The sequence below is a fragment of the Thamnophis elegans genome, chromosome 2, assembly GCF_009769535.1.
Source record: "Thamnophis elegans isolate rThaEle1 chromosome 2, rThaEle1.pri, whole genome shotgun sequence".
NCBI lineage: Eukaryota > Metazoa > Chordata > Lepidosauria > Squamata > Colubridae > Thamnophis > Thamnophis elegans.
In genome coordinates, this window is record NC_045542.1 from 39,943,197 (window position 1) to 40,182,767 (window position 239,571).

General features: G+C 40.3%; 2 protein-coding genes across 3 annotated transcripts; both read left to right on the forward strand.

Annotated features, from left to right (window-relative positions):
• Positions 1-44,650: 44,650 nt before the first annotated feature.
• LOC116502524 (ATP-binding cassette sub-family A member 8-B-like) lies at positions 44,651-131,162 on the forward strand. The gene is given in 39 exon segments (XM_032208405.1): positions 44,651-44,832; positions 45,969-46,170; positions 54,634-54,792; positions 55,570-55,670; positions 63,817-64,043; positions 64,961-65,099; positions 66,306-66,491; positions 67,549-67,681; positions 70,325-70,481; positions 70,853-70,911; positions 74,127-74,237; positions 75,045-75,220; positions 82,302-82,421; positions 84,851-84,989; positions 86,142-86,232; positions 87,186-87,325; positions 88,344-88,460; positions 90,056-90,245; positions 91,032-91,147; positions 91,150-91,194; positions 92,401-92,528; positions 101,747-101,884; positions 102,137-102,253; positions 102,710-102,886; positions 104,205-104,318; positions 105,111-105,224; positions 107,511-107,591; positions 108,600-108,691; positions 112,932-113,055; positions 115,031-115,160; positions 115,341-115,432; positions 115,920-116,086; positions 116,396-116,471; positions 119,382-119,476; positions 120,719-120,838; positions 125,896-126,036; positions 127,346-127,425; positions 129,089-129,144; positions 130,999-131,162. Coding segments are annotated over 39 exon segments (4,854 nt in total). The 5' UTR covers positions 44,651-44,727; the 3' UTR covers positions 131,098-131,162.
• Positions 131,163-150,082: 18,920 nt separating this feature from the next.
• Positions 150,083-222,381, forward strand: LOC116504140 (ATP-binding cassette sub-family A member 10-like). 2 transcript variants are annotated; one of them, XM_032210990.1, is made up of 39 exons: positions 150,083-150,145; positions 150,748-150,863; positions 151,941-152,142; positions 153,614-153,808; positions 156,077-156,177; positions 157,522-157,748; positions 162,150-162,288; positions 166,548-166,733; positions 167,056-167,188; positions 169,341-169,512; positions 170,296-170,354; positions 171,196-171,306; positions 172,791-172,966; positions 173,967-174,086; positions 176,331-176,469; positions 177,251-177,341; positions 179,139-179,278; positions 179,967-180,086; positions 180,359-180,542; positions 186,324-186,487; positions 187,678-187,805; positions 189,117-189,254; positions 190,997-191,110; positions 192,434-192,610; positions 194,521-194,634; positions 196,003-196,125; positions 197,670-197,741; positions 203,067-203,158; positions 205,406-205,529; positions 206,476-206,608; positions 208,031-208,122; positions 209,013-209,179; positions 209,431-209,506; positions 212,417-212,511; positions 217,279-217,398; positions 218,419-218,559; positions 219,908-219,987; positions 220,378-220,433; positions 220,831-222,381. In XM_032210990.1, the coding sequence occupies exons 2-39, from the start codon at positions 150,759-150,761 to the stop codon at positions 220,906-220,908; spliced, it is 4,884 nt and encodes a 1,627-aa protein (XP_032066881.1). In that variant the 5' UTR covers positions 150,083-150,145; positions 150,748-150,758; the 3' UTR covers positions 220,909-222,381. The 2 variants fall into 2 exon arrangements, with proteins under 2 accessions (XP_032066881.1, XP_032066882.1); XM_032210991.1 differs by lacking the exons at positions 150,083-150,145; positions 151,941-152,142; positions 153,614-153,808 and having other exon boundaries at positions 150,754-150,863.
• Positions 222,382-239,571: the final 17,190 nt, after the last annotated feature.

Consider the following 239,571-nt stretch of genomic DNA (forward strand, 5'->3'; position numbering starts at 1 on the left):
GCTGACTATAAACAATGACACGACAAAATAGCAAAAATGATGTATTGGAAGATCTGCAAGAAATACCATTTGCCTGCAGATAAGAACAGGTGAGATCATAAAATAGAGAAAGTCATAGAAAAGGAAGAAACCAAATTGCTCTGGAACTTTAAAAGTTAAATAGACAAGCATCTGCCATATAACACCCCCGACTTAACAATTGTCGATAAGAATAATTTCACAAAGGATATATTGGACACGTTATGTATATCAAAGAGACAGCATATTGCTGGATTTTAGGCTGACAAGAAAAGTTGATGTGAAGAATATGCCTTTTTATGGTTCACTTTAAATAACTTCATAAAGCGTTGATTGCATTTAGTTTTAAGAGGGCATCAAAACACTTATAAGCTGAAATAGGTTTATTGTGCTTTATTTTGGTTAAAACACTCTAATTTGGATCTTACTTTTTGATTAAATTGGATCTGCACTATGCCTTACATACTTGACATTTACTCCTTGACTGCATGTACTGTGGCAAGAACATATTTCATATTTCTTTCAAAAGAGCCCCCTGGTGTTCAGGAAAATAATGATAATATAATATTGACTATTTATACTTATAACCAGGAGAGGGAGCTCCAATATAAGGAATTACTCTCAAATGTTAAATGACAAAATAAACAAAGAAAAACCAAATTTAAAAAAGAATATTGGAATATATTAAAGATGACAATGAACAATGGCAACAGCCCATGGGGAGAAGCTACAGGAGACCTATAGTCCATTAGGCAACCAGGCACAATGCAAAGAAAGGCTTTACATACATCAGCACCTTGAATTGCTCCCAAAAGATCACACTGCATTGTATGTAGCAGAGAGGTCATATAGGCTTACCAGGGCATTATAATTGTAAGGCAACTGTTAACCAATGTGACTCACAAAATGGTGGTGTTACAGCAGGGGTGTTAAATTCAAGGCCCACAGGCCAGATCAGGCTCACAATGTGTCAGATCTGGCAGGTGGAGCTGTGCTGGTCTACCCAATGAAAAGATCAGGCCAGAGTAACGTTAGCCCGATCTACCCAGTGTGAAGAGGAAAGGACGTTGGTACTTACCTGATACACCTCTTCTCATAGTGGGGGGAGGAGTATCCAGACTGGGTTGACCTTGTGCTCTCATTGATTGGTTTGAGTCAGATAAGCTCTTTGGGACACACCCCTGGCCACCAGGTATTCCCCCGTTATCGGCAAAGAACTCTATCCGATTCGTTGCACCATTCACTCCAGACTCTTATTCCAGTTATTAGCTTTCATTGGTTTAAACATCAATATTTGTATTTGTATTTATTATACTTGTATGCCGCCCTATTCCCGGGGGGACTCAGGGCGGTGAACAAACACATGGGGAAGGGGGCAATACAATATATATATATATATATATATATATATATATATATATATATATATATATATATATATATATATATATATATATATATATATCTATCTTTAAACAATGAACATAACGCTTAGTCACAAAACACTGTCAGGAAGGGGCTGGATACTCCTCCCCCCACTATGAAAAGAGGCTTATCAGATAAGTACCAACGCCCTTTCTCCATAGTGAGGGGGGAAGAGTATCCAGACTGGGATGTACCAAAGCCTACACATCCCTAGGGAGGGAGATCCCTGAGGTATCATGCCACCAACTCATGCCTGGTGAGGCGTGACCTCCGCCCTGCAGCCGAACGAGGCTTCTGCCAAGGCAAAGGAGTCCAATTTATAGTTCCTAACAAAGGGTGAGAGGAAAGCCCACATGGCTGCCCTGCAGATTTCGGCCAATGAGGCCTGCGTGGCCCATGCCGTGGAGGTGGCTGCGCTATGTGTGGAATGAGCTGTGATATGACGTGGTGTTGGCAACCCCTGTGATTGGTAAGCAGTGGCAATGCAGGTTCACAACCACCTTCCTATGGTGGTAGAAGTTACCTTTTTTCCCAGAGACCCTGGTTGGAAGGAGACAAACAGGGTTTCGGTTTTCCTGCTTGGTCTGGTTCTCCTGAGGTAGATCATCATATTGCATATTGCATATTACGTCCAGAGTGTGACACTTCTTCTCTAACGGGTGAGAAGGATCTGGACAGAAGTTGGGTAAGATCAGTTCCTGTGCTCGATGGAAGCAGGAGCACAACTTGGGGATGAAAGATGGGTCCAACCATAGCACCACTCTGTCTTGGTGGAACACGCAGAGATCCTCCCTGGCAGACAGTGCTTGCAGCTCGGATATCTGCCTGGCGGAGGTGATGGCCACCAGGAAAGCCACCTTAAGAGTCTGGAACTTAAGAGAAACCATTCGTAAAGGCTCAAACGGAGCACCTGTTAGAGCGTTTAATACCCTATGTAAGTCCCAGGAAGGGTATCTATGTACTGTGGGCGGCTTGAGATTGGAAGCCCCCTTGAGGAATTGCCTGACCATGGGGTGGTGAGTCAAACTCTGGTTCCTGCCACACAGAAGAACTGATGGGATGGCTGAAACCTGTCTCCTAATTGTGTTGGGAACTAACCCTCTGTCCAGGCCCGCCTGGAGGAAGTCCAGAACCTGTGGCACCGTGGCCTGGATAGGATCGCGCCCCTGAGAGTTACACCATGTGGCAAAGGCCCACCACGTAGAGCCGTAGATGTGCTCCGTTGAGGGTCTGCGGGCGGCCTGGATAGTCTGTATCACCTTGGGGGAGAAGAGGTCTTTCCTCAGGATGCTCCACTCAAGCACCAAGCGGTCAACTGGAGCCATTGAGGGTCTGGGTGCTCCAACGACCCCTGGCTGAGGGATATCCTCTCCTGGGGGATTCTCCAGGGCCTCTCCACTGAAAGCGACTGGAGATCCACAAACCACGACCTCCGGGGCCAGTGAGGGGCCAACAGAACCACTTCCGCCCCCTCCCGAAGGATTTTCCATATGATCCTGGGGATCAGGGGTAAGGGCGGAAAGGCATACGGAAGACCCCTGGGCCAGGGGCTTCACAGAGCTTCCATCCCTTCTGCCCCCTGTGTCTGGTACCTGGAGAAGAACCTCAGGAACTGGGCGTTGAGGGGGGCATCCGAAGCGCTCTGCGACCTCCTCAAAGATCACCGGCTGCAGCCTCCACTCCGAGTTGTCCACCTCACCCCGGTGAGCCAATCGGCTCTGGTGTTGTCCACTCCCGCTATGTGCTCTGCCCTCAACAACCGGTGGTTCTTTTCGGCCCATTGTCCCAGATATTTGGCCTCCTTCATGAGGGTCCTCGATCTGGTCCCCCCTGTCTGTTTATGTGGGCCTTGGTGGTGATATTGTCTGTGAGGACTAATATGTGATGGGCCCTGACTGAGCGCTGGAAGTGTAACAGAGCCAGGCGGACCGCCTTGAGCTCCAACCAGTTTATGTTGTGAGACTCTTTCACCTGAGTCCATTATCCTTGCGCCATCTGAGCCTGCAGATGGGCGCCCCACCCGCTCAGACTGGTGTCTGTTGTTACCGTCATGTGGTCTGGTGTCCAGAAGGCTTCGCCCTTCGTAATCGCCGGGGACATCCACCACATCAGGGAGTGGAAGACCTCTGCAGGAAGAAGTACTTTGGTCTGCGAGCAACTCGTGCGCCTTCGCTGGAAAGGCAAGAGGAACCATTGGAGGTCTCTGGTGTGGCGACGAGCCCACAGGACGATGCCAATGATGGAGACCATGGTGCCCAGCAGTTTTGACAGAGTGACTAAAGACACCCTATGCTTTCTGGCTACCACAGATGCTAGCTGCCTAAGAGCTACCGTAGCTGTCTTTCAGATGATAGATAGACCATGCCCGCCTGAGTATCTATTCGGGCTCCTAGGTGGATCAGACTAGTAGAGGGGTAGAGGCGGCTCTTGGCTAGATTCACCGTAAACCCGTGTTCCCTCAGGACAATCATGGTGATGTCTAGATCCCGTAGGGCCCCCTTAAAGGAAGATGACTGCAATAACAGGTCATCTAGGTAACATTGGATATGCACCGGAACCTGCCTCAGATGCGCTGCCAGAGCAGCCATTACTTTAGTGAATACCCTCAGGGCTGAAGACAGGCAAGCCCCAGTACTGAAAGTGGTGCCCCAGGTAACAAAACCTGAGATACCTCATTGTTCCTGGGCAATGGGAATGTGTAGGTAGGCCTCTGTGAGGTCTATGGAAGCGAGAAAGTCTCCCTCCCTGATCCCCTCCAAGATAGAATGCAGAGAGTGCATCTTGAACCTCCTATATCGAATAGAACGGTTCAGGCATTTCAAATCAAGGATCACTCTCCAGCCCCCCGAAGCCTTTGGAATGACAAAAAGAATTGAGTAGTGCCCCTGGCCTTGTTGCTCTGGGGGCACTGGATGGATCGCCATGATTTCCAACGGGTGTTGGATGGCCTCCTGCATCAACAAGCTCTGGGTCAGGTTCTTTGAAACTGGGCATATCTGGAAGAAACTCGGGGGACTGGAAAGGAACTCGAGTGAAAGACCATGCCTGATGGTCTTCTGTACCCACTTGTCAGATGAGGTGATGCCCCAGCAGTTGGCGAAGTGCACCAAGCACTCCCCCAATGGGAGGAGCACTGGGCCTAGTTTTAATTTTTGAGGAATGAGCACCCCACTCCGCCTCCTCCGCCTCCTCCGTTGAAAGGGCCACTTCTGCTGCCTGCCTCTCTGCTGTCTGTTTGGGTAAATCTGTCTAGCAAAGAATCCTCCCTAGTACTGTCTGTTCCCAGAGTACCCTGCCTCTGACCCTCTGAAGGAATCCTGACCCTGAAAGAAGGACCCAGAGTCTTGACCCCGGGAATAGGAGCATCTGGGGTACGGAACCGTCCTGAAGCTGCCCTTCTTCGGGGTGGTGGGCAGGACCTTTCTCTTGTCCTTGTTCTCAATCAGGAAGGGCTCCAGCGCTGAACCAAAGAACGGGGCCGATGCCAGGCACCACTTGTGGCGAATGTCCGCCTGCCATTGCCGTAGTCATGCAGTCTGCGTGATGCCACCGATGAAGCGATCACCCTGGAGGCAAACCTGGCTGCAGCTAAGGTGGCATCCGATGAAAACTGGGTGGCTGCCACCAGTTTGTTGATGTCCTGATGAGATCGGACATCTACTATGGGGGTGCATTGCTGTAGCTCCTGCAGCCACAACAAGGATGATCTGTTGATGAAGGAGGCTGTGGTGGCTGCTTTCACTGCCCAAGTAGCCGCTTGATGCACCCTCTGCAAGGTGAGATCTGCCTTCTTGTCCTCCAACTTCAGAGCCTCCTCTGGCTCCCTGGGCATGTTGGTAGATGTATGAAGAGCCACGACCGGAGCATCGATGGAGGGGTGTGCCAGCACCTTAGCCAATTCCTGGTCCACATTAAAGAACACCCTGTCCATGGAAGAAGGTGAAGGACCGGTGGTAGGAGATGCCCATTGGCGCCTGACCAGGTCGAGGAAGGCCTTGGGCGTGGGCACCATGTCAGCCTCAATGGCCTTCTCCACTGAGAAGGCCTGGTGTTGAGGTGGCACCTCTGTTGCTCTGTTGCCTAGCTTGACTGTTGTCTTGGCCTTGAAGAGCAGAGACTTGAACAGTGAGAGCTGGAACAACCCGGTGAATGTTGGTTTAGAGGGGGGGACATGCCTTCGTCCTCAGCTTGTCCTCCCTGATCTTGCCCTCCTCGCTCTCCAGGTCACTGTCCTCCTGGGATGAGGCTGAAGAGCTGGGGAGCTCTTCCTTGTGGGCTTCCAGGTATTCTGGAATCCTGGGGGGAAGGGGGAGCCCCCTGTGGCTGTGGCTATTGGAATACCCCTGCCATGCATTGCTGGAAGGCCTGCATCATCAGCTCTTGAAAATTGGGTGCCCCTGTGGGGGGTATCTGGCTGGAGCCCTTGCCCCAAGGCAAGGGGGAACACCCAAGAGTGGTAGTCCAGTGGGCAGGGCTACCCCCACTGTGGAGTGGGAGGGATTATCACCCCTGAGCAGAGCTCCAAAGACTTGAGGTGTCTATGGGGACCCTAGGTTGCATGGCTGGGTTCTCCTCTATGGCTCCACTGGGTAAGAGAGTGCCTGGAGTCTTCCCCTCTGTGCCCGGGCCTGGGGTAGTCTTATGGCTGCTAGCCTTCTTGCAGAGCCTCTCCAAGGTCTTGTGCCTTTTCTCTCATACTTGGAAGGGGAAGGCTTATGACCCTCCACTTCCTCTGGATCTGCCCTGGGGGAGAGGTGCTTCCTTTTGGATTTAGGCTTTCCTTCCCCCCCTCCCCCGGACTGTCTCTGGGAAGGCCACTGACCTGGATAGATGCTCCTCTGCCCCTCCGGTGGGCTGCTGACCGGACTTGCAGCTGCCTGGGTCCTTTCTTCCTGGCAGCTGTTGGGTGCCGCCATCTTGTATCACGTGGATCCTCCCGGCTTCAAAATGGCACCACACAGCTGGAAACAAAGGGCGTGACTTTTAAAAGTGTTTACCAAGTGGTGTGTGCTCCAAGGAGCTGCTGCACGCCCTTGCCACTGGATTCTTAACTTCCTGCCTTCTTCCAATGCCGCTGTGGCCAGGGATTCCCTTCTGGCTTCTCTGCAGTCTTCTGGCCTTGTGGAGGCAGCATGGGCGCTCCACAGTGCTTGGAGAAGCCGTGGTTTTGTTTTTTTTATTTATTTATTTTTTATTTATTTATTTATTTATTTATTTATTTATTTATTTATTTATTTATTTATTTATTTATTTATTAATGCAATTTATAGGCCGCCCAATCCCGAAGGACTCTGGGCAGCTTACAAAGAAAAAGAAAAAGCATTAAAAAAAAATAAAAGAAAGACAATTTAAAAACGGTTCACGGCTCGACCCCTGAGGGGAGCAGCGGAGTGCTCCTGCGCTTGTACAGCCTCCATGGTAGGGCTTGCCTCCAAGAGGCTTGTGCCCTCTTTTCTGCTTGCCTGGCAAAGGTCCTCACTGAGTGACTCTGGTCTCACTCAGTGGCCAGGGCAGCGTGCCGCCCTAGGAGGCTTGTGGCAGTCCAGTCCCGGTAAGATGAGGCTGTAACGCAGTTCAGGGAGGCAAAATTTGCGGGTCCAAGTCTTTTTTCCCTTTATTTCGTTGTAATTTGCTGGAGATCCAGAATGGTGAACTGTCCAGTGAGTGGATTGAGTCTATAACTGGGTAGAACCTGGTGACCAGGGGCGTGTCCCAAAGAGCTTATCTGACACAATCCAATCAATGAGAGGACAAGGTCAACCCAGTCTGGATACTCCTCCCCCCTCTCTATGGAGAAAGGCCAGGTCAACATAGCTCCATCCTGGTCTACCCTGGCGAAGAAACACTAGGGTACCTTAAGCCCAGTTTACCCAATGCAAAGAGGAAAGGCCAGGTCAACATAGCCTTGGCCCAGCCTACCCAACGTGAATTAAGAAAGGCCAATGTAGCTTAGGCACGTTCGGCCCTATGTGAAGAGGAAAGGCCAGGCCAGCATAGCGTTAGACCGGTCTACCTTATGCGAAGAGGAAAGGCCAGGCCAGTGTAGCTTAAGCCAGGTCTACTTAATGCGAAGAGGAAAGGCCAGGCCAGTGTAGCTTAAGCCAGGTCTACCTAATGCAAAGAGGAAAGGCCAGGTCAACAAAGCCTTGGCCCAGCCTACCCAATGTGAACTAGTAAAGGCCAATGTAGCTTAGGCCTGGTCGATCCTATGCGAAGAGGAAAGGCCAGGCCAGCGTAGCCTCAGCCCGGTCTGCCTAATGCGAAGACAAAAGGCCAAGCCAGCGTAGCTTCAGCCCTGTCTACCAATGCAAAGAGGAAAGGCCAGGTGACCATAGCTCTATCCTGGTCTACCCTAGGAGAAGAAAGGCTAGGGTACCTTAAGCCCAGTTTACCCAATGTAAAGAGATAAGGCCAGGCCAGCGTAGCTTCAGCCAGGTCTACCTAATGCGAAAAGGAAAGGCCAGGCCAGCATAGCTTTAGACCGGTCTACCTATTGCGACTCTCAAAATCAGTACCATCTGATTAATTGCAGCTTCATTCATAACTAGCTGTACCCGGCCACGCGTTGCTGTGGCCCAGTCTGGGCATAGTTGGGTGGCAGGTGGGTGCTGCCATTGGTCAGGACTCAGGGCTGCTGGGCCGGGAGAGGCTGGTTGAGGGAGATGGCGCCGGGGCTGTAGGCCTCTTGGAAGTTGTTGAGCATCTCCTCGGAGGAGCTGCACTCAGGCTCCCCCAAGTCGATGGCCCAGGAGAGTGAGATGTCCAGGATCTCGGAGGAGAAGTCCTCGGTGTGCCGCCTCACGGGGCGCCCAGGGACAGCCCCAGGCCCACTGCACCTCAGGCTGACACCGCCACTGCCGCCCTGTCAGAGCCATCTTGGCGAGGCTGTAGCTGGCTCTCTTTGAGGGGGAGGGTAGAGAGCACGCATGGCCAGCCAGGCTGAGGAAATGCTCCAGCTCTGCCTCCTCTGGAGCTCCGCTGGGCTGGCCAGGGGTAGGCTGGCTTAAGGGTGGGGGAGGCGGCCAAGGGATGGTGCAGTTGGCGCCCCGTCGCAGACAGCAAAAGCTCGGTGGGAGGGGAGGGGAGAGAGGGGAGGGGGAGGCCGAAGGGCTTCGGCTCCCCTTGGTGGAAATGGCTGAAGCTCGAGCTTCCGGGGAGTGGCCTGTCGCCGTCGGCAGCTTAACAGAGCTGCCCCCAGAATTCAGGTTCGTTATCTACTCAATATCAAGAAGATAACTCTTTTTTCAGACAAGAAAAAAGCAGTGAGGAATCTCAGCTGGTAAGAATCTTCTTTGAAGTTCACAGTTTGTTTTTTTTGTGAGCTGTGGACGGAGGGGGAGGATCAACCCAAAGCTGAGTCATTCAACTCCGACCTGAACTTCGCAGCTGTTATTCACAGCACTAGACAGGACCCCTCCCCCTCAGGACAATCTTTAGAAAAGAGACTATTAAAAATCAATACGAGCAAAGACCAAACTTGTGAACTTTGAAAACCTTTCTCTATCTGAAATACCAGCTTCAATGTTATAAAAACCTCTTTTGTTTAATTGTCTTCAAAATGGCGTTTACAGCTTCTGCATTTGTTATCTCCGGCTTCCTGCTACAGAATTAAAGAAACAATCTCTTATAATTTAATTAGAGCTACTCCCTTAAAGCTTTCAAGACTCTTTGTTGTTGATACAGGGACATTCCAAACATTCCAAACGGACTTTCTCTTTTGAAATCCTCCGTAAAACCCCTTGAAAAAAAAAAAAAAGAAGGAAAAAAAGGGGGGGAGAGGAATTTCTTTTTCTCCACATAGCACAGTGGATTAGTAATTTAGAATAAATAATTAAAACTAAAATATAATGGCATCTAAATCAACCTCTGTCAAATTACCTCCGAAAACGTCTCCCATACCTGGTACAAAGTTGCAGCCCCCACCATCTATGCCCCCTAGTGGAGATGTACTAACAAAAGAATTTTTTCTGGAAATGTTCAAAGAATCCAGAGAACAGAACTTAGAAATGTTTAAAGAATTCAGAGAACAGAATCTAGAAATGCTTAAAGAATTCAAAGATGAAATAAGGAATGAGATGGAAGTTCTATATGACAAATTCGATACCAGGGTCACCAAAATGAACGATAATATGATGGGAATTGTAAATGTGATAACAGAATATATTTCTGGAATGGAAGATAATTTAGAAACTCACAATGAAGCTAAAACTAACCTGATATCCAAAACTGAAGTGGTGGAACAAAAAATTGACAATGCTGAAAAACAAATTATTATGATACAGTATAAGCAGATGGAGCTTGCATTAAGAGTGAGGGGGCTGCGTGAAGAAAAGCAGGAGAACTTAAAGCAAATGTTTTCTGAAGCTTTTGACCGTCTGGTGGGAAAACCGGGATCCAATTTTGATTGGCAGATTGACAGGATTTTTCGTGTTAACTCATGGGCGGCAAAACAAAGGCAACTTCCCCGAGACATGGTAATATACTTTGTTACAAGAGAATCTAGAAATATGATACTACAAGAGTCTTACAATACTAAGCTTCAAATTGGTGGACAGGACCTGATTGTTATGAAAGAAATACCACCTCAGATGCTAAGAGCCAGAAGAGATTATGCTTTTCTGGTGGAAGAGCTCAGAAAGCGTCAGATACAGTACAGATGGGATGCCCCATTCGGTATTATAGTTACAATGGACAAACAAAGATATCGTCTCAGCTCTGTATGGAAAGCTCGTGATTTCTATCATAAGATTCTGAAGATGGGATACCCTGAACCTTCGGGATATGGTGAAAAACCACGAGACGAACAAGATAAACAGCAAACCACACAACCATCAGATAAAATGTATCATCTCCCTCTTCCGGAAGGGCAAGGAGTCAAGGAAAAAAGATCCAACCGTAAGACCACCAGACAAACGGATAAACAAGCTACTATGCAACAATCTCAACAATCGTTGGCCACTGATCAAGGAGCTACTGCAACAAGCTCAGAAGCTGTGGGAGGAGCTAAACCAAAGGTGAGACAGGCCTTGCGGGAGGCTCTAAAAAAGCTTCAGGCAACCAAAAATGACAACTAAGATTTTGACATGGAATGTTAACGGACTGAACTCTCCACAGAAAAGAAAGAAAATATTTCATTATCTCAAACAGTTTAAGAATGACATAATTTGTTTGCAAGAAACTCATATCAAATCAACCGATCAAAAATATTTGTTTAACCCTAAACTGGGCCAACATTTTGCGACCTCAGCTATGGAAAAGAAAAATGGCATAGTAGTATATTTAAGAAAAGATATTAAAGCTGAGCTAATTGAAGCAGATCCCTTTGGAAGATATATTGCATTAGATTTAATCTTAGAAGGGAAAAAGACGTTACTTTTGGGAATTTATGCTCCTAATCAACAACAAGATGGATTTTATAGAAATCTCCACGTTAAATTAGTACAGTGGGACTTTGAGTCTTGTATATTATTGGGTGACTGGAATGGCGTGATCGACACCAAAAGAGATAAGAAGACAGCTCGCCCGAACACCAAATTTCGAGCTAAGTTACCCAAAGCCTTTTTTGACATGCTGGACGACTTTGAATTGCGAGACGCTTGGCGCGAGAGGCATGCAGAAGAATATGACTTTACCTTTTTTTCCAATAGACATCAATCTCTTTCAAGGATTGATTTTATACTAATTACAAATGATTTACTTTGTAGGGTGAAGAAGACAAAGATTATGGCGAGAGTTCTTTCAGACCATAATCCAGTCTGGATGGAATTGGGAAGGGTAGCCCAGCCAAGAAGGTCCTGGAGGTTGAATGAAAACTTATTTAGATATGAAAAGTATGTTAATGATTGTAAAAAATTGTTATCGGAATATTTTGTTCTCAATATGAACAAGGGTACATCTTTGGAATATGTATGGGATGCAAGCAAAGCGTATATGAGAGGAGTATTAATGAATATAAACAAAATACATAGACACAAGCAAGGGCAAAAACGAAAAGAATTGGAAGAGGAAATTAAAGGGAAAGAGTCAGAATTAACATTGAATCCAGGAGATACAAAGATTAGGGAAACAATTGCTATATTAAAATCTCAGTTTGATATGCTGATCTCTGACCAGGTAGCTACTAGTTTATTATATGCTAAACATAATACTTTCTGCAATGCAAATAAACCCGGTAGGTGGTTGGCTTATCAGATTAGAAAAAAAAGGAAAGCTCGAAATGTATCCAAATTGTGTTACAGAGGGAAGGAAGTGTTTCAACAGGAAGAAATTCAAAAGGTATTTCGGGAATTTTTTACAGAGTTGTATAAAGGGGATAAAATTAAGGACGGAGATATAGACAAATACCTAGATAAAGAGAAAATCCCCCTAGTTAGAGAAGATTACATTACATCTACATTAACCTGGCGAAAAAGCACCGGGGAGTCTCCAAACGGACCGCAAAAACTGTTGGAAACAGCTCCTGGGAGAGCCCAAGAGCTGCGGAACCTATAGGACCTGCTGAAATCCGGAGGCTCGCACTTTCGTTATAGCGGCAGCCCGGGTTATCCAACTGTGCGAGGACGGCGGCGACGGCGGCGCGCGGCGGTGAGAGCGGCGCGCGGGCGTTCGGAGCCTCCCCTACCACTTTACCATCTGTGGTTTTCTGGAAGCCCCTGGTGCTGCTGGTGAGCCCCCTGGCCAATTATTTGCTGGCCCCTGGTCCTATTAGTCGTCCCAGAGCAGCGGAACAGCAGCTGCTGAAGTTGGAAGGAAAGCGTGGAGGAAAGCATGGAGGAAATGGCGGCGCCAAACAGCTGACTCACAGCATTACATTATTACATCCTCCTTTCCGGACTTCGCTGGAGCTGAGTGATTGTGACTGTGACTGTGAGTCTTGGTGACCAGTGAGCTGAGAGGGGCTAATTTTCTAACTTAGTTTACTTTAAAGAAGGGGGCTGTCGGAGGCTGCATTGAATTTACAGATTGAATAGCTGTGCTTGCTGCTGTCCTAGATGCCCCCCCCCCTCGGACCTATCTCTGCTCACTTACTATCTGTTACCTACTTTATTATTTACCATCTGCTGCTTACTATTTATCATCATTGTAGCCCCCTCCGGACCTTGCTCCCTGCTTATTTAACCATTAGGAGGAGTAGGACTGTGGCCAACTGGCAGGGAGCGATAGAGGATGGCGGCTGCAGGGACAAGAACTGAGTCTCGAAAATATCAGCATTTTTCCTTCCATTTGCAAGAGCGGTGCAAGTCAGCCTCGAACTCTGGTCTCCTACATTGGGGCCTTTATACATCTTTGGGAAAGAGACTTTTGAACATACAGCCCGCTAACCTCCACCAGTGGGGTAGGACTACATGGCTACCGTTTACGAACTTTGGAGCTTTACATTCAATCTTATTCGTATACAGCCACCTTATATACTACGTACTTTTGATTTGGTGGCTAAGGACATTTCCCCAGGACATAAGAAGGGAGAGGAGCAGACCATCGCTTCCTCCACTGTTTCCATATTATTATATATTATAGCTGCGCAATTTTAAATAGTATGTTGAGTGTATGGGAGTTGGCTGGACTTGAATGAATGGCCCACTTTTAGTAATTGTTACCCTTGTATTTTATATGTTTTAAATTTTTACGTTGGAATTGTTAGTGTGGATAAATGAGAATGTTTGACTCGGAGGACCTGCTGGGGAAGGCGGGGGGTACCGGGGTGGTTGGGGGGACCATGGACATGGGAGTGGGTCGGAGCATAGCGGTCGTGACAGGGAGAGGCAGATACGGCGGGGACCTTAGGGCTGGCCATTACCGGGGAAGGAGGGTTCGCTACATTACAGAGATCCCTCCTTCCGGCCCTAGGAGTCCCACTCCAAGACCAGATGGCGCGAGTAGTCAGGACCCTGGTCTCAGGCTGTTGTCGCTAAATGCCAGGTCTGTTGTTCACAAAGCTCCCCTCGTCCGGGACTTAATTGTTGACGAGAGGGCAGACCTGGCATGTATTACTGAAACCTGGCTGGGCACAGAAGGAGGAGTCCCCCTTGTAGAGATGTGCCCAGAGGGATTTCAGGTGCTTCATCAGCCGAGAGCCCAGGGAAGGGGTGGCGGTGTGGCTATTGTAATCCGGGAGTCTCTGTTACCTCGTAGGGTCCCTGCTCCGGAGCTTGTCGGGTGTGAGTCTCTGCTGATAAAGTTGGACCTCAAGGGTCAAGTGGGTTTGCTGCTAACGTACCTGCCTCCCAACTGCGTTGCAGCATCCCTCCCCTCGCTCCTCGAGTCAGTAGCCGAGCTGGCGGTTGAGTTCCCCAGGCTTATAGTTCTGGGGGATTTCAACTTGCCATCGCTCGGTGAACGCTCTGATGGGGCGCAGGAGTTCATGGCTTCCATGACAGCCATGGGCTTGACCCAAGTAATTCGGGGCCCAACCCATGCAGCGGGTCACATGCTCGACCTCGTATTTCTCTCGGAGCAGTGGATGTGTGATCTTGGTCTGAAGGGTAATGAGATCATACCCCTGTCGTGGTCAGACCATTGCCTACTGAGGCTTGACTTCCGGAGGCCAAACCCCCACCGTAGGGAGGAGGAACCGACCAGGTGGTTCCGCCCCAGGCGACTTATGGACCCTTTGAGGTTCCAGACGGAGCTTGGGGTTATTCCTGATACTCTCGCCCACAGTTCGGCGGAGACTCTGGCTGCCGCCTGGTACTCGGCGGCGTCGGAGTCTCTCGACCGGATTGCGCCACTACGGCCCCTCCGGGTCAGTGGATCCCGGAGAGCTCCCTGGTTCACCGAGGAACTCCGGGAGAAGAAACGCCGGAGGAGATGCCTAGAGCACCAGTGGAGGTCCGATAGGTCCGAGGCGAACCAAGCACTCTTGACTACCTGCACCAAGGACTATGTCCGAGCATTAAGAACCGCAAAAAGATCATATATTTCTGCCTTGGTTGCATCCGCCGAGTCACGCCCAGCCGCCCTGTTTAGGATAACCCGCTCCCTCCTCAATAGGAGGGATGCGGGAGACCCCTTGCAGGGTAGGGCTGAGGATTATGCTCAATTCTTGGCGGACAAAGTAGCTCGGTTTCGATCGGACTTGGACTCCACCGCAGTAGGTCCAGCTGAGTCACAGGAGGATCATTTGTCACATCAGCTCTGGGTTGAGTTCCAGGAAGTTGCCTCTGGGGATGTGGACAAGGCCATTCGAGCTGTAAGTGCCTCCACTTGTATTTTGGACCCGTGTCCCTCCTGGCTGGTGGCTAACAGCAGGGAGGTGACACATGGCTGGATCCAGGCGGTTGTCACCGCCTCCCTTCGGGAGGGGCACTTCCCCGCCGTACTTAAAACGGCGGTGGTGAGACCCCTCCTGAAGAAACCATCGTTAGATCCAGCCATCTTAAACAACTTTCGTCCTGTCTCCAACCTTCCCTTTATCGGGAAGGTTGTCGAGAAGGTGGTGGCCTTTCAGCTTCAACGGGCCTTGGAGGAAGCTAGCTATCTTGACCCCTTCCAGTCCGGCTTCAGACCTGGTTACAGCACAGAAACCGCTTTGGTCGCATTGACCGATGATCTCTGGAGGGCCAGAGATGGAGGCTATGCGTCCATCCTGGTTCTCCTTGACCTCTCAGCGGCTTTCGATACCATCGACCATGGTATCCTTCTGCGACGACTGCGGGAGGTGGGAGTGGGAGGCACTGTTCTGCGGTGGTTCTCCTCCTACCTCTCGGACAGGTCGCAGTCGGTGTTGGTCGGGGGGCAGAGATCGTCCCTGAGGCCCCTAACATGTGGGGTACCTCAGGGTTCGGTCCTATCCCCCCTACTATTTAACATATACATGAAACCGCTGGGCGAGATCATTCGGAGGCACGGGATAAAATACCATCAATATGCGGACGATACGCAATTGTATCTGTCCGCCCCGTGCCAACTCAATGAAGCGGTGGACGTGATGAACCAGGGTTTGGAGGCCGTTAAGAACTGGATGAGTGCTAACAAACTGGTACTCAACCCGGATAAGACCGAGTGGCTGTTGTGCTTCCCCCCCAATAATTTGGCTAATACACCAACGCTTAGGCTGGGGGGTCAAATTTTATACCCCTCAGATAGGGTCCGCAACTTAGGAGTCCTCCTGGATCCACAGCTGACTTTTGATCACCAGCTGTCGGCTGTGACCAGGGGGGCATTTGCCCAGGTTCACCTGGTCCGCCAGTTGCGGCCCTACCTAGACCGGGGGGCTCTCACAACAGTCACTCGAGCCCTTGTGATCTCTAGACTGGAATACTGCAATGGGCTCTACATGGGGTTGCCCTTGAGGTGCATCCGGCGACTACAGCTAGTCCAAAATGCAGCCGCGCGAGTGATAGTGGGCGCACCGCGGTTCACCCACGTTACACCTGTCCTCCGCGAGCTGCACTGGCTACCTGTTGGTCTCCGGGTGCGCTTCAGGATACTGATGACCATCTTTAAAGCACTCCATGGTAGTGGATCTGGGTACTTGAGAGACCGCCTTCTGCCGATTACCTCCCTAAATCGACCAATTAGATCGCACAGACTGGGCCTCCTCCGAATCCCATCTGCCAGTCAATGTCGACTGGCGACCACACGGAGGAGAGCCTTTTCTGTTGCTGCCCCGACCCTGTGGAACGAGCTCCCCATGGAGATCCGTACCCTCACCACTATCCAGACCTTCCGCGCAGCCCTCAAGATCTGGCTCTCCCAGCAGGCCTGGGGATAGGTTTCCAATTACCCGCCCGAGTGTTTGATTGCTGAATGAAAGTTGTGTTTTATTATTTTTTCTTTGTGCACATATTGTTTTGTTTCTGACCTGCACCCCCCTCCCCTGTGGTTGTAAGCCGCCCTGAGTCCCCTCAGGGAAAAGGGCGGCATATAAATCCCAATAAACCTAAACCTAAACCTAAACCTAAGAACATAGGCATAAGCTGAATCAACCTATAACCTCTGGGGAAATTTTGCAGGCAATTAAACAATTAAAGTTAGGGAAAGCACCAGGCACAGATGGTTTAACAGCTGTTTATTATAAAAATCTACAGTTAGAAATGGTAGAACCCCTCAGAGAACTACTCAATAAAATTCAATCGGGAGGGAAAGTGCCTCCTTCGTGGAAGACTGCGTTCATATCGTTGATACCCAAAGAAGACCAAGACCTTACCCAACCAAAAAATTACAGACCTATTTCATTACTCAACGTAGATTATAAAATTTTTACTAAAATATTAGCAAATAGGCTAATGGGGGTAATTCAGCAACTGATACATACCGATCAAACTGGTTTTATACAGGGCAGACAGATGAAGGACAACGTTAGATTAATTATCAACGCTTTAGAATACCTGGGAAAGAACAATCAAATCCCGGCCGCATTCATATTTTTGGATGCGGAGAAAGCCTTTGATCGAGTTAATTGGCAATTCCTGCTGAAGACATTGCAAAAAATGCAGATAGGAGATGGCTTTTTACGGTCAATTGGTGCAATATATCAGCAGCAAACAGCCCAGATCATTGTCAATGGAAGTCTGACAGACTCCTTTCAAATTGAAAAAGGTACAAGACAGGGCTGTCCTCTGTCCCCATTATTGTTTATTATAACTTTGGAAATACTGTTGAATAAGATACGGGGCCTGGGCGGTCTAAAAGGGATTAAAATTAGACAGCAAGAATATAGAGTCCGTGCATTTGCGGATGATCTGGTTATAATATTGGAACAACCGCAGGAAACTAGTAGGGTATTATTGAATACGATCAATCAATATGGTCAAGTCTCAGGATTTAAAATAAATCTAGGGAAAACCAAAATAATAGCTATAAATATGACTATCAAACAGAAGGAAGAACTGGGGGCGATGCTAAGATGTGAGGTAGTTAAAAAAGTTAAATATCTTGGAGTTAATATTTTAATCTCAAATGGGAAATTATACAAGTATAATTATGAATCACTTTGGCATAGTACACAGTTGGAGTTGAAAAGGTGGGAAAAACTGCATTTGTCCTTGCTGGGTAGAATAGCGGCAGTAAAAATGAACATTTTACCAAAATTTTTATTTCTTTTTCAAATGTTACCAATACTTAAAAGAGATGCGAATCTTTTAGAATGGCAGAAGGGTATCAACAAATTTGTGTGGGCAGGAAAGAAGCCGAGGGTAAAGATGAAAATAATGCAAGATGCACGTGAAAGAGGAGGATTGAAATTACCTAACTTAAAATTATACTATGACGCAGTGGCATTATCTGCAATTAGTGATTGGATTCATCTAACTAATGACAGAATTTTGAATATTGAGGGATATGACTTGTTATATGGTTGGCATGCTTACCTGTTATTTAACAAAAAAACGGATAAGAAATTTAAAAATCACATCTTAAGAAATGCTTTATTGCGGGTTTGGAAAAAATATCAACATAAATTAAATGATAAAGTGCCCATGTGGGCAATTCCTAGACATGCAATTGAAAATATGAATGTAGAACAAAAACACGATAGAACCACCTATAGACAACTTCTTATCTCAGAAAGAGGGGTGATGGAATTAAAATCTTTAGAGGTACTTAAAGAAGAGAAGGTAGTTCAAATGTGGTTTCAGTATGGTCAACTACAGGCTAGGTGGAAAACAGATCAAAAAATTGGCTTTGTAAAAGTTGAGGATAATTTGTTTAAACAAATAAGAGATCAAAGCTCAATGCATATAAAGAGGATATATAATGTATTAGTACAGATGGATTCTGAAATGGAACTGATTAAGGATTGTATGATAAAATGGGCTCAGAATATCGAGGAACCAATAATGCTTGAAACATGGGAAAGAATCTGGGTAAGAAATGTGAAATTTACACAAGCACAAAACTTGAGAGAAAATTTTTATAAGATGTTTTATAGATGGCACCTAGATCCTAAAAAGCTTGCCTCTATGTATCCAAATGTTCAACCTAAATGTTGGAGATGTGGTTCTTGTGATGCTACATATTTTCATATATGGTGGACATGTCGTAATGTCAAGGCATTTTGGATAAAAATATGGTGGATCCCGCAAAACATCTTTAAAAGAAGGATAAAATTTACCCCCCAGTTGTTTTTACTGGGTATATGTATTGATTTTACAGCAGCAGAGACTAATTTGATTCTGTATTTAATAACGGCAGCAAGACTCTTGGTGGTGCAGTATTGGAAGAAGAAAGATTTACCTACAATTCAAGAATGGACTTTGAAAGTTATGAACTTAGCCGAAATGGCCAAAATCTCAGCATATCTCAAAGAACATTCAAACGAGAGATATAAACGAGACTGGAAAAAGTGGATTGATTACATAAAAAGTAAATATGGGACTAAGAAACTCCAGATAGCTTATGCTTAGTATCAGTAATAATTTAAATTGTTTAAAATTTGGGTAACAGTAAGAAGCTGAGTTCAATGTAGAGATATTTTAGACTGTGATTGTTCAAAAATTATACCACGTATGGTCTTTGGGAAGTCGGGGGGAGGGAAGGGAGGTGGGGATTCAGGGGGAGGGGGGAGGGGGGAAATACAATATGTGTTAAATTCCATGATTGTATTTGTATACTGTGGCTTTTCAATGTTAGTGCGAAAATAGAACAAACCGAATATACTGGAAGGTAATAGATAACGAAGGAAAGAGTCGAGTGAAAGAAGAAGGAGGGTGGAGAGGGTGAGAGAGAGGAGGAGGAGAAGGGAGGGAGGGAATGGAGAGGGAGTGATAGGGTTAAGGTTAGAAAGAAGGGGAGGGGAAGTAGGCGTAGAGGGGTGTGTGAGAAGGAAGAATGAAAGTTGGAGGGGGTTGAAAGAGGGTGTATGGTAGGCCAAGGTGGTATACTGGGTTTGTATTGTAGAGGGCATTTTCTATATAAGTGAGGGCCGTGTTTATTATTCAATGTTATATGCCCTGATTAAGCACAGTGAATATGTGATTGTATAGAATGAAAACATAATAAAATATATATTTAAAAAAAAGAAAAAAGAAATGGCTGAAGCTCATCAGAGGAGGGGCAGAAAGGGGAAAGGGTGCGGCGGCAGCCCAGCCACACATATAAAGGGACTGTCGGGATAAAGCTGGAGAGAGGCCGAACTGTTCCGAATATACTATACTCACTAAATGAATGCTATGGTAAATGACACAGCTCCCCTGGGCATAGTGGAACAGCGGGTGGTTGCTGCCATTGGTCAGGCCTCGGGGCTGCTGGGACAGGTGAGGCTATTTGGGGGAGATGGTGCCGGGGCCGTTGGCCTCATGGAAGTTGTTGAGTGTCTCCTCGGAGGAGCTGCGCTCCACCTCCCCCAAGTCGGTGGATCAGGAGAGCAAGACATCCAGGATCTTGGAGGAGGAAAAGTCGGAGGTGCCCCAGGAGGGCAGGAGGAGACTGAGACGCAGGTGACAGTGGAGATGGGGGCAGGCAGCGTTGGTTGGGTCAGCAGGCCGGGGGGCAAGTCCTCCAAGCCGGCACTGCTGCTGCTGTTGACCCGCCGAGGCAGCATCGCATGCTGTGCCATCTTCTTCCTCTCCCGCACCTCTGCCGCTGAGTCATGCTGCTGCTGCTGCTGTGTATGCTGCTGCATTGGGGCTGGAAGGAGAAAGGCATGCCGCCGCCACCAATGATGATGACAATGCCCTCAGGCGCCAGCCCAGCTGGGCTGAGGAGAGGAGAAGGAGGCGGCCGCCACCCCTGCCCCAGCTTGCATCCCCAGCGGCGGCAAGAGGAGGCGGCTGGGATCCCCTGAGGAGCAGGAGGAGGAGGAGGAGGAGGAAGGAGCTTCCCCTGGAGATCCAAATGTGAGGCAGTACCTGCTGGCCGTGGCCCCATCCAGAGACACTGCCGCCACTGCAGCCGCCGCCTCATGGGGCAGCCAGCAGCCACACCAGCCCCACTGCACCTCAGGCTGACACTGCTGCTCCCGCCCCATCAGAGGCACCTTGGCGAGGTCGTAGCTGGCTTGCTGTGAGGGGTGTGTGAAGAGCATGCACAGCTGGCCGGGCTGAGCAGACACTCCGCCTCTTTTGGAGCTCTGCTGTGCTGGCCAGGGGTAGGCCGGCTTAAGGGCGGGGGGAGGCGGACGAGGGATGGTGCAGGTGGCGCCCTGCTGCAGACAGCAAAGGCCTGGCGGGAGGGGAGACAGGGGAGAGGAAGGCTGAAGGGCTTCAGCTCCCCTTGGTGGAAATGGCCGAAGCTCATCAGAGGAGGGACAGAAAGGGAAAAGGGTATGCCGCAGCCCAGCCACACATATAAAGGGACCGGGACGAAGCTGGAGAGAGGCCTAACTGTTCCAAATATACTATACTCACTAAATGAACACTATGGTAAACAACACAGCTCAATTCCAATGCAATGTCACATTAAATAATTAAATCAAAATAAAAATAAATCAAAATCTATGAAAATTCAATATAACAATGCAATCAGAAACATTGAAATGGGATCATGAAATTTTTAGTATAGCATGTGTTGCTTTTACATCCACCAGATGGCGCTGGTTTTCAAAAAAACATGTTTTTTACAAAAATCATGTTTTTACCTGTCCATATTTTATTTCTTTTCATTTTCATTTTCATTTTATACAATCACTTATATACTGTGCGTAACAAAAAAAACAAAAAAAAAGGGAAAAAAAATCCACCATAAAAAAACCCAACATAACACTTCAATCCCCCATACACCCTTTCTTCTCCCCCTCCAACTTTCATTTCTCCCCTCCAACATTCCCCTCTTCTACTTCCCTTCCCCCTCAGACATCTCCCCCTCCCTCCATCTCACCCTCCTTACATTCCCCTCTCACTCCCTCTTTACTTCTCCCTCTTCTTTCCCTCTACTCCTCACTTTGGTGTATCCCTACAATTAATCTATTCAGTTTATTTTTTAGAAAATGAAAGAAAAAGAAAAGAAAAGCGAGCAACAGTATACAAGTGCATTCTTATTGTTCTAAGAATTGAAACTGTATTTCCACCCTCCCCCCTCCCCCCTATAATCCCCCCTCCCTAACCCCCTTACGGCTTCCCAGGTCCCATACCCGGCATAGTTCTTTAACAAGCACTGGAGTGTAATAAGACCAACTAACTTTAAAATTAAAAGAAAAAAATAGAAAGAAAAAGACACACAAAAAAAAGAAAAACAAGAAAGATCAATAAACCCGCTACATTAACACAGCTTCCCATCCTCTGTAAATCTTAAACAATGTGCCTCATTCCAAATTTCGGTTATTTTATTACTTGCAGGGTTTCAAACTCTATTAGAGCCAGGTAAGTTAATCAATTGGGGTTCTCCAACTAAAGGTCTCATTGCTTTATCTATCTATTCCAGTGATGGGCAACCTTTTTGGCGTGGTGTGTCAAAAATCGGCAAAAAATCGAGCATAACTCGCGTTGTGTGTCACTTCGACAAAAACATAATTTTGCGCAATTTATAGTTTAAACTACAAAAATATATAATTGCAATATAATTGTATTTAATAAACCAAAAACAAATTATTTAATATACCTGCTTAGTAACTTCTTTGTTCATCAGTCGATTTCGTATGTTGCCCTTGATATTATTGAACTTGTTTGGGGTGCCGTGAACCAGGGCTGTGGAGTTGGCTGCCGTGAACTGAGATAAGTGAGGGGGAGGGCGAATTCTTTAACTAACCTGCCTATTAGTGACTTTTTTGTTGCTGAATTTCATTGGCTAAATCTTCAATTGAAGGTTGGTATTTTGTACACTTCAGGCCCAAGAAAGCGCTACTAACCTCATCTGTCAATCTGTTTCTTTTGTTGGTTTTGATATTATTTAATGCTGAGAATAAGGTCTCACAAAAGTACGTAGAAGGAAAAATTGTGAGTAAAGCTGTTGCTATATTTGTCAGGGTGCTAAAAGTATTTGGTAGTCTGTTCCAGGCACTCCAAATTTCCTGTTCGTAGTGGCATTTATCTTTATTCTCCAAGCGGCCCCTTTCCAGATTCTCAAGCTTTGACCTCAAGTCGACAAACACCTGAGCCCAGATGCTGTCTTGAAATTCTGCAAGCTGCATCTCCAAATCATCTATTTGCATCCATTGGAAACCATTTAATTCCAAACTATTGTAGACTACTACATCAGGATACTTAATTATTTTCATGGTCTGTTCTAGGCTTCTAAATTGACTAAATCTATCAGTAAACTGGTCAAGTAACGAGTCTAAAACATGCTGGTACTTCATATGCAAGAGTTCCACTTCATTTTGTACAGCTGCACTGACCTTCTCAAAATGCTTTTGTACTCGAGGAAAATACTTATACGTTTTAGTTTCTACATCTCGCTTGAAAATTTTTAGTTTACTTTCAAAAGCTTTTATGTATCCAAACATAACATCAATACTTTTGCCAAAACCTTGTAAGTTTAAGTTCAGTTCATTAACATGAACAGAGAGATCTGTAAAAAACATCAGGGTGTTGACCCACTTATCATTGAGCTGAGGAAAGTTTCCCAGATTCTTCTCTTCAAGAAATACCTTAATTTCTTCAAAGCACTCCACAAAGCGCTCAAGAACCTTGCCTCGGCTCAGCCATCTTACATTATTGTACATCAGCAGTCCACTGTAGGTGGAATCAACCTCCTGTAAAAGTGCTGAAAATTCTCGCTTGTGAAGGGGGCGAGCAGCTATTAAATTAACTATTTTTGTTAGAACTGACATTAAGTCATTTAAATCAGTGAATCCTGCCTTGGCACATAAAGCCTCCTGATGGATAATACAATGAAAAGGCACAATCGCATGTCCAATAGCTTCTGTAAACAATTTCACAAATCCAACATTTTTCCCCACCATGTTTGGGGCACCATCTGTCGTCACTGACACAACTTTAGATATATCAATGCTTAGGTCGCAGAATGTTTGCATAACAACCTTACATATTTCGCTTCCTGATGTACTTGTTGGCACTGATACTAACTTTATCAACTCTTCTCTCATTGTGTGACCATCAGAATATCGACCAATAATGGCCAACTGAGCATGCGATGTGACATCAGTAGTTTCATCAAGAGAGATGGAAAAATATTTACAATTCCTTATGTCTCTCTTTAATTGCTGTTGTACGTTTGTGTTCAGTCTCATTATTCGGTCTTTTATGATATTTCTACTGAGTGGTAACTCAGATATTCTCTTAATAATTGCATCTTTATTCTGCATATCGTGAAATAGAACTGGCGCACATCTTAGGAGAGTTTCTTTAATAAATTCTCCCTCATTAAGCGCTTTTGCATGCTGAGCTATGGAGTGAGCAATGCTCAAACTTGCAGAGTTTAAATTTGTAGAGCCTTTCATAAATTTAAGGATGGAGTTAGATTGGCTCTTATAAAGGTGTAGCTTCCTGGAAATGTATTCCCTCCTTTCATCCTCACTTTTTTCCAAGAGCTGGGAATGATTAGTTTCAAAATGTCTATTTATATTCCATGTTCTGCTTACTACCGTTTCAGAACATAGAATGCAAAATGATCTGCCATTTTTTTCTATAATGCCATACATCTCGCTCCATGTCTCTTGAAAGGGTCGGCCACTGCCACTACCACTCCCTTTACTTAACCTTTGTTTTTTATTTTTTGGGTGCTCCATCAGTGGGCCAGTGAGAGCAGATAGAATTCTAGATAGCCAATTAGGGGTTAACTAGCCTAACAAGCTAACTGGCACAACCTCCCCCTCACTTATCTCAGTTATTGTGGGCAATTACAAGTCCATGGCACCCCAATAGTTGCTGCTAATGGCGCTCACAGTTCCTGTTGGCACTCCGCTGTTCCCTGCTGTGGTGCGGTCGTAACCGACAGTCCCAGGAGTAGACTCTCTGTGCACGCCTTACCTGTTAAATATCAAGAATATCTATCATAAAGGCCAAAAACAGTCTATGCTGCGCCCTGATTGCAATGGTCGCTAAGTGTGAAAAATGGTCATCAGTCACTTTTTTCAATGCCATTGTAACTCTGGTCACTAAATGTTTTCCCCCTCCTCAAGACTCCTCACTTCTTCCTTCATTCCTCTTGCTTATCTATCTTCACCTTATCTGTCTTCTGCTCTTTCCCTCTCTTCCTTCCTTTCTCCTTCCATCCTCTCTTCTTTCCTCACTCACTCCCTTCCTCCTTTTCTCTTCCTTCCTCCTTCCATTCTTTCAGCTTCATTTCTTTTGCCTATCTACCTTCTCTGTCTTTCTGCTCTTTCCCTGTCTTCCCCTTACCTCCCTCCCTCCCTTCTTTCCTTTCTAGTTCCATCTTTTCTTCTTTCCTCTCTCCCTCCCTTTTTCTTTTTTCCTTCCTTCCTCTTTCCTCTTGCCTATCAACTTCATCCTCTTTGTCTTTCTGCTCTTTCCCTCTCTTCCCCTTTTCTTCCTACCTCCTTCCCTCTTTTCTCCCTCCCTTCTTCTTTTTCTTCTTTTTTTCTTCCATCTTCCTCCTTCTCCTCCCATTCTTTCTCCTTCCATCCATCTTTTCTCCTTCCATCTTCTCCCCCCTCCCTTCTTCTTTTCCTTCCCCCCTCCCTCCTTCCTTCCTCTCCTTCCCTTTCTCGCACACAGGAAGGGGAGGGGAGGCTTTCTAGTCACTTTCACAGCATAATTTCTTTATCTAACTTTTAAAAAACAGCAAATCAAACTTGAGATTTTCGTAATCTGCGAAGCACCAAGTTATTATCTTCTGTTGTTACAAATTCGCAGCTACTCCATTCTTTCCGATAGGGAACTGCATTTCCCAAGATGCCTCAGGTCCTCAAAGCGCTGAACGCGGTTTTGCAATTGACTCCAGCGAGGCCCGGTAGCCTCGCTGGGGTGGCTGTCAAGGCGCTGACAGCGGAGCAGACGCGCCGTTTGTTACTGCTTCCAGCAATCGAGACGGACGAGGGAAGCGGCGGTGGCGGACGTCAGCAGCGACTGTAACGACCGCGCGGGCGAGGTGCGGAGGAAGAACGGAAGGTCGCTCCCGCCCGCGACGACGGCTCCAGCCATGGACAAGCAGGCTGGCCCCGGCGTCTTCTTCTTCAACAACAACAACGCGCTGCTCTTGCCGCCACCTCTGGGTGGGAAGCAACCAAGCCTTGCAGACTCGCTTCCCACCGCAGCACAGGGGCCGCACAGGCGTGGTTGCTTCCCATCCGGAGGTGGCGGCAAGAGCAGTGCGTTGTTGTTGTTGGGGCCAGCCTGCTCGTCCATGGCTGGAGCCGGGCAGCGACTGTAACGACCGCGCGGGCGAGGTGCGGAGGAAGAACGGAAGGTCGCTCCCGCCCGCGACGACGGCTCCAGCCATGGACGAGCAGGCTGGCCCCGGCGTCTTCTTCTTCAACAACAACAACGCGCTGCTCTTGCCGCCACCTCCGGGTGGGAAGCAACCAAGCCTTGCAGACTCGCTTCCCACCACAGCAGGCTTCTGGCGGCTCCCGGGCAGCGATCCCACTGCCATCCGCCCGCCCCAGACTCCCTCCCTCCCTCTTGCAGCCCGCCCCATGCGAATCCCCCCCGCATCTTCAACAACAACAACGCGCTGCTCTTGCCGCCACCTCCGGGTGGGAAGCAACCAAGCCTTGCAGACTCGCTTCCCACCACAGCAGGCTTCTGGCGGCTCCCGGGCAGCGATCCCACTGCCATCCGCCCGCCCCAGACTCCCTCCCTCCCTCTTGCAGCCCGCCCCATGCGAATCCCCCCCCGCATCCCAGGTTTCTCTCTCAGGGTAGGGAGGCTGCGGGCTGGCAGTAGCCGCCGCGGGCTGGCTTCCCCCCCCGCCCCGCCTCACCTTGCCTCCTCCACTAGCCTTTGTCCCTCCACAGTAGGGTGGCTGGGGGGAGGAGACGGCCCGCCCGCCCAACTCCGCAAAGGGGGAGAAGGAGAGGAGGGCCGTCTCCTCCCCCCAGCTGCCCTGTGGAGGGACAAAGGCTAGTGGAGGAGGCGGGGGGGAAATCCAGACTCCCGAGGGAAGGCCTTCCCTTGCTAAAGGCTGCCGCCGCCCACTCTAAGCGGCAAAGCCTCCCGATTCCCACCGGTTACTCACCAGTGAAGCAGCAAAAGCAAACAGCGAAGGCGAAATGAAATGGAGACTCGTGCGGCGTGCTTAAGCTGACTCCAGCCAATCAGTGAGCTGGCTAGGATGCCGCGTGCTTAGTTTTCCATCCCAGCCAGCTCACTGATTGGCTGGAGTCCAGGCCAATCAGTGAGCGGCAGACTGGGCTGGCTTAGATGGGGGAAAGGAATGAGCGAGCTAGCGGCAGCTAATGATGGGCGGGAGAGCCAGCAAGCGCCGAAATAAAGCGGGGGTTTTTGAGAAGCGGGCGGGACGTGGCAAAAATGATGAAAGATCGTTCCTGTCCCACCAAAAGTGGGACGTCTGGTCACCTAGGGATGAATCCTGTGCGTGTCACCCCAAATGGCTACGCGTGTCAGCACTGACACGCGTGTCATAGGTTCGCCATCACTGATCTATTCGGACCTTTAATTTATCTCTTTTTTATCCAAATATCCAAACCTTTCTATAAAACCATTAAACTCAAGTACTTCTTTCATTTTTCATTTCCAACACCTCCCATTCTGTCCTTACCCACATCCACGTGTAAATTTTTTACCTTCCACCCTGCCTTTACCCATGTCCACATATATATTTTATCCGCGTCCATTGCTCCTCACATATTTACTCCACCTTCCTGGAGACTCTCTGACTAATCTTTCTTAACCTTATATTGAAATAGCAATTCATACAAACATCAGCTTGCATTCTAGCCCCAAGTAGTCTAGTTAAGCTTTCGCTACCCTTCCATCTCCCACGCAGCTCCCAACTCCGTTCGTCCCAAACCACAACTCAAGAAGATCGCGATCTCCGCTCTCCTCGCCTAGGAAAATAATTCATGCGCAATTTGAGTTAGAGTTCAAACAAATCTTATATACAATATATGTCCACAATCAGCAGCGCTTCTTTCAGCCTCCATATCTCATCATCGATGTACAACTTTTCCATTTTATACCAGGCAGAAATCATGAAGTTTTAAAAGCATCGCTAAGTCTTTATTCTTTACTCTTCTGCCCTTCCGGAAGAGGAAAGCAACACCCTCCGCCTTGTGGCCACGTGTCCCGCTGCTTGTCTTCTCCTTCTCCTTGTCTCTCTCCAGGTCTGGATGAATCAGGAAGTCCCGCCTTCAAAGTCTTGTAATAAAATTCTCGGGCTTCACAGACAGAGTTAAAGCGATGTTTTTGATTCTCAAATGTAACTGTAATGCCAGCCGGGACTTCCCATTTGTATGGAATCTGAGAATTTCTGAGTTCTTCAGTTAAGAAAATGTAGTCTCTCCTTGCTCTTAATATTTGAGATGGTATTTCTTTAAAAACAATCAAGTCCTGTCCATCAATTCTCAGCCTCTTGTTGTAAAGCCTCTGTATTATCACATTTCTGGATTCCCTTGTGGTGAAATATATAATTATGTCCCTCGGAAGCTGTCGCTGTTTTGCTACCCACGAATTCTGGCGGTAAATTTTTTGGATCTGCCAATCAAAGTTAAGTCCCGGACTTCCCACCGAACGGCTAAGAGCCTCAAAGAAGATCTGTTTCAAATTCTCCTGTTCCTTTTCACGCAGTCCTCTAACTCTTATTGCAAACGCAGTCTTATTATAATTTATCATGACAAGTTGTTTTTGAGCATTTTCAATTTCCTGTTGTAACGTTTGGATTTTGGATGTCAAATTAGAGTTGGTTTCTTCCAAAAGTTCCAATTTATCCTCCGTTTCAGCAATATAATCTGTCATAACTGTCATTACTCCGATCATATCCTCCTTTGCTTGAGCAATTTTAGCATCAAATTGATCATATAAATCCGATATCAGTTGATTAATTTCCTGTCTGAAATTATTAAGCGTTTTGAGAAGAAATTCTTGTGTTAACAAATCTCCAGTGGAGGGCGTAGGAGGCAAGGGCAGCGACTTCATAGCAATTTTTTGAGATGTGTTATTAAGGAAGCGCTTCTGCTTAGATTTGGGAGCCATTCCAAAAAAATAAAAAATAAAAACAAGCAATCAAGCAAGCCAACAATCAAAGTCTCTGCTCCCCTCAGTTAATCTTTTAACAGTTAATACGGAGAAGCCTTCAGGAGAGTAGGGCTGACTAAGTACGTCACATCAAACACAAAAGCTATAAGATCGCCATCTTGTGACGCAGCTAGAAAAGGGAGCCTTTTACAAAATTGAAGCTGGTATTTTGGATAATAATAGAAGAAATTCCTCAGGAATGGTCCCCGCCCGGATTAATTTTTAAATAGCTTAGCTTTGTCCTGGGGGGGGGGGGCAACCTGCCTAGGGCTGCAAAAAAGCAGCTGCGAAGAACTGGCTGGAGTAAAAGCTCAGCTAATGTTGAACCTCTTCTCCATTCACAGCGGAAAAAAAAAGGCTGTGAATTACAAAGAGATCCTAACAACTGACCTTCTCCCTGCCCCTTTCTGCCAGAAAGGGGAGATATCTATAGATCTTATAAGATATACAGACCAGAACTCTGAGAGGAGCTCCGTTGAGCTCCCGTCGGCGACAGGCTCCTCCCCCAGAAAGCCTCATGTTTTTACCTGTCACAGGTGTGACATCTATGTAATATACGAATATAAAAACATTCATGTATTCGAATGCAACGTTGTGTCAAAATTTCAAAGCAATCGGTGAAGAACTTTTGGAGATTAGCTATTTTGAACAAACAACCATTACATTTTTATTTATATAGATTAAAGAGGGCTACCCCATTCCCTTCTAGTACTGATGAAGCTACCTAGTTGGATAATCAAACATCTGAAAGAAAACATCCAAGCTCAGAGAGTACCAAGGACCCCACTGATCTAAGTCCTTTGGTATTATATAAAAGTGCATGTGTTTTATTCAGAGATTTTTTTTTAAAAAAATATTTATTTGCTTTGGCAATCTTTTGTCAATCCTTCATATATGTTCCCAGTATGGCTTTTAAAATCATAAAGACATCTATAAAGATAATTTATAAACTGAAACCTGCTGCACAATCTAAAGGCAACATGAAAAAGCTTCAGCTGAGTGTTTTTATGTTATTTTGTTTTCATACTGGTGGAAATCACAAAAGAAAGGCAGGCTACAAATCATTTAATTGAGCAAATAAATAATGTTTTTCCATCCACTGTCCAGATATCATCGGTAGGGGTCACACTATGAAAAGCCTTTGAAAGTGCAGCCTTATTGCTCAGATTTTATGCAGCTGCACAAAATCCAGTAGCAAGAGCCAATTTTATATAATATTAGAAATTGTTCCTCTTCCCAGTAACTTAAGAAATGAACAAATCCCTTATGATTTTGGCGGGGATTTTTGCCTTCAAAATAAAAAATAAATGCATTTTTTCAAGAAGGAATATGTTATCCAAGGACAATTGAAGAAACCCTAGTTTGTTCATGTATGTGCACTAGGGAACCGGTCTAAACTTCAGGACAGAACATTCTTTGTACATGACCTTTCAGCCAGTACAGCAAAACAGTGAAGTTCACAACCCCATCTAAATTCTTTTTCTGTTCCTTCTCTTCTTGACTTCCCTTTTTGAAGAGAAATCATTCATCAGAAACCCTTTGTGTGACTTCTGAATTGAATGAACAGTTCAATAGTTTTACCTCCAAAAGCAGGAAATGAAGAATAAAAAGCTAATGGAGAAGCCCCCCCCCCTCATGAAAGTCATTTGGGATAAAACTGGTGAGACTGAGGTGCTCCAAAGTCAGTGGTGTATTAACTATTAAGCAGACCACAAAGTTGAGAAAGAAAAAACAATGAAAATTTATATAGGAGGGGGGAACCAAGATTTGTTAGTGCTTAGGGCACCAGTGAGCCTTAATCCGCCACTGTCCAAAGTAGTACAATACATCGACTATGCAGGAAGGTGGTAGCTTTTGTTGCAACTTGTGTGAGGTTCAGCTCTTTCATGAGCCAGATTTAAGCTCATGTGGCCAATTCCAGGAATCTCTACAGGAGATCTTTTTCCTTTGAGTCAAACATTCCTTTTCTCATAAGGACAATAGGGAGAAGTGTTGTGGCCCAGCAGGAGCCGTTGGAGATGCCACCAGACTCCAACAGTGAGGGGCCCTATGAGTCGGCTCTGGAGGATGTGGAGGATCCTGGATAGGGTTCCGACTCTGAGCAGGGCGCAGAGAGGCTGATTGGCCACCAGGAGGCGCCTGAGCCTTGGATCAGTGGGGAAGAGACAAGGGGGTGTGAGTCTGAGGTCAGCAGTGAGTTGTTCCTAGATGCCCGGCACCGAAGAGCTAATAGGCGTCAGGAACAGTTGCGCAAATACAGGAGGTAATTGCACTCAGCTGGTGGTCATTAGGCTCCTCTCCAGACTATAAAAGGACTACATGCGCACACGCCCCTCTTGCAGAAGTTAACGCAGGAACTAATGTCGGAGAACATTATTGTGAGCTTGGCAGGCTGGATTGCTGCCCAAGCTTGTCTGTGCCGGTTTGCTGCCAAGGACCTGTCTGTCTGTTAATTAAATGTCGTAACTTATCTTTGGCTTGGAGTGTGTGTTGGTGTGGGACCGGGGGGGGGGGGGCAGAACAGATAACTATGACTCTGGGTTTTGGATCTCAAACTAAACTGACTGCAGAACACTACTTTGGACTTCCAAAGAGAAATACAGTTCATCTACAGGTGTCACATCTTGAATCACATATATGTACAAGCTTGCACAGAGCGTGGGGTTAATTGTGCTTCATAATGCCAGCACTATAGTTGAAAGTGTAATTAAGAAATTACAAATGATGTAATTTAAGATATATAATCTTCAAGCAGTAAAGCAGGTAGTCCTCGGTTTATGACCATAATTGAGCCCAAAATGTATGTTGCTAAGTGAGACATTTGTTAAGTGAGTTTATCTCATTTTACGACTTTTCTTCCTACTGTTGTTAAGTGAATCAATGCAATTGATAAGTTAGTAATCTGGTTGTTAAGTGATTCTGACTTCCCCATTGACTTTGCTTGTTCAGAATTTCGCAAAAGTTGATCACATGACCCCGGGACACTGCAACTTTCATATATATGAACCAGTTGCCAAGATTCTGAATTTTGATCACATGACCATGGGATGCTGCAACAGTTGTAAATGTGAAAAAATTGTCACTTTTTTCAGTGCTGTTTTAACTTTGAATAGTCAATAAACAAACTGTTGTAGGTCAAACACTACCTGTATAGGTCAGCATTAAAACCATTTTGAAGGGTAAATTTAAAGAGTGTGTCTTGACACTATTTATAAAAAGAGAGAAGAGATCAGTTGCAATTTCAAGGGGGCTCATACTTAAGAGCCAGGTGTCAGTGCTATACCTACCTTCCTGGTTCCTCTCCACCCATCCTTTAAATTTCACATTATTGTACTTCTAGTGTTTATTTTTATTGTAATGTTTTCTTTACATTTTTTATATATATTTTTTCTGTTTTCTTGTAATCCATCCAGAGTAGCCCCATGGTGAGATGGACGACAAATAAATGTAACAAATAAGTACATTAATTAATACATAAATAATTAAGGGTAGCTATTATTCTTCTGATAAACTTAGTATTATATATATGATTCCTTCCAGACAAGCATTTTTCCAAGAGCAGGTGAATATACTCAACATGCATGCCTACTGTTTTTTAAAAAAATATGGGGTTTATTGCAGTGGTGAAATCCATTTTTTTTTTACTACCAGTTCTGTGGGCGTGGCTTGGTGGATGTAGCAGGGGAAGGACACTGTAAAATCCCCATTCCCTCCCCACTCTGGGGCCATCCAGAGGGGGTATTAGCCAGTTCTCTCTAAACTACAAAAAATTCTGTTACCACTTCTCCAGAACCTATCAGAACCTGCTAAATTTCAACCCTGGTTTATTGTATATTTGAAGTAAATAATTCAGTGATTAGGTAGGTGTTCTGTTCCCCCCTCCTTCACTTGTTAACAGACGACAAGCAAATAAAAGGAAAGGGTATTCTCTTTATCAGTTCTCAGTTTCAAAATGGCTGCGAGCCAAACTAAACGAATTAAAGTGTCTGTCAGAAGATAAATGGACTCAAACATAAATCTTTCTTACGGCAAATACAAGAAGAATCCAAACGGAAGCAAAGCCCTTCTTCCCAAAGTCTCCATGAATCAGGGTTACAGAAGTCAAACCACTTTTCGAAGTGTACAGCAAAGAAACCACAATCCAGGATCAAGGAAAGTTGACTTCTGCGAGGAGGGCGTGGCACCACCAGTCCTTTTATCCCTGAGGGAAGCCTCTAACGAGGCACATCTGGTTGCAATCACCTCCTCGGAGTCCTCCGTTGTGCCTTACGTCGGTCAGCTCGTCTCCTACGTGCATCCTGAAAATACTCACAGAAGGGTTCTTGCTCAGCCTCTCTTGTCTCCTCCCCACTGCTCCAAGGCTCAGTCTCTCTTATGTCCTCCATACTCTGGTTTCTCTTCAGATCGTATAAATCTTTCGCCTTATGTCCTCCCCACTGGCGCAAAGCTCAGCCATTACCTGGGGACCAACTAGTTTCTCTGAGCCCTGCTCGGAGGCAGACCCCTGTCCAGAACCTTCCTCCTCTTCCAAACATGACTCAAAATCCCCCTCGCTGTCAGAGTCTGATAACAGCTCCCAAGGCTCTAGCCGAGTCACAACAGGTAGGGATGGGAAGAAAATGTTGGAGAAAAAAAATGTAACACATGCATTTGCGAATGTTCTTTTTTTTTTTTTTTAGTTAATCCTACTTTGAGGCCTGCATATGTTTCAAAAGCAAGTAACTCACACATATTTTGTTGGCACTTGGTAGTAGTTCAAACTATCATATTGGAGTTATATTTCTTCCTTTGAAAGGCAATTTATATATTTGACTCAAGCTGGATTCCTGGTGATTTTATGAACACATCTATACAGCTACATCCATTATAAATCAAAATTATGGTTTAAAAAAAATACATGTGGGGGACTGATGCAGACTGACCTGTTTTAGGCTCCCATTCCTTTTTCCCCCCACATTTTTTTCTTTTATTTTTAAAAATAAAAAAAACAACATAACTAAAATTCTCATCCATTACATACAGCATGTCGTTTGGTTAGAAGTCTTTTTGCATCCATATTCTCAATTACATATACAATCACAGATTTTTTCCCCAATAAACCTAATTCCCTTACATTCTTGATTTGTCTGTTTAATAACGATATACCTTTATATAATCACTTATCCCATTCTGAATATTTTTACAATATTAAAAAAAATACCCACTATTTATATTTATATATCACTATTTTCAATTATGTATAATCCCACCAATCATCTATCGAGTATGCTTATGTTCATTATTGTCCTTGTATGTCATACATTCAAACAAAGATGCTATTCCTTCATTTTTCAAGAAGGTATTCTAAATACTCACTTCATTATTTCCTTATTAAAATTATTTATCAACAACAGAATATATTTATAATATATACTTAGAGTTATACATTATATCACCAATCTTCTATCAAATATACATAAATTCATTGTTATCTTATCCATTTTAAAACAAAAAATTCTAAATTATTCAATTCGTATATATATATATCAGTCTTTCATTGTATCGTTATTAATCTATTTCACAACATAATTGTATTATCACTTAACTCCTTCAATTAAAACATAGGTAAAACATTTTTCATTTCCAAAATTTTTTCCCCCCAACCACTCATAAAACAACTCACATATCTTATAAAATTGCTCATCTTCTTGTTCTCTAATTTCAAATGTCAATTTACTCATTTCAGCATATAAGAGCCGAGGTGGCGCAGTGGGTAGAGTGCAGTACTGCAGGCCACTTCAGCTGACTGCTAGATCAGCAGTTCAGCGGTTCAAATCTCACCGGCTCAGGGTTGACTCAGCCTTCCATCCTTCCGAGGTGGGTAAAATGAGGACCCGGATTGTTGTTGGGGGCAATATGCTGACTCTGTAAACTGTTTAGAGAGGGCTGAAAGCCCTATGAAGCGGTATATAAAAATCTGCTATTGCTATTGCTAAAAAAAGCACACTCCATTATTTTTGAAATAACTTCTTCCTGTTTTGGTATTGTTTCATTTTTCCAGTTTTTTGCAAATACGATTCTAGCTGCTGTTAAAACATTTCCAATCAAATATTTTAAGTCTTTGTTAGAGATTTCTGGTATAATTCCCAATAAAAAAATCTCTGGCTTAAGATCTATGTGTTTGTGTATCATTTTCTCCAACCACATGTGAATTTTAGTCCAGTATCTTTTAGCTTCAATGCAAGTCCACCACATGTGGTAATATGAAGCTCTCATTCCTGATGCAAGCAGCAAGGTTTCAGGTTTTGTATCATGATGGACAAGAAGTCATTGCTTAATCATTCAGATTTATGCCAGAGTTCCCCAGAGCTACTTATGACCTGATTCTGGAGTGCTGAAAGTCACACCCCCAGTGGTTATGTGATTGCATTTAGGGCACCTGGCAACTGATTCCTTTTTATGGCCATTTACAACATTTCATGATCGCAATTTTCAGCAGTTTGGACTGGCTGTTTCCAGTGTTTACTTCCAGTTTCTGGCAAAAAAATGCTAATTGAAGAAACTGTCTGTGCTTAATGGTGGCTGTACTCCCTTAATGACCATTGCATTCACTTAATGACCACTGCAAAAATGTTCTAAAATTGGGTGCAGTTACACGGTTATCTGCTTCATGACCAGCCTAGTTTACACCCACAGTTTACAGAGGTTCACTCATGGTCAAAACTCAAGAACTTATGTGCCCCTTGGACACCTATGTAGCCATGCCAATTTCGTCTTAATCATTGCTTGGCAATGATTAAAAAAAACCCAATAAATATCTAGCATGTTAATCAATGTACAATAGAGCCTTGGTTGCCCTTTCCCTCTCCCCATCCCCTTTTGATGCTTTTTTTAGAGTGTGCCTTTACATTTTGCCAATTCTCAGCAGCTTGACACAGAAAAACAAAGCAGAGAATAAAATGCTTTCATTATTCTCAATACAAGAGACAACTTCCAAAAGAAAATATGCAAACAAGGAATGTGAGCCAGGAATATTAATAGAATTCTGTTTATTTTCCAGAATGGCATGGTAGCCATGTTCAAATACATACATACATACATACATACATACATACATACATACATACATACATACATACATACATACCAATGGTGGCTCAGTGGTTAGAATGCAGTACTGCAGGCTACTTCTGCTGACTGACTGCTGCAGTTTGACAATTTGAGTCTCACCGGCTCAAGGTTAACTCGGCCTTCCATTTTTCTGAGGTCGGTAAAATGAGGAGCCAGATTGTTGGAGGCAATATACTGGCTTAGAGTGGACTGTAAAGCATTGGGAAGTGGGACATAAGTCTAAGTGCTACTGCTATTGCAATAGTACACCACAGTCAAATAAGAATAGAGGACACGAGATCATATATGCTATCTCTTAATACCAATATTCCTATCTATCACCTACTACTCTTACTACCTATTATTTAAAGAGGAAGAGAGGACATACCTCATCTTCTGGTGGAGATGGAGAGTGAATCATTATTTGGATGAGAAGGAAACACAAAGTGTAATGTTGAAAGACAGCTGTGAAGAAGGAGGCTATGCTATGCTCTAAGGCATGTTATACTTATTTGTGTTGTAGGAAGTTAAAACTCATCCTTCTCCTAGAAAAATGAAATATCCTGGGAAATATTGAAAATGCAGAATATTATATTTCCCTGGATAAGAAATAAAGAAACATGTTTTAAGGCAGGAAACAGACTCACTCTTAATTGTCCCCACCTTTGTCAATGGGCCATTAAAAGGCCTGAACCAGTCTATTCTATATAACAAAGATCTCCCACTTCAGCTCCAGGGTGATGGGATTATGGCATGATAGTATTAGCCAGACTCCCATGGGACCATGCAGGTTGTACTTTGAGTCCAAGTTTGGTTGAGCATTGCTTCTTCCCAGGTGCCCTGTGCCATTTCTTCCAACAGTGGTTTGCTGGAGAGTCCTGACTAATCATTTGATTCAGGATAGATATTGGAGATTGTGACTCAACTAAGCATTGTTCTAATAGTTTTACTGCTTATTTCAACAGAAGGCATATTTTAGACTGCCACATCTTGCTAGCCATAGCTAGAGGCCAGAAATAGCAGAGACAACGACTCCCAAGGTTTTGCACTGTATTTAGTAGGGCTACAAGACACAGATTTTAGGTTACGGACTTTCAGAAGAAGTATGGCAAATTGAAGACAATTATGAAATTATTGTCAATGATTGCAGCAATGGCCAAGGACCCAGTGAGTAGATCAATTCTTTAGAATATCTCTAGATATGGAGAGGATGGAAATTGCCCACATATACTCCAGACAGCTGCTCCTCATCAGCTGTTGTTGCAACAGCACAGGTCTTTTCTGTAGGTCTGAGTTTGAGGGGAAAATGGGATTATCCATTTTGCTAATGGCTTTTAAAGACACTAAGTTCACAAATCTTACTTTACAATCATTTTCGGAAATTGTTCATTATCTACTTCTAAAGCCTTAGAGACTTTTAGAACGACAAGTTTGAAAACGTCTACTCTCACAATTAATTTTGAGGAGAAACTGAGAATGAGAGAATTTTAATAGATACATGGCCAAATGTCTTCTGGATACAATTCTTTCAACAGTGTCATAAGGGCTATTTTAATCACCAGAGAAAGGTGCTTCACACATACTAACATGCTTTTCAAAGCACTTTTTTCCACTCCTAATTATTTTGAGTAACAATTCATATGGGAATAAATTTCTATTCCTGACTTGTCCCTTTGACTTGTTGATTCCTGAACCACAGCAACAGGATGTTTGAGTCAAGAGATGCTCAAGTGGAACATTTAAACATCGAATGTTATAAACCGACAGAGTTGCCTTATGCTAGACCGGTATCTCTGGATTCATTTAAGAGTTACTTCTACACTCTGATTCTCTGTATCCCTTGGACCTATACTTTTTTCATTGTTTTTATTACCTGTCATCCAATTCAAATTTTGTGTGAAATATGAATGGTATCAGGGAAAGGACATCTCAGAAAATATGCAGTTTTGCACATAAAAAGTGACATGGGAAATGCACAAGTATTTTTGACAGTGAGATAACTGCAGTTAAATCTTACTGAATGTATCCAATGCCCCAAAATCAAACATATTTGTTATTATCCTTGTACTGTATTAATTTTGAGACCAAAATTATCATCAAACCATAGATTTTTGCTGTACATTGTGTTAGGAACCTTATTTTATTTTTCAGTTGGTTCAGATAATATTCTTGGCTTCCATAATTATATTTCGAATTCCTGAATCCTTATTTCTGCCAAACAATATAATAAACAGAACATTCCATTTGAACTGAGTAAGTGACAAATAGAACTTGACATATTTGGGGCCTTTATTTTTTTCCCCATTGATATTTTGCCACTGTTTTTACTTGTGGAAAGTTATCATCCAGCCCTCTCCCAGAAAAATGAAATATCCTAGGAAATATTGAAAAGGCAGAATATTTCTCTGGATGTGAAAAGAAAGAAACATGCTTTAAAAGACAGAATAGTTGCCTGTAGCTTCCTGCCCATTCTACACTTTGTCAATAGGCCATTGAGAAGGCCAGGCTAGCCCACTTTACATAATAAAGACTTCCCCACTGCAGCTGTAGGGGGAAGGGATATTACTCAATTCTCCACAAGGCATCTGAGAACTCATACCTGTATTCAAAACAGCCTAGAGAGTAGCCCCCTGCATGGCACCATGGGAGTATGACAACCAATCAGAATACATTTCTTACACAGGAACAGGAAATAGAGAGGTGGGACTGAACAGGTTATATAAAGCCTAGCAAGCCCCTCCCTCAGCCCTTCTCTTCTTCTCCACCTACATTGAACCATGTGATCACCTTTTCTGGTCAGGGCTCAAGCCATGTGGCCCTGTCCAACAATAAACCATCTTTCCAAGCAGCCTCCATGTCTCCAGTGTCTTCTTCCCCATTTGGAGCTGAACCCAGAAGGACATTTCTTTCAACATACTGTTGTTAAGACTTGTAATTTTCCTAACTGTTTTGAGCTCCTTTAATTTAGTTTCTTTTTCAGTCTTGCACGGAAAAGAATGTAAATTTTAAAAAGTTGTTTTTGCTCTCCTACACTCTAGCAGTGTAATTTCATCTTCCAATATATCGATGCAACATTTGCACCAAGCAAATCCTTTGAATTTTCCTGAGAGGAAAAACTTGGAAGAGGGGTAATATTGGGAAAACATAAATATCACATTTGTTTGGAAACTCCTTGGGTAAGGTGACCAGACGTCCCGCTTTTGGCGGGACACACCCGCTTTCCAACGCACTTTCCCGCGTCCCGCCCGCCTTTTTAAAAGGCACGCTTTTTTTGGCGCTCGCAGCTCCCGCCCATCAGCTGCTAGCTTGCTGGGCTGGCTCATCGTTCTGTTCTCTATCAGATGAGCCAGCTCAGCAAGCTAGCAGCTGATGGGCGGGAGCTGCGAGCGCCAAAAAAAGCGTGCTTTTAGCCTTTTACCTACTACCTACAAATTTAAGCCAGCCCAGCCTCCCGCTCACTGATTGGATTGGCCTGGACTCCAGCCAATCAGTGAGCTGGCTGGGATGGGAAATTTTCAGCACGCTTGCGCGAGTTTCCATTTCCTTTCTACAAAAGACGAAAGTGGTTGCAGCTGCGCTGACTGGTGAGTAATCTAATTCTAATCGAATTTTCCGCTCGCCGCGGCAGGAGGAAAGGGTGGGGGCAGCTGCAGCCGCCCGCGGCCGGTTCAGGGGCTCCTGCCGCCCGGCAGAAGCCCCTGAACCGCTTGCGGGCGGCTGCCCCCTCCTCCTCCCTGTCCTCCTGCGGCCGCGAGGAGTAGTCCGTTCGTGCAGAAATTGATTGCCCGCCCCGGCTGAGTGAATTGGGATCGCCTGCGGCCGTGAGGAGTCCTCGCGGCCGCAGGCGATCCCAATTGAATTCACTCAGCCGGGGCAGGCAATTTCTGCACGAACGGACTATTCCTCGTGGCCGCAGGCGATCCCAATTCACTCAGCCGGGGCGGGCAATTCGTGCAGAAATTGCCCGCCCTGGCTGAGTGAATTGGGATCGCCTGCGGCCACGAGGAATAGTGCGTTCGTGCAGGAGTCCTCGCGGCCGCAGGCGATCCCAATTGAATTCACTCAGCCGGGGCGGGCAATTTCTGCACGAACGGACTATTCCTCGTGGCCGCAGGCGATCCCAATTCACTCAGCCGGGGCGGGCAATTCGTGCAGAAATTGCCCGCCCTGGCTGAGTGAATTGGGATCGCCTGCGGCCGCGAGGAATACTCCATTTGTGCAGGAGTCCTCGCGGCCGCAGGCGATCCCAATTGAATTCACTCTGTGCGGGCGGCTCGGCTGCCCCCTCCTCCTCCCTGTCCTCCTGCGGCCGCGAGGAGTAGTCCGTTCGTGCAGAAATTGCCCGCCCCGGCTGAGTGAATTGGGATCGCCTGCGGCCGCGAGGAATCCATTTGTGCAGGGGTCCTCGCGGCCGCAGGCGATCCCAATTAAATTCACTCTGTGCAGGCGGCAGGCGCTGCGCCCACGAGGAGCTGCCTCTTCGTGAATGGGATCGCCGCCTCCGAGAGCATGGGCACAGCGGCTGCCGCCCGCACAGAACGTCGTGCGGGGGTCCCGCCGCCCGGAAAGTTATGGAAAGTTATCTGCGGGCGGCGTCCGTTCGTGATAGGGATCGATCGCCGGGGCAGCCTCTCGCTTCCGGAACTTCCTCTCTCACTTCAAATCAATTTCTGCACGAACGGACTACTCCTCGCGGCCGCAGGAGGAGAGGGTGGGGGCAGCTGCAGCCGCCTGCGGCCGGTTCAGGGGCTCCTGCCGCCCGGCAGAAGCCCCTGAACCGCGTGCGGGCGGCTGCCCCCTCCTCCTACCTGTCCTCCTGCGGCCGCGAGGAGTAGTCCGTTCGTGCAGAAATTGCCCGCCCTGGCTGAGTGAATTGGGATCGCCTGCGGCCGCGAGGAGTCCATTTGTGCAGGGGTCCTCGCGGCCGCAGGCGATCCCAATTAAATTCACTCTGTGCGGGCGGCAGGCGCTGCGCCCACGAGGCGCTGCCTCTTCGTGAATGGGATCGCCGCCTCCGAGAGCATGGGCGCAGCAGCTGCCGCCCGCACAGAACGTCCCGCCGCCCGGAAAGTTATGGAAGGTTATCTGCGGGCAGCGTCCGTTCGTGATAGGGATCGATCGCCGGGGCAGCCTCTCGCTTCCGGAACTTCCTCTCTCACTTCCGGGGGTCCGGCCGCCCGGCATAAGCCCTTGAACCGCCGCGGAATCCGTTCGTGAATCAAAATGGATCCGCGCGGCAGGAGGAGAGGTTTGGGGCGCTGCCAGCTGCCCGCAGACAATTTTCTCTCGCTTTCGGGGGTCCCGCCGCCTGGCAAAAGCCCCTGAATCGCGTGAAAGTTATCTGCTGGCGGCGTCCGTTCGTGATTGGGATCCATCGCCGCCTCCGAGAGGGTATACAGAACACTATTTACCTAAATGTGCATATATACAGTTTAGTATTTTAGCATTTATTTTTGAAAAAAATCAAACTCCTAAATCATGGTGTATAGCTTATTGCTCCTATCTTGGACATATTTTTTCTGATCAAACATTTGTGTTTACTGGGGTGGTGCATAAAGCTGAAAAGAGTTATTGTTTGTAATTTTTCTACATTATTTTGCTGTTAAAGAAGAGTTTTCTTCTTGGGGATAGATATTGATGGAGATTTCTTGTGCCATTAGGAATTGTTGCAAAGAAAAGATAAAGAATCTTATGGTGTGATATTGGTGAATTTTTTAAAAAAATAGTCTGTGTTGTCTTTCTGTCCCAAATAGTTAAATATAATTTCATTATGAACATCTGCAGGGTTTATGGGATTCCCATAATATGGGAGATTCATGCCTTTGTAGGTCATATTTGCCCATTTGTGGTTTTCTGTCTCATCTGTGAAATTCACAACCTTTTATTTGTTATGTTCTGAATTTTTCTCTTTTTAGAAAGTGATAAGAAATCTACCTGCAATTTAATCTTGACCAGGCATCCTGACTTTTAAGAAGTCACTGACATGCCAGTTTTAAAATTGTTTTTTTTCTTGATAGTTAAGGTCAAAAATTTAAACTTGCTGTCACAACTTTGAGCAGGGTGTGAGATTGTTGATGTCCATTTTACTGTCTTTCAATAACTGTATAATGTTCCAATCAAGCCTCAAATTAAGATGTTACCAACTAGTATGTGAACTACTGGAAAGATTGTGTGCCTATAGAGTTAAGAGTAAGAGTTTCATTTCATGCATCAGAAGGCTGTATAGTGTAGAGAGAAAAATATGTTCAAAACATTACAGTTGTATGTGTTAGCCGCCTGAATCTATATTACTGTCTTTGTTTTAAAAATTTTCTCTCAGGATCCCAAAATGGTATTTGTTTGTATGGGTTATATTTATCAATATGTATTGCATTAAATATTGAAATCTAAGTATTCACTGCTACTGTGGATTCTCACAATTGTTTGATGGGATTTCAACATAGGCTGGCAAATTTGAATTTTGAGTACCCTTGATTGGGTCTGACCCTCTGGACTCCAAGGAGAGATTTTAAGAAACACTGATTTCTTTTGCCAGGTAATATGTAATAGGTTGCCACTGCAAGTGTATTTGAAAAAGATAGCTTACTCTATGGTGTTGTTTTTTTATTTTTATACTGGAATTCTTCATGAAAAAATCCAAAAGGATTTACAAAAGAATAATAAAATATCTCTTCAAGAAAACAATAAAACTAACAGTGTCAGTGAAGATAATATAGAAAAGCAAGCCATAATTCATTTTTAAAAAGCAGTCTAAGAGGGAGGTTGTCCTGAAGCACATGTTACTCTAGAATTGCCTTGGGTGAACAGGCTTGATTTCAGCTGTTCAAACAAACCAATGTGTAAAAAACAGCTACACATTTCCTAATTTATTATTAAATAATTTGTATTCTATCAGGGGCTTTCAGCAGTTTACAGCAACAAAAATGCCAAATAAAATTATATTATTATAAAATCATTGTAACAATTCCACAAAAACAATAAAAAGAAAATCCAGTGATAAAACCATATTAAATCCCAATGGCTCTAGATTCTAGAAGACAGAATAATTTGTACAGCCTTCCTGAATGGACAGCAGGTTAGGGCTCCCTGCTCTGGAGGAGGTTTCCAAAGGATGGGCACAAGCTGAGACCTTCCTCCTGAGAAAGCCCTACCTTTGTCATGAATGGGATTACTAGCAGGGCCTCCCCAGAAGATATTTAAAGCTCTGGTAAGATAGCTTTGAGGGGGGTGGTCTTTAAATATTTGGACTTAAGCTGATTTTGGAAAATCTGTAAATTTTAAAGCACAAAACTGCTATTGGCTTGTTTCCAGATGAGTCATTTACTGTAAGGAGTATAGGCTCAATGTATTTTAAAATAATATTTTATTTATTGTGCATATGATTTTTTAAAATAGTGGTATTCTGTGTTGATTCTTTTTTTAAATTGTCTTAGACTATTTAAAAAAAGATTCTATCCAAAATAAATTGAAACAAGCCATTTTAAAAATTTCTATGCACAATACTTTGAAATGGACTCAGGAGTCATGATTGACACTGAGTGAATTTGCACTTTTAATAATCAGGAAGATACAATGGCATTGAAAAAAGTGACTGATGACCATTTTTCACACTTAGCGACCATTTTCACACTTAGCGACTGTTGTGGCATCCTCATGGTTACGCGATCAAAATGTTGATGTTTGGCAACAGATTCGTATTTCTGATGGTCGCTAAGTGAGGAGTCTCGAGGAGGGGGAAAACATTTAGTGACCAAAGTTACAATGGCATTGAAAAAAGTGACTGATGACCATTTTTCACACTTAGCGACCATTGCGACCATTTTTCACACTTAGCGACCGTTGCAGCATCCTCATGGTCACGTGATCAAAATTTTGTTTGGCAACAGATTCGTATTTATGCTGGTTTCAGTGTCCTGGGGTGACCTTTTGACAAAAAAAATTTTTTTTAATCAAGCCCCCCCCCCCCCCCCCCCCCCCCGGTCAAGGGTGTCCCTCTTTTCCAATCTGAAAATCTGGTCACCTTATCCTTGGGTCCTTTGGCTGTGAGGAAGGGCTGAAGGAACGAAGCCTCAAATCAACAGAAAGAACTGTTATAGACAGAAAGCCAATGATATTTTAGATAAAGGACATTTCCTTTATTACTTAGCATTTCATGAATTCTTTGCTGAGCTTCTGGCTTAAGCAAGGTAAGCATATGTTATCTTTTCACTATTTTTTTTTACAACAATATCTTGAAATTGCATCTGCCTTGATGTTCTTTGTTTTGTTGAGTAAAACAAATACCCTAGTTATTGTTTGAATTCATTAAAAACTCAGTTACTCAGAATAATATTTGGATATCAAGGTATCTGTGTTTTAACTTATTAAAAATGATTCTGCTTGATTAACCTCAATCCAACCCCCACAGGAACTTTCATTTAGTTCAGCATACACCTGCATATCATTAAACTGGGTAAGCTTTTGGTGTTTCTTACAAGAGGGTTTTTATTTAATCAGGCAAGCCAATTATTATTATTATTTTCACAGCTGGAGCAATTGTTTTGAACCAAAATCTACACTTAGACATCTGGAAATACTACCAGATAACCATTGATATGAGAACAGTTAGATTTTAACAGACTTTTCCTCACATTTTGATTGTTTCTTCTCACTGCTATCTAGCTAAGGAAGAAAATAATAAAAGCTTGCCCGACTGCTACACTTTATACTCTAGCAGTATAATTTCATCTGCTTAGAGAAATATATTGTATGCAGGCATAGATCATTGCTTCATTCTGTTCAGATGAAATGGTTTACAAGATCTTTCTGGAATATTAGGGATTTTAGTAAGTACAACATTCAAAAATGTGTGAACGGGTTGTTTATTCATAATTAAGAGTGGTTCTGAATAAAGATGTCCTAGAGATTTGGAAAGCTCTTTGGGGCTTGCAAATGGAGAGGAGTATTATGCAAGTATCTGATGATTCCTTTTTTTCTTTCATTGATGTTATAGCTAGTTTAAAAAAAAACCGAAACCTTCTCCAACAGTGTTAGCTGAACTCTCTACCCAGCTCTATTCATCTGTTCATGAAAGACAGAGCATTGTGTAATAAAGAAGGAAGGGGAGGGGAAATGCTGTGTTTAACTTGTGCGTCCACTGCTCAGTGTGCTCAGTGTCAGGATCTCTCTGTAGGTCCCTTTTGGATTTCAAGTGGCCTTTAAAATGCAGAAACCGCACATACGACAAAGAAGTGTGTGTCAACAGACTGCTGCACTCCTATGGAAAAATGTAATGTTGAAGTGGAGAATGAGAATGCAGAGTTTTCAGGCAAGTACACTCCATTGAATGAGGCTTTAAAAGGAGCTCCAGTTCTGCTTGTTTTCTTTTGATATTCTTCCTGCCTTTTTAAAGAGAAGGTCAAGAAAGTGGCTACCATGGAAATAAGACTAGCTCGCTTTGTGTTCATTGCTCTACATCAGGGGTAGTCAACCTTTTTATACCTACTGCCCACTTTTGTATCTCTGTTAGTAGTAAAATTTTCTAACCGCCCACCGGTTCCACAGTAATGGTGATTTTATGAAAACCTAATGAAAATGTTTTTAAATAATGCTATGAAATGTTTTAAAAAGTCAATTAAATTTTAAAAAAGGAAAGTGCTTCAGTATTGGACAAAACCCCTACCGTCCACCCTGAAAGCTGAAACGCCCACTAGCAGGCGGTAGGGACCAGGTTGACTACCATTGATCTACATGGTTATTGAAAGTATTGTTCTGGGATTCTTTAAAGTTATCCATCTGTTTATTCTTTGGTGCCTTCTTTTATTCCAAACAAGAGAGAGTCTAGTTCGAAACAGCTACACAGAAGTGCAAAGTGTCAACGATTTATGGGAAAACATTCTATTTTCTTCCTGCCTTTTTCTGTTTATGCAGATTTTAACATGTGGACAGGCTGAAGGCTACCAAAATTTCAGGAAGTCCTTACAAGGGATCACTTAATGACCAGTCAAAGCTGAAATGGGCTTCAAAAAAGATACTTAACATGCATCCTTGAAATTACAACTACTGCTCACATCCTACTCTCAAGTGATTGTATTTAGGGTGCTTGGCAATGCTCCCATTTATGAGCATTTGCAGTGTCCTGCAGCCATAAGACCACAACTTACAATGTTTCTTGCTGGCAGAAAATGACAAACAATGATCATGGGTTATGCTGGATTTGCTTAATGACTATGTGGTTGCTTAGCAACCACATGAGTTGCTTAATGGCTGTGGTGACTTGCTTTACAACCATCATAAAAATGGTCACAAAATCAAGTCCACTTTCATTAGAGATTTGACGGGCTCAGCCTGGTCATCTTCTACAGTTATCATTCTGAGTTCTTAATGCTGAATATTAATTAGTATTCTCCAACATTATGCTTCTAAGCCAATTGCTGAGATGTATGTCTGATTTGTGGTCTCCAGGAATGGTTCTCCTCCTTGGGTCTTCTCATTGCAATAATAACACTGACAAGCATGATGGAAATCGATCCTCCTCAAGAAGTATCTTTAGCCATCCTTGGGAAACTTTCCTTGAATGCTACTGAACTTAAAATTGCTTATACTCCAAATAACACGTTGGCAAAAGAAATAATGGACAAAATAGAAACAATATCTATTCTGAAAGGTATACCTAGCTTTTCTTTCAATACCAAGTAATGTTTGTTTCCTGCAGAATAATCAATGAGTTATTTTCAAAACAGATTATTAGCTATGAGCATTTTTCTTAGGATTTAAGCATTGTATAAATTATCTAGGTTTTGAAGCGTTGTTTTCCAAGAGTGTTTCTCTATTCCAACTTCACTATGCCAAAAATAAAGCTGAGTGAAGTAGAAAGGGTTCTAAACCCAAATTATACTGTGCTGGGAATATATTTCCGTTTGTAATTGAAACTATGTCTATTCGAAAATATTAATTTGTTTCTTTTAATTACTCTCAAGACTCAAAATTAAAAAGGCAATCAATCAAAGTTTAATGTAATATGAAGCTCACTTGTATGTTTTTTAGCATGTTACATTTTGAACAGGTCCAAACAACAACAGTGGATCCATCAATTGGTTCAAACCATACAGAGAAACAGACAGAAATATTTATTATTGTTTATTTATTAGCATGAATTAGATAACAGTTATAAGTATAGACATTATTATGACTATATGAAATGAATATGAATTCAAGGTAATATTAGGACAGGGACAGTAGGCATGCTGGTGCACTTATGCACGACCCTTACAGACTTCTTAGGAATCAGGTGAGGTCAACAGTAGAGGTTAAAGGTTAAGGTCTGGAGGTTTGGGGAAGAAACCACAGTGTAAGGTAGTGCATTCCAGGGATTTACCACTCTCTGCTGAAGTTGTATTTTCTGCAATCAGAAAAGTTTGGAGTGGTTTACCATAAGTTTGCAACTATTGTGAGCTCGTGTGTTGTTGTGGTTGAAGCTGAAATATTCATTGACAGGTAGGACATTGTAGCAGATAATTTTATGTACTATGCTTAGGTCAGATCAAAGATGGTGAAGTTCTAAATTGTCTAATCCCAAAATTTCAAGTCTGGTGGCATAAGGTATTCTGTTGTGAGCAGAGGAGTAGATGACTCTTCTCGTGAAATATCTCTGGGCTCGCTCAATTATATCAATGTCCAATATGCAGTGCGGGTTCCAGACAGATCAGTGATATTTGAGAATTGGTCTAGCAAATGTTTTGTATGCTCTGGTTAGCAGTACAATATTACCAATGAAGAAGCCATGCAAGACTAGGTTAACAACTCTTAATGCCTTTTTGGCAATGTTATTACAGTGGGCTCTGGCACTTAGATCATTAGATATGAGTACTCGAAGGTCCTTGACAGAGTAAGGGTCATCTACAAGGTCATGTCCACCTTGCAGGCTCCGGAGTCGCAGGACACCAGGAGTACGTCCCGCACGCAGCAGAAGAGTGCCGGTTCCTGCCCAGGCTGTAGCGAGAGCTGTGGAGGTGAAAGGTGAAGAGGGGTGGGGGGTGTTCCAAGAGGGTCCCTCCTCTTTTGGAACTCCGCAAGCCAGGCCCGCAGCAGCAAGAGGCTTCGCTCCACTTCTATCCCCCCCCTCCGGTCCAGAGAAGCCGGCTGTGGGCGAGTCTCCGCAGCCCCGGTTCCGTCTCCAAGCAGCCCCGGGAGGAAACGGGCCAGCCCTGCTTCCCTCCCCGGACTTTCCGGCAGCGGAGGACCCGCATTCTGCTCCCCCTTCCAAGCCCCGAGTGGCCAGCCTCGGCTCCCGCTGCTTTCTTCCAGAGCTCCGGCAGGACTGCCGAGGAGGAGCCCAGACAAGGCTGGAGCGAGAGCCACAGAGGCGAAAGGCTGGCCTCTTGGGGCTTGGAAGAGGGAGTGGAATGCGGGTCCTCCACTGCCGGAAAGTCCGGGGATGGAAGCGGGACTGGCCCGTTTCCTCCTGGGGCTGCTTGGAGAGAGAACCGGGGCTGCGGAGACTTGCCCGTGGCCGGCTTCTCTGGAGCGGAGGGGGGGATAGAAACGGAGCGGAGCCTCTTGCCGCTGTGGGCCTGGCTTGCAGAGTGCCAAAAGGGGAGGGGCCCTCTTGGAACACCCCCCACCCCTCTTCACCTTTCGACTCCACAGCTCTCGCTCCAGCCTGGGCAGGAAACAGCGCTCTTCTGCTGCGGGCAGGATGTACTCCTGGTGGCTTGCGGCTGCGGCGCCTGCAACGTGGAAGTGTTTGCCCTGTGGGGCAGGCAAAAGCCGAAAGAAAGCACCCCACCGTTTCTGTCTGACATAGAGGTGCCCCACAGCTGGGTCGGACATAGCTGCGGGGCATGGGACACCTCTATTTTGGACATAGCTGCTGCGGGTGGGGGGGAACCGCTTTCTTTCTTTTTGCCTCACCAGCCATAAGCTTCATAGCATGTCACTGCTGACACATAGTCAAGGTCTTTTTGAAGGGTTGCAGCATTGTTGGTGGTGTTAGATAGTTTTACATCATCAGTGAAGAGAATGCAGCTGCTTATAATATGATTGCAGAGGCCATTTATATAAAGTATAAAGAGTGTGGGTCCTAAAATGCTACCTTGGGGGACACCGCTATTAACAGCTACAGGGTTTGATAGGGCATTTCCTATTTTGACTACTTTTTGCCTGTTTGATAGTAATGCAGGTTACCTTATTCAGGGAACCAGAGATGCCATCAGATTTTAGTTTTAAAAGTAGTTTGTCGTGTACTATTGAATCAAAGACTTTACAAAAGTCTATATTAATTTGCTTTACCTTGGTCGAGTTGTGAAGTCCATATGTTTTCACAGTGTAAGAATTGCAGATTGCAGGACACATTTTTCCTGAAACTAAATTGTTTATTAGAGAGCAGGTTGTTTATTTCTAAGTAGAGGGTAATGGTTTGGTTTATGATTGATTCCATGACTTTGGAGGTGACACAACATAATGAGTTTGTAATTTTCAACTAGGATGGGATCACCGTTTTTGAAGATAGGCATGACTGTGGCTAGTGACCATGTTAGGAAGGAGCTGGTTCTGAAAGATATTTCATAGATTATGCCAAGAGGTTTTGCTAAGGTGGTTGTGGTTTTTTTTAAAGAAGTATGCATAGCAGGGCCAATAAATAGAGATGGTTTTAGGGTGCATAGTGCCTTTTCAACAGGATCTTTTGTAAAATCTAAATGTAGTAGATCATTGTAATTGGTTGTGGTACGATTGGGAAATGTGGGACATGAGCTATGCTGTTTACAAAGACTGAACTGAAGAATGAGTTGAAGAGGTTGGCCTTAGTGGTTTCATCTTTACAGTCTTTCCTGTTTGGCTCTTTTAGTGGTGGGATGGATCTTGAGTCTTTACGTTTGTTGTTTACAAAATTATAGAAGGAGTGGGTGGATTTCATGTGTAGTAGGTTTTCCTCTTGTTTTCTGTGATAACTGATGCATTCTGCCTTTATCTGTCGGCATAAAGTTTTGTAGCGATTTTTGAAATTAGCTACGTAGACAGTTTTGTTTTTGTGCCAAAGAGGGGGGGGGGGTTGACCAAAGCTTCCTTATTGTTATTGGTAATTTGTTTTCTCTAGTTTTGGTGATTATTAGAGGTACATATAGTTTGATTATTCTTTTGATTTTGTGCAAAAAAATGTTATAATGGTCTTTGGACATGTTGCAGCCAGTGAACAGAGTTTGCCAATCAAGGGATGAGAGGTCATCAGTTATGAGATCATAGTTGACTTTTCTAAAGTTATACTTTGGGATTCTGTCATATTATCATCTTTGTAAGGACATAAATTGAGACAAAAGTCAATCATGCTATGATCACTGTTGGAAAAAAGTTCATTTATTTGTAGACCATTTATTTGCAGAAGATGAAATCTAGGCAGCTGTTGAGTCTAGTGTTGTTTGTAACTAGTTGATCCAATCCCAGATTAGTAACGGCATTGTACATGATTGTATGTACTGGTTCGGTTGTATATTTGTTTAGCGTCCAATTAATAAGAAGTAGATTGAGGTCACCAAGAAAGATAAGAAGGTGTGGGCAAGCGGTTGCCCATGTTAGTAGTGAAGTTAGTTTGTTCACATGTACAAGATCATAATCAGGGTGTGTGTAACAAAGTAAGAAGCAAAATGTGGTGTTTAGGGATGACTCACAGATGATTGTCTCAGGAAGTGCAAGTTCCTGTGTAATTGAATGTTTTTTAGATTAAGGGATTTTTATAGAAGATAGCAACTCCACCCCCTCTACGGATTTCATGGTCATACCGGTAAACATGATAGTCTCTTATTGTGATAGTGGAGTCTGGGAGTGCTGAATTCAACCACGTTTCACAGACAATGTCAAATATACCTGAATTTAGTAAGAGGAGGAATTCTGGTATTTTGTTTACAAGACTTCTTGAGTTAAGTAGCTTGCATTTAAGGTCTGGTGGATTTTGAGGAAGTTAGGGGCGTGCATGCCTAGTATTGGTTGTTGGGTGGTGGTTGTTGAGATGTGGAACATTGTTCTTACTTTTAATGCAGTCAGCGCAGTAGTCACTGTATAAGTCAGTTTCTCCCTTTTCTTGGCATGTTTTGAGTTCAGCGTATACTTCACAAGAGTGAACTCGTTGTAGTGTGGATAGGCCAGACCTTGAGTGGAGTTTGTTATAGTTGGAGTTTCTTCTGGCAATTGAGTCGATAGTATGTATGAATTTGCGTTTGCTGGTCTCATCTTTGCAGATGTCTCTGCAGAAGCATAGAGCCACTGAGCCATCACCATAGTTGAACCATTGCAGGAAATGTTGATGATTTCCTCAGGGGAGATGGTTGGTGTCTGACATTTGCTGAAGATGTTGTGTACCTTTGTAATATCATCAGTTTCATTGATGTCCTCAAGACCAAATAAAATAGCATTGGGACATTTTTGTTCTCATTCAATGGCATCTTTGTTTAATAAGGAAATGTTATTTGCTTGGGAGGTGGCTGGTTGTGTTTGTGGTTGAGGTTGTTGAATTGGGATAAGATTTTGATTTGGTTGAGGTTATTGAATTGGAATAAAATTTTGAGTTGCTGGATGTTCACTTGTTTGAGTTGAATTCTTGCTTTCAAGAGATGCTAAACATGTTTCTATGTTGTTAAGGGATGATAGTAAACATGTTTCTGTGTTGTAAAGAGTGATAGTCTTGGTGTCTATCCTATCAAACAATTTGTCTAAATTGGGTTTACATGATGGGCAGAGATGAATAAGTGGATTTGGGGGTGTTTGTAGGAATTGGACTAATTTATTGGTAAATCCCAGGCATATGTGGTGGGCATACTAGTTACATAGGCAGCATTTAATAGTATTCTCATTCTCCTTGAAGGAATCTGTACATAGAAAGCATTTGAAGGTATCATTTGTGTCATTAGTAGAGATGTCTATCTTTTTGATTGGTTGTTTGCTTGGAGTTTTTTCTTGGCATGGTAGATTTGTGTTATAGGTACGTAGTTGAGTACCTAATATTTGCTGGTATTCAATGTTGAGTTAATTAATCTCTTTTTTGTGTTGTTATCTAATGTTGAATTGATTGATCTCTTATTTGCTTGATGATTAATCATGCAATCAATCAGTTAAACATTAAATATGCTAATAAGTTAAACATTAAACCAGTAATTATGGTAATCAGTGCTATGCTGATCAATAGCACTAACTAATCAATGTAATGGATGCTCAATTAATTAATATATGCTCAATAAATTAGCCAATGCTGTAATATTCATAGTAATTAATCAATCAATCAGCAATAGGTCTGTTGCTCTAATAAATTACACTAATCTATTAAGTAACTGGACAATTAATTAATCAGCTACAAAATCAATTAAATAAACAGTACAATATTACAAATTCTGTCATTTAAACAATGGGTAATGATGAAAGGGTTTTGTAGCATAAAAGGGTTTTGGAGTAATTGGCTTTAACTTCCTCGTGTAACTTCTGCTGTCCATTATGTTTTGTTAGAGTATCTTTGATGCTGAGAATTCAAATCCAATCTGGTTTAAAATGGTGGAGGATTGAAATTCAATTCGGTAGGAACTAAAAGGAGATTTGATTTAAATGATTTTTTATTTTATTTTATTTATAAATTGGTTTAAAATTAATTTTTTAAACACACCATCTAATTGATTTTTTTAACACACCAATTCCGGTGGGAGTTTGAAGGATTTATTTCACATGAATTTCAGTGGGAGTTTAAAGATGATCTATCAGAGGGATTTTTTGCCCTATGATTGGAATGATTTTTGCCTCACTCATTTTGGCTCAGGAGCGTTCCAGTGCCTTGGCAATCAGGGACAATCAGGTGCTTCTCACGGGGCATCACAGGGCATCACAGAGCCTCTCGGAGATTCGGTGCGGTCAGGGATCAATTAGGTTCTGGAGTGTTATGGTGCTTCGGCTTTAGTTTAGGCGCGTTTTGGCGCTTCGGCAATCTCGGGCACTCCTCACGGAGCCAATCTCGAACACTTCTCAGGGAGCCTCACGGAGCGATCACAGCTATCAGGCACTCCTGTACGCCAACATTTTGGCGATCAAGAGTGCTCCAGAGCTTCCCAGTGATTTTCTTACTTACAGAGAAAATTCTTATGCAAGCAGGGATGCGATGAGTGAGTGAGGTAAAGATATGGTGGGCGCTTCCAAGCAAGAGCCTCACCTTCCTACCTGAACGCCACCATCTTGGGAAGTTTACATATACACGCTGCCTTTCAGATCTCTGGAGGGCTGAATGGATAGTGTTTGAGAACCAAATTGTAGATATCTGCAGAGGGGTTGCAAGAGACGGCAAGTTACAACGTGTGTTGTGTTTCAAATTCCATCTCTGACAGGTAGTCCTTGAGTTACAACTGTTGGTTTAGTGACCATGTGAAGTTACAATGACACTGAAAAAGGAGATTTATGACCATTTTTCACACTTATGACCATTGCAGCAACTACCTGGTCACATGATTAAAGTATGGCTGCTTGGCAACTGGCATGTATTTATGATGGTTGCAGGGGTCATGTGATCCCCTTTTGTGACCTTCTGAGAAACAAGGCAATGGAGGAACCAGATTTACTTAACAGCCGTGTTACTAACTTAACAACTGCAGCGATGCACTTAACAACTGTGGCAAAGAAGGTCGTAAAATGGCCATAACTCATTTAACAACTGTTTTGCTTAGCAATTGAACTGTTGGGCTCAATTGTGGTCATAAGTCAAGGACTACCTGTATATACTTGTATGGAACACTGATTCAAACATGAAAGCGTGGACCTTGCATAGTGGTATGTAGTATTTTTACATGTTAGTGTTATTGTCAACTTGAAACCGAACCTGGCAGAAGGCAAACGTGGCTAGAATACCTGGCTAGACATAACACAGAACTCTCCCATGGGAACCAAGGTCATCTCCACAAGTGTCAGATGAAGATGGAGAGGAGTGCCTAAATGGTCAATGTGACCTGTGACACTTGGGGAGGGAATCATTTACTCTTTTAATCTTACTGAAGCAGCGGGAAACATTTAGAGTTGGTTTTGCCTTTAATCGTGCCAAAATGATGTACTCAAGAAAGAAGTTCTTTGAGGAAGATTCCAGTCTCAGAGTTCTGATTTGTTTGGGTTTGTTAGTCGGAACCTTGATAGTTATTTTGGCATTATTGTGTGAAGCAAATTGCCTTTTCGCTCCCAAGTTTCCATTTGCCTATCTGTAGTCTATTCTTTGTTAAATACAGGTTCTCATTTAGCAACTGCCACACTTAGCAATGGTTTGTACTTATGATGATGATGATGATGATGAAAATGTAACTATTTCTCAGCCTTACTTAGAAACACCTCTTGAGGCTCTCTGCACATTGTCTTCAACTACCAGATATCTCAATCACATAACAACCCCCAAATTCAGAAGGGCCTTTTCTTCTGCCCAGAGTTCCCCAACTTTTCTGCTTTTGCGTGTGCATGCACACAGCTCCATTTGCACGAGCGGCATGCACATACACCTGCCGCTTGCACAAATGGAATGGAGCATTGCTGCATGCGCTCACCTGTTGTTCAAGCAAGGGGGAAAGTGCTCATGTCTTCTAGTCCGACCTCCTGATCAATTCCACTGAATTGTTCTGTCAGGAAGTTTCTCCTTAGTTCTAGGTTGGTTCTCTCCCTAATTAGGTTCCATCCATTGTCCTCTATTATCCCAGGAGCACGGCGGGACATATTGTTTCCATTTTTTTAATTAAATACCCAGGTCATTCAAATTACTTTTATTCTAAAATGCTATTCTTGGATCATTCTGACTCCATCTTTCTGTTTAAGTACTGTTAAGTAATCTGCTATTTAAACTGTAGGGTCTAACCCCTCTTAGATATTTCAGATATTTTAAAACATTTATATATTATATATACACATTTTTAAAATTTTACTTTCATTAATTGTATCTTACATGCTGGTCTATGACCAAATAAAAACTTGATTGATTGGTTGGTTGAATACTTTTGCCAAGTCCTGCCCTTTGGGATATCTTCATGGAATGTTATAGATTGTTGCACTTAATCAAACATCTAGACAATGAGACATTTTTTCTGTGTCACTCCTCCATGTGATTATACATATTAACCAGATTTCTGTGCTAAAGGTGTAGAGACAGAAGCTATGAAAGATGAAAAATCCATGGAAGCTGCACAAATGGAAGAAATAGACATGATTGGAGTTGTATTTCAAGATGAAGTCTCATATCGACTCCGATTCCCTTTATATAAACTGGTTTCCCCAAATGAATATTTTGGAAAGACAGGTAATTTATGATGTTTGTGTTCTTATGCTCCAGTTTCCAAATATTTATATGTCTACTGGAAAGTTAGATGCAGATTTGGGCTTTTGCATTTCTTTAGTCTTACATGTCATTAATATAACATATGAAATGGACTTCCTTCTTTATATCAGTTGAACAGATACCTATTTAAATAATATAATTTTTTTTAATGAGATTGTAACATGGCCCCCACTGCAAATGACAGCATCTAGATGACCTTGGCAGAGATGGGTTCCTACTGGTTCTGTATGGTTTGGCTGAACCAGTAGGGGTTTGCCATCCTGAGTTGCTGGAACCGGCAGTGACTCAGGCCTGCCATGCTTCCGAACCAGTTTCCCAGTGAGTGTGGCATATATTTTTCCTATTTTTTAAATGATCTGTGCATGGGCAGACCTATTTATGGGCAACTGCGCAAGCGCATGTGAGCAAAGTGAGTGCACCTGTGCAAAATTGGGCGCACACCAAACTGGCAATAATGCCGGCAGCAAATCACCTCTGAACCTTGGTCATCTTGATAAAACTGTTGTAATTTAAAACTTTAATTATATTAATTATAAAATTAATTTAATTTTATTATATTAATTTAATTATAAAAATTATACACATATAAAAAACAAAAAACAATCAGTTTGAGTTAATGTGCCATGCCCATTGTTTCCAGTTTAATATATCATAATGAATGTCTAGCCCTATTAATATAGTATTAAATAAATTTTATGCATAATAAAGTAGCATTCTTTTTTTATTTGTCTTTTGTAGATTACTGTTACAACTTTTCATCATCTGATTGTTCAAATCCAAGCTATTGGTATGGAGGCTTTATAGCTTTGCAATCTAGCATTGATAGTGCACTTATTGAAGTAAGTGGGATCACTTTAATGTATTTATATTGGTAAATTATATACATAGGCTGGTTGTTATTACCTTCTTCAGAGAGATTATTGTACATTGATTGAATTTTTATATCAACTGGTATACTTTTTTTGTTGTTATTGTTGTCCACTAGTTCCCATAACAATTAGTCCATGAAGGTGCAATCTTCATATGTCTGAGTGGCCCATAGCTGTAATACAGATTTTATATTCTTGACAAAGGGCAGAGACCTAACTTTAATAAGGAAGGAAGAGCCAACTGCAGGTACAGATAGTCCTTATTTAGTGACTACAATTGGGATCAGCAACTTGGTTAACAAGTGAAGTGGTCGCTATGTGAAACATCATGGTTTTATCGTTTTACTTCAGCTTCCCTTTGTTTTTTAGAGACATGAAGTTCATGAATGTGAGGATTGGCCGCAGAGCTTTTTCATGGTTGTTATTGTGAATGGTTGCTAAGAGGCAATGGCTAAATGAGGACTACCTATACTTTTTTCCAGTCTTTTTAGATAAAAGTCAGAATTAGCCTCTCGGTCTTATTCTTCAACTTTCTTGCTCTTAGCCATTGCTAGGTGCTGTTCTCTGCTCAGTTTTGTTTGCCTGTGTCTATTTGTGAAACAATTCCCCCTCAATCCCATCCTTTGCTTCTTACTGGAATAGGACAGTGGATGTTGCAATCACATAATATTTAGAAATCACCAGAAGAACCCTTCATTAGACAGCAGACTACTCAGTCTCCTACAGGGGCTAGTAATTATATTTTGCTGCGAAAGGTCATACATTATCATTGTTACCATAAACAAGAACATTTTACATAGCTTTATGAAGGTGGTGTTTTGTAGACGTGTAACAGGAAAAAGAAAAAGAAAAGGGAGGCAAGAGAAATAAAGGAAAGCAATGAACCAAAAAGTAATTTTTTGACTGGACAAACTTGGGCTGAATTAAAATTCAGCCTCCTTCAAGCTGAGCTTGAGGCCTAGTCCCTTTAGTCACATACTCATTTATAGCTTTCTTCAAAACAATATCATTGCTACCTTCTGAGACACCTTTTACCATTTCTTTATTTCTTTTTTTCTTTTTATTCATAAACATTTTGAATACAGTGTATTGTCAGGGTATATCATTTATGAAAGAAAAATGAAAAAAAGACAGTAAAATAGTAACACATACACTGGTAAAAATAGTAATAATATAACAAAATGGTTTTGCCTAAGTTTCTTTTTATATTAGCTTGTTTATAATTCTCTTGAATGTATTAGTGTATTTATAACTATAGACCATCTTTATATTTAGTTCATACATATCAATAATCTTTCTTTGTCTATTTTCTACCTCTTATCTCTAACCACTGATAAAATCTATTCCATATCAAGTAATATTCTATATCATCTTTATCTTTTATTTTTAGTCAGTCTGTCCATCTCCGCGCAATCTATTACATCCTCATCTGGTGGAATATTCTCATTCTTCCCGTATTTTGCATATGTAATCCTTGCTGCTGTCAGTACATGCAAAACTAGATACCATAGCCCCCCCCCCAAGAGCATGGAAATGCATCTTATACACCGAATAGAGCCATTTTTGGCCTCCCAAAGCCCCGCCACTGCACCCCATTTTTGCTAAAAGTGGGCCATTTTTTAAACAAAAACGGAGGCTTTTTGCCTTCCCTCAGCCCCCAGCAGCCCTCTGCAGCTTCAGTAGGGCTGGGGCAAGGCAAAAATACTCCCACTTTTGTGAAAAACAGCCGTAAAATGGGACATTTTTTGCAAAAGCAGAGGCCTTTTTGCCTTCCCTCAGCCCCTGGCAGTCTTCAGCTGGCTTCAACAAGGCAAAAACATTTTTCTTACTTACCTCTTTGGACTCTTGGTGTGTCTTATACACCAGTGCGTCTTATAGTCCGAAAAATACAGTATCATAACCTTCCGGCATCATACCAAACAGAAATACTTCTGGTTTCAGGTCCAACCAGTTATGTATTTTCTTTCTTGTTTACATGCAAGTCCACCACATATGATAGTGAGTACCTGGGGTCTGATTGCATTTCCAGCATTTGGCAGACAGATAACTGAATATTTTTGCCAATCTTACCAATGGTAGGTGCCACCCGTAACACATTTTATAAAGATTTTCTTTATAAGCCATTGCCATTGTCAATTTAAAGTCCCTCTCCCAAAGTTTTTACCATTTCTCTAATTCTATGATAAAGTAGAATAAAATATGAATTAAAATATAAGAATGAAGATGTGGCATAAAAGGGACAGTTAGAACCTTGCTTTAAGGGACAAGAAAATGTCATCAGCCTCTAACCACAAGATGTTCTAGCCAACGTCCCTATGTCAAAAGTCCAAACCACAAGGTTCAAATAAAGTTTGTTAATGACACGTAGTCTGTACCAGAGGAGAAGTAAGACCCCCATCTACTTACAAGGCTTTCCCCCCAAAATAACCAATAAGAAATGAGTTAAATGTTTCTGTGTTGCGCTGCTTTTGAGAATATATAAGAATGTGTGCTTCGATAATGAAGGTTGTTCAGAATTTGCAATGTTAGCCATTTTGCTAGCTTTCTGAACCTGGCTACCAAATAAACTTTTCCTGTATCCTGAGAAGTCTAAAGACTGTCATTTTCTGCAACAATTCTGGCGACCGCAGCAGGACTTAGAGAGATATTTCGCTGAGGACAGAACAGACTGACCGGTGCCCTATCGAGGCCGTCTCACCCATCTTCAGGTGCCGACGGAGACCTTTCTCCGGGAGAGGGCTGACTACCTCTCCTGGGCATTCGGAGGACACCACCGATCCAAGAATCTGACCAGGATCAGGACAAGTTAATAAAAATTACGCCAGCTGAAAGAGAAGATGCCTGCAAGCAAGTATCAAAAGAATTGTAGACCCACTCGGTTAGGAATGGAAGAAGGGGCCCGATCACCCCCCTGAGCCTGGGATAGCATCCCTTCCAAACGGAACCGGCATATCCTAATGAGGCTCTAGGTTTGTGTGGGACGTTAATCTGCTGCAGTTCCTGTTGGTGACCGTGAGCTCCGGGACCACAGGTCAGCAGAAAGTGTGTTAGAAATAGAACATGGGAGGAGGGAGCGTTCCTTGAACACCTATTCAGTGCATGTTGAAAAACTTCAAGAGAGCTTTTAGTGGAGATTATGGAGATCCCAAACCCAACCCTGGGGAGCTAAAAAGATTCTGTGAGAATGAATTGCCCACCTTTAATGTAGAATGGAAACCTGAAGGCACTTTTAATCCAGACATCATTTCAAAAGTACAACAGATTATAACCGATGCTAAAACTGGTCACCCAGATCAATATCAGTATATTGACTAGTGGCAGATATCAGTGCAACAAAATCCTGACTGGCTCCATAAATGTAAAAAGGAAGCTGTAAAGGTTTGTGTGGCCCAAATAAAAGGAAATGGCAAAAGCAAGGTCACAATGAATCACGCTGAGAAAAAGTCTCTCCTCCAAACTGCGCCTGATGAAGAAGGCCCACTCCATATGCCCCTCTTTATCACCCAAGGCAACCTTCAAATGCTGGCAGTGGAATTAACCAAGGGGCAGTAGGAGAAAGTGACCAGGGAGAAAGACAAAAATTGGGTAGACACCTTACCCTTAGCCCTTTGGTCTGTAAGATGTACTCCGCATAAAGGACTCAAACTGTCCCCTTTTGAAATGATGTTTGGACAGCCACCAGTAATAAGTTGTAATTTGAAAAATCATGGAGGGAACCTGGGACAGCTGGGGGCCTCATGGGTGAATCAAATGGTGGGAGAATTAAATAAGCAAGTACAAGAAATCCAACAATATTGTGTTTCCCTTACCCCACTATTTTTAACAAATTCCAATCATAATATTCAGGTGGGGGACAGAGTGTGGGTAAAACACTGGAAAGGGGAGAACTTGAAACCTAGATGGAAGGGCCTGTATACTGTAGTTATGTGTTCTCCACTTGCAGTAAGAGTTTTAGAATCCAAGACTTGGATTCATTGGACCCGCATTAAACCAGCCACTGAAGAATACTGGGAGGCTGACTTGGACGAATCCAGTCCCTGAGTAGTACGCTTAAAGAAACGCCTCCTATAAGCTTCTCTACTGCAATGGGTAGCTCTTATGGGGTTAGAAGAAGCCCTACTGAAACCACAACCGGAAGCTGGTTTCTTGACGTATGGCTGAAGAATTGAAGGAAAACAATGTTTGACTTATCAGTTGCAAGATGAATTAGAGAACTTGAGCACCTGTCAGGATATGGCAGTGCAAGCTTTTATATCTGTAGCCACCATATCCTTTACTTTTGTAAGTTTGATTATCCTTATTATAATTTGTTGTGTGATTCTAGCAAATAAGATTTGGTCTTGTGGAGAGCCAGAAGCTGACGCTGTAACCCTCCAAACCATATATAATCCTTACCCTCTCCCTGATGTGGTGAATCTATAGGCAAAAGGGAACTGTGTAAAAGGAAATCTTGTGTAAGGGATAATTATGAGTTGTTTGTGGCTTTAGCTGTTGTTGGCAAAAGGCATGCTAAATGATAACTTCCTGACTATTAACTCCCCATGTTGCAAAAATACCCAAGAAATGCCCTTAGCTCTTGAAGAAGGATCTGAGGATGTCAAAAATCCTGGAGAACAAGATAAAAACCCATTACAGGGTGGGGCACAGGTCCGCTCCCATCAGCAGCGCATTATTTATGCTTGGGGATGAAACCACAAGCCAATTCCAACACTTCCAGCCAACTATTTGACAAACCCTGTAAGAAAAAGGGCAAAGCCTAGGGAAAACAGACCCCTGCAACAGTTAAGATAAGGGAATCACATGTTAAGAGTGTTGGAATTAGGACAAAGCTTAATGAGTGTGACCCTGCCCTGGGTCAGAAATGCTGGTTGTGTTTGTCAGCCGGACCTTCATCTTATCATGCGGTGCCAGTTGAGTCAGATCTTTGGGAAAAGACCAGAGCTACGATAGTCTTTGACAAGGGAGGTAGATGGGAAATTAAAACGGCAGAAGCCCAGCTACATGGCGATCTGTATGACGCGCTAAAAGACTGGGGATGAGCCGTCTTCCCATCATTGGACCCATAGCAGTTGGTGTAGAAATTATAGGGTCACCCTGCTTGTGCATCAAACAATATCAGGAACCTGGCATTCCTGTGGGGTCACTATCAGAGGAACAATGCTCATCTGAAATGTACCTTGCCCCCAGGAAAACCCTTGTAGATGTAAAAATGACTCACAGCATGTCTCCCTCTGCTCAAAAGCACTTCCAACAGAAAGTCACTTTCTCGCTCCCACCTCCACTTGTTTTTAACCAATAGGAGGGGAATCTGACCACTGGAAGCTGCCCACGGCCATTCTAACCACCCCGACTTCTCATTAGGCTTTCAATACAATCCATTATGGGAGTTTGTGTTTACTTTCCTCCTGGAAATGCAAGTTCCTAATATCTCTTCGAAGGGCCAGTCCTCAGGAATAAGCTAATGGACCCTAATCAAGAAGTTCCATTACAGCCCCTGACTGGTATGTTCCTAGCAGGAACTTTACAAATCTGGACTAATGAAAGGAATCCTCGAGCCCATGCCTTCCCCATGAACATCAGCGTATGTGTAGGAGAAAATGTAGTTTTCTTTCTATGTGGGAGAAATGCCTATCTATGCTTGCCCACTAATTGGACTGGCACATGCACCCTAGTACACCTCCTCCCCAAAATGGAGGTGGTAAGTGGGGAACAGGCCCTCACTGTACCCCTCATGGGACATGTCCAGAAAAGAGTGCCACTCCTAATTCCACTATTAGCAATCTTGGGAATAGGGACAGCAGTTGGAACAGGTGTAAGTGGAATGACCCATTCAATTACATAGTTCAGGCAACTGTCGGAAGAATTGCAAGAAAGCCTGAACCAAATTTCTGGCACCTTAGTTGAAGTCCAGGACCAGATAGATTCCTTGGCAGCCATGGTATTACAGAACCAGCATCCCATAGATCTTTTAACTGCTGAAAAGGGTGGGCTATGTGTATTCCTGGGAGAAGATTGTTGTTTCTATATGAATAGATCAGGAGCAGTCCGGGGGGGGGGGGAATCCAAAAACTACGAGATCAAGCTTCCTCTATTGGTCAAAAAGTACAAGGAACAGATGTGTGATTCTTTTGGCTACTGGGAACAGGTTGGATTAAGCAAATGCTATTTCTTTTATTATGTGGAATTGCAAGTTTAGCCTTGCATAATACCTTTGCTTAAACAACTAGTTAGATCTGTAAAAGAAATACAGGCTGAAAAGGAGTTAATGTTAATGGAAAGCCTAATCCCACGTACCCTCAAGGAAGATGAAGTTTCAGATACTAGCTTGTATATTCAAATTGCACTCTTAGAAGTAGAGAAAGTGATTCCGGAAGATAAGCTCTAAGATGTATGTTGCTTGTATCCTTGCTTTTTTGCTATTATGTATCCTGCATGCTTATATTGTTAATCTAACAGGCTAGACTCAATTGTTGGCATTAATAAAGTCTAGAAGTGTAACCAAAAATTTTTGCCCATACAATCATTGTTTCTTTGATTTGTTCCTCTTCCATTTTATAGCTCAATAGATAATTATATTTTTAAATCAGTTTTTCATCTGTCCCTAATAGGATCTTATCAAGTGTTGTTGGTTCTTTATAAAGATCTATTTTTTTTACATCTTTCTTGTATCTTGCTTGAATCTGCAAATTTGGCCACCAGACTAAATCCACCCCTTGGTTTTGTAATTGTTGCCTAGTTTTAAGTTCACAATTCTCATTTAAAATGTCTTTATAGAATACATTTTTTTCCAAGTCGATAAAATTTGGATATATCAGTGGTTTCATTGTGGAGAACCATATTGGTACTTTCATATAGTTTTGTACTTTATTTTTTTCCCATATATGAAGCAAAGCACTTCTCACATAATGCTTTTGAAAATATTTATGCACCGTACTCCTTCCGTACCATAGGAAAGCATGCCATCCTAGTTGGAGATCATGTCCCTCTAATAATAGTAATCTTCTGTGTTTCAAGTTTATCCAATCTTTTACCCATATGAGTACTCATGATAGTATAGCTCCCAGTCTGGTAGTCCAAAGCCGTCATCGCTTTTAGAATCCTGTAGCATTTTCAATTTTATTCTTTTTTTTTTTTTTTTTTGCTTTGCCATATATACTTCAAGATTATTCTATTTAGTTCTCAGAAATATTTTTTCTCTAATTTTATCAGTATCGTTTGGAAAAGGAAAAGTAATTTTGATAGTGTATTCATTTCTATGTAGACTATTCTGCCTATCAGAGATAATTGTAGGTTCCTCCACCTTTCCAGGACCAGCTTAATTTGTTGCTTTAGTTTTATATAGTTGTCCTCTTTAATTGTTACACATCTTGCTGTTAGGTGGATGCCTAAATATTTAACCTTTTTTTACTATCTGTAGATCTATTTTCTCTGTCAATTCTTTTTTGTTGTTGATGTTTATCTGTAAGGTTCTTAACTATTACTTTAGTTTTTTCTTTGTTTATTTTCAACCCTGTCACCTCTCCCTATTCCTCAATTTAGGACCAGTTTCTAGTGGTTCTTCTAACAGAAAAACTAAATCATTTGCAAAAGCTTGTAATTTTTTTTCTTTTTTGATTTCCATTCCTTTTATTTCTGGATCCTGTCTAATACTTCTGGTTGGGATAGTTTAAAAATACTTTTGAAGATAGCTTATTAAGATTGTTGTCAAACTTATATTTCAGGATGAGGGGGAGGGAATCCTTTGCTGTTGTTTTGCATTTTTCCTATAATTTCTTCATATTTTAATAGTTCCTCTTAATCCGAAATGGAAATTAGATTACCGTAAGTGGCACATAGCTGGTATAATAACAGAACTAGTGCAGTGTTACATAGCTGAGTATTTATGGTGGCTTTCTGCATCAAAGATGATCTCATTTATGCATTTTTAAATAATCTTTTAGCCTTATGCTGTATATTATTTATTCTTTGCTCCTTTATCTATGATAGTGAACTGATCATAATATTTTGCAGCAATCTAAGAGATAAGGGTTTGATGCTTCCTCACGCACCTATTTCTATCTTCCTAGGGAAGCTACCAGTGATTTCAGAAACCAGTGATTTTGTTTTTTGTTTTTAGCGGATCACCAATCATTCTGTTTGGGAAGAAATGCAATCTATGAACGGCATTCGTATGAGATCATCTTCTATTATGCACGGAAGCGAACTGGATATTTTGTTACTCTTATGGCTCTTATCACTATGTTTTTCACCCTTTATGTATTTCTTGGCACAAACTCTTTCAAGAGAGAAAAGGAAATTGAAGGAAGTGATGAAGACAATGGGACTACGAGATGCAGCTTTCTGGTGAGCTATAAGCTGGGCTGTGGTTTCTTCTTGTCACTTGAAACCAGCAACTTCATGGGAGAAAGAAAGCAGGAGTCCACTGCTACCCGGGGCACTTAGAACAGAATTAAGTAAGCCAAGCATGGTCATGAAAGTATTGATGAAAATAGTGATTCTGTATTGTTTTCTCTCCAATTTAGACATTTACCTGAGTGAACAGTGTTGTTATGAAGTTGTGGATGTCCTTGCTTCCCTATCTTAGAGTGATGCAGTTAAATCAGGGGTGGGTTCCTGCCAATTCTAACCTCTTCTATAGAAGAGGTTCCACAAATCTACAGTGCCGTTTAGGACCAGTTCCAGCTCCCTCCCCAGCCCGTCTGCACATCATGAAGATGAAGAGTGAGAGGAGGAATTCTGGGAGTTGAAGTCCACAAGTCTTAAAGCTGTCAAGTTTTTTTTCTAAAGACTTAAGGGTGCAAGGGTCTTGTAACTTTACAGCTTTAAGACTTGCGTGCTTAAAATGCCAGAGTTCCTGAGCCAACATTTTGGTTGCTAAGCAAGAGCGTTGTTAAGTGAGTTTCACCATATTTTACAAGTTGGCCATGCCCACCCAGTCACATGACTGCCAAGCCACTCTCACTCGATCACATGGCCAGCAAGCCAATCCCACAAAGCAGGCCTCACCTACATAAGAGATTCTAAAAAAATTTGAAACCCACCACAACGTTAAATACACCTAAATATTCTTTCATTTGTGATTTTACAAAATCATTTAAAAAAAATACAGGGCAGAGGATCCTTTTGGGGTTCTGTTATTATTATTTTTATAGTTATTTCGGTGACATATGGACATTAGTGACATTACAAGAAGGTTAACACTCTCTCTCTCTCTCTCTCTCTCTCTCTCTCTCTCTCTCTCTCTCTCTCTCTCTTTGTAGGCTTTCCTGGGGTTTGCTGTATAGTGTGTACACATTGATTTTGTCCGGTGGATATGCATTTCTTTTGCAACATTCCTATCTTCCCTTGACCAACATTTCTACATTGTTTGTTCTGTTCTTCCTTTATGGTATAGCATCCGTAAGTCCTCCATGTTTGTTTTCAGCATATTTTCCTACACTGTTGAAATTCATAATAATTAAACTGTTTCAATGTCTGTTTGAACTTTCTCAATATATATTTCTCTTTTGCTGCAGAATTACAACTGTATTTTTCGGAGTATAAGACACACCTTTCCTCCCCCAAAAAGAGAGTGAAAATTTGGATGTGTCCTATACACTGAATGTAGCCCCACCCACCCCCACCAGAGGTCAAATATGCAACGCATGGAGGCAGTGATGCTCTGTGGCTGTGATGGTAAACCTATGGCACCCTTGCCACAGGTGGCACGTGGAGCCATATTTGCTGCCACAGCAATCCTCAGCAGCCCTCAGCTCTGGCATGCATGTGTGCACCAGCCAGCTAATTTGTAGCCTTTCGGAGGGATGGAGGAGACCGTTTTCAGTCTTCCCAGGCTTTAGGAAAGCCTCCAGAGCCTGGAGAAGGTGAAAATCTGCCCCACGTGGGGGTCGCTTAGCCATGTGTGGTGGTGGGGTCACTCGCACATGTGCAGGTGGGTGGGTAGGCATGCAGGCACGTGCAATAGTGCACACATGCACAGTTTTGGCACACCTTTAGAAAAAGGTTTACCCATCACTGGTCTGTGGCAATCTCTGCATCCTGGAACAACTGATTGGGGGAATTCCGGCAGTCTGATCCACCTGCCAATGAGCTGTGCTGAATCAGGGTGCAACAAATGCTGAAGCTGACCTGGCTGGTCAAAGTTTGCAGCATCAATCACATTCAGAAAGCACAGTAACTGATTCAGCAGGATTCAAAATAATAATAATATACAATATATTATCAAAAGTAGGGTTTCCAAGGTAGCACTAAATACAAGCAAAACACAAGCAGTTTCACTTTCAGTTTTCAGCTAAGCTAGGCTCCTTCCTGTCTCCTTGTTGCTCACACAGCAAACTTCAGAGTCCAAATAGTCCTCATTGGCTGACTTAGTTGTTATGCCTATTTATTGACTGACCTTGTTATCATGTGTCAGCTGAATACCATGGATGCTGATAGACAGAGGCAGAATTTTTCTTATTATTATTTTTATCCCCCAAAACTAAGGTGTGTCTTATACTTTGGAGCCTCTTATACTCCAAAAAATACGGTACTTCATTGATTTAATGGGATATTAGTAAAGAATTAGTAAAGAATCTTATTAAATGGCAGTTTTCTCTCTTTCAGATATGCTTCTGTTTCATGATGAGTTCACTCCTAAAGAAGGCCAAAACCACTGCCTTTGTTGTCCTCCTCCTCAATCTTTGTTTTGGAGTCCTTAGCATCACAACCTTATTCAAGTTAATGCCTTCAGCTTTGGAATTAATTTTGAACATATTCTGCCCATTTACTTTTGGTGCGGGGCTTTCAAAGGTTGAGTATTATGCTGTTTCATTAAAGCACCACCCTTCTAAGTAGGGTAGAACATGCCTGATATATGATGCAAGTAGTCTTCAACTTACAACAGTTCATTTAGTGAGCATTCAAAGATACAATGGCACTGAAAAAAGGTTAGGGTCAGGGACTTAAGACCTTTTTTCACACTTATAAGCATTGCAGTATCCCCATGATCATGTCAGTGATGGGATTCAAATAATTTACTAACCAGTTCTCTGCCCTAGTGACCAGCTGGGTAGGTGGGGCTCGGTGATCATGTGGGCGTGGCCAAGTCAATGTCACTCAGGTCGATGGGCACTTCGCCTTAATTGTTACAATGGTAATAAGGGTTAACTGGAGAGGAAGTTTCTGTAAGCAGGACAATAAAGATTAGGCTAGAAACAACACCAGAATGTTTCCTTCCTGCCTTCCTTACAGGATTAGTCCTGTAAAGTGGGAAAAAACAAAAGGAGATTTCTTCCAACAACCGGTTCTCCAAACTGCTTAGAAAGTTACCAACTGGTTCTGAATAGATGTGAACTGGCTGAATCCCACCACTGGGTCATGTGATTAAAATTCAGATGCTTGGCAACTGGTTCATACTTATGATGGTTGCAGTGTCCTGGGGTCATGTGCTTTTGCAATGATCTGACAAGCAAAGTCAATGGTGGAAGCTAGATTTATTCAACAACCGTGCAATGATTCACTTAACTGTGGCAAGAAAAATTGTAAAATGGGGTGAAGTCACTTAACAAAGGTTTCACTTAGCAACATAAATTTTGGGATCCATTGTGGTCACAACTCGAGGATTACCTGTAATGCAGAGATTCTTGCCATTACTCTATCTTTCTATTTCTATTCTGCTACATAATCTACAAATAACCCTGGATAAGTACAAGATGGCTTTTGATTCCATTCCATTTCATTATTTTATTTCATAGAGTTTCTAGGGGGCTAAAGTTTGATTTGTTAAAGGTTTTGTTAGATTCCAAATATCTGTTCTTTCTTGCCTGGTGTTTATTCATGACAGTGTGGACTTTGTGTTTTCATGCAGGTTTTTCAATTCCAAAAATATGCAAGATCCTTCAGTTTGTCAGAGATAATGTCTGAATCATTCATTTTATTCTTGCTTTTTGATATTGTTTTATATATGCTGCTGACTTTCTATTTTGACAAGATTGTCCCTGGTAAGCATATGCTGATAAATGTATGATAATTAGCAGACTGCCTTTCTGCAAATTGCATTTCAGGTGTACTTCTCAGGAATTGATCATATAAATTAGTACTGCAGTTTGTCTGCAAAAATCTTTATGAAAAAGGAAGTCCATGATTTTTTTTTAGATTTATTTGCTTATAGTGCATTTTAAAATCCTACATACAATTTGTTCCTTCAAATCAGTGATGGGATTCAAATAATTTAACAACTGGTTCTGTGCCCTAATGACCAGCTGGGTTGGTGTGGCTCGGTGGTCATGTGACCATGGCCAACTCAATGTCACTCAGGTCGATGGGCGCTTCACCTTAGCTGTTACAATGTAATAAGGGTTAACGAGAGGCAGTTTCTGTAAGCAGGGAAATAAAGATTAGACTGGAAACAACACCAGAATGTTTCCTTCCTTACAGATTAGCCCTGTAAAGTGGAAAAGGGAGATTTCTTCCAACAACCGGTTCTCTGAACTGCTTAGAAAGGTAACAACCGGTTGTCACAAATATGTGCGAATTGGCTGAATCCCACCACTGCTTCAAATATAGTCTGCATTTTAGATCTTTGTTCCCTATTCTATTTTCATCCAAAATCTCTTTAAAAACTCAGTACAAAACGCACAACCAAAATGATATAGTGCCTTAATTCTGACATTCAGGTTAAATTTAGAATAGTACAAAGGTGCACTCCTTATCATTGCCAGCCAGGGCCATTAAGAGGATTATTAAATATTGGAACAAGACTAATATGGGCCCCCTCACCTACACATGGACACATAAATTAATAATGTCAACAAAACCATCCTTTTGTTGATGCAACCATAGACTTAGATGCTGAGCTAATGCTGCAATAAATCTTGTTCCAAAATAATCAATAAGGAAAGCAAAATAATGCTTGTTTAACTTCCCTCCAGACAAGCCAATCTCATCATGTTTTTCATAATTTAAGCTTCAAAATGTTAGAATACTTTCAGGAAAAACCAGTTTATAGATAGCAAATAGATTTTAGGAAACTGGCCTCTTGAGATTCTGACTTTGTTTCATTTCTGTACTTGTTTCACATTGTTCTGAATTTAAAATTTCATTTTGGTTAGTTTCTCTTGTTGATATGATATGAAATGATATAGTGCCTTAATTCTGACATTCAGGATAAATTTAGAATAGTACAAAGGTGCACTCCTTATCAGTGCTAGCCATTGAAAAACAAACTTTGTGATCATTTTGCAAGGTAGATTTACACTTTTGCAATGGCAGTATCGTTCTCCACTTCCCTTTCTTTTAATCTTTTATGGAAATTAAAAATTTCCATAAAATTAAGAATTATTTGTTTGGTAAAGCCACTTCTAATTATAATGTTGCCTGACAACCTTGGGTTGTTTGTTTTAAAGTTTGCTTTAATGCTGCAAGATGTCCTACAAATGAAACTGCCATTCATTACTATTGAAGGATACATATAGGAAAAGAGCAGGCTGAGCTGGAAAGCGGAGTAAAACATGTTATCAGTTTGGAGTCATTGTATTGCCACAAGAGACCCAGGTGAATTCCCTTGATTCTTATGTACAGATAGTAATAATAAACTATTCTGTGCTTTGAACTGAATGAATGCTTCTAGTCATTTGCACCTGCCAATACATTTCAGAATGTATTCTACCATAATCAAATATTTTCTTTGGTTTGATTGGACTACTCTGGTGCTTCTCCCTCAGTGAGCAATCAGGGATTATTTAATTGGTCCACCCAAGTGCTTGAGGGATTCTCTTGATTTTCCAAGGATGTTTAACGAATGTCCTGAAATTCTGATGGCAGTTTAATTTGAAGCCTTAGTTACCACTTGTAATAAGGAAGTGACAACAGCCTGGGTAGGATTAGTCCTGAGTAGTTTGTGCTGTTCATTGCTCCTGGGTGTATGTATATATTTCAGTTGATTTATTGAGTTGCTCCATGAAATGAAGTAATAAAAGAGATACCAAAGGAACCGTTGTAGAAAGACCAGGAGCAACTATGATTGAATGCATATATTACTTTGGATTAAGCTTACAGTTTAATGATAAGAGAAGCACTAACATAGCTTTGTCCCCATTCTTTTTTACTTCTATGGAGTCCTGCTCAGTTAGAGTAGGCACAAGTCCTTCTGGTTCCAATTCTGCTGTCTTTTAAAAAGAATTTTTTTAACATTTTTAGTTTTTCAAACAGGCAACTTGTGATCTTGTTTGACTGATGATGGCTGGCTGGAATGTTCCTCATCATCAGATGAGGGAGCATTCCCAGTCAGGGAAGAGAGATGCGGTTCTCCTTAACCTACCAGGTGATCACCCTTTAGTTCACCCCCCCTTCAGGGGGGCTATGGTCCAAAATTGGACCCCCCGACCTAAAGAGGTCGGAGCTAACTGCAGAGCTTGCCGATCAGGCTTCCAGGACGCTGGAAGTACAACCAGAGGTTGCCATTCCGGTTCCAATTCTGCTGTCTTTTAAAAAGAAACTTTTAACATTTTTAGTTTTTCAAACAGGCAACTTGTGATCTTGTTTGACTGACAATGGGTGACTGGAATGTTCTTGCTTGTGTTTGTAAGAATGTATAGTTATTACAGATGTATGAGAATTTGACGTTCTTTAAAAATATCTTTTAGACAAATATGGGCTGCCTTATCCTCCCTTATTTTTCTTGAAGAAGAACTATTGGTTTAAATCAAGAAAGCCTTACACCAATGAACAAAGTCATGGAAATATTTTCAGAGAAAATATTGAACCTGTGCCTCCTGAATTTGATGGGAAGGAAGCCATTCGGTAAGAGACTAGAAATATGGCATTGAATATTTGGAGTTATTGAAGATATTCTAACAGGACCATACTGTAAATTTGTCTTATTCATTAATCTTGCCTCAACTTGAATGTCTCCATTCAAGACAATCTAGACAGTGCATTCAGAGAATATTAAGGGTCTCCTTCAAAAAAGTAAACTAAAATAAGAAATACATCACTACTGAAATCCAAACTGGATTCATGTAAGTCATGTAATATTTCCAGTGACATGACTAAAGTTAAGCATAAGATATAAAATTGCTCAATTCCCCCTCCTGAGTGGTGCATTGTAAGATCATATTTATGAGAAAAATATATGAATATTTAAAAAGTTCAATATTTCCCTTTTTTTAAAGATTAAATAACATTAAAAAAACATATAAAGTGGGAAAAACAAACACAGAAGCTTTGAGAGGTAAGAAATATTTTCATGTTCTTAATCTTTTCCGCTTAATTTTCTTCCTTCAAATTCAAGAAGGATTTGCTCTAACATAGCACTGGCTTTGAATATTTATGCTGCCCTTTAGTGTGAAATTTAATCTAAGAATCAGCCTTAACAATGCTTTGTACAGATAGTCCTTGCTTGGATGTCCATGATAGCACTTTGTTGACATTGTTGCAACTTTTTGTCTAAGGATTTTTAAAATTACAAATATCCAAAATGCTGGGAGATTGTTTAAAAAAGGCAGTAGAAAAATATTATTTTTATATGATTTCATAAGTTTTTGGGTGAAAATGCTGAAATCTTGTAATATGTTAAATACGAGCATTAATATTTCGTGAATATTTTTCAGATGTCCAGAGGGAAACAAACATTCATGAAATTTTTTTAGAATTTTAGAATTTTATTGGGATTTATAGGCTGCCCTTTTCCCTGAGGGGACTCAGGGCGGCTTACATTCGTAGGGAAAGGGGAAGTGCAATATAACACAAAAACAGTATGTGACTAAAATAAACAGTAAAAAACACAACTTTCATTCAGCATTCAACACTCGGGCGGGGTGAATTAGAGACTTATCCCCAGGCCTGGCGGGATAGCCAGGTCTTGAGGGCTGTGCGGAAGGTCTGGACGGTGGTGAGGGTGCGAATCTCAACGGGGAGGTCGTTCCACAGGGTCGGAGCTGCTACAGAAAAGGCTCTCCTCCGCGTAGTCGCCAGTCGGCATTGACTGCCGGATGGGATTCGGAGGAGGCCCAATCTGTGTGATCTAATTGGTCGGAGGGAGGTGATCGTCAGGAGGCGGTCTCTCAGGTATCCAGATCCACTACCATGGAGGGCCTTAAAGATGGTGAGTAATACCCTGAAGCGCACCCGGAAATCGACAGGTAGCCAGTGCAGCTCGCGGAGGATGGGTGTTATGTGGGCGAACCGCGGTGCGCCCACTATCACTCCCGCGGCTGCATTCTGGACTAACTGCAGTCGCCGAATGCACTTCAAAGGCAGCCCCATGTAGAGCACATTGCAGTATTCCAGCCTAGAGATCACAAGGGCTCGGGTGACTGTTGCGAGTGCCTCCCGATTCAGGTAGGGTCGCAACTGGCGGACCAGGCGAACCTGGGCAAATGCCCCCCTGGTCACAGCTGACAAATGATGGTCAAAAGTCAGCTGTGGGTCCAGGAGGACTCCCAAGTTGCGAACCCTATCTGAGGGGTGTAAAATTTGACCCCCCAGCCTGAGCGATGGAACACTGGCCAAATTGTTGGGAGGAAAACACAACAGCCACTCGGTCTTGTCTGGGTTGAGTACCAGTTTGTTAACACTCATCCAGTTCTTAACGGCCTCAAGACCCCGGTTCATCACGTCCACCGCTTCATTGAGTTGGCACGGGGCGGACAGATACAGTTGAGTATCGTCCGCGTATTGATGGCATTTTATCCCGTGCCTCCGAATGATCTTGCCCAGGGGTTTCATGTATATGTTAAATAGTAGGGGGGATAAGACCGAACCCTGTGGCACCCCATATGTTAGGGGCCTCAGGGACGATCTCTGCCCCCCGACCAACACCGACTGCGACCTGTCCGAGAGGTAGGAGGAGAACCACTGCAAAACAGTGCCTCCCACCCCCACCTCCCGCAGTCGTCGCAGAAGGATACCATGGTCGATGGTATCGAAAGCCGCCGAGAGGTCAAGGAGAACCAGGATGGACGCATGGCCTCCATCTCTGGCTCTCCAGAGATCATCGGTCAATGTGACCAAAGCGGTTTCTGTGCTGTAACCAGGTCTGAAGCCGGACTGGAAGGGGTAGCTAGCTTCCTCCAAGGACCGTTGAAGCTGGAAGGCCACCACCTTCTCGACAACCTTCCCAACAAAGGGGAGGTTGGAGACTGGACGGTAGTTGTTAAAAACGGCTGGATCCAAGGATGGTTTCTTCAGGAGGGGTCTCACCACCGCTGTTTTAAGCGCGGCGGGGAAGTGCCCCTCCCGAAGGGAGGCGGTCATGACCGCCTGGATGCAGCCACGTGTCACCTCACTGCTGTTGGCAACCAGCCAGGAGGGACACGGGTCCAGTATACAGGTGGAGGCACTCACAGCTCGTATGGCCTTGTCCACATCCCCAGAGGTAACATCCTGAAACTCATCCCAGAGATGATTTGCCAAGTAGTCCCCCTGTGACTCGGCTGGATCTGCAGGGGTGGAGTCCAAGTCCGACCGAAACCGAGCAACTTTGTCCGCTAAGAACTGGGCATACTCCTCAGCCTTACCCTGTAGGGGGTCCCCCACATCCCTCCTATTTAGGAGGGAGCGGGTGATCCTGAACAGGGCGGCTGGGCGGGACTCAGCGGACGCAACCAAGGTGGCAATATGTGTTCTTTTAGCTGCCCTCAATGCCCTGATGTATTCCTTGGTGCATGTTGTCAGAAGTGCTCGGTTCGAAATTTGACTAACCTCACAAAATTACAGCATTTTAAAACTTTAAAATATGAGTGGACCAAAGCTTTTATGTGACATGACATGGTGGAATCCGACACCTAATAAAAGATTGCTGACAAACATGTAATTTTCTCTGGAAAAAAAATCTTGAGGTCCTTTTCAACGGGTAGTACATAAACTTCACGCAGTTTTACAAGGTCCATCTGCATCTTTTTTCCTAGGGTTTCCATCAGCATCCTAACTGGCAATAGATGCTGAGAGGAAATCACTAAGCTCTTGTAGAGAGATGCACAACAAATTGTTGGGAAGATATATATAAAGATTCCCAGGAAAGAAGAAAAAATTATCATTAGCTGAAATTTATTATAGGATTTGGGACAAAAATACTGTTTTTGAGATTATGCTCATTGAATAAAATACCTGAATGAACTAGAAAATACTTTTCTTCTACAAGGATTGAGCAGGTTGACCAAGGATTTAAAATGCCAATTTGCAGATATCATTTTGAGATCATGGACTGCCTAGAAACAAGAATCAATTGAGGCACATATTGAACTTGATTCTTTGCTTATCTCTAAGCTGGCTTTTCATTCTCAGCAAATCCTTCAGAACTTTTGCTTGGCTATTTTTTTCAAGACAACAATGGCAGGACAGTGCTCAGTGAAAACCAAAATCAGTTTAGAAAGCAGTTTGCATTCTTCTCTTGAAACTTCATATATTGCTGGACTTTTAGAGCTAACACGTGTTCTTCTACATTAGGCTTGTCTTTGGATATCTATGAAGGGCAGATCACTGCAATTCTTGGTCATAGTGGAGCTGGAAAAACAACATTGCTAAACATCCTCGGTGGACTTTCTAAGTCAACTGATGGTAAGAATTAGACTTTAAGAAGAGGTCAGATGCAAGACTAATCCCAATCTAGTTTATATAAGAAGAATTGATCTGTATCAGACGAAGAAGCAATCAGCTCACACAGCCTGTTTCTCACAATGGCCAACCTCATCCTTATTGGCAGTCCCAACTAAGATATGGGGGGGGGGTGGGCATAGCTCTCTCTGCTGTCCAATAAATGGCATTCAGAGGCAAGCTACCCCTGCAGTTTATCATGATTACAATCCTCCATTGTTAATCCCCATGAGCTCTTCAAATTGTAATACACTCACCTAAGCCACTGACACAAAATAAGAACAAACTTAACAGTTCCATTATGTACTTTGTGAAAATTTACTCTCAAGCATGCTTAGAATTTGTAGGCTGAGTTTTATTTTTCCTTCATTATATTTAAGAAAGTAGTTCATAGGTTTTTGGGGGATTTGCTTCCCTGAGAATTAAGGGCTTGTTCTGTTCCCAGGAGGTTTTTTTCACCCAGTGCAGTTTTTTCTCTGGCTCATTAAGAAAGAAGATCTTTTGCTCTTCCCCTGCAAATTCCCTCTCTCCCCAATGTATGCTCCTCCTTTCACCTCCTTTCTATTTCTCCTTTGTACTGGGAGTAAGAGATTCATTAGGGCAGGGCTTAAAGATACTTTCCTAGGTAGAATAAAACTCTGGAAACAATCTTTTTGAACATTGTTATTATTTCCATACAATGAGAGAACATGCATCATCCTCTATTAAAATATTACTAGCTTGCACAGGGTTAAAACTCACCACATACTTTTTTTGGGTTAATGCTTACAGGTTCTGCAACCATTTTGGAGTACAATATCGCTGAGAGGAAAGAGATGGAACAAATCAGGCAATTTAGTGCTGTGTGTCCACAGTTCAATATTCAGTTTGAATATTTAACAGTGAAAGAAAATTTAAAGACATTTGCTAAAATAAAGGGGATACCATCCAGTGATATAGAAAATGAGGTAAGCATATATTCAGAAGAATATAACTGAGTTGGGGTTGAAAAGGAGAGAGGAATAGGCAAGAAAGGTACATTGCAATTACTTTATAGCCATGTCATCAGGATTGTTGAGATCACCTGGGGGAGCAAACCACAGCAGTTCTACTTAGTCAGCAGTAGTGACTATAGTGAAAAACAACCTCTGATTTTCAAATAAGTCAAGATCCAAACCCTTATAAAATGCATGCCTATTGATAGAATGTACTTTCATTTCCAATCAGCCAAGACTGAAAAAACATGCTAAGAAATTTAACAGAGTTGAATATGAATGGGGCTTCCAGTGGAGACGTCACAGTGGTGCCGGGGAAAGAGAACGGTCTCCATTCATAGACTCCAAATATTTTGCATTTGGGGACCTCTCGGGGGCGCAGTGAACCTGGAGAGCCAAGTGGAATAGAGGGGAAGCCTGCAGGGCAGCGAGGTGAAAGGTGATCACCCACTGCAATGAAGGAAACCCCTGCCAACCCAATGCGAAAGTATGTGCCATTGTGTTATTATGGACCCAAGGCCGTGATGGGCCAGAGAGACTGAGAAAGAGAAGATTTACTTAAGAGAATGTGACATCTATTTGGTCGAAATCCCAGAGCTGCAATGGTGATAATTGACTGTAAAAGTAAGTCCTAGTTATTCAGAAAAGAAGATAGCTCCAGCTGAAGGGGGATTTCCCTGAAGAACAAGTGGCGACTCGGCAGGAGGAGCAGTGACTCAGCATACTGAAGTTACCATAAAAACTGAATAGAGGAGAAAAGGCAAAAATATTGAAACAGAGATATCAACAGGAGAAGGAATTGGAGGAAGGGGGAGTGGAGAGAGTGATTCGGTGAGCCTGAGCGACAGGAGAAAAGTAAGAAGGGTGAGGAACGGCTTCCGTGGGCTTCCGTGAACAATGGCGGCGAGAGGGAACTGAGCAGATGAGTATCAGAGACAGAAGCTGGAGGAAGAAATTGGTGTTCTTAAATGACGAAAAGAGAGAAGAGAAACATATAGAGACCAAAATTAAAGCAGAGAGGAGCAGAGAGACTTGGAGTTGAATAAGAAGGAGGAATGGATTAAAGAGGATATAATAGGATATTAACCAAAGACCAAGGAGGAGCAAGGAAAAACATTGGACATTGATTGTAACATTACCAAGGGACCAGTTATTCATTTATCAAATTAACTAAGAAGATTTAAAGAAATATTTATACATATTTAGCATAATATAAAATGGTTAAGTAACCCAGGAACCAACAATCAGAAAATTCACAACTAAACTGTCTAGACCTAAAATTATATTACACCAGGAATTATATAGTTATTTATTTATTTACTTATATCTTTACTCATATTATTGAAACTTAGATTTGTATCTATATTTATACTTTTATAGATTGATTAACTGATGTACTAATATCTATCCTTACATCTTTACTTATATCTAAATTTATATACATACTGATTACCTTAAAGATTTATATTAGCATATATCATGATTAACATATAGAATATATATAGAATATTTATATCTATTATATGTATATCCATATCTACAATAACCTTAATTATATACTGAATAACTGGATCAGATTAGATTGACTAATAGCAGAGATATATATTAATAACATTTTTACAGTACTACAAGCTACTTGGTAGTAGCATGGAGAGGGACAAAAAGATTTACAGGTAAATAGTTGATGGTAATTTGGGAAAGTATTTATAGAATTCTTAGAGAACAAAGTAAAATCTTGAAAGAAATGACCAGTATTACAATGATAACTCTGAGGACAGGGGGAAAAGCTGCATCAAACCCAATGATAACAATGGCCATGGCATCAAACCAATGAACAAACAAAGAGAGAATGCAGAGAACACCAACACAATGCCAAATATGCAAATGATGCAGACCACCTTGTTAATGATCCAGGATACAATGGTGAAGTTACAAGAAACAATGTCAAAAAACCACGGGGAAATGAAAAATGATATTCAGAAACTGGACAATAAAATGGTGTCAATCCAAGAAGCAATCCAGAAAAATGAACAAAAAATAAAATCAGTGGAAACCAAAATGGAACAAACTGAACAAAAACTGGAATTGGTTGACCAAAAAATGATTGCACTGAACAAGATTTAGAGGACTCACTAATCCATTTAGAAATGGACAGGGCAGCTTTTTACCTAAGATTTCAGAACGTGACAGAGGCCAAAGAGGAAGACCTAGGACAGATAATGGCAGAGTTAATCACTGAATCACTTCAAAGAGACAAACATGAAATTCTGAACGAATTGGACGATATCTATAGAATCCAAACCAACTATGCTAGGCGCCATAGACTGCCCAGAGAGGTACATAGCAGATTTTCTCAAAAAAAGGTCAGGCACATAATATATAAAATAACTTGAGAAGAACCAATGGTATACAAAGATAAGGAAATTACCACCCTGAAACAAGTTCCCAGAAGCCTTCGAGAGCAATGAAGGGATTACCGCTTTTTGGCCTCACAATTGAACAAACGGAACATACTGTTTAGGTGGATACTACTGGAAGGAATACTTGTCTCCTGGCGTGGCACAACAAAACTGCGCTACGCAAAATAGCGGTGATTAAACCGCGTCGCTAAAGCCGCGATGTCATCACCGCGTGTCATCACCGCTGCGACAACAGTGCAGCGACAGAAGGGCGTTCTACAGGCTTCGTTCTTTGCCTCCAAAGGTAGCCCTCCAGCTGACAGCGGCAGCGGGCACGGGGCAAAGCGGGCTGCCCAGCAGCAGCAGCCCGCGGGAAGGGTCCAGCTCAGCCGCGGGGGGCAGCAGCTTCCTGCGGCTAAGCTGGACCCTTCCTGCGGGCTGCTGCTGCTGGGCAGCCCGCTTTGCCCCGTGCCCGCTGCCGCTGTCAGCTGGAGGAGGAGGGCTACCTTTGAAGGCAAAGAACGAAGCATGTAGAACGCCCTTCTATCGGCGCTGTTGTCGTGGCGGTAGGGTCATGTTTTTCTTAGCGCTTCGGATGCCACGGATTTGCCTCTGCACTTATGTCGGCGCGGATAAGGGCATCGCGGTTTTGTGGTGGAACCATCTCCTGGCAGGGCAAAAAGATCAAAGTTGATAACTTAGATAAGATCCAGGAACTATATGATCAATTGACAGGAGTAGAAGAGGACTATAGTAGCAGGGAGGAGCTGGAGAACAAACGTCAAGAAGAAGAAGAACAACAACAGGAAGGCAGAAGAGAAAGAACACTAAGAAGAAGGAGGTATTAGAACAAGAACACAAAGAGCTACAAGGACCAACAGGAACCAGAAATTGGTAGATAAATAGGAGAATGGAAGAATTGAAATTACTATTGATTAATGTTAATGGACTAAATGCATTGGTGAAAAGGAAACAAATATTTACAAAATTAATTATTCAGAAAGCAGATATTGTGTGTCTCCAAGAGGTACACATTAAAAAACAAGATGAAAAATACTTAGAATATAATAAATTGATTTAGATATAATAATAAATCTATGCAGATCCAAAAGGAAGAACATTAATGATGAAAGTTATAATAGGGCAAAAAACAATATTGTTGGTAGTTATCTATGCTCCTAATAAAAACCAAGGGGAATGCTACAAGAAAGTCCATGAAAAGATTATTGAATCAGGGCAAGGGAACATATGTATTGTGGGTGACTATAATGGGGTAGTGAATATTAAAAATGACTATACCAGTGATAAAAAGAACAAGGCAAAAAGGAACATACTACCAAAACCTTTTTTTAAGATGACAGATGAATTAAACTTGATAGATATGTGGAGAAACTTGCACCCAAAAGAAAATAAATATACTTTTTTATTCCAACCCCCCTAAATCATGGTCGAGGATTGACATGATATGGATGAACAAGGAAGTAGGTAAAGGGATAGAGAAGATATTTTCCCAAACACATGGGCAGACCATAACCCCCTTGAAATAACATGGAGAGGCCACAGAAAAAAAGAAGAGGAGATGGACATTAAACCCCCAGATTTTAAATGAGACGGAATATACACAAACGCTCACAAAAGAATTGACACTGTTTTTCGAAGAAAATAAAAAAAACAACATACCTCACTATCAAACCTGTGGGACACAATGAAAGCATACATAAGGGGGATAATGATAGCATACATGGCAAAGAAAAATAAAGAGAAATGGAAGCAGCATAATATATTAAAGGAAGAAATTGGAAAATTGGAAAACCAACTCCAAAAAGAATTAGGGAGTGAACAAAATAAATAAATATTGGCTCTAGCGAAACACAAATTAAATATATTAGAACAAGATGATATGGCAAGAAACCTAAAATTTACCAAACAAAACTTCTTCGAACATGCTAACAAGCCAAGGAGATGGCTAGCTTATAAATTAAAAAAAGAAAAAGAAGGAAGGATAATACAGCAGCAGCTACACAATGAAATGGGGGGTTTACAAAACAATGAAGATGAGAAAAAGAGGATCACAAAAAAAAATATTTTGAGAATCTTTATATGCAGGAAGAAATAGTGAAGGATAAAATAAGTAATTATTTGAAGGGGAAAGGGTTGCCACCACTAGAAGAAGAGAAAAGAGCAACAGAACAGCACTTGAAGAAGAGAAAAGAACATTAGAAGAATTGAAAGAGGCAATCCAGAAACAAAAAAAAAGTAAGACCTGGGGCCAGATGGCCTTCCAGGGGAAATTTATAAAACTATGGGTGAATTAATAGAAATATGGAAATATGTAATGAAGCGTTGAATGAAGCAAAACTACAGGAATCAAGGAGGGAGGGCTCTATCACCTTGATACCAAAGGAGGATATAGGCAAGAATCAAATTAAGAACTATAGCCCAATTTCGCTCCTTAACGCTGACTACAAAATATTTCTGAATATCATAGCAGAAAGTTTGAAAAAATTATTAAACGAAAATATACACCCTGGCCAGAATTGATTTCTACCAACCAGGCAAATAAGAGACAATACAAGAATGGTAGTAAATATACTGGAATATTACAAAGCATGCTCAAAAGGCATTTGATAACTTAAATTGGCAATTTATGATCCAACAAATCAGAAGTATGAATTTTGGAGATAAGTTTGGATATATGACAGAAGCTGTATACACTACCCAAAAGGCAAATGTAATACTAAATGGTGTACAAAAACATTCCAAATAACGAAAGGAGTACATCAAGAGTGTCCACTGTCACCTCTACTCTTTATCCTGACATTAGAAATACTATTAATCAGAATTAGAGCAAACCTAAAAATAAAAGGAACAAGGATCAAGGAGCCATTGGAAACTGGCCCCATCTTATTACAAGAAATAGAAAAATATGAAGACATATTAGGCCTTAAAATTAATAAAGAAAAGACCAAAATGTTAATGAAAAATTTAACAATGAATCAGAAAAAAGAATTAGAGGAGGAAATGGGACTACAAATTACTAGGAGAATTAAATATTTGAGAATATGGTTAACTGCAAGGTGCTCCTTGATAAAAGATGAAAATTATATACAATTATTCCAACAAATAAAGAAGGATTTGGAAAGATGGGGAACACTACAATTATCTCTATTAGGAAGAATTAATAGGAAGATATTCATTTTAATAAGAACTGTTAAACTGAATATGTTACCCAAATTACTTTAACTATTCCAAACAATCCCTATAAAATTGGGCAAGAGGTTCTTTACAGACCTAAATAAAATAATTACAAAATTTGTCCTGTCAGGTAGAAAAGCACGGAAAAAACTAGTTTCACTCCAGGATAGAAGAGGTAGAGATGGCTTTGGACTCCTGGTGTGGGAGCTCTATTACAAGGCTGCAACATTAGTTTGGATTAGAAATTGTATAAATCTAAAAAATAAAAGCGTTCTAACATCGGAAGGGCACGCCTTTCTGTGGGATAAGAGAAATAAAGCACATTCTTATTTTTACAGACATAAAATAAAGTATGTGTTAATACCAACTTGGGAAGACGTAAGGAGAAAACACTATATGAAGATCCCCTGGTGGTTATCCACCATGAAGGCTATGATTTATCCCAACACATTAGATATAGGTAAAATGTACAGGTATAATGAAATTTTAGATTGCCAACGGAAACTCAAAAAAAATCAGGACTAAAAGGATATGTGGCCATATTTACAATTACAATCGAGATATAAAAAGGATGCTGAGGAATATGGATTCGATATTCAACCACAACAATTAGGTAAACTGTTGGTAGGCCTAGAGGGAAAATTAATAACCAAAATGTATAATTATTTACTAAAATTTGATAGGGCAGAGGAGGTTGTAAAAGAACCAATAATGTCTGGGCCAAAAATTTTGGACACAACATAGAATTAGAAGATTGGGAGACAATTTGGAACAAAAATTATACAATTATGAAATCTGTGACCTATAAAGAAAATCAATACAAGATGTTTTACCGTTGGCATGTAGCGCCAGCCAAGATGTACCAAAATTTAAACCCAAAGTGCTGGAAATGTAAACTGGGACAAAGATACCTTCTTTCATTTATAGTGGTCATGCCCCAAAGCGAAAAGATGTTGGTTGAAAGTACAGAATTGGCTGCAGGAATTAACTAAATGTCAAATAGAATTCAAATCAGAAATGTTTCTCCTGGGGATAATCAGTGCAAAGTACAATAGACACTTAAAATACCTGATGTTACATATAATAACGGCAGCAAGGATTGCTTTCGCACAGTATTGGAAGAATGATAGAATTCCGCCAGAGGGATTAGTAATCCAAAAAATATATGAGTGTGCTGAAATGGACAAACTCACATTAGAGTTAAAGGGAAAGGGTGATTCAGAATACTATGCGGTATGGGCGAAATGGTATGAATGGATAGACAATAGAAATAAGAAATGGAAATGTACACAGGGTGAGAATGTTTGGAAATAGAAAGTATATAATGTATTCAATATTGATTCCAGTTGTATGGATAATGTCACAGATCTGTTAAGTGCGTGATAGAGATATGTGTGGAAAAATGTGCAATAAAATATTTGTTTAAAATGAATATAAATGTACATTGTTATTCTTCATAGGTAGAAAAAATACAGATTCTCTTGGATATCAGTGCCATTCAGAATACACAAGCTAAGGATTTAAGTGGTGGACAGAAACGAAAATTGACTCTGGCGATTACTTTCTTAGGACAACCACAGGTAAAAATCACCCATGGGAGAAAAAGTCTATTGCACACATTTTTCCTTCTTTCCCTCCCTTCTTTCCTTCCTTGATCTGTATAGATTATAGAAGTCCCTAATTTAAATATGTACTTCCAGAATCTGTATATACCGGTAAGTTGATTCCTTTCTTCTAATAGGAAATAGGAAGAACAAGGATTTGATATACTCTTCTCTGGCTTTATTTCTTTGAAAAATACAATTCTATCCTCAGAGGTTTCTTAACACTTGCTTGAGCTTTTTGTGAAAAGGGAAATGTTCTCATCTGGATTAATTTCATTTAGTTGCCAAAAATTAGATTTCATAAAGGTTATTCTAAAGCCAATGGATTTTCCAATTTTCTTATTTAATCATAAAGAGTAATTGAACATCTATATTGAATGATATTGCTCAATATTATATATAATATACATATAATACATGTAACCCTCAATTTACGACCACAATTGAACGCAAAATTTCCATTGCTAAGCAAAACAGTTATTAAGTGAATTCTTCCCACAATTGTTAAATGAATCACTGCCGTTGTTAGGTTAGTAACATGATTGCTAAGCGAATCTGGCTTCCCCATTGACTATGCTTGTCAGAAGGTTATAAAAGGTGATCACATTATCTAGGGACAATGCAAAGGCCATAAGTATGAGTCAATTGCCAAGTGCCCAAATATTGATCATGTGACCACAGGGAAGCTACAATGGTCATTAAATGTGAAAAATAGTCATATGTCACTTTTTTCAGTGCCATTGTATCTTTGAATCAGTTGTCGGTTTCAAAAATTTTTAGAACCTCTTCTGTAGGTGTGGCCTGCTTTGTGGGAGTGGCTTGCTGGCCATGTGACTGTGTGGGAGTGGCTTGCCAGCCACGTGACTTAGTGGGAGTGGCTTGGTAGTCATGTGACTGGGTGGGCGTAGCCAACTTGTAAATTGTGGTGAAACTCACTTAGCAACCAAAATGTTGGCTCAGAAACTCTGGCATTGAAGTGTGCAAGTCTTAAAGCTGTCAAGTTACAAGACCCTTGCACCACTAACCCTTTAGAAAAAAAACCTGGGGGTGTTCAAACTTGGCAGCTTTAAGACTTGTGGACTTCAACTCCCAGAATTCCTCCTCTCGCTCTTCATCTCGATGATGTGCGGACAGGCAGGGGGAGGGAGCTGGAACCAGTTCTAAACGGCACTATAGATTTGTGGAATCTCTTCTATAGCAGAGGTTAGAACTGGCAGGAACCCACCCCTGCTTTGAATGGTCACTAAACGAACAGTTGTAAGTCAGAGATTACCCATGCAGTTTTCTCCTTAGGTTAAACAATATTAAACAGAGTAAAGAAAAGAAAAAAGCCAAAGAAAATAAGGAATAACATAAGAAAAAGAAACAAAATGTAATTCAAATTAATTTTGATCACAATTTGCTGTATTTCTCTATGCTTCTCTGCCCTTGCAAACCATTTGTTATGGTTCTGAATAATGCTCCACACCAGTTCAAGACTCTGACACTGTTCCTTTCTCAAAGACCCTGTTTATTGGGTACATCATATTGGCATGTTCAAATGTAAAGCCAACTCTGAATAATTCCTGTGCTTTGGCATAATTAATTGATACATACTGGCCATCACCAGGCTAATAGGTCACGTTAGGCAACCAAGCAGGTGATGAGCTTCCTAGCACTCCCTCCTGCTGTTGCTAAGTTACATTGGGTTAGCCTTGGTGCTCAGGTGACTTATTGTTGTTCTGCATGTCATGATGTTTTTTTTTTGGTTTTGCCAGCTGTGCTTATATTCTAAGACATACGGTAGACTGATTATTCTCTGTAAGCCTTCTACGCATGTCCTTTTGCCTTTCTTCTTTCTCTCTCTCTCTTTCTGTTTTGCCTGCCACGTGGAGGTAGGCTAGGAACTTTACCAGAATGTAGTTATTAGCCAGTAAGTTTGTTTGTTATTTATTTTACAATAAAAATGTGTTTTCTTAGAATCTACCTCGAGTTTATTTTACTACGATTCACCCCTCATCAAACACAGGGGTGAATTTCCAACCCTCACACTGCATTCCATAAGTCCGCCTCCTCCCCAATGTGACACCTAAAAAACAAAGCAGAGAAAAGTATGGATTCAGCTAATGTCATTTCTAGAGTTGACACCATTCTTATATTTCTGTCTGCATATAGTGCTTCATACATGGTTTTGTTCTTACAGTCGTTTTTTAGCATTTCACTCCTTTTGAGGATATATTATTAGTCCATCCAACCACAAATGTGCTACCTTGAAGTATACAACCTTGAATTTTCTACGTGTATGAAACATTCTTTAGTCCAAACCTATTCAGGTTTCTCTAAATTTGATAGCATAGTTTCTCTCCCATTCATTTCTCAATACAATTGGAGTTAAAATACGTACTTCTTGTACTTCTCACCTGCAGGTTTTATTACTAGATGAGCCAACTGCAGGATTGGATCCTTATTCTAGACATCAAGTATGGACTCTCCTAAACGAGCAAAAAGCAGGTCGAGTCATTCTGTTAACTACTCAGTTCATGGACGAAGCTGATATCCTCTCTGGTGAGTAGATCTTCCTATAATAAAGCAATGTACAATATAGGAACAAGCACAAAGTAAGAGGAATAGAGGTATATTGTAATGCTACTTCTGTATATGTTGTCAGGCTTCTTTCTGTTTCTATTTCATAAAATAAAATTCTTTTGAACTGCATAGATAACTGCTTGATATAGCATCCTAATGCAAATGTTCAGTGTTCCAGAAGTTTGGGGCCCACTCTAGACATTGTGAAGCCCCAATAAAATGTTAGATGATAAATCTTCTAAGAGCTGTGGGGGCGCAGTGATTAGAATGCAGCATTGCAAGCTAACTCTGCTCACAACCAGTAGTTCAATCTCAACTGGCTCAACTCAGCCTCCCATCCTTTCAAAGTCAGTAAAATGAGGGCCGAGATTGTTGGGGACAATATGCTGACTCTGTAAATCACTTAGAAAGGGCTGTAAAGCACTGTGAAGCTGTATACAAGTCTAACTGCCTTTGTGAGTGCTATTTAATGAATGTTGTTTAATGAATTCAATCTGATGGTTTTATTTTCCATACTAAGCTCACTTTTCACTTCTTCCTATCTTCTATCTTCAACAAGTTTGAAGGCCCACTGCCACTTGTCCCCTTCATTCTTTTTTCCTTGCAGTCCAACAGGAAATTCCTTCTTTGCATTCATTTATAGCACAATGATTGAGGTGTTCTCTCTCAAGGATTTTCATCCAACAGGGTACAGTTTCAGAGTCTAATAACAAAATTACTATATTTTTTCATAATTTTATTTTGACTTTCCTACTAAAAAGTATTTTACTTTGGGAAGCAAGTTCAACTTCAAGAATTAGGTTGGACTGGTTGTAGTTTAGCTGGGAACCAGTCAGCGATCACCATACTGAAGCAGAGATTTGGAATATGGGATATTCAGGTTGCCCATGCATTATGTAGGCTTATCCTATTGCAAGGGAACAAATCTGCCTTTATATAGCAATAAAAATGAGTTACAAAACATAGGCTTTTCACAAGGAATAATTGATGTTGAAGTAATATTTGTTGGTTTCCTTTTGCTGACTCACTTTTCTAAAATGCCCATTCATTCTACAGTTGGAATTTGGCATAGAGGGCTTTGTACCGCTAAACAGATAACAACAAAAACATTATTGCTTGCTATTTCTCTAGATCACAAAGCTATTATCTCCCATGGCAGCCTGAATTGTGTTGGCTCATCTCTGTTCCTGAAGAAAAAGTGGGGAATTGGCTATCATTTAAGGTACTAGAATTATGACAGCATTGTGTTTTATTTGCTTGGCGATGGTGTTTCCTATCAATTCTAGGCAGTCTGTGTGCAAGGTGCCCGCATTGAGGATACTGATATTCTTAGAATCTATAAGTTTCTATTAAAGTTTGAAGACAAAATGATAATTGAGGAATATATAAATCTAAAAATAAAGAAATGGACAAATTCAATAGATCTATAAAACATTTTTAGTATGAGCAAGGAACTGAAATACTAATAAATCTGCTATTAATTTAACAACTCTGTTTAATATGGGATCTTACAGAAGTTGCCAAACTAAAACTCCAAGCAATCTTAACCCTCCCAGTTAGTAATGAGGGGTGCTGGGAGATGACACTTAGCTATATAGTTAGGATGCATCTATGCAAAAGTGTACTTAATGAAACGTGATATGGTGCAATGATCATATTTCTATGAGTGAGGGGAAAGAGGGATTTAGATAAAATATCAAAAATATAATATCACATTACGTGTTTTGTAGCTACAGGATAAATGCTAAAAGAAAGTAAATACTAGATTTAAATTTATCCAACTTTTAATAGATTGAATTTGGTCAGAAATTAACAGATTGTTACTTAATTGATTTCCCCAAATGTAGGAACCTCTCAGTTTAGACAATTTTGTGGGAAATGTGATACATGTTAGTTGAATGTCCATTAAATCAGAATATTTTATGCATTGTTATTTCATATAATTTAGCATATTATAAGCATATATTTTATATGTGCATGTATATGTATTTAAATAATTCATATGATTGCCCATCTTGCAGTTTGTGATTCTGGATGGCTTATATAAGGTTATAACAAAAACAGAAAATTACATGAAAATAAAAATGAGGTCCATAAATTCAAGTTTATTTACTGGAAAAAAAATGCAACTCTTAGTCATTGCTGTCTGCCTGAATGTTTGTTTAACATGCACAGGATGCATATAAATGAAATTTGTGATTCTGAAAGAACAACATCATTGGTTAAGCACTATATTCCTTCTGTGAAATTATCAGGACAACGTGAAAATGAATTGAGATACATCCTGCCTTCAGAACATGTGAATAAATTTCCAGGTAATTATCGAGTAAATAAAAATGAATTTAGTTACTCTTTTCTGAAAGAACCCATATAGTTGAAGTCACACAAATCTAACTTGCTTTCTATTATATGCCAATGGACCTAAGTAAAATTATGATGGACTCTTACAACAGAATAAGAGAACTGGAAAGGATCTTAGAGGTCTTCTAATCCAACCATCTGCTTAAGCAGGAGACCCTATATCATTTCAGACAAACGGCTCCCCAAACTCTCTTTAAAACCTCCAGTGATGGAGCACCCACAATTTTGGAAGGCAAGCCATTCTACAAATTCGCACCAATTTCTTTTTATTTCTAGATTGGATCTCTCTTTCATAAGTTTCCATCAGGGGTGAAATGCTACTGATTCGGGCTGGTTCACCTGAACCAGTAGTAAAAATGCTATCAGTTCACCCAAACTGGTAATAAAAAAAAGTTTTAAAAAAGTTCGATTGTGCAGCACAGCTGATTGTCACACAGCTGATCATCAGAACTTTTTAAAGCACCTTTTTACTATCAGGTCACGTGAATCAGTAGTAAAAAAGTGCTTAAAAAGTTACGATTGGGTGGCACAGCTGATTGTTGGAACTTTTTAAAGCATTTTTTTACTACCAGAACCGGTAGTAAAAAAATGCTTAAAAAAAGTTTTTAAAAAAGGTTCCGACGATCAGCTGTGCGACAATCAGCTGTGCCGTGTTATTTATATTCGCTAGATATCAGGAAATCTTGCTTTCTAGCGAATCTAAATCGGATAGCACAACTGTTTTCCCCCTTGCTGTTCTACTTACCTTTGGAGACTCAGAAAAGTCTTTTTACCACCTGCGGTGAGCATGCGTGCATGCACACAGGAAGCGAACAGATAGCAGACTTCAGATGATTTCACCCCTGGTTTTCATCCATTGCTTCTTGTCCTGCCTTCAAGTGTTTGCTAGGCTTGCTGGCTTTGGCGAATAGCTTGACTTAAATTAGAAGGACAAATCAAAGTCAAGCATGTGATTTGTTTTTGTCCACTCAGGTTTGTTCAGTGAAATCGATCAACAGACAGATCTAGGAATAGTTGACTATGGAGTTACTATGACAACTTTGGAAGATGTCTTCTTGAAACTAGAAGGAAATGAAAAAAATTATGACGGTAAAGTATTTGGAATATCTTCTGCTGTAAGTACTTGAGAAAAAAAGTTTTTTATTTTTTAACATACATATAATATAATCCAAAGCATACCTATACATCTTAATAAACATTTTTGAGTATTCAATAGTATATCAATTGTTTTGCCATTAAGCCTCTTCAATTTTTGTTTGCTCTTCTGCTTTCCATTCACCATATTATAGTCTATTTCGTCTTCAGCTCTCCTCGTCTCCTTCTCTTCTCCTCCCTATCTTCTTCCCTCTTCCCTCTCTCTTCTCTGCTTTCCCTTGCTCTTTCCCTCTCCTCTCTTTCCACACCTTCCCTCTCTTCTGCTCTTTTCCTCCCTTTTACTTCCCCCTCTCCATTCTCTATTTACGTGGTGTATTTCCAACCTTTTAGCAAACCCCATTTACTATCATTGGAATTGATAATTATATTCCCAACAAAAGAAGCGAAAAAAATGTTTTCAATATTGCTAGTTTTTCTTTTAAAGGTATACCTTTATACGAATTCTAATTGTTTCCTCTCCCCCCACCCCCCTAACAACCTCTTTTTTGGATGCAGTGCAAGATGGATTCAGACTTCCCGCTATCTTCATCATGCTGTTACATATTTTTACATCATTAAACACCCCTATTTTGTTTCATCTTGTAATTTTAACTATACATTATTAGATGTATTTCCACATTTTCCCTCCATTCCCCACCCCTCTTCTGATAACTTTCCCAACTAATATTTTTCTTATCTGTAACTCGGCATAATCATTTCACTTTCCGTTATTGATACGTATCAGCCGGCCTACTATCTTTATTCACCTTAGTTAATTTACCTTTAATTCTTTTTGCTTATAATTCTTTCTATATCATACACACATATTACATTTCAGTGTTACGGTTAATTAAAGTTCACAACAGTATATGCTTTACAAACATTATCCACCTTCCCCCACTCTCAGCTACCAATTTATTAATTTCCTTTCCATTTATTTAAAAAAAATCTTAAATCTAAATCTCTGAATTTTGTCACAACTTCTTCATTTCCTTTTGTCTCCTCAGCCTATTTCCCCCTTTTCTTTTCTTATTATATTTTCCCCCTGTAGTGAACTCTTTTCTTTCTTTCATCATGCTGCCTGTCTGTTCCATTCTTTTCTTTCCTTTCCCTTTTTTTGTTTTTTTATTGGGACACGTTCTTCCCTCTTCTTTATGTCTCTATTAAGTCCAATGAGATCCATTATCTGCTTATTATTTCTCTCATTCTTTCTTGCTTTTTCTATCATAGGGTGTTCAATTTCATTTCTTTCCATAATATTCAAATTATCATCCTTTCTCAACCCAAATGATTCACGCATAGTTTTCAACATTTTACATATTTCTTTAAGATCCTACCCCTTCATAATGCCTGACTTTTAATTTGCTATTTTCCTTCCTCAGATCGAATCCCAGCTGCTGTAAGTACTTTAGCGTAATAATTGAAGAGAGATTGCAAAGAGTACAATGAAGAGAGAAGCTAGAAGGGAGTAGGGAGGGATGAAGGTTAGAAAATGAAGACTTTCTTCAACTGAAATAAGCACACTGATTGTACGTTGAAAATTACCTTAGATTATGGAGTCCATCACGAAGGGGAAGGAGAAGAACCAGGAAAGGATGAAATGGAACAGGATCTGCTGTTATTGTCAGAGATGGGAACAGTGACAGTGAAGGGCTTAAAACTCTGGAGACAACAAGTTTGTGCCATTGCAAGAATGCACTTTTTAAATCTCAAGAGGGAATGGAAAATCTGGGGAGCCCTGTGAGTGATCTATTAGTTATATTTGAAGCATGTTGAATGTGCAATCTTCTTATGGAATAAGGGCCAAAATATATGCCTTGATTGAAGTGAAAACTTGCCTGCATGAATCTTGAACAAAATAAAGGTTTCCCTCCCATGTTCTTTCCTTTCTCTCCCTTTCTCTCTCTCCTCTCTTCATCTCCTTCCCTCCCTTCCCCATTCTCCCTCTTCCTCTCTCTTAATGATCATTAAAGGGTCCAAGGATATAAAAAAATTCTTCTCCAAGGACGGAGACCAATTATGATCTCAGCGAGAGGGCATGGATGATCCCCTTTTTATTTGTTCAAATAAAAAGACAAATACCCAGATAATTTTTTGCTATAATCCTATTTCACTCTGAAAAATATCAGATTTTGTTAATTGGGTTTTAATCCAGTGAAGTTGCTCTGTCCATGTTACTCATTGACAGATTATACATTTTGTAGAAAGTACAACTACTTTTCCTCTATAAAGATACTATAAAACTATAAAATATACAAAATTATGGGTTGGGGAAGACTTGCTTTGTTTACCAGGATGCCATTGGCTTCATGTACAGTAACTATTTTTTAAAACTAATTAAGATTTTTAAATAGTTAGGGCTGCAATTAGTTTTCCACAGTGGCTCAAACTCAGGGAAATTAATAAAGATCACTTTTCTTCTAAATAATATTGTCTTACTGTGTCTAGTTTAATAAACTAAGTAGAATGGCACTTGTTGGATTTCACATCTCTACTATGCTTAATTGTATTTATCTTTTATTACAGCTTACTAATTTCTGGAATCATTCTGTTACCATATATAATTCAAAACTGTTCCTTTGGTGTTTCATTGACCATGCATTATGCAGAGCTTCATCCTGGGTTATACTTTCAGCCAGGAAAGTGGAATTTCAAGGAAGTTCTGGACTTCTGATCCTTAACAATACAGGTAAGGGTGAGGAATATAATGTTCTTTTTTCATAGTATTATATTATAAATTATAAACACAATGATAAAAACTAATAAAAATAAACAAAAGAAACAACAGGAAAAAAAATCACTATCTATTGAAATACAACAAATGTTCTTTTCTTCCTATATCCCATTCTTCTTCTTTTTCCTGTGCCATATCCATCATCGGACATTGGTGATCATGTTGGTGATCCTACTTTTATCAACAGCCACACGAAAAAGTGCTGCTGAGTTTTGTCCAAACCAGTCCCTTAGATTTTGATATATCCCATATCTTATCTATAAACAAATCCTTAAAACCTTGTTTTAGTCCTGATCAGCAAAACTCCATTAAGGGTTATCAGAGATAATAACATATTTTAACCATGATCAAATAAACCAACTTTATATTCCTTCCTTTTACTTCTAACCATCATGAACTTTTTAGTCTCTTCGAGTAATGTCGTAGAACTTCATTTCTTTTAGTTTTTTCTTTGTCCCTTCTCATAAATTTTTTCAAAGCTTTAACAAGCTTTTTTTGTAAATCCAATTTAAGAAACAATTCAAGTCACTCTCTTGCTTTATTTATACAGTGCTTTTATGCATTAAGACATTTGCCAGTTTCTTTTTTATGTCCATATGACATATTTTTCTTATCATCTTTATATCCAGTTGTTTTTAAAGAAACGTTCAAATCAGTGTCAGTTTTGCCAAGTAAAATTTGTTCCTCTTCCATAATGTCTTTTAAACCACAGTCTATCTTTAGAGATAGATATTCTTAATAAACTGATTTCTGTGTCCATTGTTCAAAATTATCATTCAATATGTCCAATGTTAAAATAGTTTGATTTACTCTGTATTTATGTCAGATGTGAGTAATCTCCATTGCTTGTAATCTTTAGTTCCTTCTAGATCCCGCTAGTGCCCAATTTTTAAAGACTTTTTTTTTAAGAATTCAGAACAAAAACATTTTCCCATGGCAAGGATTCTTTATAATTACTTCCAAAATCTCACTAAATAGAAAGACACACAGATTTAGAATTTAATAAAGGGTAGAGAGTCAGAGTTCTCCATCCTAATCTACCATTAAATATGAATTGAGTATAGGTATGATTTATATTTAAATATTGTATTGTTGATTATTTGGTACGCTCTTCTTGTTTGGAAAAAAATATGCCATTGTCCCTCTTTGTTTATTTTCCAGGTGAAAAAATTGATAATTTTGTCCAGGCAATAAAGAATCAGAACATTCTGATGGACGTAATCTCGGGTAACAATATCAGTGACCAGCTGGTCCACAATGGGGCCATACAAGTAGACATTGAAGAGAAGGTAACATTGAATTTTTTCCCTCTTTTTGGAAAATGAAACAAGGGATTTAATGGAATTGATTGTGGATATTATAACTGCCTTTTAGAAATATATTTTTAATTATATATCAAATAGAATTATATTATCACACATACATACATACATACATACGTACATACATACATACATATACATATATACAATACATATAATTATTTAATTAATATAATTTTATTTTATTTAGGGTTCAACCATGTTAATAGGATACAGATTTAAAAGAATAGAAAAATGATTGTTCCTTGTTTTTACAGGTAGTCCTTATGACTATGAATGAGCCTGGAATTATGGACATAAGTAGTTAGAGTCATAAGTCAAGGAATCACATGACAAAATTCAACATTATAACCTTTCTTTTTTTTTTTTTTTTTTTTACTTCAACTTTTTATTTTCTTTAAAAAAAAAAAACACAAATATGTCATCATTTGTCAATCATTAAGACATTGAAGTACATTTTTTTGTGTATCCCTCCCTCCCTCCACCCCCCCACCCCCCCTCCTCCTTCCCCCCCCCGACTTCCCAGAACCCGTACACGTATGGATTTTTAACTAACACAGTCTAAAATCTATTGAAAAAAAAGAAATAAAGAAAATTAATGACATTCTAGATTGACCTTAGCTTCTTCTTACTGAACTGACTTTAACAGTTTAATCATTTCTGATCTTAAGCATAGGCTAACTGGAATTTCTTAGTCCCGTATTTATTTGTATATAGTCAATCCATTTTTTCCAGTCTCGTTTATATCTCTCATTTGAATGATCTTTGAGATATGCCGATATTTTAGCCATTTCAGCTAAGTTGTTACTTTCAATGTCCATTCTTGGATTGTAGGCAAGTCTTCCTTCTTCCAATATTGCGCCACCAACAGTCTTGCTGCAGTTATCAGGTGCAGAGTCAAATTGGTCTCTACCACTGTAAATCAGTACATATACCTAGTAAAATAACTGAGGACTAACTTTATCCTTCTTTTAAAAACATTTTTGCATGACCCACCATTATTTTATCCAAAATGCCTTAACCTTTTGGCAGGTCCACCATATATGATAATATGTAGCATCGAGAGAACCACACCTCCAACATTTAGGCTGTACATTCGGATACATAGAGGCCAACTTTTTAGGATCTAAATGCCATCTATGAACATCTTGTAAAAATTTTCTCTCAGATTTTGAGCTTGTGTAAATTTCACATTTCTTACCCAGATTCTTCCCATGTATCCAACATTATTGGTTCCTCAATATTTTGAGCCCATTTTATCATACAATCTTTAACTAATTCTGTTTCCGAATCCATCTGTATTAATACATTATATATCCTCTTTATATGCATTAAGCTTTGATCTCTTATTTGTTTAAACGATTATCCTCAACTTGAATAAAACCAATTTTTTGATCTATTTTTCCACCTAGCCTGTAATTGCCCATACTGGAACCATGTTTTGAACTACCTTCCCTCTTTAATACCTCTAAACATTTTAATTGTAATACCCCCTTTCCGAGGTAAGAAGCTGTCCTGTAAGTAATTCTGTCCTGTTTTTGTGCTGTATTCATATTTTCAATTGCGTGTCTAGGAATTGCCCACAGGGTATCTTGTCATTTAATTTATATTGATATTTCTTCCAGACCCGCAATAAGCATTTCTTAAAATATGACTTTTTAAAAGGTCTTATCCAATTTTTTGTTGAATAACAGGTAAGCATGCCAACCAAATACCAGATCGTGTCCCTCAATGTTCAATATCTATCATTGGTTAAATGAATCCAATCACTAATTACAGATAATGCCACTGCATCATAATATAGTTTTAAATTAGGTAGTTTCAATCCTCCTCTCTCACTGTACATCTTGCATTATTTTCATCTTTACCCTCGGCTTCTTTCCTGCCCACACAAATTTGTTGATACCCTTCTGCCATTCTAAAAGGTTCGCATCTTTTTTAAGTATAGGTAACATTTGGAAGAGAAATAAAAATTTTGGTAAAATGTTCATTTTCACTGCCGCTATCCTACCCAGCAAAGATAAGTGCAATTTCTCCCATTTTTTCATCTCTGTCTGTATGCTATGCCAAAGTGGTTCATAATTATGCTTATATAATTTCCCATTTGAAGTTAAAATGTTAACTCCAAGATATTTGACTTTTTTAACTACCTCACATCCTAGCATCACTCCTAATTCTTCCTTTTGTTTAATATTCATATTTATAGCTAATATTTTGGTTTTTCCTAAGTTTATTTTAAAGCCCGACACTTGACCATATTGATTAATCATATTCATTAAAACCATACTGGATTCCTGCGGTTGTTCCAATATTATGACCAAATCATCCGCAAAAGCGCGGACTCTATATTCTTGCTGCCTAATCTTGATCCCTTTTAAACCATCCAGGCCCCGTATTTTATTCAACAATACTTCCAAAGTTATAATAAACAATAATGGGGACAAAGGACAGCCCTGTCTTGTACCTTTTCCAATTTGAAAAGAGTCTGTTAGACTTCCATTGACTATGATTTGTGCTGTTTGCTGTTGGTATATTGCTTTAATTGACTGTAAAAAATTATCTCCTATCTGCATTTTTTGCAGTATCTTCAACAGAAATTGCCAATTAACTCGATCAAAGGCCTTCTCAGCATCCAGAAATATAAACGCAGCAGGGATCTGGTTGTTCTTTCCCAAATATTCTAATGCATTAATAATTAATCTAACATTACTTTTCATCTGTCTCCCTTGTATAAAACCTGTTTGGTCCGTATGTATCAATTGTTGAATGACCAACATTAACCTATTTGCTAATATTTTAGTAAAAATTTTATAATCTACATTCAGTAATGAAATGGGTCTATAATTTTTGGGTTGAGTAGTATCTTGATCTTCTTTGGGTATCAAAGATATAAACGCTGTCTTCCAAGATGGAGGGACTTTACCTTCCGTTTGAATCATATTAAATAATTCTCTAAGAGGTTCTACCATTTCTAACTGTAAGTTTTTGTAGTAAACCGCTGTCAAGCCATCTGTACCTGGTGCTTTCCCTGGCTTTAATTGCTTAATTACCTGCAGGATTTCCCCCGAGGTTATTGGTTGATTCAATTTTTGCCTGTGTTCTTCTCTAACTGAAGGTATTTTCTCCTTGTCTAAATATTTGTCTATGTCTAAACCATTAATTTTATCCCCTTTATACAGTTCTGTAAAAAATTCCCAGAAAGCCTTTTGAATCTCTTCCTGTTGGAACACCTCCTTCCCTCTGTAAATCAGTTTAGATATATTTCGAGTTTTCCTTTTTTTCCTAATCTGATAAGCTAACCATCTGCCAGGTTTGTTTGCATTACAAAAAGTATTGTGTTTTGCATATAATAAATTAGTAGCTACCTGGTCAGAGATCAACATGTCAAATTGAGATTTTAATATGTTAATAGCTTCCTTAACCTTTGTATCGTCTGGTTTCCTTGTTAACTCCAGCTCTTTTCTCTTAATTTCCTCTTCCAGTTCTGTTCGTTTTAACCCTTGCTTATTTCTATGTGTTTTATTTATATTCATCAAAACTCCTCTCATATACGCTTTGCTTGCATCCCATACAAATTCCATAGATGTACCCTTATTCATATTCAAAACAAATATTCAGATAGTAATTTTTACAATCATTAATATAGTTTTCATATCTAAATAAATTTTCATTCAGTCTCCAAAACCTTCTTGCCTGCACTACCCTTCCCAACTCCATCCAAACTGGGTTATGGTCCGAAAGGACTCTAGCTGCAATCTTTGTTTTCTTGACCCTAGAAAGCAAATCATTAGTGGTTAGAATAAAATCAATCCTTGAAAGGGATTGATGCCTGTCCGAGAAGAAAGTGAAGTCATATTCCTCTGCATTTCTTTCTCGCCAGATATCTCTCAATTCAAAATCATCCATAATGTCAAAGAAAGATTTGGGTAACTTTGCTCGCATCTTGGTATTTAGGCGGGAAATCTTCTTATCTCTCTTAGTGTCTATCACTCCATTCCAGTCACCCAATAGTATACAGGAACTATAGTCCCACTGTACTAATTTAGCATGAAGATTTCTATAGAATCTATCTTGCTGTTGATTGGGAGCATAAATTCCCAAAAGTAATGTCTTTTTCCCTTCTAAGATTAAGTCTAAAGCAATATATCTTCCGAAGGGATCTGCTTCTATTAATTCAGCTTTCATATCTTTTCTTAAGTATACAACTATACCATTCTTCTTTTCCATAGCAGAAGCTGCAAAATGTTGACCAAGTTTTGAGTTGATCAAATATTTTTGATCAGTTGACTTGATATGAGTTTCTTGCAAACAAATTACATCGTTCTTAAACTGTTTAAGATAATGAAATATTTTCTTCCTCTTCTGTGGAGAGTTCAGTCCGTTGACATTCCATGTTAAAATCTTAGTTGTCATCTTTGGTTGGTTGAAGCATTTTTAGAGCTTCCTGCACGGCCTGTTTAACCTTAGGTCTAGCTCCTCCCACTGCTTCCAGATTTGTTGTTGTAGTTCCTTGATCGATGGCCGATGATTGTTGATGCTGTTGCTTCTTAGCTTGTTTCTCCATACGTCTAGTAGTCATGCGGCTAGGTCTTGGTTCCATAGCACCTTGCACTTCTAGAGAAGAGAGATGCTCCATCTTGTCTGGTGGTTGTATAGTTTGCTGTCTATCCTGTCCTTCTTGTGGTCTTTCTCTAGGTCCAGATGGTGCAGGGTGTCCGGCCTTCAATATATTATAATAAAAGTCTCGGGCTTTCCATACATTATAACCTTTCTTATTGACAGTTGTTAATCAACTACAGCAACTGCTAAGTGATTATGATAATTGTTAAGCAAATCCATTTTCCCTTAGAGGTTTTTTTTTTGCCAGAAACTGGAAATAAATGCTAAAACCTGGCCAAAAAGCCCCTCAAATTGCTGCAAATATCTGTAACAGTGAGCTAGTTGCTGAGCTCACCAAATGTGATCATGTTACCCAGGAGTGGGTTTCAATTTTTTTACTAGCTATTACGTAGGCGTGGCCTATTTTGTGGGTGTGGCTTGGTGGTCATGTGACTGGGTGGGCATGACCAACTTGATGTCACTCACCAGGATATGTCACTGATTGGGTAAAATGTGGTGAAGCTCACTTAACGCTCTTGCTTAGTAACCAAAATTTTGGGCTCAATTGTAGCCATAAGTCAAGGACTATCTTTGCCTTCCTCTGCATGGCAGCCTTGCCCTAGTAAACTCCTTCTTCTTTCTGGCAATTTTCGTCTCTGTTAGAGGGACTAAAATAATCCAGACAATGTAAGGTTTCCTGCTGCAGCAGGGAGTTAGACTAGTTGACCTCTGAGTAGCCTTCTAGCCCTAAATTGCTGTGCTGTTTTTCTTTCTTTCTTTCTTTCTTTCTTTCTTTCTTTCTTTCTTTCTTTCTTTCTTTCTTTCCTCTGTGCGAAGCAACCCCCCAATAAAATATTACTCCCTGAAAGACTCATTCCACATGCCTGCCAGATAGATAATGAGATAATGAGCCTATAGAAAGTTTGGCTGCATTCACAAGCAGGGAATGATAAAAAAATACTCTTAGAAACACAAAGCCCATATTGCACAAACCCCAAAACTTCAAAAACATAGAACCATATAAGAATCCTACCTTTTATCAAGTTTGTTGTTAGTTGACCCAGAAACAAACTGCTGAATGTCACTTTGCAAACTTCCTTTTGAGCAGCTTTTTAATTTAAAACAGGTTTCCATTTAAAGTTTGCAGCATTAAGACTTGTGGACTTCAACTCCCAGAATTCCACAGCCAGGCATGCTCAGTTCCAATTTAAAGCAACAGCATTTTTTTTCTCTTTTGCTGAATCCCAGTTAAAAAGTGAGATTCCTTCTTTCTTTTTATTTTTTTTCTTTCTCCCTTCCCTTCCCTTCCTTCCTCCCTCTCCCCCCCCCTCTCTCTTTTAGTTTTTAAAACCTCTTTCTCCTTGCCTGAACTGGCAAGGAAAAAGGGCTTAAAAAAAGAAGCTTCTGCGGAGGTTCGGGGGCGTGGCCAAGCTACCGGTATGGTTACAGTTACCAGTTACTACCGGTAAGGTATGGCAGATTTTCACTACCGTATATACTCGAGTATAAGCCGAGTTTTTCAGCCCACTTTTTGGGCTGAAAAAAGCCGCCTCGGCTTATACTCGAGTCTACAACTGGATCCGGCAGTGCTGTTGCCTGTTGGAGGAGGAGGAGGCGAACCAGCCTGCCATCGCCGGCCACCGCTAGCCCCGCCGCTCTTCCCGACCCCTTCCAAGCCCCACAGTCCAGCGGATGGAGCAGCGAAGCCCCGGGGCTTCGCTGCTGCTCCCCGCATTTTCTGCACGGGGATCCCTTGGAGAGGGGATTCCAGTTGCCGGGCAGAGAAGAGCTCTTCTGATGGGACAGGTGAGCTCCGAGTCGGGGCGGCTGCGGAGGCTTCTCCCGCGCCTCAGCTTTGAGGGCTCCATCTCCGCCTACTACCCGTTCCTTTTCGGGGGCAGCCGCCGAAGAGGTTGAGGAAGGAGAGGCGGGCGGGTCGTCAGCCCCCCGGCCGTGCTGCTGTTGCTGCTGTCCCCCTTTGCCCTGAGGGTGGTGAAGGAGATGCTCGCGTAGGCGGCGCAGAGCAGAGCCGGCCTCGGCGCTCACGCCCTCCAGGGGCTCTGCCGAGGAGCAGCACAAGTTGGGCTGAGAGGACGAGAAGACGCGGTCCAGCATGTGTTTTCGACGCCTCAAGCCGCCCCACCTGGAACCGACGACGACGCCCCCTGCTAACAAGTCCGCCTTGGCCGGCTGCTCCGCGGCGCGACTCCGCGGAAGCGACGACGAGGTGTCCGCACTGCGGCGTTCGGCTCCCGCTTTGCTGCTGCCTTTGCCTTTGCCCCCCAGCTGCAGGCTCCTCCACAGGCGGCTCTGGAAAGACGACGCCGGCTCCCCTTCGCCGGCCTTGCTGCTCCCTGTTGCTGGTGCCGCTCCGGGTTCCTCGGCTGCTGCCATTCTTTTCTCCCCGCCTCCCTCCCTTCGCCTCCGCCGCCGCCTCCGCCTTTTCCACCAACCCCGCCGCCCGTTACCGCTGCAAGCGCGGAGGCAGGAAGAGCAGCAGCGCGTGACGGCGGCGGCGGCGGCTTCAGCCCAGTCCGGCCGAAGGAAGAGGTTGCACTTGTTCGCTATCGCAGCGGGCGACCGCCTCAGGGGCTGGGCCTGGGCGGCTGGAGGGCTCCCGCTCTCGGTGCGTCGGAGGCTGCGAAGAGAGGAGCCGCGGCTCGGAGCATGGCAGGAAGCGCGGAGAGCTACCGAAGTTTCGACGCGCCTGACTTTTCCTGATTAGGAAGGAGGTCGGCTGTCTCCACCGGCCGCGCAGACTCGCTTTGTAGGGGAGGGGTGGGGCACAATAAAAAATGATTATCGGGTGGCGTTGTTAAACACTCGTCCCCCGTCCCCCCCAGCAAAAACAATAAGACCGGAGAAAGTAATATATTATAAGGCAATTGCCAGAGTTAAACTTCATCGACGTGGAAGAACAATGCTTTATGATGTAAATTCGGACTTGTATGAATTTGCAAAAGTTTCTCTTGAGTTGTTTGCCCGCTCCAGAAGGCTAGAAGAAAGAAAATTAAAGGTAAATGCAGCGTGTCTCTCAATATCACTGATCAACCCAAGGGTGCTTTTTCAGGAGGCAACTGGACTTTATTGTTTTTTTCTTTGGAGACGTTTCGTTTCTCACCATTCAGCTCTGACAGGATAGTGGGGAAGTAGGATAGTGGCAGAGCTGAAGAAGCTTCTTGGATGAAACGTCTTCCCAAAAAAAACCCAAGAAAGCCCAGTTGTTGCCTGAAAAAGCACCTTTAGGACAACCGTGACCTGGATGACTGACAATCTCTACAGACCCCCAGGGCTTCGCTGCTCCATCCGCTGGACTTTGGGGCTTGGAAGGGGGTGGGAAGAGCGGCGGGGCTAGCGGTGGCCGGCGATGGCAGGCTGGTTCGCCTCCTCCTCCTCCAACAGCACTGCCGGATATCCGCCCAACGCTGCGGGGGCGCCAGCGGGAGCTTTGGCGGCTTCACCTCAGCCGCAGCGCTGGGCAGCAAATGTGCTGGTGCTGTTGGAGGAGGAGGAGGCGGCGGCAGCAATAGCACCTGAGGACAGGACAAGAAGCAATGGAAACTTGTCAGAAGGAGACTCAAGCTGGAAATAAGGAGAAATCTGACAGTAAGAACAATTAAAATCCTAGGAAAATGTCCTTTCATGAAAAATTACTTTTTCAGTTAACTCTGCCTGACATTAGTTGGGCGAACAGAAATATTAGTTGGCCAATTCTAAAGGGAGCACCAGAAAGAACTTAAAATATTTTTTAAGAGAGCTGGGTTTTTCATTTATATTATATGTATGAACAGAATTAACACAAATTGCAGATACCAATCAAACATAAAGAAAAAAAGGATGAAATAATGCTCATTTTTAAAAACTCAGTGAAAATAAAAACAATATACCAAGAAGGTGGCATACTGGTTGTGATTTGATCTCTTCGGGGGATCCCGGGGATCCCCTATACAAGTATTTTAATATTGCAGACTTGCAGTATTATAAGTCATACTGATATTATAGAACACTTTAATTAAGCGGGTCCCTTGAATAAACATAACTTTGAGTTTCAAATAACACTGATTTTTTATTTTTGAAATTTACCGTAGCTGCTGCATTTCCCACCCTAGGCTTATACTCGAGTCAATAACTTTTCCAGCTTTTTGGGGTAAAATTAGGTGCCTCGGCTTATATTCGGGTCGGCTTATACTCGAGTATATACGGTACCTCTTCTGGTGTACTGGACAGGACCAAGAGGAATCCACCTCTGATGTTACCACAGGAGGATATGCAAAAACATGTTATAAGTAGCTCTGAGGGGTCTGTTGTAACTTTGACCAGTTGCTATATGACCAGTTGTAAGTCAAAGACTACCTCTAATCTAAAATGAGCACAAATAACACTAGTGAGGCATAAACTGATTTGAAACTGTTAATGTACCAAAATGGATAAAGTATTAAGTACATTTAACATAATTGTATTAAATGTAAATTATTTTTTATCCTAGTTCTCAGTCAAAAACCTGATGAGGCCCTTAGGCTATAATTGTTTTTTGATCACTTTCTTCTCTTGATTCATCTCTTTTCTAACTTGATGCCTTGTTTCAGAAATACAGGTTCACACTTATGTGCCACACAGAAATAACCAACTGCTTTCCTGTGCTTGTCAACATCATCAGCAATGCATTTTTACACATGCTTAATTCCACTGCCCGTCTTCGAATTTGGAGTCAAATGTTTTTAGGGGTAAGTATTCCAATAAGATCATAAATACAGAGGCAGAGAACCAATGGGAAAGTACACGAATATGTTTTTTAAAAGAATCAATGTAGATTTTTAAAAAATCATTAAAATGTGGAAGAATCAATTAATTATATTATTTTAAATTTCATTATCATTTGTATCTAAGCTTGCCATGTAAACATATTTAGAACAACTGTTTCATTATACCATATTATCACATATAAAGCCTTCTCTTTAAAAAAATCCATTTTCCAGGAATTTCAACAGGAAAGTTTTGTGTTTTATTTTTTGGAATTACAAATGTTTGAGACTTTCATATTTCTGTCTGCTTTTCCACCTCAATTTGCAATGATGAGCATGCAAGACTACAAGGTAAAACTAATTAAATTTATGTTAAAATATTCCACTGCATTGACAAGGTTGTACTGATTAAAAAGCAAACATCAGATCACTGTGAAGATACACATGTGGCACAGTTTATGTTTTATATCACAGTCCAATTGCCTATGTTAACTCTGGTATATCCTGTTTAATTATTTTCCCCTTCTTTTGTCTTAAATCTGTCTAATCATACATAGACTATCCAGTATGTAGTCTATCCTACATACTGGGCAGATTTTAAAACCATTAAAATAATAAATCTGTATTTTGTGTTGCTTTTTCTCGCTACATGTAAAGTTTAGAAATTATAACCTGTAAATAATAGTAGTAATGGCCTAAAAAGGTCTGTCTGTCTGATTTTACAATGTGACCTCAAAACCTAAACTAACTTCTGCTGTCCTCTCTCCCCTCCCCTCCAAATATTTATTTGTTTGCTTGTTTTGCTAGATAAAAGCTCACTCTCAACTCCGAATCTCAGGGCTGTTGCCTTCTGTATATTGGTGTGGACAAGCTCTGATAGATATTCCTCTCCACTTTGCTCTACTTGTTGTAGCACTATTGCCATGGTTACTAAAATTAATCGTTATAAGTACTAAGAATTGGAGCATTTTACATTTAGTTTTGGTAAGTTTTATGATTTAAACAACATTTTAAACATTTAAGTTTACACTTTTCTATTATGGCCATCAATAACTTATTTAATAATACATAGCAAAACTTCCAGTTTCAGTCTTTGAATGGTAGGCTTCTATCTTTAATTATAAATAAGTATTTCAATAAATGATTGAAGAATAACAAAGAGGCTACTTGACATTGGTACAAAGGCCCTGTAATCAGCTGAGATGGCAACTCTATCTCCATATTTATTCAGGTAACATCATTATAAGACAGTTCTAGCTGGTATAACCAGTGGGCTTGCTGGGGTGTGATGTAGGCTCAAGGTAGTGGTTAAGATGCGGGGCTTGTCAAATGAAAGATTAGCAGTTTCAGAATCAAGTACCGTGGGACAGGGTGACCTCCTGTTCTTGCCCCGGGTTCTGCCAAGTTAGCAGTTTGAAAGCATGTAAATGCAAGTAGTTAAATAGGCACCACTTTGGTGGGAAGGTAACAGTGCTCTGTGACAATGCTGGATATTTGGCTGTGAACTGGAGATGAGCACTGTCCCCTAGATTTGGACATGACTGGACAAACCTGTATCTTTTTTTCTAACATTCTTTTATTTTGCTATTTTAGTATATAATTAAAAATATGCATTGTTTCTTCTGGCATACAAATTAATTTAAAGATTGACAGGACGAAACAAGAGGATGGTAGAACATTTGTCACACAACAAAAGCAGACCTGGATCGCATCCCACAAAAATAAATAAAATAGTCAACCTGAACATACTTAACCCATTAAATTAAAACTTTAGAAACCTCAAAGCAGATTAAAGAAATATGTGACGTGCTGAATTTTATATAAACTTCCAAGTTTATACTCATTTACTGTTGGAGCTATCTCTAGAATCAAGCACTGCAAAACAATGTGCTTCACCATCCTTTTTCTACATTATGGCAGTGATGGCATATGTGAAATAGTTCTTAATAACCCTTGGCACAAACCCTATGCATTCTGACAGAACGAATATATAAAATATATATATTTAAAATCTGGTAAACCGACAGTTTTGGAGGGAAGGGTTGTCCAATAAAACAAACAATCCATGAAATCTAAATGGGATTTTTATACATTTGAAACATAAAGTTTATGAATAGATTTTGTAGATTGCATCTGCTAAACTCAGGTCCTTAAATGAAATGGTTGATATAATATGCTTTTGTAAGTATTACAATTTAAATGTTACAATATTTAAAATTTTGCATATATTAATATGAATTATTTGTTTCTATTTTTCCAAAAAAGTTGCATGCCATTAATTTCAGGCTTTATTTTTAAACAGGTGATATTTCTGCTTGGTTATAGTACCTCTTTTGTCCTACTCCTATATGTAATTGCCTTCATATTTCGTAAAAAAATGCATACTGCCAGTTTTTGGTCATTCATCTTGATATTAGTAAGTATGCGACCGAATCATTCACTTCTCCTCACTTTCCTCCCTCCAATGTCAGGGGTGGGTTGCTGTCGGCACTACTGCCAGTTCGCTACCAACGTGCATGCGCGCCAGACATGTACTGTTCAATGGAAATTGTTCTGTGCATATGCATAGAACAATTTACAGTGAACTATGCAGGCGCAATCACTAAAATCCAAAATGGTGGCAGCCAAGCGGCGGCGAGGGAACCAGTTCAGGGGTGTTGCAGGCCTGGGTCCCTTCTGATTTTGTGACTCAGGTCTGAAATCGACTACCGGTTCATCCAAACTGGACTGAACCGGCAGCAACCCATTTCTGCCCCAGATGGTAGTCCTTGACTGGCAACCATTCATTTAGTGGTTGTCAAAGTTACAATAGCACTGAAGAAAGTGACGTATGTCCGTTTTTCACACTTACTACTATTGATCAAAATTTGGATGCTTGGCAACTGGCATATATTTCTTTTGAGCAATAGCTTTATCTCAACATCCATTAACAAATTTTCACAACTGAGACAATAAAATTAGCAAAATGAAGAATTGAGACCTAGTTTTCTGCAGCAGAAAACTTACAGCAGATGTTGAAAGGAATGAAAATTGAGAGTATTAATTGTAACAGACAAGTGTGAACAGGTTTAGAGACATTTCTTAGATGCAATTTAGCTGGGGTGTAAATTTAAGGAGTAAAGGCACAACAGACTTTATGGAAAAGGATACCTGGGTGAAGATGTTTAGCAAGTTAAAAACATTCATATATTTTCTTATTTCATTTTAGGTGTCTGTGATTTCATTTGCAATGTTTGTAACAGCTATACCACCTCTGATGTATCTACTTGATGTTTTCATTCCTATATTTCCAGTTATTAGTTTTTTAATTTACTTTTCAACGGTAAGATAAAATTCCGTACTATTTGTCAGGTCTATGACAATTCCCCACAGCGATCTCGCCATGACCAACTTGCCACAGCCAACTTGCTGCAGAACAAAAAACCACAGCCATCTCACCACAGGATAACTTGCTGCAGAACAAGACTTACACGAATATCAAAGAAATGGTGGCATTAAAGAAAGGAGGGACAGAATGAAATGTGAATGGCAAAAATTAAAACATTTTTAAAATTTATATTAAACAATTAAATAGAATTGTTACATTGTCCTGCAGTGAGTTGGCCTGTGAAGAGTTGGCCATGATGAGTTGGCTGCAACCAGTCGGCTGTGGCAAGTTGTCCCATTCCCCTGTCTGTAAGCCTATTCCTGTGAAAATTGGGGCAGGTTTAGGGCCTTACAAATTTCTCCATCATATTTATGGATAAAGCCATTGGATGGACAACTACTGGATTGGAGTAGCTGGCCTCTAGTTCCAATCCTGAAGTCCCCATCTTTTTTCATTCTATTTTAATATATTGGCCTTTCTGCCAATTCCCTAACCACCAGGGTGATCTAATTCTTCCCTGCACTTCACAGATCCAATAAAATCAGATATGCTGCTCTATGGCCACTTCTGGCCATGCACTTTTATTTCTTACTTCAATTCAGAAATGAGTGTTAAGACCACTCCATATAGTACTTAACTGGAACAGTAAGCCTACAGATTTGCAAACAGATTTCTGCAGCAAAAACTAGAAAAAAATAACTTTACACAACAATAGCATTTTATGGCAAACATCTACCAGTTTACATTAGCTTCATTCATTTTCCCAACTCTGCTGCAAACCCTTGGGCTACATAAATTCGATGATTGGACATTCACTCCAGTTCCATTCCCATGCCCTTTGATGTGTGAAATGGTAGAAAGGAACATGTTGTTTAAGAGAGGTGAAGGGACCTAAATTGTATCTTGGAATGCTCCTTTGCCTTTCTAGAAATCTGGTGTAACCTTCATCAAGCTCATCAGAAGTTCCTTAGGAAACTATGTCTGCATAAGAAAATGGAAGAATCCCTTGAGTCAAGTTTCTATTCTGCTGTCTATTAAGTTTTCTATAGAAGAGAATATTTGTAGCTCAGGATTGAGCTGTGTGGTCCTTGATGCTCTCTGAGCTTGGTTGCTTTCGTGAAGATGTTTCATTATCCATCTAGATAACAGCATCAGTGCACTAGTGATGTTACTTAGTTGGAAAACTAGAATGTTTACCTAGTAATGTAACTGCAGGAAAACAACTAAGCTCAGAGGGTACCAAGGATCCTACACTATGTAGTTTTCTCTGTAAGAAAAGAGTACAAAACGGGGTTGCCATTGCTTTTTGGTGGGAAGATTTTTTTTAACTTCCCTGCTTAGTCTACAGTCTGTTATTTCCTGATGGTCTCCCATTCGCATGTTAATCAGCCCAGTAGGTTTTCTGTCATCTGCCGATCTGCAGCACAATTGGCAAATAAAAAGAACAATTTCAAAACACTACCAAGCCTCATACAATCCCCTTCTAAAGAACATGAAACAAAGAAATTTTATCTATTGGGGGCAAATAAACTTCCAGGTCCTGGAACTAAGGAACTGGAATAGGCATAACAAGTAATCTAAGAATAAGAATAAACTTTTTAATTGTGGGTGTAATACTGTTGCTCTGTGCTTTATTCTTACTCTTATTTGTTCAGTTAATCCATGGTAAATGCTTCATCGTTCCCAAATTATGTCCCCAATGCAGATGTGTACCAATAAAACATTGTAAAAAAGAACAACACTTATACAGTTCACTTCTCCTTGCTTTCTCCCCCACCCCCACATCAGGGGTGTTCTTTTGTCTTAAAGGACAATTTTATGAAATCTTTTGTTTGCAGTTGTAAAAACTGATATGTAACTAGGTCAGGGGTCAGTGATCTTAAACACTCAAAGAGCCACAAAGGTCCTAACCAGAAGCCCTCTATTCAATTCTGAAGCCAACTGGAAGTCCAGTTCCCCCACCATAGAATCTCCTCCTAGCGCAGTGTCCTTTTTTCTCTACCTGTCCTAACTGAAAGACCTATCAATTGTGGAGCCAACCAGCGACAGGGAGCCGCAGCAGAGGAATCAAAAAAGCACATGCGGCTCCAGAAACCACGGGTTGCTGATCCCTGAGCTAGGTCATCTTTTGCTTCTGGAGAAACAAGTATCTTTCTTTTAAAAGTTTTGTTTTACTTTCAGAGTGAATTGTAAAAACTGTACTTAAGAACTTTATTGCTTTTTATCTACATTTTTATATAGACGCTGAAAGATGTTTATGCATTTGATGATGCAGGATACCACATTTTACATATGGATGAGTTCTGGATATCTTTCTTCATGGTGGGGAACAAACGTATTACTCTTATAGCAAAGAGATTTTTTAAAAAAATTAAGAAAAACATTAATGTAGTCAGTTTATCTTATTATCCAAGAGGTTAATATCTATATATATCTTCACATAAACGTCCATAAATACAGCCAACTTCAGATTCTAGAGATTCCTGTTAGAACTGCAGCATACTTGCAATTCAGTTGTACACTAATCCCATCCAATTCTAATTTGTTAAACTAATAAACTAAAATGGAGAGCCAGTTTGTTCAAGTGGTTAAGACACCAGGCTAGAAAGTAGGGGAGTATCAGTTCTAATCCCTCTTTAGGTATGAAATCAGAGTTTTTATGGAGAAAACAGGAGGAGGGAGGTGTGCTGGATACATTTTTCACCTTGAGTTATTTGTAAAAATAATGAAGACGGGATACAGATAAATAAATAAAAATCCCTATGAGGTTAAATAGTGAAGAAGGAGGGTTTTTTCTGATATATTCAAGAGACTTGCAGGAGTATGGATGATCATCTTTTTCAGGCAGGAAATGATTCTGTACATCACGGGTGTCAAGCTCGACATGTCACGTTGCTATCAATGATGTATCACAATATTTTTCCCCTTCACAGAGCTGGGGTGAGCGTAGCCTGCATATGAGGCATCAGCCCGCAGGCCATCAGTTTGACACCCCTGGTGTACATCAATAAGTGGTGGCATTTAGTATTTGTTTGCTAGCTTCAGAAATATGATGGCATTCTTTTCTCATCTGCCTAAGCCTTCTAATTCAGTATGAATTGTGAGGTAGCTGATACTGGTGCTACTTGAAAGGACTTTTCTACTATACTAACATAAAAGATTGAGTAAAGTCTTCCTTCTCTAAATATTAAGTCTGCCACAAAATCATTGTATATATGTTCCCCAAATCTAGAGATATTTAACCAAATACAGAATTAAATGTGTTAAATTAAGATCCCTCTATGGGTGTACATATGTTCAATATAATTTTCTGTTTGTGTTTTTATGTAGCCTTACATCCACAGCATAATTTTCCTTTTTTTACTTCGCTATCTGGTTTTGAAATATGACAGACCAGTTATGAGAAGAGATCCTGTATTTAGGTTGGTATATATGTTAGTAGGGTCAAGGAGAGGAAGTGTGTATCTGCATGCATGTATCAATTGTTTGGTTGATTGATTGATTATGCGTCATTAAGTTATTTTTGACTCCAAGTGACCACATACATAGATTTTCTCCATTATCATCTATCCCTAAGTTATGATTTTTGATCTCCCATTCATTGCTCTTACTGAGTTATCTACCTTGCTACTGATCATCCCCTTCTCTTTCCTTCAATTCTTCCCAGCATTCGAATTTTCTTCTGAGATTTAGGTCTTTATTTATATAACACATTTAGAAACTGCCCATCTCCTGCTCAGAACAATTCTGTAAAATATAATATTAATAGTAACACCAATGCAAGTGAACTATAAATGTAATGTAGTTTTTTAAAAAATGATAATGCAAAGAGGAATAAATAGGGTTTTTTAAAATAATGTTTGTGATTATTGAATGTTGTGATGATGGGATCCATTCTGAAAGAAATTCCCGGTTTCTGATGTGAGTCATGGCTGACTGAAGATATTATTGCAAAAGAGTAGAAATGACCATGGTGAAGAATGAAAGACCACTGAGCAGGCTGATCCTTTGAATTTCTCCAGAGAAGGAGATAATGGAAGATCACCCACGAGTGCTATGAATGGCAACTCCCTGTGAGATGTCCATAAAGCAGTGGGCCTCCATGTGTTTGATGCCATGATCTAAGAGAAACAACATATTTGCTCTCAGGAACAGCAGAGCCTTTAAAAAGGATACTAAGCCAGATGAACTCATTTCTAATCACATTCAGAAATGTTCAGTTTAGGCGGCTGGTTAATGTTGCAACATTTTTCAGATGTAAGATAATGGAGTTCATCCACTGTGCTGGATTATTCTTGTTTGTGGGCTCTGTGAGGGGCCAAAGCCATCCTGGAGGGGTGATGAAGCAAAGAGGGGCACCCTGTGAGTCAAGGAGAGTCACAGCTCTCCCGGAACCCTGGTGTTCACTTTCCCTCTCAGCCACGACAAGAAGAAGAGGCAGCTAAAGATGACTGCCACAAAGCTGTGACAACCGATGACCATCTAAGACTGGTGCTGGAGTGAAACAAGTGAACAATGGCTGGATCTGGGGGAGAGGACTTTCTTTAAATTTAACCCCAAGGAATAAATTTAGAACTATTTGCTCAGAAATATCTGTAAAAGCAGCACCCAAGCATTCTGAGAATTTACCAGACCTGAAGTGAGGGACGTGGGAGAGAAAAATAATAAATTTTGAAAGATACAGAAAATTGGATTCTTATTTGGGAGAAGTGGTACTGGGAAAGCATTTTAAAATGCTGGAATCATTTACTTACAAAACCTATTATGCTTTCATGGTCGTTCGATAACCAAAAGAAGGCTTGATTAGTGGCAATACTAAAACTTAAGATGAGAATGCCACCTGCTGACAAAAGGGAAAATTACAGCCTGGAAAGACCTGCATGAAGAATTTTGAAAATATTCATTGGATTATTTTTAACTACCCTATGACTACTGGAGATCCAGATAAGGACTCCTGAATGTTGTTAGAACATGGGCACTCAAACTATGGCCAAACTCTTTCAAAGCACAAAAGACACCATGGAGATTTAAGGAGATGATGGAAAAATGGAAAATACCATACAAGGGATGATGAGGAAGTAACAAGACGCTCAGGAAAGGGAGGAGTCAGCAGAAGAAATGAAGAAGTAGACAAAGAGGAGATAACAATGGAAATAACAGTGATTGATGAATTAAATCAGGGGGGAAATGTATTAAGAGAGTTGGAAGATATGTTTGAAAGGGAAACAGGGACCTGGGCAGAAAATTTGGGACTAGGCAGTGGAAGAGGGTAGAAGTGGGAGAAATATTTAGAGATTCCGACAGAAATAAAGAGCCAAGAGAGGAATTTCAGTGGCAAGTTTAAAAAAGCATAGCAATTAAAGTATTGAAGTGGGCAAGAGATGATGAATAGATAATTCTTTTGTTGTTGTTGTTGTTGTTCTGATTTTTTTTTCTTTTCTCTCTCTTTCCTTTTAAGCATAGCAATTAAAGTACTGAAGAGGGCATGAGATGATGGATAGATGATTCATCTTTTTTGTTGTTCTGTTTTTTCTTTCCTCTCTCTCTCTTTTCTTTTCTTAGGTTGGTGACATGATTAGAAATTAAGACAGGATAGCAAGAAAAATAAAGGATGATGGGACTAAAGCTAGAATAAGTATAGAAATAAGAGAAGAGGGAACATTAATATATACATTTTATATAATAAAATAAAAGTAATATCAAGAAAAAACATGGAATTGAATAACGATAGATTGCAACCTAATATAAATCTGTATGATTATTAGAAAAACTTAAGTTGATTGAATGTAATAATTATGATTAACTTTATCAGTTTACTTGTATTAGAATTTATGACACCCAGGTACCACACTATTCACACATTGATTTGATATATTTGTAAAAAATAAAAAAATAAAAAACTTGTAAGAAATTTTCAGTTTAACCACTTCAAAAAGGCAAGCTTTATTGACTCCCGGTCAGTGTTACCTTCTTTGGATCAACATTTTTTAAATAGGGACTCAAGAATTTAAAATATCTTGCAATTGACAAAAAGCATAAAAAAGGATTTTGATTTAAGAAAGTTTTTAATGGATTGGGAGACTAGAAAGATCTCAAAAATTGGTTATTTTTGCTGAAAGATTAAAAAACAAGTATATGATTAAATAACATACGAATGGGAAATGACTTAAATGGAATGATACCCATATTAGGAACTGAAGCTTGATGAAGTTTGCAAATGAACACTAGAGCAAACTAAAGGTCCAGGTAGAAAAGAGTTAAAATTACTAACTCAGCGATAACTTTTTCTTTTGTTAAAGAATCCTTTGAAAAGTAATCTGAGATTTAAATAACAAGTATCTCAGAAAAGATACAAATTTCAATGGATAAATATTTAGATGATGATAACATTTAGAAAACATTTTTACCTGGCATAGACATTATAGCATTTGAAGGCATGGAAGTAAAAAAAATTGAGATTACCAAAATGGAAATACCAAAAGGGAAATCAAGAAAATGAACTGGACATTGAAGAGTTGCAACAAGAAATCCTGGATCGGGATCCCTTGATGGGATTTACAAAATAGGTTTTGAAGACTCCTGCCAAATGTTAAAGATTGATACCTTTGGAATGATTTAGAGGTCAAAATTGTGCAGACCAAAAAAGGAGGAATATGAAGTTGGACTATTTGATCAATGACACATTATTTGGTTAATATTTCTGGTACCTCCTAATGGAATTTTTCCTAGGATTGAAAGGACGATGATTTCTGGATTGCATATAAATAAAAGTTAGGCTATGGAGAGAAGAATTCTTTATTAGCAACTTTAAAATAGGGTGAAAACGTACAAGATTACATTGCTCTGTTGATGAAGGTTGGAAGCCACTTTCTTGTGTTTTTCTTTTCCTGAATCTTCTGAACTTTTAGTTTTTTTTCTTCTATTGTAGTTTTTATTAGTTTTTACTAAGCCTCCTAAACACTTCAATACATTATTAAAAATATAAAATAATGGTACCTTATAAGGGTACCTTATCAGTGTTATTTTTAAGGAAAAATAAATTATTCTCTATTTCATACCATGCTTTCAAGTTTGTTGATAATGTCACACTTACAGTGTGAAGTAAATTGACTTAGAATTTTTACTTCTTTGAAACCAAGCTGGTGTGAGTAGCCATTCCTTTGTAAATATGTTCATTAGTTATAGGACTACCTTCAATAGGTTGTTGTAAGTAATTTGTATGTTACCTGCAGGATAAAGTTGTTCATATCTATTTGAAGTTAGATTGTGGAAAGATAGGTCCATTTGAGGTGATAACCATTATCCAGTATAAGTTGCTGAATATTGTGAACCTGGTCATATGTAGATTGGTTACCTGGTTTGTTAAAGTGGCTTAGAAACTTGACAAGAGCTTATTTAATTCAGAATAGTAAAGGAACATTGATAACAAGGGAAAGAAGAGCCATCAAGCACTTTAATCATGCCACAATGATGGAGAAAATGGGAGCAAAGAAAAGCAGTAATATAAATAATAGAGCTGCACAAGCATTGAGTAAGTTACCACATAAGATCTCCACCAACCTTCTACTTCAAGGTTGGACTGTTGATTGCTTTCCTAGTTGAAATCAACATTTATACTTTAATATTCAGTCACTTCAGACTTGTTGTATCTTTGATCCCTAGGATTTCTCCTCAAAGAAAAAGGACCTATCAGAATCCCGAGGAGCTCAGTGAAGAGACTGATAGAGACATCCTAGATGAAAGGACCAGAGCTCAGAGTGCACTGGATTCTGCCAATGAAGAAGAGGTAAAACATATCTATTGGGCTTTTTATATTTTGAAAAAATACATACAGTATGAGTTGCTCCATTTATATTTGTGGTTTGCTTATTGAGCGTGGTTAAATGCACAAGCATACATTTCACTTGGCATGGCTTAATTACACTGTGCAGGGACATACTTATCAGGACTGCTCTCAGGGATACTAAGATACAGTTGAAGAAAGAAAACACCAGAGTCCAGAGTTGCCAAGGTAGCATTTTCAAAAGACCCATGTGCCCTATGACAATATCCAGGTCATCCGGATATTGTTGTATTGCAATTTTACCTTGTATTTATATTGCATCATTATCATCATTGTTACCTTATTTTCTACATTATTTTCACTCTTTTGGAGCAAATTGATTTATAAATTTATTTCTTTCAAACCAAGCTGGTATTAGTAACCATTCCTTTTGCAAAATATACTCATTATATAGATAGGAATATTAGGGAACTGTGCTTGGTACTGAGAAAGCTATGAGCAGAAGCATCACCTCTACCAAAGAGATTATTTGCCATTGACATTGGAACTAGACTAACTAGTGTTTCTAATTACCAAGATCATTGAACAATTTTTAAAATGACTTATGGAAGCATAAGGGACATGTGTCAGATTATTTGTCTTTAGCTATGAAAATATAAATATTTTCAAACTCTAAAATGGAGACAGTTTCTCAGAGGCCAAAAATATTTTCCAGCAATAAAGGTGAGATCCAAACCACCAAAATGTTGTTCACTTCTGTGGGGATACATGGCTGAAAAACTAAACACTCTTTCGATGAAACAGTTATTGTAGGTGGAACCATACACAGATTATTCAAAAAGGATATGCTTATAGAAACATTTATGCTTATAGAAACATTTTCCCAAGCCATTTAAAGGATAACTGGAAGAGGGATACTAAATGGGATATGACAATGGAAGAAGAAATAAATATGTTTAAACTTGCCAAGGAAACCCCATTTCAGACAACTCAGGAATTGTCCATTTCTCATTTGCATTAAACTAATCTGGCTAGTCTAGATCCAAGCAGACTTAACTTCTGAAAACAAGGAATCTTCTCCCAAGATAAACAGATCTGTTTGGAAACAAGAGAACCAGTCCTTAGTTATCAATGGAGAACAAGAGGAGCAAGTGGCCAATTTTATGTTTTTAGATGTTATCATAAAAGAGGACCTGATCTGGGGCGCTCACATTGCAGCACTGGGCCCAGCAGTGATTATACTACCTGAGACTTCTCAAGAAACAACAACTGAGTGAAAAACTGCTGGTGACCTTCTACCACTGCACTATAAAGAGTATTTTAACTTACTGCACCTGTGTATGGTTTGTTAATTGCGTAGTGGCAGATAGGACAGCACTCCAGAGGGTTAACATTGTTGCCCAGAAGATCATTGGTTGCCGTCTCCCCTCATTGCAAGAGCTTTATAGCTCCCGCTGCCTTAAGAAATTTCAAAACATTCTTAAAGATCCATCTCATCTTGGGCACTCTTTTTTTGAACTATTACCATCTGGTAGACGGTACAGGACAATAAAAACAAGGACAAATAGGCTGAAAAACAGCTTTTATCCCTGAGCAGTAACTGTATTGAATTCTACTTTATAGTGCAATATTAATGCAGTATCAGGAGTTTTCAATTCAATTGTATAGAATGTGTATTTTTGTTTTATTTTTATTTTTAATATAATTTACTTATGTATGATGTACACTGAAGATGGCATTTAATTTCATTGTACAAGATGCAATGACAATAAACTAAATTAAACTAAACTAAACTTTAGGTGTTTCTGTCCCAGGTGAAAGATAATGCCTATTTGGCTTTTTCTGAATAAACAAATGATAGAAATATATCTGTATATGTGTGTTTGTGTGTGTGTATACACTGTGTGTATATATATGTATATACACACACACACACACATACACAAATGTCTTTCTGTCTCTCCTTCTCTTTATTTAGAAACCAGTTATCATCGTCCACAACTTGTGCAAAGAGTATAGATATGGAAAGGCTTGTTCTACTCCATGTTGCAACAAACAGCAGAAGAGAAAACTGGCTACCAAAAATGTTTCTTTTTGTGTTAAAAAAGGTAACATGTCCCTCAAATGCATTTGACCTAATACAACAGCAGCCATTTGACGAGAGAAGGCCTGTCTATGCTTTGAACCCTACTTCTTAGGAAAATAAAAAAAAATAACTCCGAGATTCCTTAAAGCAGCATATATAATACATTTTAAGCTATATTTTAACAGCAATGGTTTCTTTGCAGGAGAAATATTAGGGCTTCTGGGACCAAATGGTGCTGGTAAAAGTACAACAATTAGCATGATAATGGGAGATATGGATCCAACTGCTGGGCAAGTAAGTGTAACTTTTCCTTTCGAAAGAAAAGCATATTATATTTCTGTTATTTATTATTGTATGGCAATACTGGGTATCCAGTTTAGGAAGGCAATGTCAATATAATCGCTTTAAATAATATTACTGTAATATATCAGAGAATAGATGAAGACAAGAGAGACCCATTGAAAAAAATCTATTTATTAATTTATCAAAGGCATCATGATTGGAGTGAAAACTTTCTGTGTAGCTTCCAATGTCACTTTCATTGCCACTTAGTTATCCACAGTCCTTATGATCTGCCATATTGTCTGCTTCTGCATTATTCATATATTGTGCTCCTCTTCCTTCTTGGATAACATTAAGAGCTTTAAAAAACTTACTGATTTAATATAAATGACAGTCCTTATTGGTCAGAAATGCTCCTTGTCACATCTTTGATATTTCAAAATATATTTTTACATTGGACAAAAGCAAATGAGGTCCTTATGCTACCTATTTGGAACAGGTGCATATTAAAGGAGCTGATGGAGCTGCGACAGAGGAAAATGCTGCTCTTGGCTACTGTCCTCAGGAGAATCCGCTCTGGTCCAATCTGACCATGAAAGAACATTTGGAGATTTTTGCAGCTGTAAAAGGGATCAGGAAGGATGATGCTACTATGGCCATTAATAGGTAGTGAAGCCCAAGATATTCTTTTTATTACAAAATTTATTTTCCAAGATTTTTCATTCTTAGGAATTTAATTTCTCAGGCTGTATGTTTGAAATTAACAATACTCTGGAAAGTATGAAATTGCTTTCTGAGTAGTTAGCAAAAAATCAGGTATTTTTGTGTATCTGAATAACACACACACACATACATACATACATACATACATACATGTCCATTCTTATTATTTTATTGGAGTAGGCTGTATTTTGAAATTGTCATACAAAGAGCCTCATGTAGAGATTAAAACAGCAAAATTTATTCTTTTTTCAGAATAGCTCGAGTTCTAGTCCTTGAAGAGCATTTAAAAAAGACAACTAAGACATTATCTGCCGGATTAAGTAGAAAAGTAAGCCCTGTGATTCATTATATTTTAGCCACAGGTCTTGTGATTCCATGTCCAGCTGTGCTTTGTCATTCCTCCTTTTAAACTTCTTCCTCAATGCAGTTTTTTCCAGCTTGTCTGCTCTCTGAGAGTATTTCCATAAAATAAAGAAATGAAGTTGAGAAAAGAAGAGACAGGGCAAGATAAGGGAGGAGGAGGCCTTTTGGCATGAGGAGCCATAATAGGACCCCATGGATATCTGCATTTATGCTGATAAGCCGTCGTGTCTAACTAGAATTAGTATGATGTGGTCCTTGCTTTAAAAATATGTCAGTCTTTCATCTGACTAAAGTAAGGTGACCAGATTTTAACATTGGTAAAACGGGACACCACTGACCGGGCGGGGGGCAATGTTCCCTCTATTTTTTTTTCAGTGTGAGCAGAAAAGTATAGTGTTGAAGTGGCACATTTTCATGCCTAAGTACCTGAATTCTTGTCACCTAAGATAAGAACGAAATCAGTATTATTTGAAACTCAAAAATTATGTTTATTCAAGATACCCGCTTAATTAAAAGTGTTATATAATATTAGTATCACTTAACAACGCTCCTGCTTAGCAAGGAAAATGTTGGCTCAGAAAGTCTGGCATTGAAGCACGAAAGTCTTAAAGCTGTTGTTACAAGATCCTTGCACCCCTAACCATTTAGAAAAAAACCCGAGGGTCTTGAAACCTGACAGCTTTAAGACTTGTGGACTTCAACTCCCAGAATTCCTCCACCAGTCATGTTGGCTAAGAAACTCTGGCATTGAAGCATGCAAGTCTTAAAGCTGTTGTTACAAGATCCTTGCACCCATAAACCTTTAGGGGAAAAAAACCCAGGGGTCTTCAAACCTGACAGCTTTAAGACTTGTGGACTTCAACTCCCAGAATTCTTCCTCCAGTCATGTTGCGGCGATGTCATCTGCGTGGATCTGCTCCATCTTTGGTTTTTTTCACTGGGGGCAGGGCTGCTGCTGAAGATGCCGATGAGCCCCCGCCACCACCAGAATAACTGCAGCCGCCTCCTCCTCCAACAGCACCACCACATTTGCTGCCCAGTGCTGCAGCTGAGGTGAAGCTGCCAAAGCTCCCGCTGGTGCCCCCGCCCGTGGCAGCGGCAGCGGTGCCTCCCTCTCTGCTTGGAGCACCTGAGCTGGGCTACACGTTACCCCTGCTGCCTCCTCCTCCTCTGCTGTGCTTTTGAGAAGCCATGAGGCCTTTTTTTCCTGCTCCCGCCCCCACCGCCACCTTCCTGCTGGCTCCCCCGGCCTCATGGTTCCTCAAAAGCACAGTGGAGGAGGAGGGGATAACACCCAGCTCAGGTGCTCTGCATGGAGGGGGAGGCACCACTGCCATGGGCGGGGATGCCAGTGGGAGCTTTGGTGGCTTCACCTCAGCCACAGCGTCAGGCGGCAAATCCAGCAGTGCTGTTGGAGGAGGAGAAGGCGGCAGCAGATATTCCAGTGGCGGTGGGGGCTTTGGGATTCACTTCAGCCACAGCGCTGGGCGCAAGTGGCTAGGATTGGCCGCCCAAAAGGACCTCCCCAGGCTTGCTTTGCTGAATACGGGGCAACTGATGCTACTTTGAACGGCCGTGGCCAGCGCAAACTGCCATCAGTCACTCCATGCTCATCAAAACAAGTCTGGGGAGGTCCTTTGTGGGCGGCCAGTTCTAGCCGCCAGCAAAGGACTTCCCCGTGTTTGCTTTGCTGAACACGGGGCGACTGAAGGTAATGAGCGGCGCAGCCGGTGCCTAGGAGGTCCTAGGAGATCAGCTGTGCCACGTAAGCTCCTGCTGCTGTCCCTGCACCTGTCTAACCCTAGATTTTCTAAGGCCCCTCAGCTTCCGGAGCCTGTGACAGAAATCACTGTGCGGCAGTTAGAACCTGCTGCGCGGTGTTTTCTTGCCACATGCGCGGCCGCACAGCCGCACACCTTAGAGGGAACAGTCTTCCCTTCCCGTTCTCCCACCATTCCCTAGCTTGTCATACATTTTTTCCAAAAATCGGGATTTTTTTTAAATGCCGAGGGACGCGGGACAAATTGTTAAAAACCGGGACTGTTCTGCCAAAAGCGGGATGTCTGGTCACCTTGGAGTAAAGGAAAAGAAAATGATAGAATAGCATATTCCTGAGTACTCAATCCCAAAAACTTCTAAACTGATTTACTTCTTTACATAGCATTAGGATACATTACATTCCTCATTTGTTTTTCTGAAATTCTGTTATATTCTGTATAATCATACAGAATACAGCCATTACAAACTGAACTGCATAATGTAAATCAAGACATTAAAAATCACTATCCAATTATTCTTAACCATGTACAGTTTTATTCTATTTGGTTGCCTATGTCCTCAGATTTTTAATCCTTATTTAAGAATGTTAATATTTTCATATATTTTTGGTGGGCTGCAGTACCTGGAAGCTCTATGGAATTATAAATGAATTAAGCATGCACAAATTTATGCCAAGAAACTTGTAGACTTTGCTGTAATTGAATAACTCTCCTGATAATTGTCTTAAAAATCTAAATCGGTAATTCCTGGGACTTTGTTACATCTCCAAATGTATTTTGTATTAAGCCACAAAGACTGTTCTCAAATCTGATGAGGTTTGCAGTAGAACAGAGTGAAAGAATATCTTTGCCCTTTCTAGTCCTTCAAGAAGATATTGTGTAAAAATTAAAATGCCTTTTAATAATTCACAGTTTTTTGGTTAGTATCGCAGAACCCTAACATGTTTGTCCTCACTGATACGTTGCTTTTCCATTTGTGCAGCGGTCATTAAGAAAACACATTTTTGAAGAACATATTGAAATGTGTATTCTTCACATTTCCATCTTTTGTGTGTGTGAAATATTTAAGAAGTTTAATATAATTTCCTGCATTTCAGTTGTGCTTTGCCCTAAGCATGTTGAGTAATCCTACCGTGTGGCTACTAGATGAACCAACCACTGGCCTGGATCCCAAAGGAAAACACCAAGTGTGGTAGGTGTTCTGTACATTGAACATTTAGGGGTAGGTTTGCACACTTAACACTTGTAATAAAAATTCATCTCCAATCTCTTATCTTTCATATCTCAACAATCAAGAATGTATTGTTTGAATTAAAAGTTTTTGACAAAACTCCATTTGATTTTTATTCCTACCTCTTGTAGCTTCTTAATGTGCTCTTAGAAAATGTTATTTTTGTATCTGTATGTGATGAATCTAAGGCTTTCCAGAGCACCCAGCTGTCTTGTCTTTATTCATGATTCTAGGGATTAAAAGCCTTTTGCAAGGCTTTCAGTGTCCTCCTTTTCCAATGGAAATGCATGAGGCTATTTCTCATGGAAACTACACATCACAATAAAATAAAATAAAACAAAACAAAACATAGACATTCAATTTTTGGGATTTATGAAGTAGCAGTTAGACTTATATGCCACTTCATAGGGCTTTCAGCCCTCTCTAAGCGGTTTACAGAGTCAGCATATTGGCTCCAACAACAATCCGGGTCCTCGTTTTACCCACCTCGGAAGGATGGAAGGCTGAGTCAACCCTGAGCTGGTGAGATTTGAACAGCCGAACTGCAGAACTGCAGTCAGCTGAAGTAGCCTGCAGTGCTGCATTTAACCACTGCGCCACCTCGGCTCTCTATGCCCCTTGACATCATGCCAGTGAAATGGAAGGAGATAAGAGAATTAGCTATTTGTCTATCTTCACCATTCCTTTTGAAGAAAATGTCTTTCAAAGGTCCTTGAATCTAGAGAGCCTCCAGGAATAGTACAATAAACCTTATACTAATTTTAGTTTATTCATTTACCAAATTTCTAGACTGACTATCATATTTGCATGACTCTTTGCAATTGTATTTGAAATTAATTTAAGAACTAAGAATATTTATGTAAATATGGATCTGGTGCTGCTTTATTCATGTTCCTGATATGTCCATGAAATACTGACTATAATGCATTAATCCTAATCTTGTCTGTTTCATGTATGTACCACCTGACCAATAAGGGAAAGAAAAAAGCTGTTTCCTTATTCCATAAGTGTGATGCACAAGCTGAGACACTTGTCCTGATTTCTCATCAACTTTCCCACTTTATATTATGCTCATTGGACTTGTTTTGGGATTAGATTCGGGCATTCCAAGTGTTCTGCTTGGATGTTCCACTCATCAATTAAATGTGAATCAAAGCAGAATTCAGGTTTCTTTCATTTTCATCAGTTGAATGGTTTCTTTAGGAGAGCAATTCACACCATGCTGCAGAACAAGGATAAAGGTGCCATTTTGACAACTCATCACATGGAGGAAGCAGAGGCAATGTGCGACCGAGTAGCTATCATGGTGTCTGGACAGCTCAGGTAGGTTTTCTAGTGCACGCTTTCTTTGTTGAGCACATAGGACTTTCTTGTAGACTTTTTGTCTTTTTGGTTATGATGGATGAATTTCAACGTCTGAAATAGAGTAAGCAATAATGGAGTTCTTGAATGCCACAACACATTCAAGCATTATGCGAAGAGAATTATGGTAATGAACTTAGTAATTTATATTTATAGGCGAAACCCTGTATGTGCACTGATTCTCATATGCAAAGAATTTCTGCGTGGAAAAAAGGATACAGACTTTACTGTATGCATTCTCTGGAGGTTAGCTTTGAAGATTACTCAGAAATTGCAGTTAGTGGAAAGTGCAGCAATGTAAGAATGTACATTGTACACAAATGATCTCCTGCCGTGTGGTCTGATGGATGTTCTTCTCCTATTTTGCTGATTAATCAAAAACAAACTTCAAATGTTCTATTGAAGAACAGATGTTAGTTTGCTTAATTGGAATGTTGCCCGAAAATGTGTTATGCAAGTTAAATGAGTTAAGCAGGAAAAAAGGAAGAAATAAGACTGTATTCTAGCCCCTTTTCCACTTAATATTTAGGTAGCTCAATTGTGTATATAATAACTAAAAAGAATTCTATCTTTCATAACTCTTTGGTGGACAATTTAGCTGTGCTTCTTCATGCTGATGATGTGACTATTTTTTCTTTGACTGACATTGGTCTTAGAAAAGGTCTTTAAGCTTTTATGTTGTAGGAAGTCAAGATACACAAAACTACACCAACACAAAAATGATGGGATTTGTTGATACAGAAAAGAACTTGAAAAATACAAACTTTAGTGGCAAATAAACAATAATAGTAAAGTATCATCCGTTCAAATACCTTGGCATAGAATTTCAACTTTTTGGTCTCTGGTGTGAACAAATTTAATCTATTTCTGATAAGGCTAATAATAGTGCTAAAGCCGGTCCAGATTCCTAAGGGTGCTGTTTTGTGTTCTGTGTTGCATTCCAACCACTACTGACCTTAAATGCAAGCTAATTAACGCAAGAAGCATCATAAACAAAATGCCCAAATTCCTCCTCTTACCATATACAACTATATTCAACATTATATTTGTCTGTGAAACATGGCTAAACGCATCCCTCCCTAACTCCATTATCACAGTAAGAGGCTACCATGCTTACCGGTCCGATCGTAAAATCCATAGAGTTGCTATCTTCTATAAAAAGTTCCTAAATCTAAAAAATATTCAAGTTACTCATGAACTCGCTCTTCCTGAGACAATCATCTGTGACCTGTCCTTAAATACCACACTTCATTTCTTACTATGTTACAGAAGTCCTGATTATGACATCATACATAACTTCACTATTAATGTGGGCTGCCTCCTGCCTACATCCTCTTATCTTTCTTGGTGACCTAAATTTATCTCTTATTAATTGGACGCTAAACGAATATACAACTGAACCCATACATACAACCCTGTACAATGTTGTTATTAATCTGGGACTAGATCAACTAGTAACTAACAACACTAGACTCAACAAGTGCCTTGATCTCATCTTCTGAAACAGTTTAAACTCAATTTATGGACTACAAATAAAAGAACACTTTTGCAACAGTGACCACAGCACGATTGACTTTTGTCTCAATATACAGCTTTACAAAAATCATCATGATGGGATACCCAATTATAACTTTAAAAAAGCCAACTATCATCTCATAAACAGTGACCTCTCATCTCTTATTTGGCACATTCTATTCACTGGCTGTAATGCTGCCAAAGATCTTTATAACATTTTTTTGCTTGAAGTCAAACGAGTCTTTAAACTATACATACCACTAATAAATCCCAAAATCAGGGAAAACAAATTACCCATAACAATAAGAAAGCTCCAATAAAAAAAATATCTCTGGCGAAAAAAACAAAAAAGGCTATGTAACTAACTTATGCCACCAGATGAAGACTGAATGCACTAATTATCACATCAAACAAGACGAAAACCTTCTGTGCAGGTAATCTAACTGAGCCTTCTATAATTTGGTAAACAACCAACTTAAAGACTCGAGATCCACCCCACCCCTAAAAGGACCTAACAGCAAAGACTGTAACGATGAAGCCGTTAAAGCCAATCTCTTTAACACATTCTTTGGCTCAGTCTTTGTAAACAGCAATGGATCATGCCCAATATTTCCTAGTCATACCACAAATAATTACAGTGATCTTACACAAATCGATTTTACAAAAGATAATGTTGAAAAGACACTACATGGCCTAAAACCATCTTTATCTATTGGACCTGATGGACTATGTGCCTACATCTTAAAAAAACTTTTCACTGCCATAGCTGAACCTCTAAGCATAATCTTTGAAAAATCTTTCAGGACCAGCTCCTTGCCCAACCTATTGCAACTTCAAATCTCAATCAACAAATGCTCTGTCTTACACATTGGCAAAAAAAATCAGAACACAAAATACAAGCTGGGCGGACACGACCTTGTAGACGACCCTCACTCTGTCAAAGACCTTCGAGTACTCATATCTAATGACCTAAGTGCCAGATCCCGCTGTAATAACATTGCCAAAAAGGCATTAAATAGTTGTTAAACTAATCTTGCATAGCTTCTTCTTTGGTAATATTTACTGCTAACCAGAGCATACAAAACATTTGCTAGACCAATTCTCAAATACAGTTCATCTGTCTGAAACCCGCACTGCATATCGGACATTAATACAATTGAGCGAGTCCAGAGATATTTCATGAGAAGAGTCATCCACTCCTCTGCTCGCAACAGAATGCCACCAGACTTGAAATTTTGGGCTTAGACAACTTAGAACTATGCCACCTTTGATCTGATCTAAGCGTAGTACATAAAATTATCTGCTATAATGTCTTACCTGTCAATAATTACTTCAGCTTTAACCATAGCAATATGTGAGCACACAATAGATATAAAGTTCAGGTAAACTGCTCCAAGCTCAATTGCAGAAAATACGACTTCGGCAACAGAGTGGTCACTGCTTTGAATGCACTACCCAACTCTGGGGTTTCTTCCCCAACCCCCCAAAACTTTAACCTTAAGCTGTCTACTGTCGACCTCATCCCATTCCTAAGAGGTGTATAATGCATGCATAAGTGCACCAACACGCTTACTGTCCCTGTCCTAATGTTTCTTTTTATTCGTATCCATTTCATGTATACAAAATCAGGTTTATACTTATATATATAATCTAATACATGCTTGACGAAATAAATAAATAAAAAATAATAATAATAAAAAAAATCTTAACAATCTACTTTCAAACTGGGATGATCCTGCTGGAATGCAAAAATCAGCTCTATATCTGACTTAAACTTCACCTTTCCAGTGATTCCCTATCCATCATAAATCTTTTTGACACTTTTTCCTTTTCTAGGAAAACTAGAATCCCTAATGATTGATCTATGCCAATGCAACTTCTAGTATCGAGCTTTGTTGGCTATGAGACTATTAACAGTTAGAGTCATACTCCAGTACCCTATGTTCAGTATAACTTTGCAAATAGATCAAAGTGATCTAGATAATTAATACTGGAGGGATATACACAGGAAACCCTCTTCACCAAATTACTGATTTTGTGCTATCTCTCCTACACGCAATAGAGTCTCTTTCTTTGGCCTGCTTTCATGACTTGCCCTCAGTGATATTATAGAGAAGGTGTTTTGCTCTGCTTTTGCAGAGCAGATATGTTGCTGTGATCTGGAGGAACAAAATGTTCCACATGTTCCTTTCATGCCTTATTTACACAATGGGGACCCCATCCTTATAACTCCTGCACATGTTGATTTATTTGTTAAATTTATTTGCCAGCTATCTCACCATGGGACTACTTATGCTCATGTTCCAATCAGGTTTTTATTTGCTTTATGTCATTGTAATGAAATCTTAGCATCTTAACTTGCCAAAATTCTTGCAGCTGCCATTGCTTAACACAGAAGCATTCTGTTCTCATTCTGCAGATTTATAACTGCATAAAAATGTGTTGGTAATGTCTCTTTATATCCTTTTGTCAGATGTGATTAGCAGTAAAATATATATTCAGTCTGTTTATTATCCTCATTTTTTCCAACTTACACTTCTTCTTAAACTACAGTACATTCAATTTACTGGAATATCTCTCTTGACATTCTTAATTCTCATTTCCACATAATAATGGAGGACTTCAGAATGGTCTTACTAGTTTTAGTATGATGAGTGAACCCCAACCTGTCAGCTTTCAGCAAACCATCAGTTAGCTAGGAGCTTCCGGTAAATTTGCAAGGCAAACTGTCAATCTTATTCAATCTGATGAGCCAAGGTGGCGCAGTGGTTAAATGCAGCACTGCAGGCTGACTGCTAGATCAGCAGTTCAGCGGTTCAAATCTCACCGGCTCAGGGTTGACTCAGCCTTCCATCCTTCCGAGGTGGGTAAAATGAGGACCCGGATTGTTGTTGGGGGCAATATGCTGACTCTGTAAACCGCTTAGAGAGGGCTGAAAGCCCTATGAAGCGGTATATAAGTCCACTGTTATTGCTTATTCAGTCCACATCAGTCCAAACAGAGTTCTTAGATGTGAATTGGATTGAAAGGATAAGAGAAAAACACAATCAAAATACAGCAATATTCCAAATATCCCATATAACATGGGTTGAGGCACGTGAGAATGCAATGGCAATTATGGTATGACTTAAGGGCATCTCTCCCAGCCTCTCTATAGTTGCAATTGTTGACTGACAGTTCAAATTACAGAAGATTTGATAGAAGAGAATATTTGTAGTTCAGGTTTGACCTGTAGGGTTCTTGATGCTCTATGAGCTTTGTTGTTTTCTTGCAGATATTTCATTACCAAACTAGGTAACATTATCAGTACTTACAGAAGAATACAAGGTACCATGCTACATGTACTCCCATGCACTTAATCCTTTCTCCTCTTTACATGAACATTGCAATGCCATTGGAGGCTCAATGGACTCAGCATTCTAATCCATGCCAGATTAGAATAGTGCTTCCCAATAACAATTTGATGCCATTCATTGTATGGTGATTTATTTATTTTTTTGCAGGTGCCTGGGTTCAATTCAGTACCTGAAAAGCAAATTTGGAAAAAATTATTTGCTGCAAATAAAAGTAAAAGGGGTAGAACAAGGAGATCTTGTGAATACTCAGATTCTAAAAATGTTTCCACAAGCAGCTCGTCAAGAAAGGTAACAGCAACATTTATCTACAATGTGACTGAATGCTTAAAATTGTTTGAAATGGAAATTCTTGTTCTTTTCAGATGGCTTAACTGAAGAAGAAAATAACTTTTTAAAATTTAATCTCCTATTAGGAAGATTTTGCTTCTGAGGAGAAAGTCATACCTTTGATCCAGATGGTTATGCTACATGTTTTCCCTGTTAGATTCAGTTGCTTCTCAAAATTAATCGCCATACTGTGGCACAGATGGAAATATATGTAATGTGCAGAGCCAGTTTGGTCTTCTTCAGGCTATAAAGTGGAAGATTGTGAGTTCTAGTCCAGTCTTAGGCATGAAAGCTAGCTAGGTGACTTTCGGCCAGACACTCATTCTCAGCCCAACCCAGGGTTGTTGTTATGGGGAAAATAAGTGGAGGAAGGTATGTTGGTTATGTTCATCACCTTGAGCTATTTGTTAAAATAAAAAGGTGGGATACAAATAAATAAAATCCTTGTTACTCCTCCCTGGATAAATTACACCTTTATTTTTAAAGTTTCTATATATACAAATTGGGTTGCTCTACCCAATAGTTTTGTTGGTCAGAATTATCAGTGGTATGGATTATTGCATTTAGACTTATATACCACTTCACAGTACTTTACAGTCCTCTCTAAGCGGTTTTACAGAGTCAGCCTATTGCCCCCAACAATCTGGGTCCTCATTTTACCCACCTCGGAAGGATGGAAGGCTGAGTCAACCTTGAGACTGTTGAGATTCGATCTGCCAAACTGCTGTCAGCCAGTAATCAGCAGAAGTGGCCTGCAGTACTACATTCTAACCACTGTGCTACCATGGCTCTTATTATTGTTTATTATTGTATGGTATCTTGGTTTTAATTGCCTTCTAGAAAGTTTTAAATTTTATTTTTTATTAAATTTATTTGCTGCTATCTTGTTTTGAAGCCACTCTTGGCATCTTACAGCATCAAAGCATTAAAAACATCAGGGATAAAATGAAAGTACATTCAAAGTAGTTTCAAGATGGAGAAAAAGAGCAGCCAGATTTTTTTGTGGGGGGATGTGCGATTGGGTCTTAATTAATCAACCCCCTCCAGTGTGATATTTCCCTGTTATCACTGAAAATACTAGACTGATTTCCAGGAGCAGGATATTCCATAATATTGAGGCCAACATACTTTTTAATAGCCTCAATCCCATGGGGGAACCACCAATAATTTTGCAAAGGAGCATCAATTTGAATGGACTGACTCAAGATGGAGATGTTGTTATTATTATTTCTCCTCTCTTTTGGATATTTATGGTTTCACCTATTTTTAGGATATCCACTTTGTTGGTCTACAAGATTCCAATGGAAAATGCACTGCCTCTCTCTAAAGCTTTTTCCATGTTAGAAAAAGGTATGTCTGTAAGTATTATGAAATGTGAAAACATAAACTTCAAATTAGATGGCATTATCTGCTCCTTATGTTGCATGAACACTGAAGGAAACATAATGTGTTTTCTCAGATTTATTTTTTAAAAAATCTTTAGAATCTCTGGACATCTATCAAAGTGTAAATTTGAATGTATTTCTTTATTTGCAATCATCATAAATACATGTCAGTTGTCAATTTTCTGAATTTTCATCATGTGACTATGGGAATGCTGCAATGGTCAGAAGTGTGAAAAACATTCATAAGTCACCTTTTTTTCCCAATGCCATTGCAACTTCAAATGGCCACTAAACAAATGGTTGTAACTTGAGAAAAACTTGTAAGTACTTAAGAAGCAGCCCAAAACTGCAGATCTAAATTCACCATTCATGATCAAAGTTTCTCTTTACCTATGAAACCTCCCATCTTCTTGTAAGGTTTACTCAATGGAAACCTCTTTGGATTTCCAAAGTAACTCTGAGAGAAATGAATGACTCAGAGTCCATGTGCCAGAAAAAGTACAAATGTTGAACTATGTGTGGCTTTCTTGAGGACAACAGCAAACTGAGTAAAATGTGTATGGCTAATACTCAGATGTCAGCTGAAATATTTTGTTTACTGCAGTGCCTTTCAATTTTTTCAGCTTAGAGCCTCTGTAGGATTAAGAAAACCAGGTGCAAGTTTCCATTATAACCCAAGGCTCCCTCCGTCCTGTGTGGTAATTTTAGTCAGGAAGAATAAATCTGGAAATTTCTGGTTTTAGCCCAAAGAGATGATAGCAGTAGATCTGCATGGCAGAGCTTATTTCAGAAATTCAGCCCTTCAGCATGTTTTCAAAAATCAGGGAGATGAATAAACAGTGCAGATTGCCATTAATAGAAGGGTCACCTTTTAGAGATCTGAAACTGGAACTTTTAGGAAACTGAATCTCTCTATATGGGTGTTCTGTCCTTATTGCTGCGGTAAACCCAGCTATAAACTCCCAGCTTCACTCCTTATTGACATGATGTTTTATCATTCCCTGTTGACATCTTAGGCTATTTTGCCTATGATGTGGTCTCTACTATGCAGTTCATTTTGGGGAATACCCTTTACTCTGAGGGGAATCATATACTCTTACAGTTCATTTTATTTGGAACTTACCTTCATAATAGATTTCTTGATTATGCTTATGTTATGATTATGTTTAAGACAAATGAATAGACAGAGAAATGAAACATTGCAAAGTAATGCTACACCAACCCAACCATACTGAGCCTTACAAGGAATAGCAGTTCCCTGCAATGCTTTAAAACAACCCATTATTTTCAGTGTGCTGGACAATTCTGAAAAAAGGATGCTGCTGCTTTAAAGAATCAACTCATTAATGTTGATTAATGTTTTATCAGACACAACATATTTTCAGACTTAAGAAGCCAGGCTGCTTTAATGAGTAGCACAGAGTTGGGTGTTCATAGTTGAGGTCTAAAGCAGACTTCCGAATTAATTTCAAAGTATGCACAGCCCTAATCCTTAGCCTGATTGTCGTTACTAGTGACTATTGTGGCTATATGGGTATTGAATAGGGAATGAATATGCTATGCACAGAAGACAAGCAAAAATGTTCCATGCAAAGCCTAACCAAGCCTACTTTCCCCTCTTTACATAGTGAAACAACTGTTCAATCTTGAGGAGTACAGCTTTTCTTTGAACACTTTGGAACAGGTAATCTCTTTATATGATATACTTATCTGATAGAATTTATGGTGATTCTCCCCCTACCCCCACCCCAGATAGTGCAGCCTTACCATGGCAGAAGAGTGCTCCTGGGAGGGGTCCAAGTGAAGAACACTTGCAATGGACAGGAAGAATATATGTTCTCTGTAGGGTCACCCCATAGTGCCCCTATATTCTCCATAGAGTCGCTCAAGGCATGAAGGTCATTTCAAAGCAGACTCCTATATCTGGCCATAGTGAACTAGGAAGATGTTTGGAAGCAGATAATTATACTGCTTGGGAGAAGGCAATGGGAAATCACTCAAGTATTTTATCAAGAAAACCATGTAGATAGATGAGATAAACCGACTGATGGTATAATGCTGGATGACAGGCCCCTTGGTTTATTTATTTATTTAAAATTATATTGCCATCCACTCATTCATGGTGACTCAAGGAGATTAACAGGAGATAAAAACACAATATAAAAGAAATAAAAATAAATAATAAAATAATAACAACCCCCCCCCCCCAATCCTTCCACCTTGCTAACAACATACATTCCAGAGGTTGGTTGCCAATTTTTTTTTACTATTGATTTGGGTGCACTGCCATGAGTGTGCGATGTTTCTGCTCATGCAGAGAACCTTCTTTACATGCGCAGAAGCATCCGGGCAGGTGGGCGGAGCCTCCCCCACCGCTACTACCAGTTCGGCCAATCTGGGCCAAACCGGCAGCAACCCACCTCTGACACCAGCCATTTAATGACCTCCATCCCATTCTGGGTTCCCCAGGCCTGCTAGCAGAACCAAGTCTTCAGTGCCTTCTGGAAGAGTGTCAGAGTGGGGGCCAGACTACTTTTCGGAGGGATGATGTTCTTCTAGGTCCCTCCAGACGTATCTCGTTAGGAGACGGGACCTGCAATATTTGTTGCCTCCGTGCTCTTGTGGTTGGATGGTACTGAGAAAGAGCTGAAAATATTTCAGAGCACTAACAATGTTGATGATGCAGCTACATTTCATCTAGTTGCTGGTGTCAAAAAGACAGAAATAATAGTTGGAACATAGAACATGAGAGGCATAAATTTGGCAAAGCTCAACCCAATACAAAATGAAATAAATCAACTACATTTTGATATCTGAGGCATGAAATGCAGTGGAGTTGAACACTTCCACTCAAAAGATCATCTTGCCTTTTCATTTCATTTCATTTATTGAATTTCTAGGCTGCCCAATCCCGAAGGACTCCGGGATTGGGCAGAAATGAAAAATTATTAAAAAAAGAATTAAAACAATGAGACACAACAAAGTTAAGAAAAGCACAACATACACCCAATCAGAGAGGGGCCGGACCTCAATCAAGAGGTCAATGGCCCCAGGCCTGCTGGAAAAGCCAGATTTTAATAGCTTTGCAGAAGGCCATGAGAGTAGGTAGGGCCCAGATCTCTGGGGGCAGCTCATTCCATAGGGCAGGAGCGGCAACAGAGAAAGCCCTACTCCTAGGTGTCGCCAGCTGGCATTGTCCCGCTGAAGGCACCCGGAGAAGGCCCATCCTGTGTGATCTTATTGGTCTAAGGGAGGTATGTGGCAGAAGACGGTCTCGCTTTTCCCCAAAAAAGCAAAGAAGGGATGGCAGTGCTTCCATAAAAAACAGGAAGGGTACAATATAGCAAAGACACTACTTGGACAGAGTACAATCAATGACCAATCAGAAATTCCTCAAGGATTCTTCATCCAAAAGATCCTTCTTTTAAAAAGGCAACTGTAATCTTTTCCTAGGAAAGATAAGTATTAGGCAAATGTTATCTCTTATACCATTCAACCATCATTGACTAACCTATTAAACATTGTCTGCTTTATGTAGGTTTTCCTAGAGCTTTGCAAAGAGCAAGAGCGAGATTATTTTGATTTGGCTCCGAATACAACTTTTGATTGGAAGAAACTTCAGGAGGGTGATCTCTAAGTCATCAACACATTTTTAGAAGAATACTGACATAAAGAACAATACTGACATAAGCACCAATTCCTTGACCCAGAAGAGCGAATATTCTCCATATAATTATAATCTGCTGCTTAGAATGAAAGTCTTTAAGGAAAATGCATTGTGACTAACCCTTATACTAGCCATATCTAGAGAATTTACCGTTGAGGAAAATTTCAACCAAGAAGAAAATGACTTTTTCTGCATTGTTTCAAGTTTCAGGAATATAAATTTCACCTTTTATTGTGGGTGTAAATTATAGTATACATATACATATACATATGCATATGCATATGCATATGCATATGCATATGCATATGCATATACATACACATACATATACATATACATATACATATACATATACATATACATATACATATACATATACATACATACATACATACATATATACATATTTTCCTAAATGGGTACAGATGATATATTTTTCAGATTAAAATATATAAATGCCTTAATTCTGATAAATATGATATATACATTATACCCAAATTTTATATGACAAATAAATTGCTGCATTCTAAATATCTAAGCATCTTTCTCTCCTTTATCCTACATTTTTAAACGTACAACGGTGAAAAACTGAACACAGAAATATCAACAGGGCAGAGGGAAAAAATGAATTTTTTGAGCGGAGGGATGCCCCTTCTTCATCTCAGCAATACTGAAAAATAGAAGAAAATAAACTTTATTTTCTTCATCAGAAATGATTTTGGGATTAATATATGTCAGAGCCTGAGCCAGAAAAGAAATAACACTTCTCAAACCCTACTGAAAATGAAGGAAGCTCAAAGCCAATCAAATTATTTTCTTATATGAAGTACACATTTTTCCAATCTTTTTTCTCCTTTTCTCACCTCCTAAGGGTGGGAAAAAAAACACCCTTAACAATTACGATAACCATTTGCTATACTCTCCTCCCAAAAAACCCAACTTTGCACAGGCACAAGCCTCTTCATCTTTCTACTGCATCTGGTTCCAGAATTAAGTCTGAAGTAGTTGCGATAGTGAACTGTTTTGTAAAGTATTATTAAACATCACATGAGAAACAGCTGTTATGTAAAGATTAAATAACATTAAGATACTATTGGGATTTACTACAGCTTTACTCAGAACCAGTTTTTGAATGATTAATTGCTTGTGTTCTTTTTTTAATTGCTGTGGATTTCTGAGAAGGAGGCTCACATGCAGAGTTTATGTGAAAATAATTACTTTCAGCATTGTCTAGTCTGGAGAAATAACAGATCAACAGAAGTCTGCCATGGTTATCAATTCTTTGCTGTCTCTTCCCTAAATTGAAATATGGGAATATTATTTGGTTGTTTTATTGTTGACTGTGGCTGGAAATAACCATCATGGAACGTACTGGGTATTTTTAAGATATTGCTAGCTAATAATGTTAATATTTAATGAATTAAACATTAAGGGTACCTTAACCAATAACCAATTTCAATACCTACCAGGATTTACTGTATATACTCGAGTATAAGCCTAGTTTTTCAGCCCACTTTTTGGGCTGAAAAAAGCCGCCTCGGCTTATACTCGAGTCAGTGAAAAATTTGCCCGAAATGCAGGAGAAAAAGGGGCGGGGCCATGCCGCTGGGTGACACTCGTGAATGGCCCAGTGCCCCTGTGAGTTTCCCCTCCCTCTGTGTCAGTTTGCCGCGCAGCGCGCACCGCACCATCCCCCCTCCTCACGTTCTAATGTAATGCAGGGCTGTCTTACGATTCCCCTTCCTCCCCCTCCTGCCGCTCTGCAACGATGTCCCACCTCCTCCTTGTTATGGCAAGCAGCCACATAGCGATGTCCCACCTCCTCTGGTACAGTGATCCAATGATAGGAATCACTGTGCCGTGTGTCATAGGAGGCGGGACATCGCTCCCGCGGCTGCACGGGACATCATCATCACAGCGGGACATCAGCATCATGAGGTGAGTGAAGTATTTCATTGAATACACCGCTAGTTTACTGTTTTTCTTTGAAATAAATATTCAAAAACATTATTGGTATCTATTTTTATTTTTGAAATTTACCGGTAGCTGCTGCATTTCCCACCCTAGGCTTATACTCGAGTCAATAACTTTTCCAGTTTTTTTGTGGTAAAATTAGCTGCCTCGGCTTATATTCGGGTCGGCCTATACTCGAGTATATACGGTAAATGAAATCAAACAATTAATTTGAGGCTGAGACAAAGAGGAGCTCTTATGACGTAACCACTAATTCTGGTCAATGATTATAATTAAAATGGAAAGTGTTGAAAATTAATCCATGTTTCCAATATATTTAAACTAGGGGAAATCCAATGATAAAATTATGTAAGTATAAAGTGATACATATTAGAACCTAAAGTCTTAACTTCACATAATGAACAATGTATTAAATATAATTATTCGACTTAACTTCACATATGCAACTATGACTTATAAAAAAGGACTGGAGGTTCTTATTGTGGTTTCTAAGATTCTCTCTTCTATCCAATGCACGCATTAAAACTCCTTATTTAAATCTATGTGAGTCTTTATTTCATAATGGTACTGTCAAGTAACACATGCAAAGAAATCAGAACTTTGAGGTAGGAAGGGTCTTCAAAGAACATGTCTATTGGATACATCATATCGGCACAGCTTGGTGAAAACCAACTCTAAAAGTTTCCTGTGGTTATAGCATAATTAAAAGAGTAAATATTTCTCTCCCCAGATGTCACAATCACATAGTTAGATAAGCATAAATGTAGGGTTTCTTTCTTGATGAAAATTGAAAAAATAGAGGAAAATTGCACATGGGGGTCAATAAGTGCTTTTATTTGCTCATTCGCTTTACTGACAATATTTTTTTTTACAGTAGTGAGGGGAAGGGTAAGAGAAGAGAAGAAGCATATTAAATAGCACCCATTGCAATTTATTAAAATGCATTAAGCTAGTTGTGGGAAGCCTATGGGAATCATGCAACCTCCAGACCCCTTATTTTGCAGTCCTGAGTGCAACTCCACATCATATTGCCAAAATACAACAGTAAAACCACTGCTTTTCAGTTATGTGATTCTGTTTCCCCCCATTTCCTTTAGGATTGACACAATGAGTATATCAAGACTTAAAATTAAAGTAGTTGGCGGGCTCCTTAGTCACTCCTCTTTTCATTCAAATGGCACTTGTGGGGATGACCTTGGTCCCCATGGGAAAGCTCTTTGTTATGTCTGTGAAACATCCCATTTATTCTCTCCCTCCCCCCAGAATGTTTGGCAACTATGAAGTGGCAAAGGAAAAAGAAAAAAATGGCTTCAGCCAGATTAGATTCAGAGTTGACAGGTACTTTCTGGTATGGGAGCTGACAATGAAGTCCATCAAACCACAATGTTATTGGTTTCCTTTTTCTCAACCCATTCCCTCTGCCTTCATTTTTTTTCAATCCTTAATTTCTTTGAGTGGTTCCTTCTTTTCTCTTGTTACCTTTGAAATGTAAATGGTATGTTTCCTAATCAATGACAGTCAAGCCTTAATTCATCAACTCTTACCCTGTGCTGTAATGTATTGTCTGCTTTAAGGAGACATTGTGAGTCTTAACTGCATTGTTTACTTCTCCACACTGGAGCCAAAAGTCATCCAATGAACTTCCAGTGAACTCTTGTATCTGTGGGTTTGAATAAAACATGGCCCTTAAATTTTATTCCAAAGCTGTAATCATTACACCACATTAATTTTTGTAGGTTTAGGTATCTCATGGCCTTTAGTTGCACACTGCCATTTATTATTGCATTATAAAATTTCCTAAACTTCTGGACGTTAATTTACCAATAGAAATAGTGACTAGAAACAGAAAAACACTCTGTGAAACATGTCATCCTAAATTAAATATTTTCTCTAGGTAACAGCTACATTCTCACAGTGGATATAGCCTGTGTCTTCTTGTGTTATGCTAGATCTTCTTGTCTTTCTCAGGCTGAGTTCTCATTTACTGATTTGGTGTGAAAAGCCAGCATTTTACATACATTCTTTGCAGTGGTGGGTTGCCAATTATTGTACTACCAGTTTGGCCGCGCTCACGCACGCGCTCACACATGACGCTTCTGCACATGCGCAGAAGTGTCCAGATGGGTGGGCAGAGCCTCCTGCCACCACTACAACCGGTTTGCCCCAGAGCAACCCACTCCATTCTTTGTCACATCTGATTCTTTGTTACATCTCAGACACTTCAAAAAATGTTCTTGAAATGGACAAAATTAAATAGGATTCTTACACCACACATATTTAGGGCAAATTACGGGGGCTAGAACAGCTGTAACAGAAGAAAATGCTGCTGCTTTCTTGGCTACTCTCCTCAGGAGAAAGCCCTGTGGCCAACATGACCATGGGGAAAAAACACCTGGAAATGTATGGAGATATTAAAGAGATAATACTGGATGCTGCTTTTATAGCCATGAATTGGTATAAGCAAAAATATCCTTTTAATCATGAAATCCCTACCACAAGATATTTTATTGCTTCCTGATATGATCCACTATTACAGTACCAGGCTATTTATTTTCTCTATATGTTTGTTTGTGGTTGGAGTATAAGAAATAGATCAATCATTGTCATTTCTACTTTGTTTTTAGAATAGCTTGTGCTGTAGAACTCCAAAGTCATTTTAAAAAATAATAAAGAACCTTAGCAGGTGGGTTGATCAGAAAAGTAAGTTCAGTGTTTTGTTAGTCAGATAAAGATGGACAGATGTTAAAGGTTAGTACATATATGATAGCACCATTAAGGACAATTGGGCTATCTAAGCCATCTGATTCATTTCATTCTTGCATTTGATCTCTTCCCTTTTTTTTCTGTAAAAGTTCAGGCCAAGTTGGTGTTGCTTAAAAGTAAATTTCTATGAGAGATGGCAAGAAGAGAATAGCAATAGCACTTAGACTTATATACTGCTTCACAGTGCTTTATAGGCCACTCTAAGTGGTTTACTGAGTCAGTATATTGTGCCCAACAGTCTGGGTCCCCACCTTACTGACTTCAGAAGAATGGAAGGCTGAGTCAATCTTGAGTCAATCTGGTGAGACTGCCCACCAGAGTATGGGAAGCCTTGGTTGAAGAATTATAAAGGACTGAGATATTTAAGAGCTCTTCAATTGATGGAGTCTTGCTAAAACAACTTGAGTCATTTAGTTGCATTTTGCATCTACATGAACTCTGATCTAAACTTCGCTACAGACGTGAACTTCACCCGGTTCTGACCAGTTCGAGCAAACTAGTTCTTACTATTTTGTGCAGTTCTGAGAACCAGCTAATCACACCACTGGCTGGTCCCACCCATTCTGCCCCAGAGCTGCTGGCGAGGTGGCCGAGGCTGCAGTGCATACCTCGCTTGAACTTCCCAGTCCTTTGTTTAGGGGAGGGAGAAAGTATCTCCAAAATCAAATGCTTCCTTTTCTTGCAAGTGCATAGAGACATCGTTAAAGGGAGAAATGATGAGTGAAGGAGAAGGGAAGTTCTGTAACCAGAAAAAATGAGAATGAAAACAATGTATTCCAGTTAAATTAGAAGTGGTTCTTTGGGAAGGATCTGTGAAAATTTCGGAATATTGCAATAAGGTCCAAGGAAAAAAAATTAAAGCAGAATGATTTAATTAAAAGAGAAGAGAAAAATGGTAAGACATCTATTAACTAACTGCTTTGAAAATGCCTTTCAAATGTGTTTTCATTTATAATGGATTGGAAATATTTGCTTGACTATATGCTTTAATGTTCAAAAAGAATAATCTTTATCATCCTCGTAGGATCCCTGCTCCGGAGCTTGTCGGGTGTGAGACCCTACTGGTGAAGCTGGACCTCAAGGGTCAAGTGGGTCTGCTGCTAACGTACCTGCCTCCCAACTGCGTTGCAGCAGCCCTCCCCTCGCTCCTCGAGTCAGTAGCCGAGCTAGCAGTTGAGTTCCCTAGGCTTATGGTTCTGGGGGACTTCGATTTGCCTTCGCTCGGTGAACGCTCTGATGGAGCGCAGGAGTTCATGGCTTCCATGACAGCCATGGGCTTGACCCAGGTAATTCGAGGCCCAACCCACTCAGCGGGTCACACACTCGACCTCGTATTCCTCTCGGAGCAGTGGAGTTATGATCTTGGTCTGAGGGGTAATGAGATCATACCCCTGTCATGGTCAGACCACTGCCTACTGAGGCTAGACTTCCGGAGGCCAAACCCCCACCGTAGGGAGGAGGAACCGACCAGGTGGTTCCGCCCCAGGTGACTTATGGACCCTGTAAGGTTCCAGACGGAGCTTGGGGTTATTCCTGATACTCTCGCCCACAGTTCGGCGGAGACTCTGGCTGCTGCCTGGCACTCGGCAGCGTCAGAGTCTCTGGACCGGATTGCGCCACTATGGCCCCTCCGGGTCAGCGGCTCCTGGAGGCCTCCTTGGTTCACCGAGGAGCTCCGGGAGATAAAGCGCCGGAGGAGACGCCTAGAGCACCACTGGAGATCCGATAGGTCCGAACCGAACCGGGCACTTTTGACAGCATGCACCAAGGAATACATCCGGGCATTAAGAACAGCTAAAAGAACACACATTGCCACCTTGGTAGCGTCCGCCGAGTCCCGCCCAGCCGCCCTGTTTAGGATAACCCGCTCCCTCCTAAATAGGAGGGAGACGGGGGACCCCTTACAGGGTAGGGCTGAGGAGTATGTTCAGTTCTTGGCGGACAAAGTTGCTCGGTTTCGGTCGGACCTGGACTCCACTCCCGCAGATCCAGCCGAGACACAAGGGAATGACTTGGCAGACCATCTCTGGGTTGAGTTTCAGGATGTTGCCTCCGGGGATGTGGACAAGGCTATGCGAGCTGTGAGTGCCTCCACCTGTATACTGGACCCGTGTCCCTCCTGGCTGGTTGCCAACAGCAGTGAGGTGACACGAGGCTGGATCCAGGCGGTTGTTACCGCCTCTCTTCGGGAGGGGCACTTCCCCACCGTGCTTAAGGCGGTGGTGGTGAGACCCCTCCTGAAGAAACTGTCCTTGGATCCAGCCGTTCTTAATAACTACCGTCCAGTCTCCAACCTCCCCTTCGTGGGGAAGGTTGTTGAGAAGGTGGTGGCCTTCCAGCTTCAGCATACCTTGGAGGAAGCTAACTATCTTGACCCCTTCCAGTCCAGCTTCAGGACCGGTTACAGCACAGAAACCGCTTTGGTCGCATTGACCGATGATCTCTGGAGAGCCAGAGATGGAGGCCACGCGTCCATCCTGGTTCTCCTTGACCTCTCAGCGGCTTTCGATACCATCGACCATGGTATCCTTCTGCGACGACTGTGGGAGGTGGGGGTGGGCAGTACTGTTTTGCAGTGGTTCTCCTCCTACCTCTCGGACAGGTCGCAGTCGGTGTCGGTGGGGGGGCAGAGATCATCCCCGAGGCCCCTAACTTATGGGGTGCCGCAGGGTTCGGTCTTATCCCCCCTGCTATTTAACATATACATGAAACCGCTGGGTGAGATCATTCGGAGGCATGGGATAAAATACCATCAATACGCGGACGATACACAGTTGTATCTGTCCGCCCCGTGCCAACTCAATGAAGCGGTGGACGTGATGAACCGGGGTCTTGAGGCTGTTAAAGACTGGATGAGAGCTAACAAACTGGTACTCAACCCGGACAAGACCGAGTGGCTGTTGTGTTTTCCTCCCAACAATTTGGCCGACGTTCCATCACTCAGGCTGGGGGGTCAAAATTTATACCCCTCAGACAGGGTCCGCAACTTGGGAGTCCTCCTGGACCCACAGCTGAGTTTCGACCATCACTTGTCAGCTGTGACCAGGGGGGCATTTGCCCAGGTTCGCCTGGTGCGCCATTTGCGGCCCTACCTGAACCGGGAGGCCCTCACAACAGTCACTCGAGCCCTTGTGATCTCTAGGCTGGAATACTGCAATGTGCTCTACATGGGGCTGCCCTTGAAGAGCATCCGGCGACTTCAGCTAGTCCAGAATGCAGCCGCGCGAGTGATTGTGGGCGCACCACGGTTCGCCCACATAACACCGATCCTCCGTGAGCTGCGCTGGCTACCTGTTGAACTCCGGGTGCACTTCAAGGTCCTACTTACCATTCATAAAGCGCTCCATGGTAGTGGATCTGGCTATTTGAGAGACCGCCTTCTGCCGATTACCTCCCTCCGTCCCATCAGATCGCATAGAGTAGGCCTCCTCCGAATTCCATCCGCCAGTCAGTGCCGACTGGCGACTACGCGGAGGAGAGCCTTCTCAGTTGCAGCTCCGACGCTATGGAACAATCTCCCCGTGGAGATCCGCACCCTCACCACCGTCCAGGCCTTCCGCACAGCCCTCAAGATCTGGCTATCCCGTCAGGCCTGGGGATAAGACTTTACTCTCGCCCCTCCCGAATGTTGAATGAATGTTGTGTTTTTACTGCTAATTATTTTTACTCACATTTTCTTTTTGTGTTTTGTCCTGCACTCCCCTCCCCTATTATTGTAAGCCGCCCTGAGTCCCCTCAGGGAAAAGGGCGGCCTATAAATGTTTAATAAAACTACAAACTACAAAAAAAAACATTATAAGCAGAGATGTATTCTTCAAGCTTTAGTGCGTTTTGCAAAAATCATTATGAATGCCACTGTAGAACATAATTTCTCACCAAAAGTGCAATTTAATGGAGAGTATAGTAAGATTTTACACTTAGGCAAGAAAAAATCCAAATGCACAGGTATAGAATAGGTTGTGCTTTGCTGAACTGGAAGTGACTGTGAGACGGATCTGTGAGATGGAAACTTATCAGACAGATCCAACCTAGAAATAAGAAAAAATTTCCTGACAGTGAGAACAATTAATCAGAGGACTTGGATGCCTTCAGAAGTTGTGGGTATGCCATCACTGGAGGTTTTTAAGAAAAAAATTGTCCATAATACTATAGAGTCTCATGCTTGAGCAGGTCCCTTCCAAGTCTGTTATTCTTTATAAATCTCTCCATTCAGTATTACCAAGAGAGATAAACCATTAGATCAGCGCGGGAAGAAAATTCTCCAGAATAAGAAACTTTCAGCACCTTTTATTTCCCTAGTTGCTGCAATACAATCTGCTGGCAGGCTGCTGGAGCTCCCTATTTATTGAGCTCTGGCAGACCAGCCAGCCAATGACAGCAGTTTAAATTTCCTGCTGCTTGGCGAACCAATCAGCAGTAGCATGCAAATCTGTGCAATGTACTTCTGTACGTAACACCCCTCCCCTCCTAGACTGAGCATTGTCCAATCCATGGTCGACGTAACTCACATAATCCCGCAAGTAGGCAGGGCATTTAGAGTTCCTACTGGACCTGCACAGTTCAGTTGTTCCTATGGCCTCGGCCAGTGTGGTCAGGCCTGCCGTCTTTCTGGACTCCTAGGCTGGAACCTCCTACAATCTTTGTGCCTTCCCATGTAGGTGTGCCAGTCCTCGGAGTGTGGGTCGAAGATTTCTGGTGCAGGCAATGTGTGTGATCCCATCATCTTTGCCAATGTTAAATCAGCGTGGGAAGAAAAGACTCCAGGCTTAATAACTTTCAGCACCTTTTATTTCCCTAGGTGTTGCAATACGAACTGCTGGCAGGCTGCTGGAGCTCTCTTATTTATTGAGCTCCGCCAGACCAGCTGGCCAATGATAGCAGTTTAAATTTCTTGCCACTTGGCGAACCAATCAGCAGTAGCATGCAAATCTATGTGATGTACGTCTGTACGTAACATAAACAATACTTGGAAATGTACATCAGGGCTTCTGAAAATCTCATTGTTATTGGCTAGTATCAAAGGAAAAATGACTTTAAAAATGCTTCCTCTCTCACCATAACATGCAAGACGAGGGGATGACTGACTAGGAGAGGAGGGGCTAAGAGAGGCCAGGCAAGGCACCCCTCAATGTGAGTGACATTGAGTTGCCCATGCCCACCCAGCCATGCCCATCAAGCAGTCATTAGGGAAGAGAAACTATTGTTAAATTATTTGAATCCCACCACTGCTTCACTAGTACTGAGTTTTACTTTTGAAACTCTACCATATATTATTAACCTCAACACTATGACCACCTAATGCCTTGAAACATTGGTGGAAGATTATGAACAGATAGATGGTTTTATAATGCAGCTCAAGTAGTAAACTGTGGTTTTTTAAATTTAACTTCCTGCTGGAGTTTCATTCATGAAATTCATGAAACTCATGATTTAATGAAACTTTGAGGAGGGTTATTGTGGAATCTGAACATCTGTTAAATAATTCACCTGATTTGTGTAATTATACTGATATAAATGATGCACTAAAATCCTGATTTAATGGTCATTATTCTATAAAATAGGAGTGGAGTCAAAATTCATAATGTTGCTAAAATACCTACCTTGATTTCCTCAGTGTTTTTGTCAGTAGAAAATCAGTGTAGCAATGAATGCTTGACAGTGGATGTAGCAATAAAGTAAGGAACCTTCACCCCCACCCAGTTTAGCAAAGGAGGAAAAATCTGGATACATCAGGTGACCCCACTGTGACACCACAAGTTTGACACCCTGGTTTTGGTTGTTAAAAACAGCATGATCTTTCAAAGTGGCCTAGAAACCAAGATATTAGTGATACCTTAGCCATGAAAGTCAGCTGGCCAGTCACTCTCAATAAGTCCAATTACTTTCACAAGATTGTTATTTTAGGGGAAATAGGAGGAAGGAGTATTAGGTATGTTCACCATCTTGAGTTATTTATCAAAATAATAAATGTGGGAAACAAACAAACACAGAGTTTCCTTGAAAATTATTAATAATGAACCACAAGACATGGGTAATTAGCATGAGTATCTGTATCAAGTGGTATTCATCTATTTAGATGATATCCTTATATATACCAAGACCATGGAGGAACATGTAACTCTTGTACATCAAGTGCTTAAAAAGCTTCTGGAAGCACATTTATACATCAAATTGTCTAAATGTGAGTTCCACAGGATGCAACTGGATTACTTTGGGTTCCGTATTTCAGCTAAAGGGGTGGAGGTGGACCCCATGAAGGTAAAGGTGGTGTTGGACTGGCAGGCTCCTAAAACCTGCAAGCAGTTGCAGAGTTTTTTAAGGTTTGCCAATTTCTATCATCAGTTCATCCCATCCTTTGCCCAAGTGGCCCTTCCACTAACCAACCTCTTATGTATTAAAAGTCTCATGACAAACCCTCAACCGGGAAGACCAGTTGTGTGGACCACAGTGTGTCAGCAAGCGTTTGTGCATCTGAAGTCCTTGTTTGCAAAAGAGCCAGTACTGAAACATCCAGATCCCACTAAACCATTTGTGATCCAGGCAGACACCAGTGATGCGGCGGTGGCCACAGTCCACTTACAAAAGAACAATGAAGGAGCCCTACAGCCGTATGCCTACATCTCAAAGAAGTTGACAGGGACCGAACGCAACTGGCCCATTTGGGAGAAGGAGGCATTCAAGGTCCAGTGGGCCCTGTTGACATGGCGGCATTTAGCAGAAGGGGGAGGGATACCCTTCAAGGTCTGGATGGACCACAAGAATTTGGAGGCCCTCCAGACCCTGCAAAGATTGTTGCCAAAACATGTTGGGCCTTATATTTTTGGCGATTCAACTTTCAATTAAAATATCTACTGGATGGCAAGAACTTCTTGGCTGATGCCCTCTCCCGCAAACCACAATATGACAATAAAAGGGATGATTTAGTGCAGGCTATCATTCTGACCTCACAACCTAGGGTGTTAGCCACTCAACAGGCCCCACCGGCACCAAACCTGTATGCCCAGATGAAGGACCTCCCCAAAGCAATCCAAGCAGCACTCCCAATGGACCAATGGTTTCAGGAAAATCAAACTTTATTCTACATGGGGCAGCTCTTGAAGAGTGTTCGGAGACTCCAGCTGGTCCAGAATGCAGCCGCGCGAGCGATTGTGGGTGCACCCCGGTACAACTACATTACACCTATCCTCCGCGAGCTGCACTGGCTACCGATTGGTCTCCGAATATGCTTCAGGGTGCTAGTTATTACTTATAAAGCCCTACATGGTATTGGATCTGGGTACTTGAGAGACCGCCTTCTGCCGATTACCTCCCACAGACCCATTCGATCCCACAGATTAGGCCTCCTCCGTATTCCATCCGCCAGCCAATGTCGGCTGGCGACTACTCGGAGGATGGCCTTCTCTGTGGCTGCCCCGGCCCTTTGGAACGAGCTCCCCGTGGAGATTCAGACCCTCTCCACCCTTCAGGCCTTCCGGACGGCCGTGAAGACCTGCCTGTCCCAGCAAGCTTGGGGTTGAGTTCCCCCCCTACTCGAATTTGCTGTGTCTGTTGTGCTTTTAAATTGTTTGTCTTTGTCTTACTTTTGTAATTTCCCCTCCCTTGGCTTTGTTCAGCCGCCCTGAGTCCCTTCGGGGAATAGGGCGGCCTACAAATTGAATAAAATCCAAATCCAATCCAAATATTAACATAGCAAGAGGGTTTTTCCAGGAAGGGGTCGAAGTTATATGTACCAAATGTGGTATAGGTGGCCGTGCTGTGGCGGTGCCATGACGTTTGCTCGGTTGTACATTTTGGGTTCCTCAAGACATTGCATTTAGTAAATCACCAGTTCTGGTGGCCCCACATGAAGAGGGACATAGAGGATTATGTAAGGAATTGTGTTGTTTGCAGTACCATAAAAGCCCGGCCTTGCCAGCCTCCTGGTCTTTTACAGCAGGTGGCAGATCTGATTTGCCCATGGGAACAAATAGCCATGGACTTCATCGTGGCTTTACCAAACAGCCAAGAGAACAAGGTCATTTCGATGATAATAGACCTGTTTTCCAAGCAGGCTCATTTTGTAGCGTATACTGGCCTTCCCTCTGCTAGGAAGCTGGCCAAACTGTTTATTGCCCATGTCTATAGACTCCATGGCTTCCCCAAAAGGATAATTTCAGACAGGGGAATGCAATTCACTGCCTGGTTCTGGCACAGATTTGTGGCGATGGTGGAATCTTCAAAGCGACTTAGTACAGCCTTCCACCCCATGACCAATGGTGCCACGGAGAGGGCAAACGCAATGCTGGAACACTACTTAAGGTGTTACATCCAGAACCAACAGACCGATTGGGCTGAACTCCTTCCCTTTGCAGAAGTTGCATATAAAAATGCAGTGCTCAAAAGTATGGGGTTTACCCCATTTCATGTGGCTACTGGGGGGGGGGGAGTTCATCCCAATTTCAGAGTATCATCAACTGCTCCCAGATGACATGACCTCACAGGAGTGGATAGCCTGGATGCAAAAAGTTTGGAAAGTGGTGAGGGATGTGTTGTCACATATAAAAAGAATGCCAACAAAAGGCAGAAGGCGCAAGGACCTTTCCATGTGGGCCAGAGGGTATACCTCTCCACTAAATATCTCAGGCTGCTGTTGCCATGTAAGAAACTCAGGCCCAAATTCATTGGGCCTTTCCCAATCATGCAAGTTATTAACCCTGTCACAGTGCAGCTAAGGCTCCCCTCTATTGGGGAAAACACACCCAGTCTTCCACTGCAGCCTGCTCTGATCAATTCAGGCATCTGATATCAGAGGAGACCTGGTACCGCTGCCAGCCCCGGTTACTGTAGATGGGGAACAGCACTATATAGTGCAAGATAAACTAGATACCAGGTGGCACAAAGGGTGGTTACAATACCTTGTTTTATGGAAATGTTATCCCCTGTCGGAGGCATCATGGGTTCATAGTAAGGACTGTAGGGCACCCCACCTAGTAGTTCCACCACAGACATCCCATAAAACTGGGGGAAGGGATCCTTCGGTTCCTAACTGACTGTAATGTTTACCTCTCCAGATGCTATCTCCATGGTAAGAGGGGCCACATGTCAGCTCTGGCGAGCCCAAAGGCCCGGAGCTGCCATTCGGGGGGCAGGGGGACTGGGCCAGCTGCCAAGACTCATGTTTACCAGATGGATATTTCCCTCCTCCACAGCAGTCCAGCTGAGAATTCTACATAACTCTTCATGACTAACTGCCATGAGGTTTCCACTGAGAACATTCCAGAACTGATAACTGTCTGAGAACAATCCATGATTGATTTCCGGGTGGTTTTCACTCTGGGTCACAAGGTGATGGGTGTGTGCGCACGCAGGGGTGAGGTTTAGCCTAAATACGAAGTAACTATAAAAGGTGCTGAGGAGCCCCGGGAGTCAGCTCGGACATTGTATTCATTGCCTTAATGCTTTGTTGGTCAGTTCGTGTTGGAGGAAGAAGATAAACTGCATTTTCAAACCGTCTCTGTGTTTGGCTACTTTCATTAACCCTTCGGAACCTGATACCCAGTTAACATGACTCAATTTCTAGACAACTCTACTTAGATGACTGAGAATCTTCATTAATATCTTGCTCAAAACTATGGTTTTTGGTGACTTAATTTCTTTATTAGATTGAGATAGGCAAATAAGCTCATAAATGATCACTTTTGAAGTAATGTGGCAAGAGGTGAAGCACCTGATAGACTCTCTAACACTGATTTCCAGTGAGTTGTAGTGAACTTTCCAGAAATGATGTTTCATGAACGCTGATATTTTTCCTAGCAGATTTTTAAACTAGCCACTTGAGCCTGTTTATTTATTTATCCCATTTGGAGACCACACAACTTCCACAAGTTCCTAGGGGAGGTTACAGTAGAGACAAAGAAACAGAAAACCAAACAATTAAAGCACACATATGTGTCTGGAAGAGAAAAACACCCAAACACACCAAATCTGCAAAAACTAACAGACTTGACATCCACACTAATCCCAGGGCTGGGAACACAGCCATGTTTTTAATGACTTCCTCAACAGCTGTAGGATTGGAACCATATGAATCTCTGTCCACTCCCACTCCATTGTTGTTGTCCCAGATAATCTGTTGCAAATGTTTCTATTCCATATTGCAACTGCATATTCCATATGCATTGCAATATTTGATTTAAACTGCATTGGGTGAATAAGTAAAACATGCATAATTCAGTAGAGTCTCCACTGTTAAATATTGAACATTTTGGGTTAGACTCCTATGAGTCGCTTGAGAAGAAAAAAAGTCCATGATAAAATGTGCACTTTGGACAAGGACTAAGCTAGTTTCAAAATTATGGGGAGGTATCATCTCAAGGGAATGGACAGAGAAAGCCATAGGGAGTGCATGTACAGGGGAAGAAAAGCAAATTGGTTTTCAAGCAAGGTCTAAATCAGGCAGATACGTGATGTAAGTTTTTAACAGAAGAACCCTGCTTCAATCTTGAGTATTACAGCTTTTCTTTGGAAGAGGCAATTGGTTTGAATAAACCAATAACCTGATGTAGTGTGAAATCCCTCTTCCAGACACCAAATTGGAAAGATTTAACACCATGAAGTGACTAAGTCACTTTCTAAAGGCTTTCTGCAAATATCTTAATGTTTTTTTAATTAAAATATATGGAAACTGATCTTTCCCTGCCATTTCTGCAATCTCCTGTCTGCTTAAAACGGTGCATACTGATCTGTACTGCAATATTTGAACATTTTGCAATTGCGAGGAAAATATTTGTTTTTGTATTGCTTTCAAGTTTTATGAAAAAAAATGGGATTCTAATGAAGTAGAAATGGAAATATGTGCCATTCTTTTAAATATAGTCAAACAGATTTCTGACATCTCTCTGGAATAGCAATCTAAACAGGGTCTCTTGAATTGATTTCTGACTTCTAAACAGACTGCCTGTACTATCATTTCCTGATGTACACAGGTGCTGCTTTTGTGACATCAAAGCCCTAAACTAAGAAGGGTCCTATGCTAGAACAATCTCTGATTGTTGTCTGATCATCTGGTCACTTGGATGTAGCCACGTAGCCTTCTTTGAAACATCCTCATATCATTTATTTCTGTGCTTGCTACATGGGATGATGGCATCCTGATTAGAGTGTGCATACTTAACTTTATGAAAAAGTACCCTACAATATTTCAATATTGCTTGGTCTGGAGGATAAAAAAATCAGTGGAGTTATACCTTAATTCCTATTTCTTAAATATATGTACCTTAAATTAATTCAATTTTTACTGAGAGTGATTTTGACTAAATACAACAAATCAAGGCTTGTGCATCTGACCTTTCTTTTCTCAGTGGTCAGGGGTCATATTTAATTTTATTTATTCAATTTATATGATCACTCACCATACCGTGGTCACTCTGGGTGGCTAACAATGTTTTGCTGCTGTTCAGCCACTCAATTGTTTCTGACTTTATATGATGAATATCGTTTTATCCAGATGATGGGCCAGGAATTATCTGAATGCTCATGCTGGTGTCATTTGTGATAGTATCAAGTGAGCTTGTCTTCTCTTGGCCTCCTTTTTTAAATTACCTGCAATTGTGTTTGATTTTTCCAAACATCAAGGTTTCCTCCAGTGACCCTTGCCTTCACATGATGTGTCCAAACTAAGTAAGCTGTAGCTTTATATTAGTACTTCTAGTGAGCAACCTGGTCTTACGTCATCTGGTACTGAATAACTTGTTCTTGTGGTCCAATTACTATCAATAATTTTCCTTCATTCAGCGGTTTGGTGGATGGGTTTTCATGGTCGTATGACAATGTGATCTTTCCACCCTTTTGTGTTTTGTCCAGATACGTCGTAGCCTTTTTCCTGAGTACTATTTCAAAGCTTGTCCCTGTGAATGATTGAGCCATTCTTGAAAGATAAAATCACCCGCTATCTCAACTTCTCTATTTGCAATGGGTTGGCGTTGCCTGTTGGCATAAATTTAGTTATCTTTCAAGGTTTCTGAAAGGCAGAAAGGATGCAAGGTAACTTTTACTCTGTATATATTTGCAGTTGTGTTCCATTTAATAAAATCTCTCTACTTCCTCCCCAACATTGCTGTGCTGTAAATCTGAGCCAAATCTATTGCCTTGTTGGACCAAACCATTTGGCAAATCCTAGCAGATATAAAAAACAAAAAGCTGAATGAGCAGGAATTATGGCTAGCAACACACAGTAAAAACAAACACTTATTATACTTTGGACCATTTAAACTTTTTTAAAAAAAATTCAAAGCAGATGATCCCATTATAAAGTGAGAATTTGATTGCTTGGGGGAATTTTGCAGTTCACTGGCCAAGCCTGTTTCACAATTTGTTTTGAAAATCGTGGAAGAACTTTTAGTTCATAGTGACTGCATGGTTGAAAAGGAACATTGGAGGTATTATAACTCGTCATAAATTATCCAAAAAAACCCCATCAATTTTGCAAGACACAATGCTGGACCTGTGAGGAACTCAAGGATGGGTCATTCTCTTAGATAGCTTATTCAAGGTTGTCTGACATCTTTCTTGAAGTGACCTTTATTACTCATATCATACAAAGCATCTCACCAGGGCAAAGCTAAGCCTTTTTACTCAGTCCTATGGATCCTCAATTAGAACTGAGATGCTTACCAGAGTGGCCTTGGAAGTCTGCTAGCATCAGAATCTGTGCAGGATCTGATGCTTTAGTCAAAACAACAAAAGTAGCCTTGCAATTCAAGTTCTGACCCATTCATGCAGTAGTATGACATCATGTTGTGACAACGAAAAGGACGGAACAATGAAAGGGTATAATGCTGCTTTCTTCATTTGAAGCCCCTGTGGAGGCTTCAGCCCAGTATGATATTCATCTACCAGTGTAATTTTAATAATATACAGGCAAACTGTATTTATTCTGTCAGAAATCAAAACCTGGAAGTTATTGAGAGTGGATATGGTTCTGATTGCAAAAACAGTCTAATAAGAGGAACTCTTTAGAATAATGAGAAATCCATTGGAATTTGTATACAGACTAGGGTCCAATTAGATTTCTGGCTGCAAAAAAAACTCCTAATGGGCAGAGATCAATTTTTCATTAACAAAATTTTATTCCCCATGAAAGTATGAGAAAATGCCATGCTACTTTACCAATCTTGAGAGTCTTATTGATTGAAAGTTGTATTTTACAACAATATTGCAAAGTTGTTGAAATCAACACAGTGTACCAGCAGGGCCAGCTCAAACTACTATGCAGCAAAAGACATTGTGATATTTCGTATACAAAACTGAGCAGTTGATCTTTTTTCCCCCCTTCTACCCTGGCCAATAACACAATCCTGAGGAAAAAGCTGTCTTTGGTGGACTATTATGAATTGTATAGTACACACAGAGTTTCCTCCATTCTCTCATTTCTGTGCCCAAATCCACCCAATTGTTTGTTTAAGCAAATGCAGACTGACACACACATCTAGCACAAGATGTCTCATCTCATCCTGATTGATTGTTCTATCCAATGTGAAACATTGAGAGAATATAAGTAGCTGAGCCAATCAGTTGGACCACATTAATGCCGTGTAAGAATCCTTATCACACTGAAAACAAAATGGCTCAAGAGAAGCCCTATCTCAATCTCCATTCAGCATCTTCTATGTTATGCAGATCGTTCACTCTACTTCAAGTTTTCTCAAACTTGGCAATTTTAAAGTGTGTGGAGTTCAACTCTCATAATTCCCAGTTGCCAAGTTTGAGAAACATTGCTTTGTCTAATAGTAGGTCTTCAGCTCTAGGAGTTAAAGTCCACACATCTTAAAGTTGCCAAGTTTGAGAAACACTGATCCACCTAAAGCTAGGGTTGAACCCCCAAAGACAACAAATCCTACAAATCTTAATCTCATTTCCAGATTTGTGTCTTAAAAATGCATATTTTTCAGCTAGGTACAGGAAAAAAATATAAATGTTAATAAGTTATTTGTCTCTCTGAAACTCTGGAATATAACAAGTTCTTTTTCAGAAATACAGCTGTGTGAACACTGATGAAACCTTCAAAACAAAGAAATCTGTTCAGCTTATTGGGAGAGGGAAAATCGGAGGAGAAAAAAATAAGAACAACCAAGTATTGTGAAAAACTGGCTTTTTGGCTGGGTTAACGAATTGAAGGAATGAAAACATGAAAAAAATAGTAAGTTGTTGTAGTCCTCCTCCCCCAAACAAATCACATTCTAGATGGACATTGGTTTGATTCTGTAGCTGTCTTTAATTCCATTTCCTGTTCAAATTGATTAAGGTAAGGATTTCTGTGTTACTTTCTCCTGGCTGCATTAAAACAATAATCCAGTTGTGCAGAATACTATTTAGATATCAAGCATTATGTTTGACTCAATCTGCATATGCCTTACCTAGATTTATCTTGTTGAAGTGGATCCTGCTTCTGAGTAAAGCTGTGTCAGATTAAATTATGTTAAAAGAAAGATATTTACTCAAGTTTGTTAGGACATTGTGTTGTTGATTTTTCATTGGCAGTCTAAAGATTATGGATAAATTGCTTTCTGCATTGTTGGATGCTAATATGGACCTTTACTTGGACACCTGGAAAGGCTACTAAGTGCAATGGAGTAGATGGGAATTCTATATAAGAGATTTGATTGTTTTATGTTTTTGTCAGTCTATTCTATTGTATTTAGCTAAGGAAAAAGTGGCTCAAATACTCTTGGTCAAATAATTTTAAGTCAAAACCCTGCATGGCTTTCACCTGTATCGATCTGTTTAGGAAATAAATAAATGCACAGAACATGACCCCATAAGCAAGGAAAGGGGGAGGATTGTAATGTTTAATTTGTGCCTCCCACTACAGCTTGCTTGATGTTAAGATTTCTTTTTTATTTCAAGCAAGCCTTACCATGCAGATGGAGTACATACGAAAAAGAAGTTTGGGTCAACAGACTGCTGCGCTCTTGTGGAAAAATATAATTCTGAAATGGAGGATGAGAATGCAGAGTTTTCAGGCAAGTGTCAAGCAGCAACTTTCACTTCAGTGAAAACAACTCCTCTTCCCTACTGTTACTCCCCATTGAGATTTCTTTTATTCTGCTTTCCTTTCTCTATTTTTAAACAATGAAACAATGCAAAGAAACATAGAAACAATGAAAAGTTGTGAATCTAATATCAAAAATTGGACTAATGATTATTTGTGTTGTGTTTATTGTGCAACTTGATGAATATAATTAGTTTTGAAAAGGGAGGTTGATACTTATGTGTGTCTGGGTTTTGGGTCTCTATCAGCAACTTTGCTAATGGTCTATGACGTCTCAAGAACTTTTAATGCAAGATAAGGGTACAGAATAAGAGGGAAGGGGGCTTGGGTTCAGCTTAGAGACAGACCACAATACTTGACTGCACAATGACATAGCAGGGATGGTCTCATATTTGGAGGACTTTGAGGATACAAAGACAAAAGGGGAAAAAATCAGTTTGTACATGTAAAGTCCAAAAAGTCCAATAAATAAATTTAAGAAAGGGCAAGTTAAAAGATCTTTAACTTCTTGCTAAAGGAATTTTAGCAACTTTCTTGAGTTGCTAACATTTCTTCTTATAACCAAAAAGAGGGCAGACACCATCAATTTGAACACTTTCCTTTCTGTGCAAGATAGGGAAAATAAGAGGTTTTTTGAAAGGTAATCTTTTCAGTATCAAAATTAAAATTCTAACACTTTAGGAATAAGGGTGGTTCTAAAAGCATTTTTAAAGCTTCCTGCTACCTCCCATTAACCAGTCTGCTGAATTCAAGATGCCTTTTGGGGTTAAGAATAAATGTGTGGATAAGCAGAGCTTCCGCACTGGCATTAGAACAGTGTTCTATGCATATTTTATATGTGCTTCTGAAGGGTGTGATGCCAATTGGCACACATATAGACGCATAAATGCATGTTGTGAGAGGATGTATGCAACATCCTAGATTCTCTTTTCCTATCTTTTCATTAGTGTAGATCCCCCAATGATATGCCTATCATTCAAAATAGAGCTGCAATCATTCCAAAATACTGTAATGGGTGTTATAACTTGAACATATTTCATATTTCCAGGAATGGTTTTGTTGCCTGGTTCTCTTCAGCATAATACTGTTATCAGTATTTTGGGTTTTATATCAGGAAACTGGCGAAATACCTCATGCTCTCCTCGGAAAACCTTCATTTAATATTACTGGAGTTAAACTTTTGTATGCACCAAATACTAAGATGTCAAGAGAAATAATAAAGAAAATAGAAACACTCTCTCCTCTAAAAGGTATAAATATCTGTTTAATTGTTTTCAAAGACTTCAATAGATGCTAATTTCAACTGGGCAGGTTTTGATTGAGTTTGGTAACTATAGAAAAAGAATTGCAGATATCCTCCAGTGCTGTTCAAACAGCACATCAATTTAGACAAAGTGAGCAAGAGAACCAGTTAGGTCTGATGGTTAAGGCCCCAGGCTAAAAACCAAGAAGCTCTGAGTTCTAGTCCTGTTTTAGGCATGGACTAAAACATGGTGACTTTGGGCCAGTCACTCTTTCTCTCAATCCAATACACCTCACAGATTCGTGTTGTGAGGAAAATAGGAGGAGGAAGGAATATTAGATATGTTTGCTGCCTTGAGAAACTAAAATAAAATAAATAAATACCACTGGTATATAAATTATGACTGGGTTCATATATCATACTACCTGTAATTTGTCTGTGATGTTCTTTATATATTGTAATCAACTGATTTTGTATAACCTGACAATAAAACATGTTTTCAGATGGCTATATATTCTGACCCCCTCCTCCGTCCAGTAACGAAAGCCGAGACAAGCTTAACTAGAATGTACTTTTAATAGCAAGAAGCCAAAATATTGGTGGCTGAAACCCAAGCAAACAAACAGATAAGGACCTTGGCAGCAAGTCAGACAAATCTTGGCAGCAATTCAGACAAACCTTGGCAGCAATCCAGCCTGCCAAGTTAGTTACGTTCTCTTTAGTCAATGCGTTGACTTCTGCAAGAAGGGTGTGTCACAAGCAGTCTTTTTTATAGTCTGGAGAGGAGCCTAATGACCATCAGCTGAGCGCAATTACCTCCTGTAATTGCGTAATTGTTCCTGACGCCGAGTAGCTCTTCGGTGGCATGCATCCAGGAACAACTCACTGCTGGCTTCTGGATCACTCTCCCTTGTCTCCTCCCCACTGGTCCAAGGCTCAGGTGCCACCTGGTGGCCAACCAGTCTCTCTGCGCCCTGCTCGGAGTCAGAACCCTGTCCAGGGTCCTCCACATCCTCCAGAGTCAACTCATAGGGCGCTTCGCTGTCGGAGTCTGGTGGAGCTCCAACGGCTCCTGCTGGGCCACAACAGTTATACCACTGTTTTTTTTATGTGAGAAGCAAAAATTAAACAATTGGGGGAGGGGGGTTATAGATTAGTATGATGGGTGAACCCAGCCAATACATTATGCATGGAGATATGTTTGAGATCAAGATATCTATAGAATAGATGAATGAAAAAGCTTTGACCCTTCAATCATGCATTTCTGCTTTCCTATCTCCTTTTATTTAACTTAGGTATTAACAGAGTTTGGGCTACAAGATCAAATATCAATCTAGTTTTTTAATATTCTTTTTGCCAATTTTTTGGTAGTAACCCTTGAAATTGTTAAGTGATATAGCTAATAAAACATCAGCATGAAAAGACATTTCTCTTTCCTATGTAGGATTTCACTTACTGACATGATTTCTATGCTAAAGGTATTGAGACAAAAGTGATGGAAGATGAGAAGACCATGAAAGATGAGAAGATCATGGAAGATGAGAAGGTCATGGCATCAGTGCAGGACTTCGACTTAGATATTATTGGAGTTGTATTTCAAGATGAAATGTCCTATCGACTCCGATTTCCTCTCTATAGAACAGTTTTACCACACAAAGGACTTGCTTTTATAGGTAATTCAAGATGGCTGTTATCTCCGAATTACTTGTGTATGATCATACCAAGCCATCAGACTAAGGCTCCATTTTATCTGAAGAAATTTGATTTTATTTTTAATAAATTAGTGTCTAAAGTTTGTCCTGTTGGATAGATGTTAGTATTGTTAAGTAGGCATCAGTTGGTATATGAAACCCTAAACAAATCTAGGGGATTGGTTTGTTTGAAAGGGCTACATGGTTTTGGAGCATATGGGTTTGAAAATGCTTGGAATGTATCCATGTAGTCACCTTGGATCGGGGGCGGGGGGAGAAGAAACACAAAAGAAAGAAAGAAAAACATAAAAGGAGAATGACTGCAGGAGAGAAACTATAAGTCCTGTCTGATTAAGTTTTAGGGTTAGGGTTAGGATTGATCATCCAATGGAATGAAGAGGAAAGAATGCAAAAAGAGTAATAAGAGATAATAAATAAGACAGATAGTAGCTACTTGGAAAACAGATATGCTTGGAATTATGCTAACTGGGAGTTTTATAGAATATTTAGTGGAATGACACTGTGAAGGAACCTGTAAATTAAAAAAAAATGCATACAAGAGACAGGCTTACTTAGATTTATGGCCTCCTCTGTGGAAAAGAAGACAACAAATTTCCTACCAACAAAGTGGTAAGAGAATACTAAAAAAATGAGAATGAGGGAAAGATACTGTGTAAGGGAAGAAAGGGAAGAAACAAATATTTGAAAGAATATAGACAAAACAGGAAATAGTTACGATTATAATAGGCAGAAAAAATGAAGAAAAACTTAACAAAAAAGTATTTTGAAAATTAAGAGAAAAAATAATGAGTCTAAAATGGAATGATTAGAATTAAGCTGCAAGGAAGGCTTGCTGTAGCGTTAGATGCATATTGGATGGAAATGTGAATATATGAAGGGAATGCTACGTTGTTGACTGAGAACTTGAATTGCTTGCACTGAATGTTAGACAGATTGCATAATAGCAATGAAGTGCATGGATCTGAAATTAATGTATCAAACCTTAAAACAGTTATAGTTCACATGGAAAAGGAAATGAAATTGACAAGTTGTAAATAAATGGCAAAAAAATAAAGCAAGTAATTGCATTTGTGTGCTTTGGTAGAATGTTTATTAAAGATGAAAAACAAATGGAGAGGATTTGTTAATAAAGCTCTACTAACTTGACTCTATCGGCAAGATCTCAGATTGGGTGGTTTATAAAACTTGCACCAAATGTGGTATTTTAATACTTTTTATGTCTCCTCAGTGTGGTGCATTATTCTTTCATTATTATTATTGGTCTCTATTTTGTTTTATCTACTTTTCTATGTCACCTTGAGTTGCTTTGTGGTTAGTTGGCTTATTAATTGAAATGATAATGATGATAATAATGTGCAAATGCTGATAGGAAGGCAGGGGTTAGCTTGCTGTCTGTGGCAAGGAATGAATGTTTGTCAAAGGAAGTAAAAATGGCTAAAAACACATTTCTGTCCACCTTGTTAAATGAAAGTGGGAGTTGTATATGTCAGGAAAAACATAAAAGTAAATTGAATGTGATATCAATAAGTTAAGCACATATGCAATATATTTACAGTGGTCATATAGCCTTTATTATAAAGGATGGTCCTGTTTCAGAAATCTGTTCTTTAGATTAATTTGATTTAATTATTTATTTCCTTGGTTCGTTCTTGAATTTTCCTTTGTAAAGCCAAGTTATAAACAGAAACATTAATTTTCTTATACTTATGGACCTCTTTCAGGATTGTCCTTTATTTTTCCCCAAGAAACTATGATCATGTAAATATGTCTGACCCAGTTCAATAATGACAGCTCTTAAATTAGAGTCTTCAAATCAATAGTTTGAGTGGAAATAAGAATTAGAAACAGCTCCCATTTTCTTCTTGACTTTAGATAGGAGGATGTATTATGCTGAGTATTGTTTAAGATGTCAGTGAGTTATATTGTCCTACTCGTGTGTAAGATAATTTTGGTTGGCTCCAGTAGTTCAAGTGCCTGAGGAAATCGGTGAAGTTGGTAAAAAGCAAAGTAAAGTTCTTTCGTCTCTTTGCTCTTAGAAGAGGGGGAAACTCGGTGCTTCTCAAGCCTTTCTGATGGGCTGTTTTGTTCAAGACCTCAGCGCAGTGAATCATTTTCCTGGAGATCATCCGGTCCAATGAAATACCAACTTTTTCCCAGTTAATAGGGACTGTTAATTTATAAGATTGAACATATAATATTGTAAAAGTCTGCTTTTCTCCGTTTTTGTAGATACGTGTTTCAACTTTTCTTCAATTTATTGTGAAAATCCAAGGTATTGGACTCAAGGCTTTGTCTCATTGCAATCTAGCATTGACAGTGCACTTATTGAAGTAAGTGGATAAGCCTTACTTTTACTTGCAGCAGTGGCAGCCACATTTTCTCAATTTTGTTTGAACAACTCCTCTGTTCCTTTAATTTTATTTGCAGTTTCATATATTTTGATTAACCGGGTTGCTGTTTATCCTACTCACTGCTTCTGGATCTCCCTGCGCTGTAGAGTAAAGCTCAGGGACGTGCAGTCAGGGGAGGCAGGGCCTCACCACTTTCTTCCTGAAAAGAAAAAAAAAATAAAAGGAAAAAGGCTAAGGTAGTTGCTGCCAGATTCACAGTGGATGACTCTGCTTAGTGCTTAACTACAAGGGGCGGCGAGAGAACCACGTGCCTCCTTTAGACTATCTTTATGATCACTTGAGCAGAGTTAAGCAAGAGTTAAAAGGTGAAAAATTCCTTATGCAAAGGAGGCACGTGGTTCTCTCGCCTCCTCCTGCTATGGCAGCAGCAGCTTTTGCCTTTTTCTTTTTACATTTTTTACATTTTCATCATGGCAGACAAGAGGAGAGTCAAAATCCTCTGTGACACAGCTGGAAAAGGTATGTGGGTCGGACGGAGGGAGGGGGGAGGAATTCAAAATTATTGTAATTTGTAAGTAATTTTTTATTGTGAGTAATTTGTGTGTTTGTGCGTGTGTGCCTGTGTTGTTTCTTTACTTCACTCAAACAAACTCTCTCTCAATTTGAGAGAGAGTTTATTTGAGAAGAGAGGGAAGGGGGAGAGGCAGGGAGGTCAGCCTTGTTTGAGAAGAGAGGGGCAGCCCGCCAGCAGAGGCGGGTCTTTTACCCGCCTCTGCTTGTGGGCTGGCGCTTTTTTTCTTTTGCCTGCTGTGCCCGCCTTCCCTATGGCGGTCATAAACACGAGACGCCTCTGTTGGGGACAGCTTGGGGATGCTGCTTCTCTCCACCGCCGCGCTCCACTTTCTCGCCACCGCCTCCTCCATCCCTGCCGCTGTGTCCGACAGAAGCGTCTCGCGTCTATGGCGGACATAAATGCGAGACACCTCTGTCGGGGACAGTGGTGGGAATGCTGCTTCTTGCAGCCGCCAAGCTCTTGCCTCACCAACCGTAAACCTCACTGCACGTCACTGGTAAAGCTCATTCTAATCTACACAGAGAGTACACAAGTGCTTTCCTTTTCCTAAGTATGTCATTTTCTTGATTCCAGTATTACATTGTTAGGTTTCTGTATCAGGTCAACATACGTACAATACATATATACATACATACATTAAATAATTCAATTATTTTTTTCTTTATAATGTAATTGTCCAGGCGGCATGGCATATCACCTATGGAATAAGTTATCAGTAATTTTAAAAATGTTTTTGTCTTTTCTTCTAGAGGATCACCAATCACTCTGTTTGGGAAGAAATGACTTCTATTAATGGCATCCGTATGAAATCACCTTCTGTTACAATAGGATCTGAATTACAAAATGGTGTGTTGCTTTGGACCTTATCACTGTGTTTTGCTCCATTTATGTATTTCTTGACACTAACTCTTTCAAGAGAGAAAAGGAAATTAAAGGAGTTGATGAAGACGATGGGACTACGAGATGCAGCATTCTGGTGAGCTATGAAATTGGCTATAATCTCTTTTTCTTAGTTTAGTCTCTCTGTCAGGTTCTTACAAGAAAGAAAGAGGATGAATACATGCCAGCCGGAAAGCTCAGCACAGAATTTAACAAAGCTATGATCCTGGAGCTGGTGCTGTAAATAGTAGCTCCATGTTGGATTCTATTTCCTTTGGACCTCTAAATACTTATGTGACTGATGCAGAAGTGGGTTTTGTCCAATATGGTATGGTACGGCTGAATAGATAGTAGAAATCGGCCATACTGTAGCATACCATTAAAACTGATGTCCTGGCTACGCACCCTTACTGGTATGGTCCCCTGGCCTGGATCCGCTCACTCCCTCACCTGCCCAGTCACCGCTTGCTTGCTCTCTCGCCCTGCCTGTCCACACCATGCATGCCTCACCCAGCCAAGGCTCCAAGGTTGGAGGCACCCAGGGAGGAGTGGGGGAATGTTGCCCATATGCTGGCCCCCTCCAGAAGCAAATGGGCGGGCCCTGGGATGGTCAGCAGCCCATGTGCCGCCACCATGTGGTCACTCTGGGGGCGCAGTGCCTGCCCGAATGTGGCTGCAGCTGTCAATGGGACACGAAGGAGCCACCATCCAGCAGAGTGTTCCGAGGTCAGTGGGTTGGCGGGGAGGTTGCATGGAGCTGGAGGCAGCAGGCCGGTGGGTGCCGAGGACTCCTTGGGTACCTGCAATGGGACATGGCAGCTGCTGGTCAGCCACTCCTTCATGTCCTGTTGCTCCTTCGCATCCTGTTGCAGTTGGCTTTCTTCTGGCAATTCTTCATCTCTGGGGCAGAAGGTCACTCCCAGCCAGGTAGGCTCTCCAGGAGAAAGCCAACTGCAACGGGATGTGAAGGAGGCACGAGACAGCCCAGCAGCTGCCGTGTCCCATTGCAGGTACCCAGGGTGCCCTCGGCGCCCACTGCCCTGCTGCCTCCAGCCCCAGTTGGTGGGTCAGCTTTGTAAGGTGCCATATATTTTATGGTGCATAACATCTAGTTAGGTTCACCTAAGGGAAAGATCATTGATAGGACTTTTACCTTACATAAGGTAAGGATCTCCAATATTGGTCAGAAGAGAAGGTATTGCAGGCATTTGAGAGGGTAACTTCAACCTATGAATTTATTATGAACTAGCTGTACCCGGCCACGTGTTGCTGTGGCCCAGTCTGGGGCAGCGGGCGGGTGCTGCCATTGGTCAGGACTCAGGGCTGCTGGGCCGGGCAAGGCTGGTTGGGGGAGACGGTGCCGGGGCTGTTGGCCTTGGGGAAGTTGTTGAGCATCTCCTCAGAGGAGCTGCGCTCAGGCTTCCCCAAGTCGGTGGCCTGGGAGAGTGAGATGTCCAGGATCTTGGAGGAGAAGTCCTCAGTGTGCCGCCTCACGGGGCACCCAAGGGCTGCCCCAGCCCCGCTTCATCTCAGGCTGAAAACGCTGCTATTGCCCCGTCGGAGCCACCTTGGCGAGGCCGTAGCTGGCTCACTGGGGGGGTGGGGGTGGAGAGCGGCTGGCCGGGCTGAGGAGATGCTCCACCTCCACCTCCTCCGAGGTGGTATAGTGGTTAAGGTGCAGTACTGCAGGCCATTTCAGCCGACTGTTATCTGCAGTTCAGCGGTTCAAATCTCACCGGCTCAGGGTTGACTCAGCCTTCCATCCTTCCGAGGTGGGTAAAATGAGGACCCAGATTGTTCTTGGGGGCAATATGCTGACTCTGTAAACCACTTAGAGAGGGCTGAAAGCCCTATGAAGCGGTATATAAGTCTAACTGCTATTGCTATTGCTATTGTTCTGGAGCTCTGCAGGGCTGGCTGGGGGTAGACCGGCTTAAGAGCGGGGAGAGGCGGCTGAGGGATGGCGCCGCTGGCGCCCCATCGCAGATAGCAAAGGCCCGGCAGGAGGGGAGGGGAGAGAGGGGAGGCCGAAGGACTTCGGCTCCCCTTGGTAGAAATGGCCGAAGCTCATCAGAGGAGGGACAGAAAGAGAAAGGGTGCGGCCGCAGCCCAGCCACACGTATAAAGGGACCGTTGGGATGAAGCTGGAGAGAGGCCGAACTGTTCCGAATATACTATACACACTAAATGAACACTATGGTAAACGACACAGCTCAATTCCAATGCAATGTCACATGAAATAATTAAATCAAAATGAAAATAAATCAAAATCTATGAAAATTCAATATAACAATGCAATCGGAAACATTGAAATGGAATCATGAAATATTTAGTATAGCGTGTGTTGCTTTTATGTCCACCAGATGGCGCTGGAAACATTGAAATGGGATCATGAAATTTTTTAGTATAGAGTGTGTTGCTTTTACATCCACCAGATGGCGCTGGTTTTCAAAAAAGCATGTTTTTACAAAAAATCATTTAGCGATTAGCGATTTTGAACAAACAACCATTACATTTTCATTTATATATAAGATAAGATTGGGTCGTCCCATAGCTGTTGCTCATTGGATGTAATGAAGTTTACAGTTGGCTCACCTCCTCTTCTAAGTGAACAGTTATGTTTACAATTCTCTCTTTTGACTCCGTCATTCTTTTCTGTATTTTATGCAACTAACTCTACCCAAGAGTCTGCTAACATTCACTGCTGCTTCTAATTCTGCTTCTATCACTTTTAATTTCTTAAAGATATATTTGCACCCACTGAGTAGACCCTCAAGTGGAACAGATGCTTTTTTTGGTTCCACCACAAAATCGCGAAGGACAAAATCGCGCTCGCTGAAAGCGCGCATTTGACGTCATCACAGCGCGACGAAAACATCGCGCTGTGATAGAAAAATGTAAAAATAAAGCTAAAACCTTACCCTAACCCCCCCAAACCTAACCCTAAACCTAACCCTAAACCTAACCCTAAACCTAACCCTTAACCTAACCCTAAATCTAACCCTAAACCTAACCGTTAACGTAACGCTAAACCTAACGCTAACCCTTAACCTAATGCTAAACCTAACGCTAACGCTCTAAACCTGACCCTAACCCTTAACCTAACCCTAACCCTAACCCTAACCCTAACCCTAACCCTAACCCTAACCCTAACCCTTACCTTTATGTGAATCGGCTTGCTTTAATTTTAATTTTATTTCAATTTTTAATTTTTTTCGTCGCGCTGTGATGATGTCACATGCGCGCTTTCATCGAGCGCGATTTTGTCCTCCGCGCTTTTGACGGGTCACGCTTTTTTTATCCCCTTAAACATTTCTTTATACTGTTGCACATTTATTTATGCTCCTAAAAACTCAAATAATGCTACTCTGTGTAGATGCACCGTAAAGCATCTTTCTTTCCATGGATCACCCTCCAGTTTAAATACCCAATATCTCAACTTGGAGCAAATGTCTTTGGGATGTATTTAACAACCCTTGCAAGTATGTTTTTAGGAGTGGGGTTGGAAGAGGCGTAATGTCACTAGGGTCTCCTCCAAAACTGGATCATCTGCTCAGTTTAGAAAATTGCTTCTAGCAACCTAGGTTTGACCATGTTCTAGGTCATTTGGATCAATTTTGGCAGGACCAGAACTCAAGCCCAATGGCATTCTAGATGGATTTTACTCCACAGCTCTGCTCTCTTAAAGGAGAATTAGCTATGGAGAAAAATGGAGAGTATAAAAATAAAACAACATGTGAGCTAAAAGGACTTCAACACAGAAGTAATTCCATAGAGAACAAGGAGCCTTACAGCAACTTCCTTAATCAGCCCAAGATGTCACTCCTCTGTCTAAACAAAAGAGATGCCAAAAATTGATAGCCATGAAACTGTTTTCTAGATTCCTTTAGTTGACAAAAGAAGTTTTCAAGAAGAGCCAGTAAATCCTCGTTCTGAATAGCAAAAGGAAAAGACCTACGAACCATATTACCTTATGTGGATATTCTTTGATTACATATGTCATTGTTTAGTTTAGTTTAGTTTTATTAAGCATTTATAGGCTGCCCTTTTCCCTGAGGGGACTCAGGGCGGCTTACAATAATATAATTGTATTTAATAAAACAATAATTGTTTTAGGGATACATCTGCTTTATCTTTATTTAGAAGAGTCATCCTTGGCTCATTGGTGTTGATCAGCCAAAACATTTAAATAAAATAATAATTTTATTTTTCTGACACTCCTCGAATTGTTGTAGACAAGGGGTCATGGAAAGGCTATTGAAGGCCTCCACTCTTCTTCATATTGGTCTTCTGTTCCTAACAAGATATGCCTGCCAAATGCCATTTAATAAGAGCAACAGTTTCACAGTCACAAGAGAAGCCTTTCCTGCAATCAATGTTTTTTTTCCTGTAGGCTAGGGCCATAATATTGAGCTAAACTGGACAAATAATTTAGGGAAGGTGGAGAAAAATGAGATAAATGTTATCAAGAAGCTTAACAATGTCTTTTTCTTCATAGGCTCTCCTGGGGTTTGCTATATACCATGTACATCTTAATTCAAAGCATGGGGCTGACGTTTTGTCTGAAAGCTACACATTTTTACCTAAGCAGCAGTTCTATCTTATTTGTCCTGTTTTTCCTTTATGGCATTTCATCTGTAAGTCTTGGCTCTTTTGTCTAGTTATATGAAAGATAGGAAAAACCTCTCTATTTGGATTAATTGACATTTATTTGATAAGCCAACTGCATCTTTCCAGAGAATATTGAAAATATGGGAACATCATTTGTTTCTTGAAAAATCACAGGTCTGCAATTAAAAAGCTGTTTGATTATTTTCATCTAATTTCCATGTATTTTGGTATGCTGAAAACAAATAAAATATTGAAAAAACTCCTAGACATCATGATTTGCCACAATATGCAAAATTGTCTTCAAATTTATCATTTTTTTTTAAAAATGGTATTTTTTATATTATGGGTTTTTAACCAAATTTAAAGTCCAAATTAGTATTAATTAATTCACATAAGTGCATTTAAGATATAAAATGCCAAAAAAAAACCTTAAAGGATTTGTCCAAGTTATGTAAAAAAAAAATAGCACTGTAAATCTGATGGTCAGCAATATATACATAAGCTAAGCAAGTTTTAAGTCTGTGCTTCTAATGGTAGAAGGGGTTAATCTTTCCTGAAGAATCCAGTGGGAGGGAGACACAGGGCAGATAGCAGCATCTCTCAGTGCAGGGGGCGTGGCCAGCACTGTGATGTCTCGTGTACAGACACAGAGCTGCTCTCTCCTGCATGCCACACTTGTGCACGAATCATCATCAGGTTCTTAATTCTAGGCTGTTCACACTTTTTCATTACAATTCATGTTAGCTCGTCATTCTTCAACCATTATGTTATGGCTCTGCGAAAGTGTATTAATTTGCCAGACAGTTTCTGTTTCATCTGTGGTGAATATACAGTGTTGAAGCAACTGCAGAATATTACAGACTTTGTGAAAAAGGTATACTTTGCATACTTTGGACTAAAAATTGGAGATCAAGATAAAATTTGGGCGCCTCATAAAGTGTGCAAACGGTGTGTTGAGGACCTCCGAAACTGGTTCAAGGATAAGAAAAAATCTTTCCATTATGGGATTCCTATGGTATGGCGAGAGCAAAAGAACCATAGTGATGACTGTTACTTCTGTTCATGCGATGTGAAAGGGTTTAATTCCAAATGGAAGCATTCCATTTCATACCCCAATCTTCACTCAGCAATTTGTCCCATCCCCCATAGCACAGATATACCAGTACCCAAGCCCCCTGCTACCTTGGAAGAGATACCAAGGTCCGATAAAGGTGAAGTCATACTTGAACCAGATGACGAATCAAGTTCTGACTTTGAAGATGTTACAAGACAAAAATTGTTTTCTCAGGAGGAGATGAATGATTTGGTAAGAGACTTGACTCTTCTCAAAGATGCCACTGAGTTACTCGGATCAAGGCTGAAAAGCAGGAATTTATTGTTGCCAGGAGTGTCATCTTCATGGTTCAGACATTGTGAAAAGGAGTTTGTTCCTTACTTCGCCCAGGAAGACAAGTTGGTTTATTGCATCAATGTCGAAGGTCTGATGGCTCAATTTAAAATCCAATATGATTCAGAGCAATGGCGTCTTTTTATAGATTCTTCAAAAAGAAGTCTCAAAGCAGTTTTACTCCACAACGGTTTTTACACTTCCATACCTGTAGGTCATTCTGTACACTTGAAGGAAACCTACAAGAACTTGGAATTGGTTCTTCGTAAACTTAAAATGAAGACCATGGTTGGTAAGTGTGTGGGGACTTGAAGGTCTTGTGCATGCTGCTCGGGCAACAAGCTGGGTATACCAAATACCCTTGTTTTCTGTGTCTATGGGACAGTTGAGACTGAAAAAATCACTGGACCAAGAAGAGTTGGCAGCCGAGGGTGCTAACAGTCAGTGAAAAAAATGTCCTCCGAGAAACTTTGGTACTTTCCCATAAAGTTCTTCTACCACCTCTCCACATAAAATTGGGATTGATGAAGCAATTCGTAAAATCACTTCCAAGAGATGGAGAATGCTTCAAATACTTGGTCACCAAGTTTCCATGCCTGTCGGAGGCAAAATTGAAGGAAGGTGTGTTCGTCGGACCAGACATTAGAAGGCTTATAGTTGATCAAGAGTTTGTCAATACCATGACGGATCCTCAAAAAGAAGGGTGGATTGCATTTAAAGAAGTCGTACAGAAATTTTTAGGCAATAACAAAGATCCTCACTACAATAACATCGTAGGAAGAATGCTGAAAGCATTTCAAGCTTTAGGTTGCCTGATGAGTTTGAAAGTGCATTTCCTCCAGATCCACCTTGACTACTTTCCTGAAAATTTGGGAGCTACGAGTGAGGAACAAAGTAAACGATTCCACCAAGACATTAAAGAGATGGAAAGGAGATACCAGGGGAAATGGAGCATTACAATGATGGCAGACTGCTGTTGGATGTTTCAGAGACACATTCCAGATGCTACTCACAAGTGTAAATGCACCAAGAGGAGCCTCACAAGAAAAAAGAATTGAGTTTAGTGTGTGTAGGTGAGCTCATTTCAGTTCAAAAAAGGATTTTCATGAAAATATTGTAATAAAACTTTAATTTTATAAATCTATTTCCATTTATTTTGAGGTATTGCCTTATTTAAAATAGTTACTTAAATTGTCAGGAAACGTGATGTCCTATGACAAAATTGAGGTCATTTTTGGATTCAGCACACCAAAAAACATAACGATTATATGGAATAACCAAAACAGCTCTCAAAAAAATTTTTTTTTGCAGACCTGTGAAATTTGTGATTAAATAACTGTTAAATGTTTTATAGGCAATTATTCAGAATTTTCAGCTCATCCCAAATGTTGCAGTCTGCTAACTGGCTTGGATTGGTTAAAGAGAACCTTTTCATTTTTGGAAAAGGTACCCTGAGTATCACTTGACTAAAGATGCTATATGGATGTTCCTGTTTAAAATGTGTATATGATAAATGCTAGATGCAAGATAGAATATGAAGGTAATAAGGAGGGGGAAAAGGAGGTGAAGGGATATTGGAAGGTAGAAGATGAAGAAAGATGGAGTCAATAGCTGAAAGAGGAAGGAAGTATATGGAGATGTTAGTGCCCAGAAGAATTGTGAGGGGGTAACAAAATAAAGTATGTACACATTACTAGGGACAACTGGAGAGTTAGGGTAGAAGATAGAGATGGCTTTTTGGTGGTGGAATGCTGGGAGAGTGAAACAAAACTTTCCACTCCCTCCACTCCTTTACAGCACTGAAGGTAAGACACCATCTTCAACACATATACCTTAAAACAAAAACAGTGAAGTGAGAATAATGCCATTTGGCACTGAGGATGAGTGAGAGAGCAGAATCAGGATAGGGCAACTGAGACCTTCTGCTTGTGGCCAACTAATTCACCATTATAATAATCACAAATGGAATACACAGGTCTGTGTTGCTCTCTGAAAACTCTCTTGCAAGTTTTACTGGAGAAGATTTTTGGGGAAGATCCACACATGGGATAAGAAGACTGGGGTTTTCTACAATTTGTGATAGCTTGAGGCAAGGGTGGGGAAATGGACAGCCTCTAAAATAAATGTATGAGGGGGAACATTTTTATGCAGTAGTGATATAGTAGGAAAACTTTCCAAAAAGAATGAAGTTCAGTAGCCATGGTTTTAGGTTAAAAAGTTCAACCATCGGTACTGAGTGGCTAAGCAATGAAGCTGAATAGATTATGGAGCATGGTGGCATTAGGAGTCTGTGTAAGAATAGGAAGCAGAAGTAGGTGCCACATTCCATTTGTGGTCCCACAGTCTTTTCATGTTGAAAATGCTGAATGCTTCAGCACCCAGACAATATGGACTCAAGTGGACTCTACTGCTGATTGAACTCAGATGGACTCAATTTACTCTACTGCTGATTTTCTAACTCTCTTAGGTTGAGCATTTACAGTTTGATTGGACTCCATCTCCTCTTTTTTAGAGATATAATAACATTTTAGGAAACATGGCTATGGGAAGGCATTATGCACTGTCTTCCTATTAATTCGCTTCAGTTTGAATCCTGGCCAGCAAGTATCTACTGCAACAATTTATCTTTTTAATGTAGAGTGCAACACAGAGGTGGGTTCCTACCAGTTCGCACCTATTCGATAAAACCGGTTCGTCAAATCTACCGAACCGGTTAGAAGAGGTTCCGCCAGTGGACCCAGAAAGCAGGCCACACCTACAGAAGAGGTTCCAAAATTTTTTGAAACCCACCACTGGTGCAACAATTACATAAAATATAGAACAATAATTCACTCATTATATTTTATCTTGCATATTTGTAGAGACTACTAACTGGCAATCTTCTTTTTTCTTTCACAGATATGTCTCTGTTTCATGTTGAGTTCTCTCCTAAAGAAACCCAGAATCACTAGTTTTTCTAGTTTCATCTTGATTTTTTGTTTGGGAGCCCTCAACGTTGCTACAACAATCAGGTTGATACCTCCAAGTTTGGAGTTGATTTTGAGCATCTTCTCCCCATTTGCCTTTGGCGCTGGGCTTTCAAAGGTAGAGTGACGCACAGTATTTTACTTCAAAATTCTATCTTCCTAATCATGATACAACTAACAGGAAACACATCTGACACTCACTCTGGTGGCATTGGTATTTCTCTTCCAAAAATATTTTGATAGAAACACTGAACGTGGACACAAAATGGCATTCCATTCTAATCCTTCCCTTCCATGCTGCTGAGACCCATGCTTCCATTCCAAGGGGTTTAGAATCGGATCAATAGTTTTAACTTACTAAAAAATTAGTTTCATTTCAATTCTTTGTTCTTTCCAATGAGAATTTGATTTACAAAAAACCCTTTGTTCTTTTCATGCAGATTCTCTATTTTCAAAAATATGGAAGGACCTTTGACTTTACTGACTTAATGTTTGAACCATATGGTTATTGCTTGCTTATTGACAGCCTCTTATATATGCTGCTGGCTTTCTATTTTGATAAAGTTGTGCCTGGTAAGAACATTATTATGAATATATTACAGTTTGCAAGTTGTTTTTCATTTCTCAAGTTGCTTTTCATTATCTCAGAAGCATTTTTGAATTAACTGTAACTGGCCTGAAAAGTGGGGAGGGGGGTAACAAAGTTGAGACAGAAAGTATTATATCTTTCTTTAGAATAAGTTGCCTGAAATTCATCTGAAGTTCCTAAATACAACAGTCTCGTTCACATATCATGCATACATGTAAGAGCTGTAGACCATTTTAAAGAAACCAGTGCTATGCAAAGCACTGAAATTGCTTTGTAAGCAAATGAAATTAAAGGTGGATGACGAGAAAGAAGGAAAACTTTCCCTTTGTTTTCTAAACCTCTGTCGTTTTGTGGAGCTCATCATTTCCATTGGCTTCTTATTTTTGTGTTGCAATTCCATTCCCATTTATTTTTTCTAAATGACCAATAATTCCAATCCATTGTTTTCATACAAATCAGTCACTTTGCATTCCATTCACAAATATTCATCATCCATTTTAGTCTCTTGTTTCACCATTAACACATTTGCACTGCATTTATGGTTCTCATGACATATCCAGCTTCCACTTACATCCACAGAATTGGCAGAAAACTGCTTGTATACTTAGCAATTCTCCTGACAAACATCTTCACAACAGAATTATTCCATCCAATATTTTTATGCCAGCATCTGCACATCTTAAATATTCCCATTCACGATCCTATTTTTAGTAAATATTCTACCAAGATATACAAATTCACCCACTTATACCAGCTTTTTTTAATGCAATTGTTCATTCCATTTTTCCTGTGAAATACAACTGCTTCCTCTTGGATACTATAATTTTCACTCTGTGTTTCTTCATAATGTTTGCTGCAGATATTTGGGTTCTCAGCCAACAGTATGTAATCATCATTATCAATGTCCATCACATTCCTAACCAACACAATTAATAATGCCACAATAATTCCTTATACAATGCTAAAAATATGCAAATCAGCCAAGGGAACATCACATCTTTCTCTCGCTCCCTGGTTAGTATTAAACCTTTGGCCAAGCATCCCATTTATTCTCTATAATGTTTTAAACCATCATCTACACTTCATGCAAACAGTTCTATAATTCACACCTATTAACATCATCTATTTCTTCTAAATTTAATTTCTTCTAAATCCACAAGTACATAGTATAGTATGCAAACAGAATTGTGGTAAGCCATTATTCCATGATGTTCTATGGAAGTGAAATTTGGATTTTCAAGAAGGATAGGAAGAGTGCTAATATTTTTGAACTTTGGTAGTAGAGAAGGGACCTGAAAAATACCAAGGACAAGCAAGGAAACAAAAAGATGAATCAACAAACAAATCAATCCAGAATGCTCACTTGGGGCCTAAAGATCAGGCTCTTATTGTCCTACTTTGGACACATTTCACAAAGACCTAAGTTTCTGGAAATGTTTCTAATTCTGGAAAAGGTTAGAAAAAAGAGAGAAAAGAGAACAACTAACAGAAAGATGAATAGACTCGGTTATAATGGTGAAGACTGTATTATTGACTCAAAAGCATTTGCAGATAAACCAAAGGTAAGTTACCAGCCTTAGTTATACCAGTGCTACATGCAAATTTGTCTGCTAATGGCATGGATATTAAGATTAGCAAGAATTCTCAAATGGATTATATATACCTGTGTGTTGCTTTTGCCGAAGAGCCGAGGTGGCGCAGTGGTTAAATGCAGCACTGCAGGCTACTTCAGCTGACTGCAGTTCAGCAGTTCGGCTGTTCAAATCTCACCGGCTCAAGGATGACTCAGCCTTCCATCCTTTCGAGGTGGGTAAAATGAGGACCCGGATTGTTGTTGGGGGCGATATGCTGACTCTGTAAACCGCTTAGAGAGGGCTGAAAGCCCTATGAAGCGGTATATAAGTCTAACTGCTATTGCTATTGCTATTTTCCCCTTTTTTAGTTTTGATGTAGGCTATGGGTAAGGAGCTGAACTGAATGCATCGATTCAGTTTATTGTCAGGTTCACAGTTACGAAAATGCTACAAAAGAACAATGAAGACTAGTGTTGTACTTTATTGTAAGTTCAAAGCGAACATTAAGAATTTACAGTTATTTTGGATTTATGACAACTTGCTGTTTGTAAAATACTTTCAGACAAATATGGAGTGCCTTATCCTCCATTGTTTTTCTTGAAGAAGACCTATTGGTGTAAACCAAAAAGCCCCTATACTGGTGATGCTCCTACGAGTGAATGGAGTCACGGGAGTATCTTCAGTGACAATGCTGAGCCTGTGCCTCCTGAATTCAATGGGAAGGAAGTCATAAGGTAAGAGACATTGAATCTGGACATTCAATAGTGTGAGCATGCTGTACAATTATTTTACTTATAGGTTCTGCTCTCAGGGGACATTGGGAAAGATTCATTCATAAGGAGAAAATAATATGCTGTAAGAAATATATTTCTGCTTCAACAGATAGTCTTTGATTTATGACCATCTGAATGAGGGGGGAATTATCACCGGTCCTTGCAGTTGGGGCTGTTAGCCACATGAACACAATCTATCCACTTGGCAACTATTATGATGGTTGCAGCATCTCAAGGTCACATGATTGCCATTTCCACCCTCTCCAATGGCTTCTTACAAGCAAAGTCAATGGGAAGCTTGTAGGAGGTTATAAGTCGCTTGCATTCCCACTGCTTTTTTCCGCATCTGGTTGTGTTCTGTAGTGCCAACCTTCAGTTTCCGTCTGGTCTGCTTACTTGAAATTTCCTCTTCCATATCATGTTACATGAGAACCTCACTTAGTGAACCATATGGTCCTGGTGTTAAGCTTTACAGCCACATCGCTTAGCAAAGTGCTATCATAGCCTGAGGATTACCGGTACCTGCATTGTCTTTTATTATAATTTTATATTATACTTTTATATTTATTTTATTATGTGTATTGGACACATTGGAGAGAAAAATGCACCCCATGTCCAAGATTTACTATGACATATTGAATGCTAAATTAATATTCTCCTATTTCAAAGTGATATTTTGAGTGATTCTGAAATGTGTAAGAATCCCACAATGTACTGACAAATAACTATTTCACTATTTTTTAGACTAAATAACATTAAAAAAATATATAAAATGAAAAGCACAGAAACAGAAGCTTTGAAAGGTAAGATCCCTACACTTTAGAATATATATATTATTGCTTTGATTCTATGAAATAGGAGAGAAATGACACAAAACATTTGGGAATCAGGGCATCTGTAATATATGCAATACCATTCTTGAACCTCCAAAGTTAGACCATTTTTTAAATGAAATGGGCACAACTTACAATTGCCTATTTATATTAAACGTTTGGGTTCTTCACATGAAATCTCATAAAACATTTGGCAAGAAAACAGAGTAAATATATAAAATATTTCAAGTCTTCTCTGACTTCACATAATATCTCAGGGTGTCAGCAAGTCATGAGACACAGTAAACTGTTATGATTTTATTAACATATGGGATTTTGGGGACAAAGAGGGTATTCAAAACTATTGTGTGGCTCATGTGAAAAAATAGCACCTAACCCAGACATTTCTGCCCTCCTCCTTTTTTTTTCATTAAAGTTTTTTCTTTTTCTTTTCTGCCCTCCTTCTTGTAGGGAAAGCTTCCTGAGATGCTTTAAATTTTAGAATTACATTTAAGTAACTTTCAAAGGTCAGCTTTCTGGCAAATCTCCAGGGCTTTTACACCTTCATCTCTACATTCTCCATCGGCTTCCTGGGCACTGGTTGGAAAAGCAAAAGCAAATTGATTTTTAATTTCCTCTCATATCTTGATAGGAAGTCCTGGGGGAAACTGGTTGCATGAATGCCAGCAAAAAGAAAAAATGATTGGCACTAGAATTAGTAGCAATTATAAAATTCAGGATAAAAAATGTGAAGAACTTGGTGTTTTCTCTTGTTAAATGCCTCAACATATCATTTAATATATACAGCAAACATGACTTCTTTATATATTAGGATTGTCCTTGGATATTTATGAAGGTCAGATCACTGCAATACTTGGTCATAGCACATCTGGAAAAACTACATTGCTAAACATCCTCAGTGGACTTTCCAAACCATCTGATGGTAAGAATCAACATTTCAAAATGAATTTAAATGCCAGCCCAGTCTCAAAGTAGGTTCAGAAAAGTGCAGCCCTATTGGATTTGATCATGGTCCAGTTTAGTCCCATTTCCTGTTTTCCACATAAACAACTAGGTATCTTGGGAAAAACCACAACAGCCCTTTTCTGCTGTTGTTCACTAGCAAAGCATCATCGATAAATTGTTGTGACTCTATGGGTAGTTTTATTTTTCATGAAGTTGTAAAAACCAATTTTCAAGTTTTGAAAGTTCACGGTTTCTTTAACATAAGATTGTAATTTTGTTATGATTTCCTAGATCTGTGAAATTTCATATCTGGCAGTAATTATTTTATAATTTGAACAACACAGATTAGATGTTATAGTCCTAGTTAAATGCAAATAGTCCTCGAGTTACAACAGTTCATTTAGTGACTATTCAAAGTTACAATGGCATTGAAAAAAGTGACACATGACCATTTTTCACACTTTTGACTGTGGCAGTATCCCCGTGGTCGTGTGATTTACATTCAGATGCTTGACAACTAGTTCATATTTATGATGGTTGTAGTGGTCATGTGGTCACTTTTTGTGACCTTTTGACAAGCAAAGTCAATGGGGAAGTCAGATTCACTTGAAAACCGTGCTATAATTTAACAACTGCAGCGATTCACTTAACAATTGTGGCAAGAAAAGTCATAAAATGGGGCAAAACTCACTTAAAAATTTCTTCCTTAGCAACATAAATTTTGGGTTCCGTTGTGGTTGTAACTCCAGGACTACCTGTATTATTTTAGTACTGACATGACATTTTAGATGTTCCAATAAACATATTAATATTGATGTCTCTTTGAAAAAATGTTTAGTTATTTTCTTCCCAGTAGTCTTTAAAGGAGAGCTAATTTGATGCACTGGTTTAAGGCACAACAGAAATCGAAAGACTGGGACTTGTAGTCTTAACTTAGGCACAAAGCCAGGTCAGTGACCATGGGCTAGCCACTCCCACTCAGCACTAGGAAGGAGGCAAGGACAATTCTCTTCTGAAACATAACCAAGAAAACTGCAAAGACCAGTCAAGGGAGTTAATCCTGAGTTGAAGCTCCCACTGTTTCAAAGGCAGCTCCAAGCATAGTGTTAGGTGATGAAGGCATGAGTAATGGAAACTGGAGCATACTTCTTCAGGAATGGCTTCACCTGGTGCAGAGGGAAGCTGGCGGAAGCTTTTCCTGTCCATGGAGCTCCTGAAGAGCTCCCAGACTGCACTACAGACCAGCCACTGTTGGAGCAGGGGAGGGGATGATAATCCCCTTTAGTGCTAAGGTTAAAACTAGCCTTAGGAAGACAGTCACTATAGTATATATTATAATAAATTGGGTAAACAACAGAAAAGCCCATTTGAAAAGCAGCCTTTTAATTCATCCTATTCTAAAGTAATAGCTGTCGTTTAATTGGAAAATTCTCTAAGTAATCCTTTTGCTATTGCTTACAGGTTTTGCATCCATATTCAAGTACAATGTATGTAAAAAGGAACAGATGGAAAAGATTTGGGAAATAAGTGCTATCTGTCCACAATGGAATATTCAATTTGAATTTTTAACAGTGAAAGAAAACTTAACAACATTTGCTAAAATAAAAGGGATACCATCCAATGCTGTAGAAAAAGAGGTAATAATGGATTCAGTTATATTCTGTTGTCCTGCACAGATTTGTGTTGCACAGGTGGTTATGTTCTACATTTTTCCCTTTTAAGCTTCTTCCATTGAAGAACATCGCTCCTTTAGATTTGATAACATTATTCTCCTCTGATTGTTATTTAGCCAGACCATTCTAGAAAACTTCACATACCCTTTGGAATCAGTAGGACAAACGTGTAGGTGACCAACTAAATATAAAATACCAGGGAAGTCAGGAGATTCAGACAGTTCAAATGAGTTCAAATAAAGATTTATTGCAAGTTTAAGCTCTCTACAAGAATCTGACCAACTAACAGTGAAGGGAAATGAATGGGAGGAAAGAGAAGCATTCAAAGTGGGCTGGACTTAGATCTCTTGTGGGCACAAGGGGACTTGGGACTTTTGACGTGTTTGACCCCTTTCTCGGGTTCAGCCTCATCATCTCCTACACTTAATTGCTTAATGGATATTTAAAACTTATTTATTTTATTTACCACCCCAAATTCCACAAAACACTATTTGAGAAAAACCCCGTAATAGACTATTTGTCTGCCAATTGGATCAGGGTTTTTAGCCAATAGATAAGTAGACTGCCTCTTCCACAACAATGAAAATAAGATGAATAAGAAGTGCAAAAAATTAGTAGAATATAATTTGGCTTCTTCAGGAAAATGATATACAAACTACCGCCATGTAAATTTTAGATATATGATCTGCCTAAACAAGTACAAAAGACTCAACTTTCAGTGCTTGATATTGATTTACAATGAAATATTACTCATCAGTTGGGAGAACAATACAACTGAAAACATCCAAGCTAAATAGTGAACAAAATTTTAAAATGCTTCAGAGATTAACAACAACATAAATAAGATCCAAACATACATTAAAACTAAGTAAATAAAATATATGGACTGCCTGTCTATTTCTTTCATTCAGTTAAGAGATTGCCTTTAGACGTGCAAAATAATTGAAATTTATATATTTTATAGGTTGAAAAATTGTTGACACTCTTGGACATCAAGGCCATTCAAAACACCCAAGCTAACCATTTAAGTGGTGGACAAAAACGAAAATTATCTCTTGGTGTTACATTTTTAGGAGAACCACAGGTAACTCCACTATTAGGCAAAAAGTCCCATTGTAGATATACCATTAGTTATGCTTTTTTGAGTAATGCAGTGCTTTAATCCTTACTGACGACTTGCATAGATAGTAATCATGGAAATCCCTAATTCTTTTTTTATTTATTTTTATTTATTTTGAAAGCAAATATACAACTTCTCCTTCTTTACATATTGTAGAAAGTGTATCAGCTGGTTACAAAAGACTTTTATGCATCACTTCCACCGTCATCAAATATAATTCATATTAATTCAAATATTTTAACTCAAATATTTACTATATTAACATCATCATACCTCCACTTTTATTTAACTATAGTTATTTAAACATCCTTCATCCTTAAATATAACAAGATTCAATACATAACCACATGCTGGCATTTCATTTACTTATTTGTAAAATCCTCCATTAACATTAAATCTTCATATCCTGTTTTAGCTAAACATCCATAATAATCATTATCCTTTCTTTATTTAACTATATCCTATATCATAACATTTTCCCCCTATTAGTTAAAACTTAACTGTATCTAGTTTTGTTTTTTTATTATAAGTATTATTGTTATTAATAATCTTTATATATAGTCCAAAAATATTTCTAACCTTCCCTTATCATATCCAATTATTACTTATCATAACAGCTCAACATTGTATACATTACTATCATTATCAATTTTTATTTAACTATACCTATTACCACTGGATTTAACTAAGTTTAGCTAATTATGAATTATACTCTTCCATCTGTCAACCTGTATCTCTCCAATAACAAGACAATCTTATATCTACTGCCATTTGTGGATCCAATTCTTCAAACACCTTTTTAAACAAGTTTATATGAAATGATCTTTGCACCTTCTTGTTTGTAGTATCTCTCATATAATGTTGACACCCTCCTTTTGTTTCCTTTATCAGCTTGTCTTTAATTCTCAGCAGTGTTATCAAATATTTTGCAAATAGTATTTCATAGTCCGTAAGTTCTTTAATGCTTTCTTCACCTTCTATGTCCTGTCCTTTGAAATAAATTTTCTCTCCATTTAATTCCTCTTCAAGTATTCCATTCTTTCCTCCCTCAGAAATAAACCAATTACCACGAATATCAACAAGCTCAAACTCTTTATGTCCGTCTTGCATTTCAATTTTTTGAATTTCCATCTTATTATTTTGTATTTGATGAACATCCTCAGTTTTTTATCACAATTTGCTGCCAGATACACCAAATAATCCAATTTTCTTTCAATTCTTTTCTCTGTACCAAACACCCTCTTCAAAGCTGAAAGTATCGCTTGGAGAGAGGCTTGAAGAGACGCCATGCTTATACGCAGTTGTATATTTTCTTAAAAGCTCAGCTGAAACACTCACCAGTGAAAGCAAACTACAAAGGAACAGCTGTACAATCTTATCAGATCTTAAGCCAGAACAGCCAAGCAATACAAGTGTCGAGATGTAAACAGTCAATTTATAGCTTACAGCGAGTCGGAAGAAATGTTAGAGTAGTCCGTCCATTTGAAAAGGTTTACTTAGAATCAATCCATGTAAATAACATTTAAAAAGTAAGATAACCACTGTCCAGAACCATTACAAAGATCAAAATCGCCGCTAAGTTCTTCTATTCTTTGATTTAAGTTAGTTTTAAAAAAATTTAGGCAGTCCGTTGTTTTTTTTTAAACAATAAAAGTTTCTCACCAGCTTAACACTTCTTTCTCCATATTGCCCTGACTTTGTCAGCCTTGAAAGACTGGAATTTTTACTGCCAGCAGAAGACTTTAGACCTGCTTTTCTTGGAGATTTTGCGATATCCCTGAGATCAGCAAGATGTAATCTTCCTGTTTACCATCTCTTCGGGATTATTTAGGTCCGTTGGAACCCCCCAGCAATAAAAGTATCGAGTGCGATCTCAGAGCTTTGAGATCGCACGTCGTCTCGTCACGGCATCCAGGCTCCGCCCTTAGAAATCCCTAATTCTGATACATTTCCCTTTCTTTCAGCTTTAGCATCTTAACCCCTTTCCTAATATTGTCTTGACTTTTGCAAGGTAAATGAAATTTGTAATAATTTTAATAGAATTATTTTCTATTATTAAAAAAAACTTCTAAATGTTATTTCAAAAGTGATACAATTTTGCAATATTCTTGTGCCTTCATAGTGAGAAACTATACATCAGCAATGAATGTTACGTGCTAATGTTTTAATGTGTTGAATTAAGGATATTCAATCAAATGCCTACTCTAGGTGTTATTATTAGATGAGCCAACTTCTGGATTGGATCCATATTCTAGACACCAAGTGTGGTCTCTCCTGAATGAACGCAAAGCAGATCGAGTCATTTTATTCACTACCCAGTTCATGGATGAAGCTGATATCCTTTCTGGTGAGCAGACCTCATACTGAAGCAGATTAGAATGTAGGAATGAAGAAAAACTATAGAAATAGTACTTATTGTAATTTTATTTCTTCAAAAACCATTATTTCTCCTACTGTTCTTATTGATTGGATAGGTCTTTTGTTGAATTGCACTAAGTCAGCTGATCCATGTAACTTCTTAAATGCAGTCACATATTACGCATCAGTCTGCTTCTCCTATCAGTTTCAGGATTTTCATGGATTGCAGCTGTTCCTCTCTCCCCTACTAAGCCCATTGAACCTCTTACTCACCTTTTACTTTCAGCGACTTTTTAGATCCGTCAATGTTACTTCCTGTTCCTTGTATATTGATTGTTCTATCTGCAGATAGATGGAAATTTATTTATTTATTTATGAACTTCTTGCTGCCCATCCCCCTGAGATGGATTCAACTCAAAAAGTACTAGAAGACCTCCAAAGTCTCTTCCACCCCTATGATTCTATTCCCTTTTCCATTTCAATGAAATCTCAAAAAAAAAAAAAAAAATTGGATGTGGATATGTAAGTTACCATTCTAGCCACTGTTGGCTCATCCTATCTTAAAGGTTCATGCTAGCTTGTCTATTTTAAATTTGCTTATTTCTTATGCCTGTAAGAATTAGGTCAAATTCCTATACCAGTCACTATGAATATTTTATGCCAAACCAGTGCTTTATTTTATGCATGAACTCCACTAAATCTCCAACAACTATATGTTTAATACTTTCAAATATTATCAAACTAAAAAATGCTGTTTGCTTTTTATGTAGACCGGAAAGCTATTATCTCACATGGGAGGCTGCAGTGCGTTGGTTCATCCCTGTTCTTGAAGAAAAAATGGGGCATTGGCTATCATTTAAGGTACTAGTAATATGTTAGTGTTATGGATATATTTTCATTGTAGTTTAAAAGTTTAATATTAATTCTATGTTGGAATATTTAATCCATTCTTTCATTCCTTTGTTTGTTCTTTTCAGATTTACACCTTGCTTTTCTATTTTGAAATACAGATACTTGAGGCAGTTTAGCTAAATGTAAAACCAAATCTCAATAATGGAGAAAAGTAACATAGAACCAAATAAAGAATAAAATTAGTGAAATAATAAATATATTTAAAGTTTGTTTGAATGTGTGCTTGAATTGTAAAAAAGAAAGACACTGAGAAGCATACTTGAAGAGGGAGTTTGGACTTCCTGCTAGAACTGGGGCCTCACAAAGGCAAGAATTCAAAACAGAGCTGCTCAATTTGATTGAGGGACAAAACTGTTCTGCTTATTGATTTGGTAACTTTATAGCCAATCTTTCCTCCAAGGATTCAAGGTGGTCTACACAGCATTCATTCTTTCATGATTTCACCAAAACAGGGAGGAAGATGAGATAGTGACTGGCCTCAGGGTCATCTAGTAAGCTTCCAAAATTAAAGGAGGATCTACTTCTATCCCATTCTGTTCAACAGCTTAACTACTTGCTTTTCTTGAAATTATATCAGAAAATCTGATGTCTGAAAACATCATTGTAGAACAGCAGACTAAATGTTTACTTCCTCAAGGATGCCAACTGATGTTGCCATTGTGCCATCAAACAGACCAGATGAGCCAGACCAAATACTTATATTTGCATCTGTAATATTATGTAGAATTGGGTCATCACATTTTGAAAGCTATGTAATAAAGTTGGGAAAAGTGCAGACAAGGACAACTAGAAATGTGTGTTTCTGTTTGTTGAGCTTTTTTATAAGATTTGGCTAGAATGTAAAGTACTCTATATTGTTAAAAAGGCAACTCAGGGATATAACATTATGAATGACACAGAGGGCACGGACAGGAAAGATTTGATCTATTCAAAAACACCAGGACTGAAAGTGAGTGGAAGAAGTTTTAGAACAGATAGTGCATCATTAACCTGTAGCATTAATTATCATAATGTATGGTGATGGCCCTTAATTTGGATGGCTTTACAAAAGGAGTGGATGAATTCATGGAGGAAAATTCTACTAAGAGCTATTAATTCTAAACGTTCGAGATTGCCTCCAAATATTATTGGGAAAATAACAATGTTTGGTCATCCACTTGCTGCTTGGAAAAACTCCCCAAAGCCCCTGATTAGCTATTATGGGAAACAAAATACTGGACTATGGATGTCTTGATCCAGCAAGATTACCCATCTTATAACATTAATGTAAGAAGATGAGCCATTATTTAAAATTCTTTTAATAATCCAGTATTTTTGAATTCCAATGTAAATATACTTAACATACCTTGCCTTCAAGGTGAAATGATTAAAATATGTTTAATGGTCTACTTTTATATTTCCCAAATGTTTTGAGAACAGTTTTATCACATACAGTAAGCCCCAATCAAATCTGGTTTAAAGATGCATTTGAAAGAAAATAAAGTTTTTTTATATGTATGCTATATTTTAAATTAAATATGAAGGAAAATGCATTAGTGAAGCAATTGTAAACTAGGATACACAGCCTATTTTATTTAAAATTATTTTAATTGTAGCAAGTCAACTCTAGTACCAGCTCTATATTGCTTTATGAAAGTTTAGAAAGCATGAGATAAGATGAAATCTGGTTTTAGTTGGAAGGATTCATTGAATACTCTGAATAAATGGACATTGTTCTGGACCTAAATTGTTATTTAATATGAATAGGATGCATACAAATCAGTTTTGTGACTTTGAGAGAATAACATCACTGGTCAAACACCACATCCCTGCTGCAAAAAAATCAGGACAACGTGAGAATGAGCTAAGCTATACCCTGCCCTTACAAAATGTGGATAAGTTTTCAGGTAATTTTCAAGATGTATAAATAAAATGAATTTAACTGCTGTTTCCTAAAAAATTCAAACTGTTGAGACAATGAACCATCTTTCCTAGACAACAGAGGAAAGTTGTTTAATATTATTTTCTTACCAAACCAGATGAAATTTTTTATTACCCTATGTCCAATCCTTTGAGCAACATACAGATTAAAATATGATAACAACCATTTAAAATTAAGTTTGTAATTAACATTTCATATGATTAACCACATGAGAACAGAGAACCAAATAATTTAATCCTGTTCTATAATAAAGAAAATATAAGATACATCTTTCACAGACAAAAGCCATTATCGTTAAATGACAATAAAGTGAAGAAATCAAAATTCTAACTTTGATTAATAAGACCAATGAAAATAAATGCATTGCCCATAAAATGCATTGCCCATATAGCAATGCAAATTTGTTGTAAGTAAATTGTTTGTAAGTTTGTTGTAAGTTTAATTTATAATATGTAGTGAATGCAGCATATTTTTTGTGTCAGAGTATATTTTGCTCTTTTATCAATTTATATACTATAGTTATAGACAATGTTTCATTTCACTATTAGGGAATTAATATTATATATCATATATCATATATACTTGGGTATTTGCCCCTTTAAGTTAAAAGGATATATCAATTTGGTATGTGTTTTCCCTTGTTCAACACGTAGATTTGTTCAATGATATGGATCATCAGACAAACCTAGGGCTCATTAATTATGGAGTTACCATGACGACTCTGGAAGATGTCTTCCTGAGGTTAGAAGGAAATGAAAATATGAAGGAAGAAGGTAAAGTATTGTTTTCAATATTGTATTATTTTCAGGCTTCCTTCTGAGAAAACTGCATGTTTGGAATGATAACTATGGAGCAGGATTTTCATTGTTTTCTTCTATTATTTCTGGAGAGCCATGGGAAGGTGCTAGACTGATCTTTCAGTAACAAGGGATGTAGCCAATAGAAAGAATAGGATGTGAGAAGAGAAAGAGCAAGCATGGATAAACAAAAGGATTTTCCTTCAGCTGAAATAAAGATATTGTTTTGACTTTTAAAATGGTTTTAGATTATGGAATTCTTCATGAAGGGGAAGCTGCAGGAAAGGATGAAACGGAACAGGATTGGCTGTTTCTCTCAGACACGGGAAAGGTGACTGTGGAAGGTGCAGACCTCTGGAGACAACAAGTTTGTGCCATTGCAAGAATGCACTTTCTAAACCTCAAGAGAGAGAACAAACTCTGGGGAACCTTGTGAGTGCCCTTTTTAAAAAATGATTTATCAATTTTATCTTTAATGCAAGAAGACTATTATGGAAGACCAGACCATAGGCTGTGATCATAGAGTTTTGATGCCTCTATTAACCTTGAATAAACTAAATAAAAAACAGATTTTAGTAACACTTCAAATTTGCAAACCTACAGTCAGGGGTGAAATTCAGCAGGTTCTGAAAGGTTCTGGAGAACCGGTAGCGGAAATTTTGAATACTCAGAGAACTGGCAAGTATCACCTCTGGCTGGCCCCAGAGTGGGGTGGGAATGGAAATTTTGCAGTATCCTTCCCCTGTCTCACCCACCAAGCCACACCCACAGAACCAGTAGTAAAAAAAAATGAATTTCACCACTGCCTACAGTGGTTAGGAACAAAACTCAAGAGAAGATAATGTATTTCACATTTCTCCCTCCAAGTTTGGAAAGAGAACAATGATCTCTGATAAGAGACACTAATTCAATTATTCTTCATTTCCCTTGCTATGCTTCCAAACTACCCCAGCACTTATTCTACCCAAGCCTAGAGCTGGCCTATTTATATTGCTTCTTCTTGCTTGTCTCAGAAGGAAATCATTTAAAGCAAATCCCAAAGCTAGGAGTGAGACAAGATCATTTCTTCATACTGAGGCTTGATTTTCAGAAACTACTCCCCCACTGCAGGGAGGTGGAACCGATTAAATGGTTCCGCCCCAGGCGCCAGATGGATCCTTTGAGATTTCAGATAGAGCTTGGGGAGATACCCGACTCCCTTGCCCACAATCCGACAGAGTCCTTGGTCGCTGCTTGGAACAGAGCGGCGGCTGGGGCTCTTGATCGGATTGCACCTTTGCAGCCTCTCCGCAGCAGTGGATCCAGGAGGGCCCTAGGTTTACCAAGGAACTCCGAGAGATGAAGTGCCAAGAGACGCTTAGAGCGACATTGGAGGGCCAGTAAATCCGAATCTGACCGAACACAATTAAGAGCCTTTATTAGGACTTATCTAGTGCCGATTTGGGCAGCAAAATGTACGCATTTCTCTGCTCTCATTGTGTCCTCAGAATCCCACCCAGCCACCCTGTTTAGGATAATCCGCTCCCTCCTGAAAGGGAGGGAAGTGGGTGAACCCTTGCAGGGAAGAGCTGAGGAATTTGTTCAGTTTCTGTCGGACAAAGTCGCTCAGATTCGGACGGACCTGGACTCCACTTGGACAGTACCTGCAGAGATGCCGAGTGGGCCTTGATCGGATTTCTTGGAGTGAGTTCCAGCTTGTCATTCCTGAGGATGTGGACAAGGCCATGGGAGCTGTGAGTACCTCCACCTGTTTACTGGACCCATGTCCCTCCTGGCTGGTTTCGACCAGCAGGGAGGTTACACGAGGCTGGCTCCAGAGGATTGTTAATACCTCTCTACAGGAGGGATCTTTCCCGCTGCCCTTAAAGGACGCAGTGGTAAGACCCCTCCTTAAGAAGCCTTCTCTGGATCCAGCTATCCTTAAAAATTACCGTCCAGTCTCCAACCTCCCTTTTGTAGGGAAGGTTGTTGAGAAGGTGGTGGCCTTTCAGCTCTGACGGACCTTGGATGAAGCAGATTATCTAGATCCCTTTCAGTCGGGTTTCAGGCCTGGTTACTCCACCAAAACTGCTTTGGTCACGCTGACCAATGATCTGTGGCGGGCCAGGGATAGAGGACATTCCTCTATCCTGGTGCTTCTTGACCTCTCAGCGGCCTTCGATACCATCGACCATGGTATTCTTCTGCGACGATTGGGAAAGGTGGGAATGGGAGGCACCGTGTTACGGTGGTTCTCCTCTTACCTCTCGGATAGGTCGCAGTCGGTGTTGGTTGGAGGACAGAGGTCGACCCCTAGGCCCCTAAAATATGGGGTGCCTCAGGGCTCGGTCCTGTCCCCCCTCCTATTTAACATCTACATGAAACCGCTGGGTGAGATCATTCGTCAGCATGGGATTAAGTATCACCAATATGCGGACGATACCCAGTTGTATCTGTCCACCCCGTGCCAACTCAGCGAAGTGGTAGAAGTGATGTGCCAGTGCCTGGAGGCTGTCAGGGTCTGGATGGGAGTAAACAAGCTGGCACTCAATCCAGACAAGACCGAGTGGCTATTGATGTTGCCCCCCAAGAATGGACCAGATATTCCATCTCTTAGCCTGGGGGGCGAAACTCTTCACCCCTCAGAGAGGGTCTGCAACTTGGGTGTCCTCCTGGATTCTCAGCTGACATTAGAATACCACCTGTCAGCTGTGATCAGAGGGGCTTTTGCCCAGGTTCGCCTGGTGCACCAGTTGCAGCCCTACCTGGACCAGGAGGCACTTCAAATGGTCAATCATGCTCTCGTCACCTCTAGGCTTGATTACTGTAATGCGCTTTATTTGGGGCTGCCCCTGAAGAGTATTCAGAGACTACAATTAGTCCAGAAAGCGGTCGTGCGAGCGATATCGGGTGTACCTAGGTACACCCATGTTACACCTATCCTCCGCGAGCTGCACTGGCTTCCCATCGGTCTCCGAACGTGCTTCAAGGTTCTGGTCGTTACCTTTAAAGCCCTACATGGCTTGGGACCTGGATATCTGCAGGACCGCCTCCTGCCACATACCTCCCAATGACCCATGAGATCTCACAGGCTGGGCCTCCTTCGGGTACCATCGACGGTTGGTGACTACTCGGGGGAGGTCTTTCTCTGTAGCTGCACCGGCCCTGTGGAATGATCTCCCCGCAGAGATCTGGACCCTTCCCACTCTCTTGGCCTTCCAGAAAGTCATTAAAACCTGGCTGTTCCGGCAGGCCTGGGGCTGTTGACCCCAAATATGGTCCAGCCCCATTTAGAACGGAGTGCACGGTGTGTTTTTAAATCTATCTTTTCTTTCCTTCTTTCTATTTTTTTTTATTTATTCTGCACTGTAAGCCGCCCGGAGTCCTACAGGATTGGACGGAATATAAATGTTATTAAACTTTAAACTTTAAACTTTAAGTTCTGCCAAAATCAGAAATTTCAATAGTTTCGTCATTCAAATCTTTCCATGACAACAGATCAATTCTTGTCCATGCCTTATGTTGGCTGTTTCTTATTTTTTTTCAATTTACAAAAGTATCTTTTGTGTTAATATAAAATAATGTCAAAGCCTCTGAAATGCCATAGTAGCACTTGGGTAGATAATACTATTTTGAGATTTTGATTCACTTAAGAAATGTATAACTATCTTAACAACTGCCATGATTCAGTTCACAATTGTGGCAAAAAAGGTAGTAAAAGGGGGCAAAACTCACTTAACAAATGAGTTTGAGTTTGAGTTTTATTTCATTTGTATGCCACCCTTTTTCCTAAGGGGACTCAGGGCGGCTCACAACTCAAAAAGGGAAGGGGGGGATACAAACAGTTTAACAAGAACACAAAACTATACATAGTTAAAAGCACAACAATCATACCATTCGAGATAGGGGCAGCGAATCTTTAGCCCCAAGCCTGTCGGAACAGCCAGGTTTTAAGGGCTATGCGGAAGGCCTGGAGGGTGGTGAGGGTACAAATCTCCACGGGGAGTTCGTTCCAGAGGGTCGGAGCAGCCACAGAGAAGGCTCTCCTCCGGGTAGTCACCAGTCGACACTGGCCGGCAGATGGAATTCGGAGGAGGCCTAGTCTGTGGGATCTAATTGGTCTAGTGGAGGTTATCTCGATCCTTTCCAGTCAGGCTTCAGACCTGGCTGCAGCACAGAAACCGCTTTGGTCGCGTTGACCGATGATCTTTGGAGAGCCAGGGATGGAGGCCACGCCTCCATCCTGGTGCTCCTTGACCTCTCAGTGGTTTTCGATACCATCGACCATGGTATCCTTCTGCGACGACTGCGAGAGGTGGGGGTGGGAGGCGCTGTTCTACAGTGGTTCTCCTCCTACCTCTCGGACAGGTCGCAGTCGGTGTTAGTTGGGGAGCAGAGATCGACCCCTAGGCCCCTAACGTGTGGGGTGCCGCAGGGTTCGGTCCTGTCCCCCTTACTTTTCAACATCTACATGAAACCGCTGGGTGAGATCATTCGACGGCACGGGATAAAATACCACCAATATGCGGACGATACCCAGTTGTATCTGTCCGCCCCGTGCCAACTCAACGAAGCGATGGATGTGATGAGCCAGGGTCTGGAGGCTGTTAAAGACTGGATGGGGGTCAACAAGCTTGTGCTCAATCCAGAAAAGACCGAGTGGCTGCTGTGTTTCCCTCCCGCGAATTGGCCAAGTGTTCCATCTCTCAGGCTGGGGGGTCAAATTATACGCCCCTCAGACAGGATTCGCAACTTGGGAGTCCTCCTGGACCCACAGCTGACCTTCAAACATCATTTGTCAGCTGTGACCAGGGGGGCATTTGCCCAGGTTCGCCTGGTACACCAGTTGCGTCCCTACCTGAACCGGGAGGCCCTCACAACAGTCACTCGTGCCCTTGTGACCTCTAGGCTGGAATACTGCAATGTGCTCTACATGGGGCTGCCCTTGAAGAGCATTCGGCGACTTCAGCTAGTCCAGAATGCGGCCGCGTGAGCGATTGTGGGTGCACCTCGCTTCACCCACGTTACACCTATCCTCCGCGAGCTGCACTGGCTGCCTGTCGATCTCCGGGTGCGCTTCAAGGTGCTACTTATCACCTATAAAGCCCTTCATGGTAGTGGGCCTGGGTATTTGAGAGACCGCCTACTGCCAATTACCTCCACTAGACCGATACGATCGCATCGATTAGGCCTCCTCCGAATTCCATCTACTAGCCAGTGCAAACTGGCAACTACCCGGAGGAGCGCCTTCTCGGTGGCTGCTCCAACCCGCTGGAACGAACTCCCCGTGGAGATTCGGACCCTCACCACCCTCCAATCCTTCCGCGCCACTTTGAAGATCTGGCTGTCCCGGCTGGCCTGGGGTTAAGATTCCAACCCCACCCGAATTGTGTGACTGTTGTGCTCTCTTTTAATATGTTGTATTGTTTCCATATTGGAATACTGTTTGTCTTTCCCCCCCTCCCTTTTTGAATTGTGAGCCGCCCTGAGTCCCCCCAGGGAAAAGGGCGGCATACAAATAAAGGAAATGAAATGAAAATGAATGAATTGGCAGTAGGCGGTCTCTCAAGCACCCAGGTCCAATACCATGAAGGGCTTTATAAGTAACGACTAGCGCCTTGAAGCGTATCCGGAGACCAGTAGGCAGCCAGTGCAGCTCGCGGAGGATAGGTGTTACGTGGGTGAACCGAGGTGCACCCACAATCGCTCGCGCGGCTGCATTCTGGACAAGCTGAAGTCGCCGAATACTCTTCAAGGGCTGCCCCATGTAGAGCACGTTGCAGTAGTGACTCACTTAACAACATACATTTTGGGCTCAATTGTGATCGTAAGTCGAGGACTACCTGTAATTAATTATGAATAGAATATTCATTCAATGAAGTTCCCCAGGAGATTACTGTAGTGTAAATAGATCTGACCAAAGTATTTTTTAGGATTAGTTTACTGCTTCCTTCTATATGCAGAGCACAGAACGGAGATCTCAACAAGTAGGAAACATCTACTTTCGTTTCTACTTTCACAAAGCTACTTTGCTTCTTAAAAACATTTTAAAACTTTGATATAAAGTTCAGTCTGTATGGAAGTCTGAAGTTGCTCCCCAGTCCTTCAAGAATAACACACTTCATTAATTATCAAATGTTTCTGCTCTATAATGACTAATTTTATAAATGCAACAGAATGGAACTGATCAAGCGTCACTTTCTCCTATGCTTAATCAATATTTCATTATCCTAGGCTACTACTTACTGGAGTTATGTTAGCACCTTATATTATCCAATTTACAAACTACTTTGTTTGGGTGAATCTTCAGTATGAAGAGATTCATCCTGGGCTTTATTTTGAGCCAGGGAAACAGTTTTTCAAGGGGACATCAGGACTTCTGGTCCTTAATAATACAGGTAAGAATGCAAAGAAAAATTGAGACATTGATAGTTTTATGTTATTCCTAATGGAGGTTAATTCTGTTGGCTCCTAAATGGGATTGAGAAAGTTCTCCTGAACATGAGCTGCACTTAAATCGGCTGAAGAATAAATGCTTATGAGACAATTGGTGCCTTACCAATTCTTTATATCTAGTTTCAGACTGCAGGAGAAAAACCTAGCAGAATTCTAAGCTGAACTACCTCTGCTCAAATGCATTGCTAAATAATATCAGTTTTAAGAACTTTGGTCACAGTCTTATTTTAAAATGATTTTATTGGAGAAAATCAGGATGAAACAAGTGGTTTATGCTGGGTAATCCTATCTCTTTCTACTAGCCAAAGTGACAAAGGGGGAAAAAAGACAGAAAAGGGACCAGGTGAAAATGACATTGAGTCACACAGTGAAACTTCAAGAAGATACCTGAAATATAGCACAAAGTTAGCTAAAGTACAGCACAATAAATCTAAAAGGTATTTCCTCCCATTCCTCACTCATTCCTTTGCTGAACTAGGACACATTTTGATCCAACACAGTTTCAACCATGTTTTAGCAATTTAGAATTCAAGAGTTTGTTGGCTTAAAATATCTACAATAAATATATACCAAGATTTATGAGTTTCAAATTGGGAATCTCTCCTTTTAGTGTTGGTTTACAAAACACAAATTTTAAAAAAAGAGGAGCAGAAAATGGCTATACTGCAACGGAGGACTAGTTCAATCAGCAAATTTTGCAATCTCTCTTATTCTTAAAAGGCATTTGGAAACCAGCATATCATTCATAAAATAATGTATTAACCAATTGAATAACAACTAGAAACCCTCTCTAAAATTGTTCCTTCTAATGTAGCAGATCTTCTTATAAGGATTGGCAACCTCAGCACATTTAAGATCCTAGAGACAATACCTGCTGAATTATATAATCTTAAAGACAGGATATAAGAATTATACCTTTTATATAAGCTTCACCAAGGGGGATTATGCTGGCTGAGAAATTTCACTCAGCAATGTTTGGAGGCCATCATTTCCCAACCTAATGGCAGGTATAGATATAATTAAATTTAAATTATGTACTGTTCATTGCTTGGATGCTTTCGTTTTCGTTTATTTGTTCTGATCTCTGGTATGACTATCTTGCAATTTTTTTCTTTTTTCCCCCTGTTTCCAGGTGGAAAAATAGATAATTTTATCCAGGCACTGAAAAGTCAAAACATCCTGATGGATGTCATCTCTGGTAACATAGTCAATGATCAGCTGGTTCACAATGGGGCCATCAAAGTAGAACTTGAAAACAAGGTAACTATAAGTTCTTTTCCTCCTTTCTGAGAATGGACCAAGGAATCTAATATGACTGCCTGAAGAGATGATAAGGTCTCTTCAAGAAAACACTGTGGTACTTTACTACTTTAGTGGAGTCATAATAACCGGGGGGGGATGGGGACAGGGATGACTACTTCATCTATAATCTAAAATGGACCCCATTATAGAGATGCTGTCAGGACTGCTTCACTCAGTAACCAAGAAAGAAACCACTCAACTCCATTTTGCAGAATTAAGAGTACTTTTACTGGTCATGGAGTAGATAGTAGCTAGGCAAAACAAGGTCTGAGGCAAAAATGCGCGCAAGCATAGATATCAATATGTGACCCAACCCCCTCCCCCTGGTAACCTCAGCCCATAGGCCAATCAGCACACCCCACAGGTATCATGTGGGAGATATCTTCAAAAAGCATCATCGGGCTGGTATGCAGTTGGCCTCGGTGGCAAATCCTTTATCTGCAACATGCGCAGTAGATGGTGAGAACACCTCCCTTTTTACAGTCACTCCTGTGCTGACACTTCCCCACCCACATACAATGCCCCCACTCCCAGTTTCAATGGCAGCCGAAAGCAAGCAGCAAAACAGAGGCTGACAGATGCTAAAGAAACAGTAACATCTCATCAAAAGGAATAGAAATATACAGTATTTCTACTAGGGGTACAAATAACATTGCATTGATGCAAAGAAGGATGTCATGTTAAAAATTATATATATATATATTTTAATATGATTAATTTTTATTTTATTACCAGTATGTTAAGAATTTGGATTTTTTTAAATGAGCAAGACAGTTTCTAAAAAAGAATTTAAAACTCAATTAAGTTAATAATGAGACTTCTATGGGATGGCTGTGTTCTGCTTTAATGGATGGTGATACCTACGAAACAGCATATGTATGTCAGAGATCCACAACATATGGTCCACAGTGAATGGTCAGAGTAACTGCTAAACCGAAATTTTTAATGAGCCATAAGGAGAGAAGTGTAAAGTATATCTAGGATAATCATACTGTTACTAATTTGTCCTGATCATGCCTACTTTTTTGTTGAATTATTATCCCACATACTTTGGGAGGAAATTAAGATCTCAGTTCAAAGGTCAAATTAGACCTTAGCTTGAAATAGGTGCACTCATGTTTTTCGCCTTTTTTCAAATTAGAAAAAAATTAAATGGCTTTATAAGAAGTTAAGTCTGCAATTATATAAATTACATTCTTTAGAACTGTTGTTCTCCCAGCACTTTCTTCACTTGGGTTCCTTGGGTTCTGACTTTTTGTCTTGGTTCAGAAATACAGGTTTACACTTATGTGCCACATGGAAATAACTAACTGCTTTCCTGTGCTTGTCAACACTATCAGCAATGCACTTTTGCATATGTTTAATTCTACTGCCCATCTTCGAACCTGGAATCATGTATTTATCACAGTAAGTGTTCCAGAGAAATATCAAATGAAGGAGTTTTTGTGTGCAGGAAGCAACAGGGAAAATATTTCTGTTTACTTTTCAATATAATCTATTCATATAATCTATTCAGTTTTCAGGATATTATGTAAAGGTAAAAGACGATTGCTAGGAAGCATCAGTGGTGGGAAGGCTTAAAATGTTCAAGGAGTATCTCCTGTAAGGTTGTCCCATCCCTAGTCATTCAAGGGGAAGTTGAATTTTATGCAATCAATGAGATTGCATTCCAGATGAATGTTGTTTTAATGACACAATTGTATGTGGTTTAAAGAATAGCCATGTGACTGGGCTAGACTAGTATTTATATTAAGACTGGTAGAGTACCACAGAGTTACTCCTGAACCATGAGACCATAGTGTTTCTCTTACAAATATAAAATTTATTTTACAATATCATGCACTTTCCAGTTAACATATTCATCAGTACTTGTTTGCTCTCAGTCCATTAAATCCTGTTGCTCCATTGTAGGCTTTGCAGAATAGTACATCTGAGTTCTCAGTTTTGAAAGTTAAGTTAAATTTGGCAAGCATAATTTCTTCAGCCATCATAAGCATGGTTCCCACTCAGTTCTTGTGCAATTGCCACAATGAAAAAAAGTCAAGAAGCATCATTAAAATCATTTGAGCCCCAAACAGAAAATATCCTTTTACTAATAAAGGAGAAATGAGGTTGAAATGAGGGGCCTCTGGTGTTCTCTGAGTTTGGTTGTTTTCTTGCAGATGTTTCATTACCCAACTAGGTAACATCATCAGTGTGAGTAAGGAATAGGTTTGCTCCCAATTAATATTATACTGGCTTGTCCTATCAATGTTGGTGAGAGTGGTTTTGGAGGTTACTTGGTTGGGCTATTTACTATTAGCTTGTTTGACAGTTCCTTGATTGAGGTATTGTTTACTTCTTGATTGTTGGTCTGGTGTTAATCTTGGTATTAAACTATGCTCATCTGGGTGTTAATTGCCGATGGGTAAATGTTTCAATTTTTTTGTTCCTTTTGGGTTTGTTGATTGCATCTTTTGCACAATATATAGATATTGTTTATGTCTATGGTTCTATTCATGGCCAATTTGTCAGACTGCCAGGCTTCTTTTTTGGACTTGGCTTGGCCCAAGATGCTCACAGTTTCCCAGTTGAAGCTATGGTTAAGTCTATCCATATGTTGTGAAATTAAAGAGTTTTCAACATAAATCAAAAGGCTCAGCAGTCCAAGAAGAAGAAAAGGAGTCATCTACAGCATAGAGTATAAAGATTGCAACAGCCACTATTTAGGACAAACAGGCAGAAGACTGACAGAATGCATCCATGAGCACCAACTAGCAGCCAGAGGACATGATAAAACTATCTTTACTATTCTCACTTTATGGATTATTTCAGACCATGAAATCTCCATTTCTCTCAGAAGGCTTAGGTAGTAGCAGCCTGGACAGTTAGGACAGTTCCTTCTTTCAGAAAATGAGCGCACTAAAGTACTACATAATCAATAATCAAAAGGTACAACATGCAACTAAGCAAGAGGGAGGCAGGGCCAAAAGTTACAGCAAGGAAGTCAAGATCCTCCAGCTATGGTTATACTTATTTTAAAGAAAATAAGTACATAAGAAATGTTATTTGTTCTTTCTACGCTTACAGAGTAAACAGATTAATAATAGCTATTCTATTATGACATTTTATCACAAGGGAATTAAAACATATTTTAATTTATTCCTCAGGATAATTTAAATTCTGAATTCTGGGTTTTTATGGAAATATACATGATTACAGCCTCATTTATTTTACCTGCTTTTCCACCACAATTTGCAATGCGAAGCAATCAAGATTACATGGTAAAATAATTATATTTCTTCGATTTCTTCAATGTTTTATGAAGATATGCCTATATTGTATTTCCATGTGGCATCTGCAAATGTCAGCAGGAGTGAGTTAAGAGGTTCTGTCACATGCTACTGGTGGACAATATTTGTATTCAGATTTTACTTCTCATTATAGCAACAGGTTTTTTAAAAATAATTGCAATTCTCTTGACTTTGTGCTAATGCTATTTAAGAAAAATACAAATGTAATTTTTTTAAAAAATTGATTAATTGGATTTCAAGGTTGCCTGAACTCCCAAAAAAATAAAAATAGCCTTTAAAGGTAAAGGTTCCCCTCGCACATATGTGCTAGTCATTCCTGACACTAGGGGGTAGTGCTCATCTCCGTTTCAAAGCCAAAGAGCCAGCGCTGTCCGAAGATGTCTCCGTGGTCATGTGGCCGGCATACTAAATGCCGAAGATGCAGGGAACACTGTTACCTTCCCACCAAAGGGGGTCCCTATTTTTCTACTAGGCGAGAGGAAAAAAGCCTCTGTTGCTTTAAAATGGCTGTCCCAGCCGTGCGGCTAGGGACAAAGCCCCTTGCTTAATATAACTACTCCCCCTGCCTGCAAGATCTTAAGAATGGCAGGGGTTGAAATAAGAAAGTTTTAGAAATAGCCAATTAGTAAGAAAGAACAATATAATCAAAGAAATACAACTACACGTCCAGCCCAGAACTGGCTGAGTCTAAAAAGCTGGAGAAGAGCAGCAAGGAGGAAGGCTTTATAATTTGTAGACTCAGCCCTATTGGTTACTCGACTATCACTAAGATACAACACTTAGTGATAGTCATAGGTTATTATAAGCAATCAAATCATAATAGGAAACAAATAAAACAATATAAATTGTAAAAATTCAAGCAACATGGTTAAAGTCATAAGTCGGAAGAGATAGGTACTAGGAAGGATGAGCGGAATAGTAATACAGTCTTAGTAAATAATTTGACAGTATTGTGGGAATTAGTTGTTTAGTAGAGTGATGGCATTTGGGAAAATATTTGTAAATAGGAAGAAATGAAAGAGGAAGGAGGGGCATTCAGACTTGTAAGGTACTGTTACTACAACTTTAAGTAGTAGTGGCCTACATAACTTTAATTTTCTAAGCTGGTTGGCCATAAAAGGCTGTTAGGCTTTGTTGTGATATATCAACATACTACTTACTGGTGAAAGTTGTGAGAAGGAAGGAAAAAGTAGTATTTTATTTATCTCTGTCATATTCATGAATTGAATTTATTTAAACCTTTAATTAAATAGTTTAGTCATTATTTGGTATTTTTATTCCCTTTTTTTCTAGATAAGAACTCGCTCCCAGCTGCGGATTGCAGGACTTTTTCCTTCTGCCTACTGGTGTGGACAAGCTCTTGTGGATATGCCCCTGAATTGTATTCTACTTCTTTTAGTTCTTTGGCCATGGTTTTTAAAAATAGGAGTTGCAGATCCTCAGTTTATACCCAGCTTGATTTTCTGCTTGGTAATTGCATTTCATTCATTTTTAACATGTGGTTTTCAATCAGCTTTTACATTTGCCATTTTTAATGACAAGCATTTATGTCTACCTTTTTATAATAATCGGTATACCGGTAGTCCTCAAGTTTAGTGACCATTCAAAGTTACAGTGGTGCTGAAAAAAGCACCTTATGACCATTTTTAACACAACTGTTGCGGCATCCCCGTGGTCATGTGATCAAAATGTGGATGCTTGGCAACTGATTAATATTTAGGATGGTTGCAAAGTCAATGGAGAAGCCAGATTTACCTAACAACTGCATCACTAACTTAATAAATAGTGATTCACTTAACAACTGTGGCAAGAAAGGCTGTAAAATAGGTAAAAATTCATTTAACAAATATTTCACTTAGCAACAGAAATTTGAGGGTCAATGCCAGTTGTAAGTTGAAAACTACTTGTAGTTCCTTCTACAGACTTTGAATGACAGGACTATATATAAGTGTTTAATCATCAACAGTGTGAAAAAGCCACTCCCCAACCATGAACTAGTAATAAACTGGCAATAAACTGAGAGAGGAACTTTGTTTCCATTCGTCACTTTTAGAAGACATGATGGTTCATGGCAGGAGGGGTTTGTGGGGTGTGAGCACAAGTGAAGCCAAATGCAAACTGAGATTTGGAAATAAACTAAGTTAATTAAGAAAGAACTGATTGTTTCCACTAATATACAAGCTGACTAAAACAATCAGAGGATTTAGGGGAGGGGGGGTTTCCCTGAGAGGCGGATTTCACCCCACCACAAAATCATTCATTTAGACACATTGCCCAAGCCTTGCTCAAATTCCCTTCCACCAGCAAGAAAGATAAGAAGTAGTCCTCAACTTAAGGTCACAATCAGCATGGAATTTTGGCCGCTAAGCAATGCAGTTGTTAAGAGAGACCTCACATGACAGGAGCCAATTTTACAAGCATTTTACCTTGGTTGTTAAATAAATCACATGGTTATTAAGTTTCCCCAATTGACTTTGCTTGTCATCTGCTGGCTGAGAAGTTTCCAGAGCATGTAGGAGGATGATCATATGACTGTGGGGTAGCGTAAGGGTGGTAAATTTGAGGATGGGCCATGTCCTTTTCTGAGGCCATTGTTAGATGGGTGGTCATATGTTGAGCACTACCTGTAAGGAAAGCAAAAGTAAATTGAATTGGTCAATATGGTACATCTTTCCTACCATCTCATATAATGAGGAAAAAATACTAAGGAATATAAAACATTGCAAAAATATTACCGGGCATTAGGCATAGCTTTTACAGAAATAAAAGGAAATACATTGATTCAAAATATAAAGATTAATAGACCTTCAATTTAGCATTTCCTAAGATCACTTTTTATTTTGCTACCATTCTTGTCCTTCACAGTGCAAAGATTATGACATTCTTTCTTTCAAGGGTGTGGATTTTCTCTAGCTGGAATGTTTCAAGTTTAATAACCAAGCTTTGCAATGTACGCATAAATTGTCACAAAATGCTTTACAATGAATTAATTTCACTCAAATTCACTCAATTAAACCATTTGCTATGTCAGTTTGGTAAATAAGTTCCTTGTACTTAAAGCATTGTATGAATTTTTTGAGCCAGTTTGATATAGTGTTTAAGATATCAGGCTGGAAACTGGAGACTCTGAGTTCTAGTTCTGCTTTAGGCAAAAGCCAACTTGCTGACCCTGTGTCAGTCACTTTGTCTTAGATCTAAGAAGGAAATTGTGAAGCACTTCTGAAAAATCTTGACAAGAAAACTGTCCAGGCAATTTCTAAAAATCAATCATGTTTAACAGAATAAAAAACATTATTATTAGCTATTAAAATGAAGGAGACATTTTTGCTTTTTTGGTAAGACATTAGCCAATTGTTAATACAGAGCTTTCTTTTGGGCAGGTGGCATTTTTCCTTGGCTACAGCATATCAATTGTTTTATTCCTATATATAATTGCCTTCATATTTCGCCAAAGAAAGCATACTGCCAGTTTTTGGTCGGTCATCTCTATTTTAGTAAGTATATGCCCAATGTATCCATATGCTAGGAGCCGCTTCTTAGCAAGGGATGGTTGGAGGTTGATGTATCCTTTGGTTGACAACTATGTGGCCTGGAAGACTGTATGGTCACACTGCTAGACAGAAAGTTTCCAGTTGGGAGAACAAACTAGAAGGTGGAAGCTGTCCTTCAAAAGTGGACTTGTATGGTCTGCATCTGGGCTTTAAAAAAAGGCTAAGTGTTGCACCATTCTGTTGCCACTTCCTGCCACGTACCAAACATGTCGCTGCAGTGGCTATTTCCTAGGGAGACAGATTGGTTTTGTGGGACAGAATTTTTGCTGTTTGTTGCATGCTAGTTATAGACAGACAGAGAAATAGCCTTGAAACAGAGGTGGGTTGTTCCCGGTTCGGCCTGGATCAGGCACACCAGTAGTGGTGGTGGCAGGAAACTCCGCCCACCTGCCTGGATACTTCTGCGCATGTGCAGAAGTGTCACATGCGTCCATGAGCGAATCGGTGGTAAAAAAAATGGAAACCCACCTCTGCTTTGAAGCAAATATTAAGTTCTGGGGAGAGAGAGAGAGTATTAAGAAGAGACTCAGGTTGATCCCTGCCTGTCTCCTTGGGGTGTAAGAAAAAGGGGAGAAAAAGCATAATCAGACTTGGAAGATTCTGTAACTATAGCCGATTTCAATAATTTCTATAGAGTTACTTCCTGATTGAGTCTCCCTTGCAGGGCTAATATTGAGGGAGGATTTTGTTTTCCTCTTAGCATTACATTTATTGGATATATAATGCCTCTTAATGTCATTGTAACTTTGACAGCAAAGACCTGAGGCATCCAAGGAGATAAATCTCAGAAATTAGCAAGATAGTGGTGTTCTTGAGATTTAAGGTGTCCTAGTGCCTTCCTTCTGGTTTTTGATATCCCTGAACTGACACCAGCAAGTAAATTGTGGTGGGGTTGGAATTCAGCAGAAAATGACTTGATGACTGAATAAGCATTCATTGCCATGGTTCATCTACATAAATTGTTTGAGAATCCCAAACAAAAGAGTGATTCAATCAAAATATAAATTGTCTTACTCAATGGTGAAAAAAATAAGATTAGTAAATTTTATTTCCCACAGCAGGTTATAGAAGCACAATGAAGGAAGAGAAACACGAGAAGAAAAGCAGTCTCTTGTTTCATGGATAGCAATGATCAAATAGAAAAGTTAGGGTAGTTTAATTGAAATCACTGTTAAGTCCTGAGTAAGTCCTTGGGACTTACGAATGACAGCTTACCATGTAATGTGTTAAGTCAAGACAGATGTTATAGAAAAGAAAATTGGGTGACTTCATTTGTTAAAAATATTAAAATATTTTATTCTTTCATTTTAGGTCATGCTGCTTTTGTTCATAACTGCCGGGATGCTTTCAATTACAGTGCAGTACATAGGCAACCTGTTAAGTTTTTTTGTTCCTACGTTTCCAGTTACAACTTTTATAATTACTTTTACAAGGGTAAATGCAATATTATCTATTATCTCTTAGCCTCTTCTTATGAAAACTGGAGCTGACCATAAACAGTTTTTCATCCACCCAGATTATATAGGGAATGCAGTAATTGGGTAAAAAAGAAAGGTCTCTGAATTTTTCTCAGGAAGCAGAACTTTTCCAACAATTTCTCAAGGGCAGGATTGCCTCTTCCCAGTAACACTCCATAACCGTGGGGATTTCACTAAAATTCATTTTTCCTTCAAAGTGAATTCTAGCAGAAACTTTCTTCTTCTTCTGCAAGCCATGTGTCAACTTGTTTTTGTGTGTGTGGGTCTCATGGCTGCAGCCAGTGACAGTCAGATAAAGCAATGTCATAAGCCTACAACAAGCTTAAATTATTGTCAACTTCAGCCACAATCCCATTTGCTTAAGTCTATGTAGAGCATGGGTTGGAAAGCCCAAAGAATGGGGCAACATTGAGATGGGAGATTTGGGCCCTATCTGATCAAACATCTCAAGTCCCAGGCTTAGTTCTGAGTTCTGCTAAGGTTTTATCAATCCCCAATATATTGAACAACTTGCATTTGCAGGATGGGTGCAAATCTATTGTTCAGGGTCAGATGAACCCAGGAGTACCCAAAAAGAGAATTAGAAAGAACCAGTTCTACAAAAGTTCTGCCATTGGTTCTTATTTGAACTAATAATAATCAGATTTACGCAGGCTCCATACAAACACACAATTCTGGAAAGTTAGTTAGATTTTTGGATCGCTGTTCAATGCCTGGAGGAAATTGATTTTACAAAAGAAGGAAAGCTACCCCTCCATCTCTCCTCCAAAGGAATCCTAAATTTTAAACAGCTTTATCTATTTTAGAAACTGATTCAATAGTACTCAAACTATGTTCTGTTTTAACTATTATTTTATGGGTACTTAAATTATACTACAGTATACCTATTTCTCTTTGTTTTCACCTTTATACTGTAGTCACTTTCTCTAAAGCTATTTTTCCAATATCCTTTCACCTTTTTTCACCTATATAGTAGCTATAGTTTTTTTCTCCAGAGTTCAACCTCTCTCTCTCCTTCTTTTCTGTTTAGACAAAGGTCTTAACTTTTTTTCTGCGCATTTTCTTCTTATTTATTCCCAACTGGGCTTCTTGACTCTTTTGTCCTCTTCCTCAGTCTAAGGGAAACAGCTGGAAGATTTCCCCTCAGGCCAGACCAGAGGGAAGGAATTCTCTATCTCTCTTCCCACCCCCCACCTGCCTCCTTTTCCTTCCGTCTTTCTCTTCCTATGCTTGAGGTATTCAACTCACCGACTCTGCTTTTCTTCCTGGGCTTTGCAAATAGTTGAGGCTGTTTACTGTGAGGCCTGAGGCTGCAGAGCTCCCAGGCAGCCATCTTGGTTCCCTCCCCTCCATTGATTGGCAGCGGCTGAGGGAAGGGCTCAGAAGGTGTGGGGAGAAGCACAGGGATTTAGAATTTAATCTGGCAGTCTGCCCTTTCTTGAATGAGCTAGAAATGTGGAAAATAAATGTCCTTTTTTATTCCTTCTGCTTTTCAAATAGCTACTGGTAGGCCCTTATGCTGATGAACATGATGTTTCACCTCTGACACCGCTCTTTATATCTACTTTCATGGTGAGAACTGAATGTATTTTGTTATATATGCAAATGTTAGAGGAGTGTTGAGTATGCAAATAACTGGGGGGAAGGAGTGTTATATATGCAAATGTTCCCTGTTACCAGCTCTCTGATTGGCTGGTCATTTGACAGTTGCTTTGGGCTCGAGTATAAATACCCTGACAGTTGCAAGGACGTTTTGAATCGCTTGTCATCTCGCAATAAACATCTTACTCTCTGATTCCATGGCTCCTGCGTCTTTCCCACAACACATATATAACACTGGCGACGAGGATGGGATTGAATGCGATTCCGCAGAGCCTGGAAAACAACAACGAACACTAAGCCACTCGCAACGCAACCAAGCAAACGCGAACGGAAAATACTTTGAAGACCTGTCAGAGCTGCAGCAGCAGTTGCCACTGCCTCAGGTTTCGCCTCCGATCAAGCCAACCTGAGTAGATCCACAGGCACGGACTCCTTCAGTCAAAGGGACGGGCAACCTATGCTTAACCTTGGCTGGAGCCGTCGCCTCTGCTCAGGGACGAGCTACGAATCGCGTTGGCTCAACCGTGGCTGAAGCTGCCTGACTGGCTGCCTCTCTGCCGAGAAGATCTACCAGACACAACTTTAGAGACTGTCCGGTCTACTGTTTGCTACTGTTACAAACGGTATTGTTGCAATAAACAGATACTGTTGCCTAAGAAGCTGCCTGCAATAAACGGTTACTGTTGCCTAAGAAGTCCACCTGCATTACAAAGCTGCCTACCTCCCAAGGCCACCTGCCTTACAAAGCTGCCTGCCTCCCAGCTCCACCTTCTGCAAGGTTTACACGCTGACTCCACTGCTGACCAACAACCGGGAGAAGCGAGGCCTGGAGCTGGACGGGAAGCTGAAGCACGAGGACACCAACCTGCCTCCAAAAAAACCAAAGTTACCGACAGGCTTGGACTTTCTTTGCACACAAAGCAAATAACTGGGGGGGAAGGAGTGTTATATATGCAAATGTTAGAGGAGTGTTGAGTATGCAAATAACTGGGGGGAAGGAGTGTTATATATGCAAATGTTCCCTGTTACCAGCTCTCTGATTGGCTGGTCATTTGACAGTTGCTTTGGGCTCGAGTATAAATACCCTGACAGTTGCAAGGACGTTTTGAATCGCTTGTCATCTCGCAATAAACATCTTACTCTCTGATTCCATGGCTCCTGCGTCTTTCCCACAACACATATATAACATATTTATTCATAATACCAGGGGTCATATTCACATATGTACACAAAGGTTCAAAGGAATGTTTTTGTTTAGCTAATATTGGGAATAGATTTTACATTATTTCTTTAGCCCTCAAGAGGTATTATTATTATTATTATTAGACAGTTAAAAATAATAATTATTAAACAATTATTTAATTAAATAATTATTAAACAGTTAAAAATGGACAAAATCACCATCAGTCAAATGCAAAAAGCCGCACTGCTTGAATCTGCATGCATATTACGAAAATACGTTACGACGTCCGGGGGCCCTGGGTGGGGCCAACTAGTAACCAATGCCAAATCCGGCGAAACAACTGGCCGCTGTGATACAATTGTATAATAATAATAATAATAATAATAATAATAATAATAACAACAACAACAACATCAAGCATGGAGAAGTAAAAACTATTGTCAGGCGAGAGTACACCAACAGAGTTAGGAAAATTTTGAAATCTAAATTGAATGGTGGAAATACAATCAAGGCCATAAATACCTGGGCAATACCAGTTATAAGATACACAGCTGGCATAGTTAACTGGACACAAGCTGATTTGGACCTTTTGGACTGAAAAACCAGGAAACTAATGACAATGCACTACAGTTTACATCCACGTGGTGATACTGATAGACTGTACCTGCCCCGAAAATCAGGTGGCAGAGGATTATTACAAGTGAAGCAAACAGTTGAAGAAGAAAAACATGCACTGGCTGATTATTTAAAAGAAAGTCAAGAACATCTATTAATCGAAGTAAAGAACAAAAATCTACTGAAGGCCCAACAGACAAAACAAGAATACAGAAAAGATGTGATAAAATCAAGAATGGAGAGTTGGCAGAACAAAGCACTGCATGGTCAATTTCTGGAAAAAATAAAAGATAAAGTGGACAGTGAACAAACTTGGTTATGGTTAACAACAGGTACATTAAAGAAAGAAACAGAGTCACTACTCCTGGCTGCGCAAGAACAAGCTATCCGCACAAATGCCATTAAGGCCAAAATCGAAAAATCCTCTGATGATGCCAAATGCAGACTTTGCAAAGAAGCTGATGAAACTGTTGATCACATACTCAGCTGCTGTAAAAAAATCGCGCAGACTGATTATAAATTGCGGCACAATTCAGTAGCACAAATGATCCATTGGAATTTGTGCAAAAATTATAATATTAAAACAGCAACAAACTGGTGGGAACATCAGCCTGAAAAAGTCACCGAAAATCAGATGGTCAAGATCTTGTGGGATTTCCGTATACAAACCGACAAAATACTCGCGCATAATACACCAGACATCACACTGGTTGAGAAAAATAAGGTCACAATCATAGACATCGCAATACCAGGTGATAGCAGGGTCGCCGAGAAGGAACATGAAAAAATCACAAGATACCAGGACTTAAAAATCGAAATTCAACGACTATGGCACAAACCAGCAGTGGTAATTCCAGTGGTAATTGGCACACTGGGTGCTATTCCAAAAGCACTGGAATTACATTTAAAACAGTTAAAAATTGACAAAATCACCATCAGTCAAATGCAAAAAGCCGCACTGCTTGGATCTGCACGCATATTACGAAAATACGTTACGACGTCCTAGGCCCCTGGGTGGGGCCCGACTAGTAACCAATGCCAAATCCGGCGAAACAACTGGCCGCTGTGATACAATTGTACAACAACAACAACAACAATAATAATAATAATAATAATAATAATAATAATAATAATAAATAAAAGATAAAGGAGACAGTGAAAAAACTTGGTTATGGTTAACAACAGGTACATTAAAGAAAGAAATAGAGTCACTAATCCTGGCTGCGCAAGAACAAGCTATCCGCACAAATGCCATTAAGGCCAAAATCGAAAAATCCTCTGATGATGCCAAATGCAGAATTTGCAAAGAAGCTGATGAAACTGTTGATCACATATCCAGCTGCTGCAAAAAACTCGTGCAGACTGATTATAAATTGCGGCACAATTCAGTAGCACAAATGATCCATTGGAATTTGTGCAAAAATTTTAATATTAAAACAGCAACAAACTGGTGGGAACATCAGCCTGAAAAAGTCACCGAAAATCAGATGGTCAAGATCTTGTGGGATTTCCGTATACAAACGGACAAAATACTGGCACATAATACACCAGACATCATACTGGTTGAGAAAAATAAGGTCACAATCATAGACATCGCAATACCAGAGAAGGAACATGAAAAAATCTCAAAATACCAGGACTTAAAAATCAAAATTCAACGACTATGGCACAAACCAGCAGTGGTAATTCCAGTGGTAATTGGCACACTGGGTGCTATTCCAAAAGCACTGGAATTACATTTAAAACAGTTAAAAATTGACAAAATCTCCATCAGTCAAATGTAAAAAGCCGCACTGCTTGGATCTGCATGCATATTATGAAAATATGTTACAACATCCTAGGCCCCTGGGTGGGGCCCGACTAGTAATCAATGCCAAATCCGGCGAAACTACTGGTACAATTGTATAATAATAACAACAACAACAACCACAATATCCAGTAGCTGTATCCCAAAAAATCATGGGAGCACAAAATGGAAAAAGTTACTGAAAATGAGAAGGTGAAGATCTTGTTGGACTTTCGAATACAGATGGACATTGTGTTCATTTGGAACACAACACATCAGATATCACGTTGAAAACCAAAGCGTACAATTTATTGATATCACTGTATCAGGAGATGCCAGAAGAAAAAGAACTGGAAAAAATCATGAAATATTGTGACCTGGCCATTGAAACTACATGATTATGGATGAAGCATGTAACAGTGACACCCATTGTCATCGGGGCGCTTTACCATGTTCAAGAATTTTATAAAATACATCAAGAAATTGCAGCTTCCTGCAATAACACCATCGGAACTGCAAAAACTGTGCTGCTTGGAACATCATACATTTTGGGAAGATACTTGGTTGAGACCTAGGATGCTGGCAACAACCCATATCAACCATTAGCGCCAGTCAAATATTTGTGATACATTTTTAAATGTTCATTTGACTAAGTTTCACGTTTAATGAATAAAAAAGAGATAATAACAACTATGAGAGCAAGGGTGAAGAGTTTGCCCCAAACCATGACATTTTACCTGTGTTTCCTCAAAAGATACCACCCACTTTTGGTCTGGACCTCAGAATACAGCCATTGCACAAACAAAGGCAGTTATTAATACTATACACTGCCTATCTTTTAAGTGGCACCACTGGCATAGTGTGATAGCAAGCAGATCCACTACGGGTTGCAGGAGATTATTATTGTCATGAGTATAGGGCTCCTGAGAATGTGATATGCCTGAATATCCTCTATTTGAAAGAATGAATGAACTTCTTGTGAGGAGTCTGGAGAGCAGAACTTGGAGAAGGATGAAACAAGTTCCTTTTATTGCTTTTTAACAGAGAAGACAACATCCTCCAAATAGATCTTTCAGAAATCAGCTTTTTTACTTAGCAATCAGATCATGATCACACAATAAACTTCATGCTAATCAGTGTGATTACTTCTAAGTCATTTTCTATACAGTCTCCTCTGTCTGTGGAGAATGATTCCATGGATAGATGTTGCCTGTTGTTTACCTTCTACAAACAGGATCAACAGCAACAGGGAAGTGAAATGGACTTAATTTCCTAGGACATTCTTTCAGTGCTCCAAAATATTTTAATTCTGTGTTGAGCACAGCAAATTGCATATAAAAAAAAACCCACCACCAAATTTGTGAGGCTACATTGATTATTCCTTTATATCTATTTCATTTCTCAATGAACTTGTTGAACTATTTGCTTTATAAGCTTGATTCTACAATTGTACTTAAGAGGTCAATTAAAAAGTTTGCATAGTAATGTCTTGATTTCAAAAACTGTATGTGATTGTGTCCAAGCCATTTTAATGAAACCAGTTGTAATTTATGACTGGCAGAAAGGACCATAGTTTGGATTGAACAGAAGCATAGTGTGAATTGAAAATTATTCTGATTCCTGCTGAACCAATCAGAACATTGTTCTATATAATCTGTACACTATACAGCTGGATGTCTGGTTGTAATTTTCTATTTTTGCTTCCATTTAGCCCTACTTGCAGAGTATAATCCTCATATTTTTACTGCGTTATCTGGTGATGAAATATGACCAGACAGTTATGAGAAGAGATCCTATTTTTAGGTTTGTATATATTGTAATATGCATACAGTGTGTTTTGTATGTGTGTGTTAGTTGGATGAAAGCAATTCTATTAATAGTAACATTGATTGATTGATTGCATGCCATCAGGTTGGAATCAAATCTTAGTGACCATATAGATTTTCTTTCCTTATCTTGTCCTTCATGCTTTCTAATGCTGCTGTCATCGCTACTATCATTGAGTCCATCCACTGGTTTTATACTCTATTTTCTTATAACAATGGTCTCTCCCAGGTCCTTGGGAAGGATTCAATAGATTAATAGAAATGTCAAATCCAAGGTAAATATCTGGCTTATTCTGCAATCAATAATAACAATTTGTGTTTGGGCCATACTTTAGGATATGTTTGGGCCATCCATTGGCCCTCCACCAAATCATGTTTGGTATGGTTGAATGTACAGTGGTTAAGCCACCACCAGTATGTCATTGATGTCATTGAAGCTCAAGCTCTTGAAGCTCAAGCTCTTAACATGGCAGAAAATGCACAGCAAAAGTACAATCTTGGCACTAGTCTCAGAAGAATTAGAGTAATAAAAATTGACTATTACTTTAGTATTATTTTAATATTAGGAAATAGGAAAATTATTAATATTTTGTATATCTCTTTTTGCAATTTATGTTCCCTCCCAGAAACAATCCTCAGACCTGATGACACAATATAGCAGGATTGGAAGGGGAACCTAAGTGATACCACTCATTCATATTATGAAAAAATAATATTTTTACATAGAACTTGTATTAAACGTTTTAAACAAGAAGTTAAAAAGTAATGCAAAGTAATATAAAGCAAGGAAGAAGAAAAAAGTAAAGGAAAGAAAGCAAAAAGCAAAAAGTGCAAGAAAAAAGTTCAAAAAAATAGAAAGGAAAGGAAATAAGATGAAGTGGCTTCCAATATTCTTCACAATAGTTATAAGTATATTTTGACTTCTTTGTCTAAAATTACTTTGTAGTCCTCTTTGTCAGAAGCTATTTTTATTTTATTCAAAAAGTCCAGAAGAGGCTTCCAGTCACCAATACATGAATTAATATATATTTTTCTAATCAAAGAAGTCAATTTGTCCATTTCAGTAAAGTATTATTAACTTCCCTAGTTCTTCCTTCATAGTAGGTAGTGTTGAATCGTTCCGTCTCTGTGTGCATGTAATAATTTTGCTATAGTAATCATATATTGTAATTATCTTCCATGACTTTTTACTAACTATTTAGTCATTAATCATAAAAGATTAAGTTCTGGCTTCAATTGAACATTAATCTTTACAATCGTCTACTGTATATCAAAGTATGTATTTTTAATCCATTTTTGAAGCTTTTTTTACACATCCACCATGCGTGATAAAATGTCCATTCATGTTTTCTCACACTCCAACACATATTAGGGCTGTCTTTCTACATTCTACATAATTTCTCCAGCATCACATATCACACACTTATTTTATAAAAATTCTCCTTTACACAATGTAAATTTCAACTTTATCAAATAAAATAGTAACAGCAACAACATCTAGAGTTATATACCTCTAAGCAGTTTACAGAGTCAGCATATTGCCCGCAACAACCTGGGTCCTCATTTTATCAACCTAGAAAGGATGGGAAAGGATGAATGATCTGAAACTATGTAGGAAATTAGAAAATGACATTCAATTTTCTTCAGTTGTGAAGATATTTAGTGAGAATATTAGACTGGAATTTGGATTTGATAAATGTGTCATGTGCCTCATAATGAAAAAAAGGAAAACAAAATGAAGGCGTACAATTTACTAATGAGTCCATCGTGGTTGATGGATCACTTTCTATGGCAATAAATGCCAACTTGTTGCCACTATCAAGTGGTAATTTGGATGTTGACTGCTCATTTTTTGTAGCTCAGTGAGAGAGAAAGCAAAAAGGTCAACAGAGTGTTATCTTGCCTGTGGTGCAGGGTGGATGGAAGGCCAGTTACAATCTGGGAAGAAGCATGTGACAAAAGTCCTCTATTTGCAGGCACAGATGTTTTATGCCAGATATCACTTAATGTGTCAGGTTTCTTTCCCATAGTCATTTTGTTGAGGGATTTTTCCAATCATTTCTCATTTAATCTCAACATGGTTCAGAAACTCTGAACCTTCTAATTATGATAGTAATAGTATACCTTATTGATTATTCAGTTGACCATATCAAAGCCTTCCTAATTGTAATTACCATTTATTCTTTGATATGTAAAGAAGATATGTTATATCCTTGATCCCTAGGTTTTCTCCACGAAGAAAAAGAACCCATCAGAATCCTGAAGAGCTCAGCCAAGCAGATGACAGAGATGTCCTAGATGAAAGGACCAGAGTTCAGAGTGCACTGACTTCTGTCAATGAAGGAGAGGTATAGCATAACTATTGGGCTTTCCTATTTTGAAAAACATGTATAACTTGTTCCAAGAATATATTTGATTTGCAAATATAGCTAAAGGCACAATCCTGCACAGCGCCCTATCTAACACCTTTCATGCTGCAAATATACTTTGAATGCCTCAAGGACATTGGGGCACTATTGAAGTAAAAAAAAACAAAAAACCACCAGAGTTCAAAACACCCAGATAATTCTGCGTGCAGAGCAAACAAAGTGTTAGTAGCAGGCAGGATTAGGCACTGAGAAGAGTATGGGCATAAGCTGAATCTCCCCAAAAGAGATGCTTTTGACTTATGCTGGTGTTTGATAATGAACGATTCCTATTCTTAAAATGGAGAGATGTTGGTGGAGGCCAAAAATCTTTTTATATATTAACGTATAGCCCAATCCTCCAGGAAACCAGCATCAAGAAACAACAAGCAGCTTTTTAATGAAGCCAAATATCATAAGAGGAACAATGTTCAGGAAGAGCATTTGAAAGAGATTGCAAAGTAAATTGCATACCAGAATGTCCAAAACCATTTACCAAAAGTTAAGACATTTATGGAAGGTTTAAAACAAGTGAGTAGGCATTGTTTTTTCTACTGTAAGGCAGTGACACAGTTATTGCTAAGGCAGTGGCACAGTTATTGTTCTTCTATTATCCCAACCAGTTTAAGGAATTATTCTTTAGATAAGCAGTTCTCATAGACAGATAATAATATGGCAAGCAGATAATGGGAAAGATCTGTCTGAACGCACTGGGAATCTGCTTCCAGGCAGAAATAAGTTGAGCTACAATGGCCATAGGCTTGATAAGAAGTAGGTACTCCTACTTATTTCTTAGAATTCCCAAAAGATATTGTCTCATACCTAGATCAACTAAGTGTACAAAATGGCCATGTGTATACAGCGTAAGCAATATTTTCTCTCTGCTTAGAAACCAGTTATCATTGTCCATGACTTGCGCAAGGAATACCAACATGAGAAGACTTGTTCCTCTTCTTGCTTCAAGAAGAAAAAGGAAGAAAAAAAAGTGGCTACTAGAAACGTCTCCTTTTGTGTTAAAAAAGGTTTGATTGGAACGAACAATATTCTTAACTCAGCCTCTATTATAAATCTATTATAGTGATTGATCAGCAAAAATTAAGTAAGAAAAGCATTGTGGGATTTGAAACACTAAGGCCAAATCTGGGATAGCAACGCTCAGAATTTTACCAAGCAAATGATCTGTAAGGGTAGATTAAATGTGACATATTTCCCATCAGATTCTATTATTGAACCACATTATTCAATTAAACTGTTATCAGATTAAGGTCAAACAATACGCCTTTTCTCAGTCCCCACTTTGGAGTGATGTTGGGGATCAGGGTATATTCTGGAATTTAGTACACAGCATACAAAAAGACTACTGTGGGCCTGATGAACTTTGGTCTTCCCTTGCTTCAGTGTATGAAGATAGTTAATGCCCATTCATAGCAAGAAAACATAAAATGCATTGGAAAGAAGAAAGAAGTTTACTTATTTTTTAATACAAATTTAACAAATATAGTTAGTCTTTGACTTACAACCACAATTCAGCCCAAAATTTCTGCTGCTAAGTGAGACAGTTAAATAAGTTTTGCCCCGATTTATGACCTTTCTTATCATAGTTGCAAGAAATGAATCACTGCAGTTGTTAAGATAGTATCATGATTGTCAAGTGAATTTTGCTTCCCCTTTGACTTTGTTTGTTGAAAAAGGTGATCACATGATCTTGGGAAACAATAATCGTCATAAATATGATACAATTTCCAAGCATTCAAAGTTCAGTCACATGACCATGGGGCTGCTGCAACAGTCATAAGTGTGAAAAGCGGTCATAAGTCACTTTTTTCAGTGCCATTGTAACTTTGAACTAAATGAGTGGTTGTTAAGTCGAGGACACCTATAATAAATATTCCAAAAAGGAAAACAAGAAAATGGTGCATTTTATAGCATTTAGAGTAGAGTAGCAAGCTTTGATAGCACACACCAATTTCTCATTTCTAAGCCTTAGGTTTCAATTCAATCCCATCGCAACATATACATATTTTTATCTATTTTAGAACAGAGCTGAGATGGTGAGATTTTAATTTTTTGCTATTACCTTCTTAATAATCCTAATTGGTTTATCATATCTGAAGAATAACTTACAGATATTTAATCAGGGCAAAAATAGAATCTCTTTCATTTTCTCTCTTATAATATAGTAGTGTGCATGTAGTTGGAAGCAAGACTTGTTGTGTTAAAGGTGTACATCCATGTGGTATGTAGGTGAAATGTCATATAAGCAATGGAATGTTCTTTTTTCTTCCTCCTCCTGGATGTTTACTTCAATCTTTACAACAGGATGTTGAATGAATTGTATAAGTTGGGGGTGCGGTGGGAGACTACAAGTCTCTACTGAGTTCTTATTAATTCATTTCATATCAGTTCACTTGGCTCTTTTTTAATGGAAATATTTTATTTTGTAGGAGAAGTTTTAGGGCTTTTGGGACCCAATGGAGCTGGTAAAAGTACAACAATTAACTTGATAACAGGAGACACAGAGCCAAGTGCAGGACAGGTAAATGTAACTTTAATTATTTTAACAAGAAAGAATTTGCAGCGCATAGCTTCTAGAATTCTTCCCAGCCCTTTTCCCAGCTAATACCATAGGGAGCATCGGAATTTTTTCCTATGTAACAAAGTTACATATTGTGTCTGTAATGTGTCATCTTTGTATGTGAATGTGCATATATAGGGGAGAGGATGGGGTAGGTTTCATATATCCCTCTCTGGGTCATATGATCAAGAGGAAGGATAGAGTATGTGGCTAAGAATGGAGCAGATGGCAGCATTCAAAGTTGTTGCTTAACTGACTCACCCACTGGGAGCATTGGGAGTTTTCCCCCAATGTTGTTTTCTCTGTATCTATCTATCCATCCATCCATCCTTCTTTCTTTTCTTCTGAAAAAAAAGATGTGTGGCAGAGTCCAGAGTCCATTCCACATTTTTATATCATTGAGTTGAAAAGAACAAAAAGTAAACTTTGAAAATGTCTTGCTCTTCCTCATATTTATATTGTATTGTAAATGTTATTTAATTTAGGAGAATAAAGAAAATGAAATAACTTTGAACTAGTTTATTGGAAAACTACAGATGTGAATATTAAAAAAGCCACCCGGGTGTTAATTTATAATTGGAAGTAGCGACTAGAGACACAAAAACTTCTTGTGAAGTTTCATATGTTGTCGTCCATAAAATCTTTGCTCTAGTAGTTAATAGCTGCTGTTTTACATTAGGTGTAGCCCTATGCGATCTCCCTTCATCTTTCTTGGATTTGGTTCTGAGTGCACTATTTGGTATGGAATACTTGTATTTCATATACATTCCTTGTCACCTTACTAATATTTCAAAATATATTTTTACTTTGGACAAAACAAATGAGGTCCTTATGCTACCTATTTGGAACAGGTGAATATTAAAGGAGCTGATGGAGCTATGACAGAGGAAAATGCTGCTCTTGGCTACTGTCCTCAGGAGAATGCACTCTGGTCCAATCTGACCATGAAAGAACATTTGGAGATTTTTGCAGCCGTAAAAGGGATCAGGAAGGATGATGCTACTATGGCCATAAATCGGTATGGACAAAGAATCCTTTTTAATAATTAGATCCCTGTCACAGGTTTTGTTATTAATAGAAGTCAGTTTGTATATTTAAAACTGAAATATATTAATATTTATAATTTATTAAGTAATTGTTTTCAATTTTGACTTTTCTTTTTTGGCTATTGAAACATGAACCAATATTACAATGGAATGTCTTTTATTTTCTTAATATATTTGCAATTGCAGAATTGATTGAACATTGTAAGTTCTGCTTTGTTTTTAGAATATCTCAAGCTCTAGAACTCCGAGGGCATTTAAAAAAGAAAATAAAGACTTTAGCAGCTGGATTAAGCAGAAAAGTAAGTTCGGTGTTTTGTTACTCTGGTGCTAATGGACAAACATGAAAGGTTTGTTAAACATTTGGTAACAGCAACAAGACCAACTGGACCTTTGTTATTTCCCCTTATCTCTCTCAGCCATTTTACTGCTTTATCTCTTGCATTATGTGATCTCCTTTTGTTAAGGTGACCAGATTTTCAGATTGGTAAAGAGGGACACCTTGACCGGGAAGGGGGGGGGGGGTGATTAAAAATTTTATACAGAGCAACAAAAATTTTCATACAACGCAAAAATAGTATTGTAATATTTGTTTTATTTCAACATAACTACAATTTACAAATATAAATTGTAATTGTTGCCAAACATCAAAATTTTGATCACGTGACCAGGAGGATGCTGCAATGGTCGCTAAGTGTGAAAATGGTCGCTAAGTGTGAAAAATGGTCATCAGTCACTTTTTTCAATGCCATTGTAATTTTGGTCACTATACAACCTTTCTGGCCACAGTTCTTAAGTGAATAACTGCAGCTGATAAGTTAGTAACATAAGTGAATCTGGTTTCCCCATTTGACTTTGTCAAAAGGTGATTATATGACCCCAGAACACTGAAACCATCATAAATACGAATCTGTTGCCAAACATCAAAATTTTGATCGTGTGACCATGAGGATGCTGCAACAGTTGCTAAGTGTGAAAATGGTCGCTAAATGTGAAAAATGGTCATCAGTCACTTTTTTCAATGCCATTGTAACTTTGGTCACTAAGCCCATACCACCTTTCTTGCCACAGTTCTTAAGTGAATAACTGCAGCTGGTATTTTGTATTTTGGATAGAATCTTTTTTAAAATAGCCTAAGACAATTTAAAAAAAGAATCCACACAGAATAAATTGAAGTAAAACATTTCAAACTATTCTTTCTATGCACAATATATTTCAAAGTATTGTGCATAGAATTTTTAAACATGGTTTCACTTCAATTTATTTTGGATAGAATCTTTTTTTAAATAGTCTAAGACAATTTAAAAAAAGAATCCACACAGAATTTTAAAAAATCCTATGCACAATAAATAAAATATTATTTTAAAATACATTTAAAAAATAAAAGAAAAAAACCCAGCTCACTTACCAGCACGCTTGCACTACAAGTCAACCCAGAATGATGTAGATGTTAATACAAAGAACTGAGCAAATTGAAATGGTGAAATTAGTCAGGGAAATATTTTTCAAAGAAACTTTGCCACCATTTTGGAGCAGTCCTCCAACCTCCATGCCCCTCCCCTCCAGAAAATCCAGGAAGTAACACTCGCAACCTCTCTAGCCACGTGTTTCCTGGAGCTCTATGGTACTTGGTCATTTTTTCTTATAAAATGAGGTAAAAGGGGCGCAGGGGGGTCCGTTTTGTTGCTTTAACATTTTAATATCTTCAATGAAAGTACTGAGACAGAGAAAGAGAGGGATTAGACAGGGTGTCTTTTGTCTTGCCCTGGTTAGGATTTCTTAAGCAAATCCCCTGGGCTTTCAACATGAAGCCAGAAAATCGGGACTTTTTTCAAACGGCCCGGGACATGGGACAAATTGTTATAAAGTGTGATTGTCCCGCTGAAATCGGGACGTCTGGTCACCTTACCTTTTGTGTGTGTGAAAATTCAGGCCGTGCTGTTTGAAAGCCAATTTCTATAACATGGTGGCAAGAAGAGAATGCTTAATACAGTATGGCAGCTCTAATGGCATGGACAGCCATGCTTGGAGCCCTGGAAACCTAGATTCAGTCTTTGTTAAGCACCAAACCTTATATAGCACGTGACTGGTTCATGTTTTGCTTGGAAATATTACATTTTTTAAATCTGCTGGACACTGGGAATAATGAGATGAGCTGTTGGAAAATCAAAGAACAGTGCAGAGCATCCAGTCAAACAATAGGCAAAGGCGTGCTAGTCGTTTCCAGCTGTAGGGGTGGTGATCATCTCTGTTTCTAAGCTGAACAGCCAGCACTGTCTGAAGATGAATCCGTGGTCATGTGGCCGGCATGACTAAACGCCGAAGGTGCACGGATCGCTGTTACCTTCCCACCAAAGTGGTTCCTATTTTTCCTACTTGCATTTTTTACATGCTTTCGAACTGCTAATTTGGCAGAAGCTGGGACAAGTAACAGGAGCTCACTTCGTTACACAGTGCTAAGGATTCGAACCACTGAACTGCCAACCTTCTGATCGACAAGCTCAACATCTTAGTCACTGAGTCACCGCATCCCAGTCAAAGAATACTGACATATTAAAAATTGACTTTGCTTAACAGATGTTCTATTCTGCAAAACATGCAATTAAAAATTACAGATTGGGAAATTACCTTCTATTAAATTCAGAAAATCATTCTCATATATTAAGATTTAACTTGATTCATGCACACTGTAAAATATTCCAAACTCTGGTATATCCTATAGGAGCATCATAGAAGTATTAGCATGATCCTAAATAATACATGGCAGGAAATGTGATGTCATATTTCATAATTTTGTTTTTTCATGCTGACTTCAGCTGTCTAGAACAAACTGTGAACGATGAGGAATGTTAGTATTAGGATTTAGTAAAGGCATAAAGAACATTTTTTAATTTCCTGTTGCTGATTATGCATTTCCAACTTAAGGAATCTGCATTCATTATTAATAAACACTTTATTCATCCTGGTCCTTGATAATTTCACATAAAACTAATAATTTTTTTGACATTTTCTGGTTGGTTGATTTCAGCCTACTGAACATTTTAGCAGTCTTTTTTTTTTTGACATATTCCTATGAAGCGTTACAGATTCAAAAATGTATAGTTGCAGAGCACTTTACAAATACATTTTTAAAATTATGTCTTCACATTTCTCTTCTGTGTTTGCATGAAATATTGTGATTTCTAAGATAAGATTCATTTTCTACATTTTAGCTGTGCTTTGCTCTGAGCATATTGGGTAATCCCACTCTGATACTTTTGGATGAACCAACCACAGGCCTGGATCCAAAAGGGAAGCGCCAGGTGTGGTAAGTGACTGAGGGATTCACCCTTTTGTATAAGAGTTACACGCTTATAAAAATGACAAATTCCACTCTCCCCGTTTCCTTCCTTCCTTTCTCCTTTAGTTCTATTGTGTATGGTGAGGAACCCTTCTACAAATCTATACATATATAAAATTATCATATGTGGTGGACATGTGCAGAAGCAAGGAAATACTGGACTAAAATAAGAGCATGGTAGAGAAAGTATTACAATAAGAAATAGAATTTAGACCAGAGACATTTTTATTGGGTATTTAAACATAAGAGAGAGGATGTCTATTTGATTATACATGTAACTACAGCAGCGAGAATTGTATTTGCCAAAATTGGAAATTAAATAAGTTATCAATAGATGAAGAGATAATAAAAAATATTAGATTGTTCAGAGATGAACAGGTTGACATTGAAAATAAAGGATAAAGAGGAATTGGTGTACTTCAAGACATGGGGAAGATTTTATGATTGGCTAGAGAAAGGAATCTAGAAAAGAAAGTAAGGGGAAGACACAGAACCGAGACGATACCTATTAAATGAGAAAGGGGAGAACAAGGGGAAACCAAAAAAGAAAGTACTAAATATACAAGTATATATTCAAAAGCAAGATATAAAGGAGAAAAACATGGTTAGAATAGATTAGCGAAGGTAAGGGAATAAGAAATGATACTAAACTATATTTGGGTTTGAATACCATCCCAAGAAAACATAAACTGAGATTTGAAAGAGACACCTATGACAGTAAAAAAAGAAAGGGAGAGAAGAGGAGAGAACAAGAGGAAGAGGAGGGAAGGAAGAGGTAAGGAGAGGAAGGTGGAAATGAGATAAAGAGAAGGAGAGAGGGTAGGAAGGGGAAGAGTAGAAGTAGGGGAGAGATAAGGGAGGGAGGAAGGAAGGAGAAGGAGAGGCGGAAGGAAGAAAATAGAGGAGAAAGAAAATAAAAGAAAATAAAGGGAAAATAAAGTGGTGTTATAACAGGCGGAAGGTATGGTAAATAAAGCAATCCAAATTGTATAGTATAACCTATTAAATGGAATAATAAATGTATAAGAATGACAAATGTAAAGAAGAATAACAACTATGTAAATGTATACTTATAATTGTATGTAAGAGATAAAAAATAAAAAACTTTTCAGAAAAAAAAGCAAAAACCACTCACACCGCGATCATGAAATCTCCAGAACTGTAAAGCCTACAAACTTGAAATGTGGCATGTATGTTCCTCTTGGCTTCTAGGTGCTTGTTTAGAAAGGATTTTTCGAAAAGACCATCAGATCATTAGTATTTCTTATATTATTATTATTATCATTATTATTATTATTATTGTACAATTGTATCACAGCGGCCAGTTTTTTCGCCGGATTTGGCATTGGTTACTAGTCGGGCCCCACCCAGGGGCCTAGGACGTCGTAACGTATTTTCGTAATATGCGTGCAGATCCAAGCAGTGTGGCTTTTTGCATTTGACTGATGGTGATTTTGTCAATTTTTAACTGTTTTAAATGTAATTCCAGTGCTTTTGGAATAGCACCCAGTGTGCCAATTACCACTGGAATTACCACTGCTGGTTTGTGCCATAGTCGTTGAATTTCGATTTTTAAGTCCTGGTATCTTGCGATTTTTTCATGTTCCTTCTCGGCGACCCTGCTATCACCTGGTATTGCGATGTCTATGATTGTGACCTTATTTTTCTCAACCAGTGTGATGTCTGGTGTATTATGCGCGAGTATTTTGTCGGTTTGTATACGGAAATCCCACAAGATCTTGACCATCTGATTTTCGGTGACTTTTTCAGGCTGATGTTCCCACCAGTTTGTTGCTGTTTTAATATTATAATTTTTGCACAAATTCCAATGGATCATTTGTGCTACTGAAATGTGCCGCAATTTATAATCAGTCTGCGCGATTTTTTTACAGCAGCTGAGTATGTGATCAACAGTTTCATCAGATTCTTTGCAAAGTCTGCATTTGGCATCATCAGAGGATTTTTCGATTTTGGCCTTAATGGCATTTGTGCGGATAGCTTGTTCTTGCGCAGCCAGGATTAGTAACTCTGTTTCTTTCTTTAATGTACCTGTTGTTAACCATAACCAAGTTTGTTCACTGTCCACTTTATCTTTTATTTTTTCCAGAAATTGACCATGCAGTGCTTTGTTCTGCCAACTCTCCATTCTTGATTTTATCACATCTTTTCTGTATTCTTGTTTCGTCTGTTGGGCCTTCAGTAGATTTTTGTTCTTTACTTCGATTAATAGATGTTCCTGACTTTCTTTTAAATAATCAGCCAGTGCATGTTTTTCTTCTTCAACTGTTTGCTTCACTTGTAATAATCCTCTGCCACCTGATTTTCGGGGCAGGTACAGTCTATCAGTATCACCACGTGGATGTAAACTGTAGTGCATTGTCATTAGTTTCCTGGTTTTTCGGTCCAAAAGGTCCAAATCAGTTTGTGTCCAGTTAACTATACCAGCTGTGTATCTTATAACTGGTATTGCCCAGGTATTTATGGCCTTGATTGTATTTCCACCATTCAATTTAGATTTTAAAATTTTCCTAACTCTGTTGGTGTACTCTCGCCTGACAATAGTTTTTACTTCTCCATGCTTGATGTTATCCAACTGCAGAATGCCTAAGTATTTGTAGGCTTCATTTTCTTTGCATTTAATTAATTGGCCATTGGGCATTTCAATTCCCTCACATGCAGTGATTTTGCCCCTTTTTATGGATACAGGGGCGCATTTTTCCATGCCAGACTGCATTGAAATATCGGTGCTGAATACTCGGACTGTGTTTGTCAATTATTATTATTATTATTATTATTATTATTATTATTATTATTATTATTATTATTAACAACATACTGTGATACTAAGGAGTTAGATGTTCTACTTCCCCTCCCAACCTGATAGTAACTCTGTTCCAACAGCCACTTGGACGTGGGCATGGCCAGCGCTTAACTCATCCTGTCTGCGGGCTGGGACCTTGGAGAGGAGCCTGAAGGAGAGAAAGGGATACGATAGGAGATGTTTCTGTGGGGCAAGGTTTAGGGAGAGAAGGGGATAGGATACAAGAGACTTCTGTACAACAAGCCTGAGGGAGAGAAGGGGATAGAATAGAGAAGGATTCTGTGGGGCAAGGCTGAGGGAGAGAAGGGGATAGGAGAGGCTTCTTTGGGGCAAGGCTGAGGGAGAGAAGGAAAGAGGAGAGAAGAGGCTTCTATGGGGCAAGGTTGAGGGAGAGAAGGGGCAGGGACGTGCAGTCACTAGAGGCAGGGGAGGCGGGGCCTCACCAATCTCCTGAGGGAAAGGAAAGAATTTTAAATATTTTTTTTAAATAATTAAAGCCAGGGTAGTTGCTACCAGATTCCAAGTCATAGTGGCTTGGTGTCTGCTCTCAGTGTTAACTATAGGAGGAGGCCAGAGAACTCAGGGCCTCCTTTGCATAAGGAATTTTTCACCTTTTAAAAGTTAAGAAAGGGTTAAAAAGCAAAAACTTTCATATGCAAAGGAGGCACTGATTCTCCCGCCTCCTGATCAGGGAGCAGTGAATAATGCCTTATGAGCACGCTTATGTTGGGCGGACAAGAATAGAGTTGAGAGAATTTCCACAGCTGGAAAAGTGGATTGGACGGAGGGAGGGGTGATTCAAATTTATAGTAATTTAATTTGTAATTTTTTTATTGTGGGGAGTGTGTGTGTGTTTGTGTGTGTTTCTTTCTTCACAGCGGTGGGGTCGGAGGAGGCGGGGGGCGAGGCGGCGGAGCGCGGAGATGGCAGGGACGTTCTCACCGCTGTGTCCCAACAGGCCAGGCGTCTCACGTTTATGTCACGTTTATGTCCGCCATAACCAGCCAGCCAGACCCTCCCCAGCCAACCAGCCCACCCAGCCCATTCCTCCCCCCGCCACCACTGTGTCCAACAGGCCAAGTTGCTGGGAGGACAAAGTTTGGACTTCAGAGTAGAGTTTGAACTGCTAAGTGACATGCGGTGAGCTTCATGGCCGGTGAGGGTCCCGCTCTATGGCGGACGTGGTGCCGGGGCTTTGGTGGGGCTTTCGCACTTGCCTCACCTGCCATGAAGCTCACCGCACGTCACTGAGAAGGGGATAGGATAGGGCAGGATTCTGTGGGGCAAGCCTGAGGGAGAAAAGGGGAGAGGATAGGCCAATCATAACTACTTATTAATTTTCAAACTACAAGTGTCGATTTATCAAGCCCAATCACATATTTTCGTAGTGGAGCATGGGTATTCAGCTAGTAATATCTAAAGCCAATGACTAAACCTTACTTCTTACACCTGAATACAGATAAAACATCTGATAATATGCTCTATTCATACCTCTAGAATATCTCAGTCACTGTTGGAAAAATGTTTTTATGTTCCTATCTGTGCAGATAAAGAATCTGACTCATGCTGAGGAAAACTGGTTTCCTCCTAAATGGCAGATTCTCTTCCATCTTCTCATGATCCCAGAAGTTAAAAGAGGAAACTCTTGAGTCTTCCTTGAGGAGACTTTAGTCATTTTCCATGAGGGGGTGGGGAGAGAGAGGGAGAGAGAGGCAAGGAGAAAAAGTTGCAGGTTTTCTTATCTCTCTTTACAATTCCTTCAATGCAAAATTAACTTGGGACTAGATGGGGGTATTTTTCCTTCTGCCAAGGAAGATGTGCCCATCAGTTATGCAGGATCCGAACAGAATGGCAATGGCCTTTGTTGCCACTTCAAGGTTGCTTAAACTTCCTCAGTCATTTGTTGTCAACAGGAGAGCAATTCACACTATGCTGCAGGACAAGGAAGAAGGAGTCATTTTGACAACTCACCACATGGAGGAAGCAGAGATGTTGTGTGACCGAGTAGCCATCATGGTGTCTGGTCAGCTCAGGTGGGTTTCTTTAAATATTTTACCTATATAACAGGCTACCCAAAAAGAGAAAGTATAGATAAAACCCAAATAGAGAATTGCATTAAGCAAAGTGATTGAGATAAAGGATAGTTCTAGTTCTGCTTCTATTTTTTTTAATTCAAAGAAACTTGCTTTCTTTATTTGATGATATCAATATGTTTTCTAGGAATTGCTTAAATAGCAATTTTCTATTTCTAAGTAGATTGTAAGGACACAAAGACAAATGCTGAAACTGACTGAATTACAGGGGAGTTCAGATGACTCCACAATAGACTAGAAAAAATATCATAGATATTAGACAAATATCACATCACATAGATCAAAAACATATACCATGGATAATGGTAACAGATGTCCTGTGCATCTTTGATACAGATAGCAGATGCTCTGGGCTGAAGCTTTTTTGTAATGGGCAAAGAACGTCCACATGAACAAATGCCCAAACTGGGCCAAAGTATGCATTGACCTTGGATAATTACCTAAGTAAAGCCATTGACAAAATTCACGATTGATGGTAATTGGGATAGCACACAAGATCATCTGACTTCATATAGGTATTCTCTGAATGCAAGGAAAAGGGCAGCTGAATGAAATACTAGTGGAAATAAACTATATTTCAAAATCGAATTCACGGATACCATCAGTGACAAGTCCCCACTGTGACAGCAGCCATTTACCTGCCCATTGGTCTGCCTGTGAACTGCCTGGGACTTACAATTTCTCTGAGGGCTTCCTCACTTACTTTGCCTGTTGGAAATCAGCAGGAAGTGGAAAATAGTTCGTTGCTGAGCAACCCACAATTGTTGATTAACAATGGCAACAGGGAGTGCAGGAAATGCTGTACTAAGCGATAAAGTCAGATGACATCATACTTTACAACCATATTTCTTAGCCATGCAAATTCTAGTCCCAATGTCTGTTGTTAAGTGAGGACTACCTATGCCTGAATTAGTAATGCCTTGAGACCATATGGTATATGATAATCCTTTCTTGCTGCAGGTGCCTTGGTTCAATTCAGTATTTGAAAAACAAATTTGGGAAAAATTACTTGCTACAAATAAAAGTAAAGGGAGTAGAACAAGGAGATCTTGTGAATACTCAGATTCTAAAGATTTTCCCACAAGCAGCACGTCAAGAAAGGTAACTTCTCTGCAAATTGACAGGTTTTATTTAAATAATAATAATTAATACATTCCATATTATTCTTCCATATTAATTCCATATTAATTATGAAATTATTATTCTGATAGTGAATTTTCCAACTTTTTTGATGTGTCAAATTAACCAGCTGAATATGGCTTTCATCTGTTGCCTCTGTTCACTCTGCCTTTCATTAAGGAGCCAATACACCCTGATTTATTTGGCATTAGTGTGTATTTTCTAAGCTGAATTAAGGCTTATTATCAACTATTGTATAACTGGAGAGTTTCAAGTAAATGGACGTGTAAATGTTCCTTTCTGTCAACCTCACATTAAACAGGAAGTTTTAATACTGTGGAAAAATCATATATGTTATGACCCGGTGGTCATGGTTAGGCAAATCTCCAGAGAGGTCTCTATTTCTCTTGGGAGTGGTTAAACAAATGGCCCTCCACTGACCTGTAAGGCTCCACTGGCAAGATTACCTGGCAAGTCTACAAGGCAAAAGTCCAGTAAGACAAAGGTAGTTCCAAAGGCAAAGTCTTCAGGGCTAGGGCAAGACAAACAGCAGGCCATAAAACAAGGTGGTGTCCAAAGGAAAAGCAGTTCCAAAGGCAAAGTCTTCAAGGCTATGGCAAGACAAGAACAGTCCTCAAAGAAAGGCAAAAACAGTCCTCAAAGAAAGGCAAATTATGTTCTCAAAAGAAAGGCAAAAGGTCTGAGTCAAGACCGGGGGAGTGAAAATAAACACTTGTTCCTGGCAAAAACTCCTCCTCACAGCTACTTCCTAATTTCTCCTCATGAGCAGTCAGTTTGCCCTACACTGACTCTGACTCCTCTCCATTCTCCACACTTGGGGATCGAGCGGGAGAGGCATTTGCTAATCTCCAGAGCTCCACCATTCCTCTGCTCCACTGCCTGCCCTTTCAATCTCCCCCTCCCTTCCTTGGTCAGCCTGCACCAACTCTTCCTCTCTGGCTACTCTTCCAAGACCCGAGGGACCCGGGACTACCTCATCCTCATCCCCAGGTCATTCCTCATGGGCTATAGGAACTGCAATTTCCCCTTCCATTGGCCCAGGCTCCCTCTGCCTCAGACCCTGGCTCCGAAAGGGTCAAGGTTCAGGATCCGAGATGCAAAGGGATGTCACATGTATTTTCCTTGACAGATAAGGCATCTTGCATGCAGATTCCTTTCCAAATAAAACAGTCATAGCTGTGCCCCAAAGTATTGCTTTTATGTTCCCTTCTCTGCCAACTTTTCTTTTTCTGTACAAGTAGATCTGGTTGCTCTATGTTAGCATTTTGTGTTAGTTTAATAACTAATGATTGGTCTCCCTTCCTCTTAGGATATCCACTTTGTTGGCCTATAAGATCCCAATGGAAGATGCCTTGCCTCTCTCTAGAGCCTTTGCCATGCTAGAAGATGGTAAGTTGGAATACATTTTGCAATGATTTGTAAGGATCTGCAGACTGCCTGGCAGCTAGATCAGGGGCAAATTTGTTGGCCACCACAATTTCAGCAACCCACAATGAACAGGTTCATTCAGTACTATGATTTCTTGCCAGTACACCCCCAGCTTTGAGTGTGAGTTTCTCAAAAAGGGTAATCAAAAGGAATAATCTTCTATGTCAAAAGCATTATTTGGATAAGGTACTAAGTTAACTCTTAAAAATCTGTGTAGATGCTATCACAGTGAATAAAGAGATTTGTGTTGGATAGAAAAAATAATTGTACAAAGAGGAAGGAAAGCAAATTATTACCCAAGTCAGATGTAAATCAACCAGTTATAACTGATTTAATATTTTATTTACACAGCTAAACAGCGCTTCAGTCTTGAAGAGTACAGCTTTTCTTTGAACACTTTGGAACAGGTAATGACTTAGATATTCAAATAACACAGTGATATTTATAGTGAGAAAGTACTCTCTTACATCCCAGAATTTTTTAAAAAGCTGGTTTATAAGGTATTTTGGCTATTTGAGGCAGGAGGTAAAACTCTTCAATCTCAAGTGACTGGAACAATTGTAAGACTTATTTTAAATAAATAAATAAAAACACATTTTAATGCTTTATCCTTCCATAGATAAATTTACCTTTGTGTTTCCACCTCAAACAAAAGACAGACATAAACTGCTGTAATCCATTATGCAATTAGTTTATATTCTCAGATGTGCCTAGATAGAAGCCAGAATAAATGCTAGTAGTTTATAAGCCTAATATACTGTATGTGCAATTCCTTTGTAGCTATTGATTTATTGTATTGTTTAGGTATTCCTGGAATTGTGCAAAGAACATGAGCGAGATTATTTCGAATTGACTCCAACTTCTGAATGGAGAGAACTGTAACACCAATAAGATAGTTGAAAGACTAATCAATAACCAAGACAAACAGCAGTTTTTCCTCCAGCAAAAATGAAAGGACAAATAGGTTGAGCACTCTAAGGAATGTTGTGTCTGGATGTCCCATGAACAAAAGATATTCTGTAGTCTTCTCTATGTTTAATGTATGCCTAGTTGTCTGTTAGATTAATCCTCATATTTATCATGTCTAGAGATATAACATTTCTGAATATTTCACAACTAACTGCAAAATGAATGTTTCTGCACCAGTTTGTTTTTCATGAGAAAAACTGGAAATGGAAATATATATATTTAAAATATATTCTAGCATACAGATGGCATATTTTTTGTCAGAATGTTTTAATATTTTTAATGCAGATAACAATTCAATGTATGCCCAGTGTTTATTGGGTGGATAAAGAAACACCTATACCAGTGGTGGGTTTCCATTTTTTTTACTACCGGTTTGCTCGTGCATGCTTGTGTGTACGTGACGCTTTTGTGCATGCGCAGAATCATCCAGACAGGTGGGCAAAGCCTCCCACTGTCACCACTACCGGTTCATCTGATCCGGGCCAAGCCGGTAGAAACCCATCTCAGACCTATACTCTAAATACCTATGTATTGTTGCATTCCTCATCTTATACTCACTACTTTGTAGCCAAGTGTCATTTTTTCAGTGTTGTCACATGAAAAGATATATTTATGTAAATATTTACAAAATATGAGGGGGTGTACTGACTTCTGTGATATATTGTATGTATTGTTGCCATCCTCATCTTCCATTTTAATAAATAGTAATATAGCTGACTCAATTAACTATTGCACTAGGAGCCATTAAATATCATCACAAATTGTTTGCCAATCTGCTTCTTGTGAAATGACAAGAACAAGAGATGAATAAGCTTTTTAAATAAGAGAAATCCCCATATGCCATTGTTAAACCATTAATTTGACAGAAAAATATACTGTTCTATCTAAGGGACTATTTTTGCAGCCTTTATAGATTTAAAACCAGCCTTTGATGCCATTCTCTGTGATATGACTTGGAAGAAATCTGAAAAGATCACAATAGATTGTTGGTCATTCCAGTTGACTAAACAGCTGGAAGTGGATGCTCCTCTTCAGATTAGAAGTAATAACAGGGACAATTTTCTTCCCCATCCTATGGGAGGAAGGGGATAAGGAAGGCTGCGTATTAACATAGAGTTTGTCTAATTTTTATATTTTATATTAAAATTATCAAAAAAATTACTGACTTAATTTGATGGGTAGGTTAAAAATAGTTTTGTCACATATAGATATATTTATTAGCCCCAATTGGGTAGAGAATATTATGGGTTTTAGCTCTTTGTAAGGAGAACAGTCTGTTGATAAATTACCAAAAGACAAAGTTACTGTTTTCAAACTACTAAGCACACACAAAATTGGTAACTAAATAGAGACAATATTCCTGTAAAAAATGAGTGCATTTATAAAAACACAGTAACTCAAAAAACTAAAAGTAAAGAAACTCACATCCTGGACATAGGATTGAAAATTGTTTCAACTCCTACCCTCACAACAACACTATAGAGCACTGCACACCAAAACAACTAGACACAAGAATAGTTTTTCTCCAAACACCTTCATTCTGCTAAACAAATAATTCCCTTAACACTGTCAAACTATTTACTAAGTCTGCATTACTATTACTATTAATTTTCTCATCATTCCTATCACCCATCTCCTCCCACTTATGACTGTAACTTTGTTGCTTGTATCCTTACTATTTATATTGATTGTTTCCTAGTATGATTTGATTGCTTATTTGTACCCTATGACTATCATTAGTGTTGTACTTTATGATTTGTAATAAATGTATCTTTTCTTTTATGTACACTTAGAGCATATGTACCATAGATAAATTCCTTGTGTGTCCAATCACACTTGGCCAATAAAGAATTCTATTCTATTCTATTCTATTCTATTCTATTCTATTCTATTCTATTCTATTCTATTCTAAACAGGGACGTGCAGGCAGGGGAGGCAAAGGAAAAAGGCTGAGGTAGTTACTGCCAGAGTCACAGTGGATGACTCTGCTTAGTGCTTAACTGTTTAAAAAAGCCTCTAAAAAAGTGCCCTCTGCAGGAGGAGGCGAGAGAACCATGTGCCTCATTTAGTCTATCTTTATGATCACTTGAGCAGAGTTAAGCAAGGGTTAAAAGCCGAAAAATTCCTTATGTAGATGAGGCACATGGTTCTCTCACCTCCTCCTGTAGAGGGCACTTTTTTAGAGGCTTTTTTTAAACAGTTAAGCAGAGTCATCCATTGAAGGCTCTGGCAGCAGCTAACCCAGCCTGACCTCAGCAGCTCTTGCCTTTTTCTTTTTACATTTTTTTACATTTTCATCATGGCAGACAAGAGCAGAGTTGAAATCCTCTGTGATTGTGACACAGCTGGAAAAGGTATGTGGGTCAGAGGGAGGGGGAGGAGTTCAAAATTAATGTAATTTGTAAGTAATTTTTTATTGTAAGTAATTTGTGTGTGCGTGTGTTTGTTTCTTCACTTCACTCAAACAAACTCTCTCTCAATTTGAGAGAGTGTTTGTTTAAGAAGAGAGGGGCAGCCTTGTTTGAGAAGAGAGGGGCAACCTTGTTTGAGAAGAGAGGGGCAGCCCGCCAGCAGAGGCAGATCCTTTACCCGCCTCTGCTGGCAGGCTGGCACTTTCTTTCTTTTGTCTGCTGTGTCCCCTTCCCTTTCTCCTCTCCCCCCACTGGGAGCCCCATCCTGCTCCCCTCCCCCTTTCCTCCTCCTCCTCCTCCTCTCCCCTTTCTTCGCCGGCTGCAACTGAGCAAGGAGGCATCATGGGGTCAAGACCCTCGCATCCATGTCCAGCCCACTGGAGCTTGCCACGCCAGGGGAGGAATGAGACCCCATTGTCACGAAGAGCCCACCACCGCTTGAGCAGGGAGGATGAGGACGAGGAGGAGGAGGAGGAAGAAAAGAGCGGTGAGGCCTTGTGCCGGCCAGCCGGCCAGGTAGGGAGTAGGTTGGGCTGGCTGGCTGGGGAGGGGGGATCATTGTCGGAGGAGGCCGCGGTGCAAGGCAGCGGAGCACGGCGGTGGCAAGAAGCAGCTCGGACAGAGCCGGAACACCCAAACGGCTGGCGGCGGCAGCAGGGGCCACCTGAGCGGCCATGATTCATTACATGCAAAGCAAGATAGTTCAAACTGTGATTTGTCATAATTGTGATGATTATGGCTTACAACTCATAAAAACCCCAAATCCACAATGTCAGAAAATTAGAATATTGTGAAAAGGTGCAATATTCTAGGCTTTTGCCTGCTTTCAAGAGGCAAAAGCCGCCCTGCCGCCCCGGCACTATGTCAATTCTTAGCCTTGTGCTCTTAATTACTTAATTACAGAAGAGCCGCCAGGCGAGGATGCCAAGGCAGGCAAGGAAGAGGATGTTCACACCTGCTGTGACTGCAGGATCCCATTGCTGCTGGATCTGCTGCAGCTGGTGCTGGGCATCTCCATTGCCGTCCTGGCCTTCCTGATGGCCAAGTTCAGCCCTTCGCTGCTGCTCCGGGAAACCCCCTATTGGGCTGGAGCGCTGGTAAGCCTTGAAGGCTCCGCGGAGAAGGGGCAGCAGGCTGATTGGCCGGAGGGAGAAGCGCTTTCTCATTCACTCCTCTCCCCCGGCATCCCACTGACTAAAGCGTTTTCTTTCACCCGCTTGAGCTCTGCTGCGGGCTAAAGTAAGTGGTTTAATCAGTGGGGTGCCGGGGGAGAGGAGAGATTGCTCAAGTATTCTCTCCTCTCCCCTGGCATCCCACTGACTAAAGCGCTATCTTTCACCCGCCTGAGCTCTGCTGTGGGTGAAAGAAAGCTTTTTAATCAGTGGGGTGCCGGGGGAGAGGAGAGAATATTCAGGTATTCTCTCCTCTCCCCCGACATCCCACTGACTAAAGCGTTTTCTTTCGCCCGCCTGTCAGAGCTCAGGTGGGCAAAAGAAAATGCTTTAGTCAGTGGGGTGTAGGGGGAGAGGACTGCCTCACCAGCCATAAACCTCACCGCACGTCACTGGTCAGAAGCGTCTTACCTGGGCTAAAAAAAACTCAGACCTGGTCTGTTGCTCAGTGGTCCAAAGTCGTCTTTTCTGATTAGAGCAATTTTGGCATCTCTTTTGGAAAGCAAGGACCCAGAGTATGGAGGAAGAATGGAGAGGCACACACTGCAAGATGCTTGAAGTCCAGTGTGAAGTTTCCACAGTCTATGTTGATTTGAGGAAGCCATGTCATCTGCTAGTGTTGGTCCACTGTGCTTCATTAAGTCCAGGGTCAATGCAGCCATCTATCAGGAGATTTTGGAGCACTTCATGCTTCCTTCCGCAGATGAGCTTTAGGGGGATGCTGACTTCATTTTCCAGAAGGACTTGGCACCTGCCCACACTGCCAAAAGCACCAGAACCTGGTTCAATGACTGTGGGATTACTCTGCTTAAATGGCCAGCAAACTCTAAGGGATGATCTGGTAAGCCATCGCTGGATTGAGTTTCAAGCTGTTACCCCTGAGGATGTGGACAAGGCGATGAGAGCTGTAGGTGCCTCCACATGTGTGATGGACCCGTGCCCCTCCTGGCTGGTTGTAAACAGCAGTGAGGTGACACGAGGCTGGATCCAGGCGGTTGTTACCGCCTCTCTACGGGAGGGGGTCTTTCCCCCCACTTTAAAGGCGGCGGTGGTGAGACCCCTCCTGAAGAAACCATCCTTGGATCCAGCTGTTTTAAATAACTATCGTCCAGTCTCCAACCTCCCCTTTGTGGGGAAGGTTGTTGAGAAGGTAGTGGCCTTTCAGCTCCAGCGGTCCTTGGAGGAAGCAAGTTATCTCGATCCATTCCAGTCTGGCTTCAGATCTGGCTGCAGCACAGAAACCGCTTTGGTCGCGTTGACCGATGATCTTTGGAGAGCCAGGGATGGAGGCCATGCCTCCATCCTGGTGCTCCTTGACCTCTCGGCGGCTTTCGATACCATCGACCATGGTATCCTTCTGCGATGACTGTGGGAGGTGGGGGTGGGAGGCGCTGTTTTACAGTGGTTCTCTTCTTACCTCTCGGACAGGTCGCAGTCGGTGTTAGTTGGGGAGCAGAGATTGACCCCTAGGCCCCTAACGTATGGGGTGCCGCAGGGTTCGGTCCTGTCCCCCCTTCTTTTCAACATCTACATGAAACCGCTGGGTGAGATCATTCGATGTCACGGGATAAAATACCATCAATATGCGGACAATACTCAGTTGTATCTGTCCGCCCCGTGCCAACTCAACGAAGCGATGGATGTGATGAGCCAGGGTCTGGAAGCTGTTAAAGACTGGATGGGGGTCAAACAGGCTTGTGCTCAACCCAGAAAAGACCGAGTGGCTGTTGTGTTTCCCTCCCGCGAATTGGCCAAGTGTTCCATCTCTCAGGCTGGGGGGTCAAATTATATGCCCCTCAGACAGGGTTCGCAACTTGGAAGTCCTCCTGGACCCACAGCTGACCTTCAAACATCATTTGTCAGCTGTGACCAGGGGGGCATTTGCCCAGGTTCGCCTGGTACACCAGTTGCGTCCCTACCTGAACCGGGAGGTCCTCACAACAGTCACTCGTGCCCTTGTGACCTCTAGGCTGGAATACTGCAATGTGCTCTACATGGGGCTGCCCTTGAAGAGCATTCGGCGGCTTCAGCTAGTCCAGAATGCGGCCGCGTGAGTGATTGTGGGTGCACCTCGCTTCACCCACGTAACACCTATCCTCTGCGAGCTGCACTGGCTACCTGTTGATCTCCGGGTGTGCTTCAAGGTGCTACTTATCACCTATAAAGCCCTTCATGGTAGTGGGCCTGGGTACTTGAGAGACCGCCTACTGCCAATTATCTCCACCAGACCGATACGATCGCATCGATTAGGCCTCCTCCGAATTCCATCTTCCAGCCAGTGCAGACTGGCAACTACCCGGAGGAGAGCCTTCTCGGTGGCTGCTCCGACCCTTTGGAACGAACTCCCCGTGGAGATTCGGACCCTCACCACCCTCCAGTCCTTCCGCGCCGCTTTAAAGATCTGGCTGTCCCGGCTGGCCTGGGGTTAAGATTGTAGCCCCACCCGAACTGTGTGACTGTTGTGCTCTTTTTTAACATGTTGTATTGTCTACTGTTTGTCTTCCCCCCCCACCTTTGAATTGTGAGCCGCCCTGAGTCCCCCCAGGGAAAAGGGTGGCATACAAATAAAGGAAAATCAAAAATCAAATCAATCAAATCAAACTCACCTGACCTGAACCCCATTTCTCTTGGCAATGCCCCATAGATGAGAGACATGAGACCGAACAATGCAGAAGAGCTGAAGGCCACTATTGAAGCATCCTGGTCTCCCATAACACCTCAGCAGTGCCACAGGCTGATAGCTTCCATGCCACACCACATTGAGGCAGTAATTGCTGCAAAAGGGGCCCAAACCAAGTACTGAGTACATATGCATGCTTCTACTTTTCAGAGGTCTGATATTGTTCTATGTACAATCCTTGTTTTATTGATTGCATGTAATATTCTAATTTTCTGAGATTGTGGATTTTGGGTTTTCATGAGCTGTAAGCCATAATCATCACAATGATGACAAATCACAGCTTGAACTATCTTGCTTTGCATGTAATGAGTCTATCTCATATATTAGTTTCACCTTTTAAGTTGCATTATTGAAATTAATGAACTTTTGCACGATATTCTAATTTTTCGAGTTTCACCTGTAGTTAAAAAGACAGATTACCAGAGTTGAAATGAATCTTGTAGTCCAACCTGCCCAAGGAGAAGATAGTACACTATTTCTGACTAATGGCATTCCAGTCTCTTCTTGAAAGCTTCCAGTGATGAAGCTCCCACAACTTCTAATGGCAAGCTGTTCCATTGGTTGATTGTTCTCACTATCAGAAAAATTCTTATTTCTAGGTTGAATCTCTACTTGATCAGTTTCCATCCATTATTCCTTGTCTGGCCTTCAGGTGCTTTGGAAAATAGCTTGCCCCTCTGCTCTCTGTGGCAGCCCCTCAAATATTGGAAGACTGCTATTATGTCTCCCCTGGTCCTTCTCTTCACTAAACTAGCCATACCCAGTTCCTGCAACTGTTCATCATATGTTTTAGCCTCCCATCCCCTAAAGACCCTAAATAAAGAGTAAGCAATATAGAGCTTTGAAAAGTTTAATTTATTTGCTATTGTTTTCATTACAAATTGGCACAAAGAAACCTATGACTCCCCTTTCTACATATCCAGTTCACATATTCTGACCTCAAAGCCTACAGAAAAGTGCTCATTTTAGTCTCCTATCTGTATAGGGCAAATTCAGTCATATTGCTCATGAAAGTTGCTTCTAGTCCTCCATGTTCAATGGAGGAAATCAAATACATTGCACACGTACTTTTAATATGCTCCCAGTACAAGATGGGTGTCACTTTTGTTGAGAGAAAAATGTGCAGTGGTGGAAGTGCAAACAAATACACTTTCCCTACTAGATCAGAAAGACTTAAATACAGATAATCATGGAAAGTTTTACTGGATGGCAAAATAAAGTTGAAGTTTATAATAATATTGAACTCTTAGTGATGTATCATTACTGAACATTATATGGAAAATAACTTGTTTAAGCAATAAATATGTGCATCATTGAAATACCACAGGATTGTTTCTTTAAACACAATTTATGTACCATTTGTTTCAAACTGCACTTTAATTTTGTTGCCCTAGAATTAGAAGAATTGTCTTAGAAAATTTAGATTTAGTCAAAAATACAGTCACAAAATTTTTAACCTCATAGATACTTTACATTAGCTCTTATTGTGTTCTATCTTAAGTTATCCTATCCATTTAACTATTATATTTCAAATATTTAGTTTATATGCCAAGGAAAGATTTGAGAGAGATTATTGTAACTATGATATGGCAATTGTAGTGCTTATTACTGTTTATTTTTTTTGTTTTGTTCAAAGTGAAGAGAATATTTGCATTCAGTTTCAACGTCATAGTAAAAGGAGGACATAAATGTTAGCAAAATATTATTTAGAGGTTGCTCTTCCCAGGTCGGAAAACTAGCAGAATAATTGAATGGAGGCCTGACTATGGAGTGTAAGCAGAAGCCCTGGATGGAATAGGAGAAAGCAGTATAAGTGTGTTGGAGTAGATGAATTTTACGTCCAACCATGATTTTTCAAGCTGCTTGCTACATAGAAGAAAAGTGCAGAAATGAGAGGAAGTATGTTTACATGACTGAACAAATGAGTATTGGAAGAAGGCAGAAATGATTTCAAGACCTGATAGAATGCACAGAAACTTGACATTAAAGCAGAATAAAATATGGATTAAAAATATAAGAATGAAGACATAGAATAACAGGGACAGTTAGAAGTTGCTTAAAGGAAGTGTCACCATTCACTAACCACAGGATGTTCTAGTCAAAACCTGTGTCAAAAGTCCAAACCACAAAGTTCAATTAAAGTTCGTTAATAACACGTAAGCCATATCTGAAACAAAAGGAGAAGTAAGACCCTCATCTCCTTATAAGGTTTTCTCCTGAAGGTAACCACTAAGAAATGTGTTAAGTATTTCCGTGTTGCAATGCTTTGGGGAATGTGTAAGAACGCATGTTTCGATAATGAAGGTTGTTCAGAACTTGCAATGCTAGCCACTTTGCTAGCTTTCTGAACCTGGCTGCCAAATAAACTTTTCCTGTATCCTGAGAAGTCTAAGCCTGTCATTTTCTGCAACAACATGGCAAGGAAAACCTATATGAAAAATAAAATATTACAAAATATTCCGACAGTAGAACGATGTCCAGAATTGTGTAGTTTTCTTAGGAAATTTGCCACATGAAACATCATAAAAATGACACAAATATTTCGGTGCTTACCGATTAATATTGGAATGACCAGTATGAATGGTTTTTAAGTAGTTTACACAGTGGCAAAATAACAAGCAAAATGTTGTAAAACAACTATTTTAGAACTTTTCAATATAATTGTTTATTAATACACTTCTTATAGTTTTGGGGCATTACTGATCATGAAGTATATTATATATTAGTATGGATAATTGTGCAAAATTACTTCCGTGGTTAAAAATGTTTATGTTTTTAAAAATTAGTTTATATTATTTATTTCTCAACTTCTAGAAAAGATAGTCAAGAATTCATTTCCAAAGTTGTTGGAATGTTATTGCTGCTCTGTTGCATCTCAGGAAATAAAAATTGTTTGAGTGCCAAACTGTGACATGTTGTTTTCTTTCAACAATCCAGCTGTATGAAACATGCAGAACACAGAAATATATTGAATTTGGTGATTCAGAAGGAAATGCTGGAAAACAGGAAAGTTTGGGAAGCTGTATTGATGAAATAAGATACAGAAAAATAGAAATAGTTGCTTGTAAGTCTTTTGCTGAAATTCCAACCTAACTTACTTGCCTCAAGTAAGCTTTTTAATACTCTCTTCTCCTCATTTTGCAAATAGAGGATATCATTTTTTCTTGCCTCATTTGCTGGATGCCCGGACTAGAGATGATCATATCAATGGAAGTCCACCTGTGGGTTCCAGTCAGAGGTGGGTTCCTACCAGTTCGGACTGTTTCGGCCAAACTGGTAGTAACTTGGCGGCTTGGAACCGGCAGCAACCTAGGTCTGCCATGTCCCCAAACCAGTTCTTTAGTCATCGGCGTAGGTGCCACCATCTTGTTTTTACCTTCTGAGCATGCATAGAGCAATTTTTATTGTATTGAGCATGTGCACGCAGCGCACATCAAGCGCACCCATGCAAAGCACAGTGCGGCGCAGCGCATCCTGAGCGAACAGGCAGTAGAGGCAGCCAGAATCCATCCCTGGTGCCACTTCTTCTTTGTGTTTGAACTGAAGCCCATTGGTTGAGATCACTCACATTTCAAGTGATATGGGACTTACAGTACACTCCTATAATTCTCTCAGACATGAACATAATTATATTTGAAGCCTGGACATTGTACACCCTATAACTTGCTCTCAGAGGTCTCACTACTTGCATTGATTAGGTTTATAATCCTATCCATGCATCCTTCCTTGACAGTAGGTCTTCTGGAAAACAATGGGCCTTCCTCTGAGTAGATCTTGACAACACTGTCATTATCTGCTTGGAGTGTTTTCCTTGCTATTCAATTAGTCCAGTTAAAAGCTTAAGCTGTGATTTTTCTCATCAGTCATACTAAAGCTGATAATCTTGTAATGCTTCATAATGCTGCTTAAATGCTTGAATAGTAGGAATTAAAAGGAACAGTAAGAAACTTGGCATCATGTCATTTTGAAATTCAAAATGCCTGGAGCAGCCCAGAAATCCATGGCCAGGGCTGAGCTCCAATTTCGCAATCTAACAGCAGCATTTCAGTTGTTTACTCAGTTGGGTTGTAATTAGCTGAACCAGATCTCTAATGTATTTTCAGGAATATGACTATGAAAGGGATTTGAAGCACTTTTGCTTGCTTACTTGCTTGCTTTGTCTCTTCTGCCCCAATAGAATCTGCAGGTGGCGTTGAAGTGGATTTAAAGTAGAAAATTATTCGTGTTATAAATGTAAGTTCCACATGTAGGTTTTCCTAGGAGCTTCCCAAACAATAGCATCTTAGAGAGGTGGAGCTGCTACATCACAAGCAAAGGTCCCTTGGGTCTTTTTCTCGGTTCCAGAAGAGTGGAAGGTTATGCAACCACTCCCCATCAGGCTTGACTTCCACATCCTTCCCTTGGCTACAACAATATTACATAGCTGTCATAGAAGAGAAGCCATGGTAATCCCAGGAATATGAGAAACAGGACAGAATGTGCTGATACATTTTGGACTGGAACATTGAAAGGAAAGGCAGATCGCCACCTAGAGGCCTAGAATGCTATTTCTTCAATTATTCTTGATTAACCTCTGCTGTATTCTAGGATCTTCACAAAGATTATAATGGCAGCGATGATTTCACATAATCTGCTTTGTTAGAGTCCTTCAAACTTTACTTCATTGCCTAATGTAGCATTTATTTATTGCCTTTATAGCCAACCTTTTCTCTGAGTGCTTATGGCATTTTACCTTGGATTCTCTCTTTGTTCACTTTCAGTGGCTACTTCTGGCAGTTTCTTTTCTGTCTCCAGTAACCATTATGGTTAGACATAAAATGGATTGGACAAGCAAGGGCAAATGCCACTAATAATAACCTACTTACCAAGGAGTATAGGTGTATATGGAAGGTTCAACTACACCAGGCAATTGAAGAAATAAAAGGGGCATTGGAAGAATATCAGAAGGACAGAGGAGACGAAGATGCACTAGTAAACCACGAAGGTTTACTGAATACACTACCAAAGAGACCAAACTGGCCTACAATAAAGACTAAATGAAGAATAGAAAAAATACATGGCAAGGGAAACCATTACGTGGTTAGTACTTTAAAAAAGAAGCAGGCAAAGCAAATAACAAGAACTGGCAATGGTTAGAGCAGGAAGAAATTGTGGGGCTAATTCTTTCTGCAGTAGACAAACCCTTAAGATCAAATGCATATAAAGCCAGAATTAAGAAGACTGGAACAGACCACAAATGCTGTCACTAAAAGAAGCTGAAGAAACAGTTGGTCACTTGCAAGAAAATCACCCAGACTGATTACAAAGTATTACAAAAATGGTGCACTGGAAAAACAGCAATAAATACCACTTGCCTGCAAGCAACAACTGGTGGGACCACAAAATAGACAAAATAATGAAAAATGAATATGCTTAAAGTACTCTGGAACTTTGGAATTCAAACAGACAAGCATTTACCTCACAGTACCCTAAATTTAACAACCTTGATAAAAAAGACAAAAAAGTTTGAATAGTGGACGTTGCAGTACCTGGAGACAGCAGGATAGGGAAAAAAAACCTAGAGAAAACCAAAGTATATGTAGACCTGCAAATAGAATGTCTGTGGCAAAAAAATAAATAAATAGTGCCAACAGTAATAAGCACTGGGTTTGTTTTCTCCTAGGGCAAATTAGCCAATTATTTTCCAAGGTGGGAAATTGCAACCTGTTTATTTTGTACAGTGCAAAGAAGTGTGCTTTGGGGATTAAATCACAAACTGAAAACCCCTCCCTGATACAAAATGAGCATAGCTTTTATATACATTTTTGGGAAAGCAAGGCACAGGATCATTAGCAAGCAATAGGTTCACAGGCAATAAAGTATTCATGTTCCTGGCAGAGGCCGGTCCTCCCAGAAGGTGAGTTCATTAATAAAACATTTCCAAAAATACTAAAAAGCTGGTAATTAAGTATGCAAAGCTTTCCAGCTAATTTACCTGGTGCAGGAAAGGGACATTAGCCCCAACCCAATCAAAACAGCTGGGCTGGTTTGAGTTCATTGATAAGACTATAAGGGAGGCTTCCAGGAATTTTTGGGCAAAATGAGACTCCCAAAGGGAAAAATATCTAAAATCAAAGAGAAGTGGCTTCTTCCCTCCCTGCACAACAAAATGGAGTTTTTATAGCTAAATCTAGCTATACCAGTCATACACCATATATCACCTCATGACAGGCATTTTTATACATCTTAGAAATTACATCAGCAATGTTGATTGTTTGAATACATTTACCTCAACAAATGTCTTAACTTTTGGCGGGCTTTTCTCTGTCTCTGGGCAGATTTTCCAGGCTCCCTCATAGGATGGTTATATCACGTCTTCTTTTTTTTTTTCCAGAAACTTCCAGCACCCTCTTGTGGCACTATTAGTGTAAAGCAGAAGTTGAAGGGCCGCGTCCAAGGCCCTCTCCCAGCCCTAGAGAATTGAGTACAGGTAGTCCTCCACTTATGACTGCCAAGAAGCCCCAAATTTCTGCTGCTAAGCAAGACAGTGTTATGTGAGCTTTGCCCCATTTCACAACCATTTTGCCATAGCTGTAAAGCGAACCATGCAGTCATTAAATGAATCGTAATTGACTTTGCTTGCTGGGAAAGTCACGACTGATGTGGTGGTGGGATTCAAAAATTTTTACTACCAGTTGTGTGGGCGTGACTTGGTGTGGCTTTGTGGGAGAGGCAGGAGAAAAATTCTGCAAAATCCTCATTCCCTCTCCACCCCCCCATTAATCTGCTTTCCAGCTCCGTTCTCCTGTTCAGGGCAACAAAAGAAGATCAGCTGGGAGGCAGCAGAGGTGGGGCCACTCTATTTGACGGTTCTCCGAACTACTCAAAGTTTCCGCTACCAGTTCTCCTGAACCTATCAGACACCGGCTGGATGCCACCCATTGGTTGAGATCACTCAGATTTCAAGTGATATGGGATTTACAGTACAATCCCATAATTCTCTCAGACATAAACATAATTACATTTGAAGCCTGGACATTGTATACCCTATAATTTGCTCTCAAAGGCCTCACTTCTTGCATGTATTAGGTTTATAATCCTATCCATGCATCCTTCCTTGACAGTAGGTCTTCTGGAAAACAATGGGCCTTCCTCTGAGTAGATCTTCATAACAATGTCATTGTCTGCAAAGGCTATTTGGTGTGTTTTCCTTGCTATCAATTAGTCCAGTCAAAAGCTTAAACTGTGGTTTTTCTCAACAGTCATACATGGCCCGGGAGAGCACAACCATCATAAATGCTTGCCAATTGCCAAGCAACCAAATTTGGATTACATGACCTTGGGGTGCTGCAGCGGCAGTACAGTAAGTGGATATCAATCATAAGTCACTTTTTTCAGGGCCATTGTAACTTAAAGAGGTCACTAAACAAATGGTTGCAAGTCGAGAACTAATCGTACAGAGTAGCATAGAGGAAAACTGTGTGGATTCTTTTATGTAATGGCATGCTCCCTTTTGATTCCCTGCACCAGGTGATGAAGCACATTGTTCTGACCCAGCCTTCGCAAGCAATTATAAGCTACTTACTCATGAGTAAAACAAACCTCTTTTCAAAACAGGGCAGGAACAGTCCTTTGTTCAGGTGGATAAACAAAAACCAAACGTAATCGGTCCCACCGAACCTGGTTCTAGCCAAGGAATCAGAATTACTTGCTGTATACTAGAAAATAAACGGTTGTCTGCGACAACAGGCCACTCCCAAACCCCTTCTATTTATTTCCCAGCCAGGGAGGGGTTTACTTTCACCTTCACCTGCCTCTCCCTGAGAGCCAGCTTATTATTTTCCTTTGCCCTCCTTTCCTCTCTGTGCATACATGCATCTGGGATGGTCCCCCATCAGAGGTGGGTTTCTGCCAGTTCACCCTGGATTGGGTGAACCAATCATGGCGACAGTGGGAGTCTCCACGCACGCGCCCAGACACTTCTGCACAATCACAGAAGCATTGCACGAGCGAGCACACACACGAGTGAACCAGTAGTAAAATAAATTGAAACCCACCACTGGTCCCCATCCGTTCTTCCCCTCACTGAGATCAGGCTCCAAAGACAGCTGCCTCTCCGCCAGGGGGAGGACAGAAAGTCCAAGCTCTGCCTCTGTCTCTGATGCTGTTTCCTTCTCAGAGCCCTCCAAAGCTGGCCCAGGCTCTCCCTCCAACTCCTCCTTGTTTGACTCTGCAGCTATCTCTGCTGGCTGCTGATGGACCACAACACACAACTGGATTCTTGGACTTCTGGACCATGACCTGATACGTTTCTGCCCTCCCCTCCCCTCCCCCCCTCTCCATTTGGAGCTTATTTTTGCAGGCAAGCTCTCCAGAAATGGAGACTTTGTTGCTCTGGGTTTCATCTGTACACACAACCTATGAAAGTAAAATTCCTTGCGATTATGCCTGAGTGTGGATGAATGTCTGGCCTGGGACAAATCAACTGATTCTTTTATACCTGTTTCTTCTAATACAGTGGATGCAAAAGTTTAGGTCCAATTGACAGATACTTATCAACCATTCAAAGTGACAATGGCACTGAAAAAAGTGACTTACGACCATTTTTCACACTTACTGTTGCAGTATCCCCATGGTCACATGATCAAAACTCAACCGCTTGGCAACTGACTCATATTTATGCCGGTTGTAGTGTCCCAGGGTCATGTGATCCCCTTTTGCAGCCTTCTGACAAGCAAAGTCCATGGGGAAGCCAGATTCATTTAACAACCATATTACTAACTTAACCAATGCAGTGATTCACTTAACAACTGTGACAAGGAAGGTCGTAAGATGGGGCCAACCCTACTTAACAACTGTCTTGTTTAGTAAGAGTAATTTTGAGCTTAATTTTTTCTTGTAAATTAAGAACCTGTAATTATTTGTTTCAGTGAATCTCTAAGTGAAGTTGGCACAACCTTTACATCAGTGGTGGGTTCCGGATCCTGTTGCAACGGGTATGTTGCAACAGGGCCGGGCGTCCACCATGTGCATGTGCACAGCACGTGCTCATAGCACACATGCTTACTTACCGCCCATGACACTCCGCAATGCTCCAGCTGCTCAGCGGAGCATCACACAGGTGGTGTACGCTCCCTGTGCATGAGTGAAAGCCCCGATTGGCTCAAATACAGGTAACGAGGGTGGGCAGGTGGGCCCTCCGGAGCACCATACTGGAACGTTACCTGGTGCTCCCAGCAGGCACCGGTACGCCCATACCAGGGCGTATCCCACCACTGCCTTACATGCTCAACATGACATATTTCTGCAAATTTGAACGTGCATTTATAATTTGTGTGCAATCATGTACAGATTAAAAAAGAAATAGGTGAATAGGACATGCCATTTCAGGCAGAGCTTTGTGAAACCATCTATGGCAAGGGTAACAGCTTCCAAATGCTTCCTGTAGAAAGCCATTCTCATCTTGCCTTTGGAATTTTTCTCTTTTTTCTGTGCAGAACTTTTCTAGAAATAGAATGCCCTGAATATTTTACAGATATTCCATAATATTTAAGTCTAGGAAATACCAAGATCATCCCCAAACATTTATTTTTCTTGTTGTCATGTCAGATTTGATTGCTTCAGTAACTGTGGGACATTAACCTATTGATCTTTAATTGAATGTAGTCTTCCATCCCCTTGAACAATATTCTCTGTGTGGCTTGATGCCACAGAGACCCAAATCATAAAAGAGCAATTCCTGTGCTTAACCATACTGTAAACCAGTGCTTTCCAAACTTTTTCCTTTATTACCCAAAATTGCTTATCAGAAAGTCTTCCTGAACTTCAAGGACCTGTCAGAAATCCTTTCCTTCAGCACCGCCTGCAACTTCAAATCGTTGCTGAAAAAATTGGTGTAACTTAAGAACTACCTGTGTTATAAAAACAATGTCTTGAATGATCCTGCCATTTCATCAGTTTTCATCTTAATAGGAATACTTTGGGAGATTTTCAAATACATTTAAGGTAAGTGTGTAATTTTCTCAAATTTGGTAAGCACTGCTTTAAACAATGACTATAGTGATGAGGTTAGAGAAAAGGGTTTCTTCTTTGTTAGTTGTTGTATAATCATAGTATAGATAGTATTGTAGATTTATGGACAACTAATCAATGTCAGTTAAACTGCTCTCTGGTGATCTTCATACCAGAGGTGGGTTCCTACAAGTTCGGACCGGTTTGGCCGAACTGATAGTGGTTTGGCGGCCTGGGTCACTGGAACCAACAGTGACCCAGGCCTGCCACGCCCCCGAACCGGTTCTCTGGGGAGCACCATAGGCTCCACCATCTTGTTTTTGGCTTCTGCGCAGAACAATTTTTATTGCACTGTGCATGCGTGCACTGCATATCAAGCGTGCACATGCAAAGTGCACACACGTGCATGACGCAGCCACGAGCGATCCAGCAGTAGTGACTGCCCGAACCCACCCCTGCTTCATACGCTATATGGCAAAATATGTTTTCCAGTTATTCAGAATATTTGTTCCTGTTGAAATCACTAGTTAGAAATATCAAGGTATTGTTTTTATAACATTCACCTATCCATGTTTTAAATTATAATCTAAAAATGGTTTTGTATTAGAAAAATGTTGTCTATTTTTTACAAAGGTAAAATTGCCTAATAGTTCAAAGGTCATTACTTCCACTCTGCCCATGGTCAATGGTTACATAGCACCAGTGAATAAATCTATTCCAGTGGAAGATTTGAATGAGGGGAACAAAATGAAATAACAACGTGATTAGGAAAGCATTTGACTTCCCTGGCTGTATTGGTCAGAAAAAGCACAGAGAAACAGAAGCCAAGGAAACAATTTTATTATGAAGCATCTCTTAATATTTTGTGGCGCTCTTGATTGAAGAGACACATTTCCACATGACTTTGGACCTTACTGCAGCAATGATATCTAGCTGAAGCTTTCATCATGACATTTGTGTGGGGGGGGGGGGGAGATAAATTTTTGCTTGTTTCAGAATGTTGTATGAACTCACCAGAATTTGCAGCAACATTTTAAAAGCTTGTGGGCCTGTGCATGTATCTTTAATTGTTCATCTGGCTAGCAGGAAGGTTGATGGTAATAATCCTGCCAAGAGGTCAAAAACTTATTTATTTATGTATTATATTTATTAATGGACATAGTTCTTAAGTGAACTGGAATTTATTCAAGTATTCTGACTCTCTGCAGGCTGCGTCTTTTTCTTGGCTATCACTAAAATCCACAACTGGGCCAAAGAAAAACTGTAGCTGCCAAAGGAAGCAGATGTGTTTAAAATATTAAAAGAGTAAAGCAGTAGCTCCACCTAGAGGTGTGGGGATGCTATTAACTTTCCTTTCAATTCACTTGTAGTACTACATCCTATCAAGTGTGTAACTATTAATGTTCGGTTGTGGGTGAGAAATAACTAGGGAATTTGGCTTAAAGATGCCGGAGATGGTTTTTGCTCTGGCAGTTCGAATCCTAGAACCTCTGGAGTGAGCTCCAATCACTTGCCTCAGCTTCTGCCCACCTAGAAGTTCGAAAGCATCTTACATGAGTAGATAAATTAGTACCACTGGTGGCATTTTGTGCAGAAGTTCAGTGCTGGACCTGCCCAGATTCGACACCCAACAGCAAGGTGATATTGGTGATGAGAAAAAACCCTGATGATGCCACAGACACTACTCATCTTTCTGGTGCAAAGCTAGTTTGTCCCCTTGGGTGCACCCTGGAAAGCGAATGAGCACAAACTAAAGAGACTAGGATTCTTTGGCAGTGAAATAACTACCTTGTGCTAACACTGTAGTCTCCTGACTAATTATAACAACCCATATGCTAAATAATAATAACTCCAAGTTAAGATTTCTTTAATCTTAACTCTTATAACTCTTTTTCCTGTTGCTGCATTCAGGAGTTGACCTTTTTTACGGAACATCTTCAGTCCCAATTGTTCTGAATGCTTAGGAGGAGGAAAAGCAATTACTGTAAGTTAGAAAAGGCATAGCTGAAAGTTGTTCTCATTTAGACATGAGTAGATACCCTGCAAGCCTTCTCTGCACTTTTAGCAGTTTGCATACACATCAAAAAGAAGAAGAAAAAAATCCACAGTATCAGGTGGCTGATCGGAAAGTAGCCATTTTGGCTACTCTGTGGGAAAGCAGCAATCTTGACACAAATCATCAGGAGATCAGTTAGTCTTTATGTTATAGGTTGTATGTTTGATAGGCGCAAAGCAGTGGTGGGTTCCAGCCGATATGCCCTGGTATGGGCATAACGGTGCAGGCTGGGAGCAGCAGGCGCCGTTCTGGTATGGTGCTTCAAAG

Bases quoted from the DNA above. Each gene is read 5' to 3' on its own strand.
- LOC116504140 (XM_032210990.1), top strand. From the start codon at position 150,759: ATGCAGATGGAGTACATACGAAAAAGAAGTTTGGGTCAACAGACTGCT. The intron at 152,143-153,613 runs GTATAAATATCT...TCTATGCTAAAG, and splicing joins AACACTCTCTCCTCTAAAAG to GTATTGAGACAAAAGTGATG. The intron at 217,399-218,418 runs GTGGGTTTCTTT...TTCTTGCTGCAG, and splicing joins ATGGTGTCTGGTCAGCTCAG to GTGCCTTGGTTCAATTCAGT.